The following is a 288358-nucleotide window of genomic DNA, read 5'->3' on the forward strand; positions in this document are numbered from 1 at the left end:
ATGACGTGGGATGACAGATCCTCCACTGTGTTTTAAAAATGGCTGTAGGCACTCACTGTACCTCTCCCCTGATTTGGATTCACAAGTTCATAAGATCTGTTACTAGAGTCCATTTGAAGGGGAGTCAGTGATAAGTAGATGTAGATGTTTCCGGTCAAGGGCCAGATGATCTCAGGTCCTGTGCGAGGTCCTTACTGGATTTATTTTCTATTTCTTAAGGACATGGCTCTCACATGCTGTTAATCTGATGTACACACAACGGTCAGTTATTAACTAAAAAATGCCTTTTAGAAAATGTTATTATTATTTCAACCTAAATTCATCCATTCAAGTCACATTCATAATTGTGCTGTTAATTTAACAATCGGAAAGAAGTAAGGATGCGAGCTATTGCCAATGGGACTACAATAATATCACCTAAGCATAATTAACAAGAATTCAATTCAAAGAGAAACTCTATCTAAATGTTACACTTTTAAAGCCCTTTCCTTTGAAATAATGGATCGGGGCAAGTATATGTGACCCAGACATTTCAGAACTCCCCCGGTACAGCCCTCTTGTAAATTTGGACAGGAAACCTCTCACAGTATTGGATGTTAAGCCTCGGTGCAGTTGTTTCCCACAGTGGCTAGGGGTGGGGGCCGGGATGAAGGGTGCCCGATAGTACCGTTGCAAATTGTGTTTCTGGGACAAAGCCTGTTTTTGTTCAGCCCTAAATGTGGACAGAGTCAAAGCGAGGCCAGTGGGCTGAAAGACTCATGGTCCATAATCCTGATTTTACACTGTAAACAAACTGCCTCTGTTTAGATGGAGCTCTGATACTGAAGAAAAGGCATAAATTCTGAATAGTCCACAGCAGACATTAAAAGGAGTAAGGCCTCTGCAATAGTCTTTCTAGGTTCCTGAAAAAGTTGTGTGAGATTTTTAGAGCAGAACAGGACACCAAGTTGTGGTGTTGGTGGCAGTGTGTGGCTTTGAGCTACAGTAACAGATGTTTTGCTAAAAACACCTAGGATGCCTGATGGGATGTTTTAAAGGTCAGTGTTATTCTGTAATAAGAGGCAGTTCCCCGGAGCTCTGCCATACTGTATCTGTCAGCAAATACCAGGCCTCGAGTGTTTAGCTGCAACTACCTTTCACCAAATAAATAGAAGGTGCTCCTGCATTCAAAACAGCTTAAAAAAGACTGTGGGCATTTAACAGTATCATGTATTACAAACTATACTTGTCATTAAATGTTACAGGTAGTGATTTTGTTATCGAGAAGTCGGTTCTAGATATTAAATAAAAATATTAAATTGTCCAGTGAAGGAAAAGAAAGAGAAAGAGAAGAAAAAAAATACTCAAGTATGTCGTTATTTCATATTGGGCTTTTTTATGTTCATGTGCCTTTTTCTATCATATGCATATACAGGGTGGGCCATTTATATAGATACACCGTAATAACATGGGAATGGTTGGTGACATTAAAGTCCTGTTTGTGGCACATTAGTATATGTGAGAGGGCAAACTCCTCAAGATGGGTGGTGACCATGGTGGCTCCAGTGACATGCGGCGAGTGCTACGCTGTGGGCTCTTGCTGAATGAAGCTAGGACAGCCACTGATGTTTCTTCATTAGTGACACTTTTCTTACATCCACTTTTTGGCAAATCCAACACTGAACCAGTTTCACGAAACTTAGCAAGCAGTTTGCTGACTGTAGCATGGGAGATGGGTGGTCTCATAGGGTGTCTTGCATTGAAATCTGCTGCAATGACTCGGTTACTGCGTTCACCAGATATCAACACAATTTCGATCCGCTCCTCATGTGTTAACCTCTTTGACATGTCAATGGCTGTGAACAAAGAGAAACTTGTAAATAACTCAAAGAATAAAGTTACGTTGAAACCAAGCACACCATTGTTTTTCTTGTGACATTACCAATAAGTTTGATGTGTCACATGGCCCTCTTCCTATTGAAAAAACAAAAGTTGCATCCAAGATGGCCACCATGGTCACCACCCATCTTGAGGAGTTTGCCCCCTCACATATGCTAATGTGCCACAAACAGGACTTTAATGTCACCAACCATTCCCATGTTATTACGGTGTATCCATATAAATGGCCCACCCTGTATATATATATATATTAACATCATGTTTGTTTCAAAATGTCATTTCATTTCACTGTGGAGTTGTCACAGCGCTGTCACCTTTCAGCTAATTTTAAACCTTCAACCTCTCTTAAAGGACAGCAGCATTTTATTTTCCGTTTTATTTTCACTCAAGCCAACACAACATGGGTAATACTACTAATTGCTGCTTTTGACCTTGATGCTTAGTCTGAACGTCAATCACAAGCAAGCCCAGCTTTTCAACCTCACGAAATATAATGAAATTACCTGTGAGTGTACTGGTTGAGGTAGGATTAATTGAGCTAGTAAATGAGCTAGATTTGTCGCTATCAAAGCTATGGTCCCAAATCGAATTTACATAAATAAAATTTAATATAAAACCTAATAAATGCATTGGGATTTTGCAAAAGATAAATTATCTAAGATATTGGTAATGACAGTTATTCATACTTTATACTAGCTGTTTAGCCAATTTAGTTGCTAACATTAGCAGCATTAGCACTGTTAAAGCTGTTAATATTGCTGTATATTTTGGGCTGTGAAGCTATAGCTAACAAGGATGACTTTGCTAACTATGAGCCATGCTAACATTGAGTTGTTTACTTCCAAAAACAAAAGAATGAGACATATTGAATTAGAAATGGGAAAATGCAAAAGTCTGTGCAAAATAAAAAAATTAATAAGGCCGACAGCACATTTTCTGCACAGCTGTAATTTAAAAGCTTTTCAAAACAAAAGAATAACATGTTTTGACTTTTTTTTTTTTAACATGTGTTAGGCCTACAGATATTTGCTTGTAACTGTTACAGACTAAATGGCACAGAGGGACATGACTTCCTGGGGTGTGTGAGGTGGCTTCCTGAGAATCCTACAGTAACTCGAACCCACTCTGTATGTTCCAGCTCCAGTTAATGAACAGATTATCTCACTGGTAGCACAGATGTAGATTTCAGCATGACACACCACACAAACCAGGTTGCTGTATGTGGTCTTTCTTTTCTACTTGTTTGAATTTAACTAAGTTGATCTTTTATTTAAAATATAATTATGAGTTCAAACACTTTTATATGCGGTACATTTTTTACTTTCCAATGTATACAGTAAATGATGTATGTTCTGGTCTTCCTGTCATCATTCTGCCCCAGAACTTTACCTCACATCATATAATGCATCTGACAGGCAGCTTTTACCACATTTGCAGAACAGCAAACAAGAGGGGGATTGTGACTGAATGTGGAACAGCTGAGAGAGGAATTTTGACTAAAAGCTCTAAGAGGGGAGCAAAAACCATATCCCTGCTCACATTGACTCTAATATCATTCACTGTCAGACTAGTGTATGCTGCAGTTTGATCTAATCCCATGACTCCATTACAGTCCTACAATAAACCTACCATAAAGTTTCAGCACTGAGTAAATAAAAAAAAATAAGCCAGGTTTGCATGCAAATATAGTCAATGTTTTATAACATTGTACAATCAGTTAAAGAAGAATTTAAATGATGTCCACATTTCTGTCTATTGTTGATACAGAGCTGACGTGAGTAATTTTGCAGTCAGTGAGAGGACACAACACGACAAAATGTAAACAGTTCCAGTAAACGCAAAAAATCTAAAAAAAAAATTCACGATGGAAATTTAGCATTTCTGTCTGTTTCTACTCCATTTTATTGCACTGTGCTATTTTTTTAAATTTCCTCCAGCCAAGAAAGTAACAGCTGTTTTGCCCAGTTTTACCTTCCACTCTTTCGGACCTGATCAAGCGACTGCAACAATAATCACATCAGTTAAGTAATTAGAAAGGTTTAAAAAAGTACTCAGACTTCACAGCTTATCTCAGATACAGGAGCAAATGTGGGTTTGCAGAAGGGAAGCTTTCTTGTTTCTTTGAGCAGTCTTCATGAATTGTTCTGCAGGCTTCTTACAGGAGGTTCCAATGCTCTTCTTCAGTGATGTTGTGGTCAGGGCTCTGTGCAGGGGAGCACATGAATGATTGCGTTCCATTTTCTGGATGCTTTTTCTACACTGGCAGTGTGTTTGGGATTGTCATGCTAAATAAATTATGCCATTGCAAATGATCTTTTTAAAGACACACTGTACATCGTGCCAAGATATGCCAAGTTTTAAGCTAATAACACTTTGGGTGTAAAAATACTGTTTATGCCTAAACTGCATGGCAGAGGGTTGCCACGCAGTTTAGGCTTAAACACAGGCCGAGCATATGTGACCGCCACGTCCCCACAGGTGCCGGGACGCAGCGGCTGGGTAGCTGCAACCAGCTCCTCTCTTTCTCTACACACACACACGCATGTATAAATATCTATCTATCTATCTATCTATCTATCTATCTATCTATCTATCTATCTATCTATCTATCTATCTATCTATCTATCTATCTATCTATATATATATCTATATATATCTATATCTAAAAAACACCCAGCACGCCCCTGCGGGCGGTTTATCCTTCAAGCTCGGGTCCTCTACCAGAGGCCTGGGAGCTTGAGGGTCCTGCGCAGTATCTTAGCTGTTCCCAGGACTGCGCTCTTCTGGACAGAGATCTCCGATGTTATTCCCGGGATCTGCTGGAGCCACTCGCCTAGCTTGGGAATCACCGCACCTAGTGCTCCAATTACCACGGGGACCACCGTTACCTTCACCCTCCACATCCTCTCGAGCTCTTCTCTGAGCCCTTGGTATTTCTCCAGCTTCTCGTGTTCCTTCTTCCTGATATTGCTGTCATTCGGAACCGCTTCATCGATCACTATGGCTGTCTTCTTCTGTTTGTCTACCACCACTATGTCCGGTTGGTTAGCCACCACCATTTTGTCCGTCTGTATCTGGAAGTCCCACAGGATCTTAGCTCGGTCATTCTCCACCACCCTTGGGGGCATCTCCCATTTTGACCTCGGGACTTCCAGGTTATACTCGGCACAGATGTTCCTGTACACTATGCCGGCCACTTGGTTATGGCGTTCCATGTATGCCTTGCCTGCTAGCATCTTGCACCCTGCTGTTATGTGCTGGATTGTCTCTGGGGCATCTTTACACAGCCTGCACCTGGGGTCTTGCCTGGTGTGATAGACCCCAGCCTCTATGGATCTTGTACTCAGAGCTTGTTCTTGTGCTGCCATGATTAGTGCCTCTGTGCTGTCTTTCAGTCCAGCTTTGTCCAGCCACTGGTAGGATTTCTGGATATCAGCCACCTCCTCTATCTGCCGGTGGTACATACCGTGCAGGGGCCTGTCCTTCCATGATGGTTCCTCGTCTCCCTCCTCTTTCTTGGGTTTCTGCTGCCTGAGGTATTCACTGAGCACTCGGTCAGTTGGGGCCATCTTCCCAATGTATTCTTGGATGTTCGTTGTCTTATCCTGGACTGTGGTGCTGACACTCACCAGTCCCCGGCCCCCCTCCTTCCGCTTAGCGTACAGCCTCAGGGTGCTGGACTTGGGGTGAAACCCTCCATGCATGGTAAGGAGCTTTCTTGTCTTTATGTCAGTGGCTTCTATCTCCTCCTTTGGCCAGCCTATTACCCCAGCAGGGTACCTGATCACGGGCAGGGCGTACGTGTTGATGGCCCGGATCTTGTTCTTACCATTCAGCTGACTCCTCAGGACTTGCCTGACCCTCTGCAGGTACTTGGTGGTTGCAGCCTTTCTAGCGGCCTCTTCATGGTTCCCATTCGCCTGCGGGATCCCCAGGTACTTGTAACTGTCCTCTATGTCTGCAATGTTGCCTTCTGGTAGTTCAATCCCCTCAGTTCTGACTACCTTCCCTCTCTTTGATACCATCCGACTACACTTCTCCAGTCCGAACGACATTCCAATGTCATTGCTGTATAGCCTGGTAGTGTGGATCAGTGAATCGATGTCTCGTTCACTCTTGGCATACAGCTTGATGTCATCCATGTACAGGAGGTGGCTGACAACTGCTCCGTTCCGTAGTCGGTATCCGTAGCCAGTCTTGTTAATGATCTCACTGAGGGGGTTCAGGCCTATGCAGAACAGCAGTGGGGACAGAGCATCTCCTTGGTAGATCCCGCACTTGATGGTAACTTGTGCTATGGGCTTGGAGTTGGCCTCTAGTGTTGTACGCCGCATCCCCATTGAGTTCCTGATGAAGGCTCTTAGGGTCCCATTGATCTTGTACAATTCTAGGCATTCCAGTATCCAGCTGTGGGGCATTGAGTCATAGGCCTTCTTGTAATCAATCCAGGCAGTGCACAGGTTGGTCAGTCTGGTCTTGCAATCTCGGCTGACTGTTCTGTCTACCAGTAGCTGGTGTTTTGCGCCTCTGGTATTCTTGCCAATTCCTTTCTGTGTCCCGCTCATGTATTGACCCATGTGCCTGTTCATCTTAGCCGATATGATGCCTGACAGGAGCTTCCATGTAGTACTGAGGCAGGTTATTGGTCGGTAGTTGGAAGGGAACGGTCCCTTCTTGGGGTCCTTGGGGATCAGGACCGTCCGGCCTTGAGTTAGCCATTCTGGGTGTCTCTCGTTAACTAGCAGCTGGTTCATTTGTGCTGCCAGACGCTCGTGGAGTGCAGTCAGCTTCTTCAGCCAGTAGGCGTGAACCATGTGGGGCCCTGGTGCTGTCCAACTCTTCATACTGGAGACCCTTTCTTGGATATCTGCCACTGTGATGGTTACTGGACCCTGTTCAGGGAGGTCGCTGTGGTCTGCCCTCAGATCCTCTAGCCACTGAGCATATATATATATATATATATATATATATATATATCTATCTCTATCTCTATATATATGGATGGGCATCGTTTAGGTTTTATCCGATACCAGTACCAAACCGATACTTTTGAAACGGTGCCGGTGCTTAAACGGTGCTCGAACCGGTGCTTAAAGAATGGAGAACACAAACTTTGTCCAAAATCCTCTCATGTTTAGCTGTTTTTTTGTAAAAAGATAACAATGTTAGCCTTTTACACAGCTATAGGGGATTTATGGCATCACTCTTGGCTGGAAGCAGTGCTTAATCAATTGGGAAAAAAAACACAAACTTTGTCCAAAAACCTCTCATGTTCAGCTGTTTCCCACTTTTTCTTTGGTCATTTTAGCCTTTTTGGCCAGGGTGAAGGGAGTATCTGCCATCAAACAAGAAGACAGCCGCATGTAGCTATGATGATGTTTGCTAGTTCACCTTACATGCATTAATGTAATAACGTGGTTAGCCTACTCAGCGTAAATTACACACGAACAACATTAAGCTACTCACGCAGAGAAGAACGGCTGCTGCTGCATCATCATCCGTCATCATTTCTGCTACACTGGCAGGGCTAGGGGCCAGGACTCTATTCTTCGGGTTTTTGGGGGATGTTGCTAACTCCGGGACCGATAACAGGCACCACACCCCCGAGTTTGCATCTTTTGCTGTGAAGTACAGCCAGACTTTGACCGCTTCGCTTTGGGCATTTTTAATCTGTAGCTCTGCTCTAAAAGAACGTACATACCCGCCTACTACGCTTCCAAAGGTAAAATGATTGGCTAGAATCCAAAGTGTGTGACATCTCAGGAAAAAAAAAGCACCGAAATAAAGCACCGAAATGTGCGCTGCTTTTCGGTCTGGTTACTACCGTTTATGTCAGAACTGGTGCCGATACTGGTACCCATATCCAGACAGACAGACAGACAGACAGACAGACAGACAGACAGACAGATAGATAGATAGATAGATAGATAGATAGATAGATAGATAGATAGATAGATAGATAGATAGATAGATTTCTCTTGATACCTGACTGAGAATTTGTGCAGAGGTTTATTGCTTATCACATGTAGAGACAAACATGGCGCAGCTTCATCATATCTGGTAATTACATTCTCAGCTGCAGGGTAAGTTTCTGATGAAATCCAGCTCACTGCAATGCTGGCGTCAGAGTCGTTTACCGTTATTTACGCCATCTCAGCATTATCCAAAGTTTTTCAAAAGGTCTAGGATAATATCTAGTAGTAATCATCATCACAGCACAAATGGGTGGCAGCTCTCAGCTAGCTGCTGTATCAACTTGCCTGGATGCAGCGTGGAATCAGTGCAGACGCCAAATAGTTGGATGGCTCTTTTTCATAGCATGTGCTTGTTTGTGTTTGCTGATGCACTGGAATGAGAACAAACGGCTGACAAAATGTTTCAGGAGGAAGTGCAAACGCACACACGCACACACGCACACACATGCAGACACACTCGTATATCCCAAGGCGCTTATATCAGACACAAAAGAAATCATTCAGCCTTGCACTGAGAATCACCTCTGATAGTCTCAGCCATGAAATTTCAGCTTTGGCAAAAGCAGTAGGCACAAAAAAAAGATGAAGACAAAAGCACATCGGCTATGCGCTCACTCCTAGACGCTCATGCACCCTCCTACGTGTAGGCTTGACAAATTCGGATTTGGCCTGGGATGTGTCCCTCTCTCTACGTCTCTATCAGTTTATTGTCAGACTGGTGCCTGGTGAGCTCTCTACCATTAAAGGGGCAGATGTTAAACAGTGGTCTTTTTCCTCTCTTGCATAACTCCTGTGTTATCGGGCCAGTTCCCTGTGGTGTAATGAGGCCAATAAAATCAGTACCTCATTAGCATACTTGCGTAAGCTGAACTAATGAACTGGGCTCAATTCCTGAGCCAGGACAAGATTCACGGCATATTTAAAGTATGCATATTTATATGTGCATGAGTATTTCATCAATACCAGCTGAATTAGTGACGAGGTTGTGATGTTTTCATTTTCGTTTTGTTTTTTTGTCAGCCTTTTTTATCAGAAGTCAGCTTGACTTTGTGATCAAGAGCCATGGAAATGGCTTATGGCGCAGTCAACACATTCTTCCTTTAATCCTCTGAATACTTGCATTAGGGTGCAAAGATAGCGAGGCAGCATAGCATAAGCCATCCTGAATGCTTTCTAGGGTGACAGTTTGAGACGGGTAGTAAAAAAGCTAAACTGTAGAGGGTGAGGGACGGGTCAAGGAGCGCATGATGGAGGAGGATCGAGGAGGCTGAGGGGACTAGAGAAGAAGGAGACAGGGTTAAGCTGGGTGAGGTTGGGACAAAGACACAACATGTCAAAAAGAGGAAAGGAGAAATAAGCAAAAGGCAGAAAAAGGAGGGGAGCAGAGAAGTCAGGAAGGGAGAGCAGGGAGTTGGGGTTCCTCCATGGGGGGATGACTTCAACCGTGCTGTTCCTTTTGCTGCATTCTTCAAAGCCTCGTGTCTGAAATCTCACTTCATTTCCCTCATGACATCATAGCCCGGTGATGTCCATGCATCGGTGCTCTGCCCTCATTCCATTGTCTGCTTTGTCTGCTGTCTTCATGGAGGAATGGTAGGAAGTCAGGGTGTAGGTGTGTATTTGAAGTGGCTGGGTGGAGTACTTGATAAGCTTCTCCAAAACAGTTTGAGATCGACAGAGCTGCAGGCCTCCAGCTTAGTTTAGGAAGAGTACACACACACACACACACACACACACACACACACACGCACGCACGCACGCACGCACGCACGCACGCACGCACGCACGCACGCACACACACACACACATTATTACTTTATAAAATACATTTTAAAACTATTCTAAGGTAGTTGGACTTGAGCGCTATTTGATTTCACTTTCTACTCCACTTAGTATTTGACAAGTTGAAAAACTGATAGTATGCGGAAGAAAAAAAAGAATCTCTTGATCTAGAGGTTTTGTTTTCTCTGTGCTTTCGTGAGTTCTCCGACTTCCTCCCTAGTTCAAAAACTCAAATGGGTTAGGATAATGTAAATCTAAATTGTTCGTATTTATGAAGGTGAGCATGAATGGTTATCTATTCCATCTTTGTTAATCTTGTTAAGGTTGCACTGGCAACCCAGCAGGTTGTATTGTGAACTGTGCCATGCAACTGGCTCTGGCCCTTCTTTCACCCTGAATTGATTTAGTAGAAGAAAGAAGATGGATGGATGGATGGAAGATACAATGATGGAAGAGAGACCATACTTCTCCCATAATGGCCTCTCTTCTTTGTGTCCTTGTTAAATCCAGAATAAAATCATTTGCTTCACATACAAGGTCTTGAATAATCAGGTCTCATTTTATCTTAAAGACCTCACAGTACCGTAGCACCCCAGTAGAGCACTTTGCTCTCAGACTGCCTCCCATTCTAATTTTAAATACCCAAGGAACCACAAGTAAACCAGCTCTTAGTTTGTTTGGGAAACATACGCTCTCTCTACTTTTAAGATCAGGCTTAAAACTTTCCTTTTTGATGAATCATACCCTATCCTCCCTTAGTTATGCTGCAATAGGCCTAGGATGGTGGGGGCTTCCCATGATGAGTATTTCTACTTCACTCACCCCTTTTCACTCTGTGTTTTTATACACCCTTTTGCATTTAATAATTAGTAATTATTCATCTCTGATTCTCTTCCACAGTGCGTCTTTGTCCTGTCTCCTTCCCCTCACCCCCAACCAGTCACAGCAGATGGCTGCCTGGTTCTGATGGAGCTTTCTTAAAAGGGATTTTTTTCGCACTGTCACCAAATGCTTTCTCATGGAGGGTCATCAGATATAAAGCACACTGAGGGGACTGCTTTTGTGATCTGGGCTATGTAAATAAATAAATAAATAATACATTTAAAAAAACTAATAACCAAAGAAGTAAAAATGAATTGAATAGAATAGATGGATAGATGGATCAGTCTAACCCTTCACCACTTTCCTTCTATTCCTGTATAGATTTCCTTTTCTGTAAGACACATGACACTGATAACTGCGGCTGTTGTAAATTCACGGGTCATTATTTTGCCCATTGTTTGAGCATTTTAAATTTCAGTCATTTTATTCAGAAATATTTTTGTTTCCAACAGATACACATGGTGCAATTGTATCTACTACACAAGCTTAAGAAACACACAGAGGCTAATTTTGGTTCGCTCTAAATTTGATATTTAACATTGTCAGTCCCTCCCTCCCTTCTTACTGTCTGCAGTGTTTCCAATCAGGGAAGTATAGCAAGGCCCAAGATTACAGTCATAGGAGGCCTGGCTTTATCTCTGCTTTAAAAGGGAAAGAAGAGGGAGGGGAGAGAAACAGCAAAGCGGAGAAGGATGATGAGGAGGAGGGAAGGCAGCTAATAATTGCAGCTGGCTTGTTTTAATTGTGCCCAGAATCCCTGGTGATTGCAGGGGCCAATAGAGGGACTGAAGCTGTGTTGTGTTGATCAGCAAGCTCTTTTCTGCTCTGCACAATAATACACATAAACAGTGAGCCACAATGACTGACACACACACAGCATTTTCTACAGCAGCCAAGCTGTCAACAGTCCCGACAATGGTGGCCATTATGTTCAGGCGTACTGCTGCCCTCTGTGCGGCTCCTTCCAGCAGTGTGTGCGCACAGGATGTTTGGGAGCGTGCATTCTTTGAATCTTCAGAACACGCTGTCCAACGGCACCTCTGCCAAGAGAAAGTCAGTGTCCAGAGGCGACGCAGGCCAAACACTCACAGCAGAGCGGCAGCAAAGCATTCAGCAAAAACTTTAATTTAGCTAATTTGCATAAAGAAAGAGAAACTGGCCCTTTGTTGAACTTCAGTCGGAGGTAGTCTTTATCTGATTGCGCCTGTGAAGTTGACCAAGGTTTTGCGTTCAAAAGGAGCAGAGTGCGATCAACCTGCTCGAGAAAAATCCCCACCATCTTAAATCAAGTGGAGGGAAGTGTGTCAAGGAAAAACTTTCCTGTCGTCTGTTCTCCCTGCACTCTTTTCCTCACTCGTCTTTCATTTGATGTGCTCACGAGAGAGACAATACTGACAGAGAGATAGAGAACATGTGCATGCATGAGGAAAAGATTCATTATTGAGATAATGAGTCCGTGTGGGACAATATAAGACAGTTCACTCCCCCTGTGATTGTCTCCAGCATTCTAGGAGAGGACACTTTTCCAGTTCGGAGCAAGAGGACAGCCAGCATTGCCACGGCCTCGTTATTGTGCCACCCTGCCGACAGTTGCCATTGCTGCTGCCATGCAGAGTTCTGTTAAAGAGCTCTGCCAATGGCAGTTTTCTTCCCTCCATAGAAAAAGAAGAGGTGACAAATCCTGCCTTTGATTGAAAACTACATATCTCAGCTTCACAAAAACGTTTTGTGGAAAATCAGTTTGCATTAATTCTTTTCTATAATCTGACCTGAGTTCTTGACTATGCTTTTGTATTTTTACCTCGTTTACATTGATGCATAGATCATACATGTACAAAGGTGTACATTTCCTTATCTTTTTTTACATTTTACCAAAATTCCACATTCAACATTTACTTGGCACTCGTTCGTTTTGCAACCAATCACAGAGCTAGCCTTCCTGATCATTTTACTCAGTCTGTTGGTGTCACCAGCTCAGATGCTGCAAAGTACAATGCACTCGAGAATGTATCACTCTATCGAATGATAGAAAATCTCCATTCTTTTTCTGCACACACTAGGATCTCAGCTTCCTTCCCGCTCATCCCCTCCTTGTATAGAGGTTTGCAGACAAGCGACCGCTCACCATGTGCACATGTGCACCACAACTTGTTGGCCATTTTGGAAGTGGGCTATCCTGACATGTCAAGTGAGTGAAAAACCTGCTAAACATTATGTAGATGAGAACTATGGCAACTATAAGTAAACAAACAAGTCTATATTCACTCTCAGAAGAAGAAAAACATTTTCACGGCAAGCATCGTGCTCGTTATGTGGAGAAATTGGGCAACGGAGGGCTGAAGATGGATGTTCAGTTACTCTATCCGAGTGTTTTAAAGCCTGGCACTCTCTCTGACTTCATGCTGCAAGACTTATCATTACATTATCATGTTATACAGATGAGATATGAAGGCCTACAAAAGCTTCCATGCTTATCAGTATTTTGTGTCAGAATGGGTAACAAACCTCAGTCACTGGACTCTGCCTGGAACTGTAGTCATTGGATTTAGTGGACCGCAGTAACTGCTCAGGTATTTACCAGATTTTTTTGGCAGATGAGGGAGATGAGAAAGGAAACGTCTAGAAAATAATAATATAAAAATCTTAATGCAAAAATTTGAATCTTGTTTGAAACATACTGGTGATCTTAAAAATTCAAATAAGTTATAACTGATACTTTTTGATCTGATTCCACTGTTTCAGTTAATTGTTTTGGGGGTTTTTCAGCTTCTTCTCTGCAAAGCAGCAGGAAAACAATAAAAAATAAATATTCTCTCTCTGTCCTTGATGATTGCTGCACCCAACAGCAGCAATCATCAAGCAGAATATAGATGTTGACAGGAGGAGAGGAACAAGAGTGAAAGGGCAGGTTTACAAGATGGTATTGAGACCTGCTATGATGCGTGGTTTGGAGATGGGGGCACTGACAAAAAGACAGGAGGTGGAGCTGGAGGTGGCATTGCTGAAGATGTTATGATTTTCACTGAGAGTGAGCACTATTGGAATTACCAATAGTGCTCAGGTTGAGCAGTTTTGAGACAAAGTTAGTGATTAAAAGATGAGATGGTTTGGACATTGGATGAGGGATAGTGGATATATCTGACAAAGTATCTGGATGATGAAACTGTCAGGGAGAAGCAGATGGTAGGGAGAAGTTTAGATGGAGGCAGATGATCCACTGTAGTGAGCCCTAAAGAGAGCAGCTGAAAGAAAAAGAAGAAAGAAAAAAAAAGGAAAATATGATCTCCTCTATATCCTTCATTTAAGTTATCCTGCAACAAAATAATAACAATAATAACAATAATAATAAACAATTAAATTACATTTCCTGTTTTTCACTCTTGACTATCAAAATGTCTGTTATGAATTTTTTTTAAAATCACATTTTCTGTGAATTTACCAAAAGTACAGGACAGTCTAGGCAATAAACTACACATTTTACGCATGTATTACTTGGAATTTCAGCCCAAACAGTCATGCTAAGTTAATTTCATTAACTGCAGCAGTATTTCTTTATCACGTGGGAAAATTGAAGGCATAATGTTGACATTGCACTTTTCCCCCCCTTATATATCAGGGATTAAATGTCTGTTTAAACTTCTTTTCACCAACAGAAAGGGAGATTTACTGGACTGGTCTATTTAAGATCAAAGTGAGCTGTTTGTAGCCCAGAATGTAAAATGAAGTTGATCCCCGGACTAGAATTTAGTAAATCCCTTGCAACCTTATATTGTATACTGTTTGTAACATGTAGCGCCTTTTTCTAGATATGTAAATGAATATAGTGATTTATTTCACCTGGATAAAGTAAGATCATTCCGTATTAGGTACGTATCAGGCATCCAAAGATCAAAAACTCTGATTTAAAGGCTATGTCTACATGATGGGCTCTTTTCAAAAATGCTATTAGACACAATATGGGCAGGACAGTGCTGCAGTGGTTAGCACTGTCACCTCACAGTATGAAGGTTCAGTCAACTGGCTGGCTCTGTGGTCTCTCTCCAGGTACTTTGACTTCTTCCAACAGTCCAAAGTCATGCTTGTTAGGAGAATTAGTGATTCTAAATTGGCCATAGATTTGAAAATGAGTGTGAATGTTTTTCTGTCTATATGTGACCTGTGAAGGCCGTACTTTGCTTTTTTCCCTGTGACAATTGGGATAGGCATCTCCGTCCTGGAAGACTTGAGAACCAGATATAATAGATGATATTGTATCATGTTGTTGGTGCCATTCAAACAGAAGACAATGTGAAAATGCACCTAAATTATTCTATAACTTCTTAATGTCCACCAGGTTTCTGGTGAACTACTTTGGACTAATATTGAATTGGAGATACATGTTAGACAAGTTGCTCTATTTCCATATACTAAATACCAAATTACATAACAGTTAGCTGCAACCTAGTGGAAGTTAAGAGATTAAATAAAAATCTATAAACTGTCACGATGAGTTGTGTGACTGTTAGTGGCTGGACCCACGTGCAGGACTCGGAGACAAAACATTAACTTAAATGGCAGCTTTATTTGCTGGTGAGACACACTTGGCGATACATAAACGACAACTTAAACTAACTAGACTGGAGATGCAAATGACTCTAACCTGAAGGCAGCCGACGAAGAATACGCACACAACAAACGTGGAGGACGCAACAACTAGCAGGGAAAAAACACAGAGCTAAAATACATACTGAGGTGATTAGGGAATGTGAAACAGGAGGGAGACACAGCTGGGAGAAACTGGGGCTAACAAGACAGGAGGAGCAAAGCTGGACATACTGACATAAGACACAATCCTTCAAAATAAAACAGGAAACAATACACAAGGACGCAGACTAAGAAACACAGACTTAACACGGGCAGAACTAAACATAAACCAGAATAAGCATAGAACATAGAACATCATCATCAAATAGATGAAGAAAATAACCAAAAATAAAAAATCAAACTAAAACATGAAAACTCAAAATACTGGGTCAAAACTGGCCCAGAACTGTGACATAAACGAATATGCGTAAAAGGAAAAAAACATTTACAGAAAGTTAAAAAGAGATATTTCAGGGTCAAAAACACTACAGCATTTCTTTCTTTTCTTTTGGATTCTTCTTTTCATGCACTGCTGTGCGGTGCATCCAGATTGCTGAAATAAACCTTAAAGTATAGATTTTTCCATAGAGTTGAGCCGTCAATTTAGCACCAATGGCTGGTGTGATTTTACCCCAGCTGGTTTTGGATCTTGTGTCACAATAGGAGAATCAGAAACGTTAATCAATAGACTCTCCCCCTTCTTGACTTCCCCCTTTTCTTTCTCCTCAAAACAAGTGAACTAAACAGCAGTCCACCCTCACTGACATGGAAAAACAACTTTATGGCAAGAAAACCTGTTGCACCTTGGTTAATATGTCATGTTGTCACAATGGATTTTGCCCCATTCTTTGTCTTTTCATCAGATTTGACACTTTTCCTTTTTTTAACTTCCCTAAAACAAATTATATAAGGCATTGGGGTGGGAAAACCTTGCAAGAGAGAGGGGAAAAGAGCTTGCAAGGTCGGAGATAAGTGGAGGCATTAACTTGTGGAATGAAACAGAAAGAGAGCAACAGAGGTGCACATGCACCATTCATTCTCCATTCAGAGCCGCGGCTACAGTGCGGCACAGAGGAAGCACACTGGGACACTTCCCTTGTCATTAATCACAGTGACAGGCCTTTTGTTGTCACTTAGCAGCTGTTTGCTGGGGAACATTACTGTTCCTGATTACAAGCTCTACACACCACAGTCGCATGTACTTGTGGGACCATGTATGAGTTGGTTTTGACCTTGCTTGAACCCACAAAGATAATTGTTATCTTGCTACAAATTCTTCCTTGTCTGGTCAAAATGCCATCTATTGCAATTTAGCTAGAATCAAGTCAATGCAGAAAGAAAAAAAGGACTATATATATATATATTTATATATCTATATAGATATATATATTAAATTCCTTTTTTTTGTCAAAGTCTATCTCAAAGGTAAGTTCTAGACAGCCAAAGATGACTTTTATTCAAAGATTTACTTATTCATAATTTTTGAGTATTCAAATCAGTAGTGTCAGTGAGTAATGTGTGATAATAAATAAAAAATGTTGAGTCGTGTATGAAGCAAAGAAACACAAAACTAAACCAAGCCAAATAGCAATAGACATCGCCTTGGAGTTACATAGATCAAGAATTTATGGTCCCACATGCAAGAATTCAACCAAAGAAGAGTCCAGTCTTGCTACAAGGAAAAGTTTCCGATTGAGAACCTTACACGGGATGTTTCTGGCAGCCTTACCTTTTGTCCTCGCGAGTAATCTGGTGCTGGTGCGTGACGTACCTTTTATTTTGAGCCTGAGCAAGGCCTCACTGGCATAAGGGGGGTTCATATCCAAGAGATACTTCAAAAGGGGACTGACCTGTAGCTGAGGAGGTAAGGGAGTTGTGTGTGTATTCAATCCAGAGTAACTGTTGGGACCAAGTGGCAGTATTTTGAGAGGTGATGCAGCCTCGAGCTCCTGGTTCAGCTGCTCAGTTTGCCCATTGGTCTGTGGATGGTAACCAGAGCTGAGGCACACCTTGGCTCCTAAGGAAGAACAGAAGGTTTTCCAGGTTTGTGAGATGAATTAAGGTCCCCTGTCTGAGAATATTTCATTGGGGATACCACGGAGTTTGAAAACATAATTTACAAGGATGATAGTCTTACCATTGGGCGGAGGGAGGACAGTGAGGGAAGTCTAATGCCATGTGAGACAAACGAAACCGTGTGGGGTTTGAAACTGGAAAGTGGGGAAGCTACCTTACAGCAAAGGGTAAAAGTTGCTAAATCCCAAGAAATGTTGAAGCTCTCTCTTCGTTTGCCCTCCTGAAATAACAAAGCCCAGAAAAGAGACTGTAGAGGTCTTAAATTCACACTTCTCTGTCTTAACATTAACATCTGCCCCCTGGAATTAGTCAAACACAGAGGCAGGGGTTACTTGTTTTTTACAGTGATGTCATTAAGTCCCTGCTAAGCTATACAGGGCCTCTTTGGTGACAAAGAAAATACCTGCACCTACCGGGGAGGCCTGCTACCAGACTCCTGAATGTATTTCTCCATGGACTCCCTCTCAGGCCGCAGCAAGTTGTACAAGCAGCTTGAGGGGAGTGTGGTGGCAGGAAGGAGATAAATGGAGCAATCGTAGTGGCGATGGGGCAGCAACAGAGCCTTCTCTTTACTGAACCCTCTAAAGATGGCATATTTCTTGGGTACCAATGAGGCCAGAAGGAGTGGTGCACAGGTGATCAGTGGTGGCGGGGCCTGAAGGGAGAGCAGATCTAAGGCATCAGGTGTGACAGAATAAACTCTAGTGTGTTCACTCCAGATGGGGTTTATGATTCTCCAGCCAGGGAAATCCGAGGATGAGTGGAATATCTAGAGATGTGATTGTGTAGAATGCTATTGTTTCCCAGAAGTGACCAACTGCACAGGCTCAGTCTAGTGAGTGATCTTGTCAAAAACCTTGATATTTGGAACAGTGGCAGGTAAGTTGGAGAGTATGTTGGAGAGGGATCAGGGGAAGGTCCAGATGATGGACTATTTCAGCGTCAATAAGATTCAGTGCATAGCTAGAATCCTCAAAAGCACAGAGAGGGTGAAAGGTGTGTTGGTGACAGAGTTTCACTGGGAGTAAGAGGCGGGACTTGGGCAGGGAAGAATCGCCCACCAGTACCCCCAAAATTACTGGGCGACTATTTGGCTGAACTGGACAGGAGGCAATAAAATGACCAGCACGGCCGCAATATAAGCACTCCTGAGTGCAAAAATACCTGTCTCTCTTTCCACCAGAGTGAGCCTCGACTGGTCAATTTGCATGGGTTCGGTTGGGTCCTTTGGTCGAGGGGAAAAGGGACCGCTGAGCGGCACCGCGGGTGGTAGCGTGAGAGGGCGCAGAAGTCTGGTAAGTGGCCGCGTGTTTCTTACTCTCTGTCTATGCAAAGAGCTAAAGAGACTAATTCCTTGAATGAAGGGGGTTCATTGTGAGCTGGTCCTTCACAGTTGGAAAAAAGGGAGTTTGACTGAGCCGGTTTTACCACCATAGATAGGCAAACAATCTGGTGAAGAGGGGCATTTTTATGAGCTGGTCCATATCAGATCTTCAGGCTACTCTTTGGGGGACCGGCCAAGCTCCATGGGCAAAGCTCTGACCACTAAGCGCTCTAGCTATCTAACCAGGCTTTGGCCCAGTCTGGGTCCTAGTAACCCTGTCCCAGACAGCGTAAACTTGATTTTTCTTATTTCATAGACCTCAAAATCAGAGTTAGTCCAACTGGGACCAATCAGGTGTGCGCTGGTATCAAGAGCACTTGCAGAAAATTTTGTGATAATAAGCATGAATAACCATCTTATCATGTTGGAGGGGTTTTGTGTCCCTGTGATCCCAGGGAATATACTGTCAGGGGCTGTCACAAAGTTGAGACTCAAAGAAAAGCAAAGACCTAGTGTCAGTCTGAATACAATACAAGAGATCCATTTTTTCCCTAACATTTCTTATGCAATTCTGAAGTACACAGCAGCCTGTAATAATAATTTGAATTACATGTGGATGTTGTCAGCCTCATTACCATTTGAGACATTCACTCACCAAAACAACTGGAGAAAAACTGTGGATAATGACCATGTAATGGCCATTACTTTTGAATACACATTATGATGGTTACGCATTAATTGACCTTTGAAGTGTTAGACAATATGCAATTTGAAATTTCTCTCTTGCTACTCTAAACTATCTCTCAAAGCCACATGCACTTTTTTGGGTGATTGTGGATGCAACCTCATGCCCCATACCACGCTTGTTTGTGGTTTGTCTGTTGAAGCCTAATAACGGTAAAGCCTATTTTAACAAGTCAATTCTCCACGCAGTGTGTTTAATTCAAGCCGCTCGCGGGCACATACATTTATGGTTTTATTCTCTTTCAGTCCCTGAAAACTTGAAGAGTCCTGCAGAGGCAATCATACCAGACACTTTAGAAAAAATAAACCGATCAAAACTTGATTTTTTGTCATGAGATGGTAACAACAGAGGGCAGTATGGTGGTTAAAAAACAGTTGCCATAGAGAATAATTTCTTGGTTGGAACCTTTGGGTTGGCGTTCTGTATGGAGTTTGCAAGTTCTTTCTGTGTCTCTCTGTGGTCCTGTTTCATCCCAGAGTTAAAAAACAAAATGCATTTTAACTGATAACTGATGGCTGCAGGTCTGTAACAAGTATTTCAGATGTGTTATACCTTTCTCTATTTGCACTGTGATAGTCCGAATGCATCAATATTTTTATATAAAAGATGAATTTAGCTTCTGAGTCTGAAAGGCAAAGCTGGTATGGAAGTGCCTTAAGCCTAGTTAAACTCTGATCTCCAACAGGGACAGATTCCTTCAGTTGGCAAAAGAAAAAAGTGGTATTGTAAAGGAGTATGTGCTGAAACATGGTCTTAGACATGTTTTTGTATGCTCCTACTGTACTTTTAAATCTTCTCTCATGAGTGTCATTCAGTGGTATGTTATGGCCCGAATTCTGCCTTTGACTGGCATTTATTGACTTGACTGTCATAGACATAAAGTACTGTGAAAAAGTCTTGAACAGTCCCTATTTCTGTATATTTTGCTTCCATATTTGCTTTATTGAAGCAGTGTGGAAATCATCTTGACCAAAAAAGAACAAAAGGCAACCAAGTTGCAAAGATTTTTGGACTATCCTATAAGAAGCCTGGAACAGTATTGATGAAGACTAGCAAAATAAATTAGTAGAAAGATAAAATGTTGTTATCCAGAATATATATAGATCATGAAACAAAATTTTGGGTGCACTGTCTATTCAGCATCACATCTATTTAACTGAAGAACAGTAGAAGATAAAACACATTTTGTTGACAGGTACACATGTTGCCCTCTCATTTATGCATGGCCATAGTCCCTAGACTTGCAAGTAATGTTCTTTGGTCATTCTGTGATGAATCTGTGATGGCATGCTGATGTATCCAGGGTGTACGCCATTCCTTGCCCTATGAAAACTGGTATAAGCTCCTACCACCAATGATCCTAAATTAGATAAGTGGTTGAGAAAATGGTTAAATTTTTTAAGGGACATAAAAAAAAAAGACGATCAAAAACATTACCCATGTTTCTCAAAAAGTGGATTCTGTTCAAGTGAACAGAATCCACTTTTTGGGATTTCCTTACCTGATTGAGCATGCATCAAGATGCTACCCATGTTTCTTTTGCTGGCGCTTAAAATCAACTGCTCTTATCTGCTTGGACTACACAAAACCTCTGAAAATGACTTGTGGTATCAGCACCAAGACAGGCGGGGGATGAACGGGAGGGCCTTCTAGTGAGGTCTGGCCGATTGAAGATTTACCAATGCAGCAGTCTCGTGATGACACTCTATGCTTGTGATAAAAATTGCTGGTCATGGTGCCCTGAAACCATGTGCACCTACTTGAGCGTTGTATTGTTGAGTGATAGGCCTTATTGAGTGAGTCGTGACACTCGCACAGAGGAGGGACACACACAGTTGTTGATGCCTAAGAGCCACTGGGAAATGATTTTCCACGCAGCTCATTATAGCCCCATGGCAGGGCATATGGGATATGATAAAACTCTGTAGCTAATAAAGGCCTGATTTTATTGGCCAGGCATCTGAGCGGATGTGCGCTGATGGTACGTGTCCTGCCCGGAGTTTCAGCTGGTTAACCAGCCGTCCATGCCAATGCGCCCAAAAGCATTTGAGCGCATTATCAGGCCATTTCACCTGAGTGCACGGGGATATTGCTTTGTATTAGTTCCAGTGGATTATGCAATATTCTGACCACCATTTCTGCAAAGAGTGGGGTGCAGGCGCTGTTTCAGGTGATCTCCTCAATCGGCATCTCAAAAGAGGTGCTCACTCCCCAGGGCATGTTGTTCATGTCTCACACGCTCAATCAATTATTAAATATATTCAGATCGGTTTCTTCCTCCCTCAGACTGATGGGTTGGTGGACCATCTGAATAAAACTTTAAAGTCCATGATTCATAAGTTCATTCCTGAGGATGAATGCAGTGGGATTGCTGTTTAGACCCTCTGTTGATCTCAGTGCAGGAGGTATCCCAGGTCTCCACGGGATTTTCTCCCTTTGAACTGTTGTTACAACTAATTAAGGAAAACTGGGAAGAAGGTCCAAGTCTGGTGAAAAATTAGATTCAGTATGTCCTGGACCTGAGAGCAAAGCTGCACCTGCTGGGTAGGTTATTACGAGAGGATTTGCTCCAGGCCCAGGAATGTCAACAGTGCCTGTACAATAGAGGGGCTAGACACAGGCAATTTTCACCGGGAGACCAAGTGCTTGTGTTACTCCCTACTTCCAGCTCAAAGGCACTCTGCAAGTGGCAAGGGCCCTTCGTGGTCACATGGCAGGTAGGTGATGTTGACTATCAGGTGGTACAGTCAGACAGGGGAGGAGTCACACAGGTATATCACCTAAACCTCTTTAAAGCATGGAGAGATCCTGAAACCACTTCTATGGTGAGCTTGGTGGAGGAGAGAGATGAGTTGGGGCCAGAGGTGCCAAATTCCACAATTCCCGCTTCCCTCCATTGTGACAACCATCTCACACAGGCCGAGAGAGTGGATGTTGCTGCATTGCAAAAGGGATTTGCGAATGTGTTCTCCCACCTGCCTGGACGTACGAGTACAGGCGTACAGGCATTCACGACCCTACAGGTTACTGAACATAAACGGTAAATTGTTCAGAAGGAATTGGCCAAGATACTGAGAATGGGGGCAATAGAAGAGTTGCGCAGCGCTTGGTGTAGCCCCATAGTTCTGGTTGTGAAGAAAGATGGGTCTGTACGGTTCTGTGTTGTTTACTGCAAGGTGAATGAAGTGTCAAGGTTTGGTACCTGACGAACTCCTGGACCATTTAGGCACCACTTAATTTTTCATGACACTAGATTTAACGAGGGGCTACTGGTAGATTCCCTTGTGTGTAGGGTCCAAGGAAAAGACAGCCTTCTCCACTCTGTACAGTTGGTACCAATTTGTCAAACTTCCGTTTGGCTTGGTCGGAAGCCCCTGCCATTTTCGAGCGCCTCACGGATCGGGTGTTGCTGCCGCACACTGCATATGCTGCCGCCTACCTGGATGATGTGATCATCCACAGTAACACCTAGGCAGAGCATGTGCAGTGGGTGGCCACGGCCCTGGAGTCTCTTAGGCGGGCAGGGCTCATGGTTAAACCAAAAAAGCGTGCAGTTGGACGGTGGGAGATATGGTATCTGGGGTACCACTTGGGAGATTGGCAGGTGTGTCCAGAAGAACACAGCCGCCATTGCATCCTGCCCACTCCCCAAAACCAAAAAGGAGGATCAGAGGGCTGGGGGCCGTTTTGTCCTAGCAGGTAAAGGGGGGTTGACCAGTCGTGTACATAAACCGGAAGCTGACCAAATGAGAAACGTGGTACCGCACTGTGGAGTAGGAGTGTCTGGCAATCTGGTGGGTGGTCAAGCCCCCGGCCTCAGCCAGGCAGTGGGGATTTGTAGCAGGGGTGGTCTTTTTTCTCTGCTGCGGTTGAGGGGTGGTGCAGCTGCATCAAGGGGCAGTGCCAGGGAGGCTGAGGTCCAGGTGGAGGTAATCAGGCTGATGAGCTCTCTTCCCTTTTTAATGTCGCCAGGGACCAGAGACAGGAGAGAAGTGTGGAGTCAGCTGAAAAGCTGACCACACCAATGACGTTTAGGTGCCGAACCCTAATGTGCGTGTGTGCGCGCACCTAAATAAAAGTGGCAAAACAGCCAATTAATGTCGTGTAGGGTCTGAATTATTCACAATATTGTTTTATGTTTCATACATATTCTGGATAACAAAATTTTATCTTTTTAGTACTTCTACAGGCTTCTTACTCCAACGCTCTTAATTGAGGACAAACTGAAGAACTATGTTTACCTGGTTCATTTTTGCTTCCAACTTGAACTTGTGTTAACTGGTACACACTTTCATAAGACTTTATAAGACTTTGGCCCATGGGAGATTTACTCAGGTTTTAACACATGACCGTTTATCCCACAGTGAATGTGACGAATTAGTTAACTTATCACTCAGTTTTCTGAGATGCCAACAGATCCCAAATGGTGATATGCAATATGGTTAAAATAATGATTATTTTCTTCGTCTGGGTGGCTCAAGCACTTAATGCTCTGCCCTAAACAACTCTAATCCTTGGTGCACACTAGAGAATGCTGCATAGAAGAAAAATATTTTTTGCCTGTTACCACTTTTAAGAAAAAAACTGATATTTGATCGGGTACAGTCACTAAATGAGAAGCTATTAATCACTGTACAGTGGCTATTTTAGGCCATGTCAGACTTCAGTTGGTAGCCATAACTAACAGGCTAGTTTACAGAATAGGATGTGAATGCTGAGCATTAGAATATTAGTTATGTGTTTAGAGATTTGAAGATCAAGGGTAGCCCACACAGCAGGGACCTGTCGGTCACTTAGGGCCTCATTATTTTATTGAGTGCTTCTAGCTGGGAAATGCCCTTTGGGTATTAAAGTAACAAAAACAACTCAATTAATATCTTCCCTTAATGCCAATACAAGGTATGTAAAATAAAGATTAATTTGGCCAAGACTGTTATTTTAGTCTGTAGTTATGCGTGTGTGTGAATGTGTGCGTGAATGGGTGGATGACTGGTTGTGTAAAGCGCTTTGGGGTCCTTAGGGACTAGAAAAGCGCTATACAAATACAGGCCATTTACCATTTACCATTTATGCAGCAGTATACCTTACGGCCATAAAATGGTTACAAATACAGACTGAATAACCCCAAGTTGGTGCAATGTCCGAGTTTTATGAGTATCCAAAGGGAGAAATGGACTACTGACGCTATTAGACTCAGCCTGTCACAAACTCAAATGTTGAACAAGTAGAACTTCTGTCACGTTTGTATGATTACATCAGACTCTTCGTCTCGGGAGCACTGGACCTAAAACTGATGGTAATACAATTCCACTGCTGTCAGAACAGATCAATTAGACCAACAGGGTGACAACACACTACCCTTGACCATGCATTTTGTACTGATATTTTTTTCTTCTTCCAGAAACAAGACATTGATGATATGTCCCCGACCTCAAAACTGCCCCTCAAACAAGATTTATTCATCTACACTGCAGCTTTGTGCAGCATTTTCATCCACAGTGATTCTTACGTGCTGCAATCTCTGAAAGCTCAGGACATGAGGAGCATCACCTGAAGCACTTTGAGTGCTCAGAGTAGAAAAGCGCTATATAAGAACCAGTCCATTTACCTTTTACCATCTCTTGAAATTAGATTTGAAATACTGAGGATAGTCTTATATTTGAGGACTCGGCAATTTTGTGTTTATCTGTATTATGGGTTGTTTATGACATTAATGCTTTAGACTAGTAAATGTTACAGCTGGTCTTAATACTGGATCTCTATCACGTTTTGCATTAGCACATGTTATGAAAATGTTCTCTTGATCTGCCTTTGATCTAATCGCAGTTTGCATAGGAGGCTGATATCTTGAAAACAAATATAGTGTGGTCCCAGGTTAGGGGAGGCAAAGCAAGTTAATGTAAAAGTTAATTTAATACCTATGATATGTTATTAATACCGAAGAACAGACTTCAATGAGAGCTAAATGATAAAGATATATTATAGCATTGTGCTCTGAGGAAATTTGCTTTTGGCCACATTTCCAGACTCAGCACAGAAGACAGAAACTATGTCCTCATTGCAGAATATTAAAAACAGCAAATAATATTAAAAACAACAAATAATAATAATATATGAGAAATACAGTTTTTAACAGAAAATAATAATAAAAATAAATAATACGTTGACTGTTTGGACTTGTTTTTGAAAAATTGTGCATTTAGCATGTGGCTAAAACAAAACTGAATCCTAACCATAGTACATGTAATTCCTGGGAACCTAGTAGGTGTTAACATGTTAAACATGTAGCAATTTGGGTATACAGGCATATCCCTAATACCTTCTCTTGAACCTTCACTGTGTGGATTGATGGTCTTCCACATGCTAAAGGTTCAGATTCTAAAAAGTCTAAAGAGTTTAAAAAGATTTAGTGATTATCAAGAAAACCTGTGCAGTGGTACATGTATACAACAGCTTCCCAGCTTAAAAAGAATTGATTTCTCATAAAACAGAATAACAGGTCATCTCATATTTAATTCAGTATACTAGCGACATTGTACATGAATTATTCCTACTGACTTGAGAGGAAGGCAGCTTTGTCTAAACTAGGATCAAATTTAGTTTTTGCAGTCAATTTGTGAATTTACTAATCACAACAACAATTTCCTACCTTTATATTGTATTGGTCATAAAAAACAAACAAACAAACGAAGAAAAATAAAATATGAGAAGCTCGTTTTTCAGGATTATGGTAAATAAAGATAAAGAATACACAAAGCAAGACAACGAATGCTGAATGTACAGCAAACTTGCCCTTTATTTTATTATTATTGAAAAGTCCAAAGTAATGAATTATTTATCTTTCTAAAACAGGACCCGACAACCTTCACTGCTCATCGCCCTGTACCATGGAGCCCAACTGGTATTTGGCGCAGGATACCAGAATTGGTAGGTCCACCACTGGCACCTTGTTCTTTTCACAGATGACAGCAGGTTGAGCTACAGCACATATGACAGACATTAAAGGGACTTAAGAAGATGTAGAGAATGCTGCCCAGAACATCAGAATGGCTGATTTGCTCGTGTCTCAGTGATAGTCGAATGGAGTCGAGGGGACACACAGACCTCTACAGACCAGAGAGGTCTGCCCTGGTCCAGATCTGGGAGGAAAACCCCCAGGACAGAAGATTACCCCGATGTTGGTGTCTTTGAATTCAGCCTTCTGTACGTTGATCATTTTCTTTTCCTCCCCCTGCAGGCTAATGTGAAGAATGACGAGTTAAGATACACAAGTTACACAGTTCTTTTCAGAAGCTATACTCATCTCTTATAAACCATCTACAAATTCAGCTGATGAGTAATTGATGGAACTTATATGCATGTTCAATATGTGCATTGCACACATACAGACGTTCTCGCTTCCCTCACACATAAATGGATTTAGAGTATCTGGTGTTTTTCATCCCTCTGCATTATCTACACTCTTGGCAAACAAATGAATAGCCTACATTCAGGCAAGATAAGCTCATCCTCTGTATGTTTGTGTGTGTTTGCGGGTTTACCCAGTGCTTTAAGGCACCGCAGGAATTATGCCCCCAAGATGCTAAATTTTGGACTGATTCATTATCCCATGTTTTATCCTGACAATGCTTCTGGGTCAACACACTCAGCTCTGAACTCTATTTGACCCCAACCTCCCATCGTGCAGCGCTCCTAGAAACCTACCATGACTTTCCACAATTAGTACCCACACAAAGATATACACACACATATACATACACGCACACTCTGTGCAGAGATGCTGACACAAACACACACCTCAGTCGTTTTTCTGCCTGGGCTGTTTGCTCTGTTTCTCAAAGTGACAAAGAGCTCTTGGGCTGTTTGGTGACAGTCCTTGTTTACCTTCCTTCACTCCTCCTCCTCCTCTTCCTCTCCCTATTTGTTGCTCTTTTTTTTTATAAACCACCCCTCTGAGAGAGTCTGTCATGGATAAAGCGCTCCTAAGACACAGACTAGGATTGAGTGAGGACGACCCTGTTGTTTCTGCTGCAAGCTGCACAATACATGAACATCTATTTCTGTCTTCCTTTATTCAAGAAAGTGTGTGTGCGTGTGTGCGTGTTTCTGTGCTGCCTCAGAGCTGATGGGTCACACACACAACAGGGCTGTCACAGTTTATCAGCTGCATGTGTCCCATATTGATTCTAATGCCTCAAATGTAAACTGATGAAAGGAGAATCATGAAATTGACATCACTGTTTCTAGCTGGTAAAAGAAACCTCAAGGGTGCAAAGATGGATGGCTCCCTGTAATTATGCCTATACTTACCTATACATGCGAGCAGCGCACTGGTAAGGGAGGCAGGCTTCCTTTAGAAGTGGAAATGAGCAAGGAGATGTCTTTGGAGATGACAGGAGGAGGTGCCCACCAGTCAGATCAGTGGATTTTTAAAGGCTGTCCTCAGCATTATGCTCCCTCGCAACTCGCTCTCACAACTATTCCCTCAGCAATATTACACTTAATAAACAAATATCTGTTTAATTTTTGGGAGATATTGTCATATAAACAGTGTTTGTTCATTTCCTCTTTATTCTTGATTGCGATGACATAATATGTTTTAAAGTTAGCTTTAAATGTAATTATGCTTTCGACCTTTGATGACAGCCAACTAGATTAACTCACCAACTACACCAAATATAAGTGTAAGGCAAAACTGCAATGGGATTATATATATATGAAGGTCCATCCATCCATCCATTCACTTCCGCTTATCCTTTTCAGGGTCGCGGGGGGGCGCTGGAGCCTATCCCAGCTGTCATATATATATGAAGGTCTTTAAATGAAATGCATGCAAAGTATGGAGGACTTTGATTTTAGTTCATTAGTACTAATGTCTTGTCAGGGAGCTTTACATTGGTGGTCTGCTTCAATCAGTGAGTGAAAAGAAAAACACTGAGAAACAAAAAATAAATAAACACTTTCCTTAAGACCTTAAAACAGAAGTTTGAAGGACAAACTATTCGGATCCTATATTTAAATGGTGATTCAGATGAATATTAAGGTGATCCAGACAAACCAAAACAAACTAACACAAAGCCTTCTTGTAAACTAAACCAATTATCAGTTAAGTAATTGATCCAAATATAATTTGTTGAATAAAATTATTCGTATCTTTAAAAATACACATACATTTTAAAAGAGAGCTCTAGAGAAAAATACATTTTGATTTGCAGCATCAACCTAGTAGACAGACAGACAAAATGAATAAATAAACAGTTTTCAGGTTGGTAAGGTCAGAGGAGGATCAGGAACTCGGAGATCTGGAACAAAAGATACAGAAAGAGGCAGAGAGGGAACGAGAGGACAGAGAAGACCAAGTACAAACAAGGAAGAGAGAGGAGACACACGTAATGTTATTTAATAGTGCTAAATAAACATGGAGAGAGTGAAAGAGGGTAGAGTGCATCATGGGTCACCTAGGAGAATCAGCCTGTAACACTTGTGTTAGTTTTATCCAAAAGGAAAGACATAATCCCTCCATGTGTGCTGCCCATTAGAACACTAGAGTAATGAAGCGAGCCTGGATCCTCCAGACTCGCACATGATTTTGTCTTTTAACAAAAGCACAGTGCCTAAGTGCACTCCCCATCAGCTGTGTATAATACAGATGATCAGTGCGCCTAAAGATGTGCTCAAGTAAAATGTTCTGCTTAGAAAGTCCTCAGTGTTTAGAAGAAAAGCTTGCTGCTTCAGCTGATTGTGTTTAAATGTCAGATAGAAGAAAATGCTTTTGTCTAAATCCAAACACAGCCAGACCTTGAATTTAGATTTTACAGTTCCTCAGTGCATGAGAATCTGCTGTAAAAGTTGGATGTGTTAGGATTGGGTCAGCTTAAGGCTACATGCATGCTGAACAAGAGCTGTTTTGTAAATGATGAGGGTCAGAGGTTTAGCTAAAGCCTTTGAACATCTTTGAAGTTCAGTGGAAGAAGTTTTATACATACTTAAAATATACAGAGCAGTAATCTGTTTCCGTTTTAAAATATGTAAAAATGTGCACCACAGGGGGAAAAAGCTGTAAAGAGGCAAAAAGTAAAAAAGGAACAAATAACAATGAAAAAAAGAACACAATTGTATCAGGAGCACATCTGGTGCCCTGCCACCTGCTGCTGCAGTGTAAGTGGTGTTTAACAGAAAACAAATGTCTTGCTTCATTATTACGTGCAGTCTAAGGTCTGACCCAGGCTTTGATCCCATCTAACTAACCTGCTAGTCAGGCGGTGAAAGGGCTAAATAACCGAACATGTAGCTTCAGCTTCAAATTCTTGCTGTTTCTCTCACAACAAAGGCAATCTCCAACACTGGCGCTGCTGCCAGGACTGCTGCGTTTTCATTTAAGTATAATTTATTTTTCATGCAGCATGAACACAATATCCTGTCAAAGTATAGCCCTTTCCATTTCTCTGCATTATATGTCCCCATATCATTGTACTGTGTAGGTCAATTTTATTTATAGTGCTCCTTAAACTAGTGTTTTTGTCACAATGTGATTTATAGAGAACAAAGGGCACAGAAACGGACAAGAACAGAGATAATGAAAGCAGGAGAATAACTACTCTGCAGACTCGAGGATACAGACAAGAGATTGTATATCAGTGTTTCAGTTATTCTTGTGTCACCTTGTCACATTTGGTTGTTAGGGTCAGCCAGTACAGCTGAAGGAGGTTTTCTAAGGCTGCATGGAGGGTCAGCTATTAGTGCTTTTGTTTAATGCTTTTTAGTTTTTATTATTTATTTACTGCCATCAGTTTACCTTGTTTTAGAGGCATTCACAGCAATACTAACTCTATACAGACTAGTTTTATAGTCTGTTACCCAAACAGATAATCTGTGGATATGGGCCTACAGGGAACAGGGAAATACAGTCTGTACAAACAGTCTGTCGAGTGATCTGCTTGCCTCTTTTGTGAGGGAAAGACCCGACAGCAGAGTCACTGAGAATGAGGGAACAACTCCATGTGCTGATTTAGGGTTTAAACAGCAACTTTATTACAACTAGTGACAGGTGTTGTGTTAGCGTGAATGACTAGAAAGGAAAAGCATGGTGTAAGGAACAGTACAAAGAGCCCACAGACACCGCCAGTTGTCCTGTGGGGGGTCGTAGCTGTCATGGTAGCAGGGGGAGAGCTTACAGTTTTGTTGCACCTGATCTGGGAATAGGAGAAAAAACAAAATACATAAGTAAAGTAAAGTTTTTTCCCTGAGCTGTCACTTTTTTGCTTGAGATATATGCAGATATGTTTTTTTTTTAATTTATTGATTGGCATTCAAATATCTCAGTGAATACAGAATAAAGATCTACCACAAAGCAAGAAAGCACGAGACATGACTAATCAAAAGGTATTGGCTGAAGCATTTGCTTATTACGCCAACCCTTTTAACAAAAGATCTTTTAGCATGCAGCTCATGTACACAGGGCTTGAAGCAAAGAGTAAAACAAAACAAAACAAACAAACAAACAAAAAACAAAACAAACTTTCCACCTTAGATAAGTAACCACATTAAATTAAATTTCATGAACATAATCAAAGCAAAACAACCAAGAGTTTCAGTATTATTATTTTGCTCCTTTCATTCTCGATTTATATATATTTTTCTAATACTCTATTTTAAACATATTTTTAAACAAAGAAAATGAACTCCACCTTTTTAAATCACTGTCAGAACTATTCCACAAGTTAACTCCTCTAACAGAAGCACATCTCTGCTTTATGTTTGTCCTCATCTTGTTTTTTTTTTTTTTTTTAAAGAAATCTGTTCCCCTTAAGTCATATTGACTCTCTCTGACTTCAAACAGCTTCTGAGTACTGTGGCAAAGCAAGTTATTTTGTGCTTTATACATTATCTGTGCCATTTTATATTCAACTAAATCATAAAATTTCAGGGTATTCAGATTAATAAACAAAATGTTAGTTGGTTCTATATAGTTTGAGTGTTTTATAATTCTTATAGCTCTTTTTTGTAACTTGAAATTAGGAAGCGTATTTGTTTTATATGCATTACCCCATGTCTCTAGACAATAAGTCATATATGGAAGCATATATGGTATGTCATCACATCGGTTCAAAACCAGAGAGTTTCTGTTAGCCCCCCTCAGATGGTAAAATGGGAATTTAATCTTCAGTGTTTAGAAAGTAATGATGCTTCTCTGATCTAAAAAAGTCAGTGCTACAAGATGGCATGTAAGACAAATCGTTAATTCCCTTTCAAGTTCTTTAGCAGAAAGTAAGGCTTTGTTAAAATCCAGATCTATTATAACCAGCAGACATGGTGCTCAGTGAATCCTGACTAGTGTTTCCTTGGATGCAGAGACTATAGTGATGTAACGTTGAGGGTCTCTACTCTTTTACTCTACTTCATTTTAAGGGGCTTAAAAATATCTGCCCAGGGGAGTTTCAAAAAATGGAAGCCAAGTGAACTTTTGTCATGGTCCTGGGTCGCAGGACCCAGTGTTTCTGAGTTTTCTTATATTTTGATATTCATTGTTTATCATTAAGTCTCATTTAATATTCCAAGTTCGTTTCTATTTTGCCTAGGTTGCCTTGTTCTAGTTTATTATCTATCAGATTCCCCTTGTGTCTTCATCCCCTGTGTTTAAGTCCCACTCGCCCTTCATGTGTTTCATGTCTGCGTGGTTTATGTTCCTGTTTTATTTTGAAAGTCTTGTTTCTATATTCATCATGTTTAGTGTTACCTTTCCCTGTGGCGTCATGATATTCATTTTTGTCAGCTGTTTCCCGTGTGTTTCCACTTCTCCTGATCACCTCCTGTGTGTATTTAGTCTGTGTCTTCTCATTCTGTCCTTGTCTCCACGTCTTGCCACAGTTATCATAGCTGTCATCATAGTTGCCATAAGTGATTCATAGTTCATCGGTCTCAGTTGTCACAGTTATTTTAGTTTACCCAGTTTAGGTTTTCAGTTAGCTCTCGCCCCTGTTTACCTGCGTTTGAGTTTTGTATTCATGTTATATAACAGCCACTTCATCATCACACTGGCGTACCTCGCCATGACAACTTTGTTAAAGTCATTGTCATTCTGTAGTTTCACTGGTAATCTCTGGGCAGATATTTCTTCCTGTATACATACACTTGCATCAGTTCAACTGCAGCCTCTTTTTGAGATGAACCATTTTTCTTAAATCCATGATCCATTCAAGACGTGGATTTTAGCTATTTTCTTCAGTGTATCTGGAAAGTATTCACAGCGCTTCATTTGTTCCACATTTTGTCATGTTACAGCCTTTTCAAGAATGGATTAAATCATTTTTTAAATTTATTCCATATTGGAATAATATGACAAAATGTTAAATAAGTGAAGCTCTGTGAATACTTTCATGATGCATTGTACATGATCCATTAGATCTAAAATATGTAGGACAAAATTTAATCCAGACAAATTGATTAAAGAGTAAAAATACTGACTGAAGTTTAAAAATATAACTGCTTCTTACTTCTGTCCAAGTGTAACCCAGATCATTGGTTGAGTATGGGATTTCTGATTATTTGTGGTCACTGAACGCACCACTGTGCCGTGCGCATAGCCCCTCTCTAGTCCAGCTACAGAGTTTTTCCTTCCGTTCATCCGATGAGGCGCATGCTGCTCTCGTGCCCTCTACGAGCTGGAAATTCGGGTACAGTAGACATTTGAGTTGCTGTAAATAGTTTTAAAAACCTTTATATGTGAAGCTAATGATTTAATATGTTGTTAGGAAAAAGTCTTGTAGCGGTTACAAACGTGAAGCGGAGCTGAGTCCGACAGCATTCGCCATTACACGAACTCCTCTGGTGAGTTAGCGTGCAGCTCATGTTCGTATGAAATGTTTTGTGCCTTATTATATTGCAGCGAGGTATCAAATCTACTGCTGTCATGTTGTTAAGAAAGAGGCTAAATATTGTATAACGTGTGTTATTGGCTGACTGTTAGCAAGCTAGCCGTTAAGTGAGCCTAGCTAATGTCCTGAAATGGCGGCCGACACGAGGTCAGTTACAGTGTTATTATGTTATGCCTAAGAGAACAGCATTGATAAGCATTGTTAACTGCATTTATGTTCTGTTATATTTTTATTTTGACAAACCTGTATTATTATAATGGTAAGTCTGTTAAATAAGCCGTTAGTGACATGGACACTGAGTCAGTGGTACTGAGACTTATGAACATTTCAGTTAATTCTTCTGCACACTTGTGTGTAGGCTGGTTTGTTTGCCCTTTTGGTGCCCTGGATCCTACTGGATGAACTGCCTTGTGGAAGTCCTCATCTGATGACTCTGCCGAACCGTCCTGGCAAATAGATGGTCGTTGCTGCTTGCTGGATGCTATTATTGGATGCTACACCGTTCCAACAGAGCGGTAGGAACAATTCAAAGGGCCCCAACGATGCGCTTTATTTTTCCCTGAGCTCAGGTGATTTTCTTTTGGCCAAAGGACCTTAAAGGATACATATTTGTTTTTATTTATTTATTTTATTTTTCTTATGACACTGAGTGGAAAGACACTACAAAAAAAAAGGGGTTTATTATTTAAAATTGTGTCTAATAAATGTGTTTATGTTAAGTAAGTGTGGTGTCCATTGTGTGCTGGAAGCCTTATTGTTCCTGTGGTGGAGCAGCTACTACCAATCTCCTTTACGAAACTAGCTTCTGACAGGATATAGATATTTGGGATACATTTGATTTCTTGTAACCTATTTTTAGAGAAACTGTGATTCTGGGTTAAACATCGGGGTGAAATTGATGACACCGACACCTAGTGAACTGCCCAAGGTCAACAGTCCTGATTTCCACGCATTAAAGGTTTGGCGTAAGTACAGATTGCGTTACAAGTGGCGAGCCAGCCAGGAGATTGGTGAAAAGTAGCACCTTGACTTTCCAGCTCACAACACCTACCTCTTTTCCTTGACCCTATTGTGTTGGACATGGATCTTTGCAGACGTTTTGATGTAGATGGCCAGTGCTCACTTTTTGTGACTGGCGTTGAAGGGATTTACACAGATGATGACATTGCTAGTGTTTTTTCAGTAAATGGTAAAGTTTCTCGGATAGTTCGAATTCCAGATGAATCAAACCAGCCAGAGGGTAGAGTCCTGATACAATATTTGTCCAATCAAGCCATTTCCAAGATCAACCCCCAGATCTTAGGCGACTTGCCGAGCCCCAAGGATCCTGCTATCGGTTGGTCTGTCAAAACCATTCGAGATGTTGCTCAGGAAGAGGTAGGCAAGGAGTTAGCTCGTAGATATTTAGAAGAACTGAAGGCTGTTGGAGATAGTGGTAAAGCAGGTTTCTTGAGTGTTATTCAGAGTGAGGTCAAAGAAGTTCGACATAACTCTGAGATTCCTGACACACGGCCACACACAGCTCAGGATGGTGACACATCCCTCCATGACATTGTAGCTAGTGATCATGATGAACCTAATCACTACACACAGACCCACAATGCACCTGATAGTGCTGTGGTGAACCCTGTTAATATCGACCGCAGTCTCCTTAACCCACCTCAGATTCAAAAAGTTGTCGTTGAGCACGTTATCAGAAATGACTCAACAGCCCCGTGGTCTACACAAACCAGACTGCGCACCTTTTCTGGCCGTGCTCCTAGGCCCAATGGTGAGGTAGACTATGAAACATGGCGCACACAAGTGGACCTTCTTGTCAGTGATTGCTCTCTTAGTGATGTGCAAAAGGTTAGGAAAATACTTGAAAGTTTGCTAAGTCCAGCAGCCGATGTTGTTAAGTTGCTTGGTGTGAGCTCACCACCCAGGGCTTATGTTAGGCAGCTCGATTCCGCTTTCAGTGTTGTAGAGGACGGAGAAGAGTTATTTGCAACCTTTCTCAGCTCCAACCAGAATAGCGGAGAAAAGCCCTCAGCATATTTGAACAGACTCCATAGCCTCCTTACTCGAGCTATTTCTAGAGGGGGAGTCTCTGTCGAAACTTTGAGCGAACATCTACTCAGACAGTTTATTAGAGGCTGCTGGGACCAGAGTCTCATTATAGCTCTCCAACTAGAAAACAAAAAGAACAGTCCACCAACATTCCCAGATCTACTCCTTATGTTGAGGACCGAGGAAGGTCGTAGATCTGCAAAGCTAGACAGGATGAAAAAACATCTGGGTGCTACAAAAGCAGCTGTACATGCCCACTCCATTTTTGATGTACCCTCCTATGATGATGAGCCCGTTCCGACACAGACTGCAAAGCAGAGCGAAGCATCTAAGCTTGAGAGGAGAATGGATGAGCTTTCAAAGCAGGTAGAGAAACTGAGTCAAAGGTCCAAGAATTCTCCTTTTGACAGTGAGCTTAGTGCAGTGTTAAAACAGAGACAAGAAGAAACTGTTAAACTTGAAAGTAAAATAGATGAGTTGTCTAAACAACTCAGAGAGCTCACTCAGAACCAAAAATGTCCTAAAGAGAATAATAGTGGCAAAGACTTCCTTGCGGCAAGAAATAGCAGTGCCAGGAGACCAGTTAAGGTTCCCTCTATGCCAAAAGCATGGTTCTGCTTTAGATGTGGTGAAGATAACCACATTGCCGCTCGATGCCCAAATGAACCCAACCAGGCACTAGTCCGCCAGAAGAATGCTGAGTTAAAGGAAAAGCAAGGAAGGTTCCAAGCCCAACAGGTTACTGAGCCTTTTGCTTTAAACTTGTAGCGGCTCCTGCTGTGGGACGTCCAGGAGCTGAGACCAGCATTAGTCCCGCCTCAAGTGACCAAAGAATTGGTGTTCAGAGCAAAATAAAGACCCAGACAACGGTTCAAGATTTCAGTTCCCAATCCCGCTTGCCACCCGGTCTGATAGGTCCTCGTTGTTCAGCTTCTGTTTTGGTTGAGGGTGTGCAATGCAACTCTATCATGGATAGTGGTTCACAAGTCACTACAATCTCCGAATCATTTCACAAGGATAAGCTGGCACATCTCCCCATTCAGCCCATTCAAGCATTGCTTGAGATTGAGGGTGCAGGTGGACAGCACGTTCCCTACCTTGGTTATGTTGAGACCCACATCACTTTTCCTCACAACATTACAGGCAAAGAGGAAGAGTTGGTTGTTTTGGCTCTTGTTGTGCCTGAGTGCCATTTTAACAGCAGAATACCAGTTTTGATTGGTACCAATGCACTGTTAAGACTCCATGATAAGTTATCTGAACGTGACGGTCCAGATTTCCTTCACAGACTGTGTTCCAGAGATGTAGCACTGGTTCTCCAGCACTTGGCTAAACAAATGGATGATTGCCACATACACCCAGTGAGGTTGCACGGGAAAGTACCAGTCACCATCCCTGCCAACCACAAGTGCTGTTTAATGGGCGATGTTAGGCTGAGAAAGAACACTCCTAACGTAAGTTTCGTCCTTGAACCAAATGAACACGACAAGTTACCTGGTGGTTTATTTCTTGAAACTGCTTTGATAGACATCCCTTACAAAGCTAAGAGTAAGGTTCCAGTCGTCTTGCAGAACTTGAGTGGGCATAGTATTGTATTGCAACCAGGAAGTACAGTTGCCCAGGTATGTGTAGCCCAGCACATTTCACCCCTGGTGCCTGTTTCAAATGCTTCTTCTCATGACAAGTTTGATGGAGAGAAGCTTAAGTTTAATCTTGATGAGTCACCCATCTCTGAAGAATGGAAAGAGCGCATCACCACCAAGCTCAAGTCTATTTCAGAAGTGTTTGCGGTTGATGATCTGTCTTATGGTCACACCACTGTGGTAAAACACCACATTCGGCTGAATGATGACACGCCGTTTAAGGAACGGTCGAGGCCCATCCATCCAAGTGACAGAGAAGCTGTCAAGCAACACCTCAAAGAACTGCTTAATGCAGGGGTTATTAGGGAGTCAGAGAGCCCCTACGCATCTCCAATAGTAGTTGTGCGTAAAAAGGATGGTTCAATCAGGTTGTGCGTTGATTACCGCAAGTTGAACGCACGGACCATTAGGGATGCTTATGCCCTCCCAAACATTGAGGAGACCTTCACGGCCCTTAGTGGTGCCAAGTGGTTCTCGGTCATGGACCTCAAATCAGGCTATTATCAGGTTGAGATGGCCGAGGAAGATAAAGCTAAAACTGCTTTTGTCTGTCCTCTTGGGTTTTATGAGTTTAATCGCCTGCCTCAGGGCGTTACAAATGCCCCAAGTACGTTTCAACGACTGATGGAGAAGTGTGTTGGGGATTTGAACTTGAGTGAGGTACTTGTGTTTTTGGATGATCTGATTGTGTTTTCAGACACCCTGGAGGAACATGAGGTGAGACTCATGAGGGTGCTGAACCGGTTGAGGGACTTTGGGTTGAAGCTGTCCCCAGAAAAATGTCATTTCTTTAGGCCCTCGGTGAAGTACCTTGGCCATGTGGTTGATGCCCAAGGAGTTCACACAGATCCTGATAAGATCTCAGCTTTGAAAACATGGCCTCGTCCTACAAACAAGAGAGAGTTAAAATGTTTCCTAGGCTTTGCCGGTTATTACCGGAGATTCATTGATGGATACTCAAAGATCGCAAAGCCTTTAAATAGTCTCACGGCTGGTTACTACTCACCCAAAAAGAGGGGTAAAGTGTATCTTGGAGAACATTTCAAACAACCATCAAACATTAACTTACCTTTTGGAGAGGAGTGGACACCTGAATGTGAAAATGCGTTTAAGACTTTGATTGAGAGACTGACATCGGCACCTGTCCTTGCTTTTGCCAACCCACAGCTACCATATGTCCTGCACACTGATGCCAGTCGTGAAGGCTTGGGTGCAGCGCTCTACCAAGAGCAGGACGGGAAGCTGAGAGCTGTGGCTTATGCAAGCAGAGGACTTTCCAAAAGTGAGAGAAACTATCCCACTCACAAGCTTGAATTTCTAGCTTTGAAGTGGGCAGTTTGTGAGAAGTTTAACAGCTACCTTTATGGCGCTAACTTCACCATTGTGACGGATAACAATCCTCTCACGTATGTACTGACATCTGCAAAGTTAGATGCTGCTGGTCATCGCTGGTTAGCTGCGCTGTCTACTTATCAGTTCACCGTTAAGTACAGGGCCGGTCATGCCAATCGCGATGCAGACGGGCTGTCCCGACGACCACAAGCTCCTCCTTTTGAAGATGAGGATTTCATCAAAGAAAGGGAGAGAGTTGATGACATGAAAAACCGTCTTCTAGAGGTGAGCAACGAGATGAGTCACGAGGTGGTATCTGCCTTATGTCAACGCCATCTTGTGGTGTCAAAGATCGAGCACTGTTCAAATCTAGAACAACCTTTGGCTGTAGAGTCTCTTGCTGTTGATCCCTCAACAGTTGCGGATGTATTTGGAGAAGACACATTACCATCTATGACAAGCTCTGACTGGTATAAAGCTCAGAGGGATGACCCGGTTGTCTCACGTGTCATTACCTTCGTTGAAAGAGCTCAAAAGCCCAGCTTCAGAGAAACAAACCTTGAAGTTCCTGATGTTAGGCTCCTTCTCAAGGAGTGGAGAAGACTCGAAATGAGAGATGGAGTATTGTACAGGAAATGGACAAATAGAGACAACACTGTATGGCAGTTAGTCCTACCTGAACAGTTCAGAGGGAAAGCGTTGCGTGGAGTGCATGATGAAGTTGGTCATCTTGGTTTTGAACGAGCACTGCATCTTGCCCGTTCCAGATTCTATTGGCCAATGATGACAAAGTCTGTAGAAGAGAAGTGCAGACAGTGTCCACGCTGTGTCAGGAGGAAAGCAGTGCCTCAGAAGGCAGCGCCTCTTGAAAATATTATAGCAACTTACCCGCTTGAACTCGTCTGTATGGACTATTTGTCAGTTGAGCCAGACAACAGAGACACCCGGAACATATTAGTTATCACTGACCATTTTACGAAGTTTGCTGTGGCAGTGCCAACTAAAGATCAGAAGTCCAGGACCATTGCAAAAGCTCTGTGGGAGAACTTCATAGTTCATTATGGGTTTCCCAGTCGTCTACTCAGTGATCAGGGTAGAGACTTTGAATCTCACACAATCAAAGAGCTATGTGCGTTGATAGGAGCAGACAAAATCCGCACTACACCTTATCATCCTCGCGGAAACCCGGTGGAAAGGTTTAACCGGACGCTTCTTGATATGTTGGGTACGTTGGAAGAGGAAGACAAATCTCACTGGAGGGACTTTGTTAAACCCTTAGTTCATGCGTATAACTGCACGAGGAACGACACAACTGGTTTCTCTCCTTATGAACTGATGTTTGGCAGACAACCCCGACTACCCATTGATTTAGTCTTAGGTATCCAACCTGAAAATGTCAACCATAAGTCTCATTCAGAGTATGTGAACAACCTTCGTCAACGTCTGGAGGAGAGCTACACCCTAGCTGCAAAAAACTCCCAGAAGATCGGAGAAAGGAATAAAGTTAGGTTTGACAAGAGGATTAGAGTGGCCGAGCTCTGTGCAGGTGACAGGGTTTTGGTTAGGAACATGAGTATCAGAGGTAAACACAAAATCTCAGACAGGTGGGAACAGAAAGTACATGTTGTGGTTAAACGAATCAATGATGGCCCTGTCTATGTTGTGGAACCCGAGTTGGGAGACGGACCAAAACGCACCTTACACAGGGATCTCCTTCTACCGTGTGGGTTCTTACCTGTGGAAGAAATAGCAGGGAGCAGATCTCATGGGTCCTCTAAAGGGAAGAAACTGAGGAACAAAGCCGAAAGAGAAGTACAATCTTCTGATAACCCTGATGGTCAGGAAGATGAGGTATACAGTGATGAGGACGAAGTGTATCCAGCTTTTGTGGTTCCAGAAATAATAACCAGAGGTCCTTTTATCCAGACTGAAAGGCAGGTTATCACACCTCAGCTGTCCACTGGGGATGTGCATTCTAGTTTGCCCCGTGCAGAGCCACAAGACGAGTCACACGCACGAGAAACACCCAGTCATGTTTCTGAACCTGAGCCTTTGTTACACTCAGAAAGCAATGAGGTGACCACATCTCCCATTCCATCTGATGAAGGTCCAGGTTGGGTTGTTATTGACATTCCTGAACAAACAGAACCTGTTGAAATGAATCAAGAAAGCAGCGACACTGCTGAGCAGAGTTCAGAGCCAGAGACAGTAGAGTTGCGGCGTTCTGGGAGAGAGAGACGCCAACCTCGTAAACTAACTTATGATGAGTTAGGTGAGCCTTTAATTTTGGCTCTCAGTTCCTTTTTGTCAGAGTTTCGCAATTGTATTCTCTCAGAGCACTTTCCTTCACACACCTGTTAAGTCAAGTGTGCATGCAGAGACTCATGCACTTTAGAGGGGGAGAGTGTAACCCAGATCATTGGTTGAGTATGGGATTTCTGATTATTTGTGGTCACTGAACGCACCACTGTGCCGTGCGCATAGCCCCTCTCTAGTCCAGCTACAGAGTTTTTCCTTCCGTTCATCCGATGAGGCGCATGCTGCTCTCGTGCCCTCTACGAGCTGGAAATTCGGGTACAGTAGACATTTGAGTTGCTGTAAATAGTTTTAAAAACCTTTATATGTGAAGCTAATGATTTAATATGTTGTTAGGAAAAAGTCTTGTAGCGGTTACAAACGTGAAGCGGAGCTGAGTCCGACAGCATTCGCCATTACACGAACTCCTCTGGTGAGTTAGCGTGCAGCTCATGTTCGTATGAAATGTTTTGTGCCTTATTATATTGCAGCGAGGTATCAAATCTACTGCTGTCATGTTGTTAAGAAAGAGGCTAAATATTGTATAACGTGTGTTATTGGCTGACTGTTAGCAAGCTAGCCGTTAAGTGAGCCTAGCTAATGTCCTGAAATGGCGGCCGACACGAGGTCAGTTACAGTGTTATTATGTTATGCCTAAGAGAACAGCATTGATAAGCATTGTTAACTGCATTTATGTTCTGTTATATTTTTATTTTGACAAACCTGTATTATTATAATGGTAAGTCTGTTAAATAAGCCGTTAGTGACATGGACACTGAGTCAGTGGTACTGAGACTTATGAACATTTCAGTTAATTCTTCTGCACACTTGTGTGTAGGCTGGTTTGTTTGCCCTTTTGGTGCCCTGGATCCTACTGGATGAACTGCCTTGTGGAAGTCCTCATCTGATGACTCTGCCGAACCGTCCTGGCAAATAGATGGTCGTTGCTGCTTGCTGGATGCTATTATTGGATGCTACACCGTTCCAACAGAGCGGTAGGAACAATTCAAAGGGCCCCAACGATGCGCTTTATTTTTCCCTGAGCTCAGGTGATTTTCTTTTGGCCAAAGGACCTTAAAGGATACATATTTGTTTTTATTTATTTATTTTATTTTTCTTATGACACTGAGTGGAAAGACACTACAAAAAAAAAGGGGTTTATTATTTAAAATTGTGTCTAATAAATGTGTTTATGTTAAGTAAGTGTGGTGTCCATTGTGTGCTGGAAGCCTTATTGTTCCTGTGGTGGAGCAGCTACTACCAATCTCCTTTACGAAACTAGCTTCTGACAGGATATAGATATTTGGGATACATTTGATTTCTTGTAACCTATTTTTAGAGAAACTGTGATTCTGGGTTAAACATCGGGGTGAAATTGATGACACCGACACCTAGTGAACTGCCCAAGGTCAACAGTCCTGATTTCCACGCATTAAAGGTTTGGCGTAAGTACAGATTGCGTTACACAAGCTACAAATGAGAGCTATAAGTTGTCTTTATTTTAAGCTACCTGTGAAGCTGGTTAATGGGTTTTAGACAGGCGTTGAACATTTTTCTGCGCCTGTATAGCTCATGAGATGGCTTAATTTGAAATAATAATAATAGTTTTCAACAGGATGCTTTAACTGGAGAGCAGGTGTTGGTGTAATTTTGCAAAGTGAACTTTACTCCGATCTCTAATCCATCCATGACCAACTCACTGTGGAGCTGTGGGTGCGATTTAGAGAAAGGCTGCAAGAGAAAGAACACGACTCTGAGGCTAATTGGAGAAGGGTTGATTCATTATTTGTATTTTTTAGTTTTTGCAGGCAACTGTGTAATTAATGTGGTCAGTGCTGAATGCTAGGTAGAGTAATGATAAAATTTATGCTCGTGGAAGATCTAGTCTAATTTTTATCTTAGAGACTCTTCAGTGGCACCAGAGTGCTTCAGCTGTGGAGGCAGGCTTATGAGGTGATGGAAAAAAGGGGGATGGTGAGTGAGAACAACGAGGTGCAGATGTTTCAAAGAATAAATGGCAGATAAGATAACTGGCTGTGATAACTAAGTTAAGTCAGTTAGGGACAGATTGGAAGCAACAGCAGAGAAAAGTGGGGTTAATTTTGGCACCTGATGTTTGTTCAAATTTAGTCCTCACAAAACGTGAATTCATTTTAGTCAATAAAAACCCAAATCATGTTGCTCAACAACCAGGCGGCACAAGCAGGAGGGAAAGACTATTAAGTGTTATGACTGGATGATTTTGCTGCTATCATGAACTGTGGATTGTGACAATATTATTCTTATAATGTTATAATATAGTATATAGAAAATTCATCCATTCATACACGCATTCCTGTATACTTAAGTGTTTTCTATCTAACATTCAAGACCTGAAGCCTTTATGGTTTGCTGTATGAACAACACAAACCAGGTGGTTGCAGGCTTGTGGTGGTTATAAGTCGAAGATTAAATGAGTAAAATACCAGAATGTAACAGCACTCGTAAAAAAGACCAGCGGCTGCCACTGCTGTCCCTTGGGCTTGTAGTAGACAGACCCATGGTAACAATCTCAAAAGCCTAGCTCATTGTCTTCTGAAGTTATAGCGTTCACAAGGTTTTCAGAAAATGAAATTAGAATTTATCAAAGATTTTTAGAAGATGCATCCATGGTGTCATTTTGAAAATCCTTCTTGAGTTGTCGCATTCACAAGATTTTCAGAAAACTTGACCTCTGATCTTGACCTTGATGAACTGCTGAGCCTGCCATTGGGATGGCAGCTAGGATATGGTCCGAGCTGGCATCCCCTTCCATCACATCATTTCCTTAGGGATTAATAAAGTATTCTGATTGTGATTTTGATTATCATCAGTGTTCCTTGTTACTGTACTAAAAGAGTTATTAACAACCTAACCACCATCTTCTCTGCATCACACATATTGGCCAAGGTGGTTAGCAAGAGGAAACATAACTGTTTTGAAGGAAGGAAGGTTCAGGGCTGAAGCAATCAGCATCATGGGCTCATCCGGTTAGAATAAGAAAAAGCAGCCATCTGATTCAGAATTATTCACAGGGTTCTCCTTTTATTCTCAACTCAAATCAATAAGGCAAAGAAGGAAGGAAAGAAAGACACACATGGACTGCTCTCTCTAAAAAGGACAAAGTATGATTTAAGTAACTCAAAATGATACATGAACTCAGGAGACTCAAAGAGAAACTCACCTCAGCTGCCGCCCCATGTGGGAGTGAAGAAAGAGTGAGGGGTAGGTGAGTGCAGTCCTTATATAACGAGTGACAGGTGAGTGCAATTAAGGCCAAGCACCACACCCAATCAAAGGTGAGGAAAAGAAACAAGGTGCATCTGGTGAAGTGAATGTGCTAGAAGGTGAGCCTTTACAACAGCCGCCCCCATATTTCTACTGAGAAATATGTTCAAAGGATCAGAGATGCTCCTTTCACAAAGCGGGGGCAGAAGAATCAGACATGCTACAGGTCTACTACCAGGGGGTCGACCTAGAGGTCGACAATGCAGGCTAGACAGTTCAGGGGGCCGACCATGTAGCCAGCGGTGGCGGCAAAGCAGGTCCAAATGCCAACCACCTGGGATGCAGCGGCAGGCCCAGACCTGCAGACCGTTGGGCAGTTTTGCAGGTGCTGGGGGCAATGTACGGGGCTTGGCAGAGGCAGGACCAGGTGATGCAGGAGCAGGCAGCGCCCTGACCACTGGCGGGATGGCAGCCACAGGCGGTGGAACTGGTGATAGTGGCACTGCCGGTGACGACGTAGGTACTGCTGATGGTAGAGTATGAAGTGGCTGAATGAATTCAGAGCCATCAGCGGACACAAGGATGTGCTGGAGCGGTTCTCCTGAACCTGAACTGGAAGATGTGAATAAACATTGGGCATGCGTGGAACTGCTCTGGGGTTGGAAGTCTGTGATTGGACCTTGGAGTGTCCACCCTAACCGGGTTTTGACTGCTGCAGGAGATCCAAATGGTCCATGTCTAACTGGTGCAATAAGGTGGGTATGATCAGAGCCTATGAGCAGTAGGGGAGCTGCTTTGTTAGTAGGTTAATGGGATACCTTGAAGATGCTTGTATCTCCGTTGAAGAGAGGATACGGGGTAGGTGTGGTCTGAAAGTGCTAAGTGACTTGTAGCGAAGGCATTATTAATTGTGTATGTTTTCTCTGGATGTGCGATGGGTGAGATTTTGAAACTTACGGAAGAACCTTGAATAGTTTCAACTTCTTGACGGACCGTTCTAAGTGATAATCTCTCTGCTTCCCCAGTTAGGTTGAGATGCTGTGCAGCTGATGTTAGAAGAATGGTACGCTGGGAGCCATCATCAAGTACTCCATATGTTTCAAGAGTTCTTTTGCCATTTCGCAGGAGCACTTTCACAACCTTTAAAAGGACACTGGGACAATCACTAGGTCTATCAAAGTGTAGTGTCCTCACTACAGGATTAGTTTCAGTTTTAGGTCTCTGATTCACCTCACATAGGATCTGTAGATGTCTTTCCATGCAGGTGGCACATGCTTTCCTCAGATCACACTTCGCAGCCTGATGAGTTCTAGCACAACGCCAACACCGTTTGTTTCTCTTTATCCAGTTTATTTTCTCATCCTTTGTCTTGTTAATGAACTCAGGGCACTTGCTAATGTGGTGTTCAGGTGAGCAGCAATATGCACATCTAGCCTTAGTCATTATGATGGGTTGTGCTGCCTGTACAGGATCGGATGCATTTGTTCCATGTAATATTGTTGTGAGTGGAGAGGTGTACTTATGGGCAGGTCGTGGCTGGTTAAAGGATGAAACAGGACTGTCCTTTCTTGGTTGACACTTGCATTCAATTTGCAACCAGGATGAGAACAAAGGTAAGTCATACATCATATCTCCTGGTTACTGACCTGGTAGCCTGGCTGGCCCTGGGTGGGTCCGGGATGGGCGTGAGGTTCTGGGGGCGCTCCGTCTCTGGGCTGGGGCCCGGGCCGGGCCTCGGGGGCTTGGGTTCTGGTTGGTGTGTTGCCGGGGTTGTGGGCGGGTGGGTGCATGGGGGCCCGGCCCTGGAGCGGGGTGCCGCCGGTGCGTCGAACCACCTGGGGGGCTCTTCAACTGGTGGGGGAGATGGTCACATCTTGCAGGAGCTTTCCTCTCTTCAGGAACTCTCTCTGCAGGAGGGGGAGATACAGGAGAGGTGGAGGAAGATCTCAGCCTGGGCGTTTACTGTCTTATGTAGTCTGGAAGATGAGTGGATGGTGGGGTGGGTGCAGTTTTCTCTGTGGTGGGGTTGGGTGGACTGTCCCGGGCTCTGCGGGGCCGGGAGGCGCTGCTGCACTGGGCCCCGGTCTGGATGGGCCTGGGCCCCCTTTCCCTGGCGGGTCGCAGAGTGTGGGAGTGCCTACTGGGGTCAGTGGGGGAGCTGGCCCCAGGGAGGGGTTACCTGCCCCTCCCTTCCTTCCCTCCCCATCTCCAGCTGCCTCCCTCTTCCCGCTCCACCACAACCACCCACACATGCAGGGCCTTGGAGTAGGGGTATGTCACCAGGGTGCAGAGGAGGCTACCCCCCCCTCTGTCCCCTTCTGGCTGCCTCTGCCTCAATTTTATCCCACAACTTAGACATTCACATTATTCACACTCTCATTACACATACATATAGGATCTTGGGGGTGGGCACAATCACGGAGTCCAAATTACCATCAGGGTGTACACCTCACCCCTGGCGTCGTTGCCCACCTCTCAATTTTAAACACACTTAGACATTGAGGGCTATCAGGAGGGACTATGTGCTTACCTGCTGCTCCTTGGCAGGTAGCTCCATGCCCTCCTGGGTTTTAATTGCACCTTAGAACATACATGCATCAACACTACAATGAGCGGGTGGAGGGAGGTTTGGAGTCTTCTCCCACCCCCATTCTCTGCGGCCTGCTGGAGCGGGAGGGCTAGGTGGAGTTGGCTGTCCGACTGCGGTCTGGAGTGTGGGGCCTCCCTGCTGCTACGGAGTCGGGGTGGTCTGCCTCTCCCCACCGCAGGGAAAAGGGTAACACCACCTGGGTCTGGGTGCAGTTCCCCCCTCCAGGGGCAAGGGTACCTAGACCCAGTTTGTAGAGTACGCTTGAGGAGTGTGATCGTGTGTACAGCGTCTCTTTATGTCTGTCTCCACGTTGGTTGAGTGTGGAGTGAGTGCATATGAGAGCATGAGGGTGGGAATGGATGTTTGTATCTGTGTGTGCCTGTATGTCTGTGTCTATATGTCAGGCTGGGTATCAGACGCCACCTCTCTGGGGACACCTCAGGCCCACCAAGGTTTGGAGGCCTATCTCCACCTACCACCACTTCCCCTGCCGGTGGCGGACTCCCTCAGGTGTCGGTGCGTTGGTGGTTCTTTGTGTTTGGGGATGGGCGTCCAGGTACACACCGGCTCACTCCTTGGCGGCCGCTTATCGGGGCCTGGAGCCTGGGGCTCGCTCGGGCCCCTTCGGGGGTGGGGTGCCCTTGGCCTCTCGGCCTGGGGCTCGGTCACTGCAACTCCCCCTGGCTTCTGCTCCGCGGCTGCTGAGTGAACCCTCATCTGGGACTCTCCTCAGCTCTTACTGGAACAGTGGCGCGGCTGCCCCTCTGTTGGTCTTCCTTGGTCTCTTGTGTTCTGGGGGCCTCTGGATGTCTGGAGTTTTGATCTCCTCCATACCTGCTTCACACCCTGGAGGACGGGGCTGTGGCCCCCCCACACTCCCTAGCAGATCGTTACATGGAGAAACCTTTGGAATACAAGCGCGCTGATCCACACAGGTATGCACACGGGTGTTCACTGCTCGTAGACCCAAATTACACCTTTCTTGGCTGCTACTTCGAAGCACATCTGTCCTGCGTGCTGCACAACAACATTGAATATTTAGTATTTACTGCTGTTTACACTTAGCTAGATTAATGCGATGGTGTTGTGTTTAGTATGTTGCTTTGTTTTTTTTGTCTTTTTTTTGCTTGTTTTCTATTCTTCTCTCAACAGGTGATCCAGGAGATTTTTATTTTTTTTCTCCCCCCCTTTCTCACTGTCCCTCTCCCCTTCTGTTTTTCCTTTCTTTCCTCTTTCTTTCTCCCTTTCCTATCCCTCACTCATGTCTGTCCCGTCTGTAACATCTGAAAATAAAATATAATAAATAATAAAAACAAAGATCGACCAAATGGACCAATACGGCAATGCCACGATGATCCATTTGGCAAAGTAAATCCATTGGGTATCCTTGTTGGTCTTCAGACAACAATTCTGATGGCTAAAGAACCAAATGGGACAGGCGAAAAAAAAAATACATCATATCTCCTTGTTCCCTGTAAATATGCCGTTTGAAGCGACTGGAATGCTCTGCGGGCAACTTTTCAAGTAGGCGATCGACATGGGAGCCACAATTTAGTTCTGTCCGTCCTTGATCACCCATAGTGCTAAGCAAACCAACTAAAGCTTGTACACGAAGAGCAAAATTATCCAGAGTCCGACCATCACCTGCTCTGATAGGAGGAAGCTCCAGTATATTCCGTAGCTCTTTCAATGCTAGCTGTCTTGGTTGCCCATAACGCTCATCAAGAGCTTTGATGGCTTGAGTGTATGGGTCAGGAGCATAGGAAAAGGAAATAGCTAACTGTTTAGCTTGGTCTACTTTCAGATGATCAAGAAGGACATGATATTTGAAATGCTCTGTGTCATGAGGGTCAAGCAGGTTAGTAAGGGCCATTCGTAACAGCCTATACTGGATTTCATCTTCTCTGGTAAGGTCTGGGAAAGAAGGACCCTCAAGTTTATACACATGTGTTCTAGTGCTAACAGGGTGACTAGAACTAGCAGTAATGGGTACTGAAGGGTTTTGTGCATGCAAACCATCAGATGTAGCTGGTTGCTGCTTTACAGGAGGGTGCTGCCTTGGTTATAGAATGCAAACGAGAGGTTGAGCAGGGTCTTCATCTAGAGGAACAGCAGGTTGAACACATGAAATCTGGTGGGGACCTTGCAGTGGTGTGGCCAGGAAATTAAAAGGAGTCTCATCTGGTGTAGGAAAAACTGGTCTAGGCAAACCACTTGAAGGAACTGCAGCATCTAATATTGTTGAATTAGGGAAAGAAGGGCTAGCAGCCAGAACTGCACCAGAGTGACGGCTAACCTGGGGGGGGCTGAGAGGGTGATTGACATGTTGCTGGATCAATCACTGGGAACTGCTCATGTTGCTGATGTGTTTGGGGAATGGCTTGTAAACCGCAAACAGAGGATTTGCTTTCATCAGAGACAGTGTGAATTGAAGATCTGGAGGAACTGCGAGAATGGGGAGGAGATAACTGAATCATGAGTTGCCTAATCTCCCTCATTGTCATCAGGAGTTCCCTCATCACCTCATCTTGATTGGTGGGTAAAGGAGCAGGGGATGTCTCTGGTTGCCTTTCTGACTCTCCGACAGGATCTTGCAGCCCATGTGTGTCTTTGTCACTGTGCTGGCATTCGGTTTGACTCTCTGTCTCACATGTAGCTCTTCTAGCTCCAGGATACTGAACGTCATACTGCTGCAGGTAGGCAGGAGGTCGACTATCACGACTGGATCTTCTCAAACCTTCAGTCAATGGCTGCTTTGAATCCATGACGCTAATACCACTCCGGCTCGGAGGACCATGTTTTGAAGGAAGGAAGGTTCAGGGCTGAAGCAATCAGCATCATGGGCTCATCCGGTTAGAATAAGAAAAAGCAGCCATCTGATTCAGAATTATTCACAGGGTTCTCCTTTTATTCTCAACTCAAATCAATAAGGCAAAGAAGGAAGGAAAGAAAGACACACATGGACTGCTCTCTCTAAAAAGGACAAAGTATGATTTAAGTAACTCAAAATGATACATGAACTCAGGAGACTCAAAGAGAAACTCACCTCAGCTGCCGCCCCATGTGGGAGTGAAGAAAGAGTGAGGGGTAGGTGAGTGCAGTCCTTATATAACGAGTGACAGGTGAGTGCAATTAAGGCCAAGCACCACACCCAATTAAAGGTGAGGAAAAGAAACAAGGTGCATCTGGTGAAGTGAATGTGCTAGAAGGTGAGCCTTTACAACAATAACTATTATGCCGATAAGTGCTAAGGAGTGCTTCCATACAAAGTGAAGACTGGAAATGATCTGTGAAAGCAGAGTCCGCATCAAATTGATATCAGTTTACTTTAAAGACCAAAATTTAGCCACAATATGCAAACCACCAGAAAAAAACTGCTGTTTACCCAGCTCAAGTCATTGTTAATGGGAGACAGATACGCCCCTAAAATGGAGACAATTCAGTTTCCTACGACTGCTAAACAAGAAGTGTTTTCAGTCAGAATAGCTAATGCAGCCAAAAGATGGCAGTAATGTAAAGGCTAGATGGGAAAAGGCCTGGAGGTTCATGACAGCGCTGTTTGAGATGTAAGGATAGAGATGACCTTATTATGTTATGTTTTAATTTCAGTCTATTTTCACATTTTGTCCTGAGAGATTGCCACTGCTGAAAGGAAAGGATAGAAAAATTTAACCCTGTAATGCCAAATGTATCATATTTGACATAACGACTTTGATACCATCGTCAGTATGATTTTTTGCATTTTGAAAAACCTGACATGTACAGTTGCACACAGATTTGCTGTTGGGAGCAATAAACTGCGCAAAAATGATTGATGTAGCAAAAATGATTGACGTAGCAAAAATGATTGATGTAGCAAAAATGATACATATTAGTACTCACATGTGCAAAATTATATTTAATTCCTTTTTTTAAATGTGTCAGATTATTCAATAAACACTCCACTTTCAAAAAAGCTGAATTTTCTGGCAATTATTTCATGGTTCAATCAAGTGCCAACACAGCTCACGGCTCTCATAATTAACTTTCATCTTTGCTGTCATAGCTTTCAATAGCTGTAGGTCAGCAGTGGACTTGAGCTCAGGCCCCTTCAGCAGTAGATACGATCACCTGCACAACTAGGTGAGCCGTAATGGCACCCATACAAATTTAAAGAAACTGTTTCTTTAAAAACGAACTAAGTGTTTCTCCACGTCAAAGGACCTTTTCTATGCTTGCCTCATTCACGCTTCAGCTCTGTGAGGCTGATACCGATCCTCTCACTCTCAGATACAGACCCCTAAAAGTTATTTATGTATTTGATTAAAAGGTGATGGAAAGACCTTTGTGTCATTTACAGTATCTTACCTGGAAAATGTGAGTTTAGATTGATATTATTTGACAGCTTCCATTTTACTAGGATTTTGGCCTGATAGTGCTCGATCTATTTCTCTGTCCATATTTTCTCTCTTCCTGATTTAAGCTACAACAAGCAATGTGTCGTATGCGCACTGTCTCTGACCCTCACGAGCACACACATATACGAAGGACAGAACAGAAACACACTCACAGTGTCTGACAGGGTCTCAGTGGAGACATCCCCTGTCAGTCTGTCAACTCTCGGGGTTTCCAAACAAGCCAAGACAAGCTTTCTTGAAGACAAGATACAAGACAACTCATCACTTTTGGCTAGTGGTCTTTTGGGATGCCAGTCTTATGCAGAAATGTCACATTCACAAAGAACACAAAGGTGAAAAAAAATAAATAAAGACTGTGGGTCATCAGGCTGTCTTAGGACTAATTCATGTCTTCATGAAAATTGATTGATAGGAACTGGTGTGTATTGTGAGACTGCACATGAGGCTTACAGGCAGCTGGCTAATTAGAACTAAACTGTATTAACGCAACAAGAACCGTGACCCCTGCTGAGCCTTGTTCTTAAATGTACACACACACAGAATATGACCTCATTATTGATGCTCTTCTTGGTTAAGATACTCTCACGGTCTCTGCTACTCTGGACTTCACAGAATAAAAACCCCACACAGATATAGTGACCAATTATTGTTAAAAACTCAACACCCTGTTATTTCTGCTTCAAGGGCTCAGTAATCATGGGCAGGGATGTTGATTTTTTCCCTGACACTAATCACTGCTGTTTTAAATGGGATGAAATATAGAGATTTTCTAAAGATGGGTATTTGAGAATTGCAACAATGTATCACAAACACAAAGTTCCACATATTGTGGGAGTCAGTTCCTTAAATGATAAAATACTGTCTATGATAATTATTTAACTCAAACATAAAGCTAGCCAATAGAGTCACTTGAAAAAGATACTTTATGTATATTTCAAATAAAATAGGTAAAGGTCGGATTATTTTACCCATCAATCTACTCCCAGTACACAATAATAATAAGTAAACATAATATGGGAATATACAGTACATGGAAAAAAATACTTTACCACAACTCAATCTTTCATTTCAGGTGTTTTTACTTGCTTTGTCTCGAGAATATAATATCAAGCACCTAGCCATGTAATCTGCCATTACAAACATTTGTGAAGGAACTGGTCATTCTAAAGAGCTCGTGGTACTAAAATAGAATGCTATATTTACAAAAGTCAATTTGTGAAATTTATATCCCCCCTATATATTCCATGATCAATTTTAAGTACAGGGTGGGCCATTTATATGGAACCATCGTAATAAAATGGGAATGGTTGGTGATATTAAAGTCCTGTTTGTGGCACATTAGCATATGTGAGGGGGCAAACTCCTCAAGATGGGTGGTGACCATGGTGGCCATTTAGAAGTCGGCCATCTTGGATACAACTTTTGTTTGTTCAATACGAAGAGGGCCATGTGACACATCAAACTTATTGGTAATGTCACAAGAAAAACAATGGTGTGCTTGGTTTCAACGTAACTTTAGTCTTTCATGAGTTATTTACAAGTTTCTCTTTGTTCACAGCCATTGGCATGTCGAAGAGGTTAACATGTGAGGAACGGATCGAAATTGTGTTGCTATCTGGTGAACGCAGTAACCGGGTCATTGCAGCAGATTTCAATGCAAGACACCCTATGAGACCACCCATCTCCCATGCTACAGTTAGCAAACCGCTTGCTAAGTTTCGTGAAACTGGTTCAGTGTTGGATTTGCCAAAATGTGGACGCAAGAAAACTGTCACTAATGAAGAAACATCAGTGGCTGTCCTAGCTTCATTCAGCAAGAGCCCACAGCGTAGCACTCGCCGCATGTCACTGGAGAGTGGCATTAGTCAAACATCACTTCGGCGGATATTAGCTACTCACAAATGGCACCCTTGCAAACTCCAGCTACTGCAGCATCTCAACAAGGATGACCCAGATCGGCGCACAGAATTTGCAGAATGGGCAAAACAAAAATTGGAACAGGACCCTCAGTTCACGCAGAAGATTTTGTTCAGTGATGAGGCAAACTTTTATGTGAATGGTGAAGTTAACAAACAAAACCACTGCTATTGGTCTGACACTAACACACTTTGGATGGATCCCTCCAAGACTGTTGGAACAACAAAAGTGATGGTTTGGTGTGGTATATGGGGTACAACGATAGTGGGTCCATTCTTCATCAATGGAAACCTCAAGGCCACTGGATATTTGAAATTGCTACATGATGATGTGTTTCCCTCTTTATGCATTGAAGCTGGCACGTTCCCTGAGTTCTTCCAGCAAGATGGTGCACCACCACATTATGGGTGCCAGGCCCGAGCATTCCTAGATGAACAGTTTCCTGGAAAGTGGATTGGTCGTCGTGGGCCAATTGAATGGCCCCCAAGGTCTCCCGATCGGACCCCCTTAAACTTTTATCTTTGGGGTCATCTGAAGGCAACTGTCTATAGTGTGAAGATACGAGATGTGCAGCATCTGAAACTACGGATATTGGATGCCTGTGCTGGCATTTCTCCTGCGGTGTTGCTATCAGTGTGCGAAGAGTGTGAGAAGAGGGTTGCATTGACAGTCCAACACAATGGGCAGCACATTGAACACATTTTACAAGTGGTCAGAAACTTGTAAATAACTCATGAACGAATAAAGTTACGTTAAACCCAAGCACACCATTGTTTTTCTTGTGACATTACCAATAAGTTTGATGTGTCACATGGCCCTCTTCCTATTGAAAAAACAAAAGTTGTATCCAAGATGGCCGACATCTAAATGGCCACCATGGTCACCACCCATCTTGAGCAGTTTGCCCCCTCACATATACTAATGTGCCACAAACAGGACTTTAATATCACCAACCATTCCCATGTTATTACGGTGTATCCATATAAATGGCCCACCCTGTAGTATTATTGTATGCTGGAAGTGGCAGTTCACATAAAGTTACAGAGCAGTGTTGCAACGTGCTGAAATGCATAAGATTCAACAACACTGCTGACTTTCTGACATTAGCATTGGTTTTCATGGCCGAACAGCTCCTGTCGGTGTATTGTGTTGTTTGTCCAATACTTTTGTCCATTTCATGTACGGCAGAAAATAAAGGAAGCAGAAAAGATACTGAAACTAGTATTAATAATTTGGAGAATACAATCAGCATATATTTTAATACCAATAATCCACCACTGTCAGGTTTCTTTTTTTTTTTTAACACAATTAGTTTGTAAATATATTTCACTACTTCATGCAAAGATGTTTCCCATTAAAAGCCTTCCAGGGTTTTTTTATTCATAAAGAAGATACATCTCAATCATTTAAACTACATCCAAATGACACCTTTAGTACAGCTAGAGTAATTCAAAGGAAAGAACATGGATCAAATGTAAAAGGCTGAGCAAAGATGAAATTAATGAAGTGTTTAGTATTTAATAAGTAGGTTAAAATAAAATGTATCGGCTAAATGCACAACATCAGCAGGTTAGTAGGCATGATAATGTGATAGTATTATGATTATTGGATAAAGAACTGAGGAAATGTATATCATCCTTATGAGGTATGTTTTATAATTATTTGATCACCTTCATGGTTTTTTTTTTTTTGTAATCTTGTTGATGCTGTACTAACCGAGCAAGCCACGAACTCAATCTCAGCAACCATTCCAGCTCTGTGACAGTAATCTGATTACTGATGACTTACAATTATACTACGAAGAAAAAAACTTACATAAGGATGGTAAACAGGAGTGAAGCAACTTACAGTCTGTTGTGTTTCATTCAGTTAAATAAGATACATTAAAAAGTGAGATGTCATGATTGCTGCGTGTTCTTTGAATAGTTCATTAAAAAGAAAACTACAAAAATGTTCAATAACTTGCTAGCACCAAATTACAAAATTATCACTCAGTATTTTTTTGTAAGATTATTATAAGAAGGACATGCAGAGGGTTGTTGGGACAAAAGAGGATGCTAGAGATAAGGGAAGTTGGAGGCAGACAAGTAAATGCACACTTCTTCACAATAGATAAAAAGTAAAATTTCAAATGAAAATGAGATGGAATGAATAAAGGTCTTAAAATTACTTTTAACTAAGAAAAAAATCAAATCATGTAAAGGGAATTCTCTTTGGAGAGCTGCGCATACCAGCTGTGGTTCGTATAATGTAATGAGCCTGCGGCAAAAGGCTCTGAAAGAAATGCCAAAAACTGCGTATTAGTGCAATACACCTGTAATCCCATTTGTTGTGTTTTTTAATGTCACTAAAGATGTATGCAGTGCAATTATTCCATTCCCCCCAAATTACCATGGCATGCATGTCCATGATGAGTGCATGTGAACTTCTCAAAATTCAAACTAAATTTTTTAGCGAGGTAATTGTAACAAAACATTTTAAACCTCTGATATGATGAAGCCAGCAGCAACAGACTTCTAAGCATTTCATATTTAAAAGGAACAGAACAAAAACATAAACAGCTAAAAGGTTGGTTTTTTTTTCACAATACCTGTAAAACTTATATGAGTTACTCAATAAAGATGCCCTCTTCACATTTGTCTCATACATAAATAAATAAAGAATATCATGAGACTTACGAAGTATATATAAAATAAATATTTCATATGTTTAGATTATGTTTATTTATTTATTTTATTGTAGGGGTGCTTGATGCTCCACAAGAAAACACTGACTCAAATCAGCAAAGTAGCAATCAGTAACATATGTTGGTAAATTAGAACAAATAATCAAAGAAGAATTAATCAAAGTATAACATACTAATTAGAATGAGACGTCTGTCTCTGTCTTGCCTGAGCAAACTGATTTCAGAGCAGATTACATCACCTCAGAGAAATGTAATCTCACTGCACATCAAGCTTGGCTTGACAGACACGTCTGACAGCTGGATTCTGTTTGGCTGCTCAAAGGAAGCATTGCAGATTAACAGAAGAAGACTGCAGAACAGTGCAATGTTAGCTCATTAGGTCCAGCAGACCTGAATGCTTTTATAGGTGTTGCAGGGTCACATGTAGTTACATTAACTGCCCATAAAAAGATTCAGTCGGAGGAAATAAATTTGTAGAGACAATTTAAATCCAACAATGAATTTAGTGATTAGAATTACCTTTAATTAATGAAAGTTGGTCAAAGCCTTTATTGGCCAGCTCAGTATCTCCACATGGACATTGATAAAGCACTTTCTTTTGGATGTAAAATCTGGGTCACTTATAGTCCTGTGTTTCTCTGAAGCACATTAAAGAGGGGGGCTATTTACATTTATTTTTTCGCCTGTCCTGTTTGATTCTTTTGCCATCAGGATTATTGTCTAAAGGCAAAGAAAGATGCCCAACGGATTTACTTTACCAAATGGACCACCCCGGCCTTGCTGTATTGGTCTATTTGATTCACCTTTGCTTTTATTGTTTATTTTATTTTATTTTCACTTGCTATACACAGGACAGACATGACTGGGGGAAAGAAAAGGGAGAAAGAAAGAGAGGTAGGGAAAGAAAAAACAGCGGGGAAGAGGAATGGTGATAAAGGGCAAAAAAAAAAAAACAAACAGACAAAAAATACATATATCAATCACCTGGATCACCTGTTGAGAAAGAAAAAAGTGAAAACAAGCAAAAAAAGAGAGCAATATAATAAACAACATCATCGCGATGACCTATGTGAATAACAGTAAATACTAAATATTGAATATTATTGTGCAGCACGTAGGATCGACAGCACACAGTGTGCTTTGAGGTAGGAGCCAAAAAGGGTGTAGTTTGTATGTGTGAGCACCCGTGTGTACACCTGTGAGCATGGACGCGCTTGTATTTAAAAGGTTCCTTCATGTAATGATCTGCTAGAGGGTGTGGGGGGGCCACAGCCCCGTCCTCCAGGGCATGAAGCAGGTATGGAGGAGATCAAAACTCCAGACATCCAGAGGCCCTCAGAGCACAAGAGACCAAGGAAGACTAACAGAGGGGCAACCGTGCCACTTGTGCTATGGGCTTGAAGATGGCCTCTAGCGTTGTCTGCCACATCCCCATTGAGTTCCTGATGAAGACTCTTAGGGTCCTGTTGATCTTGTATAGTTTTGCATTCCAGGATCCAGGTTTAAGGCATCGAGTCAAAGGCCTTCTTGTAATCAATCCAGGCAGTGCACAGGTTGGTCATCCTAGTCTTGCAGTCTCAGCTGACTGCTCAGTCTACCTGTAGTTGGTGTTTTGCGCCTCTTGTATTCTTGCCAATCCCTTTCTGTGCCCTGCTTATACTGGAGACCCTTTCTTGGATGTCTGCCACATGGTTACTGGACCTGGTTCAGGGAGGTTGTTTTGGTCTGCCCTCAGATCCACTAGCCACTGAGCATTGTCATTATGGGTTGCGTCCTTCTCCCATATGCTCTTCCAGTATTGTTCCGTCTCCAGCCTTGGTGGTGCTGTTCTCATATTTTCCCCCTACCACTGAGTGTACACCTTGGCTGGTTCTGTGGAGAACAGCTGGTTTTTTCTCCTGCCTTCGATCTCTCTGGTGTACCTCTTCAAGCGGCTGGCCAAGGCTGTGAGTCTTTGCTTGGTAGTTTCCAAGGCCTCAGGTATGGACAGCTTGCTGTATTTCTTAGGCACCTTCTTCATTGCACCTTTCTGCAACTCCGTTAGTTGGCTAACCTCCCTCCGTGCTACCTTGATCTTAGCCTCTAACCTCCTTCTCCATGGAGGGTACTGCCCCTTGTGGCTGTTCAACTTGTAGCCAAGCATCACTGCCGCCGTATTGTAGATCAGCTTGTTAGTCTCGGTAATGGTAATGTGTGTCTCGGTAATGTGTGTCTCGGTAACACACACACACACACACACACACACACACACACACACACACACACACACACACACACACACACACACACACACGTGTAGAAAAATATTTAGTATACACATCCAGAAATGCATATACTATTATATATTTTACATATATTTATTAGTTTCAGATGTAGCCATTCTTGTATTTTGCTTGTTTACATTATTGTATTTTGCACAACTCTGTTGCTTGTGAAGCTCGCACACAAGAATTTCACTCACATGTGCTGTACCAATGTACCTGCACATGTGATGTGACAATAAAAGTGATTTGATTTGATTTGATTTGGTGGCCGTAGGTATCGTCCGTAGTGCTGCATTAACGTCATCTAGCAGACCTTCTGAGGGTACTTCACGTAGTCTTGGTAACTGGTTACAAGGGGTCCAGGTTTCAAGCTTGGCCATGATCTTATCTTTCAGGTCAGTTCCTCTCGCACTTAACGATTCTTCTCCTATGGCACTTGGGGCTTGGTACCCAATCTCGGGTGGGGGTGATGATATCTCCCCCCTGACCTGGCATCCTGGCTCCTCCTTGCCGTAGCATTTATGTTGTACCTCGTCAATCTCTAGCTGTGAGAGCAGCCCCTTCTTTTGAATGTTAGAACACTGAGCTACTAGTTGTTTCGCCATCATTGTGAATGTTGGGTATCGAAGCATCCATAGGTCCCTATAGATTGATGATTGAGGTGGAGCAAGGCAGAAAGTTGGTGCCTTATTCGCTGGCTGCTCCAGTCTGCATGAAAGCAGATAGAAAGTATTTAGATGTAGAAAAAATGCTTGTGTGAATGAGCCACTTTGTATAAAATGCTTAGGGCTCAAATTGAGTAGAAGAGCGATATATGACAAACAGTCCATTTGCTATTTACATAACTCCAGTGTCATTCTACATTGTACAAAACTGAAAATATTGTCTGGAACAACAGCCTATATAAAAGCTGTATTTGAATGATTTGGTATACTCATTTTTTCACTGATACTGTATCAGGTGTACACAAAAAGTTTCAGGAACAGGCCAATAAAATTAAAAATCATATAAATTTTAATCATTAAATTTGCCAGATCTCACAGTTCATAATAGTCTTCGTGGGTGTGTCCCAACAGCTTGCATTGGAACTGTTATACTTAGATCACTCCCTGGAAGTTCTTTTCTACCCACTTGCACTGTGTGTTCTGTAATTTCATTATTAGACAGTCCACTGTACTCTTTCAAAATGATTAGAATTTTGTGTGAGGATCGTTACCTGTGATGAGAGGCGTGTCTCTACATAAGCTCGAGCAATTTACAGCAGATTTCAGTTGAAGAGTCCGCAGTTTCCAAGCCCGAGGGTGAAGCATCAGGTAAGGAGAGAGACTTGGAGCTTGCTTGTTATTTTTTCCAACATTCACAATGTAGTGTACTGTGGATTTGTCCCTCAGGGTGATGCTGTCTGTGTGGAGTTCTACATCCTAAGGCACCTGAAGGAGAAAATGACCTAAAGTGTGGTGCAAGCCAGCCTGCTGCCCTGTGCTGGCAGACAGCACACTGAAAATAATTGTTTTAGCCATGAAAACACAATCGGCAATTATCGTTTGCCTTACCCCTTCTCTGGAACTCTTGTTTTCTAAAAATGATAATAGGTATACTGAGATCCAGCACTCACCGCTAAGTAACAACTGCAAAATGATAGAAAAGGACTTGCACTAAGTAGTTATGCCATTATTAATGAGCCCTGAGAGTCCACTTGCTTTGTTGAATTCTACTGGCTTACTGTAACAAATATGAGTAAATACAGTTTAATAAGAAGAGAGGAGATATAAGAGAAACTGAACATGATTTATTGATATGGTAATTAATATGTGCTATTTGGTGATTAGATTCTCAATGTTAGCCTTTTTCATGAACAAGTTAAACAACCACATCACTGTTATATTATTGCAGTGCTAACCAAGCAATGTTAATTGTTCAGTTAAGTAGTAGTTTTATGACTCTCAATCATAATACTGACCTTCCTACATTTATTTAGAATGAAAATGTGGTCATTCACTAGCTCGTGAGGCAATGTCATCCCTTCAGGGCAAGCAAAGCAAGCCAGTGCTTGTCTAGTGAAATCTAAAAATAGATAAATGGACTGGTTATATAGTGCTTCCCTACTCTACCTGGGCACTCAAATTGCTTTATATGCATGCCTTTTTCACCTATTCAAACAAGCATTTTTTTCCAAGCGTAAGTGCTTTCTATTTAACATTGACACATATTCACATTTTGATAGCATCTTGGCCAAGGATGTTTAGCATGCAGACTAGATCGAACCAGCAACATCCATCCTTTAAATCATTGTCATCTTGTGTCTATAGTTGGCTATTGTTTCTGGAAGAAGAATTAATACCCCCTAATTAATGCCCTTCGATTGAAACTGATACCAGTACAGATTGGTACTGATAGGTGTTCTCATGGGCATGTCCGTGTCCTAGTAACAATGACTGAAACTCGTCAAGCTGATATAGAAAAAATTTAATAGCTTGTTTAACATGATAGCAATAAGAAGCTTTGATGATGGACAGGGGAACTCAAGCACAGGCTCCATCAACGCTTACAGATTAGCATCTTTGAGAAATCACTTGGTTGATCAAATGAATAAAGTTTAAACGTGTTTAAAAGTTATTTTGGTAATACACCACCTTCGTTTTCATTAATTTTTAATCATTGTGTGTGTGTGTGTGTGTGTGTGTGTGTGTGTGTGTGTGTGTGTGTGTGTGTGTGTGTGTGTGTGTGTGTGTGTGTGTGTGTGCAGTACATTGTCTCTATTTGCCTTTTTGTACATTCTGTATTGCATGGTACTGGGCACTGCTTTAAAGAATAACTCCAATAAAAACTGCAAAGGAAATGGGAATTATTTTGTTGTGCAGTAATAAATATATATGGAGAGAGGTCCAAAGGTGCATGTGATGGACGTGGAACATGAGCTCAGGGAAATTTAAATAAGCTACAGTTTTTGATTTACACTAAACTGCTTTAAAAAATGATCTTGAGTGTATCTTTAAAAATGATTTATATGTATCATTAATTATTATTTCCCTTCTTTTTTTGATAGAACTATCTTTGTATCAAGCTTAGTCATATCCAGAATGTTTTAGCCTCAGGTTTTTTCAGCACGTTATGACTAAACTTGTCTCTGTGAGCCTACCTGTTAAGTGCAGCACCTCTGCCCCTCAGCTGTGTAAGCCACAGCACCCTGATAAGAGTTCACTGACCTTTGTGTTGGAGTGGGAAGCAGAGAATTGGGAGATGACAAGCAAAACAGACTAGGAGATGCAAAAAAACAGAAGAAGTAAGCAGTATCTTTACAGTCAGGCGTTTCAGATACCCACTGTTGCCAGAGAGGGGAATTGAAAACGATTATCTCGAAGAAGCTGAATATGTCAGGGCATTGGAGTGGACTGTAGGGTGGGAGATTCTCACTAGTGCTGAGTCTGATCAAACAAGCTATCCAGATGAGAGGAAGATTAGATGAGATGATGGTCTCGGCGGATTCAACTGGCTGACTCTATGATTACAAACATGTACTGTGGTTACTTTTGTCTAGGGGTATAGTGCAGACCGAATCCATCTCAACTTAATTTAAACACTTTTCTGTAGGGACAGTGTGTGCTGCCTTTAACCTTGTGCCATAAAGTCTTAAGTAAAAACTGGTGTTCACATAATAGCCAGGAGCATGAACAAATACAGACCTGGTCTTGGTTGAAAAATTAGGTTGAGGACCTGTGTATACCATAATGGCATGGCAACAAAATATAAAAATTGCTCTCACTTATCACTAAAATTTAGCAAGAGGAAGCAGTTTGCAGACAGGACTATAGCTTATATTTAACATAGCCAAATGTTCTTCGATTGATTGATTGTGACCTTTCTGTGGGAAGGGTGCATGTTTCTTCTGTATCTCTGTGGGTTTCCTATCCAAGTCATCAAAGACATCCTTGTTAGATTAATAAGTATGTAGTTGTCTGTTTTTCTATGTTGGCTGTGTTATGGAGCAACCGTTTGCCATATGTCAGCTAGAATACGCTTTAATTAAGACACTGAAATGATTATAAAGTATATAACTTAAAATAAGTACTGCTTAAGTACTCCACCTAATCCCCGCGTACAGACAGAGGCTGAAGCTCTCCAAACCTGTCGTGAGGACCAAAAAACTGTGGAGCAACGAGGCTGTGGAGGAGCTTCGCACGTGTTTGGAGTCTACAGACTGGGACACAATGAAGGCTGCTTCTAACAGCTTGGACGAGTTTACGGACACCGTCACCTCCTATATCCACTTCTGTGAGGACAGCATTGTGCCATCACGCACCAGGGTGAGTTATAACAATGACAAACCCTGGTTTACTCCTAAACTCAAAAAGCTGTGGCTGGAAAAGAGAAAGGCGTTCAGAAGCGGAGACAGGGACTGCTACAGAGAGGCCAAGTACAGGTTCACTAAAGAAGTGGACGTTGCTAAACATCAGCACTCTGAGAAGATGCAGCAGCAGATCTCAGAGAATGACTCGGCCTCTGTGTGGAAAGGTTTTAGGAATATCACAAACTACAAGCCTAAAACCCCCCACTCCACTGATGACTTGCTCTTGGCCAACACCCTCAACGACTTCTACTGCCGTTTTGACGAGCCATCAGGCAGCCTTCACACCTCCAACGGCCCCAACAATAGAGACACTTTGGACACTAATTCCCCCACCTCTCCCCCCTCCATAGAGCCATCACCACCTTCAAACACTTCACCTACAACACCCCCCTCCTCACCCCACACAAAAGAGGATTTCACACCACCTCCTCCCACCACAACTCTTCATATTCATGAAGCAGATGTGAGGAAGCAGTTTAGGAGTCTGAATGCTCGAAAAGCTCCCGGCCCAGACGGTGTGTCTCCTGCCACCCTCAGACACTGTGCAAACGAGCTGGCCCCAGTGTTTTCTGGCATTTTCAACTCCTCACTGCAGGCATGTCATGTGCCTGCCTGCTTCATGTCCTCTACCATAATCCCTGTCCCCAAGAAACCTAGGATCACTGGACTAAATGACTACAGACCCGTGGCTCTGACATCTGTGGTCATGAAGTCTTTTGAGCGCCTGGTTCTCTCCCATCTCAAGACCCTCACGGCCCCCCTCCTGGACCCCCTGCAGTTTGCATACAGAGCCAACAGGTCTGTAGATGACGCCATTAACATGGCCCTACGCCAGGATCCTGTTTGTGGACTTCAGCTCTGCCTTCAACACCATCCTTCCAGACCATCTCCGAGGCAAGCTTTCCCAGATGAATGTGCCTGATCCCATCTGCCGGTGGATCACTGACTTCCTGACGGACAGGAAGCAGCATGTGAGGCTGGGAAAGAATGTCTCGGACTCCCGGACCATCAGCACCGGCTCCCCTCAGGGCTGTGTTCTTTCTCCTCTGCTCTTCTCCCTGTACACCAACTGCTGCACCTCCACCCACCAGTCTGTCAAGCTAATCAAGTTTGCAGATGACACCACCGTTATTGGGCTCATCTCGGACGGGGATGAGTCTGCCTACAGGAGGGAGGTTGAACGTCTGGTGTCCTGGTGCAGCCACAACAACCTGGTGCTGAATGCCCAGAAGACAGTGGAGATTATTGTGGACTTCAGGAAGCACACAGCTCCACTCCCCCCCATCATCCTGACTGACACCCCCATCACCTCTGTGGACTCATTCCGCTTCCTGGGTACCACCATCACTCAGGACCTGAAGTGGGAGCCCACCATCACCTCCGTCATCAAGAAAGCCCAGCAGAGGATGTACTTCCTGAGGCAGCTGAAGAAATTCAACCTGCCAACACGGACGATGATGCAATTCTACACCGCAATCATCGAGTCCATCCTCACCTCCTCCATCACCGTGTGGTACGCTGGAGCCACTATCAGGGACAAACAGAGACTGCAGCGTGTTGTGCGCTCTGCTGAGAAGGTGATTGGCTGCAGACTCCCATCTCTGCAGGACCTGTACACCTCCAGGACACTGCGGCGTGCAGCTCGGATCTCAGCTGACCCTTCTCACCCTGGACACAGTCTGTTTGACCTGCTCCCCTCAGGCAGGAGGCTCCGGTCCATTCGCACCAGAACCTCTCGCCACAAGAACAGTTTCTTCCCCTCTGCTGTTGGACACATGAACAATAAACGTACGACTGTTCCCACCACTAACACATGACCCTACGCTGTGTTCACTGCATCATTCCATGTTTTGGCACTGATCACCACCTGCACTCATGTATATATCTTTCTACGTAGCACTTTTAATTCTTATTCTCATGTATATATCTCATGTATATCTCATGCATATATCTTTCTACGTAGCACTTTTAATTCTTATTCTTACTTCTATTTTTTCATCTCTATTTAAGCGCAATTTATGACAGTATGTTTGCACTGAAGCACCGCAGCAATTTCCTAATGTTGTAAACCTGCTCAACATTTGGCAATAAAACCCCTTTCTGATTCTGATTATTGTTCACATAATGAATCACTCTCCTGTTTACCATAAAACTACATTTAAATCATCTGCCCAATTGGCATGTTTTGATAAAATCAACTTGAGTTCACTGGCCATCATTTCCATTAACTTTTTCAGGGCATTTCAAAAAAGTTATTTGGAGAAGGAGGAAATTGAAGATTGGCTGAACTATGAACATTGTCTACTTTTTCACTTATTTTACGTTCAGTCTTTATATCATAAGTCTGCACCACTGGTGGAATGACTCTTTATATCATAAGGCTGCGTACTCAATGAGTACGTGCTGATGTACCCTGTTTGCTCTAAGAGTGTCGAGAAGGTTCATCATTTTTACTTTACAGCTGGACCAACAGTCATTAAGTTTAAACTTTTGAACTCACTTTAAACCTTAAAACTGTCAAAAGGACGATAAGGAAAGATTTTGGACTCCTTAAAGGAGGGGCAGATATGCCCCCACCTGCTTTTTCTGTATGTGTCTTTGTGGGTCTCTGCTGTATGTGCTTAAAGGCTCTACACCCTGAGGTTTTGCTTTTCTTGTTTTGCTCCATGTTGTCTTGCTGTTCTGTGTATTGTGATGTACTGTTTTCCTGTTCATATGACATATATGCTTCAAGAATTTCACTCTTTTCCAGAGGATCTTTTTGAGTGATTTAATTTTAATTGGATCTAAAAAGCTGGATCACCAAAACCTCATTGGCTATCGTGTTGTCTTTAAAATTTGTGACCCGACAAACCATCTGCCTGCCTGCCTGCCTCTCTATCTCGATCTATCAATCGATCGATCGATCAATCGCCAGGTCTCGAGGGCAGCAGCCTACGCAGAGAAGCGCAGCTTTACCTCTCCCTAGCTGCCTCCTTTAGCTTGTCCGGGTGAACACCCAATCATTCCCAGGCAAGCCGAGAGATATAATCCCTCCAGCGTGTCCTGGGTTTGCCCCGGGGCCTCCTCCCGGTGGGACATGCCCAGGACACCTGACAGGAGGCATCTTTGTCAGATGCCCGAACCACCTCATCTGGCTCCTTTGGATGTGGAGGAACAGCGACTCTACTCTGAGCTCCACTCCAAGTGGCCAAACTCCTCCAGCCACCCTTTAGAGGAAACACATTTCTGCTGCTTTTATCTGCAATCTTGTTCTTTCGGTCACTACCCACAGCTCATGATCATAGGTCATAGATCGACCGGTAAATTGAGAGCTTCGCCTTTACACTCAGCTCTCTCTTCACCCCAATGGACTGGTACAGTATCTGCGAGTGTTCTCATCACTCGTGAACAAGACCCCAAGATACTTAAACTCCTCCACTTTGGGCAGAAACTCGGCCCTGACCTGGAGTGGGCACTTCACCCTTTTCCTGATTCTCATTCCCACCACTTCACACTTGGCTGTCAACCCCTCCAGTGCGAGCTTGAGGCCTACACCCGATGAAACCAACAGAAACACATCATCTGCAAAAAGCAAAGATGAGATTTTGAGACCATTTTGAGTCGGGGCAGTCTGCTTCTCTCCACCCCAGGGAAAATGGTAACACCACCTGGGTCTGGGTGCAGTTTCCCCCTCCAGGAGCAAGGGTACCTAGACCCGGGGCTTAGAGTACGCTTGGGGAGTGTGATTGTGTGTACAGTGTCTATTTATGTTTGTCCCATGGACTAACCTCAAATCCCGTGGTGATAGATCCTTCTCTGTGGCAGGTCCCAGACTTTGGAATAGTCTCCCCTTAAATATTAGATCTGCACAAACACTTGAGCAATTTAAATCTTTACTAAAGACACATTTCTATGCCCTGGCTTTTAACACACTATGACCCAAGCATTTTGGTCTTATTTGAATTAGTTTAGTTATTGTTTTAATTCTTTTACTGTCCTATTATTGTTTTTTACTGTTATTATTGTATTACATTGTTGCTTTTTTATACCATTTTTATATTGTTAAGCACTTTGTGTAGCATCGGCTGTTTGAAATGTGCTATATAAATAAATTTGACCTTGACCTTGACCTTGTCTCCACGTTGGGTGAGTGTTGAGTAATTGCATATGAGAGCATGAGGGCGGGAATGGATGTTTGTATCTGTGTGTGCCTGTTTGTCTGTGTCCATATGTCAGGTCGGGTATCAGATGCCACCTCTCTGGGGACATCCCAGGTCCTCCAAGGTTTGGAGGCCTATCTCCCCCTACCACCACTTCCCCTACCAGTGGCGGACTCCCTCAGACATCGGTGCGTTGGTGGTTCTTTGTGTCCGGGGATGGGCGTCCAGGTACACACCGGCTCACTCCTTGGCGGCCGCTTATCGGGGCCTGGAGCCTGGGGCTCACTCGGGCCAGTTCAGGGGTGGGGTGCCCTTGGCCTCTCGGCCTGGGGCTCGGTCACTCTGGCACAGCTGGCTGCTGGCGGAGCTCACGGGCGCGTCACTGCAACTCCCCCTGGCTTCTGCTCCGCGGCTGCTGAGTGAGCCCTCATCTGGGACTCTCCTCAGCTCTTTCTGGGACAGTGGCGCGGCTGCCCCTCTGTTGGTCTTCCTTGGTCTCTTGTGTTCTGGGGGCCTCTGGATGTCTGGAGTTTTGATCTCCTCCATGCCTGCTTCATGCCCTGGAGGACGGGGCTGTGGCCCCCCCACACCCTCTAGCAGATCATTACATGAAGGAACCTTTTAAAAACAAGCGCGTCCATGCTCACAGGTGTACACACGGGTGATCACACCCACAAACTACACCCTTTTTGGCTCGTACCTCAAAGCACACTGTGTTCTGTTGATCTTACGTGCTGCACAATGATGTTTAATATTTAGTATTTACAATTATATTCCCATATATCATCGTGATGTTGTTTATTCTATTACTCTCGTTTTCTTCTGCTTGTTTTCTTTTTTCATTCTCAACCAGGGGAAATTAAAAAAGTATCTACTGTTATCTATTGTTAGCTAGTTTATTGTGATGGTGTCGTTTTTATTATGTTGCTCTTTGTTGTTTGTTTTCTCTTCTGTTTTTTTCTCCATACAGGTGATCCAGGTGTTTTGTTTGTTTTTATTTTTTTTTCTTCCCCCCTTTCTCACCATCTCCTCTCTTGTCTATTTTTCTTTCTCTCCCTCTCTTTCTTTCATTTCTTTCTCTCTGTCCTATCCCCCAGTCATGTCTGTCCCGTCTTTAAAAAACGAAAATAAAATAAATACATAATTATAATAAAGGTCAATCAAATGGACCAATGTGGCAAGGCCATGGTGATCCACTTGGTAAAGTAAATCCACTTGGCATCTTTCTTGGCCTTCAGACAACAATTCTGATGGCTAAAGATCCAAACGGGACGGGCAAAAAAAGAAAAAAGAAGTGAAAGGCTTCCACCACTTGGCTACAACGAAAAAGTCTGTCCATAAAAGTTATGAACAGAATGGATGACAAAGGGCATCCCTGGCAGAGCCCATCACCCACCAGAAACGAGTGCAACTTATTGCCGGCTATGCGGCCCAAGCTTCTGCAATAGTTGTTTTGCTTCAGCCACTGTCGAGCTGCTTTCCAGCTGGCTTGTCAGTACCTATCAGCTGCTTCCAAAGTCCCACAGGCTAACCAAACCCGATAGGACTCCTTCTTCAGCCGATGGCTCCCTTCACCAGGGCTACCACCACGACAGTCACGAACCACCTTGCAGCCGCAGCTCAGTGCAGCAGCAATGGATGCGCTGAACATGTCCCCAGTCTCCCTCGGAATAATGTTGAAGCTCTACTGGAGGTGTGAGTTGAAGTTGTCATGGACCTGGGTATCTGCCAGATTTTCCCATTGCACCCTCACTATACGTTTACGTGCACCAGGTCTGTCCAGCATCCTCCCCTGCCACCTGATCCAACTCACCACCAGGTGGTGATCTTCACCCGAGTGCACAGAAAATATGGTCTGGTGATCATCAACCTGCAACCTAGTGCCACGTGCACTTATGGACACCCTTTTGTTCGAACATGTGGTTTGCACAGAAGTCCAGTAATGAAACACCGCCCAGGTTCAGATCCGGTAGGCCGCTCCTCCCAGTCAAGTCCCTCCAGGTCTCACTGTTGTTGCCCACATGAGCACTGAAGTCTCCCAGTAGGACAACAGAGTCCAGCATCCCACTCATGGACTCTATACAACATGCCACATTCACCCATTCAGACAAGTACTGTCTTTGAAGTGCTTTCTAACTACCATTCACACTCTGATGGATGCATCAGAGAGGAACTTGGGGTTAATATCTAGCCCAAGGATATTTGGCATGCAGACTAGGTGGAGCCAGGGATCGAACCGCCAATCACCAACCTTCCGATCAGTAGATGACCTGCTCTACCTACTGAGCTACAGCCACATAAATTATCTGTGGTGTATCACATCTTTGGAAACCTAAGTTCAGTTTCTCCAGCCCAGGCCAGTCAGTTTAACTAATTGTGTGTCTGTGTCATCTGGCATAATTGATAAATAAAGCTTGGTATCATTGGCATAGCAATAAAAATGTATGCTACAGCTTCAATCAGTGTCTCTCTATTAAAGTGAACTAGAACAACAACAACAAAAAAACCTAGAATAAAAAATAGAGACTTTTCTGATATTGCAAAGATGTATTTATTTTTGCTTGGGGACATGCACTCACTGGCTACTTCATTTGTTACATCTTGTTATTACTGGATTGGACGCTATTTTGCTATCATGTCAATTCTTTGTGACATGGACTAAACAAGGTGTTTGAAATATTCCTCAAAGATTTGGCCCATATTGATGTGATAGCATCACACAGTGCAGACTTGTCTGGTTTCCATCCATGATGCAAATCTACTATTCCACCACATTCCAAAGGTTTTCTGTTGGATTGTTTGATTGCTGCACAGATAGACCAGTAAACTGACAACTTTGCCTTTTTGCTGCTAATGCACCAATTGCAGAAAATATATTTGAGGATAATCTACAAATTAAATTCAATTATATAAACAAAAAACAGAAAAAAGTCATATGAGCTCTTATCCATGCAGGAAATTATGATGCTCATTTACACTACAGCGCATCAATTGAGTACAATGTAAGAATAACAATAGAATGAGAAGAATGTTTGTTATGTTATGTTTTTTGAGCAGAAATACAATTTGAAACTTTTTTTTTGGTGTCATGACACAACAGTTTTGCATTGGACACATTCACGTGTGTAATGTTTTCCTGCAACTGAAGTAAATAAAGGCTTCTTGTGGTATTTTGGCTCACAGTATAGCATAGTGACATCTATTAAAGTAACACAAATAAAGTAAGACACTGATGTTTTTCTGTTTTTAAACAACATCTGTTGTGCTTTTAGTGTCATTCTTGTTAGTTTATGCTCCAGATGACTTTACCTGATCTGACCCGTGTTGGTTTAAATCCATTTGATTACACTGAGATAAAATAAAAGGAGCTGAACTGATCAAAAAATTAAAGTGGGAATAGCCACCGAGTCAGGGACTGTGCTCTGAGCCGCTCTGTCACTATTGCGCTATATTTAGCCAACACACACCAACAAGCCCCAAAACAGTAAGCGCGCACTGACCCCCACCATCTGCTCACTCTCTCTCTTTCACACACACACACAAGTATACAGACACACACCTTATGGTTTTACCGCCAACTGCTGCTCACAGACCCCCCAGGTAAACCCAGGTGGACTTATTAAGATTCACGTCATGAGGTGTTGTTACACACACATACACACACACACACACACACGCACACACGCACACATACACGGGAGGGGGACTCCAGCAATAGAGTTGTTAGTGAATTTGCTCATTATGGTGGATACATATACTGTATATAACAACAAGGCTTTTCAAAGACTTACTGGGAGAGCAGAGAGCTATGGGGAGCCATTTTAATGAGCTTGGATGTGGAATTCTGTGCATGTGTGTGTGTGCGTGTGTGTGTCGGGGGGGGGCATCGAAGTGAGTGTGTATATAACACATCTATCATGCATTTCTCTCCCTCACGCCTTCAATTATGGTAAAAGGACAAAATGACCCGACAACATTTGTATTGCTCCTGTTTGCGCTCACATTTATATTCATATTCTGAGTCACACATTTATACGTGTAATACCTGGCCCCTTAGAGTGCTGTGTTTCACACACTGTGGGATGGATTTTTTTTGTTGTTGTTGTTATTGTTGTTTTTGGGGGGGTTTTTTGGTGGTTACTACCACCTCCTTTAGACAGAAGTGAAAGAACACTTTACACAGGTGCACGACTGCTTGAAAATTAACTGCCAAAGATGCAAAAGGTGACCGAGACAGCAGCTCGTGGGATTTTTCTGGATCTGTTTTCTGCTTACACATTTTCAAACATAATGTTAGCCCAGGCACCAAGTCAAGCTCAATGCCACAATCCTGGCAGGTCAGCCAATCTAAGTGCCAGCCCACGTCAGCATATGGCTCAGCTGACACCCTCCCACATCTTGTGAACACTTTATATTAACTATCTGTAACAAATGATAAATTGATAGTTTAAACACCTTTAGTTATTTACCATTAGCAAGAAAAATAAAAATCAATATGTTTTCTTTTTGCTATACAGACCTGCTCTTGGTTTATATAAACCTACGAGCTGTTTCTCTCACTAGTTAGTTTTGATCCCATTTTTAAATTTTGATAGCTATTTATTTCTTTTTAGGCAGTACGGTTGGGTTAAAAAAATGACCCAAGAGTGCGACCCATCTCACTCTTGGACACAGAAGTCTGATAGACAGTGGTTTTGGGTTCAAATAAAATTGTTTCGGGTTTTTTTGTACACAAATTAATGACATAAACATAAAATATAATTTTACTATTGATTAGACGCTAAAATAACTAATCATTACTTTATCATTTATTATCAATTGCTATCATAAAGTTATACCAGATGACCCTTTAGGAAGGACTACTTCATCTGCTTTAGTCTTCCCACAGTTGCTGCAAATCTGCAAACCACTCAGCAGTCCACCTTAACCTCAGCTCATGTTAAGTCATAGCTGTTGTCGATATGACAGTATATGAGTGTAAGACAGCATATAGGATACGAGTGTTTTTCTGCTGCTCTACCTGTATATATGTAAATTCATGTAGATGTGCTCTACCTGAATTTGCATATGCGCACATGGTTCCAGAACAGTACCATAGAGCCTTGCATAAATTTCTGCTGTAAATTCAATTCAAGTCAATTCTATTCAGTATTATTTATATAGCGCCAAATCACAGCAACAGTTGCCTCAAGGTGCTTTATATTGTAAGGTTAAGATCCTACAATACTGTATTTTTTGTACTTTTTAACTGGTAATAAAAAAGTGTGGACTGAAATGTGTTCATCTTTGAACTCGTTTGGTCAGTTATCTGGTTACAATGCAGCCTCTTATTCTACAAATCCCTGGAGAATCTGACAGAAATCAGCGATTTGTTTTGGTGTTTTTGGCATGTCGATGGTGTTTAAAGGTTCAGAGAGCACTCTTTGCTCTGCTTTGGAAGATTGGAGCATCCGGGTGAAGATGACAGTGTTGTCATCGCAAGCGTGCAAGCCTATTAGACAGGCAGACTGACAGTGCAGCCTAGTGGTAAAGAAACGAAGCCTCACACACGAACACATACACACACACACACAAACGCTGCAGACGAGGGACAACTCAGCTATAGAGCATAACAGCATCTGAAATATGATGCACATCCATCCGCATCTGTGTGTTTGTGTTTATGTGTGTCTCGCTCCAGCCAGACGTTGCACGTAGGCACAAAGCTCCCCTATACATGCTGTGGAAGAACCATTATGAACTCACACAGACACCCCTGTGTCTCCAGGCCTGAGGAGGGTGGAGGCAGGCGTTTGGCAGGTGCAGCACTGCCTCAGTTTGGCCTTGACACTCATGTCAACTAACCTCCATCCTCTTTGCTTAGTATGCCAGCTGTCTGTATGTTCACACTCAACATTCACGGACAGGCCTCACTTAAAGCCTTAAATATTTTGCAGGATGAGTAATAGTTTACTTCTGTATGTGTGTGTGTGTGTGTGTGTGTGTGTGTGTGTGTGTGTGTGTGTGTGTGTGTGTGTGTGCAAGGCCAATCAAGCAGCAGCAGAAGAAGAAGCCCTGTCGTGATGGCAGCCAAGCTGTGACAGTGTTGTGCTGCCATGTCCCAGGGCTCACGGGGCGTACAGTTCTGTTTGGAAACTCAGCACGCAGCAGGGCTGGCAGACCCCTGAGCAGACCTCTGTGACACACAACACAGCTACAGCAGGAGGATGAGTGGCTGGCCCTGTGCAAAGGGGGACTGTGGAGAGAAATGCATTCTTTACTTAGATTTATTTATTTCATAATTTAACAATAAAACATATTTGGACTGAGAAGCACTATTATTAACTGAAGTGATGTCTTCAAAAACATTCCAATAATTATTTTTAAGGTTTTTAGAATTACAATATTTTTATTTATTGATGAAAGTCATGTTATTTTTATTATTACTAACAACTGTAATATAATAATAATGATAATAATTATAATCATCATCATCATCATAATGTGTGCAAATTATATCTAACAAAAATCTCTATTATAATCTCTTTTGGATTTATCAGTGGAAGAATTACTTAATGGTAGTATTAGTTATTATTTGTATTATCTCCATTAATAGGACTGACAGTTTTGATATATCATTATTTTCACTGATACAAATAATAGAAATTGATCATTAGTGACGGCAGTAGCAGTACTAGTAAAAATAACTGTACATTGTTATAATACTCTACTACAAGTAATTGAAGCTGGAGTAGTAGCTAGGAAAACCAAGCAAGTACAAGTAATTTTAACACTGACAATAGCTGACACATAACATGATTTGTTATGATTTATTGCTAATATTACTATTATTTTAAGAAGTAGTACAGATGTAATAGTAACAATAACAGTATAATGAGTAATCAAGTAAATATAATAATATAATTATTATTATTCTTTTAAATCTATGTGTGGAAAAAAAAGAGGTGAATGTGCAGTAGTAGCAAGTAAGCAGCAAGCAGGTGAATTCTGTACATTAGGTGAATTAAATAAGAATAGACAATATGAATGGCCAATATGTGTTGGCCCTGCGACAGACTGGCGACCTGTCCAGGGTGTACCCCGCCTCTCGCCCTATGACAGCTGGGATAGGCTCCAGCGCCCCCCGCGACCCTGAAAAGGAGAAGCGGAAGCGAATGGATGGATGGATAGACAATATGAACATATTTAAAATTAAAGGAATTTGAAATGTACATTATGCCGGTGGGTTTAGAGTGTCTAGAAGAGAGTCCTGTCTCAGTCACATGGATGATGTGAGAGGGCGGGTGTGTGCGTGTGTGTGTAGGCGGGGGGGGGGGGGGGGGGGGGGGTGGCTTGGGGATAGAAGCTCCTCTTGAGTCTCTCTGTCCTTGCCCGGAAGATGCAGAACCTTCTACCAGATTGCAGAAGTTGGAACAGTTTGTTGCCAGGATGGGACGGGTCCTTCAGTATCTGCGCTGCTCTAGTCCAGCATCTCCTGATGTAGATGTGATGTTCTGTGTGAGGATGCTTTGCACAGCGCCTGTATAGAAAATCGTGAGGCTCTCTGGCGAGATCCTGAACTTCCTCAGTTGTCGTAGGTGGTACAGGTGCTGCCTAACCTTTTTGGTCTGGACCTGAATGTGGGCAGACCATGTCAGGTCTGAAGAGATGTGGACACTGAGATACTTGAAGGACTGCACCCTCTCCACTGGAGCTCCATTGATGATAATGGGCTTGTAGTCTCTGTGCTGACTCCTTCTGAAGTCCACCACCAGCTCCTTGGTCTTGCCAACGTTCAGCTGGAGATGGTTGTCCTGGCACCATGATGCCAGATTCTTCACTTCGTCCATGTAGGCTGCCTCATCCTTGTTGGAGATGGCGCCCAACACCACTGTGTCGTCAGCAAACTTAACAATGGTGTTGGAGCCGTGGGTGGCCACACAGTCTGAAGTGTAGCTGGAGTAGAGCAGTGGTGAGAGGATTGTGTTGTGTTGATGGTGATGGTGATGCTGTTAGAGACGCATCTACCCACCCTCACCACCTGAGTTCTGCCAGTGAGGAAGTCCAACACCCATGCACACAGACGGCTGTTGAGTCCCAGATCCCTCAGCTTTGTGAACAGTCTGCAGGTGTCATGATACGTTGTGTGGCAGGCAGGGGAAGGACCCAAGATGCAGGTTCACCGACACGGAGATAAACTCAAAAAACACAGCTTTATTGCTGGCCACGGGAAGCAATACAGAATAAACTAAAACTGGGAAAACTAACGCATGAACTGTACAAGGAACCGAACCACGGGGAGAATTACACACAACATGAGGGAGAACGCGACGCCGAACAGAGGAAGACGCAGACAGAAATACACAGAGGGTTAACGAGGAAAGTGGGAACACACGGGGAACACAGGTGACACAGATAACCATAACGAGACAGGGCGGGGTGAACATAACGCTGACGGGTACAGGCACAGAGGTTCAGACAGGAGGAGAGAGAGCACGGGAAGAACGCAGACATAACGGGCTAGGGAAAACATAGAATAAAGCACAAAGAGAGACGAGGGCTCATAAATACACAGAGGGGCACACAGGGGGTAAGAGTCACGAAGGGAAAACACATAAGGAACAACGTAACAGATCAACCCAGGAAGCATGGCCTAAATAAAGAACAAAATACAAAAATACATGAAAACTAAGAATACTGGGCCCACATGGCCCAGGACCATGACAGCAGGGCACTGTTGTGTTAAACGCTGAACTGTAATCAACAAACAGCATTCTCACATAGTTACCCTGTTTCTTGTCCGCAATCTTGTTTGGTTTTTATGAGCATTTTAGGATCATCAGTTACTGCTGTAGACTTTCTCTCGTCTTAATTTAAAAGATAACTTTTCACTTTTATAGTATAATGTAGTTTTTGCACTATTTATATTCCATGTGCTACGATTGGCATGCTAGGTTGGAGCCAAGGCGTCTGTTATTATGCCCGTCCATTAAATTTTTTTTTCGTCTGTTTTTTTTTTTTAATTAGCTGCAATTTTTTATGTGGAAAAAAGTAAAGTAGTAGAGTAAGCAGTGTTATTATTATATTATTAGAAGAAATGGAAACTAAGAACAAAACTCTAATTATCCATAATTAATAAATAGAAAACAATAAATAGAAAACAGGTTTGATGCTATTTGTCACCAGTAGACACACAGCGAATGAAAGTGCACCAAAGACTGTATAGAAAAAAATTCTCACTACTGATTATTTATTTATTTCCTTTTTTAGTGGAGTCGGAGCAAACCTTATTTGGCAGCTAAGATTAGCTATTTTAGTTAGCGAGCTGTTAATTAGTGGTAAGTAGCACGCTAATAAAGTACAAGAATTTCACTTCAAATCAAATCAAATCAAATCAAATCACTTTTATTGTCACATCACATGTGCAGGTACATTGGTACAGCACATGTGAGTGAAATTCTTGTGTGCAAGCTTCACAAGCAACAGAGTTATGCAAAATACAATAATGTAAACAAGCAAAATACAAGAATGGCTACATCTGAAACTAATAAATATATGTACAATATATAATAGTGTATGCATTTCTGGATGTGTATACTAAATATTTTTCTACGTGTGTGTCTGTGTGTGTGTGTGTGTGTGTGTGTGTGTGTGTGTGTGTGTGTGTGTGTGTGTGTGTGTGTGTGTGTGTGTGTGTGTGTGTCTGTGTACACATATTTTACAAATTAAATAGAGTAAACAATAAATAGAATATATAAAATAAAATATACAGAGTGAGACATGTGCAAAACAGTGGCATTACTGTACAGTATGGAGTGCATAATGTTAAAGTTCCAGTAGTGAAGCTGAGGTGTCTATGACGTGTTCAGCAGTCTGATGGCCTGGTGGAAGAAGCTGTCTCTCAGTCTGCTGGTACGGGACCGGATGCTGCAGAACCTCCTTCCTGATGGAAGTAGTCTGAACAGTTTATGGCTGGGGTGACTGGAGTCCTTGATGATCCTCCCCGCTTTCCTCAGGCAGCGCTTCCTGTAGATGTCTTGGAGGGAGGGAAGCTCACCTCCAATTATCCGTTCAGAGCACCGCACTACTCGCTGGAGAGCTTTGCAGTTGTAGGCGGTGCTGTTGCCATACCAGGTGGTGATGCATCCAGTGAGGATGCTCTCAATGGCACAGTGATAGAAGGTCCTGAGGATGCGGGGGCTCATGCCGAATCTTTTCAGTCTCCTGAGAAAGAAGAGGCGCTGCTGGGCCTTCTTCACTGTTTTGTTTGTGTGTACTGACCACGTAAGATCCTCAGCCAGATGTACTCCAAGGAACCGGAAGCTGCTCACTCTCTCCACAGCAGCGCCGTTGATGGTGATGGGGGTGTGTACTTCTCTGCACCTCCGGAAGTCCACTATCAACTCCTTTGTCTTTGCGACGTTGAGGGTGAGATGGTTGTCTTGACACCAGTGGGTCAGGGCGCTGACCTCCTCCCTGTAAGCTGTCTCATCACTGTTGGTGATAAGACCCACCACTGTAGTGTTGTCCGCAAACTTCACAATGATGTTGGAGTTGTTAGTGGCCGTGCAGTCGTAGGTGTAGAGTGAGTATAGGAGAGGGCTCAGTACACACCCCTGTGGAGCACCAGTGTTCAGTGTGACGGGGGATGAGGTGATGCTGCCCAGTCTGACCACTTGGCGTCTGTCAGACAGGAACCCCTTGAGTGGGTTGGCAAACTACAATATTTATGAGGTAAGTCCATTAAAATCCTTCACAAGGCACCAAAAATCCAGACATGGTGGTAAGGACTAGTTAGCGGAGGTGAGAGCTAACAGTCAGCCACTGGCTACAGCTAACTCTCTGAGCAGGCAGGTCTCTAATTTTAAGCCTGAACAAAATACAACTTTTAACACACTTCACCTATTGTAGAGTTGTTCAGTAGGGAGGAAACACTACGCACCAGGGTGTAAACATGCACTTTAATGCTGTAAGGTTGGAGGACCTGCAATTTTTGGCACTTCCTGTGTTGGCTTCATTTTTAAGCTCCAGAGGTTGGTGCTTCGTGTTAACATTGAAACAGTAGCTGAGCAAACACTCTCACCTCAAGGTCTGTTCAGCAGCTTGTCTCCAGTTTTCAAAACATGCGACATGAGCGGACCCAGAACTGCTAAGGATATTTTGTCAGCTGTATATTGTTAGTTTTACATCAGTTCACTGCATTCACACCTCATGAATGTAAATGTGGTTAAAGTGACATTTGACAGACTGACCAATAAAATCAATTTTTCTGTCAGCCTTCTAAACCAGTGTTTGCACGCACATGTGCCTCTGCATGTGCAGCAATTTTACTTTACTGTGGCTCAGGTCACTGCAACGAAGCATATCGAGAGTGCGGGGAAAAAAAGATCATTGACCTGGACACGTGCCGTGATCTTGCACATTTCCCACCATCGCATGAATCAATGCTTGATCACAGTGCTAGAATAACAGTGCTTCTCACACACACAGACACACATATGTGAAGTTGCGCTGTGCTGCACCTGGTCATAGTGAAGGTAATAGCTTTATGAATGCAATATGGATGATCGATAACCGATCATTGTCCTTGGGCCTTGCAGACATGCTGCTGTTTTCAGTTTATCCCATCAGTCAGATATTTGCCACTGGGTAGGTGAGAGTGTGTGTTTGTTGGGGAGAGGCGAGCCAATGACAAATGAGGGTAAATAGAGGTAGAGAGAGAGAGGGAGAGAGGGAGGAGTTGGGGTGTAGCACTGTGCCAGCTCATGACCCAGAGAGATAAACAGAAAGTGAGAGTTGGCCAGGCAGGTAGGACAGGGAGGGTGTGGCGTTCCGAGAGAGCTTTCACTCCCAATGCCGCGCTCTAATTGGCTGCCACCGTTCTGACAGACGCGGCCGTCCCTCCCTCCCTCCTTCTTCCTGCCGAAACTCTATCTATGTATGTGTGTGTGCATGAGGGAGCTGGCAGATTGAAGAGAGCCACAGAGGCAGCCTCTAACTCCAACCCAATGAGCTCACAGCCTTCACACACACACGCAAAATCTCTCCTCAGCGCTCTGCTCTCACTCTCTCTTCAACCCTGGGACACAAGAAGAAGAAGGAGGAGAGAGCACAGAGAGAGAGAGGAAGAGGCAGTGAGTTGCAGAGAGGGAGAGTGAGGGTGAGGGAGTAAGAGAGGAGAGAGGGAGAGAGAGGCAGAGGGAGACTGGCGGGGTGTGAGGGAGAACACCATGGCTTCAGATCCGGGGCTGGCTGCGATGCTGCTATGGACTATATCACTACAGGCTGTGGGCACCTCGGGAAGTAACAGCAATGAAGGTAAGAAAGAGAGAGAGAGTCTTTGTGTGTGTGTGTGTTAATTTGAACAGACAGAATTAAATAATGCATATAGTCAGACAGCGGGGATTAACTTCATACATGTGGCGCTCCAGTGTGAAGAACACAGCGACAATGAGTCAATGCATGACACGCACGCACACAAACACATTAACAAATGTAAACACACACTTCAGAGAGGATGTCTCAACCCAGGGGCAAGACATCAAAGTTTGCTTTGCGGAGCAACTCAAGGAAATCCGCCTGATGTCTGCATGTGTACGTATGAACTCGTCTTGACATTGCTCATATTTGGCCGGGTTGCGTGTCAGCTGCAGTAACGGCGCATGTGTCTGCTGAGGGCTTAGGCGGTGACGTGAAAGTGTGTGTGTCTGCGCTCTTTTTTTATCTGAACCGAAAATTTTCATGAATCCTCACTTGTGTGAGCGTCTTGAAAAAGTGTGTGTGTGTGTGTGTCCTATACTCTTGTTCCACACACTTTGTTCCCTAAAGCCCAGCCTGGGTTTGTTTTCTTCCATCCTCTTGTCCTTCATCTTTCCACCATGAGACGGAAAACTGTTGTTATCACTTGTTCAACTAATGCTGCGCGCACACGCCACAGAGTCCCCCGACACCTTCCTTTATATTAGTTTGTGAGTGTGACACGGTCCTTGACATAGGTCTGATCTCAGGAGGCTGAGTGACAGCAGCGGCTCAACTGTTAGGGCCTCTTCTTCACCCCTCGTGACAACACTGAGCTTTATCTGCTGCAGGAAGACAAGAAAAAAGCAGCAAAAAAAGATGACTGTGTGTGTGAGAGTGTGTGGGGCGGGATTGCCTCAGTGGTGGAGAAGTATCCAGTATGAAGTCAAGTAGGGTGAGGTGAGACACGTTCAGTCCTGCGATATCTGCATGTCACATTTTATTTACCTCTCCATCCTTCGGCGGTCCCGTCCTGATTGGTGCTGATTGGACCACAGTGTTCGCTCATATCCACTTCCATGTAAAGCACTCCCATTCTTCCTGTGCCTTTGCTCTTGACATTCAGCCCACGGTGACTGGAGCCCATTGCTCAGACATATATGCTAACTGAATTTAAGAACTTGTCCGTCTCACTCCAAATCTAAATGTAAACGCAAAACAAACAAACAAACAAACAAAAAAACCCAAACAACGCTCCCCCCAAATTGGTAGAAATTCACAAAAGTTTCACTGTCCATCATTTTAGGTCCAAAAGTGTCTCAATCCACCTTAATAAAAAACTGTTGAGAATACTGGCGCAGTGCAAACCCATTTAAATCAACATGGTTTCATATTCTAATATTCCAATTCGCTGAAGTAAGAGTTAATATTAGTTTTCTTAGAAGATTTGGCTTAATTTGACAGGAAATGTGGGAAAAATAAAAAATGATAGAAGTGCATCCCTTTGGTATTTTTTGCCTAACAATGAAGACGATCATGTTTGGAAATCCCCCCTAAAAATGCTTTAAAGTAAATGTTATTCCTCTTATTCCCACTGCTTCTAACAAATACAATTTAAAGGTCCCATTCAGATGGTGCAGAAGCTTAGAAAACACGGAAACAGATGTTATGATAGACAGTAAGTGTTTTTATTCTGGTTCTCCCTTTAGTACACTTAGTGTCTTTGTTCTGTCACAGCAAAGTTTGAAAAGCTCAGAATAAAGCTGCTTCTACTGAGCGATTCAAGATCTCAGTCAGAGGACAAATGATTCCTGCTCACAACAAGACGTTCTCACTCTATTTAAAGAGGACCTCTGAGTGGTGATAATATCTGTCTATCTATCTATCTATCTATCTATCTATCTATCTATCTATCTATCTATCTATCTATCTATCTATCTATCTATCTATCTATCTATCTATCTATCTATCTATCTATCTATCTATCTATCTATCTATACAAATATATATAAAACCATCCCTCGAAATCCTATGGTCTTATCATCATTTATCGAAATAAAGACATGCAATTAAGCTCAAGTCAGAAGTTGATGCAAAAAAGATAACAATTTTTTTATTTCGGTAGTTTTGTCTGTATCCCGCTGAATTAAAAAAAAGAATTAAAACGATGAAACGTTAATTCTCTCCTTTGCTTTTCTGCAGTTTGACCTGAGGGCAATTCTAGATATTACATGTACATGGAAAAGATAGCTAAAAATGCAGATAAAGCGCTAAGAATTACATTGTTGAAAGAGCGGGCACTGCAACCGTGCAGAGCTCTGACTGACTTGAGTACGTATATCAGAGCACGAGCCAGGGCCAGCCATTTTGTTTTTGTTCATCGTATTCATCGTGTGCAGATCCATACAAATGGCCAGAGGTGTGTATGTGAGGCTGCCTGCGCTTTCACACACAGTGAGACTTTGAATTGTATATATTCAGCTCATCAAACCTTAAGTGTCCTTCAAACATCGTCATTTAGTTACTTGGAGCAACTCTGTTTGTGTGTGTGCGTGGATCTGTGTTTAGGAGGGGTCAGACCTCGAGGAACAAAGAGACAAAGGGAAAGCAAATGATATTTTGACATCTCATGTGTCTGGATGTTCTTCAGCTGGAGATGTGCAATATTGAATCTTGCACCGAATCTATTGTGTGCCCGACAGCTACAGTAATTATTATAGAATCCGATCACTGCTGTTTTCTAGGCAGAAAAAAAGAGGAGCTGTAGGCAAACCTGCCACGATGTACGGCTTGTATGCTTAGCAACGTATTTCATTTACAGAGATGGAATTTAGAATATCACGAGTCACATAAAGCAAGGAAGTAAAGTGTGAAAAGGCTGTGCAGCTTGTACAACTTTGTGCCTATGAAAACAACATGGTATTATGGCACAGTGATAATAGTTTTGGTACACAGGCAACACTAAAGTGAATTGGTTAAAAAGTAATTAACATAAAAACAAATCTTCAATAGTAAACAACTTTGGAGACGTGATTTTCTTTTGACACAATTTAGATGCAGTCTTGCAGGTGAGCGCTGTTTTTGATTTTCCTTTTAATCTTGAATATAACCTATAAAAAAGAAAATTAAAGAAAAAATTTAAGCAAATTATTCAAATTATTGTAATGAAGCAATCATTAAAAATAGCACTATATCTTTATCTCTAATGTTGCGTGCTTTATCTTTAATGCTTGAGATTTTAATATTTCTGTGTAATATACAGAAGCCAAAGTTAAAAAAAAACACTTTAAGTAGCACAATTATTTTTAAATTACATTAAATACAGAGAATCTATATGATTTTGAAATGTTCCAGTGAATTATTAAACCCACCAGCTCCTCTCATGATGAAATGTTGTCAAACATAAAGTCGTTTGTATTCTATTCCATTCTTTTTTTTTCCATAAAGTGATTTTTTAATTTCCAGATTCTGATTGTGTTTCGGAATAACACTTCTTCATGCTTATCATGTTCATCACTTTTTTTCTGTTGACCAAGACAAACAAGCTGGAGTCAGGTATGTGATGGTCACTGGTCTGTAGGAACGAGCAACCAGAAAAAACGAGGAAAAATATCCGTCTTTAATATTCAAATTGAATTCATTTGCAATTGTGTGGTTACACTAAGTTTTTCAGTTCATGTTCAGTGTGTGTTTATTTTTATATAATTTTTTTGCAAGTCTCTTGAAGCTGTGAGCTGTAAACATCAACACCAGCAGCAGACGCTCCTCTAACTTTGAGCTGTTTGCTGCAGTAATAAAGCTTTCTAAGAATCCATTCACAGAGGAAACACTGACCTATTTTTGACAGGTTTTTGAGGGATGAAAATGACCACATTAAAGTTACTGGCACAAAATACTTATCATCTGTATTTGTATCTGCCTGCAGAAAAGTCATTATAGGCCAAACAGACACACTCGCACAGGAAGCAACACATTTTGCTGCATCTCCCACATATTATTGCAACTTTTGCCTGTACGGGGGTGGTGGTTTTCCCTGCGCAGTTTATCCTGTCTGTGAGTACTGTCCCTGACTCAACTCCGGCACACTGTTTCACACTGTCGCATTCCCATCGAGGACACAGAGCGTTCCTTCAGGTAGTTGTCAGTACTGAGGAACATGAAAAGACCCATGCAGAGAGCAGGACTCACTGCTAATGAGCAAACTGTAGGTAGATGATTATTACAACATACCTCTGCTGCAGGAAGACCAGCTAGGGAAACGAGAGCCAGAGGCAGAAAACAATGAGTCGCAGCCAGGATTATTTTTGCTTTACTTTTGAAAAATTTGAGCACATAATTTAAAAAAGGAAATGAAGAAGGAGAAGTTGAAAGCAGCTGAAGTGTTGGGAGTTGCTGTTTTTGCTTCTCTTTGTGCAATAGAAGGCAAAAACAAATTTTTGCTTGTGTGAAAAGAAAAGCTTTTGAATTTGATCACTGCTAGAGTCAGCTCTGCTGTTTATATTGATCTCTCCTCACTCAATGGAGAATGTAGCGCTTTTTCATTTTTTGTCAACATCACACGGAAATAAAACGTAGCACGACTTGACAGAATTAATAGCTTAGAGAGGAAACCTTTCTATAACACATTACAGAGTTAAGAAAAAGCATTGTTGCTATTAGATTTAAGCACTGAAGCTACTTCAGCTCCCAACATCTACCAGGTTGCTGGAGAGCAGTTTAAAGGCAGGGTTAGGGTTAAGTTCTCGTCTGTGCCTTTATTTTCACATAGCCAAGTGGATGTTTCCTATCAGAGGCCCAAATATGTTCAAGGGACCCAATTTAAGGTAGCAGCATACAGTTTCTGAAACTATGCTTCTTAGCATGTGGCTAAAATGTACCGCTACCCGCAAGTGGGTTCTGATCTTTTGGATTTAGAGGGAGGAAAAAAAGAAACCAATAAAACATTGTTGCTTTAGAAAAAGTGCTAGGAATTGAGCTTTGTTCATATCAATTTATTTATGTGTTTATTTACTTTTTATTATTTGGGATACCCAAAAAATAAATCTCATATTCGAACAACTTTAAGGTCAAAATAAATTCCGGAGACTTGATTTAAATTACCTCTAGTTTTGTATTCCAGTGTTTGCCCCTTCCTGATTTCCAAGTTGTTTATTTAATTTAATTTTATTTAATTTTATTATTATTTCATAATTTTTATTTATTTATAATTTGTTTTTATTTATTTATTTATTTTATTTTACTATTTTATTTTTTATTTTTTTTATTTTATTTGTATTTATTTTTTATTATATTTATCTCACTTGAATATTTCAGGCCATCAAACAAATTTTGATATTAAGATAAAATAATACTTAATAAAATATAAAATGCAGTTTTAAATTATGATTAATTAATTAAGATTGGGGGGACTACCCGCACCTATTCGGGACTATGTGAAAAAGTAATTCTACAGTATTGAGATCAGTTTCACTTCACACACCCAGGCCTGTTACTTCCAGAAGTGTTAAATCAAAAAATCACTTAAATAGCGCCTGCAAAGTAAAATTAAAGCTAAAAGAACTCAAAATTCAACACACCTTTATATAAGGTAACAGACGAGTAACAATGTCACTGAGTCTAGAAAGTCTAGACTTTAAAAGGTTACAAAGATATGTCGAAGGCTTTGTGATTCCACTGAATCACTCTGAGAGTTATCCACAAACTCTTTTGGAAATTTTGGAACAGAGGTGAATCTTCACAGGACCCAAAATGATCAAAATTAGACCAAGAGTGCACTGACGACTCATCCAGGAGGTCACAAAGGAACCCTGAACAACACCCAAAGAACTGCAGCCACCACTTGCCTCAGTTTAGATTAGTGTTCATTATTCAATAATAAGAAAGCAAAAATAACACAAATTTGCTAGAAAAAACAAAAAACCACTGTGATGACCAAGACTTTTGGGAAAACATTCTGTGGACAGACGAGATGAATTTTCTGCAAGGTTTGAGTGCCCCTACATCTCACGTAAAACTAATTCATCCATTCATCTTGTTCTACTTATTTTGGGTCGACTCGCAGAGGGAGGAGTCTAAGGCGAGAAGCTCAGACCTCCCTCCTTCAGTTTATCTGGGGGGCACAGAGGCATTCACAGGCCTGCCAAGAGATGTAATCTCTCCAGCATGTCTTGGGTCTGCATTTCATTAAAACAACATCATACCAAAAGTCAAACATGGTGATAGTGTGATGATCTGAGGCTGTTTTGCTTTTGTTCTACTTTCCACCAGAAAATCCTAAAGGAGCACGTCCTGCCTTCAGTTTGTACCCTGAAGCTCAAAGGCACTTGGGTTATAGAGCAGGACAATGATCACAAACGAACCAACGAGTCCACCTCTGAATGGGTTAAAGAACAAATCTAAGGCTTAGAGTGTCCCAGGGAAAGTCAACGTTTTAAGAAGACTTTCCACAAGGTTTAGAAATGCGTTTATGGTCATTTCTGACCATTATTCAAAATCACACTTGTGAGGTCAGACGCTGATATTGGACAAGAAGACCTGTCTCGCAGTCTCCACTCTAATTCATGCCAAAGGTGTTCTGTCAGGGTGAGGTCAGGACTCTTTGTTGGTCAGTCAACTTCTTCAACAGCAAACTTACTCATCCATGTCTTTATGGACCTTGTTTAGTAACAAGTGACCCGTTACTGTAATCTGATTACTTTTTTCAAGTAATGTAAGGGATTACTATTGCAAAAAAGTTACTTTCCCATAAACACGCTGCATTACTACGTTACTAAACCGTGATTTTGTTTGTGAGAGTGTCTCATGACAATGACGTACGAGCGTGCGTGCGTCCGTGGCAGCAACGTGTGCAGATCAACAATGGATCATATGGAGTTCAGCTAGAGTACAACCATGCAGCGTTTAAAGCTTGGAAGTACTGACATTACTTTAAATTTTATTTGGTAAAAAGTGACAAAAACATTAGCGTCTGCTGTACATTCTGTGTGGAAAGAAAACTTGGTTGTTCAGCGAAAAATTTAACTTCAAATCTGAGCTGGCGCCAAGCACGATCCCACGGGAATGGGAAATTCACAGAGAACCCCCCGGATCCTCCCACTGACATAACCGCTGTGGCACCGGGCAAACCTCCACCCGCCCCACTCCTGCTAAACAGGTGACAACAGATTTAAGAGCGACTGCTGAATCTTTGATTTTATTTATTTTTTGCTGTGTTTTACTTGCATCTCTTTGAAAGAGTGAGTGTAAACACGCTTATCCTTCTCAGGGTCGCGGACTGCTGGTAACCTATTCCCACATTTATTTCCCTTTACTGTCAGCACAGTTTGTCTAAATAGTGCCCTTTTGTGCTACCTCACAGTCCCCTCTAGTGGTGGTCCTTGTGCCAACCACACAGTCCATTTTTTCAATTAATCAATTAATTCCCAGGATATGGTGCAAGTCTATTCAAAACCTCATACATAAAACAGGTAAACTTGAACACAACATGACAGACGGATTGATTGATGAGGCAGACAGAATTTCAGACAATATTTTATCTTGCAAGCCTTTTTATTGATATTTCCTTCCAGCCCTTTGCCACACAAAGCGGCCAAACTATATCCTGAAGTCTCATGCATAAAAAATACAAGCCCGGCCTCACCAATCAATCAGTCTGTCATGTTGTGTTTCTTTCTCACCAACATTCTTCTTTTGTTTGTTTTGCTCTATCACTTAAAGCTGTCTGGTCCCGATCAATAATGGAGTGGGGAGCATTAAGAGATATATAACACAGCTTTGTTTTAGTTAGTCACGATTTTACCTTGAAAACGAGGAATAAAACAGTCTTTGAAGTCAGAGTTTTATTAATTATGCTTTAACAGCAAATGACTGCACTTTACTTTAATGTATTGCATTTGAAGTGAGCATAAAATGTTCTTCTCCTTTTCTTCTGAGTTTGAGCTCAGTACAGTTTACAGTGTCATCCTGAGCAGGGGAGTGCTGTCAGAGTGCATTTAAAAACAGAGAGGGCACGAACTGCTCCATTCCTTTGTCTGTTGGTGTGCCTTCTAACAGGTTGCTGTTGGCTGACCCAGCAGCCCCCCCCCTCCCCCCCCCTCCAACACACATATCAGTTCTCCCCCAGGCACCAGTCTTTATTGAGACATCAGACTTGTTAGCCAGCTGTCGGCAGAAATACAGGAGCTAGCTTTCAGATCAATACAACTGGCTCTTGTAGCCCTCCTGGAGCTGAAGCCGACTAGGCCTCACAAAACAGGGGGCTCTCTAGAGCCCTTTCCACCCATTAAAAGGAGCTGAAGCTGGGCTGAGCAGAGTTCAGCAGCCTCTGTGCCGGCTCTGCTGCTCTTTCTGATTGGAGGCGTGTTGCTGGGTAATTCACATTTCTGTGCTTTCTACCATGTGTGCTCGAAGATCCCTCACTGGGATGGCTGAAGATAAAGTGAAAGAGTGAGAGACAGTTGTAGGTGATGCTTGACAGCTCTGTAATGGGCTGCTGTTGTGGCTGTGTTAGCACATCCCTCCTGGAGAGAGACCTCTATGATGTTCCCTTCATGGGGACTGATGAATGACGAAGATCTGGCTCTGGAGCATCAGCTTTGTCTCCTCTGTTATAGACTGGAAGAGGCGTACAGGTTGTGTTAGAGACAAAAGAGAGACTGTGTGATAGAGGAATAAGGGGGGAAGGGACAATGTGAAAGGAGAGAAAGGAGGAGGGATGGAAAGAGTCACAGTGAGAGAACAAAGTGAGACGAAGAGGGGAAAAGAGAGGGAGGCTTGCTGTCTAAAATGTGTCTCTTCAAGTTCCACCGGTGAGTGTCTTTATCAACACCAGTGGAGAGTGTCTAGCTGATAATTTGCCGCTCTCAATTCCCTTCAATCCATTAAAGGATTTAAATGTTCATTAAGTTTAATAGAAGCCCAGTGAAGGTCTAATATGCTCTGATAAACGCTGGCAAACCTGCCAACCTGTTCAAATTGCTGCTGCAACAAAGAGCCATCCAACTAATAAGGTCAAACTCAAAGTTTGTGCTAGGCTCACTTTGTGAAGAGAATTTTCTGAGTCACAGCAGCTCAAACGGCAACAAGCTGAGAGAGAGTAAATCCATGTCCTCTAAAGTAGAAAGTAAAAATAGATTATTTTCAGTGCTGTTCCGAATGACCCATGAAATACACACACTTTTCAATTTTTATGGTAAATGGACAGATTCTTATATAGCGCTTTTCTACTCTCCCGGAGTACTCAAAGCACTCTATACAACACGCCACATTCACACCCATTCTCTGAACTTAGTGTTTTCTAAGTACATTTACACACATTCATGCTCCAATAGATGCATCAGAGAACAACTTGGGGTTAGTATCTTGCCCAGGGATTGAAGGAGCCACGGATCGAACCACCAACCTTCCGATCAGTAAGTGACCTGCTCTACCTCCTGAGCTACAGCCACCCTGAAATTTTTAGATCTGATACCACTTCAGATGGGAAGACATTGTCTGTCACTGCACTCTGAATGTGACGCTTAGAGGAGTACCATTGTCACTGCTTTGCTGCCTTTGTTAAGAAGGAGAGTCAAGAAGAGGAAATTACCACTACAGCCCTCAACACACTGTCACATTGGTCTGAACCATCAATCACAAAGTGATATTTTACTTCTACCAAGGCGGTTTGTCTTATCTGCTCATTAGCAGTACTATTAAAATGCTAAACTAATGTCAAAACTAATTAGGAATCAGCCTAAGATTTTAAAATAGAGAGGCACTCTTTTGATGATTGTTAAAAGACATATTTTTACTAATTTAAAGAAAAACAGTGCAAAACTAAAAAAGTTTTACTCACAACAGTTTTGCTGTTAGAGCTTTATTTGGTTCACTATAACCATTAGCTTAAAGATGCTAACGTTTGGAGACTGATATCGGTGTGCTCATTTATTATTCTGTTTGCTTGACTGCTGCTCCAAATCAAGGTAAAACACTTTTAAAGCATGACTTTAGTCAAACTGAAATGCAGATTATTCTTTGGGAACTTTGGATTTTCTGCTTTTGCCTGTGTGCTCCTGTTCCTCCTGCTGTCTAAAGTGATGCATGCTCGATTAATATTAAATGCTTACCTAGTTGAATAACCAGTTAAGGCAATACTAAGGTGGAAGTACATCTAAATGTCTTCCTGCTCTTCATCCCATTCAAACGGTACTGTTAATTCACCAACAGATGAATACTTTAAAGCAACATTAAAGAGAGGTTAAAGACAAAAACATAAATGACAGTCCCCCAGTATGACCTGTACTAGTTTCTGTTGCCACTATTTCATCAAAGTGACACTGTTTCACCATGATAAGGGTATCACAAATACCTTCATCTGGCAATGATTATATGAAAGAAAAGCCCACACGACTCGTAAATGTGTATTTGCAATACGAGGCACGGAGCTCATTGAGCAGTCGCTGTTGTGTGAGTGATTAAATGAAAGAGTCGGTGACCCAAAACCTACTGACTATTTGCCCTGGTCACTGGCCAGCCACCTAAGTGGAAACAGTTTGCTCAGCCACTGCTGCTGTGTCAAAGTAATTTCCTTTGTTGCACCTTCCTGAGTCAACTGGCTTTGGATGAGAGTCAAAATAGACAATCCTCAAACTTTGTTTCCACAGATTGTATAAAGTGTGTAAAGAAGCCTGGAGCTTCACCACACAATCTTGGTGCTTTTTGGCCAGATATAATGAATATTCAACAGAAGTGAATGAGAACCGTACGCACAATAAAACTAGTGACTTATCAGTTGGCACGGTAAAGCACACCCTGCTTTACCTACCGTCCTGTTTGACTCTCACGGGAACCATAATGTACAAAATAACTATCATTGCAGCATGAGAATATGAACTGGAACTGGAGACTGAGACCATAATTTCATCAGCAATCTCTGCACTGGGGTCTCTGATCAATGGATGGGTGGTTGTTTAGCTTCATCTTCAAATTCACACTTACAGTTGTGGTCAGAGGTTCACATTCAGTCATCATGGGCATGAATATCATGGTAATTTTAGAATGATTGTACAGCTTACACTACTGGTCAGAAGTTTTCCAGTTATTTATTGCAATTAAAATCATTCATGTCCAATGAATTGCTTGAAATGGTACAAAGGTAAGTGGTGAACTGCCAGAGGTGAAACAAAGGATGCAGCAATGGAGGTTGATCAAGTCTTGAAAACTAGTGCTACTAATTCCTACAAGTGTTCCAGCTTTTCCGGATTACTTCCAACCCCCTCTGTCTGCATAAAAGCATTGTTGGAACACACTGTGGTACCATACTCTTGTAAGCATTAGTTGAACTGTATTGTACCACAGAAAGTAGTGTGTTGCTACAAAAATGGTGAGAAAAAGGCAATTAACAATGGAAGAGACACGGACCATCATAACACTTAAAAATGTAGGTCTTTCCTACAGAGAAATTGCAAAGAAAGTCAAGGTGTCAGTGAGCACTCAGAAACTGGGGCAAACTGATAGGTGGCTCACAGGACAACAGCTTCAAGCACAGCTTAATAGTGGTCGTACAGGGAGTGCAGAATTATTAGGCAAATGAGTATTTTGTCCACATCATCGTCTTCATGCATGTTGTCTTACTCCAAGCTGTATAGGCTCGAAAGCCTACTACCAATTAAGCATATTAGGTGATGTGCATCTCTGTAATGAGAAGGGGTGTGGTCTAATGACATCAACACCCTATATCAGGTGTGCATAATTATTAGGCAACGTTCTTTCGTTTGGCAAAATGGGTCAAAAGAAGGACTTGACAGGCTCAGAAAAGTCAAAAATAGTGAGATATCTTGCAGAGGGATGCAGCAGTCTCAAAATTGCAAAGCTTCTGAAGCGTGATCATCGAACAATCAAGCGTTTCATTCAAAATAGTCAACAGGGTCGCAAGAAGCGTGTGGAAAAACCAAGGCGCCAAATAACTGCCCATGAACTGAGAAAAGTCAAGCGTGCAGCTGCCAAGATGCCACTTGCCACCAGTTTGGCCATATTTCAGAGCTGCAACATCACTGGATGCCCAAAAGCACAAGGTGTGCAATACTCAGAGACATGGCCAAGGTAAGAAAGGCTGAAAGACGACCACCACTGAACAAGACACACAAGCTGAAACGTCAAGACTGGGCCAAGAAATATCTCAAGACTGGTTTTTCTAAGGTTTTATGGACTGATGAAATGAGAGTGAGTCTTGATGGGCCAGATGGATGGGCCCGTGGCTGGATTGGTAAAGGCAGAGAGCTCCAGTCCGACTCAGACGCCAGCAAGGTGGAGGTGGAGTACTGGTTTGGGCTGGTATCATCAAAGATGAGCTTGTGGGGCCTTTTCGGGTTGAGGATGGAGTCAAGCTCAACTCCCAGTCCTACTGCCAGTTTCTGGAAGACACCTTCTTCAAGCAGTGGTACAGGAAGAAGTCTGCATCCTTCAAGAAAAACATGATTTTCATGCAGGACAATGCTCCATCACACGCGTCCAAGTACTCCACAGCGTGGCTGGCAAGAAAGGGTATAAAAGAAGAAAAACTAATGACATGGCCTCCTTGTTCACCTGATCTGAACCCCATTGAGAACCTGTGGTCCATCATCAAATGTGAGATTTACAAGGAGGGAAAACAGTACACCTCTCTGAACAGTGTCTGGGAGGCTGTGGTTGCTGCTGCACGCAATGTTGATGGTGAACAGATCAAAACACTGACAGAATCCATGGATGGCAGGCTTTTGAGTGTCCTTGCAAAGAAAGGTGGCTATATTGGTCGCTGATTAGTTTTTGTTTTGTTTTTGAATGTCAGAAATGTATATTTGTGAATGTGGAGATGTTATATTGGTTTCACTGGTAAAAATAAATAATTGAAATGGGTATATATTTGTTTTTTGTTAAGTTGCCTAATAATTATGCACAGTAATAGTCACCTGCACACACAGATATCCCCCTAAAATAGCTAAAACTAAAAACAAACTAAAAACTACTTCCAAAAACATTCAGCTTTGATATTAATGAGTTTTATGGGTTCATTGAGAACATGGTTGTTCAATAATAAAATTATTCCTCAAAAATACAACTTGCCTAATAATTCTGCACTCCCTGTAGTAAGCAAGTCTCAGTTTCAACTGTGAAGAGAAGACTTCGAGCTGTAAGAGGCTTGCTGGACCATGGAACACCACCATTGGACTACTAACAACTTGAAGAAGGTGTTATGGCTGGATGAATCAAACTCTTAAATCTTTGGTTCATGATGCAGGATTTCTGTATGCTGTCAAGTAGGCGAAAGGATGATTCCACAGTGTGTGGCATCATCACCATCAGGAAGTATGATGGTCTGGGGCTGTTTTGCTGGATCCAGGGTCGGTGACTTGTACAGAGTGAGAGGCAGCCTGAACCAAATTGGCTACCACAGCATTCTGCAGCGCCATGCAATACCCTCTGGTATGTGCACCTAGTGTGTCAGGGGTTCATCCTACCGCAAGATAATGAGCCAAAACTCTATACTGTACAATCATTCCATCCTGGAAAAAGAATAGTTCAAAGAAATCATTAAAAGTCCAAACCTCTGACTGCGACTGCAGGTAGAATTTAGAATCACTAACCGACTTAACTAGAAAGATAGAAGACCTGCATTTACTTCCCTATTTAGACATGAAAGTGACTTCTTTTATAAAGAGTTTGAAAAACGATCCAGTCTTGATTTCATATTGAGTGCGGGAGAGTGCATTCCATCGGTGACTACGGCAGGTAAGCCAAGTGCTCATGTATGATGCAGTAAGCCCCAAAGCAACTATGAAACAGGCTGATGGATCTCTCCCAGGGCCTGTTTCCATAAGGAAATAATGCGTTTTACACCAGTAATCTGTTCATATATCACAGCCCTGATGAAATTAATACCTGGCAAGGGGAATGATGAAAATCCAGACACACATGTACTCTGCACGCGGGGCTACACATATGTACATGTGCATGCTCCCACACACACATCTAACTGAGTTATCTCAGTGGGGATGATATTAATGTCTGGAAAATGTGAAGCGTTAGTCTAAAGGAAACAGTTCAAGATATTTTACTTTTATACACAGATAGGGGAGAAAGATAAAAGGAGGAGAAAGTGAATACATTAAATGAAGAGTATTTTGGTATTTTGGCAAAAGGTTTGGAAAAGTCTATCTCAATGTCTTGCATCAGCATCTAGCCTATGAATTACCTTCTCCTGAAGTAACCTTAGCATTTAGAGTAAAAATAAATAAATAAATAAATATGTATATATATATATATATATATATATATATATATATATATATATATATATATATATATATATATATATATATATATATATATATATTAGGGGTGCAACGATACACAAAATTCACGGTTCGGTTCGGTTCGATACTTTAGTGTCACGGTTCGATATTTTTTCGATGCAAAAAAAAATGTTCATGCCTTTTTAATTTGTCATTTATTAAATTTTCACGGCACATTCTGCACCACATCTCTGTGCGTTCATCATTTGTTTGAAGCCAGCTCACCTCCTGCAACCACTTTTCCGAGAATACTTCTTTTGTGGTTCGGACTCCTTCTGACATTTCTTTGGAGGTGGAGGAACATCACAGTAATTGCTTAAAGGAGCTTCTTCGACATCTTTAAGAGTTCTAAACAAATGTCTGTCCTCCTCCTGAAAATCTTATGTATGCAAACACGTGTTGCAACTTCTTATCTTGTGCGCGTTTTTTATTTTGACAGCGAATGCGCACCTGCGGACCACTTATGTGCAGCCCTGGTTATTTAGCTCGTCATATTGCAGCCACAGAAATTATTTTGTCCATGAAACCATAAAGCTGCACTTTCTTTTTGCCTTATAGTCTGATTTGTCATAACTTCTCCGTTTTATGGTAAGCTTTTCTTTGGCTGTCACTTCTTCACCCTGACCTGTCTTATTTGGCTCAGCAGAACTAAAATATATATCCTGCTGCTTTTACACACGGACTTACATAAGCTCAGCGATTCTCTGCGCGATCAACCTCTCACATGTTTAAGCTGCGGGAGATTTCACTTGTCATGTTTGCGTAGTAAGCTAACGATTAATAAGACGATGTCAGAGGAATTGGTGCGCAAATTATCATCACTCACCAATCAGTGCTGTCGCTCTCTATACACAGTTCGCACGATTGCAAAGTGAAAGCAAAAAAACAAGCGCAAATTCAAACCGATTTCAATATGTCACATATTGACAGTGGCTCACCGATGCCAATGACATAATTACCCAGCTACATTTCTGAAAGAATGCAAAAGCATTGACATATATTTTTCCTTCCTACAATAGCCCGACGGGCAGGGCAGAGATAGATTTTGGTAGCCCGACTGAAAAAAATCGCTAGCTCCAGGACGTCGGGCTACCGATATTGCCAGCCCTGTATCTGATTGAGGAATCACTCATCTTTGGAAAAGAGAGTTTATTACAGAGAAATGTCTCTTTCCAAAATAAAAGCTATACTATCCGCTTCTTCTGGGTTATATTCTCAGCAGCATATTAAACATATCAGGTCCCCATAAGGAGAATCATGTGCTAACGGCTGTCTAAATGACTCGGCTAAAGTTTGTAGCATGCATGCTTGTTGTTTTTGTCTGCTTCCACTTGTCTTTGCACTAGGATGATGTTGGCGTAAATGTGCAGTCATATTCGTTGTGTTCCCACTAGTGCTGTCAGCGTTAATCTCGTTGAAATGACGTTAACGCCACAACACGGCGAATCTCCGTTAACGAGCTACCGTGGATCGCCCCGTGCGTGGGGCTGGATGGCCAACACGTTAACGAGCTAACTGCGCTAACACACTAGTTCCCACCCATGTAATTGAGCATTGCGTGGCACATCCAACATACTGTTTTACTTTAGTCCATGACTCGCTTACCTTCAGGGTCATACGTCACATGAAAACCAAAATAATTCCAAACGCCAGATCTGAATGAGGGTGGGGGAGGTTCAATTTGCCATGTTGCAAGGAGAGCTTAGCTTCTGTCTCGCTAGCTTGCCCTGCACTCAGTGAATCTGCGTTGACTACTCCGCCTAGGCTGCACTGTCGAGCGCAGATTCACTGAGGGCTCAACACAGACAGCATCATCAGAAGGAAAGTTGATAAAATAAATCACAAATTTTGTATTGTTCGATACATATGCGTACCGAACCGAAAGCACTGTATCGAACGGTTCAATATCGATACGAATATCGTTGCACCCCTAATATATATATATATATATATATATATATATATATATATATATATATATATATATATATATATATATATATTTAGCAAAAAGGAAATTTTTTAAGCCTAATCTTAAAAGTAGAGATAGAGATAGTAAATGAAACCACAAACAAGCCTGGCCTGTGTATGACATCACTCAGATCAGTAGCACAGAAGCAGCATTTTTAGATCCTGAGCTCTTACACTGAAAAGTCTAAAAGAAGTTTATCTGAAACCTCTGAGTTGGAAGAGGAAGGGCCAGTAGAGAGCTGTGTTACCTACTATGTTTTTTCTCCTCTTGATCCATGTTCTTCCAGTACAACTACCTCTGTGTGATGATGTGAGTGTGTAATCAGTGCAGTGATATCTTGTATAAATGTATAAATGTAGGAAGATCAAAGATTTTTAAGGTGAATGTACGAGCAAAAAGAAAAAAAAGATAAGAAAGAAAGAAGAATAGCCAAGTGGGGAGAGGAAATGCACAGCTGTCTCGGTGATGTGCGGTGGCTAACTCTTTCAAAACAGGGAGTCCAAACACTCTTTTATTCCCCTCTCTGTTCTCTGACATCATTCGTCTTCTGTTCAAAAACAGCCCTTTTCAAATGCATAAACTCATTCATCTACTTGTGCTCAAACTAGATTAACAACAAAGCTGGTGTATCCCTGCGAGTCCCTGAGCAGAGGGCGTGCTGCAGGCTTTTGCGAGCTCCAGTTCGCTCTCTGCACTGGAACGCTCTGCACTTCGACGCATGGCTCCATGGGGAAAACAAACACATTAACACAGCAGCATGTCATTGTGTTGTGCACTAGAAATTATGGTTTGATACTGATTTGCGCACCTTACTTCCTGCTGCTGATGTTTCCATGCTCAGGCTGCTTTTTTTTGGTACTGGCTAATGATGCAGAGAGTCACTACTCTGTAGTTCATTCAAATCTACAGCTCTCACTGGGCTGCACAGACAGTTAGGTCCACCAGCTCTGGAGCAGTTTTCACTATTCTGCTGCAGATTTCCAAAGAAATAATAATTTTAATGATTATGCAAATTTATTTCCCATTTTATATGTTGTTTTGAATATCTTATCAGCTGCAAAATAGTAATTTTATCAAGATAAGACATACTTTATAATGTAAAGGTGCTTTTCAATTGACCTTGCTTAGTAGGTTACTCTAGGCTTCTGATAACTTAGAACATATAAATCATTATTTTGTTATTGTGCTATACTGAAAAGATGGAGCCCATTTTACAGCAAAATATTAATTTTAAATTTTGTTTTGTCATTTTGATTTTATTCTTTTGACAAAGTTTTGAAATTTTCTGCTCATTATTGCCTACAATATATTGAGTAGTAGAATAGAAAAAGCTACATTTATAAAAAATACCCTTGAACATTTTACCATTTCACATATATCGTGATACTTTACTTAGGCAGATCCTTTGAAGTATTATATAAACCTTGCCATATGAGCAGTGTTTGTCTCTTTATTCCATATTTAATGGTGACTTGAACAAAATTCTGTCACAAATACAAATTTTAAATAACTAATAATACATAATAATAAATAAATAAATAACGGCTCTGCAAGCTGTCCAATGCTGACATTGTGATGTTGTGGGGTCCTGTAGCTCAGGAGGAAGAGCAGGTCATCTGCTAAAAAAAGGTTGATCATTCGATCCCTGGCTGCTTCAGTCTGTGTGCTTAATATCCTCGGGTAAGATACCAACCCCAAATAGCTCTCTGATATATCCATAAGAGTCTGAATGTGTGTGTACATTAGAGAGAGATCACTTAAGCATAGAACATGTACTTGTGTGAATGAGGCAAGCTGTACAAAGTGCTTTGAGTATTTTAGGTATAGTAGAAAATACATTTAAGAACCAAATCTTTGAATTGTTTTTAGCCATTTTCCGGACTTTGCCCTATAATAAGGTTTTTTCCCTCCCTGCATTTTCTGTTATGAAATTCTCTCCACATTCTTTGAGTGCCACATATTTCCTTATGTCCCTGGTGTCCGTATTTCATTCCATGTCTTCCCTAAAGCTTTTAGTTCTATTGAAACAGTGTTTTGTAATTTTCCTGTACTAATAGGAACTAACAGGAATGCAGCTCAGCCAGCACTGATGGACAGGTTGCCACAATTACAGATACCTACTGGTCTAGGCAGGAAATATAGCCCGCACCCAGAGGGAACACCTGGTCAATGGTTGCCTAAAGTGTAGCATAAAAAGTCATTCATTGTATTTAGTTGTGTTCTTATTGCCTGGCTCCAAAATGTTCCTAAGGCTCTCAGCCTGGAGGCAGAAAACCAGAGAAAACCTTGGGTTATACATAAAGATTTTCATGAAACTAAGTCATGAACACATACGGTACAGGGCATGTGTGCCCCAATTCCTTTCTTCTTCTTTTTTTTTAATGTTATCTTGCTACTGATACTGCAGTCTCTTTTCCCTCTTCAAGCATGGGCCCTCCAGAGCAGACATAGTGAGGTGACCATGGCATGTTAGACACACTGACTGACAGTAATTATCACCATTCATCATTAAGCATAAGCTAGGGATGATAAGAGCTCTTTATGTAAAATGTCAGCCCGCTGAAATGATGAAAATGATTAAAGGGCATTGGTTTGAAATAGAGACATACATGCTGCACTAGGGCTGAACTGAGCTGACAGCGCAGGGGCTTGTTGATAGAGCAGCCAGCGTGCAGGAAAATAAATAAAGAAGAAGTGTAATTTTACTTATTAATGAGAAAGGCATGGTGAGAACGGAGCTGGTATGGAAACATCACAGGGATCTCTGGGCTGGGCTGCAAGTCGAGTCCGTATTGATAAAATATCACCGTCATCTTGACTTAACTATTCTCTCTGCTCTGTCTCGCTGCTCTTCAGTTCAACACAGCTAACCTCTGCATGAACTCTCTCTGCCATAAATCAATAAGTTGAGCATACTTGGTCAGCTTTTTCAGCAGCATGAGCTACAAGTCAGGAGATCTGTTCTGTTCAGCAGGTGCTGCAGACAACATCCGTCCAGATCTCTGTGGACACCGTGAGCCACAGATATCATACTCTGTCATCTGCTTTCAGACTTTTATGTCTCTTCTCTTCTTGTCTACTGCCCCCTCCTCTCATTTTGCCCCACCACTCCTCTTTACCTGCTCTATAAATAGCTTGCCATGTCTCTCCTTTGCTGCGTCTACATCCCTCTGGATGTTTTCCCTGGGGAAGCCAGGCAGGCCCAGGCAGCAGTATAGCCTGCTATTCACACTTCTCTCCTCTGGGAATGGATGAGTCTCGCTGGCCCTGAGCATCCTCCACCCTTCATCATGCAGCAAGCATGATGCCTTGCAGGGATATATATACAAAGCAGGGTCTCACGCTCAAGCATGGGAGCACCTGGTAAAGTAAGATGTGAGAGATTGTGCTGGGTGGGGTTTGAGTAAACTGCATCATCTCATCAAGCATCCAGCAGAGGAGCAGGTACTGTGCCTGCTCTTTCTGACCCAATCTTGTGCTTGTGGATAGCGGTAAACTGGGCCGTGTTTACGGTGTATTCTGCTGTTTACTTGTTGAAAAAGCGCTGTGTCCAGTGCATTTTGTGCTGATAATATGGAAAAAGTTGTGCAGTGCACACTTCTATGCTTCATTTCCATAACAATCTTGGAAGCTCTGGCAGTGATGACGATGACAGCTTTCTTGTGTCTCCAGTGTTCAAATACACCCCCCCCCCCCCCCCCCCGCCCCCACATAGCATATTTAGTAGTTGTTTAAAGTCTCCTCTTCTGTTATATACATACTGTTAAAGTGGCAGATGCTCAAGTTAAACATGGCAGTAATAATTCCTGTGAGCCAAAAGCTCTGACATGAAAAAGCTCTAAACGTTCAGTTTCAGATAATTTTTTTTACTCTTATGTCTTCATGTTAATGAGAGGTGATATCTTTAATATGCTAATATAAGACTTACAGCTCTAACAGTCAACACAGAATCCTCAATCACCTTTTTTCCCCGTTTAGAAAACAGATGCCTCAAAGGCAACCAGCAGCACTCAGGGCTTAAAGTTAGGGTGAGTGTGGAAGCAATATAAACTGCAATTCCTGTAGTGGCCACTAGAGGCTGGCTTTACCTGGAATCTATTCCCATAGACTAAAAATGCCCAACTAAAAAGATGAAAAAGCATTATTTACTGTCAAATGTTTTTTATGGATTTTGTATTTATTTTTTATTTTCTGCCTGTAGGTGAAGTTTTCCCCTTCACAACAACTATTACGATTTCATCAATCATGTAATAAATATCTGCCTTACTTGTTTTTATTTTAAGAGCCTTCTTATTCATTCTTGCCAGTGTTAGGATGATAGTAAGACCTTAGTGAAAAAAAAACACATTTTTGTGCTGTTAAACTTGACACCTATAGCGCTGAGCTGGAAAAAATCAACAAATCAAAAATGCATGAACCAGGTAACGACTGCATTAAAAAAGTATCAACCATGCGGGGGAATCCTATTACTCTGGGATAATGCTAAAAATCACTTTAGTACACCTAACAGATTGAGTTTTCAGTCCTCACTCTCTGTCTGCTGGAGTCCCGTGGGGGCCCTGCTGCTGTACATGGTGCCAGGGATCTGTTTATTTTCATGGATATTAAATGTTAAAAATGAGCTTTGTTAGGCATATTGACCTTCTGTTTGACTGTAGAATTATTGCACAGCTGCTGGACTCTGTATTGTACACCAATTTCTGACCAAGTAATGGCTGGCTCAGTTTTAATTAGATTTTTATTTATTTATTCATTTACTTTAAACTTAACAAAGTCAGTCATGTCCTCAATATGGCAGCACTGAACTGATATTTTTAATTTAGCATTTTTTGGTGCTCTAGTCAGACCTGCATATTTAACACAGTAAAGTTATAATAGTAGATTCTAAGCAGAAACCCTTCATTCAAATTTCTACGTACCTTATTGTCAGGGGCATTTTCTATAGTAAAAACCATCAACCCACCATCCTGTGACTGACTCGAAATATTAGTGGATCTTAAAAAACAGAACTTCAAAAGGTACATTTTTTATATATTGTATAGTCAATATAGTAAAATATTTAACCTTTTTTGTTATAATTTTGATGATTTTGCTGGTATTTTAAAAAGGAATCCAGTGTTTTAAATTGTTAAAATATTGACAATACAGTTTCTTGGTTAGGATTCCTTTAACAAACTGCATCAGTGCAGCATGGCATGGAGGCAGTCAGCTTCTGGCACTGCTGATGAAGCCCAGGTTAGTGTGATATTGGCCTTCAGTTTGTCTGTTTTTGACTTCACTACCAATTAGTCAGCATGTGGCACTGTTACAGCCCAGGTAAGATGCTTAGCTGTTCTCTCTGTTTAAGGAGTAGCTTGATATGAGGAAGTTGGTAATCAGCCTCAGTCCAGTTCTCATCCTTGAATCTGCTTTTGTTGACCCATGAAGGAAAATAAAACAACAGAGATGACTGCCACACTTTTCCTTTCCAGTTAACTTTCTGTTAATGTGCTCGTTCCACTTTCATTAGTTTTGCTCTCCATTTGGGAACTAATAATAATACGTTTTTATTTTTTTCTCACTCAACATGTGTTAATAGACCTCTCTGCATTGAATCATACTTGTTATTAATCTCTGTCTGTCTTCCACATCATATCTTTCATCCTGTCTTCCTTCTCTCACCCCAACTGGTTGCAGCAGATGGCCGCCCCTCCCTGAGCCTGGTTCTGCCGGAGGTTTCTTCCTGTTAAAAGGGAGTTTTTCCTTCCCACTGTCACCAAAGTGCTTGCTCATAGGGGGTCATATGATTGTTGGGTTTTTCTCGTAATGTATTATTGTAGGGTCTACCTTACAATATAAAGCGCCTTGAGGTGTTGTTGTTCTGATTTGGTGCTGTATAAATAAAATTGAATTGAATTGAATAACTGTGTTTCTATATAAGTATTTAATAACTGAATGTTATGAATGTCCAAAATAAAGCAAATACAAATAATACAATTAAAATATGTAAACGATGTCAGAAATAAAGAAAAAAGAGATTACACATTTTTGTGTATACCACACAAAAAAAGCAGGGGGGAATGGACCAGATTTAAATACCATTTAAATGTGGTAATTGTTTCTGTAAACTCAGAGCATATGTCCAAAGAAAACTTGCAATGCAAATAACACAGAAACAACAGACTAAAATCTATCAAAATTCAAGGAAAGTTTACAAGAAATTAAACAGTTGTTTCCTGACTAAACGCTGAACTTTAGGCCAAAAAATTAAATAACGATTCAAAAAATTAAAAAGTCGGGTTCAGGATTAAATTTTTGACAAAATACTCAAAAATAAAAAATTTTTGTATAATTATGTAAATTTATGCAAACATATCTGAGCCATTCAAAATATTTAATGTGAATAAAAAAACCAAGTGTATATTATTTTTTTATTTTTTATCCAAAAATTGGTGTGTGTGTGTGTGTGTGTGCGTGTGTGTGTGTGTGCATGCGTGTGCGTGAATGTGTGCGTGTGTCCACACTGTTTCATACCATTTCCACTTGTTTGTTCTGTCTACCACTTTAAAACCTATTGGTGGCACTTATCATATGAGTTCAGAAGCAGAGGGTGAAAAGTTGAAACAAAGTCTTTTCTAAAGGGAACATCTGCATCTGCGTGTCATTATAAGTCTCTCAGCCGTCTTCTCCCGCCATCGGTTGTACTGCTTTCTTGGTACCAAGGACAAAAGGCTTACACCACAATGGAGACATTCGGAGGAAAGAAGAGCCTCTGGGGAGAAAAACTTCAGGGAGAGTCTGAAGAAAGATGAGACGAGGAAGAAGAGGGAGGAAGGTTAGTGTAGGTGTGGAGGTAACGAGATGAAGCTTTAATGATCCCTGTGGGGAAAATGGGCCACTGCAACAAATGCTAAAAAGACACAGCAAGAAACACAGAAAGAAAATGGAAAAAAAGAGCTGAACACCATTGAACAAAGCACCGTTTTTACAGCAAGTTAGACATATGGAAAACTGCCACAAAGGACAGTGAGTATTTATTCAGATGGGGAGATGTGAGGATATGTAGAAAAACATGCTGAGAGTAAATTAAGAAACGACAAGGACAATGAAGGCATAAATGTGTAAAATATTCATTTTCTCTTAAAGAAAAATGTAGCCCATATATCTCTGTTACATCATTGTTTCTCTATTGTGGCTCTACTAAGCAGGGCTCCTCTGTAGGCTGGCAGTGTTCTCTCCTATTGATGGTTTCTTACTGTTTACAGTTTTAAAAATAGAGGTAAAGTCTATAGTCATGTATCTACAGGTCCAAGTGATTGGACTCCACACTGAAGAAAATATTTACACTCAAAATGCTGACTTTAAGTGATTTGATGTAAATTCTTCAAGTAATTTTTTTGCATAAGTACAAAGGAAAACATTAAATTTAAATGAAATGTATTGGATTGGTATGCATTCAATTTATACTAAGCATATTTTCCTTAATGATTAATTATGTGAATAAATAAACTTTTGCGTTTATACATTTCAGTTACATTTTACTCAAAATTATTATAATCAGTTTGTTAGGTGAGGAGGTGATTATTGAAATTATTCATGGCCAAAAAGGTACCAGAAAGTATGTTAACTGGCATCAGCTTTTACAATGCACCATAAATACATTAAAATGTGCTTAGATTAATTAAAAAAAATGTACCATTATAATAAGGAATTAGCTGATGTACTCAGGTTTGTAATCCAATCCACATTTTAAAGGCAAACTTCATCAAGAAAAGATGCAGTCACTGCATTGTCGTTCCTTCCCTTAATGGCTGCTCCACTCTGTCACAGATCACTACCTTCTTATCAGTGATGAGCATTCAGTGTTGAACTCTGTGTGTGTGTGTGTGTGTGTGTGTGTGTGTGTGTGTGTGTGTGTGTGTGTGTGTGTGTGTGTGTGTGTGTGTGTGTGTGTGTGTGTGTGTGTGTGTGTGTGTGTGTGTGTGTGAGAGAGAGAGAGAGAGAGCATCTCTCTGTCTTTCTCGAGTCTTTAGTTTATTACACAGTGGATGAGAGCCAGCATTAAGGCTGTACACATGCAAACCTTCTTGGAGCCTGCTTGAAAATTCTTATAGCCTGAAAATAAAAATAGGTTTTCTGTAACAGTTTTATTTTAAAAAAGCAAACAAACAAACAACAACAAAAAACTATATGAGGGTTTTTTAAATGCATTACACACAATATTTACTAATACTATTAACTCAGTAATTATCAAAATAGTATTAAGCAAGAAGGTAGGAAAAGAAGAAAAATGACCACAGAATGCTGGCATAATGTGTAGTAACATATGTTGTGGGTAAGCATTTGCAGCAACACAAACATGTTATGTATTGGGTGTGATCCCAGCCTGGAGTTCTGCTCCCATGTGTTGTGGTTTATTTACAGCTCATTTGTCATCCAGGAAGCCACATGATTTTGTTCCCTTCTCTGTAAAATGAAAGTCAATACTGGCTGAAGAAACTTTACAGAACTCAGTTTACAGGGTTTTTCTTCTTCTTCTGATGCCCTCTTTAAATCTTGTCAAACAAAACTAGACTTGGGGAAATTTAGTGAAGCAGCCCAGATAACTTCAGTTGAGTGACGGAGAAGAATCTAATGTTGACACATTCATCAGACTCATTTTACTTTAAGATAAGTCTTGGAATAGTAAGCAAAGAAAAAGCTGCTTTGCTATGAAGAAAATCTTTAAAGAGGGCCGTGATTCAAGCTAATTCTGATAAGGTTATATTCTGTGAATCTGGGTCTTGACATGACAACTGAAAGTTGAACAGCCCTTTGAAGTTTACCAACATGTGCTAACCCTAACCCTTACACTTTACACTCATTTTCCCCTCTGATCTGTTTTCATGGCCTAAAGTCAATTATTATTTTGCACTAGTACCTAGTACCTATGCAACATGAACGCCACAACAATGTCTTTAAGGCAAATGTGGTGTATGGCTTTGTGTCAGACTTGGGAACCTCGGTCATGGTCTTTTGTGTAGCCATTTCCCTTGTTGTCAGGTTTCAAAAATGGTGGTTTTGATTTTTGTGATGGAGACATTCTCATGACTCATCGAGTGACCCCACTGTTGACATCACATTGGATCACCTCAGATCGCTTGGAACCCCAAGCAGTTACAGAGACAGTACCTGGTACCAGGTACTACCACCTAATGGAAAACTCCAAAACTGAGTTGTGGAGTGCAAAGATGACCCAAGTTGGTACTGGAGGATATGTTCTCTTTCGGTTGATGCACTCGGTACAACACATACTATGGGATGTCATAGCCCCACATGTCTTGGCTGAAGACATGTCTATTCATGCCTTTAAGGCAGTGTTAGTGGATCTGTGTGCTAGGCAGAGTTATGTCCCCAAAGTGCAGACTCACAGGCAGGACTGTGAGTTTATAGGTAAACAACTAAACGGGAAGGTTAACTGGGAGATCCTAAACAGGCAGAATTATACATGGAATTACTATACAGACAGGAAACACAGCAAGAAGGAGATCACAACACTGGACAGAAGGAGACAGAGACATTATATACACAAGAGGGAATCCAGGCAGAGAGGAAACACGGCTGGACATAATCTGACTGACGAAACAGGGAAGCAGAACAGAACATCACCTACACAGGACTATCACAATAAGACAGGACATACACTGAGACACAGACTATACAAACAATTGCACACACATGACACTAGGATACAAACAACAGAGTGAATACAGCGGATGAAATACTGAATAACTGGAACATAAATAACTTCATAAACCAAAACTATACCATGAGCCCTACTCAAAACTCAAAACATGATAGGGAGATGAACTGTGATGACTTATGAGCAGCCCTGTAACACAGTTCTCCCTCATTTCGATAACCACTGCTCATCGAGCCCAGCTGCACAGGGAGGCAACCTTGTGTTGCACCCCGTTTGCCTCCTTCAGGGAACAGATGTTACAGGCGTAACATTTTTAGTGTATAGCCTGCCAGCACTCCTCCATCGTAGATCGCTAAAATGGAAGCCAGTATTTGAATGAAACGTCTTTCAACAGGTAAAAATAAAATGTAAACACATTCACAATCATGATAAATCTATTTGCACTTCTTCCAGCTCATAACTTATTACCCCAAATAAAATCACATTTTCTTTCTTTCTTTTTCTCACTCTGCAGCATAGCTGTGCCTGATAAGCCATGATTGTACGTTTCTTTTCTATACAGCAGGACTGTCAGTTAAAAATTAAAGAGGTCCAGTTCAAGAAAATAACAAAGTTCCAGAATGTCATAAAGTTCCACCTGCTTCAGAATTCAGTGCAAGATATTTCAATATATTTAATTCTTTCTCATTCAAAGTTAATCAAGGTTTGCATTCAAAAGTTAAAAAAAATAACTTTTAGAAAAAGCTATCCTAAAATTAAATGCTTAATTTAAAAAAAAGGAAAACTTGTACTCTGCGTTTCCCCTTTTCTTCTTTTTCCTTCACATGTAACCCATCTCAGCTTTAACCCCTCTTTTCTTGCTGCTCCCCTGACTTACTTCTTCAGGCTTCTCTCATCTCCTCGTGGAGTTTTCTGTTTTCCCACATGCACTCTAAATAAATTATTTGATTGGCTGAGCAGCATCACATGGAATGACTCACAAAGCATGTGATTGGTCTGTGTGTTTCCTGTGTACCAGAGCTGTTGAATATATCCATTAACATCTACCTTATTCATGAACCCATTCAGAACAGCTGTGCCAGACTGAAATAACCAGCAAAGAATGGCATCTGGGTCTGGATCTGGACTGCTGTACAACTCATTGGTGACCGAGGATTCACACTTTCAATCTCAAAAATGCCTGAAAACTACTTTACTTTAATCACCCACCATCATTGGATACTCAAGTGTCCTGGTGTGGTGCATTAACACGATCTACTAATAATGTGCTCTCTCTTTGCTTGTGAGCACCAAATGAACAATTTGGGAATCATATCAGTCTCCCTTAATTCATTTCCACCTTTCATTTCTTCATTTCATCTGCCTGACTTGAACCAGCACACCTCCCTGTGACTGTTACTGCTCATCATGAGCATTTAAAAAAAAACCCATACACTTGCATCTGTAAAGAGGAGAGGAGGGGAGCGCTGGCGATGAAAAGAATGCTTGTAAATTATTTCATATTGGTTTGAGTTTTCTTGAGAGGCAGTAATTTATGTGGACTTGTTCTTATAATTGGAGAGTATGGAATTGGTGTTGGGACTGCAAAGCAATTCTAAAAACAAAACTAGAAAGGACAGACAATAGCTCTGTGTGTCCCAGTGTGTGCGTCTGTGTGTGAGAGAGAGACTAAGAGGAAATAAAAGAGAAAAAGCGAGCGCCAGCGTTCGGTGTTTTGGTGAAGCTCCTCTCATCTCCGTGAAGGCTTTTATCGTCCGTGGTCGCAGCAGCTATGAGGAGCGTTACAGGCGGCTCGAAGAGAGACAAGAGAAGGAGAAGCTTGTTAGAGCAGGGAGGTGTTGATGAGATAATTACACAGCTGTCACTGTGCCTGTCTCACACAAGAGCTGTGCCATCAATGAGTGTGTCTGTACATATGTGTGAGTGTGCATATTTGCTTGAAAGGATGTACACTTATGCGTTGGTCTATGCACATTTTTGATTGCCATCGAATGTTGCCTTTTATTTCTCTGCATGTACACATGCTATATGTGTGTGTGCTGATACACTTTGTGTAGAGTGATGGCTGCACTCTCCTTTCTGAAATGCATGACCATGTCTTTTGGGGTGGAAATGAAGTTTTGAGCTGTGTTTTGCCATTTCCTCCATCTATACTCCCCTCTTTTTTTGTGTTTGTGTGTATACATATATATATAAAACACCCAGCACGCCCCTGCGGGCGGTTTATCCTTCAAGCTCGGGTCCTCTACCAGAGGCCTGGGAGCTTGAGGGTCCTGCGCAGTATCTTAGCTGTTCCCAGGACTGCGCTCTTCTGGACAGAGATCTCCGATGTTATTCCCGGGATCTGCTGGAGCCACTCGCCTAGCTTGGGAGTCACCGCACCTAGTGCTCCGATTACCACGGATATATATATATATATATATATATATATATATATATATATATATATATATATATATATATATAAAGACAACTTTGTTGCTATTGGCCATACCGAGCCATCGACAGCGCTGCAGGCGAGCCGTTCTGTGACAGCCCATAATCCTTCCACGTTGACTCCAGCCACACATGCGCCCACTTTCAGCCGGCCACGACCACTGCTGCCTTTTCAGAGGCATCGGAAGGCCTGGCTGATTTGACACATGCCTGTGACATGAAGTGCCAGGCCGCAGGCGCTCAGGCACGAGCCCCGGCGCTAACCTACCAGTCCGATGGAGTCGTGGGGGCGAGAGAGGAGGGAAAAGAAATGGCACTCCGAAAAAGTTGAGCGCCGCCCTGGGAAATATGTGTTGTGTCTCTGAGTGAGTGGGAACAAGCTCCCAAGTTGGCGGACAGCTTTTTCATTTGGCGCTCCCCGAGATGTGGAGGAGAGCAGCACAGAGAGAAATTGGTGAAGGTGTAGGTGGGGGTGATGGTTTGTGTTCCTGTTATTAAGAGAATGCTGTGAAACAGGAACAAACTCAATTTCAAGCCCGGGGGTCCTCAAGGAGATGCACTCTCGGTCCCTCCGCCTGGCCAACGCCAAACAGAGGCTTTTAACCTCTTCACTGCTGCAGAGCTTTTGAGACCGAGCTCTGCTGCTGGAGCTTACTGGAGGTCAGCCTGTTCCCTCAAAAGCCTTGTAAAGCACTGCTTTTAGAACTTTGTGAAAACAGCGCTTGAAGGTGGAGGTGGGAATGCAATGAAGAAAAGGAGAATTAAAAAAAGAGGATTGAGCTTTTTTCCGCTTTCCTCCATACAAGATGAGACAAAGTGTGTGTGTGTGTGTGTGTGTGTGTGTGTGTGTGTGTGTGTGTGTGTGTGTGTGTGTGTGTGTGTGTGTGTGTGTGTGTGTGTGTTGGGGTGTGTGTATACAAAGTGCTAATTACTGCCTGTCCTCTCTTCTATTCACACAGTTGCCGTCACATTAAAGCAAAGCAGCAGACATGCCACTAAACCCTATCGCTTGTATACGAGTCATAATTCAGGCAGCCAGAGCAAATTAGATAAATGACTCCCACCACCTTCAAAGACAGAGGGATTTCTCATTTGAGTGGAAATTAAATTAATACCACTGGGAACGGCTTGTGAATCTTCACACGGTCTGCGGCAGTGATAACATGCCGCCTCACATATTTTCAGATTCAGGGAGTGGATTTATTTGTCTTTATTTTTTTGTGCTTTAATAATAACAGTATAGTGGAGCAAAATTCCCTCGGTGCAGCGAAGAATTATTAAATCCACTTGCACCGGTACGCTGCTTTCATTATGTCACTTTGGCGGGCCGGCGGAGAGCACTCAGGGGAGTGTAATTGGCGACATCCATTTGTGACCTTGGCTAGAGCGCAAGGGGCTACCGCATCATCGATACGATGCAATGGGATGTCGGCGCCTTGGCGAGGGAGAGGCAGAGAGAAGGCTGGGAGATGAGGGAGGGATGGATGGAGGGATGAGCGAATGGTGGCACTGCCATCTGTCTGTGTGTTCTGACCCACTGCCCTCCACAGCGGCCCAATGCCCAAATTAGAAGGAGTGACACACCAGCTAATTGCAACACGTGAGAAAAGCTACAGCCTTTGCACAGAGAAATTAGGAGATGACGAGACTCCACTTGGCAAGATTTTTATGGAAAAATACTTGTGTCTTATTACTCTAAATCATGAAGTGGAGCTTCAGTGAAGAAGAGTGCTCCATCCCCATTACTTCATTTTGCACTCATCCTAGTTGCCTCTATGAATTGTGGGTGTTCTTGACCCACTGCAAGCCACAAATTGACACTTGAGAGCAAAACACACAACTCCCTCTGCAAAACAGCAGCCAGTAAGCACTGTTCAGAGTTGGACTAACCCAGATTAGATCTCTTCATTACTTCTAAGAATGGCTGACTCCTGCTATTTGGAGCCACCAAAGAGCCAGACAGCCCAGAATCATTTTAATAAAGTGAGCTGCAAAATAAGTGATTTTGTGCATGTCCGTGTGTGTGTGTGGGTGTATGCACACGCATCATTTGCGTTGAAGGGCTGTCAACCCACACAGGTGTTTTCAATGATTCCGCCTAATTAGAACGTTCTTCAGGCTACAGTTAGGAACAACTATGCTAGGAGACTCGAAAGTCACTACACTCTGAAAAGCATCTTATTGCTCTTAATTCATAATTATTACATAATTATCAGCACAAATTACAGTTAATAATAAAAATAAAATAATTGCTTTGCAGTCAGTTGCCATCTTCAGAGTGATTTTGGCGCATCAAGATGACACTAAAACAGCATTAAAACAGAAACAGCCTCCTATTGACAGAGGGGGCAAAAGTACAGATATTCTGTACTTTTATAGAGTAGCAGAAGTACAGAGAGTGTTAAAAAATACTTCAGTAAGAGTCGAAGTACTGATTCAACTTCTTTACTCACGTAAAAGTAAAAAAGAACATAAACAGAGAAAAAGAAGGAATTTAAAAAATATCTCTATTTTGTTTCCTACTCTGTAGAGAGTGACTTTGCCTCTAACAGGAATATTAGTAGAGAAGAGGCTAAAATGGGATCCAGCAGGTGGGAAGGCCTTTGAAACATTCACGGTACAGCAAACTAACCTGTTTATCCTGCACTAACCTGCAGAGGATTTTCATACAACCTTTAAATAACACAGTTAGTCGGCCTCAGCATGTTTCACAATATAAGAAAAAACCCTAATGTCACATGTACAGACCCAATATCTGATTTAAAAACATGAGGACTTACATATAAGCTTCACATTTACAGTTTAACACCACTGAGCAGTCCTCACCTTTAAATCTAAGCTCTCTTCTTCCTCTCCTGTCCAGTCTTTCTTATCTTTCTCCATCTCTGAGTAAAGTTAGCTTTCTTTCTTTTCTCTCCCTGTGAAATACAGCAGCTGGACCTTTAGCTGCAACACACCGTGAGACAAACTTCACACAGGTTGTGCGTTTGTTAATGTTTGATAGAAATGCTGCACTGAAATGACCTACTTAAATAAAATAAATTCTCTTTATGTGCGCTCCTCTCCAGTAGGGCTTGCTAGTTGCTTAAGTACTGCAAGAATAACTTACGGAGACCTGGAGTTGGTAATTAAAAACACCGAGCCACTTTAACCCCTGAATTTGGTAAACAATTTTGCTTCTTTCATCTCTTTTTACTTGGTGATTAATACTGAAACAGGACTGCCTTTCATGTGTCACTGTTCACTCTCATATTTGTTTTAATGTTTGAAGGCTTGCAGGGACGTCAAATAGTAACTCCCCTCAAAATCTGTTAAAGCAAAAGTAACGAGCCTGTTCTGAAAATATAAGAAGTCGAAAGTACAGATATCTGTTTAAAAAAGTAGGGCGTAAAAGTAAAAGTACAGAAACCTGAACATTCTGGTACGGTAACAAAGTATTTGTACTTTGTAGTGTCAAGTCAGGAGTTACATGTAATCTGTGATAATATTGTGACTAACTGCCGTAAATATTTAAAAATCAGTTGCTGTCTAACACTAACCAGAAAAGCTCAGTGTAGTCACTGGGCAACCTCCGATAGGACTGTATTCAAAAAAAAGACCACATAAGCTCTTATTGTAATAAATGTGCTGACACCTTTAGATGTGGAGGGAAAAGATTTTCTTTCGTGCTAGAAGATGGAGCCTTCTAAGATGTTCAACGCTGTAAAAGAGTGTGTTTTTTTGTTAACCTAACCAAATATTCTTTGTGGCTATATCAAACTAACCGGTGGGTGAAACAAAAAAAGGGATATTACTATATAAAGGCTAACAGAGGCACTTTAATGATTACAGGCACTTCTGCAGACACAATAGATACTTCACTCTTTGTTTTCACCCTTATTTTTGTTCCATGCCACATTTACTATGTGAACCAGTCTCTGCTCTCTCATCAGCCGTGTTTCCAGCAGCGACAAGCAACTGTTTCAGTGAACAAACTCTGATAAACACAAAAAACGCAGCAGGATGCTTCAGATACAGTTTTCCTCAGACAGTGTTGACGTTAGTGTTAGAGCTGATACTGGACTAATCTTGGCTTTTTTCTTTTGTGTCTGCTGAATTTGAAAGAAATTTCCATAGTCTTTTTTTTACTGTATATTATATATACTGCATATTTATTGCAGTATTATGAAAAGATATGTAGGAGTGTTTGTTGTTAAAGTTATGGAGAAAGCCAGACGTCAGTCAAGCACAAAGTGCTCGCACAGTTCTGAGAGGACATCTAATCAGGCAGAAGAGAAAACACCTGTGTAAGACGCTTTAAGTGCTCATTACGCGCATCAGCTTTTTTCCTGTCACTTATCGTCAATCAATGTCTGCGCATCTCTTCCTGTGCATGAAATGTCTCTCTGTGGTGCTTTTCTAGTTTTCAGACATCATAGTTACTCATGAACTATCACAGAGGAAGATATGTAAATGTCATCATTTCCTTTTTGCCGGCAGACTGCCATCTACAAAACATGCAAATGCACAAAAGCGCAACTTCTGAACAGTCAGTGTCATCATTTCTGAACTTTCACTTTGCAGCATTTTCCAAGGAAACCACAGAGATCACCTCACGGTTGTTTTCTGAAAAATTATCCGTATGAGTAAAAAGCATGAACTCAGCCAGCTGAGGGGGAGGAGGCCAGGCCTTGGCAGTTCGCTTGCTGCTTTGAGGGAAAACGGTTGCATACGGTAGCAAGAGAGACAGGAAGAGAGCAAGTGTCAAGCAGAGAGATGAAGATGAGAGACCGAAAGCTAAGAAGTGTGAAGTGTTTTGTTAAACTCATTCTAATATGGGGAACAGCACTTGGCTGCTTGACAAGCAGCCTTGGGGCAGAGATCATATTAGCTGGAAGTGCTGGAGGGGTGAGATACACGCACATACACACACATACCTGCTTGAGCAGACTGTATGGACACTGCTGCTGTGTAGAATTAATAGTTCACCAAGATTTTTCCTCAGCTGTCCATCCCATCTTGTAAAGTCCTGTCACTCAGATGTGTTTTGATCGAATGTGGAGTGAGTTTTAGATGCAGCTGTATCGGATAAAGACACAAAACATACAGAAATTATAGGAAGAAGGACAAGTCTGTGTGAGCTGAAAATACTTTAACTTCCATTTGAAGTGAACATGACTCAAGCGCGTGGGTCTCCATGAAGATGCTGCTACAGGTCATTCACAGTAAATGGAGGTTTTTATTTTCAAATTCTAAAATGTCATAAGTTAGCTGTTTGCACTTTTTAAAAGCTTGATGACCAAACAAGCTTACTGGGTTGGTCCTGGGCTGTATTATATAGTGCTACCAAATTGAATTATTATATAATTATAGTTATTAAATTATGTTTATATTAAATATTTATAAAATTGCTGCTATTTCTGTGACACGACTTTCTCTAAAACCTTTTTTTTTTTACTTTTATTTTAACATTTAGCTCGGGCTTCCTATTTGAATTTTCTCTCTAGCCCAAAATGATCGAGGAGTTATGGGAACGTGGTTTGCCATTTGCCAAAAGCAAGGTGGAGCTGATTATGCTGCCCGTGTTCAGACAGCAGTACTTTGTGAATGCTTTGTGTTACTGTGACACACCGAATATCCCGTACAGCTCGTCTTCTCAACTTTCTAAAACAATGAGCATAATGGAGTTACAGTCATTTGAACAACACTTATGATGGTAAAAAAGAGTTCAGCTATGTGTTAGCTATTTCAGGTTGGGCTCATTTAAAAACCAAAAACAATTAAACAAACAAGCAAACAAACAGGGAAAAAACACATGCACCAAATGCTTAACTACCAGGTAAGAGAAAAAAAACTTCTCATTTCAGTTTTTTTGCTGTAACAAAGCTAAAGATAAGTTAAGTGTTAGTCAGTCTGACATAATTGGCTTCAAACAGAACAAATCTGCACTTAAATGCCCAAATAATACTGCAGTACTGGACTGGTATTTTTACTTTTACTGACCAAACAAAAGTGGTTTGCGCTGTAAGCCAAATTCACGCACCCTACATCCTTACCTACGGCCAATACTGAAGCACCAGTCAGCCTAGCATGTACATGTCTGGACTGTGGGAGGAAACCCACACAGAAAGGCCCCAGAAAGGTCTGAAACCACAGCCTTGCTGTGAGGCATGTTCACACTGCACCACTGTGCTGCCCTTGAAACTTCCAGCCAACAAGCAATAAACAAAAGTACCATGAAAAATAGAGACAGGCAAACAGTGTCTGATTGGTCGCCGCCTGCTTGGAGTGACACTTTGCCGTAATGTTTTGTCAAACTGTTTTGCACTCTTGTTAACCTTCTGTATGTCCGTCCCATGTGTTACATGCTGGTGTTTGGTACTTGCCTTTTACATGCCACTTCTTTCCTGACTTAAAACACATATGAAAATGGAGCATTCTGATTGGTGGTTTTCACCCATATAAACAAACAAGTTAATGCAGTGTTTCTATTCCACTCTGAAAAGCAGTGTTTCGTGTCCTGTTCTATTCTGAGCTCATACCACTGAGGTTCTGAGGCGCCGTGATGGGTGAAACAGGTCAAGGTGACATCACGGATGTGACACCTGGCTTAGAGTTGCCGTGACGACCGTCCCGGCTCATCAGTCACACCTGTCAGACAGGTGTATGTGTGTATGTGGGGTGCTCTGTCGGGTGCCAGTGCACACAGAGGATAGTTATGAAGGACAGGATGGATGGGGCAGGATGAGGAAAAACAATCATTTAAAGTTCACCACTTACCTCCTCCGGTGTGTTGTTCTCTTCTCTCTCTTTTGCAGTGAATCTACTGGACACGACTACAATCTCAGGAGACTGGGGCTGGCTAACATATCCATCACATGGGGTAAGAATGACATCTGATACCGGCATGTTTGCAGGGCAGTCGTTTTGTACTGCGTCTGCGCTTAATCCCAAGTCCATAAATTTAAACCCCAAAAATACCTGTTTGCAAGTTATTTCTATTTTTTCCCATTTGAAAGCATGTGAGGTGATTTTCCAGTTGGTGGGGAAGCCTGTTCTTATTAAACGCGATCCAGTTGTAACTCTGACACGAAAGGCTAATTACATGTTCGTCATTTGCAGTCAGACAACTACACACAGCACTCACCTAATTCCAACATTGGCTTTGACATCACTCTTAAGCCCCCTGCACATACTGGCAGCAAGGTGCGTATTGCAGAGTGGGATTTGGGGTGGAGGTGGCTCAGCCCCCAGCGAGACAGGGAGGAGAGAAAAAGATGAAAGAGAGAACGAGGTGAGAGCGAGGGCACGGCGTCGCCGCATTAGCATATTGTAATGCCACATGATGATGCCTGGGGTGATGAATTAGGACTCCAGCCGCGATCTTTATAGCAGAGAGATGCCACCGTGTCCCTGACTCCCTCGGCTGTCAGCGAAGTGCTAGAAACATTTAACTCACCTCCGGCCCACACAACAGAAGGCGGTGTGATTGAACGGCGGCCAGGAGGAACAGATGGATTGTCTTTCAAGTCCTGAGAAAAGAGCTGGAAGAATTGGATTAGAGCTTTGAGTGAAATCACTCCTTCGGCGTGATACCAGCGTGAGAAGTGAGTCTCCTCCATCCTGACAGGTCCATGTTCTAACATCTAGATTACATAAACTCAGCCTGTAGTGTTTCATTTAATTGGTTCAATATGCAGGAAATATTCACTCATAATTTGATGAGAGAGATTTTCTTTCCTCGCTGCTCCTGCAGAACAAACACTTGGCAGAGTAGATGTAGAGTAGGAGTTCAGCTTTGTGGCGCTGTAGTCAGGCTACATACACTATGATTACATGATTGTCAATGAAAACACAGATGGTGTGAATTCATTTGAACTTTTTGGGGGGAGCTCAGGCCATTTATATCCATTCATGCACAGCAAACACGACCTGTAGGTTAAGGTTATGAATCATAAATAAAAGAAACTACTTTGCAAAATCACTGATTACATGCCGGAGAAAGTAATTTGTTACACTGCTAGTTACATTACTTTCTCATTACAAAACACATTGTCTCATAATTACCCAACAGTTCCATACAGTAACACAAATCCCATTTTATACAAAGCCGACAGCACAGAGCAAAGTTGAAAACCAGCATAAAGAGACTTTAAAGTGATCATTGGGGCGAATCTACTTTAGAAATTAAACAGGTAGAAACGGAGGCTGCAGCCTACTGCTTTGTGTTACCTGTTGGTTGTTAGGTTTAACATCTCTCTGGGTTCATGGCTAACTTTGTGTTAACATGCTGTCTGTGCTGTTATCACTATAATGCACATATAGCCTGGATATACTTTGCTTTTCACCATCACACTCGTTGCCTTTTGTGCAATAAAAAGTAATGTTTGTATCTCCCCTGCAGACAGCTTCTCCAAAAAACAGTGGAAAAACAAAATAATAACAACAATAATTATTATTATTAGAATAATAATTGTGGTAACACATCAATTTTTAAGTCTTATCTAGACAAATCCTTTTAATAAAAATAGTTTCCTCAGTGGAAATGAAGTTGCAACAAAGCAAAAACATAAATACAAACCCTCCCCAAAGATTCACAGACATTAAAATATCACAACATAGTCATTACATGCTGTACTGCTGGCTAGCTGTTATTTTAATATACTGTATTCAGGGATTAAAATGGGATTTGGAAGATGAGGGAATCTGAAGTTATTGGGTAGGTGTGTAGCACAGGGAAAAGACTCATTTAGAAATAGGTCACACAGTACTTTGTGTTATGAACTATTTTAATTTGTTTTTTTCGCGGACGGGCTGGATCAGCTGACCCGTGTGGCTGCTGGCTCTGAGGTTCCAGTCTACAATATATAAGCAGATGTTGCATCCGTCCTAGCAGCTTCCCAACCTTGCAAGCTAGTTTAAAGGTGGAAATCTGCAGTTTTTCCAAAGAGCATCCACAGTTCAAAGTGACGACTTGTTACTCTTCTACATTTAATCCAAATTATGATGACTGGACACCACAGCAAACCAGTGTCCTTATTATTCATTTTATGTCCCATTTGAATTAGGTGAAATAGTTGTATTTGTTGTTGTTTCTCCAACTCATCATGAACAGATCACGATTTTGCCCGACTTTAAAAGAAATACAAAGAGTAAGTACATGTAAGCTTTAGGTTTCCAGTTTATCAAATATCACTTGCTGAGCAGTCTGTACCTTTAAAAGTCATCTCTCACCTTCCTCTACTGTCTGCAGTTTCTCACATCTTTCTCCATCTCTGAGAGTGAAGTTATCACACGTATTTTTTTCCCCTTAAATACTGCTACTGCACCTTTAGGCTAGTGAGGCAGTTGGCCAAGTCGCACAGAAACATCTTGTGTGTTTGATGATATTTGCTGAGGGGTTTTTTTGCCACTGAAGAAAAAGTAATTCAGTTTATGCTCGCTGCCCTTCCCCACCTGATGGGGATGAGACGAAGGAAAGGGTGTGTGCGTGCAGATTGTGCAGTAGGGTGACATCACTTTCAGGCTTGATGAGTAACTTCATGGCATCAGCTGGAAACCGTGCCAGCCTGCAGCTGACGGAGAATGAACTTGCTTGCTATCATTAAGTATTAAACTGTCTATCACATTTAATTACTTGTTAACTGACAGTGTTGGGATTTTGTTGTGGATTGTTCCAGCCCATTTCAGCTGCTCACTCCATTGACTGTACTGACCCATTTGCACGTGTGATTAAAAATTCTTCTGATCTTTTAATTATAATTTTGTGTTTCCGAAAATCATGCCTTGAATTACAAAAAGCCTTATAATATAACAGTAATACTCAACTTGAAAAAATGAAGGAAACACTTGACCAAGTCAATCAAACTTCTGGGATATTGATCGGGTCAGTTTGGTAGCAGAGGGTGCTCTTTAACAGTTTCAGCTGCTTTGGTGTTAATGACATTAACAACAACAATGAGACAACCCTAAAAACTGGGATGGTCTTACATACCACTGACATTTTTCCCTCTTCAACTTTTCTAACTGTTTTGCATTTGGCATTTGGTGGGATGTGATACCTCAAACGTATCGAGGATCCACAGGTTGGAGGATGCAACTTCTCTAGTTTGGCATTTCCTCTTCATTTTTTGACATTGAGAGAAGCTCTGCATTTCTCTGACGGCTCGTTTGTGTAAGACAAAACTAATGTTTGTAGCTGGATAAATACACATCATGCTGCTGACAAGTTACCTGAGATCAAGAGCGTATCCAGCGCTTGGTATTTCTGGCATGCTGGCATTAAATATTCAAGACTCATATTGCCACACAAATCTATCAACTACACATTACTGTGCATACATAGAATTAAGGTTGTTTGTATTTTCACCACTGATGGCCTCCAGCTGGATTTTGTCATTTGTGAGTCTGGGCACAGAAAATGCTAGGCTTGTTTAATGTAAGTAAGGAGCTGCTGTCTTCCGTGTGGGAGGTTTGATATACTCAGAGCAGTAAGTGCTACAGTAGAGTGTGTATGTTTTGAGCTTGATAATGATGCATTCAAAATGATTCCTCAGCAAAGCTATTGAAGCAGCAGCAGTGCTTACTGCTGCTGCGGGTCAGCTTCTGCTTTCAGGTTTTTTCAGCCATGGTGAGTGAAAACCAGAAAAGTACCTATGTTTAATGGTTTGAGTCTCCTCGCTAGGACTGCACCAGAATAAATATACAGTATGGCTCAATAAATGATAAAGAATTTAGAGGTCCTGATGCACAGCTGTTTACAATAGGTGGGCTAAGGTTAACTGTGAGCATGAGCGCAAGTGGTGGTGCGATTTGATCAATTGTACCTCAGCACAGGAATCACATGGTATATGTATGGTATGTTAGAGTTAGGCTAACCCTAACCCTATGGCAGGAGAAGCACTGAAAATGTTAGGTGATTCACACTCCTGACACCGGTTGGTGCTCACGGTTGTTCTTGGAAACGGTGGGCTGTGCCACAAGCGACTGCTGGCTCACGGTGCACTTTGATGTCATTCTTGTTAGACAAACTGAGTAGACGTGGACACCTGAGTTTTTGTAGGCAATAATGTGAAAGCATGCCACGACTTTATAGGTGTTTCTATGATATATTAGCATCTCGTGCAGTCAGGACACACAGTGGGGGTACTGCTGCAACGGTGAAATAAGAAGACACCTTCTTCAGAAAATTTTGTTCCCTGCTTAAATTTCTTCTTGTCTTGTTCTTGCCAGAAAGAAGTGATTTTTTTTTCTGATCAGCTCCACCTGTGGTGTAGATGAAGACCTGCCTCAAGCATGAGTAAGCATCATAATTGTCATGGTGAATTGGATTAAAGGACTCAGGTGCGAGACTCCTTGCAGAATGACAGTGGATTTATTTACAGTGAAAGAAGTGAGTTAACAGTTCAAGTCCATAATCCAAAAAAAAGGGCAGTGCAGTGATACGGCGACCTCTCCTCACAGTGACAGTGCAGTAATAATCCACAACAACTCCTGGTGCCGGCTCCTCCTCCAATCCTTGAACCCTGGAGGCAGATGAGAAAAAACACACGCTCAATAACGAAACGTCCTCTCCTTCACAAACCGGGTATGCTAATCATGACTACGCTACCCGGTTTAGTTCAACGTTCCAGCGTTGGTTGTGACTCAATCGCCCCGTTAAATAGGTCTACGCTGGCAAGGTAATTCTGCACAGGTGCGATGATTCTAGCTGAGTACACTCCCCTCCGGTCAACTGCCGTTCCGTGCCACGGCTTCCGGAAGTACATGTTCCAGCAGAAAAACACATGCCCAGGATGGAGAGGAGAACACGACATAGTACACACAAACACCACAACAAATTGGCAAGACGATCAGTGAAGACCGTCTAGCCATGACAATAATGGATTACTGTACTCATGTCAGACTGGATGAGCAGTGACTAATGTATCGCTCATAATCCTAGAATAAGGGCTGCTTTGATACAAAACTGTCTTCATTAAATCATCAATACTAACATGTAATTTTTGACTGCATTACTATCATTATATATATTATCAGATTCTTTGATAAACAGTTGAATGCACAAGCCTGCGACATGAGATTTTCAAAGGAAAGCCGACCAAACTTATTTTAGTAAGTGGCAGACAATCTCAGAGCCCAGTGTTCTTGCATATGAGCTTCCAGTGGTGCCTAGATTGTAAAATTGAGATCAACAGTTTACATCAACTGACTGACTGAGCACTGTAGTGTCATAAACCATAAATGTTTTGCTTCGTGTTGTAGTTTTATGAACTGATTGTTGCCACCATGAGCTGGTAAATATGGGCTATGTTTGTGGCTAGAAAAAGTTGAGGGACTATATTCTTTGACTCAAGAAGCTTTATGTTGTAAAGTTGAGACCCTACAATAACAGAGGGAAAACCCCAACAATGAGGCAAGCATTTGGCAGCAGTGGGAAGGAAAAACTCCCTTTTAACAGGAAGAAACCTCCAGCAGAACCAGGCTCAGGGAGCTGCAGCAGTTGGGGGTGAGCAGAGGAAGAGACAACAAAAGACATCCTGTGGAAGAGAGCCAGAGATTAATAATAACTAATGATTCAATGCAGAGAGGTGAATAAGCACGCAGAGTGAAAAGAGGAGAATGAAGAAGAAATTCTTAGTGCATCATGAGAAGCACAAGACCTTGTGTGTGAGGAGAAGGACGTCTCTGTGGAGTTACTAACATCAGAGTAGAGGTACAGGGGTAGTAACTTTGCAAACTGTCTGTGACCTATATAATATGTCGATAAAATCGCGATGACAAGAGATGTGCTTCATTTGTGCATTACTGTGCTTCTTGGCAATACTGTTGCTGGTGTTGTGCAGCACTTTGTTCTTAATATTTGTTTGTAACTGTAACTGTTTTTGACCTTCTCAGCTTTGTTGTATAGTGCAGTGAAGAGTGACAGGAAAGCAGAGGGAGAGAGAGGGGGTAGACATGCGGGACAGAGCTGGTCGCAGAACCCGGGCCGGCCGCTCTGCGCCAAGCAGCATGTGGCCGCCTTTTCCCAGTGAGCTAAACCAGAGCCTGCACTCCTTCAAATTTAATACAAACTAAGATATCCAAACCTTCTGCTTTAATATCTGATGATGATAATGTTATGGTAATAATAATATGTGTATTCATAGTCCGGCTTGACTTTTAACTGAGACACAGTGTAAGAGAGGAAAAGATTAGTGAGACCTCGTGGGTTCTTTGATAAGTATATTTTGACACTTTCTAACTCTCCCTGTCTCGCTGTCACACTTCCATACACACATTCTCACGCACACACATGCAGCACGTATACAGGATAAGGTCGTTTTTTGCCATCCTGACAGTTTACAGTGTTATGGATGTGCCATGCCAGCAGCATCCGGTTCTGGGCACAGCAGCTTTCTGATGTTCTTAGTTTAGAGAAAATACAAGTGCAGCAGAAGGACTGTGTCACAAAAAGCTGTTGTTACTGCACAGAGCGTGACTCCTACATGAACAGTCGTGTTTGACTCACAAAGTGGGTGAGAAGTTTGGATTCAGCAGTATTGTGTGAATGTACTGTGACATAACAAATGCATTAAGCATGGATCTGCTGATAGTCTGCTGGCTCAATTATGTTATTTTTATCTTGAAGTGTTGTTCAGGAAGGGACACACGTGTCACTAAGAGTGAGTGAAAAAGGCAAAGGTGAGAGGGAGAAATAGAGAGGTTGCCCACAGGGAACACAGGAGGAATAAGTGTCAAGTCCATGCCAGAGGAAGATGGATTAAAGCTGTCGTTGTGCGGTTTCCTGAATGTGGAGTCATTTTTAGGCGGAGGGCTAGAGATTGGATGCAGCGCCAACAGTCAGATTCATTCCCTTTGATTTGGTGCCTTAAATTATGTACGAATGATGCATGATATCTGCTTAAATGGTATAACTGTTGACATGTGAAATATTTTTTCTTTTAATTTCCTGTAAAATGTGTTTTTGAACAATCTTCACTGAAATTCTTCATCAGCTCAAATTGCCCGTCAACCTCTGTTTCCAGATTTAAAAGGGGGCATGTCAAGCTCTGTCTGAAATGGGCCTTTGGGTCCTCTCTTTCTAACCCTTCCTCCTGGCACTCTGCTTTAGCCAAGTGCTGGAAAAACTGATCAAACAGTGTTTTACATTACAAATGGATAACGACCCACAGCATGCTGCAAAAGCAACCCAAGAGTTTCTCACTGCAAGAAAATGTGATATTCATCATTTCCTTTAAGTCACCTGATGTTAACCCAACAGAGGATGCATCTTTTTATTGGAAGAAAAAACTGAATGTAGGAAGACCTCTGCCAGAGGTTTCTTCCTGTTTAAAGGGAGCTTTTCCTCCCCACTTTTGCCAAGTGCTTGCTCACAGGCGGTCACGTGATTGTTGGAGTTTTCTCTCTGTTAATGTAGGCTCTTCAGTTTAAGATGTAAGCTTCACTGCTGCTGAATTGGTGCTGTGTGCAAATCAAATTGGATTGAATTTGGTTTAATTAAATCAGATGTTAGGAAGGGAGGTAAAGTTCAAACAGAAACCTACACGTACGTGTACACAACAAGCAGCAGTAGCTGGTGGCTGAAAGGCGACCGTTATAATTCTGTCGGGTGGTTGCATGGTGGGTGACCTTGTGGTTCTGTGAACATTCTTAATACTTACAGATAAATACTAATAAAAAATAAACAGTAGTTACTTTAAGGTTTGCCTTGGAAGCCGTTTGAACGTGAACATCAAATTTTGTCTCCTGGAACAACTTTAAAAACGAAAATAAAAATAAGATTGTATAAACAAACCATTAAGACACAAAATGAAAACCACCTGACTGTGTTTCCTTTGTGGAGCTAAACAGCTTCTGGGGTACTGACACACGACCTCTGGGGGTATCCTCCACTGTCTGGCAGGAGATCTCTTGAATCTTGTGAATTTCATGGCGTCTCTGTTCACTGTTTAGCTCAGGTGGAGATCTGGATAGTTTCAATTTCCTTCATCTGTCAGAAGTTTTAATGTTGCAAAGGGTTGGTGTATAAGACAGATTGTTCTTACAAATTGGCTTAACTGACACTAAGTTCTTTACAGTCATTAAATGGAGATAGGATTTTTCATAACAAATATTAAATAACCTTATTATATAAGTAAGGCAGTAAATTAGTTAACAAGACTAAAGTTTTGCTTCTAGAAACACGGAGAGATAGAGGGAAATGATGGAGAGAGACAGCAAGAGGTGAGTAGAATATTTTAGCACTGTTACAGCCGGATTAAAATGTTCCCAGCAAAATAGCTGGGGAATGTCAGCTCGCACTTACTCTTCAATCGATGTGTCTGTGAGTGTGTGCGTGCATATGTGGGGATGCATTTGCACACGCACGTGTGTGTTGAGGGGTTATGTCTTTATTAGCACCCTGACCGCTCCCATTGCAAGTCTCGTTTAGATGACATCATGACAGATCACGTCTTCAACTCAAGGGGCTTCTTTCCATCCAATTTATTCAGGCAATGTTAGGACGCCTCTGGGCTGTCCCAGGAGCATCTTTCTCTGTTTTGCCTTCTCTCTCTCTCAAACACACACACACACACACACGCACGCACGCACGCACGCACGCACGCACGCACGCACGCACGCACACACAGACATTCGTTCAATCTCTAACACACTCTCTTGGAGCTTGTCAAATAGGGCAGGAAGACTTCATTATCCTCCAGTCCGGTCTATGTTGGCCATGACAGGTTCATCCGCCGGCCACCCCACAATCGATACAGCTGACAGTACAGTGTCTGTGTGTAGGTGTGTGTGTGTCTGAGAGCGAGGCAGAGAGCGAGTGTGATTAACTTCAGCCAGGAAAGCCATGATGTGTATGAGCAAGTGATGAGCTGAAGTGTCAAAAACCAACACTCTGTTGCCATTACTTATTATTTCTCCTTTTCCTTGTGTTTGTTTTCTTCACACGCATGCATCACACATGCACATGAACACACACACACACATTGCACATTGACATTTACATACTTTTTTTTCACAGCACCTTCCACTTGGTGACATGTGGCTGAGTAGAACAGCTGGGCAGTTTACACCAACCATACATTTCTGTTTTAGTTTCTGTTTCTAGGATTCAATATTCAAACCCTGGCATAGAGCGGAATAGCATACACTGTCTCACTGTAGCTGGCTATATAATTGTTGTGGTAGTTGGAAAAAAGTACCCAGTAGGCACTTTTGAACTTTCCATAGTTATAACTTCTGGAGGAAATCCTTCCTGCCGTTTAAAGTTCAAAGTTCAACACCCTGTCTTTTATGAGGGTGCTGTAGCTCCTACACCAGAGTAGGTGCTCTCCAGCACAAGAAGAAAGCCTGTAGGAACCGGTAAACATGCATGCATTGGTGTAGTACATACAAGTGACTTGAAAGACCACTAGAGGTCTTTAAAGGATGCCCAAATGGGTCAGAGGTGTATAAAATAAAAAGTTACAAACCCTTAAACAATCTATAAGTGCATTTCAAGAATATTTATAACATATAAAATAAAATGAATATGCACAGTATTCTCAGCCTCATGGTTTCCTCTTGCAGACCGTGGTGATCCAATGACACGCAACGGTGCAACAGATGAAATGCTTTGTAACATGGCAGATGCAACATGCTACCTCGATTTCACATTTTTCCAGGGCTGACACCTAACTTTAGTATTTAATATGAAATATAGATGAGCACAATGAATGGATGGATAATTACCTCTGCCAAAGGGATTCTTTTCTTGGTAATGTTTTCATGCCTTTCAGTTTTGAATGAATTCTGTTAATAATTTGTTAACAATCCATTAAAAATTTGGTTACATCCATCAAGTATTTCAAAGTCAGCTAGATGATTTATTGGTCAAAAACTGAGAAAAGCCCTACAACAGTCACCTCAAAGCTCTTTATATTGTAAGATAGACCCTACAATAATACATTTGGAGAAAAACCCAACAGTCATATGACCCCCTATGAGTAAGCACTTTGGCGACAGTGGGAGGGAAAACCTCCCTTATAACAGGAAAAAACCTCCAGGCTCAGGAAGGGGCCGCCATCTGCTGCGACCAAATAATTTAGAAGAGCCAGGGACATCCCCTCTGCCAGGTCACACCCTGTACGTATCTTCTTGTATACACACCAAATGTACTATAGTATTAGCTTTTTCATTGCATTTCTCTGTTTCAGTAACAGGGAATGCTAGCAGACTCAAAGTGTAGCGTAAACGTGTAATCCAACCGTTAGTGCTCTTGCCTTGTCTTGTGAGTTTACAGCTGCTTCAGAGGTTTTCCTGAAGCTGAATTGATTAACATTAAGATAGAGAGAAAAGTTAAAATGAGCACTAACTTATAACACTAACTGTTTTTCACCAGAGTGTAATTGAAGCTTCTTAAGCAGGACAAGATGCAATTTAAAGTTTTGAGGGCAGAAGAGGAAAGTTGTATAAGAGCTGGTGCCAATGCATTAAAACAGAAACACTACCATACATATCCAGCAGTGTCACTGACATAGCTTTATCTTTTATTCCCATTCATTTGATCAAAAAATCGACTAAAAGTGAAAATCTGTTCTTAAAATGCTAATGCTAAACTTTTAATGATTGCAACTCATTTAACCACATTTTAATCATAATAATAAGTAAATCAATTGGTAATTCAAGTTATTAAGCTCCTGCTTATTTATATTGAAACAGGAAAAGGCTTCTCATAAAAAATGAATTTCACTGTACTGTGTTATGACTTAATTGATGATATTACAGTTAAATTAGTTTAGAATTGCTTTTCTCAATGAGAAAACTAACCCTCTGGGTGCTTTTCTGCTGCCATCAGCAGGACTATTCTCCAGGCCTGATTGCATACTTCCTTAAGACACCTTTAGCTTGTCTTTGAACTATCTCTGCTACCCTCTCGATGACCATCCGCTACAGTGTAATTGGCTCGACAACCTCCCACGAGACAGTAGCATCCTACAATTCAGCAAAACTGCTGCTGGATGGTGGTGGAGCTTACTCACCTCTGCAGCAGCTCTTTGGAAATATTTCTCTTAATAAAGATGTCAGGCGAAGGCAATGATGTTCCACAGGTGCTGGATCACTGGTAAAGACCCTCTCGTGGTTTGAATGCCCAGGTGTTTGAGTAGCTCAGGCTCCCCAGGATGCCACCATTGTGTTGCTGGCTTTAACAGGTGCAGCAGGGATCATCTGTTCAGAGTGAAATGATCTGAGAGTCAAAGCATTCTCCTGTTGCACCAGTGGAATCTTAATTTTTTCTTTCTTTTTGCTTCTACATTTAGTTTGTGTTTTCTAGACAGAAAACACTTTGCTAGCATACCTAAACCCATTTAATGCATTAAAATAACTTAAAAAAAGAAGTTGGGTTTTCTTTCAGCCACAGTTTTTAGAACGTAGAAGCTGGTACCTTCTTAATGAAGTCTCAAACATTCAATTTAACCTTACCCTAAGTGAAAGGTTTTTCCATTTGGTGTCCTTTTCTATGAAATTAGATGCATGTTAACCTAACCCAAAGCCTGCCCATACCCCTAAGGCTGGCCTTAAATGGAGTGCCAATGAACCTGGTGGAAGATGAGTTTGTTGTGCAATGTATTCAGGAAATACCTTTTGGAGTCATATCGACTAACAGTCAAAATTTTTATCCATCCATTTGCTTCCGCTAATCCTTTTCAGGGTTGTGGGGGGCGCTGGAGCCTATCCCAGCTGTCATAGGGCGAGAGGTGGGGTACACCCTGGACAGGTCGCCAGGCCGTCGCAGGGCCAACACACAGAGACAGACAGCCACTCGCACTCACACTCACTCCCGCATCCACAGAAAGACCCCGGCCTGATGGTGGAATTGAACTCAGGACCTTCTTGCTGTGTGGCAACAGTGCTGCCCCCAAATTTTTATAAGACCCCAATTTTTCCAGTTATTTATTGCAATTCAAGTCATTCAAGTCCAATGAATAGCTTGAAATGGTACAAATGTAATGGGGGAAGGTAAAGTTACCAAAAAATAATGTACATTTCAGAATTATACAAAAAGACCTTTTTCAGGAAACACAAAATGGGTAAAAATTTAAAGCTGTTCTGCAGCAATAGCGTTTGATCAAGCCTTGAAGCTACTAATTCCTACAAGTGTTCCAAATTTTCTGGATTACTTACAACCTCCTCTGTCTGCATAAAAGCAGTGTTGGAACACACTGTGGTGCCATACCCTCGTGAGCATCAGTTGAACAGTACTGTACTGCAGAAAGTAGTGTGTTGCTACAAAAATGGCGAGAAAAAGGCAATTAACAATGGAAGAGACACGGACCATCATAATACTTAAAAATGTAGGTCTTTCCTACAGAGAAATTGCAAAGAAAGTAAAGGTGTCAGTGAGTACAGTTTCCTTCATCATCAAAAGGCATTCAGAAACAAGCTCTGACAGGAAGATCTGGCAGACCCAAAGCCACAACTGAATCAGAGGACAAGTTTCTGAGAGTTAACAGCTTGTGTGATAGGCGACAGGACAACAGCTTCAAGCACAGCTTAATAGTGGTCATAGTAGCAAGTCTCAGTTTCAACTGTGAAAAGAAGACTTCGAGCTGCAGGTTTGACAGGATGAGTTGCAGCAAGAAGGCCAGACGTCAGAGTAAGACAAAGAGGCTTGCCTGGGCCATGAAACACTGCGATTGGACTACTGAAGACTGGAAGATGGTATCATGGACAGATGAATCAAACTTTTAAATCTTCGGTTCATCACACAGGATCGTTATAAGGCGTCGAGTTGGCGAAAGGATGGTTCCACAGTGTGTGGCATCATCACCATCAGGAAGTGTGATTGTCTGGGGCTGTTTTGCTGGATCCAGGGTCGGTGACTTGTGCAGAGTGAGGCACTCTGAACCAAAACGGCTACCTCAGCGTTTTGCAGCACCATGCAGTACCCTCTGGTATGTGCGTCTAGTTTGTCAGGGGTTCATCCTACAGCAAGATAATGACCCAAATATGGGTTCAAGCCCATCAGATTACCTTTGATGAGTCAGATGTTTAAAATACATTTTGGTCTATAAATTGATTTCATGATTTCTTTTTTAACTCCAGTTACTTATTTGTACTATGCTTTAATTTCAGAGTGCAATCAGGCATTAAACTGCATGATTTTCAGTGAAAAAAATGAAAAATTGGGGTGTTCTAAAGCTTTCGACTGGTCATGTATGTTGCAATGGTTTTTCAAGTCCTTCAGCAGTTTCTGAACATGTATGAGGCATTTTTGATAGCTTTAAAAATGCTAACTGTTGGAAGAAATCATCTTGCCTGTTCCAGTGAAACTCACTCTCTGACAAGCTACACAAATATGGATTTTCTGTACTGTATTATCTCAATTTTCACTTGAGAAAAAGTAAACCAGTAGCTGCTCTTTTAGCCTGTGATTGACCCTGTGATATCGAAGTTGTCATCATTGATGACCCTGACCAGAACCAGAACCCTATCCCTAACCCTGTTTGATTTTCTCTCACATGTTGCCATTAAATAATAATTCTAACTGATACACAACAAAAACTATTCAGATAAAAATATTCTATTTAGTCTTTCTCTAAAATGTGTTAGGGTTAGCGTTACCCTCTGACCTGGAAAACAGAACATATAAAACATTCTTCTCACAAACACATGTTGGATTCTTCTCTCGTTAGCATAGAAAGGATGAAAAGGAGCTAATATAACTGCTCTGTTTTATTTAAGAATTTGTTCACTGTGATATTCTTTTTCTAAGTTCATTAGTAATAAATGTGATTTACCTTTAGCTTTAAAAAAAGGCTTTTTGAGAAAATGATAATAATTTTAATACTAACAAAAACTAATAGTTGCTCATTCTAAAATCTAATGTATTTATCCACTTATTGGAGGCCTGTCTAGCTCATAAGTTCCCCTTATTACCCAGGCGCTGTTTGCCAAAACATTATTCTCACACAGTGTTTTGCTCCTGGTCAGCTGGCTTGAAAATTAATTTTGCTTTATTAACATTTATTTCTTGTTTGTATAGAACAAACAATAAATGAGTTTGGAAGGATGAGAAACATGAAAATGTATGCACAGACAAATCCAGATACATCTCCGGGCGTGGCTGGTCTGGCAATCTGGCATTCCCGGCATTTGCCCAGAGGGCTGATGCACTTGTGGGGCGAAGGGTCAATCTAATTACACAGACAGGTTCCGTTTAAGAGATTTTTTAATACAACAGGTCTGGCAGTAACTAGGCCTGGGTGTGGCATATAAAACTGAACTCGGGGTATTTTTGTCTAATATTAAAATTTGTCTGATCTGAATCATTTAGGTGTGACAAATATGCAAAAGCACTTTGTGAAACGGATATCATCAAAGATGGAACTGTTCTCCTGCTGGCTGCAGTAGTGAACTGAGACCATAAGCTGACACTGCTGTGGACCTCTGCCGTGGACGCTGCCACTGTAGATACTTTTTTCATACATTCTTTGGAAAAACGATTGTATAACAAATTCACGTTTGTTTGAATATTTTTGCACACAGCTGCGCACAGAATCTGGTAAAAATTGCATCTCAGAATAGATATTAATAGCAATTAGACCATTTCCCCTACTGATCCCAGACCAGTGCAATTAACACTCCTATTCCAGAAAGGTTATCGCTGTCAAAGAGCCCACAGACACCCACACCCACACACACGCACACACATAGATGCGCACACAGGAGTTATTAAGTCTGTTATGGTTGTGTGGCTGATAGTATGAGAAGCAGAAAGGTGCGGGGCAGAACCTGATATTTCCACTGAGTTAATATTCAGACCTGTTACTTCACATAGAGCCCAGCATTAAGCCTGGAAATGCCACCAATGAGCTTCCACATACACATACATGCTCACACACACAGTATTAGCCAGCCAGCAGACTCCACTTATTCTTAGTCTTCAGCGTCTCTTTTTGTTTCCCCTCCCTCTGCCATTCTTTGGCTGTCCACAGCTCCATCAAATATACTAATCTGAAATTAGATCTCTCAAGGAAGACACCATTCATCAGCTGTGTCTCCTTTGTCTTTTCTTTTTTTTTTCATTTCTCTTCTAAAAACTTGTGTCTGCTTTAATGCAGGTTGTGGAGTGGGGTAAAATATTATTAGTATAGTCTGGCCGTTAAGTGCAGAAGTCTGACAGATAGTGTGTTAGTATTTTACACAGGGCATGGCAATAATCTGTGGATTTTAGTAGCCAGTAAAGATGTGCAATCCAGTTTAGTAAAGCAAAGCAACACATTGTTCCATTATCCAACTTTTGCAGTAAAAATGGAACAAGCTAACACATTGTCTAAATATTGAACACAGTTAATAACTGTCATGCAGACATATATATGACACTTCTGAACAGTCACGGCTCACAGGCACAACTGCCAGAGTACTGCTGCTCACTATTTCCAGCAGTTGCATCACAGGATCTTCATTAGTTACACAGCTCGTACTGCTAATTGTACACATTATATTTGTTGCTGCTGGCTCCCTTCTTAATGCCCAAATGTTCCCTCATTACTAAACAGATTTATGAATCTATAATTTATGAATCTATACTTTTGACCCTGTGTGGATTAGAGAAAATCCAAAGTAAATGAAAACGTGTGCCCCTGATTCTTGTTTTCTAAAGTGATTTAAGATGTATGCTGTACAATCAGTCCCCCGGGGAAAAAGAACAGTTTCAAGAAATGATTAAAGCCCCAAATTGTATGTAACCTTCTGACCACAACTGTATGGTGCTGCCAAAAAAAGCTGATTACAGCGACTGCCAAAAGGTTGGATGTAAAACACCAACTTGCCTGTAAACACTTTCCAACTACTCTCCAAGTCGTATTGAACTCTTTCTCTTAGCAGGTCATCTGCCTTTACACACCCTCATCTGTCACACCAGAGGAGGGTGCTTGCATGTCGTCTGTCATGACATTTTTCAGAAAAACGTCCTTTGTCTTTCTCTTTTCCTGCAACATTCAACATCCTTTGTCCAATAATATCCACAATCTCGTCTCTGCACATGTCCAAACCATCTTGCCTTTGCTTCTCTAACTTTGTCTCCAAACCTGTGCTGTTCCTCTGATGTACTCATTTCTTAACTTGTCCATGCTGTCACAAATCCCCCCTGAAACTCCTCCCTCTCCACCTCTCTGCACTCTCTTCTTCACTTCTCTTGTGCACATTTGAACTCATCAGCCTTTATTAGCTCTGCTCCTTGCTCCTCACTGTTATACCTGTCTCTCTCTCTCATTCACACACGTTCTGTCTTGCTGCTGCAGACCTTCATTCCTCTCCCTTCCAACCGCAAAAAGTGTGACACAAATTTGAAATGGAGACCAGTGTAAAAGATGAAGCCACAACTTTTACTCTGAAGGCAGATGCTCTGTGTTCATGGTTCACATTGCACTACAGCTTGGTGAGTGAATCGGGAGAGTTTGCAGACATTCATGCAAACTAAGGGGAACTGCAGCAATTTCCTAGTTAATAAAGTTCCGTTAGATTTTCTGCTTTTTAGCTAAATTGTCTGTTTCATATAATGGGGAAAAATCCAGTTCAGCCACCCACCTACATTAAAAATTAATTCAATTCATTGTAACAGCTGCCACATTAGTGTCAATCAAGGTGTTCATGCTTTGCTATTACTGTTTATTTTGATTATGTTTTTGCAGATTTTACAGGATTAGTCAAAACTACAAATGGAATATAAGGGTGAACAGGGCATCTGAGGTTATTTCATTGTAACCACATGGATGGAGGTCTATGTAAATAAGCATGGGTGCTTGGAGGAAAATACAAATAAGGACAAAAAGAGGGGACATACTGATAGGTTACAGTGAGAAACAGAACTTGTGTCATTTTTGCCTCAGTCTTCTTTTTATTTTTCATTAAGACGTCGATCAGTTCAACAACACTTTGTTTGCTTGTGTGGTCTGAAGCCTGGAGCATACTTGGTTGGAAACTTGTATGAGATGTGGAAACTGAGCAGGACGTATTATTCATCAGCACAGCAGACTCCCTGCGACAGCATGTGTGTTTATGCTACAGTCATGAGCACACATTAACCCCTCCTTTCAACTCCTTTCCTCTCTACATATCTGTGAGTCAGCCTTTGATTCTCTCTGTTATCTTTTTCAGCATCCATTCTCTTTCATATCACACATTATGAATAGACTGATATAGATTTCATGGTACAGGACGTCCAACTTCTGTGAGAATAAACCCGCAAGGTGTAGACGGCAGCTTAGAAACGACTGCTTTAACAAACGCTTTTATTCTGCTTAACAACAGCTTCTCTGATCTCCCGGCCACTCAGATGGCAGCTTCTTTGGAAACAGTAAATGGACGGAGACAAACAAAAGAAATTGAGATTAAAGAGAGAAAGGGAGTGTAAAGAATTGGATAAATCAAAGAATGTGGATCAGGGAAGAAATAATTGCCGCAGAGTTAGCAGAGGCTGAGCTGTTTGACTGCGTGACCCCATGACATCCTGATTGGAAACACAATTAGCAATAAATAAGGAGAAGTTATCACCAGCCTGGATTTTTTTATCACTTTGTCTTTGCTTGTTATTTTTCCTAATGAAGAAGTGATATATCAGTCATGTTATCTGTCCTTTCAGGGCATGCTTTGGAGATCGGTGGACTGAGGTACAGACAGTCGGTGGTTTATCAAGCACTCTGCCTTATCGCTTCTGTTTACTGTTGTATCAAACTGTTTATCAGTGTTGGTATAGTTACTCAAGAAGAGTAATGGATTACACATTACTCATTACTTTTCTCTTAATAATACAACACATTACTCACCAGAAAAAGTAATTACTCGCACTGGCGGTTACATTTCTTTATTGTTATTCCATTAAATGATATCAAACACATTGTCTCATAGTTACCAGTTAACAGTATAAACCTGAGGCTACAGTCCAACACGCAGACAACACAGTTCTTTCTGTCCTGGACGCTGTTTGTATTTAGTTCTTTTTTCGCCATAAAAATGAGATTAATGTCCAAATCTCTACTCATGAAAAACTTTAGACCATTTTCCTCCTCCCACACATGTCCTCCCTGCACCTCTATGGATTTGCAGATTCATTCCTCAGTTAACTTACACTTTTTCTGATTTGTTGCAGTGCCAACTTATATTCTCTGGATCAAATCGTCACCACCACCGAGCTAATTTATTGAATCGGCTACTCTTTTGGCAAAGCTTTAACCCATTAGATAAAGTTCACAGACCTTAAAGTAACGGGCTGTCAAACCATGAATAAAAACATGTTCTACTGCAGTAGCTCAGTTTCATCTCAAAGAACTGTCACTGGGTTTTTTCTTTCTTTCTTCAGCCTCTTACAATTGCAATTATTAATCTCCACCCCTTCAGCCAGTGCTGACCTGGCTTTCATTGAATCATTGGCACTAAGTGTGATTACCACTATGAACTCAAGTGAATAAAACTCAAGGAAAAAAATGTTTTGAATGAGTGAGAATGTGTTTAAAGTTCTATAAAAACATTAAATATTTCAGTGTCTTAACAGGTGAAACTTGTTCAAGGCTTATCTAAAAAGTGACTTATTTAATAAATGGGTTCAGGACACTGAAAATTTGGTTCAGAAAATGGAAATTTGTCTTTCCGCAGATGAGAGAAATAGTTTTTTAAAATCTTTATCACTTGAACAAACCTGAGCAGTTTTGCCTTTTAACCCCAGTTATCGATGTGGAGGATGGTCATGTTTATTTTGATGTGGTTTAAAAAATGTGCTTTAAGAAAATCCAGTCAAACCGTGGCATGGCACTTTAAATATTTCCGGCGTACATTGTCTGGATTTCTAAAATTAAGCAAACTATATTGGAGAGGAATTTTGCCACATTTGTCATTTTGATACATGCTGCAGTCCAGAAGTACTTTGACCTAAAACCTCAGAAAATACGAGTGGCTTTTTACTCTCCGTCTGTCACATTTGCTTCCTCCTGATGAGAGATCTGATGATCTGAAAGGCAGGAAACAGATGTGTGATTTACAGCCAATTAATTTTGTTCTCTGCTGCATTTTGTGTCTCTGTTGTACTTCACACTCGTTCTCACTCTGTCTGACACACACAATGCCACGCGCACCTACACCACACTGTCAGCTGGCCGCTTTGTGAAGCACTGCATTTCTGTTGTTGGGGTGATAGAAAACTCCCTTATCGTGCTCTCAGAAAGATAAACATGCCCTGCTGAATCTTTCACTTCTTCTTTTCCCTGTCTGTTTGCTGAGGAATAGCTGCAAAGATTTCCATTATTCTCCAAACTAAAGTACAAGCAATCTGGTTCAATCTTGTTCCCTCCCTGCTTGCCGAACTGCTCCCAACCTCCTGACAGTCTGCCGTCAGCTGCTGTGATTTTTCACGCTAGAAGAAAATTACCAGGAGCTAAACTCTGAGATTTCCCAAGAAAAGTGGAACCAAAAAAAAGGTTGAGAGCACAGTGATGGCAAGACAGGAATAATGAGGGAGGTAGAGAGGTATACACCCCGCTAATTAGCTGGGGTCTTTACAAGTTCAAGGACAGTTTCAATTTAACTGATAAAGATGAGAGGATGAGGATGGCAGGGAAGGGTGAGGTTGGTTGAGGCTTTCTACATCTTAATTATCTAGTGGTGGTGGTGGGGTGGTGGTGGTGGTGGGGGGGGGGCATGTGTTGAGGAATCTGGGGAAAGGAGGGAGGGCACAGATTGAGTTCAGGATGAGGAAAGAAGTTGAAGGGCTTCTACGGAAAACCCAGACGTCTTATCCGAGGTTGAGTTCAGCTGGGGGTCGGCCCCAAGCTTCCTGGGGTCAACGATTTCCCTTTCAATTACTTCGCCACTTGCGCAAGGATTCTCAGCCCAGGAGGATCATGGATAACCCGGGGGTTAAACACACATGCATTACTTAATTCAAACACGCATACAAATTGGCTTCACTCAAGCTTGTGATACTTAGGAATGATCAGTCCTGAGTTTCTGTGACATCGTGGTGACGATTCAAACGTATCAACTTTACCTCTGATGTAACAGCTCATGGGAAGAGTTTCTATTCTCTTGGTGAAGGAGGAAGTCATTGTTTGAGTAGTTATTTAGAAGCGTTACCTGAGTGAACATTAATGTCAGTGGTCACCATGTAATAAAACACTTTCAAAGTTCGCAACAAAATAAAGATTTAAAAATCTTTCTCTCCTGGAATTATACAAATATTTCTCACATAGTTTAGTTAAAATTCTTTGATAGTCACATTGTATGCAAAAGGTTTCACAGGTTAGGGTCAGGATAACAAATGACAAGTAAATACTTCCTGTTGATGCTGACGTGGCACAAAGATTAAAAAGTATATATTTGTTAGCAAAACAAAGAAGCTTGCAATAGCTGCTGAGTTTGACAGCTACACTCAAAATTTGTCTCAAAGTGTCGTGTGCAATTACAGTGTGAACTGGTATGATTTTTACCCAGGAAGTAGTGTAGGAAATATGGGTGCCAGTTGGTCAACATATAGTCAGGGCTGTAAGCAAATGGACAATCACATTTTGTTGTTGTTTTGTTTTTTATTGCTTCTGTACAGATTGAGTGGATTTTAAACTGTATAGTATGTCAATAACTGTTTTGGAAATACATAGTGTCACATTTTCAGAGACACAAAAGTAAGTGGAAAAACTGACATCACAACTTAAAGAATTGTTTTGAGTAATGACTGCTTGAAGTGTTGAACCATGGACACCAAACGCTGTGTATCCTCCCTTGAGATGCTTTGCCAGGCCTTAACTGCAGCCACCTTTGGCTGCAGCTTGTTTGTGGGTCTCTCTCCCTTCTGTTTTCTCTTCAGTAAACTAAAAAGCATGCCTCATTGGGTTCAGTTCAGGTGACCGACTTGGCCATTGAAGAATCTTCTTTCTCATTGCCTTGAGAAACTCTTGGGTTGCTTTTGCAGTACACTTTCGATTATTATCTATTTGTACTGTGACGTGCGGGTTGCATTTTTCAGTATTCATCTGAATAAGAGCAGAGAGCACAGCCCTGTACACTTCAAAATGTATCATACCATTAGCAGTCACACCATCACTGAACGCTAGTGACCTGGTTCTGTTATAATGTGGCTCTGTAATAATGTGTAATTGTGCATTTGGTGGGATAAAGTGGGTCCACTTGTCTCTTCAGAGGGTATCGTCACTGCAGTCGGCCATGGAGGGGAGTTTTCTCCATTCTGCCATCATAGCAAGGGTAGATAGATGTTAGAAAGAGCTGTACAACATCTTCATCAAAGCTGCAACATCCATCCATCCATTCTCTGCCGCTTATCCTTTTCAGGGTCGTGGGGGGGCTGGAGCCAATCCCAGCTGTCTTGGGGCGAGAAAAGCTGCAAAATATCTTTTGCAAATGTGGTGTTCATTCGTTAAGTAATGTTCCATAAAGCAGTATGTCAGCAGTAGTGTCTACTGCTGACATACTGCTTTATGGCACCAATTGTTCCTTTAGTTTAGAAGATCGTTTTCTGTCTTTGATATTGTTTGTGTTTTTCAATGGTAGTTATTATGGATATCTATGCCATGGGGAGTTTACATAGTTAATCATCAGTTTGAATAGTGGTAAATGGCAGATCTCACATAAAAGTTACAATTAAATTGATTTCTTATTTATAAAATTACCCATTTCATTCCATACAAATCACCCTTGTGAACAATTCACCCTTTATAAGGACCTCTATTTGCTTTATGTAACATGCAAAAATATTTTTTCAACAAAAGCATGAAAAAGGAAGAAAGCTACTCTCAAAATCACATTCCCCTACAGTTCTGGTTATTTGCATGAAGTTTTGACATCTCACAATTGAGTCTCCATGTTACCATGAATAAACCAGTTGACAGAATATCCCCACTTCCTCAATGAAAGTCTGGGGATGCTTTTATTTCTATTAGAGGAGCCGAGAAGGATGATATGTACCCTCTCTCATCTCAGCCTTTCAACGCCTCTCTCTGTCTCTCACAATAAAAGTTGACCCAGACAACAAAGTAAAGCTAATTTTTGGCTACGAGCCGACAGGGACCCCACCGTATTAGTCAGAGGTCCCTTTACTACAGTTCGGAGTCGCGGACCTTCAGTAATAGTAATAAATCACACAACAATAGTACATTCACGTTGTTGTAAAAAGCATGATAATATATTAAGTAATCCAAAGTATTCAGAATACGTTACTCTCATTGAGTAACGTAACGGAATACGTTACAGGATACATTTTGGGGCATGTATTCTGTATTCTGTAATGGAATACATTTTAAAAGTAACCTTCCCAACACTGCCTTTATTTAACCAGGAATGTCCCGTTGAGATCAAAAACCTCTTTTTCAAGGGAGTCCTGGCCAAGAGGCAGCACATTTCAAAACAAATACATACGAACAAACAAAGTTAAAATTACACAAAACAATTACACATTATTGAGGCAGTCTGTAGGCCTTTGAGTTTAGTTTTAAAAACATTTAAAGACAACAGTTCAGTCAGTTTCCAGTCTTTCTGTAACAGATTCCACGAAAAAGGCGCAGAGTGGACAAAGGCTTTCTTACCCAGCTCTGTGCGGGCAAGGGGAACAGACAGCAGCAGCTGATCATTTGAACGCAAGGAGTAAGAACCACTATTTGTCCTTGTGAGCAAAGTTCAAATATAAGGAGGCAGCAATCCAAGCATAGCTTTGTAAATAAAAGTGTACCAATGCCTTATATATGTGCTTTGGGTGTCTCTGTTCTCTTTAGCTGCTTATGAAGTATTGTAAAGTGTATTTTACCTGTACACTCATCATTATCATAAAGTCAGGTGAATTGGACTTTCACCCTACACTGAAATCTGATTCTAGACCCTCACATTGACTAATTTGACTAAAAATGTGGGATTTGACAGTTATGTGTCAACCAGCTATACAGTTTCAGGCATATCTGCATGTGAAATGAAATGCAAATGGATGCTAATTAAAATGCCTCGTTTACATTTGTTGTGCTTGTGAATACAAAAATAGTCTGAGCGGTATGTTTAGTAAGGCAGAGGCCTCTTCTTGGAAAGATGCAGAACAGTGCCCAATGGTGCATTTAAATACATGATTTTGAACTTAATATTCTTGTTTATTGTACTTCATAAAAACTGAACATTTTCTGGGTATCTGTAGATAGACGAATTTAGGAGTTCAGCTGACAGGTACTGTATATCTGCCTCCTCCATACAGGAAAGAAGTGAAAGGGGCTTCCTGTGATTGACTTTCTATCTAAGGCTGAATGTAGATGCAAGGAAGTGTAACACACATAAGCACTTTTGGAAATACCAAAGCATTGCACTTACTATTCCTCCTGTAATGCTATAATTACCCACCAACGGTATTCAGTAAACAGTGTAAATCAGATCACATGCATGTACATGAGGCGGATTACATTAAAGGAAATGCTCCCCATCGGAATTCCATAAAGTGAATTCCAACAATGCTGAAATGTAGATCTTGTGATCGCATGTGTGTATCGTGCACCAGCACGATCAGGTGGAATGAATCAGCATCTAAAATCTTAAGTTTAACAGATTAAAAACGAGAAAAAAGATGCTTTTCAGAGAAAAAGAATGTGAAGGTCAGGTTTTTCTGACTGGCAAACATTTGTCACTCCAACACACGCACAAGATAATGAGGTTTGAAATCACCACCAATCATCTGGAAACTGAGACCTTGCTCTTCACATTCGCTGAGATTCATATACAGCACATGACGCATCTGCTGCTTGACTGCCGCCTCTGTGACGGCACTCGCCTCATGTTTTATTTGATGTCAAAACTAATGATCACAAAAGAATGCATGATCATATAGGAAATAGAAACTATGAATCTGAGAAATGCAGGAACGTCTGACTAACCTGAGAATGTTTGCTTCTCTGTCGTGCTCTCTCTTTCCACAGTGGGATGCCATTAATGAGATGGACGAGTACTTCAGTCCTATCCACACATACCAGGTGTGTAATGTTTGTATTGTACTGTGGGGCTATGGCGTTATTTTTGTGCCACTATTCTGAGCGCACGTAAAAAAGGTTTGCAGGTGCAAGTGTTGCATTTTGAGGAGAAATTTATTTTGAGCGAAGAAAAGCTGAATTTGAGTGAACAAAATTCATTGCTGCATGCAAAAAATGTATATCCGTGTTTGCTATTATCCATATACACACGCACAATAGCAGCCCCTCTCGCTCAGTTTTTGTATTTTCGCTCGCAATGTGTCGCTCACGCTCTCAACATTTCAGCCCGTGCACGCTCAATTCTTTCTGTACACCGTTATATTTGTGCCACAAAACCAGCCAATCACAGACTTGGATGCAAAAAAATCTGATTGGCTGTTTTTGTCTCCAATCAGCTCGAAAGGACGAAATGCAATATCCCAGAATCCATTTCGTCCAAAGCTCAAACGAGGCAGTGGCGGAGGAACACAGAGTGGCGGAGTTTGAAATATTACTCTTTCTGGGACACAAAATAAACTTTTAAGATATTTTCATGTTAGAATGTAGCTGTGTGAACTTCAAATATCTGCTCGATTTATCAAGACATCACATATTTGCATAAGTGCTCCAACGTTTTCGGAGATGCCTGTTACCCACCAGCTGACCGGGTGGGAACTCGGGTTAAACATAATATATAAGGCTGAACTGACAAAAAAATCACCGACTACACCACCAGGTATTATTGGAAAAACCATAAAGCCTTTGAACGAAAACAAACGCTGTTGTGACAGTGATGTACACTGTTTTGTTGGTATATATGTATGATTTGTATCACCTTCATGTTTCCAGCTTTACAGCTGTGGCTCCAGCAAACATCAGCTGATACTAGAAATTAATTTTAAATAAATTCTAACAACAGCTGATCAATTTTGAACGTGCTGCTGTTGTTGTTTAGCGCAACATCCGCTGGTTTCCTGTTTCTGGCGCAAAGTGGGAGATAAACAAACAAGAGAGACGATCAGCTGATCATTGATCAGTTTCATGATTGAAGTAGCAACAGGAGAGGGAGGGAGAATGAGGAGAGAAGAGGCAGCTAAGACACAGAATAACTCCAGCTTTGTGTCTTTTTTATTCTCGCTGAAGTCTTTTCCCCTCAATACGGATGTATTGTAATTGGTCCAGCCCAGAGTTGATTATTACCAGCTGGCTAATCCACCACCTTTCATTGTTTATACCATTACAAAAACAAACAAACTAACATAAAAATGAAAAATCACCATTGGCCCACCGGGCAAATGCCGGGTAAATGCCCAATGGCCAGTCCAGGTATTCGGTCAGCTGGTGGGTAACAGGCATCTCCAAAAACGTTAGAGCACTTATGCAAATATGTGATGTCTTGATAAATCGAGCAGATATTAGAAGTTTACACAGTACCATTCTCGCATGAAAATATCTTAAAAGTTTATTTTGTGACCCACAAAGAGTAATATTTCAAACTCTGCCACTCTGTGTTCCTCCGCCACTGCCTCGTTTGAGCTTTGGACGAAATGGATTCTGGGATATTGCATTTCGTCATTTCGAGCTGGTTGGAGACGAAAACAGCCAATCAGATTTTTTTTGCATCCAAGTCTGTGATTGGCTGGTTTTGTGGCACAAATATAACGGTGTACAGAATAGAGATGGCACGATACCACTTTTTTATGTCCGATACCGATACCGATATCATAAATTTGGATATCTGCCGATACCGATATGAATCCGATATAGTGTTTTTTAATCAACAAAACTGTTTTTTAAAATATCTTGCTGCATTTTGCAAGTCTGCAAGTTCATACTCAAGTTTAAAACAACAACTACACTAAAGCTATTCTGTTATACCTGTATACAAAAAAAATATTTCATAGTTCAGCAATACTGATCAATCTAATAAACTTAGACCTACACCATCCTCCCTATTCTGGTATTTTAAAGAGTACTTAGCGTAAATATTAAGCAACCTAACTAATAGGGTTCCAACTCCCAGCAACAAAAATAAAAAAATAAAAAATAGGGAACCACCCCTCACGCTCCACCTCATGATGCTTAATCGACGTAATCAACCTTAATTTGATAAAGTGTGAAAAAAATGCACAGAAATCAATTATTTTTCAAGAAATATTAAATAGATTCAACATCTTTCTTCAACAAAATTGCAGACTGCACAGATGGTACCTTCCCAAAGGAAAAAGTACTATAGCTTACTAGGGTATATATATTAGACTTAATAGTCACTATATACAGTAATTGACTTCTATTCATTTTACATAAAATTAAAACTTTGGGTGTCAGATAATTATTTATTAAAAGCTCGACATTTTAAATGAGAATAAGAAAGAAAAGTATGTCTTTGTGCCCCCTTTTCCCTGTTAATGCCCTATCGGCCCCCCTGGCTAAACTTTGCTAGATCCGCCCCTGCACAGTTACAGCCGTAAGCTACGTAGAAAAAGATCCTCGAGTAGAAAGTAATATTAAATACATTCTAACAACAGCTGATCAAGCTTAAACGTGCTGCTGTTGTTCAGCCGCTGGTTTCCTCTTTCTGGTGCAAAGTGGGCCAAAAGCAAACTAGAGACACGGACTCGCGACAGAAAAGCCGATCAGCTGATCGTTAAGCAGTTTCATGATTGAAGTAGCAGCAGGAGAGGCAGTCGCTCCATATATCGCTTGTTAAGCTTAAGGCAGGAATGCTTTACAAACATTCAGAGATGGACTTACACACTTGCTTTACTTCTCTCGGGGATAACTTTGTCGGAGATGAAATGCGGGTTGCTAGCGAAGCTCCACATGCTATCCAGACCACCGACAGGTCCCGCATGCCACAGCCGCTCTATCACGTGATGCATACTGCTCCGACTGCTAACGTTCTGAGGTGAGTTACGGCGTGTTGCAAGTTTTGTGAGGTGCTTTCGTGATATTTAATGGATCGGATTACATTTTTTATTTTTCTCCGATATCCGATCCAGTAATTTAGGTCAGTATCGGACCGATACCGATACGTAATATCGGATCGGTCCATCTCTAGTACAGAACGAGTTGAGCGCGCACGGGCTGAAATGTTGAGAGCCCGAGCGACACATTGCGAGCGAGCGCAAGTGCAAAAACTGAGCGAGAGGGGCTGCTATTGTGTGTGTGGATAATAGCAAACACTGAAATACATTTTTTGCATGCAGCAATGAATTTTGTTCACTCAAATTCAGCTTTTCTTCGCTCAAAATAAATTTCTCCTCAAAATGCAACACTTGCACCTGCAAATTTTTTTTACGTGCGCTCAGAATAGTGGCACAAAAATAACGCCATATGGGGCTGAGTGTGTTAGGATTAACTGTTATAAGACCTTTACCTTGATCCTGGGGAAACTGGGATTTTTCCATCTAAATTAAGTTTGATTTTAAAACACAAACTGTGAATTAATTAATCATAAATCAGTTCTTTATTTTATTAGGTTATATAGATGGTGCACTACTAATACTGCAAAAATTACAATTCCTCATTATGTACCAAAGTTGAAAAATTTTAACTTATCTGTAAGTTTTCAGTCTGCACCTGAATGATTTTGACAGATGGAACTTTGACATGTATTTGTCTTCATTCATCGTCTTTAACTCACAAAAACATCCAATGAAATCCTAGGAAAGTATATCAGTAGGGCTGATATTCCATGTCCTGACATAGTTGGACACTTTATTGTTTATAAAACAGTTCCCATAGATAAAGCTATTATACTCGAACAATAAGAGAAATCAGCTTATACAATCATTTATTCGACAAAGATATTGATAGAATTATTTTTTTCTGAGTTGACTTCTATATACTGGCTAAATCTGAGCAATCCCATCATGACTGCAGGAACAGCCACTTTGAGCCAAACTGTTGCAGCCGTAACTGTAGATGCCGAGATGTTTTACATCAAAAGGTCTGGTGTTAAGTGACCAGTCCTGGACTTCTAGATGTTGTTAAATAATATTTTAAATAATATAGGGACTATTTTTTGTTTTTTTGTTTGTTTTTCTCCATCGTTCAACTCACATCACAGTTTTTTTCTGAAAGTCTTACCTGAATGGTGTAATGGGGCCGGACGGACGTGGTCCCAGCTAATGAAATTAATTCAAATTGAGAAAAGAATAACGAAATGCAAATATATGTGCGACATTTGTGTAGTTTATAAACACTTTACTTTAGAGTTTACTTATTAAAATGAAAAATTTCAACAATTTGCTTACTTAAATACTAATTATTTGCTCTTAAATATTAATTAACATTAACAAATTAAATTAGAAAATTGCCTGCCAGAGCTAGCAATAAAAATAATCATTTTTTATTCCCCATTTAAAATTCTTATGTGGAAATATTCTTATTTATTTATTTATTTTATTCTAAACTAATGTTAAGGCAAATGACTTTTATGTACATGTTCCAAATAGAAGCTGTGAAATGACAACAGATCTTCCTCTGAATTAGGTCTGTAACGTGATGAGCCCGAGCCAGAACAATTGGCTGGTGACAGGCTGGATCCCTCGGGAAGGAGCCAGGAGGATCTACATCGAGGTCAAGTTCACCCTGAGAGACTGTAACAGCATGCCTGGAGTACTGGGCACCTGCAAGGTAACAGACAGACTGGAAGGGAGGGGGGGAGGGGAGGGGGGGGGGGGGGCGTGAAGTCCAACATTTGTTGACTAAAGCTGGCAAAGAAAATGCACACAGAGTAACTTGTGTTCACTGTATTGAGTATGCTCATTATTCTGAGTATTATGTCAACTCAGAGTAATGGTATCAAACATTTGCCATCTGGTGGTCTGTCTTATGTGCTAAAATTAAAGCATTTTTCATCACAACACTAATTATGACCATCCGAAACCTGAGAAAATGAGAACCAGCTGCAGCTCTGAGGCTGTGTTGTTACTTCATTGAATGACCTAAATATAGACTTATGAAAGCTTTGCCATAGCTAGGAAGCTAACCAGAAGTAACAATGGGACTATTGTGAAGTTTACTCAAAATGATGCTAATAAAATAAACACTGATAGTCAAATTTTACTTATTAAATCTTAGTTATTTATCAACAAGAAGTTCTCAACACAAAAGTGCTCCAATGCTAGCAAGACTTGACAAACCTGTTTATGTACATGAGTCCTTAACTTGACTTTTGGACTGGTAATAGAACAAGATAAGAACAACATTTTTGAATTACTGTGGTGGTGATAGCATCTTGCATTGGGAGGGAAAATAACAAATTTTAGAGGAACTGAAAAGACTACATTATTTGTAGAAAGTGTTTCCAAATGCCACCTTTGGGAGGGAAAATGACAGACTATGTGAACCTTACATCAGTATTTTGGCTTTTGCAAAGCATGGAGATATGGTTCCAACATACCTCTGATATTGTAATATGATGAACAAGTGTGCAGTACTTATGACACCATATTTGTTCTGCAGGAAACTTTCAACCTGTACTACTACGAGTCTGACAGAGCGGTGGGCTCAGCCATACGGGAGAACCAGTTCATTAAGATTGACACCATCGCTGCTGACGAGAGCTTCACAGGGGTGGACCTGGGAGTCAGACGACTCAAACTCAACACAGAGGTACGAGTAACTCAGCAATACTACAGGTGAATGTCAGTCCAGGCTTTCAAAGCAAAATCTCACGTTGGATTGTAAGTTAGCATGCACACCTCCACACAAGTTCAAAACAAGTTGGAAGCATCCACATCCACAGCAGAGCCTCTTCCAGTCACGTCACTCAAACTGTTTTGAGCTCGCGTCTGCACAGCTGTGAGAGAAAACAAATAGCAGCACTTGGCTCAGTGTTTTCAGATGTGATTTGATATTGACAACAGCTTCAAATTTGATATAGGATAGTGGTACTACACTATTATTGATACCTAACTCTGTTGGAAGCAGAACAATCAGTATTAGGACATTTACTTAGTTATCAGCTAACGCTAGCAAGCTGGGTTAGCAAGCTTCATGAAACCATTGTATAAATGCAATACAGTGTTCTAATTGTACTAATACAAACAGAATGTTACTCAGCAATACTGAAGCCTTTTCTGAGTCTCATAGAACAGTCTCATAGACTGTTTAACTCCTCTCTGGAGGGGAGAGGGAGGGGAAACAGGAGGACAAAGGAGGGGGGAACAACTAAGCTGTAGTGCCTCTTCACCTCACTGTACAATACCTTGTGCAATACTTTTTGTAAATAGTCAACAGTGCAATAGATTCAATACTTGAAATGTGCAATTCACTTGTATTTTTATTTTTTATTCCTATTTATTCTATTTATCCCCTTTGTATATTTTATTTATATTTGTCTCTGTATTTATATATGTGTGTGTGTGTGTGTGTGTGTGTGTGTGTGTGTGTGTGTATATATATATATATATATATATATAACAATTCTGTAACTGTAATTTCGGTCGTTGCTGTGCTTTTTTTGGAAGTCGAATTTCCCAGAGGAACCCACCCGAGGGATTAATAAAGTCCTATCTTATCTTATCTTATCTTATCTTATCTTATCTTAGAAGGCCATATAACAACCACATTAACACAGCTGAGAGAGCCAGTAGTGTGGTGTGACTTAGCCTCAAAATTAGCTATCAGAAAGAGCTTTAGCTATAATTTTTATATGAAGCTTATAACAGGCCCAAATGTTTTTTTCTATCTGGGTGTAAACATGTCATTTTCATGACTGAGGTTAGGATTCAGAACAGTGGAGTGTGTATGAAGTTCCACAACAGGAACTGTAGTCTTTTTATATCTTAGATTTAGAAATTTAAAGCTGAATTTTTGCCTTGTTTCAGGTCATCTCACCATATCACCTTGCAGCAGGAAAAAGATTAAAAGAAATATTTAATTAGAGTATTTAAATTCAGTTTCTTTTTTCATGTAGATATTAATTTTTATTTTTACAAATATTATTGTGGCCAATAATATTGTTACTAGATCATTAAAAATAAATGAATTACATTATAATAATTATACTTAATGATATATATTGTAGAGAATCTGTGACTTTCACAAATGAATCCAAAGAAGTAATTTTATATTTTTTTATTTTTTATTTATTTATACAGCACATTTAATAACAACAGAGAGTTGACCAAAGTGCTGTACAAAGTAATAATTAAATAATAACATTAACATCAACAACAGGTAAGAAAATTCAAAGAAAATTAGGATAAAAATAATTAGTAACTCTCATGCAGTATCTAAAGCCAAAGTGAAAAAATATGTTTTAAGATGGGATTTAAAAAGAGTGACAGTTGGGACCTTTCTAATGTGGAGAGGTAGATCATTCCACATTTTCGGCGCCACAACCGCAAACGCCCGATCCCCTCTATGAACCATCCTAGACTTGTGTAAGGTGAGGAGTAAACGATCACTTGATCACTTAATGTGCATCTATGTTTAAGTGGGGAGGATTAGCACACAGGAAAATTATAATTTTTGCCTCATGACAAATGCTGATCCATGATTGCACAGCACATGTTTAATTCTTACAAGAAAGCTACAGAAGCAGCCCTGGAAAGATAACCTGGAAAGAGCAGCAAAACTCATAATTAGCTGACTAATTAGCAAACAGTGTTGATGCATCATAAGCTTGATGAGTTTGTTTGATGGTGAAATGCATATTTAATTCATCAATTAGGTGTGCAAACAAAGCTACTGGTTGTGCAGCAGTGATGGTTTTTCAGCATTTAGACATGTCCCTTTTAAAGGCACAATAAGTCAGTTTTGAGGTTGCTTAATAGAAAAAATGAAAATTGAGCTAATGCGTTCTCATGAATGTAGAATTAATCCATTAAAAATAATCAAGAGCGAGTGCAGGTTTGTGGAGGCTGCCATGTTTCCCCGTCATATTGAATACAGTGGCTGAGATGGACATCGCCATCGCCAAACATGGCGCCATCCACCGTGTTTTATGTCTGTAGCTAGAGACCAGCCACATATGTAGTATAGCTTATAATCAATAGCTCTTTCAGTTTATTAGACATGCAAACCTCCTGTCTCTGGACACCTGACAGTGAGCCAGCTAAACAACAACAGCTGGTTATAAGCTAACACCATGCCAGCCAATTAGGTGGCATAGCTGGGACATAAAAAAATCTCACTTTCTCTATGATAAACAATGTGATTACATTCTTGCATTAGTATAAGAATTTGAATAAGTGTCCGAGTACACCAATGTTCTATCCATTTCCAGCAGTATTCCACTACAAAACTAACCTCAGCTAACGTCAGCTAACAGTGTTAGCTCGGTGGTGAGTACCCTTCAGTAATAGTAATAAATCACACAGCAATAATACATCGGAGATACTGAAGTGGCACATAACCCAGATAGCTACCACAACTAAAACAAGGTACTTGCAGTAGGCTAATGTTACTTTTTAAACAAGAACTTACTTCCAGATGTTTCTTTAGGTTTGAGGTGGAGTCTTTTGACTCTGAGAGCAGCTTGGTTGTACAATCAGATTTCGCCCGTCCCTTTCTTCTTTAATTGGAGATTATCTATCGGAATTTCAGGAGCAGGACCAGGAGCAGGACCACGCCTCCAAATACTCACCTTCCAGTTGTCATCTATGTAGGTTCCCCCAGTTCTGAAAGCTGTTCATTCTCGTTTACATGCCCCACCTTCCCTCCGTCCTTGTTCTCAATTCTTTAACTTCTTCATTTCTATTTCATGCATGGGGCTCTGCCAGGCCCGGGAGCCATCGGCAGTCCCCTTCGAGGCCTTCCCCAAACCGTAGCTCAATTCATGTCAAAGCGTTCACTTTTACCTACTAAAACGCTGTTAAACCTAAAATGAGGACGTGGGCCCAGCTAGTGAAATATGAAGTGGTGTCAGAATTTTCAAGTAAGAAATGCATTCCTCTCCGTGCACTGCTGGCTCGGTTGTGCTGGCTCAAGGTCCATTGTTTAACTGATGCCACCAACATTAACATTAATTAAGATATATATACATATATAAATATATATATATATATATATATATATATATATATATATATATATATATATATATATATATATATATATATAAAAATATATATATATATATATATATATATATATATATATATATATATATATATTTATTAGGGGTGCAACGATACACAAAATTCACGGTTCGGTTCGGTTCGATACTTTGGTGTCACGGTTCAATATTTTTTCGATACAAAAAGATGTTGATGCCTTTTTAATTTGTCATTTATTAAACTTATAAATATATATTTTAACTCAAAAGTACAGTTTTTAAATTTAACCCTAACCCTTGTGCGTGTTTTTTATTTTGACAGCGAATGCGCACCTGCGGACCACTTATGTGCAGCCCTGGTTATTTAGCTCGTCATATTGCAGCCACAGAAATTCTTTTGTCCATGAAACCATAAAGCTGCACTTTCTTTTTGCCTTATAATCTGATTTGTCATAACTTTTCCGTTTTGTGGTAAGCTTTTCTTTGGCTGTCACTTCTTCACCCTGACCTGTCTTATTTGGCTCAGCAGAACTAAAATATATATCCTGCTGCTTTTACACACGGACTCACATAAGCTCAGCGATTCTCTGCGCGATCAACCTCTCACATGTTTAAGCTGCGGGAGATTTCACTTGTCATGTTTGCATAGTAAGCTAACGATTAATAAGACGATGTCAGAGGAATTGGTGCGCAAATTATCATCACTCACAGATCAGTGCTGTCGCTCTCTATACACAGTTCGCTCGATTGCAAAGTGAAAGCAAGAAAACAAGCGCAAATTCAAACGCGATTTCAATATGTCACATATTGACAGTGGCTCACCGATGCCAATGACATAATTACCCAGCTACATTTCCGAAAGAATGCAAAAGCATTGACATATATTTTTCGTACAATAGCCCGACGGGCAGGGCAGAGATAGATTTTGGTACCCCGACTGAAAAAATCGCTAGCCCCAGGACGTTGGGCTAGCGATATTGCGAGCCCTGTATCTGATTGAGGAATCACTCATCTTTGGAAAAGAGAGTTTATTACAGAGAAATGGCTCTTTCCAAAATAAAAGCTATACTATCCGCTTCTTCTGGGCTATATTCTCAGCAGCATATTAAACAGCTGTCTAAATGACTCGGCTAAAGTTAGTAGCATGCTTGTTGTTTTTGTCTTTGCACTAGGATGATGTCGGCGTAAATGTGCAGTCATATTCGTTGTGTTCCCACTAGTGCTTTCAGGTTAATCTCGTTGAAATGACCTTAACGCCACGGCAAATCTCCGTTAACGAGCTACCGCCGATCGCCCCGTGCATGGGGCTAGACGGCCAACACGTTAACGAGCTAACTGCGCTAACACACTAGCTCCCACCCATGTAATTGAGCATTGCATGGCACATCCAACATACTATTTTACTTTAGTCCATGACTCGCTTACCTTCAGGGTCATACGTCACATGAAAACCAAAATAATTCCAAACGCCAGATCTGAATGAGAGTGGGGGAGGTCCATGTTGTAAGGAGAGCTTAACTTCTGTCTCGCTAGCTTGCCCTGCGCTCTTCCTTCTGACGATGCTGTCTGTGTTGAGCGCTCAGTGAATCTGCGTTCGACTACTCCGCCTAGGCTGCACTGTCGACCCTAGGCGGAGTAGTCGAACGCAGATTCACTGAGCGCTCAACACAGACAGCATCGTCAGAAGGAAAGTTGATAAAATAAATTTCAAATTTTGTATTGTTCGATACATATGCGTACCGAACCGAAAGCACTGTATCGAACGGTTCAATATTGATACGAATATCGTTGCACCCCTAATATATATATATATATATATATATATATATATATATATATATATATATATATATATATATATATATATTCGGTTCGATATCTTTTCGATGAAAAAAATTTTCATGCTTTTTTAATTTGTCATTTATTAAAATTATAAATATATATTTTAACTCAAAAGTACAGTTTTTAAATTTAATGTTGCTGAAACAACAAAGTAATAAAAAATCTCTCTGATCGAGAAATCACTCATCTTTGGAAAAGAGAGTTTATTACAGAGAAATGGCTCTTTCCAAAATAAAAGCTATACTATACGCTTCTTCTGGGCTATATTCTAGCAGCATATTAAACATATCAGGTACCAATAAGGAGAATCATGTGCTAAAGGCTGTCTAAATAACTCGGGTAAAGTTTGTAGCATGCGTGCTTGTTGTTTTTGTCTGCTTCCACTTGTCTTTGCACTAGGATGATGTCGGCGTAAATGTGCAGTCATGTTCATTTTGTTCCCACTAGTGCTGTCAGCGTTAATCTGAAATGATGTTAACGCCACAACACGGCAAATCTCCGTTAACGAGCTACCACGGATTGCCCCGTGCATGGGGCTAGACGGCGTCAACACGTTAACGAGCAAACTGTTAACGAGCCACATGTTGTACAAACCTTATGTTTGTGAGAAGCAACCAATCTAAAAAAAAAAAAAAAGTGTAAGTGGCTTTGAAGGGAAAGGTGCCACCCCAGCTTGTTTCAGAGTATACAAACTGAGGGGGTGGCCAGTCTTCTATCTGTCTACTATTAAGAACAAGGTTTTTGCCTATTTTTAGATGCTTTTGCTGCAAACGTTTAAAATAATGTTGTAAATTAGCTCCTTGGTGTTAACAATAGTCAACTGTGATGTGATATCTTATGAAAAACAAGCATATAAAAATGTAAAATCATCTGTTTGCTCATTGTGGTCGGAAGCACAGCAGTTGATTAATGACTGCTGCCAAAGCAAAACACCAAACACGGGTCCAGAGATTAAATTACAGCTGCATTCATACTGTTCCACCTGTTTTGTTAAGAAACCTCTGTATCAACCACTGTTTATGTTTTATGAAAAATAAATAAATAAATAAAACAACTTTCTAAACTCTAGAAAGTTACTACATGCATGCTCATGTACACTTTGGGCTTTAAATTGTGCACAGGAAAGTTCCTGCAAAATTAAGAGCATCCTGCCTTTTAAGAAAAATTGCTTGTCCTGTCTTCTTACAGGTGCGCGGTGTGGGCCCTCTCAATAGGCGGGGCTTTTACCTGGCCTTCCAGGACATCGGCGCCTGCATTGCCCTCACCTCGGTGAGGGTGTACTACAAACGCTGTGTGGGCGTGAACCGTAACCTGGCTGTGTTCACTGACGTGGTCACGGGGGCTGACTCATCATCTCTGGTAGAGGTCAGAGGTCAGTGTGTGGATCACGCTGAGGAGAGGGACACACCCAAAATGTACTGCAGTGCAGAGGGGGAATGGCTGGTGCCCATCGGGAGGTGCGTGTGCTCGGCTGGATTTGAGGAGCACAGGGACTCCTGCATAGGTAAGTCTACAATGAGTCCACTGACGATAGGTCTTTACGGTGCATGGTGTGTTTGCACTTTTGGTTTGGTAGTATTTATATTTGGAGCTTTGCAGTGGAGGCAAAGCTGCTGCTCTGAGCAATCATAGTGTGTCATTTTTAAAATATTTTATTCCTTATTTCATGTTTTGAAAATCAGGGAACAAAGAAAATGACCATTCTAAGTGAAGGGCATCAGACACTGTTTATATTTTCTTTAATAAAAAAAAGCCTATTCACCAAATTGATCTGATAGTTTCCAACTCTTAGCCAATTTAGCAAAAGCTAAAAACTCAACCCTAACCTTAGATAAATGGTTAATGGATTGCTGCTTATGTAGAACTGCTTTACTCTATCTGAGGACTCAAAGCACTTTCACAAGTCACAAGTCTCATTCAACCATTCACACACACATTCATACATGTACACACAGACTCACACTCCAGTGAACTCCAGTAAACCCACTCCGGGGTAACTTAGGGTTCAGTATTTGGCCTGAGGATACTTCAACATGTGGAACCCAGGGATCAAACCACCAACTTTCCAATTAGTAGACAGCCTGCCTCATGAGACACCGATAACTGTACCTGGAAGGTTCTGTTATGCTGCATTTTACCTCGTGATAAACGGCAAGTTTTCAAACCTGGAAGATGTTAGAGTTGAAATATGATTTCTGACATGAATTTTGGCTGCACAGTTTCTCTCTGGGTATAAAGGGAGAGATTTGAACCTAACCCTAATCTTAAACAGCGACCTAGGAAAGGTTAACATGCATTCAAGGTTTCAGTTATAGGTCAGCCTTCATGACATGTGCCAACTGTGGGAACCATTAAGGAATTACTTTACAAAGAGATCTATTTAACTGTGCAGTCATAGTATCCATGGTAAGAAGTATATTTTTTGTACTTCCATATAAAAACTGTCAACTTAAAACCTTTGCTATTGTTCCTGAACAAAAACTGGAAATCCATTTAACAGACCACAGAATGCTCAAATGCTGCAAAAACAGAGAGTATTCGAGGGGAATTGTTGCGTTAGGATGAGATGGTGGACGGCGAGATGAGGGTGACCCACACTGTTAACTCTCCAGAGAGAGCTGGAGGTGAACAAAGTTAATCAGAGAGAGGTGAACTGTTGCTCAGCAGGGGCTGTGCACTTAAACCTGATGAAGTGGGTTATAAAACATGGCAGTTTGCCATTAGCTCGTGGTTTTTACTTTGCTGCTGGTTTCCAGGTGTTTTGCTTTTTATTCGACTTTTATTTCTCGTGCTTGCACATGTGATGTCAACAGGCGAAGAACAGGTTCACATCTACTGTTTGGGTGTCTTGAGCAGAGATGGGCAGTAACGCATTACTTGTAACGCGTTACTGTAATCTGATTACTTTTTTCAAGTAACGAGTAAAGTAAGGGATTACTATTGCAAAAACGGTAATTAGATTACCGTTACTTTCCCGTAGGAACGCTGCGTTACTGCGTTACTAAAACCGTGATTTTTTTGCGAGAATGTCTCACGACAGTGACGTAAGCGAGTGCACCGTTAGTGACAACAGCTGTGTGCAGATCAACAGTGCATCATATATCGAGTGCAGGAGAGAGTATGAGCGTGCAGCGTTTAAAGCGTGGAAGTACTGACCTTACTTTGAGTTTGATTCCATAAAAAGTGACCAAAACATTAGCGTCCGTTGTGCGTGGGAAGAAAACTTCTTTTTACAGCGAACAAAACCTCTAAACAAGCACCGAGTGTGCTACGACGTCATGGGAAATTCACAGAGAAACTCACGGATTCTTCACCTGCACCAGGGTAAACCTCCGCCTACCCCCAGTCCTGCTTTACAGGTGAAAATAGAGCAACAGGACTTTATTTATGTTCTGCTGTGTTTTACTTGCATCTATTTGAAAGACTGAGTGTAAACACAAAAAATATTTTATTTTATGTGCTGGAATGTGCAGAAAATAGGTTTAAATGTTAAACTCATTTATTCAAGTCAGAGAATGTTGCATATAATTAAAATTTTGCTTGATGCATAAAGTTAAAAGATTAAAACTGATAAAACAAGTTAAAAAAAAAAAGATAATTTTCCATTTGATTACATTTTGTATGATGGATTATGCAGAAAAGGTAGAATTGGGCTGAAAGCTCTATCGCTTTATCACCTCTTCAGGTTGTAAATCGTGTTTTTAAAAAGTAACTAAGTAACTAAGTAATTAATTACTTTTGAAAATGAGTAATCGGTAAAGTAATGGGATTACTTGTTTGGGGAAGTAATCAGTAATTAGTTACTGATTACTTTTTTCAAGTAACTTGACCAACACTGGTCTTGAGTAATAATCGATGCTCTGATAGTGCAAAGGCAAACACATTGCATGTTATGAACACGCATCACATTTTTTCTTTAAAGTTATCTTAAATGTTACACCCTATTGCACGGTGTCACAACTGACCAATTTAATCTGTATGTCTGAATTTGTGGTATGTGATTTTAATTGAAAACGACTTTGCTTCAAGTTTTGTTGTTAAACTAAAGATTAATTAGCATACAGGACATGAGTGCATTACTTTTTATTCAATTTCTATTCAAGGTTTCATTATCAAAGAATGTAATTTGAACTAAACTTCATCAGCTTAAAGTTGAAGTGAAAGAAAAATGCCAGTGAGCTACCCAGACCACCACGACTACACTCCACCCTACCTGCCTACTTAGAATGTGCTCTTTAATTGTTGTACATATATTAAAGGTATTATATGTATCCTTTACAATTTTATCAAATTCATTCCAGTTTATTAACTATTTACATGTTTCATAAACACTAGAGCAAGCACAAATGTTAATGGTTACCATTAAGAATTTTTCTAGTGATTGTGTACAGTAAATGATAGTTAACTGAAATGTAGTAACCTGCCAGTTTATTACATATTAACCATTGTTACTATGGGATATGAACTTTAGAACTATACAATGTAACTATTATCCAATATATCTACTATACATGAGCCAATGAAGAATTGAGTAAAATCTCACTCTACTCGCTACTGTTACTTTCTTTCATGCTCTGATTGCATGTTCACGGTAGTCTGACACCTTTTCTGCTGAGCTCATTTCAAAACTTTAATCCTTATGGATGAGCTGTTAGAAAACTTTAATCTACAGTTTGTATGAATGTGGAAACTATAGGGTGTAAATATGCTTGTAATGATCAAAAGTAACTTGGGAATCTATGGGAACGGACTTTCTTTTGGAGTCATCAGAAGCACTGCAGTTTTTAGGTTCATTTGTCAGACCTGGAGCTGGCACTTGGTTCTTTTCACAGCACCATGTCTGATAAACCAACAACTCATCGTGCACTGCCTCATTTAACTGGAATTGTCACTAGTTTCCCGTCAGCTGGGACAAACCCTACTTCAAGGTCGTCAACACTAAACTCCATAAGTGCTGTTTGGGCTCAACGTTGGCAATGGAGACAAAGTAATTGTGTAAAAGGCAGCTTCAGTTACAAAGTAACTACTAATAGATTTCAGATCGCTTTTTAAATTATCAGTGCTATTCAGTCTTCTGATTAGGAAAATGATTGTGCACGCATTGCAGTTCCACAGTAAATTAGCTATATGAACATTTCCTCGGAGCATCAGCAGCAGCGTGTGTGCAGAATGCAAAGAGCCTTAGAAGCAACGCACGAATGTGGAAAGGTTCTAACCTTTCTAACGAATCAAAAAGTCTCTTTGAAGCTCCGGCTGCAGATCATGTAAAGAAAATTTTAAATGAAACGAAAAAGTTCAAGGTCTGGTCAAAAGCCTTTCAGAGGTCTAACATTTTCCTCAAGGAGGTAAATACTGATGAAAACAGCCGCCTGTCTGCCCGAGCTTGCTTTTCTTCTTTCATTCACTGATGAAAAAAAACAAGTGAGAGGTTTAAGATGGAAAGATTTTTGATCTGCTATTGTTTGCCCTCACACTCAGTTTGTTTTGTCCTTTTTGATTTTCCCTTGCCAGGGATTTGATAGGCTGACCTCATTCAGAGACCTGTACATATTTCAGGTGGCAATTGGGTTACAGTAATTAAAATCTATTAATCATACAGCGCTGGATAATTAAACGCTAAAAGCAGTTTGTCAGCTAAACGAGCCGAACGAGACACGCAACACCGGTTTGCTAGCATCCCCCTCCTTTTAGCCTTCCTCCTCCCATCATCTACGCGCACTCATCCACACACCCACAAATCTATGTTGTGTCTGAGGCCAGCGGCAAACCCCCTCTCACTTCGACACAGTGAGAGCTACTTGTCAAAATGTGTTTAAAAGCATAGGAAACGGTGTGTGTGTGTGCACGTGTGTGTGAGTGAGTGTGTGTCCGGTTCAGAGGGCCACATACAGACCTTCTATAATTAGTTGCAGGCAATTAGCAGCAGCAGAGAAATGCAAAACAGAGCCCAGTAAAGAAAGCAGAGGAAAGGGGTGGAGGGAAAACCCACGGTGAGTTCATGTTTTGTTTATGGAACAGATTTTATCCACATTTTTAATGTAACACACTGCTGTACTTTTTCTGAGGTTGTGGAGATAGGATCTTTTAAAGGGAGGAAATAACATGAAAAGGAAGAGAAAATAGAATTCTTTTACTTTGTGATAATCCTCAGCTGGAGGTGCTCCTTTATACCCTGTATTTTTTTGTGTCAGAGCACAAAGTGAGTTTTTGCAGTGGAAAGGGAGAGTTTTCAGTATATCTTCCGCTGATGTCTTGACTCTTCTGGTACCAAACTGGGTCGCTGTGCTAATTTGCCCTCACCACAGCCAGCCACAGTCACGCACACACGAGACCAGACGAGACCCAGAGAGGAGGGAGGGCACGAGATGGTGAAAGGAAGATGGCTTAAGTTGCTTGTGTGTGTGTGTGTGTGTGTGTGTGTGTGTGTGTGTGTATGTGTGTGTGTGTGTGTGTGTGTGTGTGTGTGTGTGTGTGTGTGTGTGTGTGTGCAGAAGGGAAAAAAAATCAGACATGACTGTGTTTGAATATGTGCGTATATGAGCGTGCTTAAGTGGCTCTCCCCAGACAAAGATGCAGAGCTTTGGCAGAGAGCACGACATGGTGTGTGCGTGTGCATGAGCACAGGGTTGCGTGACATGCCGTTAAAAATGTCACAGGGAGGGAGGCAATGAAAGACGAAGGGAAAAAGAGAGGAGGGTAGGGGGAGAGACACGGAGGCGGAGCGGTTGACTGGACCCCTCGTCTACTTGCGTTTACATCAAAACACTGAGTGTGTGTGGGTGTAGCTGTACATGCATGCATGTGTGCAGGTGGATACTGTGTGTGTCTGCGTGTGTGTGGAGAGGCATGCCTCCCGGTGCCAGTGAAGAATGGGCTAAAGTGCCCCATACAGTGAGAGCGATCAAGGACACACTGATATGAGACACACACACTTAGTCTGGTCACATTTACTCAGCTCAGTCGGGCCATCCAACCCTGACACACACACACACACACACACACACACACATACACACACACACATACAAAGGGAAAGTGGGAGAACAAGACAGATAGAGCAAAGGGGAGGGTTCGTACTCACAGATGTGTATTAGCTCTGCTCAGTCAGTGGACCACAACGCGTCCTCCTACTCTGAGAACTCCGCTGTACCTCTCATACTTTCAGGTGATTTATTGTTCCAGCTGCAACGACGTAAAGTCAAACGTGTAGAGAAGACAGGTTTACTCTACATTTCATTGATGTGATGCATATCCATACATTAACACTTTTTTGTGATATTGTGATGATGCCTTTTTCCTTATCTGTCCTCCTCACATATCCCCAAAACATCATTAAAATGTGCAACAACAATAATGTTCTTTATTTGTCATTCCAGATTAAATTAAGTTTTTAAAGATCTTCCTGACATGCTCTCTAAGAATTCACTGACACACATTTGAATAATTGCTGTTTTTATAACTAATATCTTTCATGTTGCTCCAGCCTTCGTTTCCCACCTCCAAATCCCCAGTGGAGCATCGATACCACCAAACTCTGCACAGAGATTATTTTCGGAATTTTCCTCCAAATTGTAGCCACATTTGTTTTCTTTTTTAAAATGCTAAAGCCACTAAAAATAAAACACTTTCTTCTTTACAGACTCAGCAGTGTATAACCTACGTTAGTTTCATTTGTGAAAAAGACAAAGTTTCATTGTCAGAGAGGAAACAGTAAAAACAGAATCACACCTGAAATATTGCTTTGTAAACTTTGTCCAACTTATTACACTCGATAATCTAAGCAATTATAATATCCATCAATTGATCTTTCTGTCTGTCTGTAGATCACTTTAGTTTAACAACATTAATAATTCAATTTTTTACACTTTATAAATCCCTTCATGGATTTATTTCATCATTGTGTGTCATTATTAAATGATTATTATTTAAAATCCAGAAATGTGGATTTGCAACCTGTTATTTATGGTAGCATACAGACACCGTATGAAAGGAAATATTAGAAAAATGAAAGATAAAGAAATAACATAAAAAAGACTTAAATATTGATGGATTTTATTTAATTAAATTTTTCGCCACGGTAATGTATGTCTATAATTTTAAAGGGAGCGTTCACAGCAACATCAAATGTTGTTTAGATTGTGTTTGCTGTCAGTTGCACACTTTTGCTGATCTGCACTGTGGAAGTGTCTTTTCTACTTTTTATTTTTTTACTGAACGACAGCTGCCAGCTGTATCACTCTGCAGAGGAGCTCGTGAAGCTCCTCATGACAACAAGGTCACAGTAGTAGCAGGATGCAAACATTAGTGGAGCTCTCCTCAGCCGAGTCGGCCTGTTAGCTAGCAGCATGGGTGACAGACGTAAACAGGAGAGAGAAAACAGCTCTCTCCTGTTTACGTCTAACCACAGCAAGCTTTGTGTTTCTTTCTTTCTTTTGTAAGAAAATACATTACTGCTGTGTCGAATTTCTTTATGATCTTTTGTGAAAATCAAAGGAAATTTTGTTTAATTACGTTGAAGACAAAGTCTCTAAAGCTGATATCACCTAAACTGTACTTTTGTGGTGAACTGTTCCTTTAAATGATTTTTTGTCCCCCATACTCGGCTTAAATTGATCTCTTTGTAAAGATAAAATCATGACCAGAAGAATAATCAGATTTAGGAAATTGCAATGTCACTCAGAGCCAGCAGAGCAAAAGAAGGGTTATTTCTAGTGTCTGATAACATTTAAATCTGACAGGATTATCTTACTCTGCTTTTTACCTCCGTGGTGAGCTGGAGATTAATTAATATCAAGAGATATTAAAAATGTTATCAAAAGAATTATGTAAATACATTAATCACAAAAACATGCAGGCATTCGTGCTGAAACTGAGATTGTTTGAAAACCACCAACATTTCTAGTAATGTGACGCATCTTAGTCGTGAGTGATGATGATCAGGAAAATGTGTTGATCTGAAAAAGAAAAGCACGTCCTGACTCAGTTCTCCCGCTTTAGCCTTCAAATGATGTATGTGATTAAACTGTGTGTGTGTGTGTGTGTGTGTGTGTGTGTGTGTGTGTGTTTGACAGTGTGCCACCCTGGCAGCTCTTGAAATTCCTCACCTCTCCCTCTTAAGCAGACAACAATTATTGGCTCCTCCTTTCGCTGAGGGATTGTAGGATTGTTCAGGGCCTTTTTTGACTCTTGTGTCAGCAAACTGTTCTCCCTGTGAGGGTGGAGGGCTAGCTGGTGAGGGCTTAAGCAGAGGTTTGACCAGAGAAAGAAAAGAATAAAGGGAAAGGTAAGCAGAATAAAAGGGGGCGAAATAAAATAATCAAACATACAGTTTGTTTGAGTCACAGAGATTATGAAACAAAGTCGAATGGGAGAAGTAATGTGATCGTTATCTGTCAGTGTGGCACCGTAGAGAAATATCAGAGGATGACAGCAGCGGGCGACGAGGAGGATTTAATATTCTTCTTTTATATATTTATTATTTCATCAAACACACACGCAGAGCAGGTGAGGAGCTTTGTCCTTGCTTCTGTCTGTGAGTACCTCCTTCCTCTCTGCTGTCATTCTTCCTCACAGCTTTTATTTTCCACCTCAGAAATACAACATGATGCTCATACACACAGGTGGACACACACACACACACACACACACACACACACACACACACACACACACACACACACACACACACACACACACACACACAGGTCCAAAGGTTTTTTTACCTGTCATTCAGCATGTGGATAATTGTTGTATAATTGTGTATATCAAATATCATATTATATAATAATTCAAACCATTTTTATCTATCAAATAAAAAGCCGGCATAATTTCAGCATGCAATTATTGGTGAAAAATGTTTTTTCCATCGAGATCTATCAATATATATATATATATATATATATTGTTCACACAACTTACAGTAAAATTTTACTTTGAATTTTGAACGGTATAATTGGAAACTGAGCAAAAGAAGCAATTTGCAGGAATTTGCACAAATCACTTGGTCTCTGGTGAATATCTTAAAAAATGTCTGTCAATTAAGTCAATTCACTGATTTAAAAGCAAATCAGAAAACTACAAAAGTTTTTTTGGTTGTTTTTCAGGAAAATGCAAAAAGAAAAAAAATTAAAAAGGGCTTTTCACACAGGAGTCACAAAACACTTTACAAGGACAACAGACGGCTTTTTTGTGAAATGAAAGGCAGTGCAAATTAAACGTGGCTACAAGAAAAAGTGCTGGAATTAAAAGGAAAGAGAATAAAAATCATTTTTTAAAAATGCAACAAACTGAAGCAGTGTCAGACTTCTTACATGTAACTTTGCTAATGCTCGCGTGCTTCCATATTATTGGCTCACAGTGTCCTGAAACAATGTGTTTGTGTTTGGAGGATGTGCTGATGTGCTGATGTGCTGTGGAAACACTCACAGCTGTTGACGTTCTCTTAACATTTATGTTAAGTGTTGATTTGAGTTTTGATATGAAAAAGACCCGACGTGTCAGCTGAGGTGAAGGAGCTCAAAGTACCACTTTAAATTTTCACACATGGATAAACCATCAAAACCAAGTTTGATGCATTTATTTATTCGATCACTGAGGGAATGTGGTTAAAACTACTTACACAGCAGTTCTCTTCACATTATACACACTCCACTCATTCTTATATCCCGAGCATCCCTCTGTTAATGTGTGTGTTGTTGTTGGGAATCTTCAGTTGCTGTCTTGTTCTTTTCGTGATAATCAAAAAACAGGAAAATAATAAAGTTTGATTATTTGTCCAAAATGCCCCACACAGAATCCGACCTTTCAAATACGGTATGACTCCCACCTTCCCTCAGGCAAGTTTTCACACAGACTCGTTACATCTGTGCACACGTATGAAACAAACAAGAAAAAAAATCACACAGATAAAAAAAAACCTAACACTGTTTAGCAAAACCGATATCTGTCTGCTTAGGTTCACTAATACTGCAACTCCCTCTCTCTCTCTAGTCTAGCCTTGACAGACACACACAGTATGCATAGTGCCTTGTTAAACCCCAGCAGTGCAGCGTCTAACAAGTTTTCTGGTGAAAAGCCAGCTTTGCATTCTGTGCCCCTCAGGAGTCCAAAGGCTGCTGCTAGGATGGCCCCCCCCTCCGACAACCAATTATAAAATTTCACAACGATGTGTCTCATTTTGTTTCACGTGTTTGCTGACAGCCCTGATCAAGTTTAAAGGCTGAAAGTCTGAGACTATCTATGTATGTATGTACGGAAAGATGGAAAGACAGCTAGGCAACACTATAGTTCTTTGGCTCGTACCGCGTGACGTTGAGCTGCTACGTCGTTAATCTGATGATCTGATGATTTCTTCTACGCTGCAGTGTTCTTAATGAAGATGCAGTTAAGTGATTTGGGGAACAGATGATTTGGTGAGAACTTCATTACTCTCCCGCTCACGACCACTTGAGTGGAACACAATATTCATAATTGCTGTCAGAATCAACTTGTGGCAGCCCGCTATCGAGAACATATAAGGAGCTCAAATTGAAATGGTCTCCAGAGTGGGAGAGACGGGGGAATACACAGTGAACAAATTAGTTCCATCCTCCTGGCGGTTTGTAAACAACTGCTGATCAACAACATTGTTACTGTTTGGAGGCAAATGACACAGAGGCTCCAGAAAAACACCCACACTCGCTGCCTGGGGGTGGGAAAGCTGCCCGGTGCGAGCGCACATCCACTCACTCACTCACAAATATGGCTTTAACGCACACACAGCCGATCCACCGGGGATCTGTATCTGTGCAGCTGAAAAACATTTCTTTTTCATCTCCAGGAAGATTGTACACACAAGGCAAACTGCTGAAAGGATGAGATATCAGCTGGCTATGAAACTTGGACTTTGCACTTTGTTTTGGAAGGGGAAAAAAACAAAATATGACCATCGTTTTGGTTTGGTTTTAATGTCTGTGGTGGTTTAGAGTAATAAACAGAACTTTTAGGAGCACATCACTTTTTTCTGGAATTACCTTGAACTTGCTGCCTTTCCATGCTGCTGTCTGTCTTTCATTTGGGATGGAATTTTTTTTAATCCCTAAAACATCTGCATGAGCTTTTCAACCACTCTTTTTTTTTTTTTAATATATCAATAATATGGCCAAACTGAAATAAAACAACCTTAAACACATGCTGAATTAATGGCACTACTTTCCTCTTTAGTATTATTTTTGTCTTTATTAGATGGTGGAAATGGAGGAGGGGAAGACATGCAGCAAAGGGCCTCAGGTCAGACTGGAGCCCGGGCTGGCCCTTTGCAGCCTTGTGGCATATGGTCACCTGCTCACCCTGTGAGCTACACTGGCACCGGGTGGTGCACCTTTCTAACCTCCTTACATCCACCAGGTCACTTTTACTTCAGCCGCATGCTAAAGAGGCAAATTTTCAGGAGCTAGATGATGTTACCTTCTTATGTTAACGTTTTACACTAATATCTGTTATCTCAAACCCCTCAAAAAAATCAAACCTTTACCTGATGGAAGTATTTTTTCATGCTGTAACTCCACGAAATCCTGTTTCCTGTGAAATGCCATTTCATTTATTTTCATTTATTTTACTTCTGTCTGATTATAAACAAGTAAAATTAGGAATCGAACAAACAACAGCGTATATGCACCTCCCCTCATACATACAAGATTTAACTAACCACAAAGTGACAATGTAACAGTATTACATAATAATAAGATTAATTTCAAGTAAATAAAATATCTGTGTATTTCTTAATTGACATGTTGTTGTTTTTTACCATATATTTAAATCACTGTATTCCATATTCTGTAAACTTATCCAAAAAAAACAAAAAAACAAAAAAAAAAACGTTTTTTGAAAACCTAATATCCCTCCTGGCTTTTCTCAGCTGAAAGAAATCCGGAACACCTGGCGATGATGTCACCAGCGTCCCTTTTGAAAAACAGAGCCCAGAAAGTGGAATATCTTGACTAACATTGCAACAATGTCTCGGGAATGATAGTCGTATCCATTGTTTTGCTGATATTCCAGAGTAAATCAGACAAGCACAGAGCTGTGATTGGTGGGGCATGGCAAGAGGCAAAACTGAAACATTTCAATCAGCCAAATTAGGATATTCAACTTGATAATAACGCTGCTACATTTAAATACTCATCACATTCACGTCAGCCACACTGATGTTGCCAAACAAAAACCCCTTCACAAAAGCGCCGAACAACAGCCGTCACAGCTGCAGCGGCTGCATGCTGCGCTTTGGGAAACCAGGCACTGGGACCCTGTGTGTTATTGCACAAATGTGTGTGCGTGTGTCCAAATGTGTGAGTCTCATTAATGTGTCCAAATGTGTGAGTCCAAACGTGTGAGCAGCCTACATCTGTTTGTTAAGGGGCGGGAGCGTCAGTGGAGAGGGATTTGCTGTTGCCGTGCCAAGACTAATTAGTGTTTTTGTGTTGGTCCGGTTGGTCCTCGCCCGTGGATGTCCAACAAAGTAAGGAAGGAGGGGAAGGAGAGGTGCAAAGAGGGGGAAAGTAGATGAAAGGGTGAGAGAAGGAGAGACAAAGGAGAAGAGAAAAGGAGAGGACCTGGAACAACTGAAAGGCGGAAAAGGAGAGGAGGAGGAGGACAGCAGAGGAAAGACAGAAGAGTAATGAACAGATGGAAATGAGATAGAGGAAAATTGAGTCGGAGGATCGAGGACTTAAGAAAGGAAGACACAAGAGTTTAAAAGACGGGCGTGAAGGAAAGAGAGCAGATGGGGAGAAGGAAAGAAATGCGGGAGACGGAAGGAGCAAGCAATGAAAAGAAAGTGGGGCGAAGAAAAATGAAAGAAGGGAAGAGAGAACAGGTGAAAAGAGCAGAGAAGTATAGAAAAATATAGGGAAGAAAAGGAGGTAATGAAGGAGATGGAGTAGAAGAAGTGAGGAGAGATGAGAAAAGAAGATCTGAAGAAGGAAAGAACTGAAAAGATGGGTGAGATGAGAGGAAGGAAAGAAGGGGAAAGAGGAGAATCAGTGGAAGAGAATAACTGGCATTATTAAACATCTAATTCTGTTAAGCCATCATGACTCTTTGTGTGTGTGCGTGAGAGAGAGAGAGAAAGATAACAGAATGAATCGTATCTCAGCCAGCCACAGCACAGTTGTGTCACTCAAACTTCCCTCCAATCTTTGTTGCGATTGGCCGAAGCCCTATCTCCACAGCAGGTGCAGAGGGCTGCACGTCAGCACACAAAGCAACTTTGCAGACACACACACACTTGCATACCCATGTTAGCGGCAACACAAAGACGCACACTGGCACGAACAAATCCTCTTATGTGCAGCCCATATGAATGCTTAATTCAGGGCTGAAAATATGCACACAAAAGGCCGGGAAGCTGCTGGCTACATTATTGATTGAGTGTGTGCCACCCTTGGCCTGCAGTAGCCACCCATGTCCCGGTCCAGTGTCTAAGAGCTATTAGTGCTGACAGTAAAGAGACAGGCAACATGATAGCAGATCACTGAGAAGCTGGCAGCCTCCATCTGAAGGGACTGCGGGACTTCTTCAAATGATTTTCTGCCCTGACTTCTTGTTGAGTTAAACTGATGTGCACACGGGGCGCTGTCATTTACTTCTCGCTCTTTCACGGCCTCCGCTGGAGGGATGAGAGTTTGTATGGATGTGCGTGCTCCAATGTATGTGTGTGTGTGTGTGTGTGCCGTGAATTGCAATGATGTTGGCATTTCAAGTAGAGGAACCAGCTGCGACATAATTTCACTCCTCCATCAATGTCAGTTGATTGCTTGGATAAATAGAAGTGAGACTATAGAAATACAGAAAGTTTATGTTGTGTAATCTGTCGTTTCTTATTCAAAGTCACAGAGGCTCTAATGCCGTTGCTTCACCACATAATTGGCTCTCGTTCCCGAGCCGAGCCAAACTTTTCGCTTTTTGTCTGCTTTTGCTCAAATGTGTGGAGATTGAAGTTGGGTCAAAGCTTTATTTGATTTCTTTCTTTCTTTTGGTGCAATAAATAGGTGAAAATCTGAGCTTTATTTGTTTTCATCCTTTTATATTCTTCATTTCTTTCCCCACAAAATTTCTGAAGCTTTGATTTTGTTTTTTTTTGTTTTTTGTTTGTTTTTTAATGAGCTGCTTTTTCTCTCTTAATGACGATGATTTTTCAAAGAAAAGCCTGCATTTCAGTGCCAACAGTGAGAGAAATAAAGAAATAGCCATGTTAAAAAAACCAAAACAATCATCGTCATCCTCACTCCTATATCAGTTTATAAACTATTTTTCACTTTCTTTTTGAAAACTCAAATATAATATGCCATAAATTATCACGTCATATAGTTTATGATTGTTTCTTTTTAGGCCTTTCCTTAAAACATTATTTTGAAATGCAATGGGAAACTTCGGAAGCAGGTGAGAAATATGGGCGCTGTTAAAAAAAATGATAAACAGAGAGCTGATCACTTTAATTTTTTAGTGCACAAAACTACACAAAGTAAGTCTAAGCCTATGTTGAGCAGTGGATGACATTTTAAATCCATTTTAGTGAATGCACATGTAGTTGAGTTAAAATAAATTACACAGCATGTGCAACACTGCAACTCGCTAATGTTTTTTTAAAGCATGTATTGCGATATATCTACAATCCACTGTGGGGCCAGTTTGCACAGCTGGTAATCAGTGCGGTGTCAGAAAAAGCTTTTTCAGATTCTAATTGTCATCAGTAGTAATTAAGATTATTCATGCTATTTTTAAGTCTTTAATGATTAAGAATGAGCTGTGCTTCCTTCATATTCTATGCTGAAGCCATAGAGAAAAAGCAGTGACAGTTTGACACTGCAGTATACCAACACTGCTCTGGTAGAGCCCACTGAAGACTGAACTTTTTCAGTGCTGCAATCACTCCCTGGTTAGTTTTAGATACTAAACTCCACTTGCTGAAGTTTAGGAAAAGATTGTGATGTGTGTTCAAATATGCTCCTTCACAACAACAACCCGGTTCACTGAACGATGATGACTTGGGAGTGACAGACCTGTCACCTTAATGCTGTAACCTGGTGTGTTAAGTTCCACCATCAAAGGCCACCATGTGCCTAAATGAGCCACATCAGCGGCTTTGACAAAACGGCATTAATTGATGTCCGGAAACAAGCTCAGCCTGGATATTTCCAGGACGTTGACTGCGCTTGTTAATATAATAAAATAACTATAATGCTGCTATTAATACTAGGGTAATGTTTTATCCAAAAAGCTTAAGAATAATACCCACGGGGAGCCTTTTAATGATGGAGCAATCCTCTGCAGATGCAAGAACATGAAACTCACTTGTCCCTTTGACCTCCACGAGCGAAACACCTGGAGCTGTGAAAAACTTCTAATTTAGCAAACATGCTTATAACAACTGCATTTATTAGAGGGTGACGGTGATGTTGAATGGTTCCGACGAGCTCAGCACTTGGTGACCTGCATCCTTCATTCCTGACAGGAATTCTGTTTATCCCGTGAGGATTTTTACGATGCTTGTGTTCAAACACACGCACGTTCATCCTGAAACAGCAGTTTGTTAGTTGTTCAGTACATACTTGCTAATCCAAATCCAGATTCTCGTCTTGTTACATTCTTGATGAATCACAGAGGGGTCGTACCTTGTTTTGAATGTTAAGTGTGTGAACTTTCTTCTTTTTTTCCACCCTTCTGTGACGGATTTGTTTTGACTGGAGCTGCCTGGTAGACCGGCTGTGACCACATTAGCGCAGTGTGACTCCTGCCTCCTCTCAGCTCTCCTCCTCCCGCAAGCTTTGTCCTTTTCAAATATATAAATAATCAAAAACAGTTGATTAATTTCCCCTCTGATGCGTCGCAGCGATCGCTAATGTCGGAAAAAGAGGAAAGTTTAGCCTCCCCGCCCCTCCTCCCTCCCTCCGCTGCATCTCCCCACGCCTTTCCCCTCTCGCTTGCGTTTCCGACACACGCGCTTCACACTGTCTGATCTTCTCAATCTGCTGCTAATATGCCTTTCAGAATGCCTGTTTTTTTCCCCCTTTTTTTTTTAAAAGCTACCCTTCTTCTCGACCCCTCCCACCTCTCCTCCTCCCACTCCCTCCATTAGACACAGTTTAATGGTGACAGCCATTCAATCGGATAATTAACATCCGTTTAACGCTCATTAACCGGGATGTATTTGTCTCGTTTGATTTGTAATTACCAGGCCTGTTCCACAGGAAAACACTGTGGTAATGTTCCCTTCGTGATGGCTTCATTGATGGAATTGATTTGAACTCAGCGTGGAGGCCAACGGCGAGCTGAGGGGAGGCAGGAACGTATAGGGACTGAAGACATCGACGCCATACTTGTTATTTGTCTTAGTTTTTCTAAAATCAGTTCTTCTTACAGAAATGTTGACAACAAAAGAGGAATCAGTTGTATCATTTAGCATAATGATACAAAAGTGTAGGGGTCATTACTCACAGAAAGCAATGTATCACACATGATGCTTAGTTTTTTAAAAAGCAATCCATCCCTTTACTCATTTGTTGTTTTCAGAAAGGAACATTTGTGACGTTAGTCCAGTTTCCAGTTGATAATAAGAAAATATTTCTTTTTTAATTTACAAAAAGCAAATTGTGTAAAAGAACTAACAAGCTTATTCACTACTGTGTTGATGGTGAAAGACAGCCCACAGAGCTGATGGCAGTGGATTTATTCAAGGAAAACTCCTGTAGATCTCTACTTCTTAACATTGTAAAATCAAGCTTGTTTTCGTCAGGCTCAGGGATCTCCTGCTGCTAGCTCTGTGTTAACATCGTAGAACTGAAGTAGGTGTGACGCCTCAAAAGCTACAGGTTTTCTGTCACATTTTCATGAGAAACAGGAAGTATCAGAGAATATTTTATCTCACTTTTATTCGCTGATGAAACTGATAATTCACTTCATTATAATTTTTTTCTTTGTGCACAGGTTTTTATCTAGTTTTTGTTCTCATCGGGAAAAACAAAGGTTGTTGATGAAGACTATGACGAAAAGGATTGGTCAATGAAATTAGCACTGATGTCTAATTTGACATCAGACATCTAATTTAGTAGCTAAAAGCAAAAAGATTAGCAAACTGTACAGTTAACTGGGTCCTGGCAAACTTTATTGCTCAGTAAAATGCTGGTAACTCATTTGTGCAGTTACAGCCGATAATCTAAACCAATATCATGAAACTAGTTTGCTTTGAGTCCTTTTTTCCCTCTAGCAACAGTTTCTCTCTCAGGTCAGATAATTACTAGACAGATGACTTTAAATGTGTGTTTGGATCATATTGCCAGGGGAAGACAAAGCACTCAGTCAGAGAAACAAATGCTCTTAACTCGGAAGCTGTAAAGCTGGCCATTTTTCTCCAGTGGATGTTTTTCCTTTTATTTTGGGCTGTGGTGTTAAATGGCCAGCAGTATTTCAAAACCAGTCGGCAGGTTTAACAGCATTTGGTCTCATTTGTTCAAGCTCTAATAAATGTTTCCTCACATTTACTGTGACCCTGCTGACTATCTTTTCTCTATCAGATATACTAAAGCACCTGTTAATGCAGGGATTGGTCAAAAATCCGTTGTTTTACTAAAAAACGTGCTGTCTTTTGACCTCAACACAGCTCAGCTGAACCCATTCATAACTTAAATGTCCTTAAATGATCCTTAACCAGCCCCATCCATTTTCTGCTCAGGGTTAGAAGTATATCGAGCTTACCTCACATTGGAAGGTGACGTCCCCGTTTAAAGTGTGCAGTGAGATGTAGTAGTGCAGCTATTCAGCTGTTGGTATCTGGACTATTGATGTAGCAGGAGGGACAGTGCGGATGGTGAGTGTCCCATTTACAAAGCTGATCTTACCAGCACGTTCATCCATCACTCAGACAGCTTCAGCAGCTTGTTAGTGCCTTCATTTGCTCCCTGGGGAAGCAGCTTCGAAGCCTTTGGCAAAGTTTATCACTAGATTTTGGAGACTGCGTCTTTTATTATAAGGTCAGTGCTTTGCAAGGTTTAAGAGATCAGCGCTGGATATGTAAGTGTATAAGGAAACACTTACGGAAGCTGTAACCCTAGGTTTTTTAAAGCTGCCATCTTTGGGTTTCAGTGGGGGTGCTATGGCAGGGATGACACCTGTTTTTGAACAACATGTTTCTTTTGAGATGCGATTTGACCTTTGTAAACTGGAGCCTATAAAATGTGGGGCAACATCTTTAATATGTGGGACAGGAGGATAAGAGATAAAAATGCTGTGCAGTCCCACATAAAATGGGACATCTGGTCACCCTGCATCCACACCAATTAATCTAACAAACAGATTTTACGACGCGAGCAAACTGAAGCACCCACAGGCAAAAGGAGAACAATTCAAACAGCAACAAAAGCAAAACAGACAAAAACGACTGTAGCAATGAGCTTAAAATTAGCGCCTATATTTCACAATGGGCACTGCAAGAAAACTTGACGTTTGTACAGCGCAGCAGTCAGTTAAGCAGGAGAAAAAGGGACCAAACAAAAAGCTCTACTAGAAAACCATTAAGAAATAACAAATGGAGTCAGCATAGCTGAGAATTAATTGAGGGGCATAGTGTGTGACCATCAGCGTACTAATGCATTTCAACTTCAACTGCTTGCTATGCACATCTCAGTGCTGTAAGGATACTTTAATGTGATTCATCAAATTTTGACTGTTTTTTCCTTCCTTTAATCGTTCATTGGACTTTTAACACAACATCACAATGTTTCTATTTTGCTCCTCCTTCAGAATTGATTTATTGATTTTATTTATTGATTTATTAGATATTTTCCCCAGCATTACAAAATTACCTTATTGGAGCAGAGAGGGCTCAGAGCCAGTGCTGCACCAACACTGTGAGCTTTCACCGGCCCGTCCAGGCTGTACTTGAAACCCCCACTCATCCGTGCTCCTCCCTCACAGTCTCCTCACGCATGGGACAGGGATGTGCTTTCTCCAGCTCCTACTTATTTACCCACTTATACAAGGAATAAATCAAGGTCAGCACACAATGCTGCACATGGCTATTAAGATTCATTGTGATGCAAATTCTGCTGTAGCGTTTGCACTACACTGACAGGTACTGACATGGTGGGCAATACGCAAACAGCCACACATGCATACACTCATGCATACTACCAAAGTACATACTCTGTAAACAGTTGGCCTAAAGGATCTGAGCCACTTCACACCACACCTCTGCCAGCTTCCTGTTCACCAGAAAACTGCATAAAAGCAGATAAAAGCACAGCTGTTTAATTATGACTGGCTTTCCTTATTGATAAGTTTTGACTGCATTTCTAAGAACTCCTTGTTTCACTGGAACAGCTTTCAAAGAAGTGGTTTGGTTAATTGCTCAGTAGTACCTGAGTGCAGAAAATTATACTACTTGTATATTTTTCGACTGTTGAACGATATAAACTTCAGCTTACGCAAGATTTAAAAAGTGGGCGGGGTCTCCTGTTGTCACGCTTTGTACTTTAGAACTCAGTTGTCCTGCAGGGTTGGCTGACTGACCAACAACAACACAAGCAAGAGTGGCCCACACACTGGTTGTACCGCATACTTTCTACATACCTGACAACAAGACTGACAACAGAGCTCCCCGGAAGCAGCTGGGCAGGCCCTGGAGTGGAGCACTCCCTCTACTCCACCTTAACCCTCTCAGGCTCAAATTAAACTTTTTGTTGCTAATGCACAACCAAGTCCTGCAGTGGTACTTCTGAGTAAAAAAAACCTCATAAAATATGTATGTGGGGTAATCAGGTTGTTAGTTTTTAACTGTTGCAAATCGGCAACGCCTGCCTCAAGAGGGTTAAAATTAGGTTTAGACCTCAGAGGGTTAAAATAGTTCTCTTGGCAATGAGGAGACAATAAATGAACAAAAATGAACTTTTTGTTTTTGGTGGGACTGGAAATAGTTTTTTATGTGTGTCTTAAACATTTTATGTACACATACTTTTTTTTTCATGCTGCTTTTCTCCAAAAAATAAGGTTAGGGTTAGGCTTGGGGGTAGGGCTGAGGTGGGGTCAGCTTAGACTTCGTAATGTTTAAAGGTAAAGTATTGGAACAAAGCTGAGATGAGGTGACAAATCACAGAAGTTTAGGGTCAGTTATGAGGCTTGGGTAAGATTTTGATAATAAAACAGCAGCTACAGAGGCGGAAACAGTCTAAAAACACACAAGTTTAATGTACAGGAAAAACAGAGTCACCAGCTTTTATCCTATAATACTAAAAATGTATTGTATTTAAAACTAGACAGTGAGGTGTGATTTATGAGAACAGTGCTTGTTGTGTGTCATGTGGAACAAAAATCGTTGCTTGAACTGATTCTGTCTGAATCTTCTGGCTCCCAGGATGAGCATACATGTTGTTAAACATCAAAACAAGTGTTTGTTATAAAATCAACAAAATTAGCATTTCATGCTGCTGCAAAGCTGCGAACAACGTTTTGTTCACAGCTTTATTTTCAAACTTGTAGCATGTTTAATTCAATATGTTACAAGTTCTTTATCGCTCGAGGGTTTTTTTCATCTCCTGCTATGAAGATGTCTGCCAATCCCTGACGCGACGAGCAAGTCGTCACACAAACGCAGTATTTGGATTTAGAACTTTCTAGCTAAGCAAACCTAAATATTTCTCCTCTTGACATGTTTGGGGAATCTGCCTTTTAATTAATGTTGTTGACGTTAATTAATGTTCTGGAGGCTAAAATCATCTCTGTGTTGGAGGAACAGAAGCAGACGCAGGTGCAGGCGAGGAGGAGCTGCTGCAGGAATACTGGGCTAATAATTCACATCCACGCTTTATTGAAACACGAAAACAAACACACAAATGTCACTTTGAAGGGAAACAACTTTAAGAACACAGTGCTACGTAAAATGCTCATAATTCATCTTTATTCAGCCTTTATTTGTAGTAAGCAGTACTGCATGATAGTTGTGGCTCTGCCATTCTTCTTCATGAGTAATGTTTGACTCCTGCTTCATTCATTCATGGAAACATCCTATGATGCTGTCGTGTATTCTCTTTACTGACAGATTTTGTGCATAAGTGCATCAGCCACCTCCATCCAGGAGTTCCTTATAGACGAACCAGAGTGGATCTTATATAAAACATAACTGGCACCATTTCTGACGACTGCTGAGTGTGGCACGTTCACTAAAGCGCCTGCCTCGTGCTTCTATGACTAAAATAGCACCAGAAGGAGATAAGTATCACATGCAGCTGATCTTTTTAATGAAGATCAACTCCACATTATACTTTTTTGTAAAGGGGTAGCCCTGAAATGTAATATTATAGAAGTATTGGATTTCACACTTAGAGGGATCTTTGATTTTCTTCTCTTAGTCTTTGCAAATCCCCACATTTTTAAACGTTCAGCCTTCACTGTGGGCCTGTGGTACTTTTAACAACTGCAGATTATACCGTTCTTATTCTTTATCACACTGCTGTAATACAGTCATTTCCCCTGTGGGATCAATAAAGTGCCTATCAAACATCTTTCTGGGCTAAGAGCCCAGTAAAACAGGCTTCATATTGAAATTTGAAGCTGGAATCATAATGTGACATAAGTGTTGAAATTTGCACATAAAATCAAGAGCGCTCATTAGTTTGCATTTTCTTTAATATCACATTTGAAGTTTAATCTCCTATATCTTTGGAGAGAAAAGTGCTTACAGCTGCAAAATGCACTGAAACAATGCCTGAAACTCATTGTGAGAGCAAACATCAGCTACTGGTTGCTGTTGATTAGCTAAAGTAGAATTTGGCAATGCACATTCAGAAATTTAAATAGCTGGAAATGAGAGTGAACAAAAGTGACAATCTCTGGCCGTCAATCAAAACTTTGGGACTGCGAAAGAAACACTCCGAAACAGTTTCTGTTTTGTGCTGTGAAGCAATCCATCAGACCTTGTGACGCAGACAAAAAGCCAAGCAGGCCCTGCTATAGGCTGCTGGTTCTGCTCGTCTTTGCTTGGCACTGATGAGATTTTTTACTAGTTGATCAAGTTACTCGTGTTTTGATGACGGCATTAGTTTTTGTAATTCCCAGTTATATCTTAATTTTTCCTCCATCCAGAGCATCAAATGAGCAGCACGTCAGATGTGAAATGAAAGGTTATCACAGCTGGTCCTGCTACAAAGCACCTTCTCTCTGCCTTTGCATATTCACCTGTGGGTTGATAGATTCACGCTGCGTGTGGCATGGCAGCATCAGACATCACCCTAATGTGTATGTTTGTGCGTTTTTTGCATTACCATAACCTTTCTGTGTGTGTGCGCGAGTGTGTGTGTGTGCGTGAAACTCCTGGTGAATCTGTCAGAGACTTCAAAGCTCTCGCCGCCTCTCCCATTGATGAACGAGCTGTTCCGATGTTTATCATGACCTGCTTTTCAACTCAGGGGCTTCACAAAAAAACATCAAGGGATGGAGGGATTAACGGGATAAAAAAGGAGGAAGAGAAAACAGTCTGAGATAAATATTGTAAACACAAATAGTTTCTGGCTCCTGTTAGGGAGTGAAAGAGCAGAACACTATCACCCCCTGTCTGTTTATCTATAGTGATACACGTGAGTGTGTGTGTCTGTGTGTGTGTATACATATCCAAACAGTTCCTCTTTTTTGCAGATAAGTGTGGGTCTGTTTATGTGGTGGGTTGCTATTTCAGTGAAGCTAATGCAATTTTTATTTAGAGGTTTTGATCTAAAGGAAATTTCAGCAGTTTAAAACTATATAATATACTGAAAATTAGATTTTCATAGTAAGATTTTCATATTTTGGGGTCTAAATTATTATCCCTCCATGGATTTTCTACAACTGATAACAGGGCCCAGGTCACAGAGGCAGCAGTCTACGCAGAGATGCCTGGACCCTGCCTCTCCCTGGCCACTTCCTTTATCTTTTCAGGGGGACATTCGACAACAGGGGCGATCGTGGCTCAAGAGTTGGGAGTTCGCCTTGTAATCGGAAGGTTGCCGGTTCGCGCCCCGGCTCAGACAGTCTCGGTGGTTGTGTCCTTGGGCAAGACACTTCACCCGTTGCCTACTGGTGGTGGTCAGAGGGCCCGGTGGCGCCAGTGTCCGGCAGCCTCGCCTCTGTCAGTGCGCCCCAGGGTGGCTGTGGCTATACAATGTAGCTGCCATCACCAGTGTGTGAATGGGTGGATGACTGGATATGTAAAGCGCTTTGGGGTCCTTAGGGACTAGTAAAGTGCTATATAAATACAGGCCATTTACCATTCCTTATGCCAGCCAAGAAACATAATATCTCCAGTGTTTCCAGGGTCTGCTCGGAGGTGCCAAAAACACCTCACCTAAGAGACATTCAGGAGAAATCCTAGTTAGATTGCCCATTTACCTCAACGTGCGCTTCTTGATATGATATGGACCCTCTTGAATGACCAAGCTCCTTATCTGATCTCTGAGGCTGAGCCCAGAAACATTTTGAAGAAAGCTCATTCCCACCAGTCTGAGGCGGTTCACAGCTGAAAAAAGGGTCGAGTGCCCTCTGCAGGTTGGGGATGAGCTTCTGCACCAACTGGAAGAATCTTAATTATTGATAAATGGAGAATTTTGTGCTGTTTTTTGAGGGTTTTCTTTTATATCTGAGTGTGTTGATGCCAAGGTAACAAACTAACCTTAACCAGCAGCTTGAGCTCCACTGTCTCTGTAGCAGGTCTCTGTGCTATTGGGCAGCTTTTTCTTCAGGAAACTGTACTTAAATGCAGGATTTTTTTTGTCCTGTCTGACAGGCCCTGTTTCTGGCAGTCACAGAGGTCACTACAGACATAGTATTCTGAAAGGGAAAGCACATGAACAGATGTGTTTTTATCCATTTCTAGTGCATTCAGCCCTGCAGCCAAATTGCATGACTGAACACAAGGCTGTGAAACTTGTGTAGCACAAGATTTTGTTTCCACCATCACTTTTAAGACCTCTGAACCAAATATTGATCTGTTCTACCTCCCTAAAATCTCAGGTTTGAGTTTTACCCAACTCTCACTTTTGGCAGTGGGTTAATTTACATGATTCTTCTTCTTTGAAATGTTCCCTCTGGGGGTCATATCTGCCTCCATCTCACCCGATCCCTGGCATTCTTCTCCATCACACCAAACCTCTGCATGTCCTCTTTCACTACATCCAAGAACTCTTTCTCTTTTCCTTTTGCCTAAAAGCTCAATATTAAGCATCCTTTGTCCAGTTCATTCACTTTCCCTCATCTGCACATGTGCAAACTATCTCAGTTCTCTAACTTTGTCTCTAAATGCTCAACTTGTCTCTCTGATATACTTCTTTCCAGCCTTGTTCATCCTGTTCACTCCCAGTGAAAATCGTAGCATGTTAAACTCCACCTGCAGCTCCACCTCCTGTCTTTTTGTTAGTACCATCATCCCATACGTCATAACAGGTCTCACTACCATCTTGTAAACCTTTCACTCTTGCTGCTATCTTTCTATCACAAATCACCCTGCACTCATCTCTGCACACACCACCCTGCCTGCACTCTCTTCTTTAGCTCTCTTGTGCACTGTCTGTCACTATGGATGGTTGAACCCAAGTTTTAAACTCACCCACCTTCATTATCTCTGTTCCTCACATCTTCACCTTTTCACCTGTCACAGACATGGTTCTTACTTGCTTCTCAATCCTCGTTTCTCCCATGCTTCCCTCCACCTCCCCAGGGTCTCAAAGCTTCAACAACTTTGTCAATCTACACAACTCTCCCATATCTTCATGGTGTGGCTCTAGGGCTAGGCGATATATCGAGTTTTTTAAAAATATCGATATATTTTCATACGAGATATAAGATGTGACAATATCGTTTATATCGATATAGTCTATGTTACGTTATAATTATACTTGTGGAGCCGCAGGTTTGCCTCTCTTTCGTCCACTTTTGTCTCTACGCAACGTTACTCGGCCTCGCCTCTCCTTCACTGAACACAACTCCGCCTCCCCCATAGCTTCACCTGCAGGCAATGACAAGATGAAAGCGTAAAATCTCCGTTAGCGAGTTACCGTGCGTGGGGCTGGACGGCGTCAACGTGTTAGCGAGCTAACCGCGCTAACGAGCTAACCGCGCTAACGACATGCAGCCAGGAGGGGCTGCACGGCCTAAAATCCTTTCATTTTCTCAAAACTCGACAGTGCGCCTTATGTATGAATTCTGGTTGTGCTTACTGACCGCGAACCGATTTTATGTGGTATACAGCGCTCAGCAATCTGTCAAAAAATGTTTTAATATGACTTTGCTAAGCTACGGAGCTGCACCGCTTGATGGATTGTCTTGGAGGATTAGGGCTACCGTATTCCGGAGCCTCGCGGAGTGATACGTACTGTGCTTCAACGTAATATTACCGTACTGTGTGTGTATAAGGACCACAAACGGCACCTGTTCAGAGACGTGGTGCAGCTGTGAAATCTGTCTCTTTGTTACTATGCTCAGCGTCTATTAGTTTACATTTTGACTGCACAATTGTGAGCTTTTTGTTATGCACAAAAAAACATTATTTTCTTTTATTTATGGACCATGATTATTTAATAAATGCTGATAATTTATTTTTGAATAATTTCTTCATGTACATCTACGCTGTATGTAAATAAAAGCGCCCACATCTGGGACACAGTGTGACTAGAACTCTCTTTTTGTTCTTAACTTATGGCTTTAAAAAAAAAAAATCGAGATATATATCTTATATCGCCATCCAGCTAAAAAATATCGAGATATGAATTCTTGGTCATATCGCCCAGCCCTATGTGGCTCATCAGTTTTATCCCTCTGTAGTTACTAAAGCTCTGCACATCAGCCTTGTTCTTGTTCTTGTACCAGTACACTTCTCCATTCCTTAGACATCCTAAGATTATGTTAACACATCATGGCATAATCTAACTCAAGAACAGATGAGAAACAAAGTAACTGACATTTATCAGTCTGTAAACGGTTACAAAATAACTAAAAAGTCTTTGGGACTCCAACAAACCATAGTGAGAGACATTATCTATAAATGGAGAAAACTTGTGAACTTGAGAAAACAGTGGTAAACCTTGCTGGGAGTGGCTGGCTTTCCAAAACTATTCCTCACTACTCTGCATCGATGAGTCATCCAGAAGGCCACAAAAGACTGACGAGACAAAATCTGAACTTTTTGGAAGGTTTCAGTCCCATTTCACCGGCGTAAAACTGACACATCATTTCATAAAAGGAACATCATACCAACAGTCAAACATGGTGGTGACAGTGTGGGCCTGGAAAACTTACCATAACTAATGGAACCATGAATACCAGAATTTCTACCAAAAATCATAAAGGGGAATTTCCAGCTGTGAAGCTCGGGTCAAGTGCACTTTTTCAGCAGGACAATGATCCAAAACACTCAAAGAAGTCCACCATTTTGGAGTGACTTAATCAGACTTAAAGTCCAGACTTAAATCTGATCGTTCATACTTGACAACTAATGCAGAAGAATTTAATATGCGATTATAAATGATCAACCATCTTCATGAGTTGATGGAGACCAAAACTGAGTTTAAAGAACACTTTAATTCTTTAAATTCTCCAAAACACAGCTTCATATAAATACTGACATTGTTCTTAAAGTGTGACATATTTCCCGTAAACAACTTTATGATGCAATAGTGTATGAATTATGTATTTAAAGATTGTTTTGCTGCCCCCAAGTGGCAAAATAAAATATATTCGTCTCACTTGGGACAATACTGCTTACATACTGACTCGCTCACTGCTGACAACCAAGGATAAATACCCAGAATGAGCTTTGTGGTGGAATCCATGGACTTCAAAGTAAAGTCCCCCGAACCGTCTTAGCTGAAGTATGTGCTGCAAACACTGCAGATCCCTCTCGGTTTTGCAGGCATGTCAGCCTGATGTCTGTAAATAAAAGCCAGTCATTTTTGTCTCAGCACAGGATTTGTTCGTAAACAGCAGAATAAATGTGAGCTGGTAAAGCAAGCTGTTTCTGCCTCCTTACCAGCTGACCGACCTCAGCTCCCCATTCTGGTTTGTGTTCCCAAATGTGTCAGCCCCCTAAAACTGTTTTCTTATGGCTTTCTTTATGTCCTTGCGGCATCTTAAAGATATTTAAGATTTTCAACATGTGACAATATTACTGAAGATTATTATATATTTAGTTAGGCTATTTAAGATAACTCTGAATAGCATTAAAACAATATGTATGAAAAATTATGCTTTCTGATTTTGACAGTAACACCACAAGTAATATGTGGTGTTTAAATGTAGCGTTTGAAAAGCTAACAAATGTAATCATAGGTTGCTGCCAGCCTTGCATTTCTGTTATTTACTCTTTGGAGTCTCTGGAGAAAACAAAATGTGTGCACGTCAGAGAATTTTCAGCTGAACTTTTCTTTTTTTCCAGCTTTTAATGTATGCGTTTCTCATAGAAGTCTTCTGTTGCTCTTTTATAACATTGATTGTCCAGGTCTTTTGATGTGATCAGCCCTGACAGGTTTTATATGACAAACACACATCTAGAAGCACAGCAGCCCCTCACTCGATCTCTTTCTCACTCTTAATGGACGCCTATATCTTTGTCTGAAAGGACAGGCAGACAGGAGCAAGTCATGGTATATTAAATGGTGAATTATAAATAATAGAGATTGAATTACAGACAAGACTAACAAAACACTGTGCGTGCACCATTGTCTAAAACCCTAGTCATCAAGCCTGATGAAAGGTAATTAATTAAAATCCTTGTTGTGTATTGCAACCAATATCAGCTCCAGCTGTTTGTGATGTCATATTTTGCTAGCTTTGTTATTAGACTTGTTAGTCAGTCCCTTATACAGTACTGTAAGTTACCCACAGATGATGAACACGGCGTCAATCTGCCATTTTGCTTAGAGTCTTAGAGAGCTGTTAAGTCAACTTTATGGTTATTTTGGAAGATAAACCTTCTGTTTGTGGTGCTATTAAATTACAGGGTATTATACAGAGGGGTGCTTCTTATGTATACACCACTCAGTGATAATAAAAACACCTGAACAAACAACTAGCTCTACAGTCCCAAAGCATCCAAAAATTTAAATTAGTAATTGTTAGATGCCAAAACTTCCGAAAGCCAGAATATATTGTTACTGGCTGTATTACTATTATGGAAATGTTCCTTATAAATTAAGTGCCTTTAGAATAGTCCTGTTTTACATTGAAATTTGTAGAGTTAAAAGACTGTAAATGACCAGTTTGGAACAGAAAAGTACAAAAACCCAACAGATGGCAAAAGAGATGTTTGATCACACAAAGTCAGGAGAGGATAAAAACTACAAATTTAAAATGCTTTTTTCCCCCAGAGTCTTAGAAAATGTAGGTTGACGATCTCTAAACAGCTTCTCTGTGTAGAGTTTATTAATTTAAAATCAGCGGTTCGAACTTTTGCTTCATGGAAAATATCAGTCATGATATCGTTTGAATTGTATCATTTACAAAGGTCGAGGAAGCTACCACACCAGTAATGTAGCTTTTTATACAGAGTGCAATGAAATATTCTCAAAAAATTAATTAATAAATAAAGTAAAAAAAAACAAAAACTGACGTACAATATTTTTTGCTGATTTCTGTAAATATTATGTGAATGTAAAATGCTGCAGACATAATTTGGAACCAGTCTGATTTTCTGTAGCCGGAAACCAGTGGAATGCCCACCGTGCATCTGGAACAAGTTGCGAGTGTGAAGTATGGTGAATTTGCTCACAGATGAGGGTAGAGTAGATTGTCTGATTGGTGCAGCATCTGCTTTACTGCATTACAGTCTGTTGTGGTGAGGAAGCTGCTGAGTGTGAATGTAAAACTGTCCAATTACCAGTCGATCTACTTTCCTTCCCTTATCTATGGTTATAATCAGTGGGCAGTGAAGAAATGAAAGAAATGAACCTCTTCTGAAGGGTGTCAGGGCTCTATTGTAGAGATGGGGTGAGTAGAGCTGTTACTCCTCCACACTGGATAAGAGCTATATGATGTGGCTCAGGTATCTGACTGCTGCATCCTAGATGCGTTTCCGCAGGTCCTTCCTCCCTGCAGCTGTCAGACTGTACAATCAAAACGGCTCCCAACAAACACAGATGTTTACATCAGCGCTGAAATTTGCACTAATCAACCGAACAACTACTACTGTTATAACTTGCACATTACTTTCTCAGTTTCTATATACTAACTAACTAACTTTTTAATGCACATGTACAATACACAATCTGTATTTTAAACATCTTTCAGTATCCTGCTCCGTTTGCACACTACAACCTGGGTTTGCTAATTATCTGTACTTTAATTTTAATAACTGTACAGTACTGTTTTGGTAACTATTGTCCATGATATGTAAAAATATTGTGTGTTTCTGTTCTGTGTCCTGTGTCCTGTTCTGTTTGTATATGTGTTTTTTCCCCTGTGGGACAATTAAAGGATTATTCTATTCTAGTCTAGTCTATTCTGTTCTATCTGGCAAGTATCTGATTTCTGTGTGCCTCTTAGGGGAGGTGTTTTAGGCCGGGACGAGGCTCTTGGGCCTAGGACATGCTTCTAAGCTGGCTTGAGAATGTCTTGGTGAACCCACTAATATGGATGCCTTTATCATTGAAACACTGCTGACACCTCCTAGGACAGACACTGTTGCTGCTTTCAGTTTCTTAGAATGTTTTGTTACTATACTTGACAGGTTTTAAATGGATTATTTCCTCAAATAATTGATTATAATTTACGGAGCCCCGCAGGGGACATGGGAGAAAAAAAATTAAGACGGACTTTTGAGAAATCTCGCAAAACTTTTGCGAGATCCCGAGTTAGTTTTGCAAAATCTCGCAAAACTAACTCGGGATCTCGCAAAAGTCCGTCTTAATTTTTTTTTCTCCCATGTCCCCTGCGGTTCTCCGTAATAATTGATAGCCAGTTTTGAATATATTAATCTTTAAGCTTTCGCTGCACTTCAAAATAGAACTTTGGTGCCAGATTTTGAAGCTACGATATAAAGTCCCCTTTTTGACAGAATGTTTACCAGCCTCGCTGATATGATTTTCATGTTGTGAATTTTTCTGCCTGTCACAGTAGGTCATCATGGCAAAATGTACTTCTGCAGGTTTTAAGCTTTTTGGCACAAGTTGGATGGATGTGTCTGTCTGGGCAGATTTAGTCAGTGACCTAATGTAACAACAGTCCAATATGGAGTGAAATCTAGTATGTGTGTACTTGGAGTGTACAGACATCCAAGTAAAGGTTCAATGAAGGATATGATCCAACCAAATGGAAAGCTTTCAAGGCTGAAAAATAAGCATTAAAAACACAGTGGAAGTTAATGTGTTGGTTTCCTTTCTTTAACTTATGAGACATATTTGGTTTTCTGCTTGATTCCCATTAACTGAAGTAACTATTTAATTATTTTGGGGGTGTTTTGTCAGTTGTCCCTTGTGTGTTAGACTAGTCTGATGAGCTAATATTTAAATCCACTTTGTCTTGTCTGTTAAGTCAGTTTTTTTTAATGCAATTAATTTGGTGGTATTTTGTTAAGTTGCTTTTATTACTTTTTTTGTTTTTTTTTTATTTGTTTACTTATATATAATATATTTTTGCTTTTTTTTTGTTAAATAAAACTCACTGTCTCCATAATTACTCCTGTGTCCTCATGTCCAGGCAGCTCATTCACTCACAAGATTAATTAGCAAGTATGTGTTGCAGCCATGAATTCAGCTCACTAACCTTGCTTCCTAGCTGTAGCTTATAATTTAGCACTGTTTTTGTATCTAATTGTAGCACCCTTAGCTTACAATATAAAGTGAGGCTTTATATTGCTCTTGTTATATAAGTAAACCCAAATAAAACTGGTCACATTTCAGTGTAAATATGGCCACTTCTGGCTCTGAAATACAAACCTGGCAGTGTCCCGAACACTTGTTGCTGAGGCTCCATGGCCTCTTCCTCCTTTACCCCCTGAAAGTCATTTACATGTTACCTGTGTAAGTATCTCCCAAAATCTCTAGTTCATATCTTGTATATAAATACTGTATATTTTCCAAAGTGGGTGTAGTGTAAGACATAGTTGGTGTTGCAATTGCTAATTGGTCTCTGGTGTTTGACTTCCTTTTGGGTAAAAGATCAGAGGTTTTCTTTCCGTTCTTTGTTAAGCCTAAAGCATCTAATGAAGAGGTCTACTGACACATGGAGGGAACATCATGATTGTTTGGTTTGGTTTACTTTTGGAGCCAAGAAGTCCTCCACATTGTTTGTATTTTGTCCCCATTTCCATTTCATATTCATATGTCAGTCAAAGCTTACCTGTGCATACCTACTGAGTAGTGGACGGATGACTTCCCACTGCCACCAGGTTCAGACAGATAAAAGCTGTAATTTCAGCTGTGGGGAAGCCAGTGGGATTACATTATTGTGGTAGCAACTTCCCATTCACTGAAGATGGGTAGATTTTAGATAAGGACGGATTCTTATATTGTCTGTTTTAAATAACTAAAAGCTGCTTTATGAGGGATTCTCAAAATATAATATCATAAAAATAACTGCATCAAATGCCTGACCCTACATTGAATGGATTTGCTGAACATTTGCATGGGGAGTGGTTTTAATCGTTTACAAACATATCTAAAAATGTCTTCAATAATCAGGAATACATGTCAACTGTATATTTTCTTATAAATTTGCTCTTCTTGATTTTCCATTTTATGTTTCTTTCAGTGTCTTTGATGTCTAAAGCCCTAAAATGGTCTTCTATTTGCTTTAGAAGGAAAGGTTAGGCAAAGACTGCATCTGTAAACTAAAACACAGCATTTTGGGGAATCGCAAATTACCATGTGCGAAGAAGCGCAAACAGGGTGCATCGTTTTCATATATGATGCTTTGCTGCGTGTACGCGAGGTTTACCCCTGCCCCATTTACCAAAGCAGAAGCCTATTAACTGCCTGGAAAGAGAATATATTTATCAGAGCCCCTCTATTATTAATCAGTGCAGAGTTAAAAGTGAATATGTATCAGAGCAGCTGAATAAGGTTGAAACACGGTCTGGATTCAGATGGTCTCACTGGGAGTATCAACAGTGCAGCGCCTTTTCAGCCCAAATCTGAACAGAAAGAAGTATGACTTTCATCTCCCCTGCTCTGCAGTCTCTGCGGTTACAAGGCCTGTAATTATACATAGATTAAGGGGGAGTTGGGATGGGCCTATGTCCTAAAATGAATGCTTTAGAGGAGATGACACAGTTTTGAAAAAGTTGAAGCTTCACGTTGATATGCACAGCTTGCTATAAGAGTGTGATTCATGCCTCTCTGAATGCACTCTCTCTGAATTTTATCACGGTCTGAGTGATTATGGCAATGCAGCTTCCCTGCAAGGTCTCTATTTACTCTATTTATTCTCCCTGCCCCTCTCTCACTCTTTCTCTGTCTCTATCTCCCCGTTTCTGTAGCCTGTGAGGTGGGTTTCTATAAGCCGGTGGCAGGCGATGGTCTGTGTGGTAAATGTCCTCAACACAGCCACTCAGAGACCAGAGCCGCCCTCTCCTGCCCCTGTGACACCAACTACTATCGGGCAGCAGATGACACACCGGCAGCTCCATGCTCCCGTAAGTACAAAAACACCGTGTACCAGAAAGCCCAGTCCCACAGGCAAGGTGTGGGATTGCCTTGAAAAAGTGAAAAGACATGCACATAAACACACTCAAACAGCACACGATAACCATGACATGATGTGCTGAACTTATCTTTGCCTGAGAAATCGAATTTACTTTTTTTTTCAGACATGATCAAACCTCCGAATGAACTCAAATCTCTCTTTTCTCCAGGCCCTCCATCTGCTCCAGTAAGCGTCATCTCCTCAGTCAATGGGACCTCCGTGAATTTAGAGTGGGACCGTCCTCTGGATACAGGGGGTCGCAGCGACTTGCAGTACAGCGTGTTGTGCATGAAGTGCTCAGGAGAAGGAGGGCCCTGTGAGGACTGTTCATCCTCCCCTGGAGGCATCACTGGTGGAGGGAAGGCAGGTGGAGGGGCAAGTGTTGGGGCAGGGGGAGGAGGGATGGTGGAGCGTTCGGGCACGGCTGCGGTCCGATTTGTTCCTCGCCAGACCGGGCTGAAGGAGTCTTGGGTGACAGTGCTCAACCTGGTGGCCCACACCAACTACTCCTTCCGCATCCTGGCCATGAATGCAGTGTCACACCTAACCAATGAGCCAACACCTTACGCCGTGGTCAACATCACAACGAACCAGGCAGGTAGGGTTCAGAACAATGACGTACTGGAAATCATTACGAGGAGTTTAGTAGGCAGCACAGTTAATCACAACCTTATGTATATCCAGTGTATTTGGCTTGTACTTTTCCTCAAAATAAATTTTTCTGTCTGAAGTGCGATGAGAGGAAATGATCTTGGTGAAGAGTCAGCATTAGGTTAGGTGTGTATTTGTGACTTCATTACTTCCTGGTCCCCACATATATAATAGACGTTTTTCTCCAGAGGAGCTGGAGAACAAGCCACACCCTCCACACAAGGATCTGTAAAGTGTAGAAATTCAAAAACAGAAGATAGTAATACAAAGAACTCACAAGAAACACAAAAAAGAAACAAAGAAAAAATTAGGAAATATAAAACTGAAAAAAATACAAGGAATGTAAACTAATATGGAGTACAAGGATGTAAATTCCAATTTGAAGCCTGTAGCTCAGTGATCGCCATGCTAATGGCTACTTTCTCAGAGACTTTAAAGTAGAAACAATTGAGTTGTATGACAGAGATTTTGAAATAAAAGAGAAAGTGTCTTAACAGAAACTGAAAAAGTAATGACAGCAGAAAACGAACTGTGAGTTCAAGAGAATTCGCAAGTAGAAATGTTTGTAAGTCTTTTGGTAAAGATTTAAAGAGTTTGTAAATCTCTCACAAATACATTAAGGAGACTTTCTTTATTTTCTGTCATTTATATTCTGTTACAGTGGTGTAGTTTCTAATTAAAATAAAGCCAGTGAATATTAAAGAGATCCCTGTGAGGCAAAAGCACAGGCGTCAGACAATTATGTCTACTCTTGGATCTATGACATCACGGATGTGGTCATCTCAGGCCCAAGGCTTTAGTAGACACAGAATCTTCACCCTCCTTACAAATCTCATGCTCTGAGCCATTCAGAAATAAGTTGGCTTAAAGGGAGTGTGGTGTTAAGTAATAAAATAAATAATCATAAATACAAAATCTGTACGTGTAGCACATAAAGTAAATGGATGACAACGGCGTTACAGATCTATAAAGGTGCACTGAAGCAGGATTGTGACTGGTTTATATTGGTAGCATAAGATATGATTGCATCAGTGGTGCATGTTCATACATGCAAGTGCACACATCTAACCTGAAATAAGTCAGTGTGAAAACTATATAATAATCCGAAGCCAAAAGAAGAGAAATGTCATGAAAATTAAATGAAATAAAATGTTTAAATCTCAAGTTTAAAAGTCACCTGTGAGTTATTGGCGACTCACTTGCAGTCACATCATTCGGAGCCTTGGCTCTGTATCAGACATACTTTTCTCACTTTGTAGTTCTTTTACTGTCAAATGTGCAGAAGTGCCAAAATAACAATATTTAAAAGGAATGTGCTGTCTCAGTGACATTTTGTGCTGATAATGAAAAACAGGTTGTGCAATGTGCACTTTGTTTCTGTAAGGACTAGTTGGAATAGTTGCTACTGTCAGCAAACAGAACTCATGGCTAACTTTCTTCTATGCTCCACGCTGACGTCATGAACAGAACTCGGCCCATTTCTGTTGTGATGAATGTGACAGCAATGACTTGTAATCAGTCTCTGGTTGACTAGTTGGAAGTAACTGTTAGTGTCACTCACTGACTAATGCATGTCTCCAAAAGGACGTCTGGTACAAATGACAGGAGGTGAAAAGCAGTGTTTGTTCTTTTTAATACATCTGTAATACAACTTTGAATTAATTTTAAGACCAAATGTGAGTACAGCACACAAGTAAAAAGCCAAGTTAATACACTGATAACAATACAATATTTTTGTGCAACAGAATTACATTTAATCTAGGTTTAAAGTAAGACTTCATCAAGAAATCTTTTAATCTTTGTTAATTACACCTTGCCTTGGGCAACAATTAGAACCTCGATCTTATTAGCAGTTAAAATTCTAGAAACTCTAGAAATAAAGTTGGACGCCATCAGCGAGTGAGTTGCAGCTTAAAGCTAACAGCAGGTGAAAAAACAAACAAAACAAAAAGCCTGTCAGAGTAGGCCTTTACTTACTTTATAGTAACCTCATCTCCTTACGCTCTGTAACCATGGAAAAACATCTAGAGTTGACAAAACCTTGTCTTCCCTGTTTCTTGTGCAGCCCCCTCTGAAGTGTTAGCGATCCGGCAGGAGAACACCAGTCAGAACAGCGTGACTCTGCTGTGGCACGAACCCGATCAGCCCAACGGAGTTATCCTCGAGTACGACATCAAATATTATGAGAAGGTACGCCAGTTGCTACATCTGTACCACTCAAGCCTTAAAAACAGTTCTGTAGTCACTTGTTTGAGGCCGATGCCAACCTATTGTGCTTATTTTCCAAAAAGAACTTACGTGAAACTCTTCAGGCATCTCATGAGAGGAAAAACTGTACCTGTAAACGCATTGTCTTCAAAGGGCCTCGACTAAGCTGAGGCACAATATTGTGAAAACAGAGGAGTGACGGTTGGACAGACGCAGGATAACTTAATACAAGAAAAAGACCCTGCTGGCAGCTGAGCTACTTGAAAGGAAATGGGGTTTTGAGAGAATGAGAGCCAGAAAGCGAATGAGACGGTGTAGTTTTTCAACTTAGCGAAAGGGACAGTGGCTTGGCGGGCGTGACCTGTCGATAAGCTAATTGCCACAAGTGTTTGCCTGAATGTGCATGTATGTGCATTTGGGTGAGTATGTGTGGTTTTCTGTGTGTGTGTGTGTGTGTGTGTGTGTGTGTGTGTGTGTGTGTGTGTGTGTGTGTGTGTGTGTGTGTGTGTGTGTGTGTGTGTGTGTGTGGTTTGATAGAAATCAGCTAATTGCAGAGGGAGCAGCCTGAGAGCCGGCGGTCTCATAGCCAAACAAGCAGGATGGTGTGGGGAGTTCTGAAGGATTAGCTCGTCTCTTGCGCTGCTGTCTTAATCTGGCCTCGCTCAGGGGTGAGACGCCTGTGGGGGATTTTCAAGTGGACAAGTCAGCAATGTGCTTTCGTAAGGTTTTTTAGTACTGTACTGAACAACAGTGAGTCACGGCGAGGATGGTGGCTGCTGCAGCTGACGATGATGAAAACAAGAGAGAGCCAACACTTTATAATTTGGCTGTTATCCTTCCCCGGGACACCCAAATGATTCAGCTGCTCTACTGTCTCCATGCACCTTGTAACTCTTTATATTGTTTTGTTGAGTGTTTTTCCACCACACATTTAAAATATGTCTAAATTATTGATAATGATATGATAATGATGAACATGATCAAGACTTCAAAATAGGAATATGATAAACTGCACATCCCCTTTTTGATGAATATGTACATGAAAACAGCTGAATTTTGTAACACAGATAGGTATGCATAATAATATTGACAATTCACTTTTAACTAAAAGATGCATCACAAATGAATCGAATATCAAAAAAGAAACAAGAAAATAGGACAAACACGATTCAGGGTTCATTTTTCTGACTGACAGAAGCAGATGAAAAGATTTTCTGAGGCATTTACATGGCAATAAAGTCTAACTGACAGAGCAGGTTATATTCATTTCCTGTGTTCAGCATTGGCTCTAATGAGTCTACTAGTTAAAGAAGACTGTAAGAAATAAAGTGAGTGTTGTGATAGCTGTGGTAGATTCAGTGTGATCTTCCATTTTTTTCAGTCGTCTTTAAAGGCACTTACAGGATAAATCTGGGCTGCAGTTTCCTTATTGTCACCGAATCCTATAATTCTGCCTCATAATTCATTACATCTTTTCTACGGTGTCTGCAAACCTCAGATCCAGGTCCTCTGCTTCATACTGAAGAGATTCATCATAAGAAATGGGCCTCAATAATAAAGTGTGATTTCCAAAAAAAGCTCAGTTACTTTTTTAAAACAATGGTGGCACTGTAGCTTTGATTAAATATTACTCAAACAGGTGGAAATGCTGCATCTTGTTGAGGTCTATTGTCAGCCATGGATCAATACACATTTGGCGCTCTGGTGGGTTTTCATGGAAGAATAATAGCGCATTTGGAAAGGAGTCCAAATAAACTATAGTGTTCATGCATTCATGTGATAAATGTAGTTTAAATTGTTGGTTTGAAGAATATCATCTGCCTGTTGTTTAAGTTTGTTTTTGTTAAAAATGGAATACACAGTAAAAAGTTTTTAATTGCCTACAAAACACAGATGAGGATGCAATATAAAAAGAAAGAGAATGAGAAAAAGTCGGGTTGCTAAGCAGCTTGCAGATGTGTAGCAGCTGTGGGCAGATAAAGCATCTTAAATAATGTGTGCTGTATGAGATTTACTAATTGTATGTGTACAGCAAGGTAAGTTTCCATGTATGGCACTATTCACACTGAGCTAAGTGTTTTATAGAGGCATAGAAAGAATAAATAGCATTTCTGTTGGAGAGCTACTGGGATTACAACTGATTTTGGTTATTTATCTATCAGAGATGATGATGAACACTGATGATGGATCAGCCCACTAATTTGGCTGAATCAGTAGTTAGCATTTCCTTCAATTTTTTGTGTCCATTATTCTTGGCTTGTTTGCATCCAGTGTGTGCATGAAGTGTGTAAGCAGAACAGCCTGCAAGACTGTACGTTGGACTGTGTGTTTTTATATTGGGACATATATATTTGTCTTTACTGTGTGGTTTTATTTATTATTTGTAGAAAGGGTGTATATAAAATGTAAATAAGAACAGAATCCACTGACTTGCAACTCTCATGGCATATCATGAAATGAAAACTATGACTAAGAAGACCTGGGACCCAGGACTGTTGTCTAGATCAGACAAGAATGGGACAGCATCCTCTCCCAAAAATCCAGTACAGACTGTTATTAAAAGAAGCGACACTGGTAAACATCCCAGCCTAATTGCGTTGCCTTCATCTAATTTAAATGAGCTTAAAATTGCAATTTTTCTAATTTAGAATTTGCGACGTTTCTGTGTTCTATTATAAACAAAATACGGGTTTATGTAAATCATTACATTGTGCTTTTGTTTACATTTTAGACAGTCTCTCAGCTTTTGGGGGTTATGTCATTATTCTTTAAAAAAACACATTTTGAATGAAATGTGGGATTTTGTATCACTGCTTTAGAATTCACTTGTTCATTAATAAGAAATAAAGCCACTCATGTAACTGTGTGTTAAAGTAAATATTTTAGTTTTATGTCAACCCAGAGTGTTATATATTGCAATTTTTGTATCTCATTGTTATGTTTTTTGCAGGTGGTCCTGGATGCAGTAATATATATATAAATATCGAGGACCTGGGTTTGTCAAGAAAGAGACTTTGATTTGCAGCTTTGTGTTTTCCACTTGATTTTTTCCCCCCAGTCTGCTAATATTTAAATTTTTTATTCACTTTTCATTGGCTTAGTCACAAAAACAGTCTAGCTTAGTGTAGACCCTAAAGGTTTCTTGCTTAGATTTGGTCTTGCTGTTGTTACAGTTTAATGCATCGCGCACTGATGCCAAATAACAACTTGAATGTAAAACGTGCTTAGCAAAGCATTTGTTTAGGAACATTACTCCACACCTCGAGAATAACAGCCGACTGATTTAATTCATTTCTGAAACACATTTTTGGAAGTCACACCAATCTTCACAACCCTAATCTTTAGATGTATTTGTCATTCTTGCAGGATAATGAAGAGCACAGTTACTCCACTCTGAAGTCCAAAAACACCAGCGCCCGAGTGTCAGGGCTGAAGCCAGGTACCAAGTATATCTTCCAGGTCCGAGCCAGAACCTCAGCAGGCTGCGGACGCTTCAGCCAGAACATAGAGATCCAGACTGGGAAAGCAGGTGTGTGTATGTGCGTGTACACTGGTCTGCGAGGAGAAAAGAAAAGAGAAAACGCTGTATCGCTAAATTGTTTGGTAAAATCTCCTGCTCTCCATGAGTCACTAGAAACCTTTGATACACTGGGAAAAAAAAAGTCCAGTAACAACAGTTAAAAGACTATCACCTCAAAGTCAAGCCAAACAGCACAGCATGGTCCTAGGCTGGAAAGGTTTGGGTGATAACTGCCCCAGTCCACCCCTCTGTTCCATTGATCTATGCTTTGTTAGAGGGTCACCCCTGTCAGCAAAGCTGCAGCCTACACAGGCTTCAAACAGCTAAACACAGTGCTGCTGTGGGGTAGAAGTTTCATGTCTTTCACCTGAAGTAAGAACAACACAGACTGTTACAGAAAACTTCTATTCGAATATTTTTCTTTCCTAATAAGGGATTTGGCAGATAATGTCCTGAGCAGGCGCTAGGTCTGCAAAGCTCAACCACCTGCCTAGTTGGAGTCCCAGTGCTGTTTCACTGACTAATAGCCTCCTTTCGGAGGCTGTTCACCGGACCAAACTCTCGCTGACTGAACAAGAGGGCTGTACACATTCCATGAGCCTTCATGCTGAGTAATCAATAAGTCCCAAGTTTTGTGATAAACAGACAACAGTTGCCTTTTTCCAGAGCTGTGTGTTTTGCCAACTGCAACTATGCAAATTCTAAGAACTGAGTTGTGCGCAAGCCTGTGACGCTTAACATGAAGACTAGATGGCTTAGTCAGTGCACCACTTTAGTCCACGCTGGGTGGATTCTAATGAACAATGGGCATGTGTACGGTTCCCAGAGGACAAAGATAGAATAACTTTTATTTTGCTGATACCCAACTTTCATTTCCAAAGGTCTTTAGCTGTTTTTGCACATGAACTGCAGCCCTGGGCTTTCCTTTTGCGTGCTTGCATAGGCAACAGTCGAGTTCATGTGTGACAACTGTTTTTGACAGTTATAAAATGGACTGGTTAAATTTGGTCACTTAAAATAAAATATTAAGGCTTTGATGATCCGTATTTAGTTCCAACATCAGGTCAAATTTTTAACTTGTCTAGTAAATTATCCTTTGGCAGAATTCTGTATTGTTCTCTATATATTGTGAAGGTTTGCAGTGGGACCAGTTTGAGGACCATTTGGCACCATCCTGTCTTTTCAGGATTCAGCTTTTTTTAACATCTAGTTCATGTCAGTGTTTGGTAGTGGAGGTTATTTTGCCCTAATCAGTTGACAGTGGCTGGGTAGTCATACAGGCTGTGACATTGGCTCAGACTGTTAAATCTAACATCTATGTGTCAAATCTATATGTGTTTTTTAAGGTTTGCTATTTCTGTTAACCGACTTTCAACAGCCCAGTCCATCCATTTCATCCACATGTCTTGCCATTTCGTTTGCAATCAATTCTGACTCCGGCGCAGGATGATGACATCTCTATTCTTAATCCTGACAAGTACAAGACGCTGATTTCATCAGCTGTTTCTGAAACAGAGAAAGCAACTACCAATAGCCACGCAAAAATGTGGGTGAACGTTAGGTCAGCTGTCAATATCACATAATTACAGAAAATTGCCAATAATTTTCTCACACAAAGCTGTAATTAATTCTACCATCATCAACATTTTCAAGCAGACCTTTTGGAGAAAAGGCGAAATTAGTTTCAAACTCATACTGGAAACCTTCTACTGTCACTTTCAATTTACATGATATATACAGTGGGGCAAAAAAGTATTTAGTCAGCCACCGATTGTGCAAGTTCCCCCACCTAAAATGATGACAGAGGTCAGTAATTTGCACCAGAGGTACACTTCAACTGTGAGAGACAGAATGTGAAAAAAAAAATCCATGAATCCACATGGTAGGATTTGTAAAGAATTTATTCGTAAATCAGGGTGGAAAATAAGTATTTGGTCAATAACAAAAATACAACTCAGTACTTTGTAACATAACCTATGTTGGCAATAACAGAGGTCAAAGTTTACTATAGGTCTTTACCAGGTTTGCACACACAGTAGCTGGTATTTTGGCCCATTCCTCCATGCAGATCTTCTCGAGAGCAGTGATGTTTTGGGGCTGTCGCCGAGCAACACGGACTTTCAACTCCCGCCACAGATTTTCTATGGGGTTGAGGTCTGGAGACTGGCTAGGCCACTCCAGGACTTTCAAATGCTTCTTACGGAGCCACTCCTTTGTTGCCCGGGCGGTGTGTTTTGGATCATTGTCATGTTGGAAGACCCAGCCTCGTTTCATCTTCAAAGTTCTCACTGATGGAAGGAGGTTTTGGCTCAAAATCTCACGATACATGGCCCCATTCATTCTGTCCTTAACACGGATCAGTCGTCCTGTCCCCTTGGCAGAAAAACAGCCCCATAGCATGATGTTTCCACCCCCATGCTTCACAGTAGGTATGGTGTTCTTGGGATGCAACTCAGTATTCTTCTTCCTCCAAACACGACGAGTTGAGTTTATACCAAAAAGTTCTACTTTGGTTTCATCTGACCACATGACATTCTCCCAATCCTCTGCTGTATCATCCATGTGCTCTCTGGCAAACTTCAGACGGGCCTGGACATGCACTGGCTTCAGCAGCGGAACACGTCTGGTACTGCGGGATTTGATTCCCTGCCGTTGTAGTGTGTTACTGATGGTGACCTTTGTTATTGTGGTCCCAGCTCTCTGCAGGTCATTCACCAGGTCCCCCCGTGTGGTTCTGGGATCTTTGCTCACCGTTCTCATGATCATTTTGACCCCACGGGATGAGATCTTGCGTGGAGCCCCAGATCGAGGGAGATTATCAGTGGTCTTGTATGTCTTCCATTTTCTGATGATTGCTCCCACAGTTGATTTTTTCACACCAAGCTGCTTGCCTATTGTAGATTCACTCTTCCCAGTCTGGTGCAGGTCTACAATACTTTTCCTGGTGTCCTTCAAAAGCTCTTTGGTCTTGGCCATGGCGGAGTTTGGAGTCTGACTGTTTGAGGCTGTGGACAGGTGTCTTTTATACAGATGATGAGTTCAAACAGGTGCCATTCATACAGGTAACGAGTGGGGGACAGAAAAGCTTCTTACAGAAGACGTTACAGGTCTGTGAGAGCCAGAGATTTTCCTTGTTTGAGGTGACCAAATACTTATTTTCCACCCTAATTTACGAATAAATTCTTTACAAATCCTACCATGTGGATTCATGGATTTTTTTTTCACATTCTGTCTCTTACAGTTGAAGTGTACCTCTGGTGCAAATTACTGACCTCTGTCATCATTTTAAGTGGGGGAACTTGCACAATCGGTGGCTGACTAAATACTTTTTGCCCCACTGTACTTACTTAACTTTGAAGATATACAGAATGGACAGAGTGAGCATGTTTTGCTATTACTTTGTACACACTAAAAATTAATAATGTGAAAAAATGTACATGATGCAATAACGTCTTTCACGGTAAGTCATAGTAATGGTAAAAGAAAGTACACCATTTCTGCTTCCATAGGAAATCCAACTGAAAGTAGAATCCAAGTGCTGCTGATAAAATGCACTTGCTGAACTTGATTATCTGCAAGCGTGAGCACCTTTATAAAAGCCGAAATTTTAGCAGTTTATTGGTTTTGGAGCATTTGTTAACTTAGTGTCAAGGAGAAAAGGCATCATCAGCAATTATTGCTGCTCAGTTGTCTTGGAAGGGTTATAAGACCAAACTAGCAAACAATACACACACACACGCACATACATAAAAAAAAATCCCCTCTCGCCCCTGCTGGTGGTCTATCCTTCGAGCTTGGATCCTCTACCAGAGGCCTGGGAGCTTGAGGGTCCTGTGCAGTACCTTAGCTGTTCCTAGGCCTGCTCTCTTCTGGACAGAGATCTCTGATGTTGTTCCCGGGATCTGCTGGAGCCACTCGCCTAGCTTGGGAGTCACCGCACCTAGTGCTCCGATTACCACGGGGACTACTGTTAACGTCACCCTCCACATCTTCTAGGGTTCTTCTCTAAGCCCTTGGTATTTCTCGAGATTCTCGTGTTCCTTTTCCTGATTTGCTATCACTCAGTATAGGTCAGCTGTCAGCCATCTTCCTCTGCTTGTCATTTTACCTCAGGGGCATTTTGAAACATCTGCACCTGAGATCTTCCTGGTGCGGTAAATCCCAGACTCTATCAATCTTGTGCTACCTGATATTCCTGCCAGTTCTTTTTGTACTGATGAACGGGTACATGGCTCAAAACATGAGTGTTTTGAGCATGGTATGAGCCCCATCAGATAGAGGAAATGATCAACATCCAGAAATCCTACCAGTGGCTGGACAAAGCTGGACTGAAAGACAGCACAGAGGCACTAATCATGGTAGCACAGGAACAAGCTCTGAGCACAAGATCCATAGAGGCTGGGGTCTATCACACCAGGCAAGACCCCAGGTGCAGGCTATGTAAAGATGCCCCTGAAACAATCCAGCACATAACAGTAGGGTGCAAGACGCTAGCAGGCAGGGCATACATGGAACGCCATCAGCACGTGGCCGGCATAGTGTACAGAAAAATCTGTGCTGAGTATGGCCTGGAAGGCTTGGAAGGTCAAAATGGGAGCCGCCCCCTAGGGTGGTTGAGAATGACTGTTCCTGTTTGATTTCCAGATATAGACTGACAAACTGGTGATGGTTAACCAACCAGATATAGTAGTGGTGGAGAAGCAGAGTGATAGACGTAGCGATACCAAACGACAGCAGCATCACGAAGAAGGAACATGGGAAGGTGGAGAAGTACCAAGGGCTCAGAGAAGAGCTCAAGAAGATGTGGAGGGTGAAGATAACATTGGTCCCAGTTGTGATTGGAGCACTTGGTGCAGTGACTCTGAAGCTAGGCGATGGGCTCCAGCAGATCCCAGGAAAAACATCCAAGATCTCTGTCCAGAGGAGATCAGTCCTAGGGACAGCGAAGATACTATGCAAGACCCACAAGCTCAATTGTTTATATTATGAGAGATCACAAAAACCACATTGTGTCACAGGGATCTTCACACCTCGGATATTTGCATTTGTTGGCTTGGAGACTATATTGTTCACTAGCCTCAAATTTTGATCAATATTTCTTTTCACTCTATAAAAACTCTGTCTTTCTTGTTCCCACATTCACTGCTACTAAGCTCATCTGATAGTTGGTGCACACTTCTAACACTTACTGTGTACTTCAGTGTTCACTGAACCAAAACGTTTAGTTTTATTATGCAGATCAACTCAGACATCGATGTATCTATGTATGACAGTGTACTTAAAGATATAGATGTAATCTTTTATGACAACATTCGGTCTTTCTGGGTATTTGACCACATTAGCTGGATATTTCCTACCTAATGTGATGGACAAACAGGAGGTGATTGTTAAATGGCGAGGCTATTTAACAAAGCTCCAAATTTCTGTTTATCTTGTTTAACCAATGACACTCTACCTGCCACCTGTGTTTACCAGTGTCTGTGTTTGTGTAAACTGTGAGCATTTGTGGCAGCGTTCCCTCAGCTAACACACTGTGTTTGTGTGTCTCTGCAGTTCCTTTGCGTTACAACACCATGACCATCATCTGGATCTGCATGGCCCTGGTGTCTGGTCTGGTCACCTTTCTGGCCATCATCATCTGCAGGAAACGGCAAGGCTACACTTTACCACACTACCCATCTCTGCTGTGTGTGGAACAATTTCTTACACTACTCTTACGACCATGCCTCTTTGTGTAGTTTCTTTTGATCAAATCTCTCGTGTGCGCTGTATTTCTCTCAGCTGTTGCCACCTAAAAATGTGGGAGAAGATATTGTTTAAGCCTGTGTTTGAGAAGTACCATTAGTACCTTTTAGTACCCCTTATGACGTTAAAATGTTTGTAATGCTAGATGCACAAGAAGTCTGCATGCTATATTTTCAAGCTTAAGTATAATGTATAAAGGAGAATTTTGAAGGCTAATATTCCTTAGCCCTTGCTGTCTTATTTAGCTAATTTCCTAACTTGTAATTTCCACCTCATAGTGGTTTTAATTATGTTGATTCATGTCCAGTAGCTTGCAAGCCAAATATTCATACTTATCCCACCCCCCTACCCCTCCCTTTTGATGTCTTTTAGTTACATCTCTGTAGAACTGTACCAAATAATTAATTTCATTGCCCTTAATTAATTTACACTTCAGTGCATATTAGGTTTTTCATTGCCAATAGAAAAAGTGGGAAAAAATATAATGAGTTAGAGAACTCCAGACAAGATCCTGCTGTCGTGACTGGAGAGTTTTTAGCATATGCCACTGAGGCAAAAGAAAAAGAAAAAAGAAGAGTTGGTATTTGAGTTTAGGGGGATGGCCACTTTACTCATGAAAATATTTAACTACAAGGCAATAATAAACCACAAGGGAAAGGTTTAGTTTTTACAAAGAAAGTAAACTGCATTAAACAGCGTTGCAAAATATTAATAGATATAATATATCTATTATACTGATTAAAATTTTAATGCAATATATATCTAAGAAAATAAAACAAAGTAGCCTAGCTAATGCTAGCAGTCATGCTAATGCTAGCATGCATCTCATTTGTTACTCATCTCACTTTTTTAGCTGATGGTCAGTATTTAGTGGACATACCAGGCTCTAGAGCTCTAGACCTACATATTTACCACCTGCTTTTTTTTTCTAATGACCTGCAGGGGGTGAGTCCTGCAGTTGCAAAAACACTTTTTAAGAGTAATTTGAGGTGAAATTCCTTCTTGTTCTGTGATACTTTCCTGATGACTTTATGGGTTCAGTCACTAGTTTGAGGGCATATTGAACACAACATCTTTTAAATTATGGTCCAAATTAGAGTCAGAAATGAGAATAAACCAAGATTTACTTATAACATGGGTGCAGTGCCCCTCAGTTTTACAGTGTGATCAATCACCCTGTTTTAAAACACCAAGGTGATGACAGGGAAACCTCTCAGCTCAAGGCTCTAAAACAGAACTTTACTAACATTAGGTACATGGTATACATATACCAAAGTATACATGTAGGTTGGTAAATGGGTACCAATGGTAAAATCCATCTTATATATACAGTCTATGCTAATAAGCACCATAATCACTTTGTTGCACTCTGGGTAGGTTGTCAGTCACTGATTTATTATACATCTTTATCAAAATAGTAAACTAGGATATTTTTACATGTAAGCAGGAAATGAAATACCCTGCAGTGCATCAGTGTAGACCTAACATCAAAAAACACATGCCCTAAAGCTACAGTGGCAACATTTGAACGTGTATGAGTGAAGAAGTCATTTTCCTTTTCGCTCTTAAATGTACTCCTGGGATGTCTTTGCTTTGCCTTGTCAATGTGAATATTGATTCTAATAATGTTGAGTTTTAATTATGTGGACATGCCCATAGAAAAAGGTTTTCTATTATAAAAATGATACCTCACCTCGCCAAACTAACAGAAAGGAATTTTACTCTTTAACCTTTTATCATCCTCCAATTCACCAACAACCAGTCTAGAGTTAGGGGTAGGGTAATTGGAACCCCTGTGTGGAGAAGCTTTTAACAGAAAACATGCCAAAATGATGTATATATAATGTATGAAACTATAAGAAAAGTCCCCTTTTTTCTACATTACATTTTATTCTGCAGCTATAACAAAAAACACCTAGACCACCTCAACCAGTCTACCCCTTGACTGGTTGCCAGTAACACCGTAAAGTCTCACTGCTTGTTGTTAATAGATGACTAAGTGTCAGTAAGTGATGAATAGCTTTGTTAAACTTAGTAATTAATTATGAGCAAATATTGATTTAGTAATTTTCAACTATACTTAGAGTTTGAAAGTGTTTTCCACTATTGTCCTGTATTCATCCCTCTGTATATGTATGGGCATGTGTGTGTGTGTGTGTTTTTGTGGCCGTGCGTGTGTGTGTGTATGTGTGTGCTTTGTATAGACACTGTGGCTATAGCAAAGCCTTCCAGGACTCCGACGAGGAGAAGATGCATTACCAGAATGGTCACGGTATGTTTGGCCCATTTCTCAATTATTACTAATAATAGATTAGATGGCATTCTTTGACAAAGTCGCATTTTCATCCCTGTTTAATAAAGTTCATCCTCAGAGCAAACAATTTTCATCAGGCTCTGAGTGATTACAGGAGAATACACTCCTTGGCCCCTGCATGCTGTGTATTCTTCCACTCCCTCTGTCTGCTCTTTTTTCCGTGTCATTTCTCTCCTCTTTCATCAGGTTTTCCCTGCACACACCGGTGACGGGGCTCAGATGCGATGTTGCTCTCATTCTCCAATATGTGACCAAATGCTAATGTTGTTTATCTTAGTGTCATTCCCCGATGCGAGGTTCTATATCGACCCACACACGTACGAGGACCCCTGCCAGGCGGTCCACGAGTTTGCCAGAGAAATTGAAGCTTCCAGGATCAAAATAGAGAAAATCATTGGTTCAGGTAAAACCATGAACTTGTGTGTGCTCACACACACACACACACACACACACACACACACACACACACACACACACACACACACACACACACACACACACACATACATACATAGTGAGAATCATTGGCTATGCTAACTTAAAATCATTGGCCGGTGTAAAGGCTGTGGTGTGCAGCAGAGAGGAGGATAGCAAAGTGGAATCAGAGCGTTGCGTGGGGCTGTCAATCAAAGCTCCTCAGACAGGAAGAGAATACTAACACTGTGTCAGCCTCACAATTCACTGTGCTACATATGACTGCTGCAGCCAGAGACAAATAGAAATGTATGACACAGACGCATTCAAACAGTGCAACCACCAGTTTAAAGTTCTGTTGAGCTAAAGATAAGAATGGATTGCTAATTAGCTCTTGGCAGCTTTTGCACATATATGTGAACAGATAGTTTGTAAGTGGGTTGTTTTCTCTTATCTACCCTGGCAAATTAAATGACATGTTCTCATTCACACAAATGGCTTAGGCGTGGGTGGAGGGTGCAGGGAAGCACGACGAATATTTACCATTGTGGAACAGATTTAAAGGCTGAATATGTTTGATGTGCTGCATTACTGTGTTCCTCTGCCATGTTTTCAGGGGAGTTTGGGGAGGTTTGCTACGGACGTATGAGGCTCCCGGGAAAACGAGACATCCCAGTGGCTCTAAAGACCCTGAAGGCAGGATACACAGAAAAGCAGAAGAGAGACTTCCTGGCCGAGGCTTCAATAATGGCCCAGTTCGACCACCCCAATGTCATCCGTTTAGAGGGGGTAGTAACTCACAGTACGCTCCATCAACTACAATATATCATTGTGAAAAATATAGATCATTTTCAAAACTATTTGCTTTCAGACACAGGTGTGGCAAGACCTGTATTAATTCTGAACTGCTTATTCCACTATACTTGCAATTGTGGCACAGAAACTCTAGAGAGGGAGGCCTGCCTGAAATGCTTTGGCAGCACACGTGTCGTCAACATTATCAACTATAGCATGCTAGCTGGGCTGGGGTACCCTTCCAGATGGGCAAACACTATTACAAAGGATGTGTTTATTCACTCTAATGCTTGATTTACAGTACTTCATTAAATCCCGATGCCCTATGCAGTTTCCTAGCTTGATGTACTCTTTAAACTCCTCATTGTAGCTATGCAGACCACAACATGCATATTACTACTAAATGATGATAGTGTATAGTTAAACAAAGTTCAGTATTTTTGTTTTTCCCATTTTCATAGCTCACATTCCAAGTCCAACATTAACAGCTCTGTTTAAATCTTAATAGCGGAGCAGTCCTGGCACATCAGCAGACAAGTGTAAAAGCAAACAACACAAGTCTCTGGGGATTCAATGATTTTATTTATTTTTTTGCTTTTTTGGCTAATTGGAAACAGAGGCAGAGCCAGACTTTTATCTGCTGAGGCTCTGGCCACGCATCGGACCAATCCAAATAACCAACGAAGAAAGCCTGGGAGCTACACATACTCACAGAACCAGGCTTGCAGCTAGCAACTAATATTTTGTCTAGCAAAAATCTTTAATGCAGAATTACTTCACAGTTGTAGTTTTGTCAGGAACATTCAAACAGTGCAAGCACCAGTTTGAATTCTAATTGTCCCGTTAGATTTATCAAAAAATGAGAACGTGACTTTTTGTGGTCTTCCAAATTAAGTATTAATATCAGCCTTACCACACCTCTAAAAACGGTTTGACGAGGCACTGCAGCTTCTCTGATCACACATGTACATAAAGTCAATTTTGTCTATTGATTAAATAAATAAAGTTTCCAGTGAAAAGCCAGTGTTACTACAGTGCATCCAAATAGTATTCACTGTGCTATAATTATTCCACATTTTGTTAAGTTACATCTCCACGATCTCCTCCATGATGTGGAGAACCACACACCTGCTTATTTATAATGTCCCGTAGTTTACATTGTATGTCATAAACCAAGCCATGAAGTCCAAGGAATTGTCTGTAGACCTCCAAGACAGGATTGTATTGAGGTACGGATCTGGGGAAGGTACAGAAATAATTCTGCAGAATTGAAGTACTCAGTGAGCACACTGGCCTCCATCATTCATAAAGGGTTCTTCCATTTATGAATGATGACTCTTCCTAGGCTGGTTGCTTGGCCAATCTGAGCTTTCAGAGTAGAAGGGCCTTAGTCAGGGAGGTTACCAAGAACCCGGTGGTCAATCTGACAACCATTTCTGCAATCAGGTCTGTATGGTTGAGTGGCTGAACAGAAGCTACTCCTCAGTTAAAAGCACATGACACTCCTCCTGGAGTTTACCAAAAAACACCAGAAGGACACTCAGACCATGAGAAACAAAATTCTCTGGTCTGATGAAACAAAGATTGAACTCTTTGGCCTGAATGCCAAGCATCATGTCTGGAGGAAACCAGACATTCACCACTCGGCCAATACCATCCCTACAGTGAAGCATGGTGGTGGCAGTATCATGATGTGAGGATGTTTTTGGGCAGCCAGAACTGTGGGACTACTAGGTTGAAGGAAAGATGAATGGAGCAATGTACAGAGACATCCTTAAAGATAACTTATTCCAGAGTGCTCTGGACCTCTGACTGGGGAGAAGGTTCATCTCCAACAGGACAATGACCCTGACCACATAGCCAACATAACAAAGGAGTGGCTTTGAAACCACTCTAAGTATGCTGTTACAAGCTTGGCACACTTATTTTTGCCAGTTTCTCCCATTATTCTTTACAGAATTTCTTAAGCTCCATCAGGTTTTTCAGATCCCTCCAGAGATGTTCAATTGGGTCCAAGTCTGGACTCTGCGTGGGACACTCAAGAATATTCACAAAAAGTTGTGGCTGTAATTGATGCTTCAACAAGGTTTTGGCCAAAAGCTGTGAATACACTGTAGGTATACTTTAAAGGCTAAAATTGTACTTCTAGTTTCTATTTCATTGTATATCCTTAAATCTCATACTACCATCATATTTAAATATTTTAATCAATTCAAACACCAAAATAAACAGATGAACACACTGTGAAGCTGTTTGGAAAGCCTGGAGAACTATTGATCAAGACTACTAAGAAAGTCTAACTCCCTAAAGAAAATAAAGCAATGCGGGCATTTAAAGACTTTTGCACACAATTTATGATGTAGGCATCCCTTTTGTAACAGCATATACACTGCCAGGCCAAATGAAAAGTCTGTTTCATTGGATCACCTTTACTTTTAATGACAGGACACATTAATTGTAGCATAAGTTTATGCAGTTATTTCCATCCAGAGTTGCATTAACTGTGTGTCAAGATTTTCTATTGATGATGGGAAAATTGGAATACTGTATAAATTCTTCTCCGGCAAATCTCAAGTTTTCTAAATGGGGCTAAGGTCTAGAGTCTGTGGTGGTCAATTCATGTGTGATCATGTTGTCTCAGTGGGCTCAGAGTCCACTGAACCTTGGCAGAAGAAAAAGATCAGTTATCTGGTAATACTGCCTGAAAGCGTAAAACTGGACTTATCAGACCACATGACCTTTTCTCAATCCAATCTTTTTGCTCCCGAGCAAAGTGAAGCCTTTTTTTTAGTAACTTTACTTGTTAAGTGTTTTTGTTTAAGCTAAATAGTTACTTAGTCCCAGTTCCTGGAGTTCTCTTCATAATGTGCAGGTGGACATGCTCTTACTGAAACATAGCTTAGGTTTATCTTTTTACAATTTGATTTCATCAAATGTTTCACTGATTTCCAATCAGGAACATGTGATATTTTTCTTGATTTCTTACTCATACATGATGTTTCACCACTACCCTTCCATCCCCTTAGTTGTTTTCCTTGCTTGGTGCAGGCCAGTAATCGTACCCTTCTGAAAAAGAGTAGTATCTGTTCCACAACCATGGGGCATGTTTTCTAGCATAAAACGATCATCACTGCATTAAAAAACAACCTGTTGCCATGTGAATCATACTAATCAAAGCAGTAATGATTCAATACAAGGCTTTTATCTATTTTGGTGACTTTTAGCGCCTCTTTAATGGAAATGGTATGAGTTGGAAATCTATGGATTAGAGAAATAAAAATCTAATTATATGGTTTTATGGTTTATATGGTTTTGTTGAGATTTAGATGTATAATTTAGCTGTCTCATTTTGGTTGAAGAAGATTCACATTGTGCTGGAATTCCATACAGCATGTAATTTAATAAATGATACTGTAGATAATAATGTAGAGGAGACAGCCAGTTTGGGGGTGGGTGGGTTGTACAATGTGCAGCTTTGAAATACTAGAAGAACATTCCTAGATGATCACAGATTCAACATCTCTCTCTTGCGTATTTTCCAAGTTGTATATATAACTGTCAGCAACTTTTCACAATTTATTTGAACAAATTGCTACAGTAAGCAGCTACCAGCGAAGTGTCGCATTCAGACCTTCCTTGAGTCTAATTAAATTGTTGTCTATTTGTGTGGAAGCACTACAGACTCACAACTTAATTAGAATTAGTATGCAGTGTCGCTAAAGACAAGAAACTCTTCCAAGAAACCACCTGTATAGTTAGACACTGACAAGTAAGAGAGAAGGACAGAATATTACAGGTTTTTGAGTGATCGAATCCCTTTAAGAAAATAGAGGTAAACACATTAAATAATAGAATTAAGACATTGCATCTGTTTTTATTCAGCACCTGCATCACTTACTGTACAGTGTGTACAAACAAATAAATAGCTGATATCCAAATAAGCTCATAAGGTTTTTGGTTGGTGTTTCCAGGCAAACCAGTGATGATCATCACAGAGTACATGGAGAATGGTTCTCTGGACTCCTTCCTCCGGGTTGGTATTTAAACTCTCAGTTAAAGAGCTCTATACTCCTTTTTCCTTTAATGCCATCTCATTTCAACTGTTTTAGTGCACTTCTGACTGTTGATGAGTTGTTCAGCTAACAGTTTGTGTAATGTCTTCCTTCCTTTGATTTTCTCCTAATGCGTTAGTGGAGGGGTTTGTGCTACTCACTTTCAAATGCTAGCTGCATGTCCAAGAACTCAACCCACTGTAGCATCAGAAATAATATGGTAATAGACCAAACACAAAACAGCAATCATGTTCAGCAACTATTGAAATGTTCATGAAACTTTAAAGAAAAGTGTTGCCTTTTGGCAACCATCTTGGTAATGCCTGGGACAGTTATTGTGAAGCTCCTATCTTGGATGGGGAAAGACCCATAGCTGTCCTTTCAGTGATCACTGGCACATAAAAAATGAGATCTGTCTTTTAAAATGCTGTTCATTCTAAGATAAATGTGTCTGGCTCAGTCTACATGAAACAAATTCCATCTTCAGTTTTTCTATGCAGTAAACCAAGAAAATAAATCTTTATCATGAACCGTAACTACGTGCATATATCAATGCAGCATTATAATTGTCTCATATTTTACCCAGTTTCTGTTACTGACTTGGTCTTTTTTGGGCAAAAACTGGACAACCACCATCTGCTCTGCTGTGAAATTTCACTATATATTTATGTTCAGGACTCACCGAGTGCCAAAACTCTGTTTTAAAATCTCTCCAATAACACATAACATGGTTGTGCAAATGAGTTTGTGCCTGGCTGTAAACTGCCCCTGGCACACACACACACACAGAAATGGAAAATTAAAATAAGGCTTTGTTTTTCATTTATACTCAAATCTAATTTTGAAGCAACCTATTCATGAAGCTTTGATTCACAACTTTCATTAGTTTTCTGGTGTTTTGTCAATTTTACTATGTTTCCCCTATTAACATTCGTCAGATGGCTAGTGAACCACCACAGGTAGGTTAGGAATAGATTTGTGTTTAGACACGTTGGATAAGCAGTTTCAAAAACTGCTCGTGTGGCCTTTCAGATCATCTCCCTCACGCATTTTGGCCTTTCACCTCTGTGATAAGATTTCCATTTGAGTATGCCATATAGGGAAACACTACATACAGTGCGTTGGTATGAACCTAGCACTAACTTTACCAGTCATAACCAGTAACTGGTGAACTTTTAGCACTTTAAACTCACCTTAATTCTCATTAAAAACACTGTATCTTGTGCCCTCATTAACATCTTTGAAAAATAGCACTGACACCACAGCAGAGATCAATTCAGTTGTTAAAATGGAAAAAAAAAATCCTATCTTGTGATGTTGGGCATTTTTTCTGTTGATGTTTGGTGTTTGCATGTTTCAGAGTACAGTGACATTACTGACAGTGTGATGCAGAGCTGTTGCAAGGAGTTGAGAATAGTGTAGAGGAGCAAATATGAAAGTTTTCTTTAACATCATGTATAGGTTGGTTTAACATTGTATTACATTGACAATGTCAAACAGCTCCTGTATTTGCTCATATGATAATACAGCAGATTATTACTTAAAGCAAATCCCTGTCATGTTTTATTCTCTTATCTTTACTCTTTGCTCTATCTTGATTAAAATCTCTTCTATTATCACTGCTTATCTTCTCAGCTGCTATGCCATCGCATTATTTTATTTTTTTTGATCTAGCCTTAATACTCTACCTCCCTGCCACTCCCTTCCTGATCTTTAAATTTTTTTTGTTCCTTCTTGCAGAGACACGATGGCCAGTTTACCATTATCCAGCTGGTTGGCTTGCTGCGTGGCATCGCAGCCGGCATGACCTACCTGTCTGACCTGGGCTACATCCACCGCGACCTGGCCGCGCGCAACGTCCTGGTCAACAGCAACCTGGTGTGTAAGGTGTCTGACTTTGGGCTATCCAGAGTACTCGAGGATGACCCAGACGCTGCATACACCACCAGTGTGAGTTTTCACATTGAGGCAAGCATTAATGCAGCGACACACTCACACACACACACACACATGCATGCAGGTGTGATATTGTCTCCTATTAACTTTGCTATAACACACAAAGTGACATATGATTTAAGATGAATGAATGACATAATAATTAAAATATTTGTATAATAACACACTTAATGTAACATAATATTACTAATTACTAGGAATGATCTTTTTTTAACAATAGAATATGCATTTAACTTAATAATGTTTATTTTGCTTATAAGTGGCAGTGAAAACTGGAGCAGTGGAGTATAGGCTAATGGAGATCATAGATCACGGTTCACTTTTCCTTCTTTTTAACTCAGTTGTAGTTGTCTCATTCTAAATGTAAAGGTTTAACAACATAAAGCTGTTTATATCTGCAGCTTATTAATACAATTTGTCCTGCCGTTATTTAAAAATGCTTCTGTTGTGCCTTATCTCCCATAAGATCTTGCAGCTTTTAAAGAATAGCCACACTAGCACCACACCAGAAGCTGGTATATCTTGATTCCCGCTGATTCCTTTGAGGCCCCAGTTTTGTGTAAATGCCCAAATAAATTGATGGAGCGCCTTTAATTGTGTTGCTCAAGGCATCAACTTCAGTAAAATATAATCACATTCTGACCTTTAACTATCTAATGATAAATATCTATGCTACACTTTTATGAACACATCGAGCTTCTGAGATTATTATCACAGCATGTCTGTTCTGTCTCCACAACTGTAGAAAATACATTATCCAACACATCTTAAACTATAATTGGTGTTTAAAACCAACACACACACACACACACACACACACACACACACACACACACACACACACACACACACACACACACACACACACACACACACACACATATATATATTGCACATATTAGGGGTGCAACGATATTCGTATCGATATTGAACCGTTCGATACAGTGCTTTCGGTTCGGTACGCATATGTATCGAACAATACAACATTTGTAATTTATTTTATCAACTTTCCTTCTGACGATGCTGTCTGTGTTGAGCGCTCAGTGGATCTGTGCTCGACAGTGCAGCCTAGGCGGAGTAGTTGACCGCAGATTCACTGAGCGCAGGGCAAGCTAGCGAGACAGAAGTTAAGCTCTCCTTGCAACAAGGCAAATTGAACCTCCCCCACCCTCATTCAGATCTGGCGTTTGGAACTATTTTGGTCTTCATGTGACGTATGACCCTGAAGGTAAGCGCGTCATGGACTAAAGTAAAACAGTATGTTGGATGTGCCACGCAATGCTCAATTACATGGGTGGGAACTAGTGTGTTAGCGCAGTTAGCTCGTTAACGTGTTGGCCGTCCAGCACCACGCACGGGACGATCAGGGGTAGCTCGTTAACGGAGATTTGCCCTGTTGTGGCGTTAACGTCATTTCAACGAGATTAACCTGAAAGCACTAGTGGGAACACAACGAATATGACTGCACATTTACGCCGACATCATCCTAGTGCAAAGACAAGTGGAAGCAGACAAAAACAACAAGCATGCATGCTACAAACTTTACTCGAGTCACTTAGACAGCCGTTAGCACATGATTCTCCTTATGGGGACCTGATATGTTTAATATGCTGCTGAGAATATAGCCCAGAAGAAGCGTATAGTATAGCTTTTATTTTGGAAAGAGCCATTTCTCTGTAATAAACTCTCTTTTCCAAAGATGAGTGATTCCTCAATCAGATACAGGGCTGGCAAAATCGGTAGCCCGACGTCCCGGGGCTAGCGATTTTTCCAGTTGGGCTACCAAAATCTATCTCTGCCCTGCCCGTCACGCTATTGTAGGAAGGAAAAATATATGTCAATGCTTTTGCATTCTTTCGGAAATGTAGCTGGGTAATTATGTCATTGGCATCGATGAGCCACTGTCAATATGTGACATATTGAAATCGGTTTGAATTTGCGCTTGTTTTTTGCTTTCACTTTGCAATCGTGCGAACTGTTTTATAGAGAGCGACAGCACTGATTGGTGAGTGATGATAATTTGTGCACCAATTCCTCTGACATCGTCTTATCAATCGTTAGCTTACACTGCAAACATGACAAGTGAAATCTCCCGCAGCTTAAACATGTGAGAGGTTGATCGCGCAGAGAATCGCTGAGCTTATGTGAGTGCGCGTGTAAAAGCAGCAGGATATATATTTTAGTTCTGCTGAGCCAAATAAGAGAGGTCAGGGTGAAGAAGTGACAGCCAAAGAAAAGCTTACCACAAAACGGAGAAGTTATGACAAATCAGACTATAAGGCAAAAAGAAAGTGCAGCTTTATGGTTTCATGGACAAAATAATTTCTGTGGCTGCAATATGACGAGCTAAATAACCAGGGCTGCACATAAGTGGTCCGCAGGTGCGCATTCGCTGTCAAAATAAAAAACGCGCACAAGATATGAAGTTGCAACGCGTGTTTGCGTACATAAGATTTTCTGGAGGAGGACAGACATTTGTTTAGAACTCTTAAAGATGTCGAAGAAGCTCCTTTAAGCAATTACTTTGGTGTTCCTCCACCTCCAAAGAAATGTCAGAAGGAGTCCGAACCACAAAAGAAGCGCGTATTCTCGGAAAAGTGGTTGCAGGAGGTGAGCTGGCTTCAAACAAATGATGAACGCACAGAGATGTGGTGCAGAATGTGCCGTGAAAATCCCACTCTAGCGGACAAAAACAGTTCTTTTTATATGGACGCAAACGCGCGTTGCAACTTCTTATCTGGTGCACGTCTTTTATTTTGACAGCGAATGCGCACATGCGGACCACTTATGTGCACCCGTGTAAATAACATAATGTTCTGCCGGGTGTGTTGTTGGCTTTCTCTCGATTTCTGAGTCGACAAGCGCCTTTGTTACTGGGACCAGTCATTTTAAGAAAGGCCCCCATTAGAACCCATGAGAAATGCAAGAAATGCATTATTGCTCAGTCTGCAATATCTTTCCCAGAACAAACACCAATTGCAAATAACATACAAAAAATAAACCTGAAAAATCTGTTTAGAACAGCGTACTATGTTGCAAAGAGTGAACTACCACTGGCACAATTTAGCAGTCTTTGCAAACTTCAAAAAGCAAATGGCCTAGATCTTGGTTCCACTTGCCTCTTACTTGTGACTTCAGTGGAAATTTCAAATTCAGGATCTGACACAGACTGATTCATGTCCTACACAGTTCTTACAAGTTCATAGAAATTTCTGTTCAATTAGAACCAAGTATTTGAGTTGATGATTGTAATTTTTATACAATGTTGTAATTTGTTTTTCAACAATTTTTTGATTAATGTTTTGTTTCCTTTACAATATTATACTTTAATGAATAATATTATAAAGGAAACAAAACATCAATCAAAAAAATGCTCTCTTTTTTATTCGGGCTACTTAAATTTATTTTGGGCTACCAGAGATTTTGAAATTTTGCGAGCCCTGAGATATATTTTTTTTTTATTACTTTTTTGTTTCAGCAACATTAAATTTAAAAACTGTACTTTTGAGTTAAAATATATATTTATAATTTTAATAAATGACAAATTAAAAAGGCATGAACATTTTTTTTGTATCGAAAAAATATCGAACCGTGACACCAAAGTATCGAATCGAACCGTGAATTTTGTGTATCGTTGCACCCCTAAAAAAAAAAAAAAAAAAAAAAAAAAAATATATATATATATATATATATATATATATATATACTATATATAAAATATATATTTTCTCATCACTCTTGTAAATCAACCATTGCTAAAAATATTGTATAAATATATATATATATATATATATATATATATATCATGTTAATATTGCTTTGTTCTGAGCAATAAAGTATTTCATTTATGTATGGATCCTCTGATTGCTGTGTGCTTGACAAAGTGCTCTTCAATTTGAACTTTATTGTTTAAAATGATGCTTTAAATTTGTACTCAGTCAGCACAAGCCACTGAATTTTGTTCTTTAAAAACATATCTTGATTATATTCACATATCAGATAATTACCAGAATGAAAGTAGAAGCACGACAAACAAAGGCTGGAAATTAAAACACTTTTTATTAGGCGGTACAAATGGATTTTGAGTCAACTGAAAGAGCTACTTTAAAGAATACTCTCATTTTAAACCAGTTTGAAAGAAATATATTGAGTGTTAACTAAAAAAAAAAAGTAAAAGATTCCAGTGCTTTCAGATCCAAATCGGCTTCAACCCATGTGTCTATTAGTCTGTAAAAGCACAGCAATCAGATTATAGACACCAAGGTGATTATGTACAGCATCACCCAGTGTGAAGGAGAAACTGATTATGGATCGTGATATACAGACATTATGGCGTCACAATAACACTTGATTGTAGCTGAAGATTAAAACATTACTGCTTGGAAATTATGGAGGTATAAAGCTCTTCTATGGAGTCAAAGGTGGCAGCAAAGTAACTTTGAAGGAATTGAAAGTACGGAAACTTTGGCCTGTTTTAAATGTTTAGCAGAACACCGAGTGTCTGTAATTGGCTATATTTGGTGAGTAACCTTCAGAGGCTTAAAATTACCCACAGGGAGTGATTTGTTTGTTTAGGAAGTGATGTATCCATTTGTCAACTTAATTAAGTGCTAGTTTAATATCAAGTACAATGCAAGTAGTTCACTTGCTAACACTTGCAAGTCTATTCTTGTCCTGAGAACATACACATACACATCGTTGCCCTTTAGTGTGTGCTGTTATTTTCTGCTTTCATTAACATTTGCTGTTAAACAGTGAGCAGGCATGTAGCTCATTTATGAATCTGTTTTACTTTAGTAGTGATTTTATTTAACTAGAGGTTCCTTCCATGGTTAAAATGTTTTGCTCTTTTTATGTTGCTAAATCTCTTTTATTGATGTCATTACTTTTCACTTTTGATATCTGACTAACATCCTACAATACAGTTGAAGATTTTAAAATATCATTTCAGATCAGGCTTTAAGTAGCTTTAGTATTTAAATGCTGTCCTCCCATTGAAGTTTTAGCTACAGATAGACACTTTTACTTAAAGGAAGTGTGTGTGTGTGTGTGTGTGTGTGTGTGTGTGTGTGTGTGTGTGTGTGTGTGTGTGTGTGTGTGTGTGTGTGTGTGTGTGCCTCTGTGTTTTCTTCCTATATTATACTGAAACCCTTAGCAGAATCCCTAATCACATCATCACTACTTTTTCCTTCAAAATGGTCACAAAAGCTGTTACTCATGACATGACAGCTAAATTTCATGTGTGTTTTAATATACATTATTGGTGCTCTAGGGCAGCAGTTCTCAATCCTTTTCTCAGACAAAGCCCCCAAAGCCTTGTCGGATAAAAACCACCAGCTTATATAACCCTATAAGTCTAGTCTATTTTAACCACTTCCATTTGTTTCACTTTTTCCTGTAAAGTGTTTTCAAATGATCATTATGTAGGTCTGATAATACTTTACCACTCGTTATTTAAATAGATCTGCTAAATAACTATTTTCAAAAATATACAAATTACTACTGCAAGTGATTGAAACTATGCATCTATTGTTTTAGCTAACCATGATACTGATTTATCCTTTAATGACATGTTTACCTACTTATCTATTAAATTGACTATATTTAAACAATTTATTCATTGCTGAGAACTATCAAAAACATTCAGGCTAACTACTTCTTGCCACAACTACTGCAAGCTTTTCAAATTACTTTTAGCTTATCAATTTAACCCTTTATTGATTAGTAAACTATTTATCCATTTATCTAATAACTGAAACTAAATTCTGGTGCTTTTTATCCATTCATTTAAGCTATTTAGTCAATTTATTGTAGTTGAGTAAGAGTCTCTGACTCCTAAATCTAAATTGTAAGCAGGTTCCACAGTAGAGGAGCCGGACAGCTGAAGCTCTGCCTCTCATACTACTTCTGAATACTTTAAGACCACAAGTAGGCCAACAGTCTGAGACCGTGGAGCTCTTTTAGGATAATAAGGTGCTATAATGTTTTTGTCTAATAATTAAAGGTTTTGTATGCAAGGAGAAGGATTTTAAATTAAATTCTGAATTTAACAGTTACCCAAGGAAGAGAAGCTAATATGGGAGAAATTTGCCTGTTTTCTATCCCCAGATTATTTAGCAGATTTAGTACTCTCACTCTAGCATTCTGGATTAACTGAGGACTTTTCAGGGAGCTTTTAGAGTGAATGATAATAATGAATTACATAAGTCCAGCCTAGTTTTTCAGCATCACTCTGAGATAGGAATTTCTCATTTTAGCTATGCACATTTTTATTTAATGTGCATGCTGAAGGACATATCCTGATCAGAAATAACTCCAAGACTCCTGACAGAGTTACAGGAGCAATGTCATCTAAAATGATTAGACACCATCTTTCTAATAGTTTCGAGAGTACAATAAACTCAGTTTTGCCTGAATCTAGAAATAAGAACTTACAGGTAATCGAGCCCTTTATGTCATTAGGGACTGCCTGTCCTTAATGACATTAATTGATTTGTATATTCTGGCTTGATGAATGAATAAAGCTGTGTATCATCTGAATAGAACTGCTTTTCTGTTTCTATTTTTAGCATGACAACGATACAAAATGTACTGCCAATGCAGTAAAATTATACCTGAATAGAAAAATATACAGTGTAACACTATCAGTCGTGGATTGGCCTCCCCAGAGCCTCAACCTTAACATGACTGAAGCAGTAAGAGATCATCTTGACAGAGTTCAGATCTCAGGTCCAAAGAAGAGCTTTTGGAAGCACCTTCAAGAATCCCGGAAAACTATTCCTGAAGAGTATTTAAAGAAATTGCTTGAAAGGGTACCTAAACAAATTGAGGCTGTGAGGACGAGGAAAAGTGCATCATACCAAATATCGAATTTCAAGTTTGTTCGAAATGTAGAAACTCTGGCTGTGCTTTTATGTTTGCACATTTTTAAAATAGATTGCTGAAACTATTTTCCATTTTCCTAGCAAAATAAAAAGTGATGAAGGGTGGCACTACACTTTCGCCCACTACTTGATTTAGTATTTATGTTTATCCATTAATGCGACTCATTAAATACTTTAAGCGACTTTTTTACTGCCACTATAACAATTTAATATATAAACTTTTTATCCATTTTATTTTTTACTTTTAGGCAACCAATTAAAAATAGTATTTAGCAATTTAGTATTATTAGACCATTTTAACTATTTACCCAACACTTTAAGCTATTTCAGCATTTCATTTGTTAGTTTACTCTGATCTATTTAGCCCACTTAAAGATGCTTATTTAGGATATCCATCTGTGTGTGTGTGTGTGTGTGTATGTGTGTGCGTGTGTGTGTGTGTGTGTGTGTGTGTGTGTACAATAGCAGGATGTGTTAGGGTTGGGACAGGACACAGGCTCTGCGGACACAATGGCAGTGAAACGTTTAGCTCTGGATGTGGTCTGTCTTACATTTTTTCTCCAAATCTCCTCTGTATCCTTGCTTGAACTTTTTTGTCTTCCTGGCAGGGTGGAAAAATCCCAATCCGGTGGACAGCTCCAGAGGCCATCGCATACAGGAAATTCTCCTCCTCCAGTGATGTGTGGAGTTATGGCGTGGTCATGTGGGAGGTGATGTCCTATGGAGAGCGACCATACTGGAATCTCACTAACAGAGATGTGAGTGGTGTTTGCTGATTTAAATACCATTTAGCGACCAGAGATAATGTGATGTTTATTTTTATGCTACACATTGTAGCCTTATGCATATTCTGCTGGACATGTACAGGTGATCAAATCTGTTGAGGAGGGCTACAGGCTGCCTGCTCCTATGGGCTGTCCTGCTGCTCTACACACACTCATGCTGGATTGCTGGCAGAAGGATCGCAACGAGAGGCCCCGTTTTTGCCAGATAGTCACCGTTCTTGACAAGCTAATCCGCAACCCAGAGAACCTGAAATCTATGGACACACTCTGCAGGTAGGTGGGCAACGGAATAAATCCATATTTACAGCGGCACAACATGAGTGCATTATGTCACATGCCGAGGAGTCTTTTTGATTTAATTTGGCAAGACAGCTCGCCAAAATGTAATCAAATATTGGTTCATGTGATTAGCGGATTAAACTGCAAATCAAAGCAAGACACCACCTGCGAGGGCCTGAGAAGATGATCTCCGGGACCATATATGGTGACTGACTGTTAAGCTACTAAGTAACCATCCTGGTGTGGGAAGCAGAGTAAATCCAATCTCATCCCGCTGCTATCAAGCATGGGCGCGGTGGGATAAAGTTGCAGCCTAAAGTTTCCCTCAAAGTTGTCTGGCAGATGAAGTGAGCGGTCATGTTCGTTTTCCAATAAGCTCATCTCTGATAGACGCGCTGTGCATTAAGTAAAAGCCTCGCTGTGATATTGACATTGATCCATAGTGAATCTGGGAGCAGGTTTGAAAGGACACCCAGGCTAAAGCTAGACCTGTGTAAATTGCTCAGTTCAGATCTCAGGTCCTATGGAGTCAATGGTGCATGACACTGTGAGGTGAGAGAAACAGTAGGAATATTAAGAGGCAGAGAAGCAGGAGGAGTGTTAAACATTTCTCCCTGTGTTAATCTACCCAAAGCAGCCATCCTGCAACCACGGTCACCACCTCTTCTCAATCATTTTAACTGCTATCGATTTCCTGTCTCACATACTCGTGCATTTCAAAAGCCCCTTTTCCCTCAGGATTCTCCCCCTTGCTCACTTTTTGACTCCTCTCCTTTTCAAGCTGCCTTTTTGTCTTCCGATACATCTTCCTGTCTCTTCCACTTCTGATCCACTGCCATCTGTCTTTATTCGCTGCAGTTTAAACAGTCCTACACTGATGGAGAGAGCTATCCCTGACTTCAGCAGCTGTAACTCAGTAGACGAGTGGCTGGACACCATAAAGATGAGCCGCTACAAGGAACACTTTGCAGCTGGGGGGTACCACACTCTGGGTCACGTCATAAGCATGAACCAAGGGTAAGCGCTTCCTGGGGAAGTCTCAGCAGCTCAGAGGCAGTAGTGAGCTGTTAGATGTAGTAAAATCAGCTTTAGTGCTGATTTTACCTGTTGTAGAGTTCTGCTTTGCAATTTTAATTTATTTTATGTATTTTATGACTATTGCTTCTTTTATTAATGTTGTTCTTTTGTAAGATGACCTTGTGTTTTTGAAAGGCGCCCTCAAATAAAATGTATTATTATTATTATTATTAGTAGTAGTAGTAGTAGTGTAGGTGCTCTACAATCTCTACCAGCTAATGTGAGAGAAAATCACCTCACACAGACCTTAAACTGCTGGACAGGACATAGAATGGCATAGCTTGTGCACAGAAAAGAGGTAATATGTTATATTATAACACTTATTGATTATCATCTCCATTCTTCTGTCCCATGAGCCTCTGAGCTCAGTCGAACACATATTAAAACCTCCCACAAATCTGACCCAGGGGTCAGGAACTTATGCCACCCAGCCTTCAAGCCTGTCCTTCAGCTAGCATCAAACTACATTAGCACAGCTTTCCTATAATATGAAACTAAATCGCTCAGACTCTCTCACACCAATTTCTTGAGTGTCCATTAGTGTATATCCAAAAAAAGGCCATCTCAAGTATGAGGCGTTATAATATTTGCAGCTGATGGAATTACCGTATTTTCCAGACTACAAAGCGCACCTGAGCGCATCCTGTTTTGTACATACATTAGCCACTACTTTGAAGTTTGTTTTTCGCGCTACTTCGTACGGCACTACGTTACTTGGCGGACGGACATGTGACCAACATACCACTCTTGAACCCCGATACTGTGTGTCTGATCACATGTCCTTCCGCCAGGCAACCTAGTGCTGTACAACAGCGGAACAAACAAAACAAATCCTCTTATGATATCACGAAAATCATGGACAATCCATAGAAAAGCCGCACCTGACTAAAAGCCGCAGGGTTCAAAGCTTGTGCAAAAAGTAGCGGCTTATAGCCCGACAATTACGATAGTCCCTTATATAGTAACACTAGGGTAATGTAAGGCTCACTGAGCTCTGCCATGTCATATCTTTTTTTATTTAATTTTAATATCCAAATTTTGTTGATTGGGATTCTGTTGAAAGTAAACTGCTGGTATGAATCCACAAACCAAGCTGTGCTGCCATGTTCATTTTAGAGAGAAGAGGCTTCGTCTTGGAAAACCTTCTAAACAAGCTGTAGTTGTTCAGTTGTTTTCCTGATCACATGTCATAAACTTTAACACACTAACTGGGGCCTGTAGAGTCCAACTTTCATAAATCTTCAAATCTGATTTGTTTTTGTGTGTGTGCCATATAGGGATATCCAGAGGCTCGGGGTGACATTAATGGGCCATCAGAAGAAGATCATGACCAGCGTCCAGCTGATGAGGGCGCAAGTCCTCAACAAGAGTGTGCCGTCGGTGCACGTATAATTCCAATGCCGTGGTTTCTCTGCTAAAATCTGGAAACCCAGGCTTCTAAAAGGTCACGAGGGACTCCACTGGAAATAAAAGGATCAGAAAACTGGGAGATGTTGGGAACTTTCCAAGACTTTTCTTCAAGAGATGAAAGAACAAAATGTGAAAAGTTTTACTGACAGAACAAGTAAATAATGACTTCTTTGGGAAAAGTCCAACCTTTTATTTTGTTTTTTTTCCCAACCCAATTAAATTTTCTGAGTTTAAATGTCTTGTTTGTAAATGAAAAGACTGCCTTAATTAGCACAAATGATTTTATTGTATTCTACAAAGAGAAAATAATTTATCAATCATGAATTTACCAGAGAAATATGATTTGCGGAACCAGGCAATAGCAAGAGTGGATGGAGTGATGTAGTAAGTGGGGGTGGGGGGTTTAAATGTTTCGATGGCGCTTGAGAAGCTTGAAAAGAATGAGGTCCACAATGAAGCTCGAGCCGGGACAAAAAAAAAGTTGAGCAAAGTGAAATAGGGCTCACCGGAGTTGCCAGATCGCCTCCGCAGTGTAGAGGACCTATTTCACCTCGGGCTATTAATACCAACAACAGGCACATTTCTCCACCGCCCAACCTTGATGAATGACCCCAGGAGAGCCCAAGAGCCCTCTGCCCAGTCTGAAGCTGCACGGCGCACAACTATTGTACTCGGAAGATGTGTGTGATTCAGTTACAGTGCACTTTATTCTACAATCTCTCTGTGTTGTAGAGGTCTTGCAGTTGTGTCACAGATCTCTTTGCAGCCACAACTGCAACTAGATCTTCCTCCAGTCCTTTCAAAAGTTAGCTGTTTTAAAGAATAATAAGGAAATAATGAAGTAAAACATTAATAAACCCAAGAAGTAGAAGAGAAATCTAACATTTATTGGGGTTATACAGTAAATACATTGCTTATGAGATTTATTTCAGTCTTTTCTTCACTGCGTCAGAAAGCAGAAAAGAAAATATGTTGAAATATTATGCACTGTTATTCCATGTGCATAATATTAAGCAATGCTGGCCATTTTTATGGTGTGGTAAATGCTATAAATCGGATGTATTTTAAGTATATTTGGGCATATTTATTCCAAGTGCACTGTCATCTGAAATTCATTTCAAATCAGGTGTAAATGTGACGCAAGATGAATCCGTTTAGTTTGTAATGACCTTGAGAACAGCAGGTTGATGAATTGACCTTACTTCTTAAGTTCACTTGGCAAGAATGTGAGATCAAGCTAGTAAGCGTCGAACTGTTTTCATGCCAATGGTTTTAAAGTCTGTTTTCATCTTATTGTACTTTTCCTACAACATATGTTGTAGGATATCAAAGCAAATATTTCCTGAAACAAAACTGTGTTTTATTGTTGCTTGAATGGGTCAGTGTGTCAAATTTACTGGAGTCTATAGGCGGAACTGAAATAGAGGTTTTAAACCTAGGATTTCATTAGTGGCCTGTAAGCACATGTTGTATATAAATGATACATGACACTCATTGGTTTCTGAACATTTTGATGCCTCAAAGTTAGCATTTTGCTGTGTTGCTTTTGGAGCCAGAAATTAGAACATTTACATAAAGGGTTGTGTGGTTAAATAGAGGTTAAGGGTATTAGGCTTGGTTAGCGAGTTGCATTCAGAGAGTCTATACTTGCAACCCACAGTATCTGCTAATTAGTAGCAGACTAATAAAATACTAGAAGTTCCCTCAACAAAACTGGAGTACAAATTTCTTAGGCAGGATGTAAACCACAGCAGGCCATATTATTTACCAAATAAAATAAAATGCTACAAAGGGCATCGACAGCACAAACATGGCCAAGAAGTCCAGTTCAATGAAAAAAATTAGAGGAGGTGAGGATTTACGAGTGTACTGACAGTACACCTGTAAATCAAAGTGGCTATGCCTCTAACATCAGTATCCAGATTAACACATTATGACAGGAGAAGCTGTCATAAAAGCACCAGGCTGTAAATTTACTTTTAGCTGTCCTAAAGCTGCGAATTCAACGTTCTTCCTGAGATATTAGAGCGATCCAATTTTTTCCGACTTCACAGTGACTTCAAATTTAATTTCCCAGAGGTTACAACTTTATAATACAGCAGTTATTTTAAAAAACGTGTCAGTTTTAGACCACTTCTTATTTATATAGGTGGAAGGGTTATCTTTCACATGGCCTGCCAAGTTACAAGGCCATGAATGGATAAACCTAACTCTGGCTTTTTGCATTGAAGTGAGGCTTTCACCTGTAGGACAGCAAAGGAGTCAGCTGCAATGTGCTACCTCACCATTAAATCTTACACGGTAAAACTATTTTAGGCTGCTTCCTTATTCACGCGTGATTACCATAGTGGAGATTTCCATGTTTGATTTGGCAGAGGTTTTATACCAGATACACTTTCTGAAAAAAACCCAAAGAGCATCCTCCCGGGACCAGTGAACTTTTGCTTTTTAGGTAAACATTTAAACCACTACACTATAGAGACATTGTTCCTTTTCATTTTTAAAAAATAAATTTGTTTTTTATTGCCAGTTCACAGAGCTGTTAAGCTATGTTTAATGAAGGAGAGTGCTAAGCAGATATTTATCTGTTAGCAAGAAAAAAATCTACAAAATGCAAAATAAGTTACATGCATTTGTGAAATAAATGTAGCACAAATTTATATATTTGCCGATTTCCGTTTTCACATAAGAGAACACCTGTTTACTGAATATGGGTGTCAGTGTCCCAAATACTGAGCACCCAATGTTAGCTAAATCTATTCCATGTTGTTACCACCATTACACACAACAAATGTTTGTAGTCCTGATCAGGTCGATCTCAAAGTTCCCCATAAATGACAATGAAAATTACTAAGCATATTGTACATTTTTATATTTTGTACTTAAATAATCCCTTAACTAGTATTCCAGTAATAAGTTACTATAGCTTGCAATTGAAATTAAATATTAGGGTGAAAATTGCAAATTCTGTATCTTCTGAATAATATTTTACTGGGTGTGTTACAACTGGAAGCCCTCATACTATTTTGGCAGTTCATGAACAAAATGCTACAAAGCGTGTTTAGTTCAGTGAAACTTACTCCTGGGATTGAGCACTGACACTATTCAGTGCGATAAATCTGTATCCCAGCGTTCTGTCTTTCAATAATGGGATATAATACACATAAGCTACGCAAACTGTAAAATAAAGTGTTACTTCTGATCAAATGTGATCACACTGTTTACCTCAGTGTTTGAGGGAAAGGTTAAGAAGAACATGTAAGTAGAATGTTTATTTCGAGACACTATGAAAAAGTACATAATCAGTCCTAATTTATACCCCCCTCCCCCCGAGCCATCAGGAGAATGTCTTTTCTTGTGCACCTTGGTAGGTTTTTCCTCTAGATGGTTGATGTCAGTTTTTATTAGAAGAACCTCATGATATTTCATGAATATGTATTATAGTGGCATTTCACTACTGGTTTATTTTTCCTTTAGGATGCTTTTGAAGATACTGGACTGAAAACCCATATTTTATAAAGTTAGGATATGTTTTTGCTAGATGACTTGATTTATAATGTATACAGCAAGTTCAGTCACTGGAAGGAAGAAAAAAATGATAACAACCGAATTTATTCACCTTTCATTATTTATTCATGCTCATTTGTTTTCCAAATAATACAAATCAGAGAGGTTTTATTACAGTCAATGAATCATTCTTGTTGCTAATGATAAATCATTAATGTGCAAACTGTCCATAAATACACAATAAAGGAACGTTTGTCTGTGTGTGACTGCAACAATGATGTTGCGACTGTTTTTAACACAATGGTTTTTACTGTTTTTAATTGTTGCTGCACTAGCTTGAGTCATGAATGTATGCGCAACTTAAGCTTCATCAGAGCTGTTGGTGTTTTTTCACATTTGTTGTTTTAGTCAAATGAGTCCAGAACATGAAGTGTGATGAGCAGTTATCACTTTCTAGTTATTATATGCTTGACTGCATGAGCTGAGGGACTTTCCTGCTGGCACTGATTATTTTGTTATGCAACTGTGATTGATTACATCACTGTCAGGCAGCTGATCTGGGATCTTTTAGATTAGCAAAGCTGCTAGTTGAATTTCTACCTGCTTTGCTAGTATTAAAGACCTCTGAAAAAAATTTTTGTAACTGCAGTTGAAAACATGACTGGTTTTAGTAGATTTCTATTGAGAAATAAAAAATATCCTTAAACTAAAATATCTATGTGACAGCATCCCATCCAACAGATGGCTAAAGAGCAGCCAATTTGCACCATGAAAATGAAAACAATTACATGTTATTTTTAAATGTATCTGTGACTAAGTTAAACACAGCATCTCTTTTTACGTAAGATTTGTGTGAAATATACTAAATGTATGTGAGTATATATATTTGAAACATTTTTTATTGCCATAATTCACATTAACAGTCACATCAAGGCACTATATAACTGCAAAGAAAATGCCGTACATTAACAGTGAGAAAACCCAAACAATCAGATGACTGAATATGAGCAGTGACGGTGGGAAGAAAAAAAAACTCCCTTTTGACAGGAAGAAAACTCTGGCAGAACCAGGCGAAGGGAGAGCCAGTCATCTATTATGAACGCTTACCGGTAAGCAGAAAGAGAAGAGAGCGGAGGGAGACAGGACCAGAGGGACACTGTGGGTGACAGAGAGCTTGGGTTTAATAATTACCAATGATTAAATGCAATAGTGGTGTATAAATAGAGTTATACACAGAGACTGAAAAGAGGTGGGTGAAGAAGAAATGCTCAGTGTATCATGAGATGGACTGAGCATCAATAGCCCACAATGACACCAGAAATCCAATATCAGCAAATTCCATGTCAAATCATAACCTCATGGGGTGGTTATAGCTCAGGAGGTAGAGTAGGTCATCTATGAATCAGAAGGTTGGTGTTTCTATCCCTGTCCAGTCTGCACGTTAGATATCCTTGGGTAAGATGCTAACCCCAAGCTGCTCTTTGATGCAGCCATCGGATTATGACTGTGTGTAAATGTTAGATATAAAGCACTTCAATAGAAAAAGCATAGAAAAAGTGCTTGTATGAATAAATGAATGAGGTAAGCTGTATAGAGTGCTTTGAGTGCTCAGGTAGAGTAAAAAAGTGCTGTATAAGAACCAGTCCATTTACCATGGCTTTAAAGACGGAGAGAGAAGAGACAGAGAGCAGATAGAACCAAATTATAATATTCAAAAGGTTTAATATGATATGTTTTGAGTTGAGCATTTACAAGAATACCATTATTTTTAACTGTAAAGGATGTGCATTACCAACTAAAACTACACAACTGAAAATATAATATTATTATTATGTTTTGTTACTAATGTGAGAAAATTAGCACACATGTGATATATTTTAATTGTACATAACGACTGTGATCTGAGAGGCATGTTTTAAACCAGGCATGTAAAGTACCAATGGAACAATAGATTCTAGTCTCTTCAAGAAAATATCATCAGCGATTATGTCAAAGGAAGTATAGTTAGGAGTGCAGAGTCTGCTTACATCAGTAGACCACGTGTGATTTTGACCAGGGCTGTCTCTGAAAACCATACTGAAATTAAGTATTATTAAGGTGAGTGAGGTAAATCTGCATAGCAACACTTTTTCATACATTTTTGAAAGCAAAAGTAAACTAGCACTAGGACCATAATTATTTTCACTGAAAGCGTCTGCACTTGGTTTCTAAAGAACTGGAATTATCACAGCTGTTTTGAGGGGTAAAGGAACAAAGCCAGTGATTAGGTTTTCCCTAATCTGTGTTAATGCCAGTAAAAGGCAAGAAACTGAGAGGACAAACTGGATTTAACCACATGAGTGGGAAGTGGGTTAAAATAACAAGTGGAAAGTTTACATTTCTTAATAAATTCCAATATTTCCTCAACAATCAGGAGTTTAAGCTAGAAAGAAGAGAAGGGGGATCATTCAATATATTACCTAGAAGACTCAGCTGTTGGCATATTACTATTAAAAATTTGTCAAGTTGTCAAAAAATATTGTTTATAGTAGAGAAAAAAGTCCAAGTATTCCTTTCACCAGACCTTATTAGTGTTGCATAATATTCAGGTTTATCTGTAGACACAGCATCCTTGCAGTGGTCAGTTTTGGGAAGGTTACTTTTAAAATGTATTCCACTACAGATTACAGAATACATGCCCCAAATGTATTTTGTAACATATTCCGTTACGTTACTCAATACCATACCAATAGCAACTAGATCTTAATATAAAATGAGTAACAGTAGGTGGACATTAGGTAAGGCTGCACTTTTCGCAGCGATCTTCTATAGAAAACTATTCCGCGCGTATATAAAACAGGTCCGCAGCTCCGAACCGTAGTAAAGGGACCTCTGGCTAATACGTCGGGTTCGTGTCGGACTCGTAGCTGAAAACTAGCTTTACTTTGTTGTCTGGGTCAACTTTGCTAGCAGAGACAGGCTGCTCCAAAGGAACTTATTGTTTCGGAGAAAAACACGAACACAGTGTACAGTCGAGTCTCAACAGCTTACTTACAACTGGGCTCATCAGGCTGCAGGTTATTATTATATTTGCATGCTTCCATTTCCCAACTCGTACTTTTCCACTCTCCTTTTTCTCCCTCCCTCGCTCACAGACACTTAACTGGTATGACAGTCCATTCTCCCTGCAGCATTCTTTAGGCTGATGCCTATTGCCTTCATATTAAATAATTTTTGTGAATAATTTTTTCAAATATTTCTTCACGTCATATTGCGGGCCGCAAGTAGAGGTGACATGGGCCGAGAGATTGAGACACAGACATTAGAGCCTCTTAATGTGTGTTTTGTTTGGGTTTATTCCGTTACTCCCCAACACTGGCAGTGGTGCATGTGTTGATAATACATATCCTAATGAAAAACAAGCCTAGCCTTTGTACAAAGGCGTTCTAAGCAGTAGTGATGTGTCGGTCGCGAACAAAACGGCTCTTACAGCCGACTCTTTGAAGTGAGCGACGTGAGCCGTGGTTTTTTTTTTCTTTCTCTCACCCTCTCTCGCACTTTTTTTCTGCTTCACTCTGCACGGGACATGTGCTTTGCACTGGGAAGAGGGGGGAGGGGCGATAGTTACACTCGCAGTAGCACAGGAACAGAGCGGGAGGGAGAGAGAGAGAGAAAGAGAGCCAGGGACAACAACGTCACATTAGAAAGGTATAGTAATCATCCACAACTATTTTCAGTTGCAGATGATAAAGGATTCAGAAAGTTTATTCATGCAGGTCCATATGACAGAGAATATGCATGTTCTTTTTGTTTTCATATATTAATTTATATTTAATTGTGTTGTGGTTTGCAGTGTTTTGTGTTGTTTCACTTTAAATTTGTTTAAAAGGAAAAAGCTGAAAATTTAAATAGTTAAAAGTTGAAATGTAAATAGTTGGTTTTTGTATTATATGATTTATTTATTACATTTTATGTGGAGTGAATAAATAAAAATACATTTAATGTATATTTAAAGTATATTTACAGCACATACAAACCCCCAAGCATGTACAAACTCCAAAACACGTACAAAAGACAACAGAAGTGCTCCAAAATGCTAGGAGCAGTGTTGAGCTTTTGTTACCTAGTGGCTACACAAGCCAGGAAGTACCAACCGGATTTGGTGTGTGGTAGTAACAGGTAAATTAACATTTTTTGGAATTATTTGAATATATGTGAGTGCTTGTGTATAAATACACAAACAATACACATATGCTTTCAATTGTGTAATTTAAGTGATCTAGTAGCTCTGCTTTGGAAGTTCAGTTAACGCTAGAAATGTGTTTTGGACAGCCGGTTCTCTAAAAAGAGCCGGAAATCCCATCACTACTAATGCTGGGCTTACACTGTGCGATTTTTTCAGTCACGCAATTCAGCTCCTGCTCAAACTGTACGATTGACACGCAGGGGTTAGAAGTTCATAGGTCACGATGCAGGGTCTCACAGTATACGGCCTGATGCGACCCGAGTGCTCAAACTGTGCGTCCATAAAATGAAGGTTATAACAGAAAATCTGTCACTCTCTCTCTCTGTCTTTCACTCACACAGACACACCACCACCATCAACTTTGCTAAATTGTTAATGAAAAACATTGATCAAGCAGCTGTGATTGAGCAGCAATGTAAATCCAACTATTTTCACGGTTGTTGTGGTCGTGATAATTTTGTGAGGCCACATCGAAAAGGCTCGGATGAGCTTTCCAAAGTTCTACAAGTTGTGCCTCCATCGCTTGTGTCCAGATCACACGCTGCACTGCCGTGCTGCTCCATCTCTCCATCTGCCGTGCCAGGTAATATTCAGAGTATGTTTTTTTTGAAAGAAGGAAGTTATAATTTAAGGGGTTTTTGTAACTTCAAAACAATGAAGGTACGTACTACAAGAAAAGGCTTTTGTGTTTCTGTTCAAGGAGTGAAACTATGGAACAAACTGAATATGGAATTAAAGCAATGTCCAAACATAAAACTGTTCAAAAAATATGATCTTCTCGATCTATAACGAAAAGGAAAATATTTAAATATTTAAATTAAGTGAATGTCTCTATTTAAAAACAAACAAAAAATTCATGATGTGATATTATAGTATATAGTATATCAGAAATCTGTTCACTATTTTTATTACAAATTATATCAGTAAGGAAGCTAACTAAATATTCACTGATAATTTATGGGACAGGGGTGGGATTAAATAAGTGTATACTTCTTCCCACTCCCTTTCAACATGTAAATTAATCAGAATGTTTTTTTGTATGTAATTTGTATAGTATTTTTTTTTCTCTCTTATTTCTTTTCTAAATGTACTTGTATATTGTTCACATGTTGAAATAAATTACCAATCAATCAATCAATCAATCAATCAATCTTTTTCACCGACATTTATATGTTTGCGTGTGCGCAGTGTGAGAAGCTGACGCCCTCACGACAGTTGTGAGGATTTCAAACCTGTTTGAAATCCTCACAACTGTTGTTGTGGCCGGACCAGGCGTAGCCGAAGCAGAGGCCGGACCAGGCGTAGCCGAAGCAGAGGCCGGACCAGGCGTAGCACAGGCAGAAGCCGGACCAGGCAACGGCATATTTGTAATTTGGAAAGAACAGTTTGGTGCTTACATCAAACTTCTTCCATTCTTTCCATCTTCACAAACATTTCTGGCATTGTAAGCTTTCAGAGAGAGATTGTGTGGAGAAGTGCTGCATCATTTAAGCAAGACCCTCATACTGTCCAAAAAGTATCTTTAATGGATGACTTTCCTTATTTCAGTGAGGGCAGTGTTCAGGAAAATTCATTTAGAAAACACCCGTGTTAAAGCAAACCATCATTATGTGCTCTGCTTGGTCATATACAGGGAGTATATTTATAATCACCACGAGGTTTTTGAGAACTTGCAACTTGACAGAGCCCTGAAGATCACCCTGCAATACTCAAGCTAAAAGCTACTGTCTTCTCTATTATACTGATTGGAGGAGCTTTTGACTAAATAGCTTTTTTGTCTGTGGGAATGAGCCCTGACCCAGCTTTGAAACATTATTTTGTTTACAGCCAGAAAGGGAATGGTCTGGTGAATCTGTTTCAGAGTAATTGTCCTTTCCTTCACCTTAGGAGGGCTGCTCGGAGATAATCCTCTCCTTAGTGAAACGAGACCTAACACAACATCATTAATCTCATTACTAAGGCCATGTTGCTTTGTTGCCATTGAGTCCCACGCCCAATTATCAGATGCTACCCTGTCTTCGTGATGATGCTTATTCCCACATATCACTGACAACAATCTCTGCTGTCCCCTGACTGACTTTTCTTGAGTGGCAGTTATAGCACTCTGTATCTGTAGTCACAAACCCTCAGAGCACTTGTGTCCATGCGTCCCCCCCGTCATGTTGGTTGCGATCACAGCGCAAAGCCGATCATGACAGCAAGTGGTTTTGCCATTTCTTATCGCCTCACAGCAGGTCCACGTTGCCAGCAGAAAACAATATACACGGATTTAAGCGTTTATTGTCAAGTTTGCTTCTGTCGTTAAAGAAGTACAACAATAAAAATTCATTAACACACTCTCAAATCTATGTAAATCTCTGCAGAGTTGTAATGAAGTCTTTGTGAATAACCTTGGAACAATGCATGTTCATAACTCACTGCTGTAATTCCCTCTATATATTTCATCAGGAAAACACTGAAATAAGCTCTCATTGGAGACTGCCTCAACAGTTCACTTTATAACTGGTTTAGTTTTTATTCCCCACTGTGAGCTCTAAACAGAACATCACCTCCACTATTACACAGTAGTTTATTTGACTGGGAGAAAGGTTTCATCACCAGCTGGATTAATTTGTCACTGTTCTACTTGAGATACAGTAGGGCTGGGCAATATATCGAGTTTTTAAATATATCGATATATTTTTATACGAGATATGAGATGTGACAGTTACATTATAATTACACTTGTGGAACCGCAAGTTTGCCTCTTTCATCCACTTTTGTCTCTACGCAACGTTACTCTGCCTCGCCTCTCTCCTTCACTGAACATAACTCCCCTATTGCTTCACCTGCAGGCAAAGACAAGATGGACACGGCAGCTATCAAAGAGGAGCTGGTTGATAAAAAGAAACCATTTTGAGATTACTATTTTAGTGCTGCAGCGTTACTCTCGTTAAAACATCATTAACGTCGTAACTGTATTAACGCGGCAAATCTCCGTTAACGAGTTACCGTGGATCGCCCCATTTGTGGGACTGCACGGCGTCAACGCGTTAGCTTTGCGGTTAGCTCGTTAACGCCGTGCAGCTAGCACTACTAGTATTTTCACAGTTTACAACAGCGGCATGAAGTGCAAAATGAAGAGTGTGTGAAACTGCGTGCTGTATCCGAGACCGCGAAGTCTCCCAGCTTCCTGCCCCAAAACAAATCAACTTACAAAACTCAAAAAAAATATACCGTATTTTTCGGATTATAATCGTACACTAAAATCCTTTCATTTTCTCAAAAATCGACGATGTGCCTTATGTAGGAATTCTGGTTGTGCTTACTGACCGCGAACCGATTTTATGTGGTCCACGGCGCTCAGCAATTTGTCAAAAATGTTTTAGTACGACTTTGCTAAGCTACCAAGCCGCACCACTTGATGGATTGTCGGAGCATTATGACTGGCGTAGACAGGAGCCTCGCAAGACATGCATACTGTGCTTCAACATAATATTACCGTATTGTGTGCGTATAAGGACAACAAATGGCACCTGTAAGAGACACAGTTAGGAAGCGGATTTCAAACTCCAGGCTGTCAGTCACGCAGTAGAACTTGGGAACAGAGCAGCTGCAAAATCTGCCTTTGTTATTATGCTCAGCGTTTAGTTTACATTTTGACTGCACAATTGTGAGTGTTTTGTTATATACAAAAACAACATTGCTTTATTTTATTTATGGATAATTATTATTTAATAAATGCTGATAATTTATTTCTGACTAATTTTTTCATGTACATCTGTGCTGTATGTTAATAAAAGAGCCTGTGTGACATCTGGGACACAGTGAGAGTAAGAACTCTCTTTTTGTTCTTACTTTATGGCTTTAACAAAATATCGAGATATATACCGTGTATCGCCATCCAGCTAAAGAATATCGAGATATGAATTTTGGGCCATATCGCCCAGCGCTAGTTAATAGAGAAAAGAAGAATGAGATGCTCTTAGTTCAGTGTTAAAGAGCCTAAAACAGGTCTTTGCATCAACATGGAAATATTACATTTCTGTGCTGACAATTGTTTTTAAAGATCATATTCAGTGGTTCGGGGTTCTACAAAAAATGCTAGTAAATTTGTTTACATGTATTTAGATGAGCTTTCTTTAGATATCGTTAATAAGCAGTTGAACTGGTGTCAGTTGAGTGCAGAAGTCTCAGAGAAGGAAGATTACCCTTGTTCTCTGACCTTAGCAAACACTTTGTCTGATGATGTTAATGGTGATGTTCATTTTGTAAATGTTGTTCCCATTAGAGTCAAAAAGGCAGGATACACTTCAGGGACAAACATCCTTAGCCAGATAAAAGGTAGATATAGCCCCCATAATATTACCCATTGGTTTGGAGATCATACATACATGAGCATTAGCATTTTGGCTATCATGTTGTATTTTTGAAACTATAAATTATATGGATCTGTTATGGCTGCCAGTATCTTCAATTTGGTTAACTAAAGGATATTTTAGTGTAAGTATTAGTTTTGTTTAGTAGAAAAAGTGGTGTTGCCATCTCTCAGTGATTCAGAAGATTTTCCACTTGGGCATCTCGTGACGACAGCCTACGCTCAGCCTTTGACAGAATGATAAAAATTTATGATGACTTGATGCGCCCTGAAGCAGCGCTGACCTACCCGCATTTTGAATTAATTCATGACTGGCTTTACCGAGTGAGTCGTGACACTCGCACAGAGAAGGAACACACCCAGTTGTTCCCTGATGGTGCGCATCGTGCCCGGAATGTCAGCTGGTTTACCTGGTTAAGCTGCGCCCATTACTGTTAATGGAGATCCCATTTAAGCATATTAGCATGGACTGGAGTGCACATGGACATGGCTTTGTGTTAGTTCTGGTGGATTATATAAAGCCAAATCCCAAAGCAGTCTCACTGCGCACCATTTTTGCAAAGAGTGTGGCGCAGGTGCTGTTTCGGGTCATCTCTCAAATCAGATTCCCGAAAGAGATACTGACCAACTACAGAACATCATTCATATCTCGCACAGTAAAATGCTGTACAAATCTTTGGGCATTAAATCTGTTCGGCCCAGCATCTACAACACTCAGACTGATCGGTTGGTGGAGCAGCTGAATAAGACTTTAAAGCCCATGATTCGTAAGTTCATTCAAAAGGATGAACGCAATTCGGATCACTCGGGAGGTGCTTGAAGTGAATTACTGAAAATCACGGGGGTGTTGGAACTGATTAAAGAAAACTAGGGGTAAGGTCCAACCCCAGCTAAAAGTGAGATACGTCCTGGATCTGAGAGCAAAGCTGCACACAATGGGGAGGTTGTCACAGGAAAATTTGCTCCAGGCCCGGGAACGGCAACAGCGCCTGTACAACAGAGGGGCTAGACTCAGGCAGGTTTCGCCAGGAAACAAAGTGCTTTTATTACTCCCGCCTATCAACTTAGTGTTACTCGCCAAGTGGCAAGGACCCTTCCTGGTCAAACGGCGGATGGGTGATATTGACTATGAGGTGGTACGGTCGGACAGGGCAGGAGCCTTACAGATATATCACCTCAAACTTCGTAAAGCATGGAGAGAAACTGAAAATGCTTCTCTGGTGAGCCTGGTTGGGGAGAGAGATGAGTTGGGGCTGGAGTTGCTAAATTCCACCATTCCCACCTCCCTCCATTGTGATAACCATCTCACACAGGCCCAGAGGGTAGATGTTGTTGCGTTACAGATGTGTTCACCAAAAAGGAGGTGAGACAGTTCCTGGGGCTGGCTGGGTACTACCGCCGGTTTGTTCCTGGCTTTGCGGAGCTGACTAGCCACTTGACTGATCTCACCCAAAAGGTTTCCCCCAGATCTGGTCCAGTGGATGGAGCAGTGCCAGGCGGCATTTGTGCAAATGGGAGCCACTGCTCCACACACCTAACTTCTCCCTCGCTTTTACTCTGCAGACAGATGCCTCGAACAGAGGGCTGGGGGCCATTTTGTCCCAGCAGGTAAGGGGTCCACCGCCCGGTCCTCAACATCAGCTGACAGACCAAAAAGGAAAATACTGCATGATCGAAAAGGAGTGCCTGGATATCCAGTGGGCAGTCGACTCCGTCCTGTATTACCTCCTGGGAAACTCATTCACCCTCTGCTCAGACCATGCGCAGAGGGTACCAACGCCTGGATCACCAAGTGGTATCTGGCTTTGCAGCCCGTTAACTTCAAGGTGGTTCATAGGCCAGGTGCACTAGTCTCAAAAACTCTGGATGCAACACAAGGACAAACTAATCAACATATTTGTTCTAGTTGTACCTTGAGGTGGCTGTTGTTGTAATTTGGTGTAACATAAATACAACTGAATTGAAATTAATTCTGGGATATTTGTACCACACCATGAGCCATAGTATTAGTAAGATGCTCATGGAAAATACTGCTCATGAAAAGTAGAATGATCCAGCAGTACACACAGTGAGCAGGTCCAGATTAATGACTAATAGTGGATGAGGCCTAGCAGATGCCAGCTACCTGTATTGGGACACCTGTCAAACAACAAAGCAACATCTCTTATTCAATTACTATCTAGGTGTATGAATTTAAAAAATACACCCCATTCAGAGTTTTTATGAGTTGGGGGGAAACTACCCAAAACAATTCTATGTATGACTACTGTATATATGGCTATTCGGTCTATAGGGATTAACTCAATTTTGGAATGAGCGGCAATGAGATGAGCAGGAATTTTGTCAATTTCAATGTTTGTTTCATTTTTCAGCTCTAAATACAAAGATGGCAACAAGAAAAGGTTTAGCTTAAAGCTACACAATGAGATTTCACTAACCATTAGAAGTTCACCCTCTGTTGGTCTGCTGCCCCTCTGTTGGTCTTCCTTGGTCTCTTGTGTTCTGGGGGCCTCTGGATGTCTGGAGTTTTGATCTCCTCCATACCTGCTTCATGCCCTGGAGGACGGGGCTGTGGCCCCCCCACACCCTCTAGCAGATCATTACATGAAGGAACCTTTTAAAAAAAAAACAAAAAAAAAACAAGCACATCCATGCTCACAGGTGTACACACGGGTGATCACACCCACAAACTACACCCTTTTTGGCTCCTACCTCAAAGCACACTGTGTTCTGTTGATCTTATGTGCTGCACAATAATGTTTAATATTTAGTATTTACTGTCATATTCCCATATATCATTGTGATGTTGTTTATTCTATTACTCTTGTTCTCGTCTGCTTGTTTTCTTTTTTCTTTCTCAGCAGGTGATCCAGGTGATCGATATATGCATTTTTTTTTTCTCTGCCCGTTCTGTTGGTTTTTGTCTTTTGCCCTTCTCCCCCGTCACTCTTCTCAGCTGTTTCTCTTTCCCTCTTTCTTTCTCCCCTTCTTTCCCCCAGTCAAGTCTGTCCCGTATTCAGTAAGTGAAAATAAAATAAACAATAAAAGGTGAATCAAATGGACCATTACGGCAAGGCTGGGATGGTCAATTTGGTAAAGTAAATCCGTTGGGCATCTTTCTTCGCCTTTAGACAACAATTCTGATGGCAAAAGAGCCAAACGGGACAGGCAAAAAAAAAAGAAAAGAAAAGAAGAAGTTCACCATTCATTTTAATTTTTGACCATTCTTCCAAATGCTCATTCGTGAGGTCAGACAATGACATTGGAAAAGAAGACCTAGCTCGCAGTATCTGCTCTACTTCAATCCAAAGGTGTTCTATCTAGGTCTTGAAGTCAGGACTCTGTACAGGCCAGTCGAGTTCTCCCACACCAAAACTAACTCATCCGTGTTTTCATGGACCTTATTTTGTGCACTGGTATGCTCTTATATTGGAACAGAAACTGACCAAAATGTTTTGATATGCAGGGATAACTAAGGGGCTGAGCTGCTTTACCTGCCATAGCAGATAATAGCAGTTAGGTGGAAAGAATGGAAAGTTGATTCCATATTTACTTGGTTCCAAGCACATTCAGATTAATAAGTGACACCAAATAATTTCTGTAATAATAAGAAGAAGAGAAAGGTGTATGAATTATGCCTTACAATTTAAAAAGGACTGAATAAACACAGCAGATAGATACGTTAATGATAACTTAACACATCTAAGCAAAAATCACTGTGTCAAAATGGAGTTAATAATAATATTGTTTACTCAATGGTAAATATGAATTCGTCTGGTGTCACGACTGTTGAGTAACATGAAAAGCTTCCAGTGATTGTCAGTGCAGACAGTGAGTTTGACAATATATTGTCTATGCACCATTTTTCCCAAACATCATTTAATATGCATATATTCACGATTTAATTGTGTAGCTCTGTAAACAGGTCATATATTATACATAAAGTACACACAGACTAACAAAATAAACATACATATAGAAATTGAAATGAAATACAGGTAAGTAAACATAACACTCCACATAGTCACCTGGATTCCGTGTCATATGTGAACAGTTCATAGTGTTAATACTGAAAAGAGAAAAGAATCTGTTGAATTTTCCTTGTACTGAAAAGTCAGGGACCCATGTGACACAACTGAAAGAGCCATGCACCACATCTCATGCAATGAAGGGGCTCTGCAAACTGAACCTTGGCATTAGGTCATGTCTTTTATTCAGAAACTCTGACCCATGTGTGTAAATATTTAGGAGACCTGGTGACATAATGTGTATGGCGAAGTGCTGTACTGAAGCCAGGCTTTTAAAATGAAATCTGAGGAATCACAAAGACGCCTGTGCTCACATATCAGTTTTCACATCATATCTTAAAGATTAGTGGTGCGTCACTAACCCTTTCCCTGGATTTTGAGGCAAAAACTGAAATGATCATCATTGGTTTATCAAGTCCACAATAACATTACAGAACAGATCATTAATATGATTCAGTTCAAATACTGTGAATATATTATATCACCAATTACAACCAGTGACATTACTGGTTATAGCGATCATTTTGGCAATCTTTGAAACAGTCATATGTATCAGAACTTTAAAGACTGCAGTAACACTTGTGTTATATTGCACAATGGATGTACTGGAACTACTGCAGGACTACATGAATGGAAGGAGCACTGATGAGCAAGCAGATTTCTGCACATCAACATTCATGATGTGCTTTGCATTTACTGTGCATGGTTAACACTGTGAAGTCAGTGTCAGTGATGAATCTTGGCAATCAGAGGACAAAGCAAATAATCTCTGTAAAACACTGGTGTAGAATTAGGACTCGGAGCTAGGTGCTACAGGTCATCATCAAGTGTCAGAATGGCTGAGTGGTCAAAGGCGCTGTGTTTAGGCTGCAGTCTCCTCTGGAGGCGTGGGTTCAAATCCCATTCCTGACAGGAAATTTCTGCTGCTATGTTAACTCAATTTCCCCCTGGGATTAATAAAGCTTGTCTCATCATCAGTTGTAACTTAGTCCTCAGGATACTCACTTTAAGCATGCAAAAGAAAACACATTTGCAAGTGTATTGTAATTTATACAGGCAATGTTCCCTGCAATGGGCTTATGCACTATTTTATACTGATTGTAAAGAAAAGATGAGACAGGAACGTCACACAGAGTTTTTGAAGTCTTTGAACTTTTAGTATATATCGAGTATGTGAACTTTTTTCTCTTTTTTTGGAGCCAGAATTAGTGATTAGGTTGGAGGGTAGAGTCTTGCTGCATCCATATAAACTATGAGGTTGCACTGCACAGTATGTACTCGGACAGTGTGTAACAGAGAGCAAGCCGTACTGTCAGAGAATTCCATTAAAAATGCTCCAAAAGGCACCAACAGCATAAAAAAGGCAGAGAGGTCCAGGTCAGTGAATTGAGAGGCCTAGCTGACTGGTTACATCTTCCCGTGTCAGCACAGAGACAGTCTGTAACTTAGCCACAACTTTAGGATGTGTAATAAAAAGGAAAAAAGGTATCTCCTCATTTTATAAATTTGTATCTTTTGTGAGGACAAACCAATTGTTTCATAACAATGAGCTTTGTGTGTCACTTTGTTGGGCCGAAAGTGTCTCCATAAGTGTTTGCCAAATAAGGAATGTATGCTGATGAATTCATTCTAATCACTGTGTAAATGTTTGCCACACAGTAACAGATTTAAAGCTGCACTCATCCAATTATTCACGTGTTTGTTCAGAATAAATTACATTAAGTCACAAAAGTTTTAATTAAACCCTGCAACCAGGTAGCCTTCCTCTCACTAACTAAACATCACCACGGTTTTCCTTTAAAGAGTTGAATGAGATGGGTGTGATTTTACTTAACACTGTTTTCTCTGAAATCACCTGCCCATCGTTGACAGTTTAATGAATCCATGAAATGTATTTAAAATTTTGTTTGTCTTTGTCTGTCTGATATAAATATGTTAATTATGAAACCTCCTTTCATCGAGGGATGATAAATGCATTTAACGCTATCACATTTGTTTATGTGCAGCACTGTGTTTTCCCATATGGAAAAGATATATATAAATCTTATAAAGTTTGTATCTGTCTTGTGTGAAACTTGTATGAAAAGCATACAAGAGTGAAAACAGATATAAGATCCCTTGAAAAATTATATAAATGAAACTTGTATGTTTTGGATACTTCCTAAAACAATATATGAAAGCAATGAGAAAGTGGCCACTTTCATGAGTAAATCATATAAGTTTTTAATATTTCTTTTCCATATGGGTTGCTTGATTGGAATCAACCTTAAATTAACCTTTGATGTCGGCCGGTCAATGTAGATAATCAATGAAATAGAAGAAAGAGAATCTTTAACACAGCATATAAACTCTTGAGAGTCCCAGAGGTACTAGCCCAATTTCTAAATCACTTTTAAAAAAGAAGCTGCCTGCTGAGTTGTTTGGGTTGTACTCATGCCACGTAGCAATAACAAGGAGCCGATGTGAAGATCTGCACACATCAGAAAATTCAACTTGGGAAGGGCAGCACTAGGATACTCTCAAAACAGAAGCTTCTCCAATGCAATAATTAGGGCCGCATTAATTAAAATTTTCATACTACCACTCCACCAAATGCTTTTGTGTGACATAAAAATAGTGTCTCATAATAACGACGAAACAGAATTATCTCTCAGTTCTGTAGTTAACTGGATGGAGCTTTGTAGTGTACTCCAGCTCACTGTTTTGATTTCATGGTCAGGCGGAAACTTTAACAATTTTAAAATATGTTTGTACTGTTAGGTCATCACCCAGTCGCAGAGAAGAGTTGAAGTTGAAGTGAAACCGAGTGCCAAAAAGAAAGAAAAATATCATCCACGTCAAGGAAAATGCAGTTGGAATTTTGGAGAACTGCATTGGAGCACTTTTACTCATTAAAAGTTAAAGGTTAAAGATCCTTATCCTTACACTGACAGACAGAATCATAAATTAAGCATTGTGTTGTTTGTTTTTTCCTGCTGAAGTAGACAGTGCTGGCTTTTGAAACCAAGGATCTGTTCATTCTTTTCTACATAAGGCTGAACAGATGCATTTGTGTTAAGTATATCATTTTTTAACTCTTGGTAAAGCTATAGTATTTGTGAGATGTATTTGGTTTTACAACAACAGCTAGGCAAGTTAGGTAAGCTAAGTAGAGCTAAGTACTAGCTTGTTTGTGTTGCCCACTTATTCATGCATTTATTCCAAATGCAGTGACAGCAGACTAATCACTCTAGTCCAGAAATCTCTTCACTCACAGCCTCCAGCTCCATCCTAAGGGATCCTCAGGTAAGATGAAATATGCAGTATGATGTCTGCAGCCTTTTCAGTGTCTCCTGCTAATCAGTCTGGAATACCTCCACAGGGACACATCTGAGTGACATCTTGATCAGGTGCCTGAACCACATCAGCAAGAGCAGCTATTTAGACTTCCTCTGACATACTGTCAGAAGAACCTAAAAAATCGGACACTGCTTGCACCATAAAACCCCTCTTAGCTACAGCATGTAGCATTATACTTTTAAACTGTAAACTGAAAAAAATATTTAGATACCACACAAATGAAGCAAATAAAATCTGGTTATAATGTTTTCAATTATCCAACATCAGGCCGGGGTCTTTCTGTGTGGAGTTTGCATGTTCTCCCCGTGTTTGCGTGGGTTCTCTCCGGGTACTCCGGCTTCCTCCCACCGTCCAAAGACATGCAGCTTGTGGGGATAGGTTAATTGGAAAATCCAAATTGCCATTAGGTGTGAATGTGCGAATGAATGTGAGTGTGAATGGTTGTCTGTCCCTGTGTGTTGGCCCTGCGACAGACTGGCGACCTGTCCAGGGTGTACCCCGCCTCTCGCCCTATGACAGCTGGGATAGGCTCCAGCGCCCCCCGCGACCCTGAAAAGGATAAGCGGAAGCGAATGGATGGATGGATGGATGAATGTTTTCAATTATCAGTGGTTTGTCAGCAAGACCACAAGTTCCTGTCAAGAAGTCTAAGGAGCTTGAAGTCTAAGGGGGAGGGGGTCACTCACATCGTGGGCCCTTTGACCTCAGTAAAACACATGATAGCGTGGGGCTAGATTTCACAATGGGTTCACCCAAAACCTTGGCTGATTGTGACCCACACTCGCTTTCACACCTTGGCTCGTGTGATTAGGATTATGGTTTTCTTATATCCCGCATCAGTGATTTTAAAATTTTGAGTGTAAGGTAGACCAACATTTTGAGACTTTTTATTATTTTTATTTATTATTGTTATTATTAAGGGCAGCACAGTGGCACAGTGGCTAGCACTGTTTCCAGAAAATAAAATACCTTGTTGTACCTTTAGAGTTACAATATTTTGATGCTAGGAAGTAACCCCCATAACATTATGAACAATTTGTCCTCAAAGCTAATGTGCTAGAAGCAGGAAAATCTGGTGATTTGAGCAAACGGATCAGAGCATTTCCAAAAGTGCATTTCTTGTGAGGTGTTCCAAGTCTGCAGTGGTCAATATCTATCAAAAGTGGTCGAAGGAAGGAAGAGCAACAGGGTCATGGGCAACCAAGTGATGCACATGGGGAGCGAAGGCTGGCTCATGTGGTCTGATCCAACAGACCAGTTGTAGCTCAAATGTCTCAAAACGGTTAGTGGTGGTTCTCGTAGAAAGATAAAGAATCCACAGTTGGTCACAATTTGTTGCATGCATAAGCTGCTGCAAAGTTAGAGACTAATCTGATCCCAACGATGGGAATTTTCACATTAGAACTGGGCCACGAACCAATGGAAGATGGTGACCTGGGCTGATGACTCATGTTTTCTTACACCAAAATGCACTATGGGACGAACGCAAGTCAGCAAAGGTACAATGTTCTCCTGGGAAACCTTGGGTCCTGCCATGTATACCCTTTAATAGCAACATTATTCCATTTAACCTTGTTAAGCAGGATAATGCACCTTGGCACATTCTAAAGTAAAAATGGTTTTAGGAGAACAACAATGAGTCTGAGGTGTTGACTTGGCCTCCAAATTCATTAGCTATCTGTGGAAAGTGCTGGACATACAAGTCCAATCCATGGAGTGCCACGCCAGTACTCACACACTGGAGTGTGTAATGGTACTTTAATAATTTAGTAATTAGCCCCAGAACACTCTGTATTTGTACCATAAGATGTTGATTATGAAATCAACAAACAAAACTTGGTTTCACAGGCAGCACTTCGATTATCTGTACTGTATACTTCAAAATTCACATCATCCAAATTCAAGGTCAAAACTGCTATCCACAGCCTTTCTGTTGCAGTATACGCTTTTCTTTTTGGATCTGATGTCTTTATTTGTCAGCATGTTATTTGTTTGTCTATGAGTAGGAGGTGTTTGATGTTATATCAGAGCTGCTAAATCAGAGCCTCTACTGGAAGTCCATGTGTGGCACGGCATTGGTTGAAATCCTTTATGCTGATATAATGGACTCGCCACTTTTAGAAAAACATATGCTCAAAAGATGTTAACCAATCGATACATTAGTTCTGTGACCTCAAAGAGATCTGATATCTAGGCAGAAATTACAAACATAATTCATTATGAATTATTCAGATGATAATGAGCAGTGCTCTGTGACCACTCACCAAGCAAATCAAATTATACAACAAATGCGGGGGAAGAAAGCTCCTTCAGCAAATATGATTACAGTACTGTGATAGCTCTAATGTGTTTTGTTTGTCACGGATGTGTACAGATGGAAAAGCAGTGATCACACACGATAGCACATCAGTAAGTTGGTCAAAAGCAGTGCCTGCAGTAAGTACCATTCATCTAGCTTTGGAGTGTGATTGTTTGAAAGTCTGAAATTTCATGACCCAGTTCCCATGCAGGTTTTTCAGAAGTGGCATCAAATGAAACTGTTCACAGGGTGATCATGTGGTGTTAGCAGAAACATCAATGATTCGCCTCACATCAAACACATCATTCATATCAGCACTAACACGGACAATGGCGGGAAATCAATTGTGTGGTTGCGTTTTCTGTATGTGCTTCTACAGTTTGTGTGTGTTTTGGAGGAAAATCAATGCCTGAAAAAAGAAAAAAATTACAGACTGTAATGTTTTCGAACCCTGTCAGTCCTCTTCCCTGCAGCCAGGACAGCTCATCACTTCATCACACCATTGGCCGTTTCTGCACAATAACAAGAGTGCTATTAACATATATGGAAATGCTGCATGATAACAGGAAGCTTCCCCTTCCCTCATGCCCGCTGTATGCACCCGTCTGTGTGTGTGTGCCTGAGTGTGTGTTTTTGCATGCTTGCCCGCTGTGTGCACTCGGATTCTCTGTTCAGAGGGAATTGCTCGCTTTGATGTTCTCTGATGCAGGCAAGTGCTGATACCCCTATTAGCTTGCATGGAGCTGATGCAAGCTACACTAGTGGTCGTCTCCAAAAAACTGGTTCATTTCAATGCAAAGCAGAGCAAGATAGAAATGAGCTACATTCAAGAGCAGCCCGGGGATGTCAGCACAAAGAGACAAAGCCGCACACTTTATTTAGGAAGATAAGACTCTGGAATTAACATGGTGATAATGATGAAGATAAAGCCGCCTTCTTATGACACAGCTAAAGGGGCTGCGATGAATCAGAGAGGTGTGGCTTGTGGTAATGGTGGGTTGGAGGTGAGGAGATAGGAGCTAAGGCAGAGAGAGAGAGAAGGACAGGAAAAGTTCAGGAGATATAACAAGGAGTGGAAGGAAAAACAGCTATAGATGGGAGTTGGGTACAGCACAGGGCATTTTCCAAATACATATTCTTTTTATCGTAAATTTGGAACACATAGCCATGGAAGCCATGGAAATACTGGCCAGAGAGAGGTAACAGCCCCATTTTAGAGACCCGGAAGGCTACATTAGGAAGTTAGTGAGGCAGGTTTGTCATCCAGGAGACCATGATTCAAATCGTTGTGTTCCTTATTTGAAGCCTCAGGAAGTTAAACAGGCCGGTAGGTTTTGCTTTGATGGGCTGTGACTGACCTTGACTGAAAAACACCAATGATGTTTGTACAGCCTGCATGCTCACTGCATGAGATGTAATACTCTCTGTTTTTGGTGTCACAAACTACTGCTTTGAGCAGTCATTTATTCAACTTTATTCATGGTCATTGGGGATCACCTAATCAGTTGGGTTATCTCTCAGTTTTCACCTTTCAATAAAAACAACCTTTACACAGCTGTAATCTGTGTAATCTGTAATCTCCCTGGACTGGTGACGGCACCAGAAGGTACAAAACTTCAAGGCTGACTATGCTAGAGAAAAACAGGGCTATAAATTCTGGTATTAGGAAATGCGCTCTCTTTCCCCTTTCTTTAACAGTAAAGGATAGACAACAACCTAGAAATGGCTGCCATGGTGAAGTGGGAAGGGTCATCTCTGATCCGGTCTTTAAGTCTGATGTCACTAGCTGTTTCTAGGTCCAAATTCTGCTTCAGGTCCCAAAGTCAAACAAACACTGCGTCATCACTGAGAGTTAAAACTGTCTAAATTCTTTCATCTTTAATAAAATGATCAGTGTGGCTGCTCTACCAGGTGTAACAATAAAGTTTAACATCCAGGTGAGACCTGAGTCTGGGAACCACTCCTGGTGGGCGGAGCGGGTTTTTGCCCCTTTCATAAGCTCAGGTGTGGGCAATTAGCTGTTCTCTAACAAACCTGAAACTGTGAGTGCTTGGTCCAAGCTGGGCAAGTTGGTGTTTTTAATTCCTTTCTATGAAAGCTTGATGCGGGTCCCACTGAACTTCTGTTAGAATGGTGGGAAACACTGCGTTCCTGTGAGAGTAGTGGACTTCACCGCCACTGACCCACATTTATTAGGGTGTGACGCAAACTTGTGGACAGGTAACGAAACCAATACAGTTGAGGGATATGCATGCTGTGTTTTACTGTCCAGCGTACCGAGCTGCTGCTTTGCCAAGTGGATTTCTGGCTGCGGGTAAAAGGACCGGACACATCAGTGTGTTTTAATTTGTGTTAAACTAGTGTAATTCGACAGACTGTGACTGCTGCAGCTGTCGGTTTTGTTTCTTGTTTTATTTTTCTGTATCAGTAGGCACCGCAGATATTGATGGTTTTCAGTGTGTCATCATATTTTTTTTAATATTTTTTTTAATATGTGCATTTATATCACTGCAGACGGTGAATGCGCTGTGTGGAAAACAAATCCTTTTTTTGTACTGCTGCTTTTGCAGCACTGTGGTGGGCCCGAGTGAAGACTACACTGAAGGTTTGCTCTCTTTTTCTATCGGGTCGTTAAGTCTGACGTCACTAGCCGTGTCTGGGCCTAAACTCCGCTGCAGGTCCATATATCAAACGATCACTATGGCATTACTGAGAGTTGAAAAACTGTCTAAAGTCTTTCATCTTTAATAAAATGATCAGCGTTCTGCTCTACCAGGTGTAACAATTGAGTTTAACATCCAGGCATCCATGAAAACAGAATTTATGACATTTAACGGAGTTAGAAGTTAGCAGGAAGTTAGCTCGCTAGCTTCAATCTAAATACAATATAGCATGTCCTGACTGCAGGGTTTTGGAAACAAATTCAAACGTACAGCTCTGTTATCACTTCCAGCATAAATGAAGACAGAAAACTAAACAGCAGTGATGTTTATAGGGTTACTGAAGTTTGGCTAGCTGGTATATAATGATGTGCTACGTGACTGCTAGCGACACAGCTATGTTAGCATAATATAAACAAGTTAACTTTTTTTCCACTCGATAAAAGTTAACGTGAGTGTTCTCGGTGGTCAGGAACAAATGTAATCGCATGGCAGGATGCTGTAAAAGGTCCAAACTTCAGCCAGGAGAACAACTGAGATAATCCATCCACAATACGAAGTTAGTCATTCATAGGGTTGCCAACTCCCTGAAAAATAAATAAGGGACACCTCGTGGCCAGGGCCGGGCGACCCAGTTGTCTTCACCCTTCCCAGTGTGGTGAATTTTCTAGCTCTTTTTTTGTGTGTGAAATTATTTTTTTAACCATTTGACTTGAAGTTGATTTAAGTAGATGCATATTCTATTCTTTGTGATATGAACACATGTGAAACAAATGATCATTTAGCCATTTATTTTTAGCTCAAAATGACAACATTAACACAATAAAACAGGTCTCTTTCTTAAACAGAAGCCTGTCATGCTTAACTTTTGAGAATATAAGTAAATCTTTCTTTAAAAGAACTTTGTCCTGCTTAACTTAAAATAATAGAAAACAATAGAAAGAAAAATATTCTTGTAACAGTGCACATTTAGTGCATTTAGTACAATTGGCTTCAGTTGAGGTATTATTTCAGCTTTTCTAATGCTAATCAGCTGCTCCTGTTTGTAAACCCGCTTGTTCCCATGATTACGCATCATAACTCATCATCATTATTCATCTATGTATTACTTTTATGTATTAGTCATCAATTTGTTGTAATCATCTATCCTTGCAGTTGTTTATTACACAAAATAAGTTATATTATCACACTTCTGGCCACATAGCGCTGATATTCATTGCACATGCCCATCTTAACTTTTTCCAGCCAGGTGTTTTCCTTTTCCCATTCTTCCCTTTGTCTGAGGGGAACAAACATTGCTGCTCTAACGCTGGGCTCACACTGTGCGGTTTTAGGCACATTTTGAGCCGATTTTTGAGTGATCGGACCGATTTTGGCCTTCATCGTGCGTCGTGTAGTATACGTGGGGTAACGAGAAGTGATTAACACCTCACGACCAGCTCCCGATCATCAATCGCTCGTGAGGGTGTCACCACAGGCGCTCACACTGCTCACGCGCAAACACGTAAACGTCGGAAAAAGACGGAGCAGCACGGCTGTGCAGCGTGTGATCTGGACACAAGCGACGGAGGCACAACTTGTAGAACTGCGGAAAGCTCATCCGAGCCTTTTCGATGTGGCATCACAAAATTATCATGACCACAACAACCGTGAAAATAGTTGCATTTACATTGCTGCTCAATCACAGCTGCCTGATTAATGTTTTTCATTAGCAATTTAGCAAAGTTGATGGTGGTGGTGTGTCTGTGTGAGTGAAAGACAGAGAGAGAGAGCGAGTGACAGAATTTCTGTTATAACCTTCATTTTATGGACGCACAGTGTGAGCACTCAGGTCGCATCAGAGCATCGGGCGGTATAGTGTGAGACCTGCATCGTGACCTATGAACTTCTAACCCCTGCGAGTCAATCGTGCAGTTTGAGCAGGAGCTGAATCGCGCGACTGAAAAAAATCGCAGTGTCTGCCCAGCTTTAGGTGTACTGTCGTCCGAGACTTGCACCGCAGTGTCGGCGTTTGTTTCCCTGTTGGCCATGCTTCTTGTTGTGGTCATCTGTTGTCTTCCGGTATTTTCTCCGTAAGCGACCTTTCCTCGACCAATGAGATAAGCGGTAATCTGAATTGTTATACTCGAATTGTCATAAGTGTGCTGTCAGCTCATTGGTCACAAAGCAGGAGAGGGGCTGGGAATTATGTTTTCAAACAAAGTGTTAATTCCATTAAAAGTTATAGACTACTTTTGATTCTCACTGTATTACGGGACAAAGTGCGTCCCTTATTAGCTCAATACGGGACGAGTACTTTTGTTTCGAAATACGGGACGATTCCGTTTTTTAAGGGACGGTTGGCAACCCTAGTCATTCATATAGGGCAGGGGTGCCCAATCCCAGTCCTCGAGAGCTACCGTCCTGCAGCTTTTAGATGCATCCCTACTCCAACACAGCTGAATCAAATGGTTTGGTTACCTCTTCAGCATGCCATCGTGTTTGGCAAAGGCCTGATAACAAGCCATTCATTTGATTCAGCTGTGTTGGAGTAGGGATGCATCTAAAAGCTGCAGGATAGTAGCTCTCGAGGACTGGGATTGGGCAGCCCTGATATAGGGCTTTGGAGTTGACGTCACGCCGCAATGCATTGTGGGAGCGCAGCTCCATTTTCGGGGTCTACGAATCAAAACAAACGCACTGTGTTGGAATGACGATGACAAGAAACACGCTTAAAAGCAGCTCAAAAGAAAACAGACGGTATAGAGACCGATTGCGTCCAGAGGCGAAGCAGCGGTACTTGAAAAAAAATTGAGTGCATCGCAAATCTGGACCCATATGAAATACGGCAGTGGAGTAAAGACCCAGACGACTTACCGCCACTGTCCTACCCCGATATCGTCACGTATCTTGTTTGTGGAGTAAGCGCTTACACAGCGAACCAGTTTCGTAATTACAAGTCACTGGAGGCGCACATCCAATTTACAAATGGCTGGGTGCAAGATTTGGCTATTTTCAAGCCGCCAAACTCTGAGTACGTCGTCATTCATACCAAGGTAAGTCAGCTGGAGTGCATCGAGTGAAATAGCCATTTTCGACCCCCCACCATAATTAATGTTATACATTTATCATTGAACTGCTAAAATATCGTTATCATATTATATGCCCATAATTGTAAAGTAGATGCAAATTAACACATTGATAATCGGGTAAATTATTAACGCCAATTTGTGTCCTCCCTGTCTCATTTCATTTGTCTTTACATCAACCAATCAAGTCACTCCATTCGATGTTTGATCGCAAATTCTATAACTTCCGAGACCACCAACGATGATATTATTCAGCTATAAAGTGTGATGTGAACATATTTAGAACTTACCGGAATGAAAATGTCTTGAGCACACCAGCTGATATCTGGAGACGTAACAGAACTTGATATCAGCTCATCTCACGGCTGCTATCCAGGCTAGACGCCTTCGTTTGGTAATATCCGATACATGAGCTCCTTCATGTTGCTTCCAGGTTGGGAAAGCATAAAAAGACAATCCAAACTTATTCCCGTGCCGGTCGTAAGATCAAACATTGCAGCCGACCACACAGCAAGTACGAACCATGGCTATGCTTTCGCTCCTTACTTAGACCCCCAAAATGGCGGATCGGGCCAAAATCCTTTCCACGCCCACCCCCGTGACATCACGCTCCAAAGCCCTATACTGCTGCATGGGCTGGGCTGTAGTTACATCCTAAGGTTTTAAAATCTGAGCTTTAAAATGAATAGTGGTAATAAAAACTGAGAGGCCGACGGTGATCACTGTTTTTAGGGGTTTGCTCAGATTAAATAGAACAAGATACAAAGCATTAAAACATGTTAAAAGCACAACAGCCGGAAGCAGGGTCAAACGCTTAAAAATCGCTTAAAAACTGGACTACAGGGAGATATTCACAAGGTGCAGAAGATGAAACGTGGGGTCTAAAGGCTTTCCTCCAATTTTTGATCAGTCATGTTGGCATCTATTTCTGTGACCCACAATAAAAGTGTTTACTGCCTGGGCTCTTTGGATCGTTTGGATCTCCTGAGTGAAGAAAGAAACATGACAGCAAGTTTTAACATGAACCTTTAACTGCTATAATAAATTTAAGATAATGCACTTAGTACATGTCTTCTCTCTCATAAAATGAACCCAACAAGCCCCATAGGTTCACGTGATCTCCTTCGTTTTGTTAAATAAGTAGTCTCTCTTTTTTTTTCTTTTTTTTTTTTTTGGCTTCAGTTTCCTATTTGTCTTCCTCCCCATAGTAAAAGCAGCCTTCATCAAGCAAAGGCAAGTGTTGACCTTCTATTCACCCTATTCTTTCCGATGCCTTGCTATTGATGATGCCACACATGTAACCACTAAGCTGCAGCAGAAAAACTTTAGAGTGAAGAGAAATAATCGGGCAGAGGGGGAAACAGCCTCCAGAAAATAAATGGATAGACTTTGAACTTGCAACTCAGCAAGTTTTGTCTGTCAGAAGTAAGCCCAGAGTTCCTTCCTATAATAATAATAATATATATATATATATATATATATATATATATATATATTTTTTTTTAAACATACTGTCAAGTTAGACTTCATGGACTAATCCAGCTTGACAGCAAACTTAGTGTGATGAGAAGTTCAGATGCTTGAAGCCAACTGAAGAAAAATAAGACAAAACAATTATTGAAAAAAGAAAAGACAAGGGGTGACTTTCAAAGTTTTTTTTTTATTGTTTTGTTTTTTTTGCTAAATGAACAGCAAAAATGTCCAGAAAAAAAACAGTGGCAGTGGAGTGAGATGGGAAGTGTATTAAAGCTCAGACAATTGCACTGGTGTAACCTTTCTTTTGCATGTTGGGGAAAGGTTACCGGGGATTGCTTTGGGGATTGCAGGAAGCACAGAAGCAGAAGCAAACACCTTCAAAATACGTGGCACAACCCAGCAGAAAGATTAAGCTGTAGCAAAAATCGATGTAATAAACCAAGACGTAATATTGCAATGTAAAGCTGGGACTGAGAAGACTTGCTTGCTCTTGTCTGTCATTTCACAATGTGTCATCTACGACTGCAAGTGCTCGCAGTCATTTAAACTCGGCAGAGATTTAAAAGGCCGGACGTGCAGCAACTGATAACAGCTGTTATCAGTTCAAACTGCTAGAGGGTGAAATGTTAAATCTGAAAACCAGCACCTTCTGTGTGAAGATTAAGAGCTACTTTGCTTGAATTTACTTTTAAAAGCGACGTTGATTCAGCATTAAAACCAGAGATAAAGCACGATGAGTGTAATGTGTATGGTGTGTTGTTTCCCATTCAAGAGATCAGGTTTTATATTTCCCACGATACGCATTTTCAATCTTTATGTGCACATTTTTTCCATTAATGATCATGTAGAGATAGTAAACCAATGAGGGTTGTTATACATTTAATTTGACTAAACATGAGAACCCCGTGTTTTACAAACTGCTCTAAGGCAGCTGGCGCTAAACTGGTTCTCTCTGCCAAGATCCTTCAACATACAAAGCCCACCAAAACACACACACACGCGCACACACACACACACATCCTGCCCCCAAATTCAACTTTCAAGGGCTTAATTGGAAACCTGATTTTCAAGCGGTGCCAAAGGCACGTCGCCCCGACTAAACTAACTCCTTCCGCTTGGGGAAAAACAGGAAGGGTGAGAGGAGGACGTACGAAGAGTTCAGAGAAGGATAAATGAATGCAAATGCAAAATATAAGATCCAGGCAAGAATGTGCTAATGGATACTAAGATTAGTTTATGAAGATTTCTAGGTCATATCTGAAATAAATGGCATGTATTTAGCACAGGAGCGGAGGAAAACAAGCTACTGTCATGTAATGTGTAGGAGTCACAGTGCAATCAGACACCTGGGTTTTTAACATTTTCATGCTTTTATGGGTAGAAATGAGGAAAACTGAGCTTGAAAGTGTTTGATTTCAAAAACATATGCGTTTATTTGGATGAGAAATTAATTTTGCTGTGAAAGTAACCAGTGTAGGTTCAGGCTCTGATGCAGCGGTAAGCATCGTTGCCTTGAAACAAGAAGTTTCTGGGTCTCCTTGAATCTTTTATGTGTGAAGTTTCAAATCTGTGGTCTTCTTTGATCCACCGTTCCTAGCAATCATTAACCAGCCATCTCAAGGTGCTTCACTTTGCAAGGTAAAGACCTTCCATTATTAAACAGAAAACACCTATTGCCTATGAGCAAGCACTTGAAAACAGTGTAGAGGTGTGCAGAGTGTTTGGTGGACCCAGGTGCTGACACAGACGCAGGAGGCAAAACTTTTGCTAAGCTCAAAGCGAGCCTTTAATCAGGGCTGATACAGAAGGCAAAATAACAAACCATAAACTATGGAAATGACAAAACTAAGAACCTAAACTGGGAGTAACTAAAGGCTAAGAACGAAGACCAGGACTGAACTATGACAAAGTATTGCGGACAGACTATGAACACGACATGAAAAACTGTGAACAAGATCTCGGTACTGGCACACGAAGGTGCAGGGAAACATGACTGGAGAAAGTGACTATGAACATGTCCGATACCGACTCTTGCAGGCTAGAATCCTGACATGCGGCTAGAAATAACAGGGTGCATGAACAGACAACACAACACTGACATGAAGACACACTGGGCTTAAATACACTGAGGAAGTCATCAAGGAATTAGAGACAGAAAGGGAACACAGCTGGGAGGAATAAGACCTAATGAGACGGGGGAACAAAGCTAGAAACACTGACATAAGACAGGAACATGAACCTTCAGAGTAAAACAGGAAACAAGACACCACTAAACAAAGACGCAGACACGACACTGAGAGACAGACTAAGATAAGATAAAACTTTATTAATCTCTCGGGTGGGTTCCTCTGGGAAATTCGGTAGACACTGAACTAAACCTGCAATAAACATGAGAACACAAAACCTACCTAAACAAGAATAACTGAAACATAGATTCATAATGATCATCATTATCATAATAAGAAAAGAATCCAAAATGCAAAAACACACCAAAACATAACAACTCAAAATACTGGGTCAAACTGACCCAGAACCGTGACAAGAGGAAGACCTCCCTTCCAAAAGGAAGAGACCTGCAGAAAAAGGGTGGGGAGGGGCAGCCATCTGCTGTGACTCACTTAAGATGAGTTGAAAGGGAAAAATGAAAATGGTTTGTGGGTTTTAATGACTGCGGGATACCATAACTTATAGCCCACACAGCTGACTACAAGTAATGGTATTAAGTGTAAACTAAAAGTCAGTATCACTCACTGTTGGTGTGTCTGTGTCTGGCTTTTGAGGACAGGTGTCCACATTAATCAGCATTGACTTTCTGGTGCCATTTTGAGACTGATTTTATTTTAAAAAATTATTAATTTTTAGGTTTTCCTTTCTATTGATCTATCTAGGCTCCACAAAATCAGATTCATGGGTATTATTGAGTGAGTGTGTGTGTGTGTGTGTGTGTGTGTGTCTGTCGATAAAGATTGATTGATTGATATATTGTATCTGCATTACATTTGTGGTCTTAAATGCTATTATATAACTGGCTTTGTTAGACATTAAGCAATGGTTAAATAAATTATGGAGGAACTACATTGTGTGTGGTAATTATAATAATTGTGAATTTTCTTTGTTTCCATATATCTACAAATTAGCCTTGAAAGACTGTTGTATTCACTGCATGCTGTTTTCCATTCTTAATGTTACATGCATTTTAATTTCAAACACATTTTTGTGATGCCTCTGCTTTATATATTAGACAACAAAAGCAGATTTTAAATGCAGACTGGGAGAGCAAGGCAGGAGTTTAATGAAAGCTTAAAATGTTGCCCCAAGATAAGAGCTTTTTTTTTCACTTGGTGTGCGTAGCCACCAGATATTAATTTAATATTATCAATAACAAACACACTTCCACCAAAGGAGACGGCTTGGTGCAAAGTGAAACGTGTGCACATCTCAGCATATATGTTGTAAGTGCAAGTTTGCAGGTGTATGAAGGTTTGCATGTTTATCAGTGTGTTTCTGTAGAGCGTGTGTGTGCATGTGTGTGTGAGAGAGAGAGCAAGAGGCAAAGTGTTGTGTGTGTTTGTCTAGAGCAGCAGAGTGTGGAATGTCCCAGTTAAACAGCAGATCTTGCCAGTGCTTTGTGTTCACAGCATGTGACGGCACCCCTGCTGCTATCTGAGAAAAGGGTTAGGAGACAGAACATGTCGAATGGAGCAACGCCTCACAAACACATAAACACCATGAGCGTGGAAAAGATACTGTATATCGATAAAGTAGATCTGGGTGATTTAAGGAGAATAACACAAACTGACATAATCTCTGTAGATTAAAGTGTGAACTTCACTGCTACCATGAAATGTATTTGGCTAGTTTTTGATCTGTTTGATGGAAGTTACTTTCCTCTATTATGAACTTAGTCTTACAGAGCTAAATGATTTGGGGTATGTTTGGGGTCTAGATGTTTATTTTGAGCTAGTCTATCCTAGAGTTCAGTCAAGCAATGACTAAAAAGATGGCAAACTTTGGGGGACTTTTATAGGCATTCTCAGAAAGCTTATTAACATTTTGTGCTTTTTTTTTATTCCTACAACACTTTAATATTTATTCCACTACAACGTTCCACTGAAACTGAGTGTATATAGACATGTAATAGAGGAAGCTTTCACAGGACTCTATGCAGGTAGGTACAACCTCAGTGACTCCAAAGGAAGTAACAGAGTAAGTAGCAGCCAGGTGCTGCTACTGTGTGTGCTACTGATTAACTGATCATCACCAAGTGTGAGCAGCTCTACAGAATAAGAGGTTTCGGAGGTTTGCTGGTCTGGGGGACTCATGTGTGTGTTTATTCAGTGACCTTTCCCTAAATTTGGCTGAGAAGTGTTCATACCAAAATTAGACCAAATAGTGACTGAACACAAAACTCAACAGAAAGTGAAAACAAAGTGAAACTAAGTCCCAAATGGGACACAAAAGGCAGTCTTCCATTTTTAAACAGGATCGTAAACAGGACTTTTGTAGTATTACCGAAGCCACTGTATTTAAGGCACCAGCACCAAAGGACACCCTGTGCAAATCTCTAAGACACCAGCAGCTTTGACAAAACTGTATTTGACGTTCTGGGAATGAGACGGGGTTGGTGTTTTTTAGCCTTTTCTTCCCCACTGAACCCCAGGAGATCAATAAGAAACACTTTAAAGGCTTTCTTTTTTTAAAGACCTTGTCAACTCACTCCTTTCATATCCTCTACTTCATTTGGAATTCAAATCAACTGTAAAAAATAAAAAGGCTTCATGCATATAATTCATATATTAAACACAAGCAGCACACCATTCTTGAGGTGTTGTGTTTCTTTTCTCACTGCCTGAAGCTAGAGAGAGAAAATTATTCCTCTCCAGATGTGTTGCATATGGATGAATGAACGAGTGCCAGGGAGATCAGGCGCTACCAATATGCAAATGGGGAGACTAATCGCTCCCAAAATAAAAATGACCAACATCAGCAGGATTCCTGCCTTCCTCAAAAACACAGCTGAACACTAGAGTTCAACCAACACCAGCCTTTGAAGCCTTATACTTGATTTAGCAAGGAAACTGCTGATTGTCAGTGCTGACCTAAACATCTGCTTTGCTTTGTATAGAACACGAAGTCATTGAAGTCAAACAGGTAAAGCTTTTTTATTGATGGATATTGGATAAAATAACTGTGTGAGTATGAAATGGATTGTTTTGAGTTTAAATTTTAATTTTTAATGGAAAAACTTAATACTGATTAAGTCATCATTAGTGGGTGGGATATATTAGGGAGCAAGTGAGGATTTTGTCTTGTAACTTGATGTGTTAGAAACAGAAAAAATGGGAAATGGTGATGATTTCAGTGAATTTCACAAGAGCCAAATTGGGATGGGTAGACTGGGCCAGAGGCTCTTCCAAACTACAGCTCCTGTGGGGTGTTCTGGGTCTGCAGTGGTCAGTGTCTAAAAGCAGCTATAAAAAGTGGTCCAAGGAAGGATCAGTGGTGAATCAGTGATAGGATAATGGTCACCCAAGGCTCAATGATGCGAGTGGTCCAATCTAACAGACGACCCACTGTAGCTCAAACTCCGAAGGTTACAGATGCTGGTTGTCATAGAAAGGCGTCAGAGTACACAGTATATTACAGTTTGTTGCACCATTTCTTTTACACAACACGTCTCATTCACCCAGGTGCTTTTTTCTGTCTATCTTTCTTTCTGTCTAACTTTCACACGTCAGTGAATGCATTTGGGAGAAACTCAGGATTGACTGGAGCAGGAATCAAACTACTAACCTTTCAGTTGGTACATGAACTGCTGTACCTCCTGAGCCAAAGCCACCCCAAAAAGATAATCTTTTTTTTAATTCATAGGAAATCAAAATAAAACAAGGTGCAATTACGGACATACAAACCAGGGCAAAGTCATTGATATAAGACAGGAGTGTCGAATGAAAAATACTATATGTTCAGAATAAAATCAAAAAATCAGTTCAACCAGTCCAATCTGGATCGATGGTGTAGCACACACGCACTGGCCGAGATCTGTGTGCTTTTTCATATCTGTCTGGCATGGAAACACAACATCGTGACAAGGAATTCAGCCTCAGAGGTGACACTGTGTTAATGAGTGATTTAAACACACAGAAACAAGCACACAGAGACCAAGGAGAGGCCTGGTTTGACACATGGAGGATTACATCTTACTAAACACCTTTATACAACTTTTTTCCCCTACAGCTCTGCTTCCCCTGCCTTTCATGTATTCATCAGTTTAAAATGCATTTCAGTGTGTGTGTGTGTGTGTGTGTGTGTGTGTGTGTGTGTGTGTGTGTGTGTGTGTGTGTGTGTGTGTGGCTACTTCAGACCAGCACAGAGATGAGGGAATGTTCATGAATGAAATATGCTCTCCTATACAGTGAGGAATGAATAGAGTAACTCTTAGACGTATACACAGCACAGGCATACAGAGCTGTGTTTCCGTCACTTCAAGTACATTACATCGACCTCCATACATTTCCTAACTATAACAACTATTTGCCGCACCTTTTATATTCATAATAATGTTTATAAATGATGTTAAACTCTTATTCCTAAATCCCACAGATCTGGACAAGCTTCTGTAGACAAGACCTCACCCAAAATTTATATCAGTCATTAATCTGCTCAACTACCAACACTCTGGGGGATCCAGTTTCAATCTTCATGCTTCATTTGGGATTCTGCTCTATAATGCCCAAACTAAAAGTTAGATTTATTTACATAGTTGTAATAAAAAGTCTGTGTGTGTGTGTTTTATTTCTTTTTTTTTCTTTTAAATGATCTATACTCACTGAAGGTCAGGGTACACCAGGTCATGGTCAAAGAGTGGAACAGTCCATGTTCACAGTCTCTGTGTTGGTTACCTCCAAGAAGACTGTAGGTATCAGATCTTAGTTACACAGTCAGTGTTTGGATGATTGGAAACTGGGAGAATCACTACCTTGTTGAGGGAAAATGGTAAAAAGTGTCTATGATCAAATATGTCCCAGCTTTAATAGCTACAAGTGTTTTCAGTGCTGTAGCCACAGCACTCAAATATTTTCACCTTTTAAAGTAATGTGGTTAATGCGTTCACAGTTGTGTTTCTGAGCACCTGACAAAAGACTAGTAGTCACCGTCAAGAGCACTTCGCTCTCGCTCTGCAGGCCTACTTGTTGTTCCTAGAGTATTTAAAAGTAGAATGGGAGGCAGAGCCTTCAGTTTTCAGGCCCCTCTTCTGTGGAACCAGCTTCCAGTTTGGATTCGGGAGACAGACACTATCTCTACTTTTAAGATTAGGCTTCAAACTTTCCTTTTTGGTAAAGCATATAGTTAGGGCTGGACCAGGTGATCCTGAATCCTCCACCTATTGCAGCCTACACCTATGCTGCAATAAGTGTAGGCTGCTGGGGGATTCCCATGATGCATTGAGTATTTCTTCTTCAGTCACCTTTCTCACTCACTATGTGTTAATAGACCTGATCATGACCATGAATGTCATGGCAATTTGGACTTTCAATGATTGTTTGAACAGTTTTTTGTTTGATTTTTTGTTGTTGTTGTTTATTTGTGTTTTGTTTTTGTTCCAGAATGAAATGATTGCACAGCATACAATTTTAATTATTAAAAAATAAAGAAAAAAAACTTTGTCTTGTCCAACCATAACTCTTTTCTCCAGAAGCCATGTGGTTTGTTCATGTGGGCAAATGCAAATTTCAGTCAAGTTTGAAGGTGTTGATTTGGGGTGAGGCTTCTTTCTTGGTTGGTACCCTCTGAGTTCACGGCAAAGTATTTATTTATCTAGCAGTAAATTCCTCAAGGTTGACTCAAAATGCTTTTATAATGTAAGTTAAAGACCCTCCAATAATACAAAGGAAAGAGAGAAAACCCTAACAACCATGTCACTCCCTATGAGCAAAGATAAAACTCCCTTTTAACAAGAAGAAACTTCCAGCCAAATAGTCTTAGGAGGTCAGGTATCCAAAAAATTTGTATTTGCATACAGTGGTACACTGATAATTTTGGAATCTGCAGTTGTTTAGAAGTTTCTCCATGTGTAAATTTACAATCCTCATTCTTAGATAGTCACCGAGTTCCTTAAACGTTCCCACTGTTCTGAGTACTGGTCAGTCCAGTGAATGCTTTCAAACAAATCCTTTTTATGCTGGAAAAGAGAAACTACCAGTTGTACTCAGTCATGATCTGGTCAAAAAAAAGTTAACAGGCTTTGGCCTTGTCAAGTTAAAAGTCATTACAGAACCTTCTGCAGCACTTATTAAATATTTAACTGAGTGTAAGTTACTACTAAGATACATATTTGGTCAATTGTTACCAAGGATATTTGCTGTGGTTGTTATTTTTTTATTAATATTAATGCTGAGTGGCTCTTAGCTAGGAGGAGTTCAGGGATAGTGTGATTTGGAAGTAGTTGCTAATAACATGCACCACCTACCTTTATGAGGTTCATGTTACCAACAGCACATTTTATAATGCTCAAGTCATGGCAGCTGCAATGTAAAGATATAATGTTGTTACACACGAGAAAATGACCTAAAATATTCATAATCAGCAGTCTCAGCCCAACTTCAAATCTTTTGGGTAATCGCGCGTTTCAGATTTCCACAGAATCTTATTAGTGGAGTGTCAGACAGAGTGGGAAGGACTGAAGAGCTAATAAATGAAAAGGAAGAGACCAGTTTTAGTCCCCCACACGACTGTTGCGAAATAAACAAAAAACAAATTCGGACATTGTTTTATTTCCACAAATAAGAGTGGTAGCCATTCCATTAGCTGTAACAGCACTTTAATTAAATGCCTGGTGGCAGCCATTTACCAACGATGACCTGGGGTCTTGATGCCTTAAGTGGAGGAGCAGAGGTGTGACAGTAGCTCATAGCAGTTCGTGGCAGGTCATAACAGGTATTGGTTTGATGCTAATTGGGGCGGCATTGCAGTGGGCAAATAAGGTAGTGCTAATTGGTGGTCAGGGACACATTTCAAGGACACTTCAAATAGAGGCATCTGCGCACTCACGAGCAATTGCAAACAAACACATACACACACACACACGTACGTGCACAGTCCCTGGACAAACAGTGGCATCTGTGCTTCTCTGCGGCAGTCTGAGGCTGAGCAGAATGCCTGCTTGTTTTCTGCAACAAGATACACTTTCTTTCTAAAGGGATTCCACATTCACTCTTGATCCGCTCTGTAGAGATGGTAACTTTATAAGGGCATTTGGGTGCACGTATGTTTGCATCATTCCAGTCCTGCATGCCACAGATGAACCGTTGTCAGTGAAAGGGAAAGTTCCAGACATGCGAAGGGCAAACTCATCAAGCTCAGAAACCCAGCAGGATAGAAAAACACAAAAGCCTCCATCTCTCCTCCAGACTGCTAAGAGCAGGATTAGGCCTTCTTACCACAGAACAATGGGCAGACTGTTGAGCTGATAACATAAAGTTAATCACTTATATTTTTTTCTATTGGCATGGGCTTCATGCTTGCTGTTAACTCTTTGAGAAACATTAGCCGTACCCATGCCATCATCACGTGATGCGATACGCTACTGTAACAGATGGTAAGCCCAGCAGGCTCCAGAGGGCCACAAATTCCTTTTACCATGTCACTGAAAAGCACAGGTACCAGAGGGTAGGCCTAGACTGTTGGCATTGATGAATGGGATGAAATCATTTTATATATTAATTTTAGACTAACTACTGATTAATCTTCTGACATATACATTGTCATTGGCTAGGACCAGTGATCTTTTCAAGATTAGTCATACATAGTTTGGGTTAAGTTTAGCACCAGCGACATTAGACAGTTGTGTGTACTATGCCAAACATTTTTATTATTATGTAGCACTTGGTAGCTGTGGATCAGGAGGCAGAGTGGGTTGTCTACCTGTTGCAGAGGTGTGGACTCGAGTCACATGACTTGGACTCGAGTCAGACTCGAGTCATTAATTTTATGACTTTAGACTTGACTTGAAAAAATGTTCTAAGACTTGTGACTTGACTTGGACTTTTACACCAATGACTTGGGACTTGAATTGGACTTGAACCGGTTTACTTGAAAAGACTTGATATTTTACCCCAAATATAAAATTTAACATGCATATTATATAGAGATTGAAAATGTGACGTCATTCACGGGTAGAACCGCAAAGGATTCTGGGAACTCGTGGCAAGCGGTACTAGCGCACGCAGGCTTTCAATTAAAATCAGTTATACAGTGATAAAAAGAAACACAAAAATGTCAAGAAGCTGTTGTATTATTAACTGCAATAGCCGGTCGCATGACAGCCACGGGAAGCCGACGGGTAAAGAGATCGGTTGTTATCGGATTACGTCGTTGAAGAGAAATTGTTCGAGCCATGTTTCCGAAGTAACAAAGACACGACGGATGGCCTGGATTGCAGCCATTCAAAGATCAAATATAACGTCCCAGAACCCTCCAGCTCACAGGTTAGTCTGCTCCAAGCATTTACACGAAGGTCAGTCTGCTGTAGTAGTTAATAAGTCATTTTCATAACATAATTGGTGATATAGGTTACAAGCAAGTCTGGCGTCGCGCTATGCTCCTTTATTTATTGTGCATAAATAGTGAATTGTCCTGACACAATATTGCGTTTCGCTTCTGTTATTATGGTACATTGACAAAAACATATACTTTTATTCACAGGATAAAACAGGTTTTTTTGTATCACTAATTGTCCAGTACGATTACAGCATACAGTATTATTGTCACTGCTACATTTCTGTGATGGGTACCAGAAATTATTTCCACTACTAATTAATTACCGTTGAGCTCAAAGGTTATATTAATAAACGGTTAAGGAATGTGTATTTATGACGACGATTTGTGAGACTGGTAAACTTATGATACGTACGATGGTCTTTCGTTCTACACGGTGCATTTCAAGGTCCTGTACCCATCCGTCGGTAAACTGTACCTGGGCTTGTTGCAGTGACCTGAAGTTACTAAACTTCATGAGTGTATGCACTCACTCCAAGAGCCGTATGATTATAAATATGCATATAAATATGCTACGATGAGATAGCTGACTTCATCTAACTAGCAAATGTTGTCCAGGCTACGTTGGTGATACAGTTTTTTTTTAATGTGTATGATATTTTTGTCATGCGATTTTAAAGCTGGTCCTACAACCGCATCCAAGAATAACATGCAGCTTATCTCAGAACTGTCGGTGAAAATTATTCTTGGAGCTAGGTTTAATTGAGCTGCATTTTAAAGAGGTGCAATTTCACAATTTGTGTATATTTTCTAAGTTCACTATTTTGTCATGTGTTGAGAAAAACACAGATTTTAAAATTACATGGTCTAATATTTACATTTAGCATAACTGCAACATTGTTTTTTCATTTTTTTTTTTTAAAGACTCGAAAGGACTTGAAATTCAAAGTTTCAGACTTGTGACTTGACTCGGACTTTTACACCAGTGACTTGAGACTCGACTCTGACTTGCCTGACATTACTTGAGACTTGACTTGAGACTTGAGGATAAAGACTTGAGACTTACTTGAGACTTGCAAAACAATGACTTGGTCCCACCTCTGACCTGTTGGGACTCCTAGGTCCTGCGGCTTGCGTGAAAAGGTTACTAAATAATTGACAGTAGCTAAAGTGTTTGCATCTTTATTGTTTCCAATCAAATTTCATTAAACATTAGTGGCTCATTGGTGGCAAGCATGTGAGGGATCCTGCTGGCATCAACCTTAGTTTGTGAAACTTCTGACAGGTGAAAAGGAAGCAGCTGGTGACTCAATGGGGGAGGAATCTCTGCCATGCACAGTGGGGGCCATCGCATAATGTCGGGTCACTTGGAAAAGATAGAACTAGTCAATGTGCAGATCGAAGATGGACTAATTTATTATGAAAATTTGATGAGTTGCTCTTTCTGAGATTTTCTTCATCCAGATAAAGGGCAGGGAGTATATTGCATAGCATGCTCTGGAGCCTTGTGATTTGTAATACTAAGTTACATAAATAAAAAGTATTCAGCTTGAGGTCCGTTTACACTGAGTTAAAATGGTTCTGACCCACCCATGGGCTCAACAACATTTCTAATGATGCCTTGTGGCTGATCTAAGCAGCAGATCCTTTAAGGTCTGTAAGTTGCAACGAAATCAGACTTGTTCCAGCAACAACCCAAAACCCTTTGGGATCGTAGGCTCAGTATTTACCTACCCTCAGACTGCTCTCAGTACACACAACTGCTAAGTAGAAGCACCCCATAAACTCACAATTGTAAAATTGTTCTGATCCACGTGTTTGGCCAGAATCAATCTCAATCCGAGCTAGGGTCATATTCTCAATTTTTATTTCTCCCACATCCTATACAAGTGAGATAACCTGCCACAGCACAGAACTGCCTATTTTAAAAGAGCAGAAGTACATTTGTTCCATATATGGGTATTTTCCTTTTTTCTCTTTCAGATTCTATTTTTGTGCTTTTATTTGTGCAGACTCAAAAAGAAAGTCGGCACAAATGTGCAGTGTAGGCAGTTGTTGCCAATGCTGGAATAGCAACTTTTTCCACAACTGAATTAGGCTAACTACCATCTGAGGGGATGTGCAAGCACGTCTGTATTTGTAGAACACCTGCACAGGCTAGATTTTCAAAAGCCTGAAAGCCGATCCAAAGGGGGGGAACAAAGCTCAGATTTTTTTTTTTTTTTTTTGGTCAGACTGCTTAATTGCAATATGCTAAAAGTTTATAGTGAAATTATTTTCTAACGATGAAATGCTTAAATTAATAGAAATAAAAACTTCAACCTAAGCTTCAAGATTTAATGAGTGAACTGGGGAGCATTTTTGGCTTTTCACAAGGACATAAATAACAGAAACCAACACTGACTGAGGGAGGTTCTGGTGATGATTATCACTCCACTTTCTCTTTTTCCCGTTTGAATCTGTAAGTTTGAGGATTTTCTAAAATCACACACAGTGTTGTTTGTCTTGAGAGAACATGTCTTTGATGCACTGCTGCTGTTTCTCCTTTTATCACCAAAGGATGTCAGAAACCGGAAGGACTGCACTGTTTGAAAATATTCAATCTAGTATGAGTAAAGAAATCATTGACAATCCCCCCCCCCAAAAAAAATTCAATATTCAAAAGTCGACTTCTAGAAAATATATCTGCCTTCAAACCTCGAGCTGAACTCTTGCTGAGTTCTTCAAAATGCACCGCAGTTTGAACTGTGGTGGAACTCATCCTATTTATACTGTCTGTATGTGGTGAATGCCATACATTACAGAGCCACAGACTTCAGTGGTCTGACAGTTGAACTTGTTCTCTGCGTGATAGTTGCAGGTCAGAAAGGTCTTGCAGTGCTGCGTGTCTGAATGGGACCATTGCATGACTGATTTTTCCAGTCTGAAAAACGTGTGTGTGTTTGTGTGTGAGTCTGTGTGTGCTCTCACCAACTGGTCAACTTACTCCAGTCTCTTCTCTCCTCTTTGACTGCACGCCTCACTGGGCTAACACTGTCTGGAGCTCCTCCTGAGTGTGTGTGCGAATGTGTGTGTGTGTGTGTGTGTGTGTGTGTGTAAGAGAGAGAAAGAGAGAGGGAGAAAGAGGCAAAGTGTGTGTATGTATTATAGAGAGAGACGGAAAGAAAGACAGCCAGCCCCTGGGAAGTAGGATGGTGTGATAACACTCAGAAATGATAGTTTAGCCCTGGAGAGCACTTGACACGCAATATCTCCTTCCTCAGATCGACACACACACTCACACACACACTCACAGCTGTCACAGTGAAGGGTAAACAAGCAGTGCCAAGGGCTTTGAGAGCAGGCAGGGAAAGGAGACTCAGCCTCATCTGTATGTGTGCGTGCTAGCGTCGGCGTGTGGGTGGGAGTGGCGTCTGTGTGTATGCCTGTGTGAAACATAAGTAAAGTGGACCAAATTGACTATATTGCCACTCAAACAATAGACAGTGTGAGACTAGAGAGAGAGAAAAAAAAGTAAGGAGTCTACGTGAAAATGCAGCTTCTAAATCTCATCTCACCTTCTGTCTGACTTTTCCCAATTCCCACCCCTGCCTTCACCTGCAGACAGTGTGATGGAACACAAAAATGTCCAGCATAGTATAGACACTTCGGGTGATATGGAAGTGTATAAGTCTCACTATATGCAGCAGCAGGACTTTTGGTCTGAAATTGCCAGGTGATGCCCTAAAATGTTGTGAAATTATCAGGGTGTTTTTAAGAGCAAACAAGAGCTCTGCGCACAGGAATCAGTTTTCTCACTGTGACACCATTATGTGAAGGAGGGCTGAGAATGATCTAATTACCACACTGGCAGAATGTTTGTCTGCGTGAAGTGAAATAACTCCTAATCATTGAATCTGTGACAAAATGATGTGTTAAACAAGGTGCTTTCTGCTGCTCGATTTTGGATTCATTACTTCTAATACAGTCTGAACGGGGTTAGGGCTAGATATGGTTAAACGTGTAAATCACGTGGTTTAGATATAGTGCTGGTGCCCTGGTGGCAGACCCGTTTTACGAACTATTTTAAAATGACTGTAACTCTGTTACTGTTTGTGACAAAATTCTAATGGTCTTGGGAAGAAAAGAAGATGAGCTTTATGGACATATTTGTATTGTGGCTGCACAGAGCATTCACAAGATACCGCTGTCTGAACAAAGGCAAAAAAAAAAAAATCAGCTCCATCTAGATTTTACCATGTGCACTTCCCATTACCGTAGCCCCTCAACCAGTTTGGGTTGAAGGGAAAATTCAAATGGTTCCTAAAAGGTGAGAATTATTTTGGAAATTTACAGCCAAAATAACCAAACAAGACCAGCCGACCTGTATGATACTTGGGCGATAACGGGTTTTAACCATTGCACTTCAAGAACCCACTGAATTGGTCATAATTTGACTACTAATGTTGTGCATAGAGAAGTGCTATTGGTGTTTTGGTAGATAAGTTTAGAGCAGCTACAGTAGAACAACAATGCACCACAGCCCCAACATACAACATTGCACATTTCACTACACTGCATTTAAGGCTTAGTTTTTGATATTTGTAACTTAGAATGATTATTGTTTTTATACCTTGATTGAAAAAAAAAACTGGGAGAACAATTTTTAAAAAGAACAAAAATATTGCATGTCCTAATAGCCTAGGGTTAGGGTCAGTGATGGGAACAACAGCGTTACAATTAACAGCGTTACTAATGGTGTTCCGTTTTTCAGTAACAAGTAATCTAACTAATTACTATTCCTATCGTTACAACGCCATTACCGTTACTAACAAGACCGCGGTGCGGTTGCGTTACTATTTTTCAACAAACAGACGCATCTTATATCAGTTGAACGGAATTAGCTGTAAGTAATCTGGGCACTACAGCTTTAAGCAGCTGCGCGCTCCCGCGGACGGCAATCACTTTCTGATAGACAAATCACTTTTTGGCACAACACCTGGAGGTCAGGTGAAAACAACTGCATGAGTGCTGCTGTTTGACTGAGGAAGAATAAAGTAGTCATGGTAAGCCAATCACACGACCACTTTAAGATGACAAAACAACAAGGTGATATATAATAGTTTTTAAATTGTGTTGATAGTCCACGTAAAACCAGAGACATGATAAACAATATACACGTGTGTTTTTTTCTCAATAGTTTCGTCACGTTTACTGTCTAAGGACAGCGCAGCGAGCACTCTCTGCTTATGAGCAAAAAAACAAAACAAAACAAGAAACAGCCCGTTCGTGTTGGTGGGAAAATGCACCATGTCGACCAATCAAAAAATAATATGACAACATGACATTTGGTTGTTTAGGAAGAGGGGGAAGTTTTAAGAGTGATGGAGAGAAAGGCAGCAGAAAAAGAGAGAGAAAGAGCGAATTTTGAGATGTGAGGGATTTGTGACGTTTAGCGTGTTTGGAGTGTGTAGTTAATGTGTTGTCTTGTGTAGTTAGTGTGTAGTGTTGTGGATAGTGTTGTGTTGTGTGTCAGAACAATGAGAACAATGGTTTTTTTTGGAGTGGCACATATAATTTGTGTGGCATCTTGTTGAATGCAGAACAGCTGATTGTTATGTAAATAGTTTGAAATGGTTATTTGAAAAATCAAGGTAAACGGGAAATGGATGCAAATAACTTTGTTGTTTGCAAAACTTGTGCATATGATTTTAAAATTGACAATTTATATTTGCATTTAAAGTTATGAAATATGATTCAATAAACATGTTTGTGGTTGTTACAGTAAAAAATGTAACTTTCTACTCTGACTTTATGTTTTTTGTCTGATTTTAGATCAATTGTGTTAATACAGTCAAAATGACAGCATAACTGTAAATTCACACACGTGAGGTTGTGCTGAAAAGAATGAGACCAAACAAGCAAATAAATAGTTTTTAAAGGTGAAATGTGGAGGAAACATCAAAAGTGGTTAAAATGGCCAATTATAACCTGGACCCCAGAGGGTTAAAAAACTTTTTTAAAGTAACGCAATAGTTACTTTTCAAGTAATTAATTACTTTTAGAGTCTTGTAACTCAGTTACTAACTTTTTTGAAGAGTTAACTAGTAACTATAGTTAATTACTTTTTCAAAGTAACTTGCCCAACACTGGTTAGGGTAATCACAGATGATTTAGACCTCAGAGGTTTAATCAGACTAAGTTGATGAAGTTATTTTAACACTAGGAAGGCCCAGAGCCCAGCCATTTGGCTTTTCTACCTTTAAAACCCGGAGAGCAGCCAAATGGCTGGTAGGCTTTTAGCTAAGCTTTAGCTTCAGGCAAGTGGAAGCTAAATTGGCTAGTCATTCATATGTAAATTGGGTTGTTACCTGGGAATTCTGGAGGGAGGGGAGTGGGGGTGTGTGGATGAGGGGGTGGGGGAGCTCCCGAACCATCTGGTCCATCACATCCACGCCACACTTTGTTTTGTTGTAAAGGGTGACAGTGTTTGGCTTCCTTTTGGTGGTGTTATCAGTCTGAACCACGCCGTGCATGCTGCTAAGAATATAGACTGTCTTCTTCCGTTTGGCCGCATACGCCGTCAGCGTGGCAGCAGAGGTTGAAGGAATGGAGAGTTTAAATGTTAGTTGTAAACAGCTATATCATATAATAACTGCAGCTGTAGCTGTGATCAGACATCCCCCTGCAGGCCCTGAAGCTGAGCTCTGAGGTCCTCACAAACCTGCTGGAGCCAGCTTCCATCCTGGGGAGCACGTTTTTGTGTTTCAGCGCGGGGCGAGGCACAAAACCCAGATGGTCCAGATGGACCAGATGGTTCGGGAGTACACTGTCCGCAGAGGAACACGGCGCTGGCCAGTTGCCGTGTTTTATAACATGATTGACATGGCAGCACTGAATGCACATGTGCTGTATCAAGCATGCTCCGGGACGAAGGAAAGACGGGTGGACTTCCTGGTGGAGCTTGCAAGGGAGTTAGCTCACTCTCATGTAGCTGCGAAGAAGGCAAGAAAAGAACAGTTGCCTTTGACACAACCCTCCACACCGAGCCCTGGAAAAAGAGCCATGTGTCAGGTCAAACACAATTGCAAGAACAATCATGCCACTGTGCGATGTGTTCACTGCAACAGATACACATGTGGTAAATGCAGACTACAGATACCATGGCAGTGCCAGGATTGTGAGTGATTGCTGAAAATGTTGAAATGTACTCACTCACTTTTTATAATTATTTGTAAAAATGTGTACAAATGGTTGATTTTTTGTACTGTTTTTATCAATAAATCTCAGCAACAAAGGACATACACCCATGTGTGTTGATTTCTCCCTAAGATGGCAAACTGAAACACTCCAAGTTGGTGACTTTTGGAGATTTGTTTCCCTGGATGATTGAGAATGCATCAAGATGAAACAAAAGGAAGCTCACCGCTTTTAGCAGCTCCCCCACCCCCTCATCCACACACCCCCACTCCCCTCCCTCCAGAATTCCCAGGTAACAACCCAATTTACATATGAATGACTAGCCAATTTAGCTTCCACTTGCCTGAAGCTAAAGCTTAGCTAAAAGCCTACCAGCCATTTGGCTGGTGGCGGGTTTTAAAGGTAGAAAGGTAGAAGCCTGGGACTGCCAGTGTTAAGCTCAGTTCAAGCTCAGTTTTGGCACCAAACAGAACCAAAAGCCGAAAGACAGACCAAACACTTTAGAACAGCGTGGGCTAGATGTGTCCCAGATAGGGATGGGTATCGTTTAGGTTTTATCCGATACCGGTGCCAAATCGGTACTTTTGAAACGGTGCCGGTGCTTAAACGGTGCTCGAACCGGTGCTTAAAGAATGGAGAACACAAAATTGGTCCAAAAACCTCTCATGTTCAGCTGTTTTGTTTTTTTTTTGTAAAAAGATAACAATGTTAGCCTTTTCTGCAGCTATGGGGCATATATGGTATCACTCTTGGCTGGAAGCAGTGCTTAAACAATGGGAAAAAAACACAAACTTTGTCCAAAAACCTCTCATGTTCAGCTGTTTCCCACTTTTTCTTTGGTCATTTTAGCCTTTTTGTCCAGGGTGAAGGGAGTATCTGCCACCAAACAAGAAGACAGCCGCATGTAGCTATGATGATGTTTGCTAGTTCACCTTACATGCATTAATGTAATAACGTGGTTAGCCTACTCAACATAAATTACACTCGAACAACATTAAGCTACTCACGCAGAGAAGAACGGCTGCTGCTGCATCATCATCCTCATCATTTCTGCTACACTGGTAGGGCTAGGGGCCAGGACTCTATTCTTCGGGTTTTTGGGGGATGTTGCTCCGGGTCCGATAACTGGCAACCCACCCAACGTGCACAGTGTGAGGTCTCGCAGCAAGCTATCAAATACGGCGCATTTCTCGGCTTTAAAAAGAAAACGCTATGCGTCGCCAGGTGTTTCATCGGATTCTTGGTGTTACCTCCTTTGACAGTATCACAGTATCAGCTTAAAGCACTTGTTGCTGCTGAGTTTGCATATTTTGCTGTGAAGTACAGCCAGACTTTTAACCGCTTCGCCTTGGGCATTTTTAATCTGTAGCTCTGCTCTAACTCAACGTACGTACCTGGCCCCGCCTACTATCCTGGGAAATGTAAAATGATTGGCTAGAAGTGTATCACAGCTCTGGTTACTACCGTTTATGTCAGAACCGGTGCCATCATGGCACCGGACACCGGTACCCATCCCTAGTCCCAGAGATTAGCCATTCTTGAGTTAGGATACAACAAATGTTGGACGGGCCAAATTTGGCTCAAATGTTTCAAATTTACCTTACATCTTGTCATCTTGAACTGCAATCTGGACCCAAAGCGTACACTCAGACTACCGCTAGTAGTTTAAAATTGGTTTTATTGAAAGATGAAGTACTCATTGAACTGGTCAGTGGCTCGGGAGGAAGTAAGTGGGGCTGAAGTTTGTATCGAAGAGGAGAAGAAACATCAAGAGTGGCCAAGATAAACCTGGAAAGAGCTTTCAAAGTTTGCAGTATGTTTCAGGGGCCTTACTTGTTGTTTTCCTGAAGAGATGATATGAAGGGGCAACAAGGAGAGAGGTGATTAACAAATGATTTAGTGGAGACTAAGGAGATTGGAAAGAAAAGCATCTGGACTTCTTTAAGTTGCTTGAAGACGTGACCTGGATGACTGAGAACCTTCACAGACATTTAGTGGAGAGCATGGACAGGCGAGTTAAAAGAACTGATTCTTACATAACTTGGGGTTAGTATTTTGACCAGCAATTTTTGGGATGCAGACTAGAGCAGCTGGAGATCGAACCACCAATCTTCCAATCACTGGATGCCCCATTCTACCATCTGAGCTACACCCAGCCCTTGTTTTTGTAATTACAGTGGCAGGCTGTTGATCTCGGGCATGTTAAAATGGATGTTTTTGTCAAACTCCTTGGAGAAATACAGGTAAGTCAACTTGGAAGTTTCACACCAGCTTCAGGCAGCTAGAGAACAAACAAGAATCGTAAATTAAAGGACAAAATGTATAAGACCTTGGAATTAATAAAGCGGTGCTACAACCATGATGGTGACAATAATATAACAGACAGTAGCAGCGCAAGCCAATCTCCCAAAGTGAGTTGTAGACACATGCAGGATCCTATGAGACAAGTAGACTGGTTGATAGTGGCTTTTTGCACCTCTTATTCTCATGTGTTGAATACCTATTCTCTGTGTCATTCCACTTTAATAGACATAACTTCATTTATGGACTGTTTTGATTTCTTTGTATAAGCGGATTATTTCGGTTGTGTGGAGATCAGGGAAATATTTTACTGCTACTATTCATAACCATTATCATTAACCATTGCATTAATTCTTATTCTCATCAAAAACATTGATTGAAGCTGTTGGCATTATGTTATAATTTGTATTACTGGTGTTATCATAATCACGTACTAACCTTTTCATTTCAGTTGTAGTTGTAATCATTTTATATGCACTTTGCATTTCTGTGCTTATTTAAAGAGTTGAAGCTCAGTCAGGTAGTTGAAGGTCGTGAACTTTGTTTGACGCTATGATCAGACAATACATGGTGTAAGGGATGTTGAGCTATGGAAAGAACACGCTTACACAACACATATTTTACATTCTTTTATTAAGCCTTGAGTAGGGGCATTTTGGTAAAACATTTATTCAATAAATCACACATACTTTTAGTTAAGATTATTACACATACCACTGAGAGCTTCTGTCGATGCATTTAATAATTACTTTACCTAATGTATCTTCATGGAAACATAAGATTTAAGATAAAAAGCACATTGATTGCGTGGGTCAATTCATTCAAAGGAATAGTTTTTGAAGAGAGGCAGACCTCCCACGGGTGTGTCGTGGGGCTGGGGTCCTTTGCCCGTCAGCCAAATGGCAATTCTGGTCTGCAGTTCTAAGAAGGACTGCCTTAAGCTGAGCTAAAGGAACAACCACTTCTTCTCCTTGGACTGCGAACAATGGATGCTGGAAACCTATAGAGGCTTCAAAAAGATGAAAGACTAGTTGAAGATGAAGTTAAGGTATTATGTGCATATTATATCCAGGGCAGATGGGAGCTTCAAGAGGCAGGACAAGACGATACGAAATAGCATAAGGGTTCGATGTAGCTCTTTATTCACTCTGTTTGTCAAATGGATTGTGGGTGGAAACTTCAAAGTAAGCTGAATTTTGCTGTTTTGCATTTTGCGTCATAAAATGCTCTCCAAACTGGTGAAATAAACTAAGACCATCTAACAAAATACAGAGTAAAAGGTAATAATATATGTACAAGTGATTTTAGCTGTGATTCACTCACCAGTATTCCCACTGGAGGCCACTGAAGCTTTTGGCCACATTAGACAAGAAACACCAAAATGCCTGGGCTGATCACAATAAATAGCTTCAATCCTCTGCTGCTGTTCCTCTGGCGAGAGTTTCACCCACATGATTTTCATTTGTTTCTACTGATTTTAAGGTGAGGAGTTTGAAATGCTGGTGCTAGAACCGGTGTTATGTTAACCTAGTCAGTTATCTGTAGACAATTCTCTACTCCAATAGCAAAAGGCACTAATTCATCAAATGATTTTAGTTCATCTTGAGATCTCTATTGATCTTTAATTGGCTGTTCAATGAATGACAGAATGATGGAGCTGTGGAGTCCTACCTGGTTTATTTACTGATTATTTACTTCTGATTTATTCCCATGATGCTAGTTAACAAGGCGTCAAGCTGTTTCTTCTTCATGTAGGATGAAAATAATATAAAAATCAAATAAAAGTAGTTTTGATAAGTGGCTAACTCAGTAGGATTAGTTAACATGTACTTCCGACTTGTTCTCTATGCTCACGGTTATGTTGGGTCAAGTGTAGCAGTCATGATCCACTCCACAGAGGAAGCCGAAAGAAGAAGAAGCAGCACCACAGGTCAGATCACATAGCAAGCAAATAAAGAAAACATGGAGTCATTTTTACGCACTTCATCACATCTAAGAGCCCATCCATGGGAACTTTAACCCCTAGTTACTGTTTTCCTTCACAGAGGAAGATTTATTTTCTATATACAGGAAAAATGAGCCAACAAATGGTGCAGCCTTTGGCCAAAGCTATATAAAATAGAAAACAGCAAGTCTTACATTAAAAGCTGCCCTTAAGATTACTTAATTAGTAGTAAAGTAGTAAATGAAAAGATGCGTAGCTAATTTGAAAAACAATTAAGTTAGTTTTTTGGTAAGATGTGAGGATTTGCTGCATATTCTGAAGGTTAAAACACACAGTTACATAAAATCTGCTATTATAATTACAGATGTAAAGGTAAACATAAATAATGGGGCATGAAAGAAACAGAAGGTGAGGAGTTGGTGTCAGTGTACTAACGGTAAACTTTTTAAGCGTTCAGTGAAGGATGTCTGGTAGAAATGAAAAAAATGAAAGGACTTTTATAAGCGTTCTATTACATTTGTCAAATTATGCTCCTCCAAGGACAAGTGCCTCTCTGCAAGCAGCAAAGCAGAAAATCACCCAGAAAACAGAAACAGTTATGTCTGGCAGAAGTCATACATCTCCTTGCCTTTCATTGTCTGAGTACTGAAATATGAGGTGAAAACTGAAAGTGATCAAGAAGCACTGTCAGCCTCATAACATGCTCTCTCAGTTACTCCATCACACCAGGTGCTTTCGTTTTTATAGTGTTTTATGGAAGCTCATTAAAGAGGCATGTCAGATACGAACATTTCTACACCACAATGCAGAGGTTACATGGAAGAACAAGCCTTGTAAAGTGGAGGCTAAGCTTGACATAACTAAGATCTTTATGTTTGGGATTCCCACTGAAAGTTGAGCCTTCAAAATTCAATCGAAGATCATTAATTTCACTCAGAATCAGAACTGAAGGATTCCTTTATCTGCATGATAACATACAGAACTGATGAGAGAAATAAAAATCTAACATGTAATTAAACTGTTATTATCTACCACGCGTTTGTCTTTATGAAATGAGACCCTTTGTTTTACCCATATGTGGTGTAAGATAAGGGAAGTAACTGAATGTAGTAGCATCACAGCCATAGTCATGTGCATCATTCAACTATTGTTAATTTTAATTGAAATTATTGTAAAATATCTTCTATTAATGCAAGCCTGAATTGGTTGTGGAAGCGATTTTGAGCCAAGGTGGAGGAGTGGGCTGCTGCCTATGCATAACAACAGGGAACTATAGCCAGAGCAAAGCAGGTGAGCTGGACAGGTTTTTGACCTGAGGAGAAGAGCTAAGGAGGGTTCTGACAAAGGCAGAGCAGTGTGGATGGTGGATGAGAGGTTACAGGTCCAGTGAGCATAGGCTGATGTGGACGGTGTGATAAACTTTTACTGTTTTACTTTTACAACAGTTATAAATAGTAAGATGTCCTAGCTTTATGGAGAGCAACAAGTTACTTTTCCAAGCCAGTAAAAAGTTTCTAAATTAGTAAAATGCCATTTCTTCTCCAGCTTACGAATTATCTGCATTAAGGCATGGCAATTCATGCCTTAATGCAGATAATTATGGTGAATTATGGGAAGAGGTCAAACATTTGATGCTTCCTTTCATATGCACTTATCAAATGATGATTTGCAACAGTTTGATGGTCTGGAGAATTTATTGTGCGTTAAAGCACTGTCATTGTCTTCCCAGGAGTATATATCCCTGCAAAATCACCACGAGGACAGACGTGCAATGCTTAGAGAAAATGCAAAAAATGCAAGAGCTACATCTCAGACTCTTTAAACCTCAATTAGCATGTTAAATGTTAAGGTTCATGACAATATAATTTAAAAGAAAAAGACTGAATAGGTATAGATTGTTTGGAAGGTGCTGCCAGGAAAAACCTTTATGTTGTGTCTGAACTCAAGACTTCTAAAAAAAAAAAAACATCCTTTGGACAGATTAAGCCAAAATGGAGATTTTTGGTCATAACGCATGCATCATATTGTGGAAAACAACAAAGCAAAAAACAAATACTTTTATGCCAACTGTCAAGCACGGTGAAAGAGAGGTAATGATTTGGATTTGTTTTGCAGCTATGGGATCTTGGCATCTTTTACTCATTGAATTGTCCATGAACTTACAGTCAAATGTTAGGCCATCTGTCTGACAAATAAAGCTTAACCAAAACTGGGTCGTGCAGCTGAACAATGATTACCAGCACACCAAAAAAACCTACAACCAAATGCCTTAAAAACAAGAATCAAGGTGTTGCAGTGGCCCAGTCAAAGTCCAGACCTCAGCCAGACTTAAATGCCGTGGTGTGACCCTATGAGAGGTGTGGATAAATGAATGCCTCAATGAACTGCAGCATTGTGATGATGAGTGGACCAAAGTCTTTCCACAATGATGTGACAGAGGAATGAAGTTATAAAGAAAATGAACAGTACAAGTTATTACTGCTAAAAATGGATCCAGAAGCTACTCAATCATGGGGTTTACTGTACTTAGTTTTTCGCAGGACTGCATAAAGTTCTGTGAAAACTTTCTTTTTGTCATGGACATGATTGTCCATGAACAACTAGTATTGTAATAACCACTGAAATAAACAATGGGTAAGCAACACAAAGAAAGAAGATCAAATTTAAATACAGGCAATGCTGTGAATTGTATTTCATTGTGTAATTTGTTTATTCTTTGTAGTGAAGTAGACAATAGAACTTGAATAACTGGCTGTAACAAAATAATCTGTATCTAAACCAAGTGAGGAATAGTAACGGCCAACCACATAGGGAGACTGATTGAATGACTGAACTCATGTGAGGCACAAAACCAGGAAACAAACAGAAAGCAAAACAAACCAGAATGCATGAAAGCGAGAAATTTTGCAATGCAGCAGGAAATAACTCGACCGACAATCATAGCAAAATCCAAAACCACAGCAGTAGGCCCACGTATTAAAATCAGTTGGCCCAGAAAACACGTGGTCCACACAGTCCAGTGGACCACAATCAATTTTCTTAGAGAAGTTAAAGAGTATTTCCAAAACATACAGATTTGCTTCACAGCCATGTAATTCACCACAGCATGGGAGCACCTGGAAATTGGTATCATGGCAGGGTGCACATCTCCCCTCTAGCATTCGCTATTGCAATGGAGGAAATCATTAGGCCATCAAAATGGGTTGTGGGTGTAGAAAGCCAGCAAGTAGGAATTTACCCCCACCCAACGGGGCATTTCCAAATAACATGTCGACCAGCTACTAGAATAGCAACCTGCACAAAAAAGCTCCTTGCCAAAAAGCTTCTCATTTTGAAACTAAAATGAAGAGTGAAGCTATTAATATGAACCTAAGCTCCTGCTAAAAAGAACGTGCTAAAACGAGTTTCTATACAGCTGATAATGCAACTACTGGTAGTAAATCTTGTTGTATGACCTGTTTTCCTCTGTAAACTGTTTCTAGAAATAATAAAGTATTGTTTATTATTGTTGTTGTAGCCACTCCTAAAGGATGCCTCCAATCCATAGAGAGTCCAGAAAGAAATGTTAGAGAAAGAGGGAGAGACTCTGCCAGCTACCTCCATGACAGACATGACACTTGTAAAATATCAAATTGTCATTCAGAAGACAGGCCCGGCCTAGATCATACCGTTTTACCCTGCTCATGCTTGACTTTTTGAAACAAATATAAGGTTTTATTCAGTAAGACTTGAAACTAGTGACTGGGAACATACACTCATCGGGACAGCGCTTACTAAGATTAGAGCTTTAAAGGAGCCAATGATGATTTCTCACTGACTTCTATACATTTGGCATATTAATTTGGCAAACCTCCTGTTCGCAATTAAAAACAAAGCATCTTCACATTAACTTAATTTTTCGGACCAAGAAGTATTTTCTTTTTTTATACAAGCAACCAATCTAGGGTTAAGGGTATGGTTTTGGTTCAAATAACATAACTTTTTATTGAATTAATGACTATTTGAATTGCCCAGATTGAAAAGGATTTACTAGAAAAGTTAATGCAGGAGACCTTATCTGGAACAGGAAATCTGCTATCTCTTCTACTTGCCTATTTAGCATGTGACTAAAGCAAACCCAAACTTAGCGCTAACTTTAGGTGACAGCTAGCTGATGTTAAGAGTTCAATCCTTGGGTAAAGGTATCACTTCTAAGATTTATCATTTATTGCAAGAATGGTCAGCTGACCCTCTCCTTAAAGTTAAGGGCTATTGGGCCCAGGACGTGGCATTGGACATATCTTCAGTTGAATGGGATTCATGTTTTCATAATGTTAACACTATGTATAAAGAAACGGGTAGTAGATTTATCCAATTTAAGATAATCCATAGGTGGCATCGAACACCGCAACAACTGTATAAATGGAACTTGGCCCCCAAGGACGATTGTTGGAGATGTGATGGTCGAAACGCTTCGATTTTACATATCTTATGGAGCTGTTCGGCCCTTTGGGATTGGTGGGAAAACATAATGGAGGTAATTATCAGTGTTTTGAAAAGGAGATTTGGTATCTCACCAAAACTGTCCATACTTGGTATAACCACAGAACTTTCTGATGGAGACTTTTCCAGTTATACAAAAAGATGGATTATTCTGGCTCTTACTACGGCCAAAAAGAACCCCCCTCCATATGAAGAGTGGCTAATGACAATGGCTAAGTTGGCGTCTTACGAAAAAGTGACTTATGGTTTATTAGATAAATTGCATCAATATGATTGTATTTGGTCCCCCTTTACAAGCTGGATTTCTGTAACTTGAAGAACAGGAGTAATGAGAGAGTGGTGATGTGGGGATTAGTGTGCGAACAAAGAATAGGACAACCTCCCATTGTCTTTATTTGTTTGTTTGTTTTTTAAATTATTTATTTATGTATTTATTTTTCAGTTCTGTTATCGAAGTTTAAAATGAAATAAAAATTGTTGATGACAAAAAAAAGAGTTCAAGGTGACTGTGGCTCATAAAGTAGATCCACCAACTGAAAGGTCAACAGTTGACCCCTGACTTCTCTAGTCTGCATATCAAAATATGCTTGGGCAAGATGTTGAACCCCTAATTGCACCCAATGGATCCATCACAGTGTGAATGTATGTGATAGTTAGAACACATAAAGGCACAGAAATAGGGCTTGTATTAATGTATGAGTATTAATGAAGGCAGCATATAACAAAATAGTGCCAAGCTAGAGTACCAGTCAATACACCATTTAATTGTCCAAAATACCATATATGTCAGTGTCAGCTTCACAGAAATTATGAAGGTCTCAGTACATGAGCATAGTCTTGAACATGTAATCAAGTCACTGACGTGCATCAGCCTTGGGGTGACAAACGGAGCTTTATTGTTGCTGCCAGCTGATTGTCTTCTACACCAACACAGCTGGAAAGTGCTGCAGAAATTCACCACGGGGAGAGAAGTTTTATATCTTCTACCCTTCGTGTGGTAGTAAGTAGCTGGTGTGTTGTGAACACTAAACGTTATGAACTTTTCACGGGCCACAAGATGACAGAACATTTTGCTGAATCTGCAGCCCACAGATCACAGCAGGGAGAGAAAAAGTCCTTCGGTGTTGACGGCCCACAGCCGCAATCACCATCGCCCACAGCTAATGTCACACAACCTCTACAAGGGAAGGAATTTTTCATCACAGCGCTTACTTTGGTTTGTGTCAGAGCTGTGTCCCAAGGCTAGAGATAAAATGGTCTTCATAAAATTGTATCGACAAGAAAACACACACACATGCATGCTTGGATGCGTTCAAATGGCAGTTCCCACCATCAAACTGTTCTCGAGGGTGATCAGAAGGAATTTGCATATATCCTTAAATGTAAACACTGAACTCTGTAATTATGTGAAGCACTGAGTGTGTGTGATAGACTGCACCCATAATTGTTTGTATATGGGAAGAGGAGGCATGTTTTCAGCAGCAGTGAAAGGGGAGGTGCCCTTATTGAATACAGACCCTCTGGCAGCTGTCTTAGACAGCTGTAGCAATTCATAAAAGATACACTTACACACACACACACACACACACACACACACACACACACACACACACACACACACACACACACACACACACACACACACACAAACACTGTGTTAAAACTGAGAAGGCCTCCTGGGGATGATACCTTCCTCCTCATGTTTCTGTGACACAGGCGATGATAATTAGACTAATTCAAAGTCTCCTCAGAGTGAGGGATGGAGATGAAGAGAAAGCAGCTAGGTAGGCATAGAGGCTCAGGGTTGACTGAGAGTTCATTCAGCAAACTGCCATACTGTAGCATAACATTATTGCACCAGGAGATCCATACCCCATTGCAAGCAGGAACCAGGAGTGACCAGGGGCTAAACTGGGATTGGAGCTGCAGGGGGCCTTTAGACTATGACCAAAGAAAAAAAGGCTAGAGGGTGAAAGAACAGATAACACTGTCGCCTGAAGAGATGAAGCTTGGCCTCACTGAATAGTTCCTAAAACTCAAAAGTTCAAAAGCTTGTCTTGTGACCACATGTTTTAGATTTTTAAACACACAGCTTTTTTGCAAATTATGACAGCTTTCAGTGTTAGAGCAAACTTCAAATTAACAGACCATTAAAGCAAAATCATTAAGTGGAACATTAATAGCTGCACAAGGGGACTAAAACTGAGTGAGAGAGAGCCACACCAGGAAACAGGAGGTCGCTGAATAAGCTAAAAATCTTGACTATTAGTCATGATGACAAAACACATCCTAGATTATATGTAAGCGGGGCTATATGTTCAAACATTCCGCTGGCAGATGAGGTGAATAACATTTGATCATTTCTTCATCATGGCACCTGTTTGTGGGTGGAATGGAGCAAGAGAAAGATTTGGCCTTCAACGTTAATGTGTTTGGGGCAGTAAACATGGGCCAAAATATGACAAGGGCCAAATTGTGATGTCAGAACATGTCCAAAACTGCAGATGGCCAGTATCTATCAAAAGTGGTTTTAGGAAGGAACTGTGGTGAACCAGCTACAGGGTCATGAGCCCCCAAGGCTCACTGATGCACATGGGGAGTAAATGCTGGCTAATGTAGCCGATCCAACAGATGACCCACTGTAGCTCAAATTTTGTAGATAGATAGATAGATAGATAGATAGATAGATAGATAGATAGATAGATAGATAGATAGATAGATAGATAGATAGATAGATAGATAGATAGATAGATAGATAGATAGATAGATAGATAGTGTTTTTTAAATTAATTAACTGCTTTGATGTCGTAGAGATTCTTTATACAAAATGAAGACAAAACACTATGGAAGGTTACAGGGAGCATCACAGTGTTTGTACAATGACAACACTGATGTACAGTAAATACTGCTTGAGGCTTGTTCATCTGTTGTAGCACAAAATAACTGAAGCCTCTTCTAATGGGGCATTACACTCATCTAAACAGCCCTGCTGAGACTCATAAACCTCCACTGCCCATGTTTGTCACTACTGTAGGCTACTGGTGTGCTGCAGTCTGTTGTTGCAGCCAGCTTCATTTAATTGTAAAAGTCATGTTTTTAATTTCAACAACTCTGGGAGGCTTGTTTAACATTCCTCCTGTTCTGTTCTGTTTGTATTTTTATTTTTAAAATGTGTTTCCACTGGTTAGGAAGGTAGATTGCAATTAACAATAGTCTCACATCCCATGATAGAAAACTTCATTTAATCTGTGTCTGAGGCATAAACTCAGAACCCATTTGTTTTCCTCTACAACATACCATGCTGAAAATTCAAAACCTACTCAAAACTAACTGGACCTGTAGGTTCATATCTGATGTTAACATACATTTCACTGGGGCTTTACAGGCTGGAGAAAACCTGCTGGACTGTATGGACAGGGCAGACCGTCATCAGATCATATTAGACAACACCTCTGGTGTGACTAGTTCATATGTAAGTTTCAATAACAATTCAATGTTATGCCGCCCTGAACCTGTCTTTGGGGCTGTAATGACACAAACTGGTGACACAATGAGCTCCAAGCTCATCTGAATTCAGCCATTCAAGTCTGATAAAACTCTTGGATTTTAACTATATGTCAAATCTGACTAAAGTGCAATAAATTTAGGTCAATTGTCATTAACGCAGACAATCTCAAGCTGTGGTATCAAGCCGCGTAATCAACGAAATGTTAATGTTAAGGAAAATTATTTATTTTGTAATCACATTTTTCCACATGAAAGGACTTTTTTGAGTAGAACACAAAAATTGACAGAAAAAAAGTTTAGCTTATTGTGAATATGCTTGTTTTTATTCTTACTAAGATTTTGCATTAAGTAAGGAGAAATAGTCTGAAAGAGTAGGATGGCTGTTGTGCTAATTAGCTGGAGTTGGAACTGTTGGTTGACCATAAAGTACCCCAACTAGCTGTTCCTCCCTGTTTCCAGTCTTTACACAAAGCTAGGGTAGGCCCGTTCAGCTCTTTAAGTTACAACCAAAATGCATCCTCTGGTGCTGACAAATTTAGCCAATGCAGGTGCAAGGAGCTGCAGCCACAAGGTGTTTGGTGTCTGTCTGTCTGTCTGGTAATCCTTAATCCAGGTGCTGGACACCAGAGGCAAAGGGAGATACCAAACTTTCCTGTCTGACACTGTAGCAATCGGACTTATTGTTTGAAGCCAAAGAAACATACCCAAAAGGTTTGTTTTTCCCAAGTGGACCATTATGTCCCCAAGCCCACTGTGGACCCACCCAGGAGCAGAATGGCTAGGAAGGCAGTAGCCTACGTCCGCCGGCACAGGTGCTGTGGACTTCAACTGTAGATATAGTCAGGCGGTGGATGGAATACTTCAAGGACCTCCTTAACCCCATTGACGCGTCTTTTGTAGAGGAAGCAGAGGCTGTTTCTCAGTACTAAAAAAAACTGAAATAAACCAAACAAAAACATTATCTATATCTCTTAGAAATGATTTAAGCGTCTCATGTTTAACTTCCACGGAGTGGCGAACTCGTGGGGTGTTTGAAAACAATGTGCTGGGAGTCAGGCGTTCTCGCCGGCTCTAGTGAGCCTCGACCTCCTGGTCAACTATCAAGCTGGTGGTGTAACAGATATCTCTGAAAATGTGGGAGCACTTTTGCAAGTAGGTGATTTCTTGGTAAATCAAGCAGATATTTGAAGTTTACACATCTACATTCTCGTCTGAATGTTTTCCTGTTTATTTTTGTGAGACAGGAAGAGTAATATTTCAAACTTTACTTGCAGTTTTGGCTGCTCTCTTTTGCTATTGCCTCATTTTAATATTGGATGAAATGCATTCTCGCATATTTGGCTGCACCAAGTCCACAGAAGTCACCACCAATGCATGCTCAATAGAATGGGCAGAGCAAGAGCACATCCGGGCATTTTGTGCGTACTTGACTTGATGTGTACTTTGAATTGGAACAGTACTTGGGCTGTGACTGATGATGTCCACGAGAACACAAGTACACACAAGTACACACAAGTATGCATGCTGAAAAACAGCCAGAGTCAAGGTATGAGGGAGACGACTTGCCCATCACTGGGGGCAAGATCACTGAGCTAGTTAAACAACTGCTTGGTGGCCGAGCCCCAGAGGTGGACGAGGTTCACCCTGAGTTCCAAAAGGCTCTAGATGTTGTAAGGCTGTCCTCATTGAAGTGCCTCTGAAACATTGTGTGGTGATCCGGGGCAGTGTATCTGAATTGTCAGACTGAGGTGGTGGTTACCATGTTTAAGAAGAGGGACTGGAGGGTGTACGGGTCAATCTATGCCCCTACCATCACCTACGGTTAAATCAGTGGGTAGTGTCCGAAAGAACAAGATTGCGGATACTAGCAGCAGAAATGTGCTTTCTCCGAAGGGTGGCTGGCCTCTCCCTTAGGGAAAGGGTGAGGGGTGTATTCATTTAAAAGGGGCTGAGAGTAGAGCCACCTTAGTGTCAAAGGAGCCAATTGAGTTGGTTCGGGCATCTGATTTGGATGCCTCCTGGGAGAGGTGTTCCGAGCATGTCCCACCACAAGGAGGCCCTGGGGCAGACCCAGCACACACTGAGGGGATTACATAGTGTTACGTCCCCACATAAAAGTCTAGGCGATGAGGGTGGGGGACAGTAACAGTTAGATCCAGGTGGAATGAAAAGAACGCCAGGCAGAGGTATTTAACATAAAATAGATCTTTATTGTAGGCAAACACCTCAATAATCATATAAATGGCAACAACAAAAGGAGACAGCACCGCTGCTATAATAAGAAATCAGGGAGGTCAACCCAAAGTGGTAATGACCACTCAACAAAGAAAGCAACAATAAGGTTTCAACAGAAAGAGACAGCAACGCTGCTAACAAACAATATCCAGGCAGACCACACAAACTAATGAAGGCCGCCGTCACTCATGGGCACTCACTGCTCAGTTAAACACTACTCACAAAGAGCCACACACCAGAATGCTGGTCATACGCAGCAGGCTGTTCCACACCTAAGCCAGTAGCACGCTCTGACCAGCACAGAGGAAATCCACCAGAAACCTCTCCCTCCTCCTCCACACTGCTCTTCTCCAGCTTATATCACCCCTGAGGGTAATTGGTTGTAACGAGAGCAGATGAGCAGCAGGTGTGACCTAAAGGAGAGGGCAGGGGCAGAGAGAGACAAGGGGAGGGGCCAGAACGAAGGAGGAGGAGAGAGAGAAGACAACACCACGCCCACACACTCCCACAGCCTCCCAGGATGTAACACATAGTCTTGGCATTCTGCCATAAAAGCTGAAGGATGTGGCTGGAGAGGGGGAGGTCTGGGAACTCTGCTTAGGCTGCTGCTCATGCGACCCGGGTCCAAGTGAGTGGAAGAAAATGGATGGATGGATAGAAAATGGATGGATGGAAAGTCATTTGTCTGACCATCTTCAGCAGCTCTTTCATATAGTTTATAGTTCTCTCCTTCCTGATGTGTCTTCTGTCTTTTTCCATCTTTCCAGTGGGATAGTTGCCTCTCTCTCTAACTTTGATGCAGTCTCTCACCTTGGTGAATTTTGAATTCTACCCTTTTCACTGAGTTAACATCACAGTTACAGATATATCTGACTGCTCAGGTGGAGGCTGGATTTCAACCAGGTGAGACGTGTTTTATAGCAAGCTATTCCATCATGCAAACCTAAAATCTGTATTAAAGCTGACCTGTACAATGTGCAGAAAAACACACAATTATGTACAATCAGATCGCAACGTATGTGCATGTTGGATTTATACAGTAACTGTGTCACGTTTAAATGCACACAACATGAATGTTTTTCTGTTTCCATGTAACTCTATTTTTTCGCCTGAGAATTATATACTGGAATATTAAGACACTTCCGATCGTTCTAATTCCCATTAATGGTAGCAATTGACAGACATTTCATTGTTGTTTTATAAAGATATGAGAAAAGAATAAAAACAAACTACATGAAAGTGATTTGTGGGATTGCAGAGCTGTGTGACTGCTCTTGTGTTCATTATCGATGGATTTTTACAATATGACTACAATTCACTGCATATCTATCTGCTCACTTAAAAAAATATCTTGATTGCCTGAATGTGTTTTGTATTGTGGCTCCCCTGCAGGTTCTCAAAGGGAATCTAAATACATATTTAATGAGGTCATCTGCAATTATAACTGTGTCCATGGGCCAGATTTACTAATGCTCTCCACAACGGCAAAGCCATCTTTTGGCATGAAAAAGCTGTTGCTGGAATGGAATGATGATGTGCAGCATCATTTGAGACTGAAAGGCATGAACACAGCAGGTATTTTGTTGACTGGCAATGTTATCAGAAAACTGTGTAGATGTGATGGATGGCTCAAAGCTCAGAGTACAGTGGTAAAACTTTGGCTCAGTCCTATAACTCACTCAGTCCTCATTATAACAGAGAGTCCCTTTCTGTGCTTCATTAATATGACTAGTGTTTTATTGAAAGCCAGCATAAGTGTTTTTAGTCACATTTCTGCACAAAGAACAGTACATAATTTAAATGTCTCTGTACGTCTTTTCTCAGCAGTGCACACACAGCGATTTTCATGTAGTTTCTTTTTTTTAACTTCTCTCTATCAGTTATACTGAAATGTCCATCAAAATGCAGCTGTTAATGTGACTGTGTTAGTGTGTCACACTTTATATTAAGTACTTGCAGCCCCACGCAGCTTGCAGAAAAACAAGAGTGATGAACATTTGCAAACACAATAACAGTAATTTTATGAACACATCCATCCTTATCTTTATCATTAGGGGCCTGAACCCTATACCAACTGTCACAGGGCGAGAGGCGGGGTGCACGCTGGACAGGTTGCCAGTCTGTTGCAGGGCTTTCATGAACACAAAAACACAAAATAATGTTTGATGCTCTCCTTCATGTTGCATAGGTGAGCTGTTAGACAGAGATTTCAGGTTCTTGTGGTGGAATAGTTTGTCAGATAGTGCTCATCCGTATTAATTCTGCACTCCACTTAGTACTCAGTCCTCTGGATCCCAAACACAGTTCCAGAAATTTCTAAAAGACAATTTCAATTTCAATTTATATAGCATTTATATACAATTTATATATGGTAGACTGGCTGCCCCTGGTTGGGTCCGGGGCGGGTGTGGGGTTCTGGGGATGCTCCGTCTCCAGGCTGGGGCCCTGGCTGGGCCTTCGGGGCTTGGGTCCTGGTTGGTATGTCGCCGGGATTGAGGGCGGGTGGGTTTATGGGGGCTCAGCCCTGGCGCAGGGTGCCGTCAGTGCATCGAGCCACCTGGGGGGCTCTTCAACTGGTGGGGGAGGCTGTTATATCTTGCAGGAGGTCTCCTTTCTCCAGGAACTCACTCTGCAGGTGGGGGAGATATAGGAGAGGTGGAGGAAGAACTCAGCCTGGGTGTCTATGGTCTTGTGTAGTCTGGAACAGCGGTCCCCAACCCCCGGGCCTCGGACCGGTACCGGTCCGTGAGTCGTTTGGTACCGGGCCGCGAGAGTTGAGGCTGAGGTGTGAAATGTATGGTTTTCAGGGTTTTTATCGGTTTTCAGCGTTATTTTGTTATCGTTTTTATCGTTAACTCTGTTTTCCTTTGTCTTTTCACGTGTGTTATGAATAAATCTTCTTTTTTTCGATACTGGTACTAGTTTTATTTTGCTGTATTTATCCGCAACACCTTAAAGGCCGGTCTGTGAAAATATTGTCGGGCATAAACCGGTCCGTGGCGCAAAAAAGGTTGGGGACCGCTGGTCTGGAAGATGAGTGGATGACGGGGTGGGTGTTTTCTCTGTGGTGGGGTCGGGTGGGCTGTCCCGGGCTCTGTGGGGCCTTAAAGCACTTGTTGCAGGCTGCTGAGTTTGCATCTTTTGCTGTGAAGTACAGCCAGACTTTTGACCGCTTCGCCTTGGGCATTTTTAATCTGTAGCTCTGCTCTAAAAGAACGTACGTACCTGGGCCCGCCTACTATCCTCGGAAACGTAAAATGATTGGCTAGAATCTAAAGTGTATCACAGCTCAGGAAAAAAAAAAGCACTGAAATAAAGCACCGAAATGTGCGCTGCTTTTCGGTCTGGTTACTACCGTTTATGAAAGAACCAGTGCCATCATGGCATCCGGTACCCATCCCTAAACGGAACACAGACAACCTGACAAAACCTCAATACACACAGGTGATCAGGGGATGTGGAAACACATGGGTAAACAGCTGACACAAATTAACATAACAATGTCACAGGGGAAGAGTAAAACTACAAATACTGAACAAAGAAACACAAGACTTTCAAAATAAAACAGGAAATATGGAGAGATGTAGACATGACAACACGACCTTGACCACATGAAACACGCAAACAGGAAACACATGACATACTGACACAGAGGAAAACAACAGACTCACACAAGGGGACATAGATGGAAACCTAAACTAGAATAAAACTCAACTAAATCCTAACTGATAATGGCAAAACAAGAACTAAGCATATATTCAATATAATATAAGAAATCAAAAAATACAAAATGAACTCAGAAATCTGGGTCACAGACCCAGCCCCTGACATGGGCATTGTAAAAAGTCTTTGAATGTTACCTACATTCTTGCAGAAGTTCAATATGTAGTCCAGAACATAGCAGGAGTCATAAAGAAAGAAAAAGACAGTGCCAGGAAAATAAAACTGTACCCAACCTTAATGTTAGGTCTCTGCATACTCCTCTCTTTTTTTTGTCATGGCTGTGGCAATATCGTTTGAGCTGGGGGAGTTTTCATTCATGTGAGCAGGGCACGATCAGAGGGCTTGTCATTCACCTTGGATGGAGCCGGTGTTTAAGGCTACCGATAGCCATAATCATACCAATCCACACAAACCCCCCTCTGCCTGGGCTCTCTGCTGCCAAGGGCACAGATTACCACAAAAAAAAAAAAAAACAATTTGGAGGGGCCGGGGCGTGCTGCGACCATTGGTGTCAGAACGGATATGAAAGGCAGGTTCTTTGTTCTCTCTGATATTTATCTGGCAGAGGCCGAGCAGGAGAAGAGATGTGGCCACAAAGACAGGTCTCCCAGGTCGACTGTGTGGTATTAAACTGATCTATGCATGCATCCAAGGGAGATAACACCACACACTGCAAATCTGCTCAAAAGAGAAAAAGTGGTGCCCAGATATACATTGAGTGGAAGGTCTGCCAAAGACAGCACTTCTTAATAAGGGATGTATTCAAGGACTCTTCTAAATAAATAGATAAATGTTTCTTATAAAAAAGGAAAGACTCCTGTTCTTATAAGATAAGATAAGATAAGATAACCTTTATTAGTCCCACACGTGGGAAATTTGTTTTGTCACAGCAGGAAGTGGACAGTGCAAAAGTTATGAGGCAAAAATTAGAATACAATAAGAATAAATACAGTACACAGCTGTACAGAATAGAATAAAATAATATACTATATACAGTAGAATAAAATAGAATAAAAATATACAATAAGATAAAAATAGAATACGAATGCTATATACAACTGAGTAAAAATACAACGATGCCAGAAAAGATTATTGCACTTAGTGTTATTGCACATGTGTGGATGTGTGTGTTTGTTCAGTTAAAGTCTTTGTTGTGGAGTCTGACAGCAGTGGGGAGGAAAGACCTGCGAAATCTCTCCGTCCCACACCGTGGGTGCCGCAGTCTCCCACTGAAGGAGCTGCTCAGTGCTGTCACAGATACCTATATACCTATATACCTATATACCTTTAAAAAGTGACATCAGTACAATAATTAAATAAACACGTTACTGCATTTACATTTCATTAGCGCAATTCATGAACTAATAATACCTTCTAGATTTTATTGTCTCAAGGCAAATCTTTGCCTTTTAGTGTTCATCTGAAGCCTTGCACATTAATTAAACTTTAAAAAAAAAGTTTTCAAAGACTTGTATGGCTGTACAAAAGTTTGCACTACACCAGGCTGTTTGTGAAGCAGATTACCCTTGACTGGCTGCCTGTAAGTCTGGACAGACTGCAGTCCCAGCCTCACTGGCACCAACGCAGAGAGGGAGCATGTCAGCAGCAAGGTGAAAAAGTAGCACTTACATAAAAGAGAGCAAGCCAGAGCGAGCCTCTCCATGCTTCTCCCATTCTCTGCCTCCTCTGGGTTAAACCTACGAGATCAATCCACAGCTGTGAAGTAGGTAGGGCACCTTGAAAATGCTGCTATTTATTTGTTTGAAATGTTCCTTTCCTTTCTAGTCCTCTTAAGGCCACTGGGGATTCCACCATTGATTTCCACTTCAATAACTTGACCCCTGACCTCCAGAAGGGACGTGACGTCCCTCAGCTGACTACTCACAGCCAGGTGTAGTGAGGGAAATCTCCAATCTTCTGTTGTACAGTCTCATTCATTTACAGAATTTAAAGAGCTTTTTCACTTAGGTTAATTACAATCTCTATTTGAGTCCACAGTAAGAGTGTAGCGGGCTGGCGGAGACTCACAGCTGTTTCATGTTTTTCCAAACGCTCAAAAGGCCAGTGACCTCTATTTCAGCTGTGAACCCTGGATAAGGGAAAAAGAAAATTGAAACATTTACATGCATCTTGTAGACTGAGATAATTTTTTGAGTAGCCACATATCTCTTCTGACGTGCATCTGTTTCAGTCTGCAGTCTCATCTTGCTACGTGTAAATGCTGTTTGAGGAGTCTTTTGCTGTTTACAGATGGACTCCCTCTCTGTAATGAAGTCCGCACCACCTGGAGGGAGGCTGTCAGCCACAGGGATTACCCAGCTCTGCAATCTTTGAAAATTGTGTTAGCGCACACGGAAGTCAAGATCAGTGCAGAATACAGAGGTTGGGCTGTATAACGCATCAATCAATATTGTCTTAATTATGCAGAGCTCACTGCTATTGTGGGATCACACTCAGAAAGAAGAACATCAATTTGCACAAGTTATTGTTGTTTCTTCAGGGAGTTGAGACAGCAGAGTTTAATAATGGCACAGCAAAGGCATCGTACATGTATTGTTTGTATCAACGTTTCACTCTCAAAAGACAAGAAAGGTAGAGGAGCAACAAATCAACAACACTGATGCCTCTGTGGGGTGAAGAAATTGAAATTGAACCAACATGAAATTAAGTTTGTTTCATAATTTATTGAAAAAGCACATTGACAATAAAGGCAAGTAATACTTAACAATATGCTGAAATGGTTTTAATTTTTGTTTAATTTCTTTATAAATTATCTTTCGATTTCATTTGATAAAGAAAGAAATTTTTCAACATCTACAGTTTAGATGATGGCAGTTATGGTGATGTGTGCTCATGTTACAAAGTGCAAACCATTTGTTTATGCAAATGGTTGAAGCAGGAAATGCACTTTGACCTGATCTACGGCGAAAAGAGCCACTGGTGTGCAAATGTGAACACAGCAAAACAAATTAAATTCAGAATGCATGCATTAGAATCCATTGTGTTGTTTTTGATAAATTAATTGTATCTTGAAGAGGAGAGGCTCCTGTTTTTAAAATGTTTTACTCTATAGTACACAGCATTTAGCAAGCTTTTTGCTTAAACGGTGATGGCTATGTATCCTGTTTGTTATTATAGCCAAATACGTTACCCAAGTTATGCATACCTAAATGTGTATGCAGTAGCTGATACTGCATAATACGTATAATTTTACAATCCTGGAATAGAACAGGATGGTAATAATAACTGAAGGAGCTGTAGTAGTTTAAATTATTCTCTTCAGTGAAGAGTGTGAGTAGAAAGAAACAGAAAATTCAGGGATAAATTGAGCGTTATTCTAAACCTAATACTTTTATACTTAGTCTTCCATGAGGTTTTTGTATTTTTATGAGTTTAAATCCAGTACAGTGACATTTTTTACTGATCATTAAAAAAAAGTCTGCAAAAGGGAAAAAAGTGTGCTTCCATTTGTTAAGATAATGATGAATTCTCTACATTTAATTCCACTACTTGCAGACTCTGTCTTTCATGCCCTCAGTGTTTGTGGAATAATTTTTTATCTGCCAAATAAAAGTGCACATAAAGACAATAACTGACTGCCAGAAATATTAGCTTGAGATTCACATTTACAAACAATGGGATACAAGAATATCCAGATGCGCCAGTCCAGAAAAGCGTCAGGAGGCTCGAACACAAGCTGTGTGTTGAGGTGAGTCCAACTATATCCAGCTGTTATCTCTTAAGCACTAGCTCAGGCTGTGGTTGGGAAGGATCCCAACCCTTCACCATGCAACACACATTACAGTGCCCCCTGCAGGTATTCAGACTGGGCCCCATGGGATGTCTAATGATCTTCCTCAAGTTCCCTCGCCAGGCTTGTTGGGACCTATCCCAGGCAGGGTGAACTGGTCCCTTGTTCTCTTTTCTGTAGGGGTTGTCTGAGTTGTTCTGCATCTGACCACTCACCCAGGACCAATTTTGCCTTGGGAGACCTTACACGGGCAAAACGCCCTGACATTGATCACATAGGTGGCTGTCCTTGTATCCCCTCAGTTTGCTGCCTGTACATTGGAATTTTTATCAGTGGACAAGAGGATTGCTTTATGTGTTTGGGGTGCTTATTGTTGTTACTGGGTGCATTCAGTTCTTTATTACTGTATTTCTGATGTATACTTCCAATCCAGCTAAAATATTTTGGTTAATTATGATTCCGATGGGTGACGCTCAGGCACTGGATGGAACAGCTTTGGGTGTGCTTTAGTGCAAGGACAGCCTGCAGAGTGTAGCTACGCTAAACCGAAGCGCTTGTGTTTTTGTATTTGCAGATGAGCACAAGTAGTGTGAGGATGTATAGGCATAGCGATGTAGATGTATAAGAAATGTATTAGAGTAAGGTACTGTCAATGTAAACACAATGCTCATGTCAGATTTTGTGGTTTACATAATATACCTGAATTTGTGTGAAACGGGATATTACTTCGCAGATGGTTAATACGGGGATCGAGAGAGTAGTCCCCAGTTGCTACGTTACTAGTTGGGTGAGCATGCGAGTGTGCAGAATATTGTAATATGAACATTGGCAGGGAAATAATGAGTAAATGAGTACTTTAGCACATGTTCAGTAGTTACGTGAAAAGTTATCCTGTGTGTTTTAGTGCAGGGACAGCCTGCAGGGTGCAGCTACACTAAACAGAAGTGCTTGTGTTTTTATATTTGCAGAGCAAATGAACAAGTAAAGAGAAACGATTCTAAACTCATGCACGCCTGGAAGTGTCGTCTGTCCAAGTGTGCAACAACAAGCTGTCTGAAAATGGAATATTTAGACAACTTAACTGTATGAAATACAATACCTGCACCTAGACTACCTCTAGCAATAGCCAGTGGTTGGCTTAGTTCACCAAAATGTATGTCTTACATTATCAAATTTTACGAAAAATAATTTTGTTTTTGTTTATCCAGTGAAAAATAGCACAGAAAACAGAAGTAACACTCCTAAGGTCACTTTCTCTCACTACTGCTGAAATTTCCCCATCATGCAGCCAATAGAGACTCACACAATTTGAATGAATGAAGCAAAATTATTAGTTTATTAAAAGAATGCAACACTGTGTTTTTAGTTATAAATTCAGTCGAATAATCTGTCTTAATCTTAAAAAACAAAGGTGGATTTTACTGCTATTTAGGAGAGTCTATATAGATTCATCGCTGTGGTCTACAACCAAATATCTCTATGATTTACCATAATGGCTTTAGTGGCTTTAGCTTCCTGTGCAATTGAATGGATTTCCCTTAAAATGTCTGCTATCAAACCTCCTGGAGCTGTCTGTGTCACAGGCTGGGTCTCCGACCCAGCACTCTGACTTTTCTTTGTATTTTTTGATATGTTATTAGTTTTTGTGTTATTTCCTATTTTGCCTTTAGTTTAGGCAGTTATTGGTTATTGTTCCTGGGTTTTCTATGTTTTGGGGTTTGGTATTTATTCATCACGTGTTAGGTCTGTTAAGTTGTGTTGTCATGTTTAGTTTTAGTATTTCCTGTTTTATTCTGACAATGTCATGTGTTCTCTGTTAATTGTATTTAGCTTTTCTCTCCTGGTCCTGTCATTAGGTTTATGGCTGTCAGCTGTTTCCCCATATGTTTCCACTTCCCCTGATCACCTCATGTCTGTATTTAAGCCTTTTGTTTTCTTCATGCCATGGTCGGGTCGTCTGTTTATTCTGCCCTAGTTCTAGCCTGGTTCTGTTTATTTGACCTCAGTCTTAGTTTCGGTTTTCGTCTGTTATGTATTATTAGTCTTAGTCATGGTCTTTGCTTGTTATTTTCCACCACAGTCATAGTTTAGGTTTTGGTCTCAGTACCGTTTTAGTATTTTGTTTCTTAGTGTCTTGTCAGTTTACTTTGGTTTCCTGGTTTACTTCTGCCGTCATCTAATAAAGCCTCACCTTTCTGTTAAAACCTTACTACTCCTCGTCGTCATCTGCTTTTGGGTCCTGTTTCCACACACATCGGCGCAGCCCGCCGTGACAGACTGGTCCAAGAGGCTTTATTGGAAATACAGTACAATTATTGCAACAGTAAAAGCTTCAAATTTCACACTGACTTAGGCTACGTCTGAACTAATCGAGATAAATTTGAAAACGCCGTTTTCTGTCTAAAAAAGCTCTGTGTCCACACTATCTTTTTCAAGGGTTTCTGACCAGTTGTTCATCCAAACTGAAATGATCGAAAATGCTACATTCCTGTATTGTGCGTGGGTGAACTTTCAGACCTGCATTATTTCTGTCTGAAATTTATTTACTTTCCAGCGCTTTGAAATATCGCGGCAAAATGTCGAGGAAAAGCACCACGTTTTTTAAATGGACTAAAAATGAGGTGGAGTTGTTGCTGCGAGTAACACGAAAGTACAAAGTTGTAAAAGCAAGTGAGAATTAAAGAATTTGAAGAAAAGCTATCTGGAGCAGGTACAAACTGATATTAATCTTTAATAGGGCTGTCAAAATTGAGAGCAAACAAAACAACTGCTGTATAATGCCCTCTGCTATCTTAGTTTAATTGGTCACATGACTGCATCATATGACTAAAACACGTCATCATTTTAAAAAGTCTCTGTTTACGCAGTCTACACTGGACCGCGAAAACAGTGTTTTCAAATGTATCCGCCGTGGAGAGCGTTTCCAAAAAGCTTCATTTGCCTTGACCAAAAACGCCGTCTCAGTGTGGACAGAAGGTCAAAACGGAGAGAAAAAGATGCGTTTTCAAACTAAAACGTATTAGTGTTGGACATGGCCTTACATCCTGTTTGGCTTATCATGAGAAGTATTCAGTCTTGTTTGCAAGCACAGCTGGGAAACAAAAGGCTTTTAGCTTTTTATTCAGATCACATACATGTGGAGGTGCCCAGGAGAGAAGACAGTGAGCCTGGTTATTCAATCAGATAGAACAACCTCCTTCTAAACATCAGTAAGACAAAGGAGCTGATAGTGGACTTCAGCACTAAGCAGGAGAGGAACTACCAGACCCCCGTCATCAACGAGTGCCCAGTGGAGAGAGTGGACAGCTTCAAATACCTCGGAGTTCACATCACGCAGGACCTGTCATGGTCCTGTCACATCAACACCGTGGTGAAAAAGGCCCGACAGCGTCTCTACCACCTCAGACGCTTGAGAGACTTCCAACTGCCCTCCAAGGTGCTCAGGAACTTTTACTCGTGCACCATCGAGAGCATCCTGGCGGGAAACATCTTAACCTGGTTCGGGAACAGCACCATGCAGGACAGACGAGCTCTACAGAGGGTTGTGCGGTCAGCTGAGTGCACCATCTGCTCCGAGCTCCCTGACCTGCACTCAATCTACAGCAGGCGGTGCTGGACCAAGGCCAGGAAGATGGTGAAGGACCTCAGCCATCCCAACAACAGACTGTTCTCTCTGTTGAGGTCAGGAAAGCGATTCCGCTCCCTGAAGACCAACACAGAGAGACTGAGGAGGAGCTTCTTCCCGCAGGCGATACGGTCTCTCAATCACACCACCACACAGTACTGACCCACACATATGGTTCTTACACACACACTGGACTTTCTGGACTTTGTTTTTTTGCACAACACTGGTCACTATATTCTTCATTTCCGGTTAATACTTGTACAGCTGCTGTTATTGTGTATATATTTATTTAGATTTAGATTTCTTCATACATTCTTATATAGTTCTATACTGTGTATTGTGTATTTTGTTGTACAGTTATTTTATTTTCAACTTTAATTTATATATTTTATCTTATTCTTCCCAGTTAAATTTACCCTTCATTCTAATTTGTGTTGTACAGTTATTTCATTTTTAACCTTAATTTATATTTTATTCCTTCCTAGTTAAATTTACCCTTTTTAATTTTTCATATTTATTTCCTATCTTATTCATAGCCTTTTCCTTTTTTGTTTTCTTTAGGTCACGAGCAGTTGTCCAAGCATTTCACTACATATCGTACTGTGTATGACTGTGTACGTGACAAATAAAATTTGAATTTTGATTTAAATGGATGGAATATTATTTATATAACACGTTTTCTAAAAGGCTCATTCACACCTGCATTACTGCATTGGGGACAATTTGGTATTCAGTCTCTTACCCAAAGATTCTTCGACATACAGACTGTAGTTGCCAGGGATTGAACCACCAACCACCAAACATCTACCACCTGAGTCTAAGGAGCTTGGAAAGAAAAGCGTCTGGACTTCTTTAAGTTTCTTGAAGATGTTTCACCTGTCATCCGAGAAGGTTCTTAAGTTATAGGAGCAACTGGTGGAGTGTCCCAGATTTTAAGAAATATGGGAGTTTCCCCCCCAAGAGGGTCATGGACCACCTATTGATCCTCTAACTAATCACACAAGCCAAGGTGTGAAAACGGGGTCACAATTAGCCATGGTTTCAGGTGAACACACTGTGAAATCTGGCCCCACCCTATCATGTGACTTATTGAGGTCAAATGGCCCAGGATGTGAGTGGGCGTTAAGGCGTCTGGGAAGGATCTCAAAACTGGATTATAGGTGTCATAAGCCACCACCTCTGTTCAAAGATGGTTGTTCACAGTAGATATAGGCTCATTGGGCCCAACACTCTAAAGGCACGCCATAGAAAAGCCACCTCGACAGAACAAGACTCCATCTGCATCTAAAGGAGAAATTTCGCTCTTTCAAGGACGCTAATGTTCACATTTTGGGCAGAGAAGACAGATGGTTTGAAAGAGGATTGAAAGAAGTCATCTATGTCCACTGTAACTTTCCAAAGCAGTAATTTAATGACTGCTGACATGCTTGTGACACAATTAATTGACATCTCTAAATTGTGGTGTACACTGCTGTAGTGGAGTGGGAATACATATACTTCATCGTATGTGTTCTGTGTGTGGAGAACTGACGCCTGCATAGCTGGCTTTGCTGTCTAACACTACTGGCACCAAATACAGTGTTCAGTAGAACAATGGATGATTTGACCAGTGTCCAGAAGGTCAGCAGAGACAATGTCATGCTATCGGCAACAGTTTCACATCTGGAAAAGCTTGGCTGTTACAGCACACCCCACCTCCCTTCATTTCTTATTGTGGGCATACAAAGCAGTGGACCAAAATAGGGTGTAATTGTGAGTGAGAGGGATGGGCGTGTTATTTTAGCAGAGTCACACAGTAGACACCTGCTTTTTCTCTCCAAAATACACTGGCTCTGTCCCATCTGGCTTCAGGCTTTGAGTGGTTTACTGAACAAATACAGAGAGAAATAAAATCCTACCTTTCTGCGCCTCACCCCCGCCCCCAACCCCCACCACCCCCCACC

At 40.9% G+C, this 288358-nt stretch overlaps 1 protein-coding gene, 1 long non-coding RNA gene and 1 other non-coding gene across 8 annotated transcripts; all 3 read left to right on the forward strand.

The window, feature by feature from the left end:
- Positions 1-32788: 32788 nt before the first annotated feature.
- LOC145428980 (uncharacterized) lies at positions 32789-33878 on the forward strand. Its single transcript, XR_013909342.1, has 3 exons — positions 32789-32958; positions 33037-33112; positions 33518-33878. It is a non-coding gene; the product is annotated as an uncharacterized LOC145428980 (long non-coding RNA).
- A 44171-nt stretch (positions 33879-78049) lies between these two features.
- Positions 78050-214446, forward strand: epha8 (eph receptor A8). Of its 6 annotated transcripts, none has more exons than XM_080302137.1 (21): positions 78142-78365; positions 87614-87694; positions 113460-113524; positions 137571-137624; positions 142098-142241; positions 143073-143222; positions 149644-149959; positions 181916-182071; positions 182291-182719; positions 184838-184962; positions 188347-188509; positions 194054-194186; positions 196450-196517; positions 196837-196962; positions 197590-197775; positions 201740-201801; positions 203561-203788; positions 211269-211418; positions 211528-211718; positions 212583-212741; positions 214079-214446. In XM_080302137.1, the coding sequence occupies exons 1-21, from the start codon at positions 78278-78280 to the stop codon at positions 214191-214193; spliced, it is 3189 nt and encodes a 1062-aa protein (XP_080158263.1). In that variant the 5' UTR covers positions 78142-78277; the 3' UTR covers positions 214194-214446. The 6 variants fall into 6 exon arrangements, with proteins under 6 accessions (XP_026024812.1, XP_026024813.1, XP_080158263.1 ...); XM_080302138.1 differs by having other exon boundaries at positions 203561-203770; XM_080302139.1 differs by having other exon boundaries at positions 194054-194150.
- A 16711-nt stretch (positions 214447-231157) lies between these two features.
- On the forward strand, positions 231158-231240 carry trnal-uag (transfer RNA leucine (anticodon UAG)). The gene has a single exon. It is a non-coding gene; the product is annotated as a tRNA-Leu (tRNA).
- Positions 231241-288358: the final 57118 nt, after the last annotated feature.

This window comes from Astatotilapia calliptera, chromosome 5 (assembly GCF_964374335.1).
Source record: "Astatotilapia calliptera chromosome 5, fAstCal68.1, whole genome shotgun sequence".
Lineage (NCBI taxonomy): Eukaryota > Metazoa > Chordata > Actinopteri > Cichliformes > Cichlidae > Astatotilapia > Astatotilapia calliptera.

Excerpts from the sequence above, each read along its gene's own strand:
- epha8 (XM_080302137.1), top strand. The coding sequence starts at position 78,278 with ATGGCTTCAGATCCGGGGCTGGCTGCGATGCTGCTATGGACTATATCA. Across the intron at positions 113,525-137,570 it reads TAACATATCCATCACATGGG|TGGGATGCCATTAATGAGAT; the intron begins GTAAGAATGACA and ends CTCTTTCCACAG. Across the intron at positions 142,242-143,072 it reads GAGTACTGGGCACCTGCAAG|GAAACTTTCAACCTGTACTA; the intron begins GTAACAGACAGA and ends TTTGTTCTGCAG.